The 274591-nt window shown below is 37.3% G+C and overlaps 19 protein-coding genes and 1 long non-coding RNA gene across 31 annotated transcripts in view; 10 read left to right on the top strand and 10 right to left on the bottom strand.

The window, feature by feature from the left end:
- Positions 1 to 29403, top strand: part of tanc2b (tetratricopeptide repeat, ankyrin repeat and coiled-coil containing 2b) — a 193163-nt gene extending 163760 nt beyond the window's left edge. For 7 of the 8 annotated variants that reach the window (XM_046853997.1, XM_046853996.1, XM_046853993.1 and 4 more), the window contains 19 exons: positions 3016 to 3051; positions 3555 to 3836; positions 4041 to 4165; positions 7525 to 7756; positions 7887 to 8056; positions 9365 to 9972; positions 10196 to 10304; positions 10859 to 10981; positions 11452 to 11688; positions 11851 to 12234; positions 18230 to 18323; positions 18402 to 18535; positions 18833 to 18956; positions 19846 to 20021; positions 20383 to 20515; positions 23630 to 23721; positions 23811 to 23957; positions 24458 to 24558; positions 24863 to 29403. In XM_046853997.1, coding sequence (XP_046709953.1) covers positions 3016 to 3051; positions 3555 to 3836; positions 4041 to 4165; positions 7525 to 7756; positions 7887 to 8056; positions 9365 to 9972; positions 10196 to 10304; positions 10859 to 10981; positions 11452 to 11688; positions 11851 to 12234; positions 18230 to 18323; positions 18402 to 18535; positions 18833 to 18956; positions 19846 to 20021; positions 20383 to 20515; positions 23630 to 23721; positions 23811 to 23957; positions 24458 to 24558; positions 24863 to 26918 — 5363 coding nt within the window. In that variant the 3' untranslated portion in view covers positions 26919 to 29403. The remainder of the gene's footprint in view (positions 1 to 3015; positions 3052 to 3554; positions 3837 to 4040; positions 4166 to 7524; positions 7757 to 7886; positions 8057 to 9364; positions 9973 to 10195; positions 10305 to 10858; positions 10982 to 11451; positions 11689 to 11850; positions 12235 to 18229; positions 18324 to 18401; positions 18536 to 18832; positions 18957 to 19845; positions 20022 to 20382; positions 20516 to 23629; positions 23722 to 23810; positions 23958 to 24457; positions 24559 to 24862) is intronic. The other variant, XM_046853995.1, reaches the window with a different exon arrangement.
- g6pc3 (glucose-6-phosphatase catalytic subunit 3) lies at positions 28114 to 37425 on the bottom strand. The gene is made up of 6 exons (XM_046854002.1): positions 36907 to 37425; positions 35544 to 35650; positions 34577 to 34667; positions 34337 to 34455; positions 32636 to 32777; positions 28114 to 32101 (listed from the first exon to the last, which is right to left on the bottom strand). The coding sequence occupies exons 1-6, from the start codon at positions 37122 to 37124 to the stop codon at positions 31759 to 31761; spliced, it is 1020 nt and encodes a 339-aa protein (XP_046709958.1). The 5' UTR covers positions 37125 to 37425; the 3' UTR covers positions 28114 to 31758.
- Positions 37426 to 39470: 2045 nt separating this feature from the next.
- On the top strand, positions 39471 to 48240 carry lsm12b (LSM12 homolog b). Its single transcript, XM_046854734.1, has 5 exons — positions 39471 to 39642; positions 42773 to 42906; positions 45358 to 45467; positions 46843 to 46969; positions 47498 to 48240. The coding sequence occupies exons 1-5, from the start codon at positions 39516 to 39518 to the stop codon at positions 47588 to 47590; spliced, it is 591 nt and encodes a 196-aa protein (XP_046710690.1). The 5' UTR covers positions 39471 to 39515; the 3' UTR covers positions 47591 to 48240.
- Positions 48241 to 51288: 3048 nt separating this feature from the next.
- Positions 51289 to 54129, bottom strand: tmem101 (transmembrane protein 101). Its single transcript, XM_046854120.1, has 4 exons — positions 53959 to 54129; positions 52954 to 53134; positions 52369 to 52515; positions 51289 to 52241 (listed from the first exon to the last, which is right to left on the bottom strand). Exons 1-4 carry the CDS (start codon positions 54087 to 54089, stop codon positions 51933 to 51935), a joined length of 768 nt encoding a protein of 255 aa, XP_046710076.1. The 5' UTR covers positions 54090 to 54129; the 3' UTR covers positions 51289 to 51932.
- Positions 54130 to 55665: 1536 nt separating this feature from the next.
- Positions 55666 to 56799, top strand: gngt2b (guanine nucleotide binding protein (G protein), gamma transducing activity polypeptide 2b). The gene is made up of 3 exons (XM_046854366.1): positions 55666 to 55822; positions 56043 to 56131; positions 56569 to 56799. The coding sequence occupies exons 2-3, from the start codon at positions 56048 to 56050 to the stop codon at positions 56692 to 56694; spliced, it is 210 nt and encodes a 69-aa protein (XP_046710322.1). The 5' UTR covers positions 55666 to 55822; positions 56043 to 56047; the 3' UTR covers positions 56695 to 56799.
- A 1516-nt stretch (positions 56800 to 58315) lies between these two features.
- si:ch1073-13h15.3 (inactive all-trans-retinol 13,14-reductase) lies at positions 58316 to 70359 on the top strand. The gene is given in 13 exon segments (XM_046852965.1): positions 58316 to 58413; positions 60341 to 60498; positions 60956 to 61138; positions 63660 to 63901; positions 63990 to 64185; positions 65812 to 66009; positions 66287 to 66406; positions 66485 to 66623; positions 67582 to 67691; positions 67965 to 68024; positions 68027 to 68130; positions 68596 to 68755; positions 69053 to 70359. Coding segments are annotated over 12 exon segments (1836 nt in total). The 5' UTR covers positions 58316 to 58413; position 60341; the 3' UTR covers positions 69220 to 70359.
- Positions 70360 to 91751: 21392 nt separating this feature from the next.
- Positions 91752 to 95810, bottom strand: LOC124389112. Its single transcript, XR_006926514.1, has 3 exons — positions 95712 to 95810; positions 95273 to 95378; positions 91752 to 92134 (listed from the first exon to the last, which is right to left on the bottom strand). It is a non-coding gene; the product is annotated as an uncharacterized LOC124389112 (long non-coding RNA).
- An 11686-nt stretch (positions 95811 to 107496) lies between these two features.
- On the top strand, positions 107497 to 126706 carry col1a1b (collagen, type I, alpha 1b). Of its 2 annotated transcripts, XM_046853553.1 has the most exons (51): positions 107497 to 107715; positions 108894 to 109082; positions 109497 to 109519; positions 109899 to 109940; positions 110569 to 110661; positions 111308 to 111373; positions 111595 to 111639; positions 111817 to 111870; positions 112107 to 112160; positions 112639 to 112692; positions 112922 to 112975; positions 113064 to 113117; positions 113232 to 113276; positions 113369 to 113422; positions 113748 to 113792; positions 114063 to 114116; positions 114576 to 114674; positions 114789 to 114833; positions 115084 to 115182; positions 115338 to 115391; positions 115476 to 115583; positions 116281 to 116334; positions 116815 to 116913; positions 117005 to 117058; positions 117240 to 117338; positions 117505 to 117558; positions 117717 to 117770; positions 117859 to 117912; positions 118039 to 118092; positions 118299 to 118343; positions 118469 to 118567; positions 118662 to 118769; positions 119375 to 119482; positions 120185 to 120238; positions 121118 to 121171; positions 121267 to 121374; positions 121463 to 121516; positions 121632 to 121685; positions 121829 to 121990; positions 122114 to 122221; positions 122352 to 122459; positions 122613 to 122666; positions 123293 to 123400; positions 123519 to 123572; positions 123657 to 123764; positions 123946 to 123999; positions 124115 to 124222; positions 124322 to 124595; positions 124882 to 125072; positions 125490 to 125732; positions 126074 to 126706. In XM_046853553.1, exons 1-51 carry the CDS (start codon positions 107634 to 107636, stop codon positions 126218 to 126220), a joined length of 4338 nt encoding a protein of 1445 aa, XP_046709509.1. In that variant the 5' UTR covers positions 107497 to 107633; the 3' UTR covers positions 126221 to 126706. The 2 variants fall into 2 exon arrangements, with proteins under 2 accessions (XP_046709509.1, XP_046709510.1); XM_046853554.1 differs by lacking the exons at positions 121267 to 121374; positions 121463 to 121516.
- sgca (sarcoglycan, alpha) lies at positions 126189 to 133525 on the bottom strand. The gene is made up of 11 exons (XM_046853555.1): positions 133453 to 133525; positions 132939 to 133067; positions 132233 to 132387; positions 132082 to 132151; positions 131577 to 131775; positions 131094 to 131256; positions 130273 to 130481; positions 130131 to 130157; positions 129024 to 129209; positions 128072 to 128098; positions 126189 to 127923 (listed from the first exon to the last, which is right to left on the bottom strand). The coding sequence occupies exons 1-11, from the start codon at positions 133487 to 133489 to the stop codon at positions 127917 to 127919; spliced, it is 1209 nt and encodes a 402-aa protein (XP_046709511.1). The 5' UTR covers positions 133490 to 133525; the 3' UTR covers positions 126189 to 127916.
- A 737-nt stretch (positions 133526 to 134262) lies between these two features.
- Positions 134263 to 144660, top strand: rfng (RFNG O-fucosylpeptide 3-beta-N-acetylglucosaminyltransferase). Of its 2 annotated transcripts, none has more exons than XM_046854433.1 (9): positions 134263 to 134623; positions 136117 to 136592; positions 138679 to 138727; positions 138828 to 138930; positions 139453 to 139588; positions 141845 to 141930; positions 142507 to 142672; positions 143431 to 143516; positions 143725 to 144660. In XM_046854433.1, exons 2-9 carry the CDS (start codon positions 136203 to 136205, stop codon positions 143789 to 143791), a joined length of 1083 nt encoding a protein of 360 aa, XP_046710389.1. In that variant the 5' UTR covers positions 134263 to 134623; positions 136117 to 136202; the 3' UTR covers positions 143792 to 144660. The 2 variants fall into 2 exon arrangements, with proteins under 2 accessions (XP_046710389.1, XP_046710388.1); XM_046854432.1 differs by having other exon boundaries at positions 134264 to 134623; positions 139453 to 139606.
- Positions 144661 to 145183: 523 nt separating this feature from the next.
- On the top strand, positions 145184 to 149961 carry dcxr (dicarbonyl/L-xylulose reductase). The gene is made up of 10 exons (XM_046854434.1): positions 145184 to 145295; positions 145455 to 145523; positions 145620 to 145720; positions 145846 to 145943; positions 146482 to 146636; positions 146720 to 146762; positions 146849 to 146948; positions 148223 to 148287; positions 149306 to 149423; positions 149634 to 149961. The coding sequence occupies exons 3-10, from the start codon at positions 145669 to 145671 to the stop codon at positions 149735 to 149737; spliced, it is 735 nt and encodes a 244-aa protein (XP_046710390.1). The 5' UTR covers positions 145184 to 145295; positions 145455 to 145523; positions 145620 to 145668; the 3' UTR covers positions 149738 to 149961.
- A 1341-nt stretch (positions 149962 to 151302) lies between these two features.
- On the bottom strand, positions 151303 to 166061 carry lrrc45 (leucine rich repeat containing 45). The gene is made up of 19 exons (XM_046854852.1): positions 165983 to 166061; positions 164086 to 164383; positions 163710 to 163771; positions 163437 to 163507; positions 161363 to 161541; positions 159723 to 159851; positions 158906 to 159018; positions 158758 to 158820; positions 157823 to 157830; positions 156837 to 156902; positions 156509 to 156644; positions 155274 to 155351; positions 154951 to 155062; positions 154790 to 154860; positions 154588 to 154680; positions 153535 to 153627; positions 153158 to 153331; positions 152743 to 152890; positions 151303 to 151951 (listed from the first exon to the last, which is right to left on the bottom strand). Exons 2-19 carry the CDS (start codon positions 164354 to 164356, stop codon positions 151755 to 151757), a joined length of 2064 nt encoding a protein of 687 aa, XP_046710808.1. The 5' UTR covers positions 164357 to 164383; positions 165983 to 166061; the 3' UTR covers positions 151303 to 151754.
- Positions 166062 to 169047: 2986 nt separating this feature from the next.
- cabp5a (calcium binding protein 5a) lies at positions 169048 to 174563 on the top strand. The gene is made up of 7 exons (XM_046854215.1): positions 169048 to 169141; positions 169221 to 169302; positions 170530 to 170560; positions 171004 to 171147; positions 171625 to 171734; positions 172613 to 172760; positions 172870 to 174563. The coding sequence occupies exons 2-7, from the start codon at positions 169267 to 169269 to the stop codon at positions 172896 to 172898; spliced, it is 498 nt and encodes a 165-aa protein (XP_046710171.1). The 5' UTR covers positions 169048 to 169141; positions 169221 to 169266; the 3' UTR covers positions 172899 to 174563.
- A 3018-nt stretch (positions 174564 to 177581) lies between these two features.
- Positions 177582 to 183624, top strand: nif3l1 (NIF3 NGG1 interacting factor 3-like 1 (S. cerevisiae)). Of its 2 annotated transcripts, none has more exons than XM_046854917.1 (7): positions 177582 to 177654; positions 178532 to 179110; positions 179202 to 179358; positions 179666 to 179789; positions 181227 to 181365; positions 182103 to 182186; positions 183308 to 183624. In XM_046854917.1, the coding sequence occupies exons 2-7, from the start codon at positions 178546 to 178548 to the stop codon at positions 183490 to 183492; spliced, it is 1254 nt and encodes a 417-aa protein (XP_046710873.1). In that variant the 5' UTR covers positions 177582 to 177654; positions 178532 to 178545; the 3' UTR covers positions 183493 to 183624. The 2 variants fall into 2 exon arrangements, with proteins under 2 accessions (XP_046710873.1, XP_046710872.1); XM_046854916.1 differs by lacking the exon at positions 177582 to 177654 and adding an exon at positions 177692 to 177837.
- Positions 183625 to 183642: 18 nt separating this feature from the next.
- Positions 183643 to 186716, bottom strand: gdpd3b (glycerophosphodiester phosphodiesterase domain containing 3b). The gene is made up of 10 exons (XM_046853893.1): positions 186572 to 186716; positions 186367 to 186409; positions 185487 to 185622; positions 185344 to 185389; positions 185120 to 185238; positions 184952 to 185041; positions 184711 to 184844; positions 184247 to 184306; positions 183890 to 183941; positions 183643 to 183786 (listed from the first exon to the last, which is right to left on the bottom strand). The coding sequence occupies exons 1-10, from the start codon at positions 186714 to 186716 to the stop codon at positions 183661 to 183663; spliced, it is 951 nt and encodes a 316-aa protein (XP_046709849.1). The 3' UTR covers positions 183643 to 183660.
- Positions 186717 to 191184: 4468 nt separating this feature from the next.
- On the top strand, positions 191185 to 195669 carry tbx6 (T-box transcription factor 6). Its single transcript, XM_046854428.1, has 8 exons — positions 191185 to 191254; positions 191949 to 192159; positions 192530 to 192797; positions 192920 to 193063; positions 193246 to 193316; positions 193453 to 193517; positions 193618 to 193870; positions 193961 to 195669. The coding sequence occupies exons 1-8, from the start codon at positions 191185 to 191187 to the stop codon at positions 195624 to 195626; spliced, it is 2748 nt and encodes a 915-aa protein (XP_046710384.1). The 3' UTR covers positions 195627 to 195669.
- Positions 195670 to 195859: 190 nt separating this feature from the next.
- prodh2 (proline dehydrogenase 2) lies at positions 195860 to 203916 on the bottom strand. The gene is made up of 11 exons (XM_046853320.1): positions 203816 to 203916; positions 203252 to 203607; positions 200570 to 200760; positions 200315 to 200441; positions 199933 to 200004; positions 199757 to 199837; positions 199511 to 199654; positions 199130 to 199296; positions 198927 to 199037; positions 198666 to 198754; positions 195860 to 198261 (listed from the first exon to the last, which is right to left on the bottom strand). Exons 2-11 carry the CDS (start codon positions 203504 to 203506, stop codon positions 198080 to 198082), a joined length of 1419 nt encoding a protein of 472 aa, XP_046709276.1. The 5' UTR covers positions 203507 to 203607; positions 203816 to 203916; the 3' UTR covers positions 195860 to 198079.
- Positions 203917 to 205316: 1400 nt separating this feature from the next.
- Positions 205317 to 215900, bottom strand: eif3c (eukaryotic translation initiation factor 3, subunit C). The gene is made up of 22 exons (XM_046854559.1): positions 215744 to 215900; positions 214675 to 214798; positions 214506 to 214571; positions 214175 to 214364; positions 213925 to 214050; positions 213737 to 213788; positions 213262 to 213386; positions 211770 to 211888; positions 211281 to 211553; positions 211017 to 211158; positions 210770 to 210895; positions 210572 to 210665; positions 210159 to 210346; positions 209818 to 210042; positions 208778 to 208969; positions 208054 to 208225; positions 207790 to 207949; positions 207637 to 207702; positions 207456 to 207543; positions 207175 to 207340; positions 206317 to 206358; positions 205317 to 205677 (listed from the first exon to the last, which is right to left on the bottom strand). The coding sequence occupies exons 2-22, from the start codon at positions 214773 to 214775 to the stop codon at positions 205601 to 205603; spliced, it is 2790 nt and encodes a 929-aa protein (XP_046710515.1). The 5' UTR covers positions 214776 to 214798; positions 215744 to 215900; the 3' UTR covers positions 205317 to 205600.
- A 3379-nt stretch (positions 215901 to 219279) lies between these two features.
- ppp4cb (protein phosphatase 4, catalytic subunit b) lies at positions 219280 to 230096 on the bottom strand. Its single transcript, XM_046852993.1, has 9 exons — positions 229947 to 230096; positions 227839 to 228068; positions 227566 to 227617; positions 226067 to 226117; positions 223873 to 223974; positions 223365 to 223538; positions 222460 to 222586; positions 221317 to 221506; positions 219280 to 220200 (listed from the first exon to the last, which is right to left on the bottom strand). Exons 2-9 carry the CDS (start codon positions 227934 to 227936, stop codon positions 220071 to 220073), a joined length of 924 nt encoding a protein of 307 aa, XP_046708949.1. The 5' UTR covers positions 227937 to 228068; positions 229947 to 230096; the 3' UTR covers positions 219280 to 220070.
- Positions 230097 to 231377: 1281 nt separating this feature from the next.
- On the bottom strand, positions 231378 to 261405 carry LOC124388415 (probable serine/threonine-protein kinase kinX). 2 transcript variants are annotated; one of them, XM_046852992.1, is made up of 14 exons: positions 261188 to 261405; positions 257799 to 258092; positions 256682 to 256981; positions 255420 to 255725; positions 255149 to 255259; positions 251848 to 252009; positions 251237 to 251512; positions 251060 to 251110; positions 250688 to 250945; positions 248820 to 249173; positions 246699 to 246968; positions 246117 to 246386; positions 244251 to 246021; positions 236369 to 238717 (listed from the first exon to the last, which is right to left on the bottom strand). In XM_046852992.1, the coding sequence occupies exons 1-13, from the start codon at positions 261237 to 261239 to the stop codon at positions 245993 to 245995; spliced, it is 2733 nt and encodes a 910-aa protein (XP_046708948.1). In that variant the 5' UTR covers positions 261240 to 261405; the 3' UTR covers positions 236369 to 238717; positions 244251 to 245992. The 2 variants fall into 2 exon arrangements, with proteins under 2 accessions (XP_046708947.1, XP_046708948.1); XM_046852991.1 differs by lacking the exons at positions 246117 to 246386; positions 246699 to 246968; positions 248820 to 249173; ... (7 more) ...; positions 257799 to 258092; positions 261188 to 261405 and adding exons at positions 231378 to 231546; positions 231806 to 231897; positions 232055 to 232149; positions 233351 to 233561 and having other exon boundaries at positions 233662 to 238717; positions 244251 to 244714.
- Between the last annotated feature and the right edge of the window lie 13186 nt (positions 261406 to 274591).

Genomic DNA, 274591 nt, shown 5'->3' with positions numbered 1-274591 from the left:
AGCCTAATGACAGCAGTATAGAGGTAATGCTTCAACAAACAAAGAGTATACATTTTTGATGCATAGAAATATACACTTAAATATATACTTTAGGCATAATACCAGTTACTCTATATGTATCTATATCTGTATATGTTTAGTGCTATAAATATCTGTATATCTGTTTTATAATATGAATCCTACTACTATACACTGGCAAAAGTCTGGTACATTTGCCAGTGTATAGTAGTAAGATTCATACCTCTGATTATTTTGTGCATTTCTATTTGTTTGGAGCCCATAATTAATTAAAACAACGTATTTGTATTTCAATTAGGGCTGCAGCAAACGATTGTTTATAAAGTGAATTTTTTTGATGAATTAAATAACCAGATTAAAAATAAACATTTAAAAATTATTTCTGCTTATTATAATATAATTCAGGTTATTTATATATTAAAGTGTTATTAAAAAAATCTTTCATTTTGACATTTTAAAGCTTAGGAGTGCTTAGTTCAGGAGTGCATCAGGATTTCTCCTTAAACAAATTCACTTATGCTGGATTGTTCCTTTCTGTAAAAAATAAAAATAAAATTAATAAAATAAAGTCAAACAATTTTTTTTTAGTTTTTAATGATAATTACAGATGCTAATTTAACAACAATGTTTAAAAAATCTATATAAAATATAATACAAGGTTGTTTTGACAATTTTGTTTCAGTTGTGAAGATGTATACATCTATAATATCCAATTAATTGATTTTTATAAATTTTATAATATTTAAATAATATATGCATACATTAAATATACAAACAATAAAAACAAGCATTAGAACGTAGTAAAGCTGCAGTAAATTATGTTTAAAAACAGATAAGTTAACTGTTCTAGTAGACAAATGATATAAAAAGACAAGGAATTTTATTATCAATATTATAGATTTGTTCGATAAGTTGTTGCAGCCTTAAATTCAAATACATTCATCATTATAAAATTATTTTGTAATTTATCCAGCACCAAGAGAGGCTCAAGGAAGAGCAGCAACAGGGTCATGGGCATGCAGTGCTCATTAAGGCATCTATAGAAAGTAATTCACGCAGATCTCACAATCTAGGAGATTGTGGAAAACATATTGCAAAAAGCAGATGCATCAGTAATCAGGAGATGCAGAACAAACTATAATACCACTAAGCATAGCGTCAATGCCTGTTATTCTAAAATGACGGACAATGTGCTGTTTGCACAATATAGCTATGAGAAGCAGACAGGCTAGTGCATTAAACTTGGCACATTGAATTATCAGTTGATATCTGAGTTTCTGTGACAGTTTAGACAGTCTGAAGGACATTGCATAACATCAAACTGTATGGACTGTGTCCAAAAAAAAAAGCTTGCTTTTTTTAGCACAAAACTGCAAGATGAAACTTTGCTAAAGAACATGAAAAGAAGCCTGATAAATATTATAAGCACATTCTCTTGTCTGGAACATTGGATATCTTGATACTTGATACATTTGTACGTCAGTTCAGATAAAGCCCAACACATTTGGCATTAACCTGGCTTGGAATACCACAGTAAATGTATAACCCTGTGTTGGGGAGATGACACTTATAGATGGCACTATGAATGCCTGTGGATATACTGAAACACTCGCTGACAAAATAACTTCCATTCTCTCGAAACTAGAAAAGGAATATCTGAGCATGACAACAATCCAAAGCATAGTGGTATCTTTTACACTAAGGGGGATTGAGTCTGCCATCAAAAATAAAGATTGACAGGTGAAGTACTAAAAAAAAAAAAAAGATTTAAATCTCAGGAGTGAAAGGTATATTGGATTCTGTTGTGCTGAGTTCCTACTGCAGGTCCCCAATTTTTTATATAGTAAATAAAAACTGTTTTACATAAATGCAAATGCCCTACAGTTCAAATGAAGGGTGATACTGTTTTGCACAGGGTGTGCTCACTTCTATTTTACAATATATATATATATATATATATATATATATATATATATATATATATATATATATATATATATACATACTGTACAATGGAAGTGAGCACACCCTGTATATATACTGTACAATGGAAGTGAGCACACCCTGTGCAAAACAGTATCACCCTTCATACAAACATACAAAAATACATTGTACAGAGGGAAGTATTGGAAAACTTTTCCTGCCATATGTGGTTCTTCCCCAAACCATTACCCCTTCAGTTTAACAAGGAGACCAAACCTGTTCTAGCATGTTCTAGTTTACCTGTGCACAAACATGCTCCTGAATACGGTTTAATAATAATATGGTTTACATGGTTTGGAGTTGAAGATCTTGAGTGGCCTGCTATGGAGCTCTTACCTAAAGCCTAATAAACACCTTTACAACTGACTGCACTGCAGGACTCTTCACCCTACAGTATGTCAGTACCTGACTTGACTGATGCCTTTGTGGCTGACTGAGCACAAATCTCAGCAACCACTCTCTTAATTCTAGTGAAACATCTTCCCAGAAAAGTAGGGGATATTATAACAATGTCCTATGCAAATAAAATGTAATTAAATTAAATTAAATTGAATTTAAATGAACAGCTAATTGGGGCAAAATGTGTAATGGAATGTTCAAAAATCTTATTTTGGTCAGTTGTCCACAAACTTTTATTCATATAGTATATATTTCTATTATAATTTGTCCCATTTGGCACAGTCGCTCAGCATCTTACACTAGAAAACTTTCAACACATCAGCTTTGAAAGCTGACTGTTCACTTGCTGTGTAATATTTCCCCCCCAGTGCCACTGTAATGAGAAACAATGTAATTCACTTTACCTGTCATCTTTATCTGTTTGAATGTTATGGCTAGTAGGTGTATACATATAGATAGATACACTGCTGCATTTAGGGATTTTTTTGCTATAGCTTTTCTTTCATTTTCATCCCCTTGCCAACTTTTATCTTCATTACTTCATGCAGCTTCTCTCTGTAGCACAAGCATTTTTTTTTATTCTCTCACCTGTATGTCTGTGTTTGTATATCTCAGCTTCTGCTAACCACATTGCCTGGCAGTCCCAGTCACGTAAGTTCCTGTTATGTTAACAATGCATACTTTCCATCTGCTGTGTAACTGGTGTAGTTCTATTCCTAGGACCCCATTATATAATATTGTGATCTACTGTGTATTTGTGTGCACGTGTGTGTGTATGTGAAAACAATGCCCTGGTAACCACAAACTGCCTGTATTGTTTTTTTTTTAATGAATGTTAGTACTCCTTTATGTGCTTGAAGATGTTTACTCATCAGTGTAGTAGTAGTTCAAGGTGACTGAAGTTTTATCAATTCAAGGTCAAAATTCCACAAGTCAGGTCTCTTTTCCTCATTTATATGATATATCCATTATTCTTTTGTAATTGTATGTCACTGGCATGGCTAGTTCTGATGTGCGATCTTTTCTAAATCACTTGTGACTGTACGGTTCTTGGTTCTTAATCGGAACTTGGTTCTTATAGAACTATTACCAACTGACTTTCTGCCTCTCTTTCTCTCTTTCTTTCTCACTTTTACCTTTCCCTTTCTTCTCAGTGCGCTTCGCTCCATATAGGCTCCAGGACATTGCACTGAAGCCACTGCTCTTTGAGGTTCCCAGCATTACAGTGGACTCTGTGTTTACGGGACGTGAGTGGCTTTTCCAAGAAATTGATGCCCAGTTGAGCAGCGCCAACCGTGCAACCAACCGGGGCGTGGTGCTGGCGGGCAACATTGGCTTTGGCAAGACGGCCATAATCTCCCGCCTGGTTGCTCTCAGCTGCCACGGCAATCGCATGCGGCAGATCGCTTCTGACAGCCCACAGGCTTCGCCCAAACGTAAGGGCTAGTGTTAAGGCAAAGCTTTTAAACCATAAATTCAACAAAGGCTTAAGATGGCATTTTATTTTTTCTGTTTGAGTCGCAAAATTTTTTTTTTAATGAAATGACAAAATTGATTTTACTGTTATTGAAATAAAATCGGCAAAATCCTACCAAACTTTTTTGTTCAGTTCAGCATGTTTAAATGTTTCTGTGTGTCAGATGGAGACGGACTCCCTCTTACCCAGCATCAGCCCACCCATGGAACTTTGGGAGGTGGCAGCTGCCCAGGAACTCCAGAAATGAGGAGGAGACAAGAGGAGGCTATGAGGAGACTTGCATCTCAGGTCCGGACAGTTATTCATCTTTCTATTCATTCATGTATTTTTCAAATGTGGTTAAGGCAAAATTATGTGCTAGAAGATACATCTTGTGCAGAAAGTATCCACTGACAAAGAACTGTGGATGAAGAGCAACCACAACTAGATATTTAAAAATGTAAGCACTAGATCTCTGGAGTGCTACACAGGCTTCTATTAAAGATCTTGTGTTAAAGATTAGACTCATAGCAGTCTAGTATATAGTATATAAGGTCATGCATTTCCAGGAATTTACAGCAGCTCAGTCAAGCTGTTTATAAGCTTTAAGTAAGTTACTGCTTTTCATGATAAAATGTCATTCAGATACACCAAGATTTGAGCTGCAACCTAAGTAACTGAGGGTGGCAAGGAAAAAAGATGAGCTTGGTGTCTGTAAAACCCCTGGTGAGTGGAGACTCTTTAGCCTAGCCCTGGGCTTTTTTCCAGTCTACACCTTTCAGCGCAATGAAATAAATCAACAAAAACATTTAAACGACAGTAAAACAGTAGGCTTAAAAAAAAACTTATAACCGTATAAATAATTTGAGTGGCACAAGTAAGACATTATTGAAAGTTAGTACACTTTATTGTGCGCTGATCCACCTCCTTTTTGTTCATAGTTGACACTTGACCATGCCTCATCTGCCGCATACCTCCATTGGCAGACTCAGAATTTCAATGTCTGTAGAACAAAAGGGGAAAAAGACAAGAAAGCACTAGAACAAGCAGTCTTGCTGGAGGAAAGTCTATTCACAAAGCTTTATCTACTGGAGCAGCTTGTGCTTTCTTTTTACTAATGTCATTCAGCAGACTGGTAATATCCATAAAATTAAGTACAAACCTCCAATAATAACCCCAGGAACTGCCTCATCCCTTGCTTGCTCTTGGGTCTTGGGCAGAACCCATTTGCTGTTTTTTTTTTTTTTTTATCAATTCAAAGGTTGCTCAAAGAACTCTGGAAAGGCCTCTGGATTGTACAAATGGGCCATCTTGGTGAGCAACATGCCAAGTAGATTGGCAGGGGATACAGCTAGAGATGTGCTAGGCTGCTTTTTAAAATCAACGCTATTGTAACAATACCACTAGCACTTGTCTATAAAATGGCACAATGCAAACACATTAACATCCCTCAATACAGAAGTAGATCTTGGGACAAAGGATGGACAGAAGCATAAAGCATCAACTTATTGTTGAATTTTGAAGAAAAGGAAAGAGAGCATGAGCTTTTTAGAACAAGTGGCATCTTGGCAGTCGTTACATGACCTGAGGTTCTGGAGCCATCTCTGATGGATGTGGTAAAGAGGAAGACATTGTAGGAGTCTGAGCTCCAGTAGAGAAGTGGTGGGACTAATCGATGTTAGTAGGTGTAGAATATCATTTGGAGACAGTGGAGAAAAATATGTGGGGGAGTGAGGATTAGTGAGGGAAGTGGAGGCAGGGAGGAAAGATTGGCAGATCTTACTAAGCTTATCATTCAGAGAAGAAACAGTGAAGGAGTCTTCAGAGATTAAGTGATGAAGGTGAAGAGTGTTAAAAAGACTAGAGTCAGATGCTATCTATCTATCTGTCTGTCTGTCCATCTATCTATCTATCTATCTATCTATCTATCTATCTATCTATCTATCTATCTATCTATCTATCTATCTATCTATATACATAACAGAAATATACATTTCTGTTTGACCATTTTTATTAAAAATATAAATAAATAAATATAAAAGAGGCGAAATGAAAGGCTTCGATGCAACACAAATTTATTTACGACAACCTTTCTTTACTCAAAATAATTACAATAACCAAGTCTTAAATAAAGCACCTAAATCCTCCATTATTCAAACATATCCGGCAATTAAAACTGTCCGTGTGAAAACATAGCAAAAGTTCTGTTTGGTGTCCTGATGTTTTTTGCATCTATGCATTAATAGTTAATATAATTACTTTAAAACATTTATAAGAATATTTTGTCTTCATGCTCTTGAAAAGTATTCATTTGAGGTACATTTAGAACAGATAAAATTGTGCGATTAAGAAAAAATTGAAAAACCCTCACTCATAGCAAAACTTTCATACATACATAACAGCAATTACAGACACCAACGCACTGCTACTCTCACTTTCCCTACTGAGTCTCAAATACAGCACATGCTAACATGCTCAAAGCCTCATCATCACCTGTCCTGGCTCAGAGTCTTAGTCGTAGCATTATGCAGATGTGTTTATAAAAGCAAAAAGTTGCCACAGAGCCTCATGAAATATTCATATCCACAGAATGCCATTCCCCTGCCAAGCAAGTGGATCTTTTAAGCCAATGCATTAATAATTTACTCCACTCTATTCCATTGCTCTGCTTCTCTCCTGCCCTCTCGCTCTCTCTCTCTCTCTCTCTCTCTCTCTCTCTCTCTCTCTCTCTCTCTCTCGCTATCCTCTCTCATACACACAGTCATTTTTGTGGCTTTATGCCCTTTGTTCGATAATTTTTTTGCAGGTGTATGGGATTTTTATGTCAAGACTGGTCTGGATTCTCTCTCTCTCTCTCTCTCTTTCTCTCTCTCTCTCTCACACACACCCTCTCTCTCCAACTCTCCTTTTCTCTCTCTCTCTCTGTTAGTTCAGTCATCCCCAACTTTATTTCAATCCAACTGGCAACTCACTCCTCCTCACTGCACATCCACACATTAGACAGATTCCCATCATTCATCTTCATTTTGAATTGTGCTGAACAGGAGAGTATAAAAACCCCGTAGCTGGTAATCGCTGTTCTTGTTCGTTGCTCTTCATCTCTTTCCGTAATGTACACAAAGCATGTGCTGCCGCTGCAAAAATCTCTGTTCTTTCTCCCCGAGAAATCTCATTTAAGTTGAAAATGTATATCCAGATTGACAGCGAGATGATGCATCTGTCACCATTCAGTCTAAGCATTTGCTCATTACCTTTACATTTTCTGGTATGAAATCACCGTCTTGAGACTACTTTTCCCTTTTTTGCCCTACAATGCTCAATTTAAGAGTTCAACCATTACTGAACCAGTGCTTTGAAGTTTAAAAGACGAGAAGTTAATGCAAAATTGTTAATCAGGGCCAAGTTACATATAAAAACATGTTTGCATTGATAGGGTCATGAGTTTATTGTTCTATATCTGATGCCAGTACTTCTCAAGGCATTAAGTGCACACACACATGTACATTTACCTACTCATTCACACCTAGGAGCAATTTAGAGCGACCAATCCAATTGCTCACCTTTTTTGGGCTAATCAGAGAATGTTCATTGATGTGTTTTTGCCGCTATACAGTCAGGGATTACCGATAATAGCTAAAACATTTCCTCCTCTCTGGAATCTCATGTAGGTGGTAGCTTATCACTATTGTCAGGCTGACAATGCCTACACTTGCCTGGTGCCAGAGTTCGTGCACAACGTGGCAGCGTTGCTGTGCCGCTCACCACAGCTTAACACCTACAGAGAGTTGCTACTGCGGGAACCACACATTCAAAGCATACTCAGTCTGCGCTCCTGCGTCCAGGATCCACTCAGTGCTTTCACACGAGGAATCCTTGAGCCACTTAACACACTTTATAAAGGTATAAAAACACTTATATAGATGTTTACCCAGAATACATTGCATTATGATGTATGTTTGTTGGTTTGTTGGTTGGTTGGTGGTTTAGATTTCTGAAGTAAACTGCTTGTGTATTTGTTTTTGCCTTTCAGAGAGAAAGATGACAATCGATGAAGACTTTATCATTCTTATAGATGGTCTCAATGAAGCAGAGTTCCACAAACCTGATTACGGCGACACTATTGTCTCTTTCCTTTGTAAGACCATTGACAGGTTCCCGGCCTGGCTCAAGCTAGTGGTGACTGTTCGAACCTCACTGCAGGTAAAAACACATGCACATGTTCTATTTGTATTTTATTTCCCCACATAATTCACACTGTAAAAAATAGTAATCAGATAGAGGTACACAGAGTGTATAACACACCATTATCTACTGTAAAAAGTGTATTATCCATAACATGTATATATATATATATATATATATATATATATATATATATATATATATATATATATATATATATATAAATAAAACAAAACGTTTTTTTGGCACTGTATCTGTATTGCCAACAGCAGCTCATCCATAGCGGCAGATGGGGCAGAATCCCACTGTATACTGTACATCAGCTATTTAACAGGATTAATCTTCATGAAGTCTTAAATCAACAATATCAGATTGCCTCTTTTAAATAAACAACGATTTAAAAAAGTTTCTATTTTACAAAAATATGCAGATGATCTGGCAACATGTTCTCCTTTCTAGATGTTGTGTAGCAAATGCAACAAGTGCTAACAAAAGCCAATTAGGAAGGGAAATAAAAACATAGACAACACAAATTAAACTAATTTACACTCTGCCAATTGCCAAAATCTCGTTTAACCTAATACATTTCTGCAAAAAAAGGCGAAAATTAAATACAGATGGTGCATATTGCACAGATCGGTATATGTATACAAAATAAAAAATAAATAGGAGATGTAACAGTGGGTTATGTCCATATGGCAGAAATATGTGTGCACCATAGTGACCTGGTTTCCTATGTAAAGGGTGGATGAGTTCCAGTTCTTCTGTATGTTTTTCGAGATGTAGATTATAGAAAGTTTTGCTAATACCTGGCAACCCTGGTTAATGATTAGCTCTGAAAGCAAACATTCTTTATTAAAGATTTTTGGAAAATGGGACATATAAAACTGTACAGATTGCAGATTGATGTAACATATATCATAAGTGAAGTGCAATAGCTGTAAACAAAATCAATGACCAAAAGTCGATGCTGTATACTACATTACCTGAGACATTAAGGTTAATAAAGTGTACTTATAAACATCTTGAATCTCAGATTCATTATTAAATGTATTAAATTGCTGATATCTCTACTCATGTATGGAAATCCAGTTTAAAACATTTGGGAATTTGGCAAGCCTCAGACATTTGTTGAAGCAGTATGCTTTTATTGGCATATTTTTTTCATGTTTTTAGTGTTGACATATGTTTATCTACTCGGTTGCCTAATGTGAGTTATATTGATCTCGGTTGTACCAGTGTCACATTGATGTAGGACTTGCATCAACATGGCACCAAAACAGCACCAACCGTGATGCGAATAACATGCTTATGTTCGATTTTTAGGACATCACAAAACCGCTGCCTTTCCACCGTATTTCTTTGGATGCTCTGGAGGAGAACGATGCCATCGACCGGGATCTACAGGCTTATGTGCTGCAGCGTGTGCATGGCAGTGCTGAAATTCAGAGCAACATCTCGCTCAATGGTAAGATGGATGGCGCTGGCTTCGCCAAACTCAGCTCGCACCTGAAAGCCCTCAGTCGTGGCTCTTTCCTCTACCTGAAGCTGACCTTTGACCTGATCGAGCGTGGCTACCTAGTGTTGAAGAGCTCCGGCTACAAGGTGGTGCCTGTGAGTCTGGCCGAAGTTTACCTGCTGCAGCTGAATATGCGCTTTCCTACACAGTCTTCATTTGAGCGAGCACTGCCTCTGCTCAACGTGGCACTGGCGTCTCTGCACCCACTCAACGACGAACAGATCTACCAAGCGGTCAATGCCGGCTCCCTCAGGGCCACGCTCGACTGGGATGATTTCCGCCAGAGGATGGAGCAACTGGGGGTGTTCTTGGTGAAGAGGCGTGATGGTACACGTATGTTTGTACACCCGTCTTTCCGCGAGTGGCTTATTTGGAGGGAGGAAGGGGAGAAGACCAAGTTTCTTTGTGATCCCAGGTGAGTAGAAAAGAGGTTTCTGTAAAACTAAAACAATTTGAAAACAGTAATTCATCATATTTGAGCTGCATTTTATTCTGGACTGCTGCTGCTGAGTGCAAATTTAGATAATCATTGCCGACCATCTTCAGCTAAGATTGATGCTGAATATCAGCATGATTTAATTCAAAATGTTTCCTCAGCACTTCTCACATCTTATCATTTTTTCCCCCCGGTGTTACAGGAATGGACACACACTGCTGGCCTTCTGGTTTTCCAGACAGACAAACAAACTGAACAGACAGCAGACTATAGAACTAGGACATCATATACTCAAAGCACATATATTCAAAGTAAGATAACACAGAAGTTTCTGGTTTTGTGAATGCAAATGACGTACTATGTGATGTGGATACTGAGATATTGAGCTGTTTTAGTCATGTGATCACTTTCTGGTAAATGTATATTATACATATTTGTGACCATCAGACTATAAAGGCACAAAAACACTAGGAGAAGAAAAACAATACTTTGGCTGTTGGTTATGAAAAATATATGCAGATCTGAAATCAACATAGACTAACCTAACATTCACAGACTTTCCGTATACTTAATGAACGAGGTTTGATGGAAAACATAGCAACGAATCCTAACATTATTGTCCTACTGAACAGATTGAAAATTAAATGGCCACTAATAGGTAAAGAAATCTCAGATTAGTTGCCCACTCTGGTTTGTTAATTATCCAGCCAAATCACTTTATCAGGCTTTATAAATAGAAACAAACATTGTGTATTGTGATGGAGTAAAATAAAATATATTTATTATATAGTAAAATGATTAAAATGAAAAGTGTTTCATCTAAACTTTTTGTCTTTGCTATTTTGTTTTTTCTTTTGCGGTGCAGGGGCTGAGTAAGAAGGTTGGGGTCTCCTCATCCATTTTGCAGGGCCTTTGGGTGTCTTACAGCACTGAGAGTTTATCCACTGCTTTATCTTCCCTGAGAAATCTGTACACCCCAAACATTAAGGTAGAGCACTCAACAAAAACAATTAGAAGTTTCTAGAAGGTGACTGATAATAATTTTACTAAGAGAGGACAAGGAAGGAAGGACGGAAGGAAGGAAGGAAGGAAGGAAGAAAGGAAGGAAAGAAGGAAGGAAGGAAGGAATATTTTGTAAACAGCAGTCAGTGTTTTATATCACTACAAGCTTTTATTAATTAGCCACATTAGCATTTTTAATTAGGCTTTTCTTTATATTCTTTCCTCATTAAACAGAATGTTATTTACACATCAGGGATTAGTTCTAGTTTTTTATACAATATTTTTTTCTTAATGTGTGCTGCAGTTCTACAATTCAATTCAATTCAAATTTATTTTTATAGATATTCAGATATAGAGTTATAATAAAAGACCAAATGAGAGTCCCAGAACCAACACTGGCAAGGGAAAACTCCATCTGAAGTAATTTTGACCTTTGGTCTTCATGTACATGTTTAGGTGTCCCGTCTGCTAATGATGGGAGGGGCAAATGTTAATTACCGGACAGAGGTGTTAAACAACGCGCCAGTGCTGTGTGTGCATGCTCACTTGGGCTACATGGACATGGTCAACCTGTTGCTTGAGTTTGGGGCTAACGTGGACTCAATATCTGAAAGCGGCATGACAGCACTTAGTTACGCTGCCACTGCAGGCCATTTGAACATCGTCACTGCCCTCTGCAAGAGAAGGGCTAAGGTATGGTGTACACACACTTACACATACACACACACAAAATGCCATACACTTAAGACCAGTTAACAATTCAACATTAAAAAATATTTGATCAATCATAAAATAATTAATCAAGCCCCTTTTTTTGCCATTATGACATCTTTATATGTGTGTCTTTCACTGCAGCTCAACCAGCTGGACAGGAACGGCCAGTGCGCTCTGGTACATGCAGCTCTAAGGGGCCAAATGGAGGTGGTTAAGTTCCTGCTGCACAGTGACTGGGGAGGTGAGGGGGCGAAGACCACACAGCTCCAAACTCCCTCTCCTACAAAGCCAAGTGACTCCCCACAGCTGTCCAGCCCAGAGCAGCAGGAGAAAGAGCAGGAGCAAGGGGATGACGAGTCTCCACAAGAAAAGGAAAGAGAGACAGAGCTCCCTGCTCAGCAGCAGGAGACAAAGGAGGAGAAAAAACAGAAGGAAGTTCAGTCTCAGGAGCAGCATGAAGCCTTCAGAAAAAGTCATGCAATACAACAAGCTCTGGTAGCAGCAGCTAGTATGGGACACATAGAGGTAATAATTTTCATGAACATTATGTTCATTCCTTTTTGCTTTTATTTGGAGCTCTAGATTGATTTCTTCTCACATCTTACAATTTACAATTTTTTACTACTATAATAGTAGATATTAGAATATCTCTTAATACCGTAATGCATCACAACTTAAAATAATTAGCATTATACAATTGCATTGTCCCAAATCTGATCTCTCAGAAGATGTGGATTAATTTCTGCATAACAGCAGCAATGACAATAGTTCTGGCTACAAGATGAATCACTGGGTTATATTAATGCATACATAATACATTACCATTTCAATAGCAACAGCTCATTCACATGGACTTGTACAATGGATGATCTGTATAATCTAAGGATAATAATAAATAGAAGTTATAATGTTATTTAACCAAGATAAATGTGTGTAATTATTGATATAAAGAGACATTGTAATTGTTTTTATGCCGACATTAAAGGTAACCGTATACAGATTTAAAAACAGTTTTTTTTAACCATAGTTTTTGCTGTGGTATAAGAAATATGGAATGATACAGGATGATTATAGAAAAATAATTAACGCTTCTTCTTCGTCTGATGTCTCATTTTCCATTACTGATTATTTAATTATAACAGCTGACTAAATATAATGTTTTATAATAGATAGACAGACAGACAGACAGACAGACAGACAGATGACAGACAGACAGAGTTGCAAAGCATGGTGTACCTGCTTCTTGAAGTACACTTGTACAAAAAAATGTATTTCTAAAATTCATTTCTATTTTTTACATTGAATATCTATTTACATATATGCAGCTTAAAAATTAAACAAAAAAATTATGTTAAGGCCTGAGTTTGGATATATTTTATTTTTATTTTTTTCTAACCCTAACCCTAACCCTTACTTCTTTGACCAAGTGAATTGTAATTGTCTTCTAGTTTGACAATGATGATTTATTTTCAAGTTTTGCTTGAAAACTATCGGTAATAGAAGAAAGCCAGCATATTTCTGTGTGATAGGAAAGTTATTCATATTAAAAGAATATATTCTCAACATGCCCATGTATGGAGTAAATATTTATGAAAGCCATGGAGCAGGACTTGCAGTTAAGCACAATGGCAGTGTAATTTGATTAAATCTACAAACCCTTTTGACCTTGAATTCACCAAAGTGTCTCCAGACTGTCCTCAGTGTCTCTTTGGAAGTGACTTTGCAGTGAATTGTCTTGTAGAATCTATGTCTCTGGTATAAAGGATTTCATTCATTTCATCTTGAGTGAAAAAGATGGACAGTACACTAGCAGAAATGAGACAACAGTAGAAATTTTGTCTTTATATAATTGTTGTTAGAATGCGGTCCCATTCGAAACTCTGCTTGGCCTAAAAAGGGCCTTTTTGTGTACATGTTTGTCCATAAAACTCCCTTTGCAAGTTTTTCATAGAATATACATGGCCATATTTTGTCATGTACATTCCTCAACATGCCTGGATGCTTCTCAGTTGTTGGACATGATTGGCTACAATATATGCCAGACATTCCTCTTCTTCTTCTTCTTCTTCTTTCACTGCTCCCATTAGGGGTCGCCACAGTGGATCATCCGTCTCCATACCACCCTGTGCCCTACATCTTCCTCTTTCACACCAACTACCTGCATGTCTTCCCTCACCACATCCATGAACATCCTCCTTGGCCATCCTCTTTTCCTCCTTCCTGGTGGCTCCATCCTCAGCATTCTCCTACCAATATAACTCATGTCCCTCCTCTGCACATTTCCAAACCATCTCAATCTCGCCTCCCTCACCTTGTCACCAAAACGTCCTACATGCGCTGTCCCTCTAATAAACTCATTTCTAATCTTGTCCATCCTCGTCACTCCCAACGAAAACCTCAACATCTTCAGCTCTGCTACCTCCAGCTCCACCTCCTGTCTTTTACTCAATGCCACTGTTTCTAAACCATACAACATCGCAGGTCTCACCACAGTCCTATAAACTTTCCCTTTTACTCTTGCAGATACTCTTTTATCACAAATCACTCCTGCCACTCTTCTCCACCCACTCCACCCTGCCTGCACTCTTTTCTTTACTTCCCTAACACACTCTCCATTACTTTGCACTGTTGACCCCAGGTACCTGAACCCTTCCACCTTCTCCACCTCTTCTCCCTGCAACCGCACCACTCCACTGCCCTCCCTCTCATTTACACACATGTACTCTGTTTTACTCCTACTGACTTTCATTCCCCTTCTCTCCAGCGCATACCTCCACCTCTCCAGGCTCTTCTCAACCTGCTCACTACTCTTACCACAAATCACAATATCATCTGCAAACATCATAGTCCAGGGAGACTCCTGTCTGACCTCGTCCGTCAACCTGTCTATCACCTCTGCAAACAGGAAAGGGCTCAGGGCCGATCCTTGATGCAGTCCAACCTTTACCTTGAACCAGTCTGTCGTTCCTACTGCACACTTTACTGCTGTCACACTGTCCCACCTGACCCTCACATACTTCTCTGACACACCTGACTTCCTCATACAATACCACAACTCATCTCTTGGCACTCTGTCGTACGCTTTCTCTAAATCCACAAAAACACCACATCTCTTTGTCTTCCTTTCTATTTACAGATGTCACACTAAGTACTTTTTTAGCTGCCTCCCTTAACACTCCTGCAGTAGTTGCCCAATCATCCAGCACGTCTTCACCACCCCTGAGCCCCTGTCTGACCTCTTCCCTGAACCTCACACTAGAGTCTTCCTCCTTCAGTTTCCACTATCTTATTCTTCTTTCAGTCTTCACTCTCCTCCTCTTCTTCTTCGCCTCCGAAACCATCCTACCGACCCCTGCCAACACCTTACAGTTTCCAATCTCCTTTAGGTTGCATCTCCTACATAGAACATATTCCACCTGTGTGCACCTTCCTTCACTCTTATAGGTCACCCTATGATCCTCCTTCTTCTTAAAATACATATTCACCACTGCCATTTCCATCCTTTTAGCAAAATCTACCACCATCAATTTCCACCGGTACCCTGTTGGCTAACGAAACCTGTGGCGGTCGTTGGTAACCCGGGCCTCGACCGATCCGGTATGAAATTCTTATTTGTGATCCGCATATTCGATTTGTCACATGTTTTACGCTGGATGCCCTTCCTAACGCAACCCTCCCTATTTATCCAGGCTTGGGACCGGCACTAAGAGTGCACTGGCTTGTGCCTCCTTAATGGCTGACATTGTTTCTGAATAATGAGATATGGAATTGACAAAAAAAGCAGATTACTTAAAATTTGACTTTTATCTATCTTTTAGGGAAAGATCTAGTGTTGGCTAGATATATAACTTAGGAAGCTAGCTATTTCACAATGCTGACAAAGACTAAAGCCATTGTTTGTGTGTAATTTTGAATAAGCTTATTTTTGCCCATTTTCTTATGAAAAAAGAAGATCAAACACATTGTTTAGGTTTTGCTCCTCTATGCATTTTTTATTGTTAGATATAGTTCTGCCTGGGGACCCCTGCAACTAGGGTTCTGTACATTGTGTGTGCTTGTGTCTCTTATTTATACATGCATAATTTCTACATTGTCCAAGTACCAATCCCATCAAACTGGTTCTTTGCAGATTATAGTAAAATTATATTAGTTTGGCTTGTATCTTGGAAGATAATTGCTGGTTTCATCTGCTTTTTTCATACAATGTCAAACAGGGGGATGCAATCTATTCATCTACAGGCACTTTGAAGGGTGCACATAAATATTGTGCAAATCAGTTCATGTATTTATGTATGAATTTAGGAATATCAGATACAAATTTCATAGGCTCTAAAGCGAAATATATAGTATTTCAGATTTATTGTATATAAAGTAGCCATCTAGATCAGGAATTTCCTGAAAAAGTTCCTGAAAGCATATTGGCTTGTGGATTTCAGTTTGACCACTCCAGATTAGGGTTATTGGGACCCAAATCTGCTTCTTTCTTGGGAAAGCAACAGAGGACTGAGCCACACATATAATGCAGTTCAATTTAGTCTGAATGATAATGATGCAGGGTGATTTTGTGCTCTCGTCACCTGCAAGATGAAGGTTGAAGGTGAGGAGAAACGGCAGTTGGGTAGCAGCCATTCAATGTGGTTTTCATCATAATTGTGAACTCATGGGTCAGCCATCTTGTTCTTCTTGTTCTTACCCCAGTCAACCTCTTTGCCTATCCTGTCAACGATTAATTAATGAGTTTCTTTAGACTGAACAGATTGGTTCCACTATCTCTCGATGTTCCTAATACCCTTTGCCTTATCTTGGTGTGCCCTGTTTTTTCAGGCTTTTATCGCCACTATTTGCTGAATGTTCAGCTTCTACAGCTTCTCTTGTGTTAGATGTTTATGCATTAATCTTTTCGTTAATCTTCTTGTTAGATGTATATATGCATTAATTCACACAGTGGTGGACAAATGAGAAATGCATTAGCTAGACCACTGAGAAAGTGAAAGCTCTAAAGTGCATAATACTCGTCTAGTGTTATACTTGTCTAGAATTCTGATTAATTGGGCTAAACCGTGGCAAGTATTTAAAGTCAGAAAAATATGACAGGTTAATTATATGAATTAAAACAGATGCTGGAAAATGAGCAATGCTTTAATCCCTGGGTGGATAACTTTATCGTCAGACTTTATCCTTTCTTGATAATGTCTCTGGTGAAGAAGCTAGGGCCGGCGCTAGCTATAGGCAGAGTCAGCAATTGCCTAGGGCCTCAAGCTTGAATGGGGGCCTCCATAACCCTAACACCTATACACTAGTTCAACAATCAAGACAGGCAGCTTAAGACAAGGCTCTTTATAAATCGGATATAAATAACTATCACTTACCTGAAGTGGAAGCAACAGTTTAATGTAAGTTCCCATCATCTGAATGCATTTAGGTAGCACCCAAACGAATGTATCCCTCTAAGGTTGCTAAGCGAGAAGCTGTCATCATGAATTTTTTATTGTAATGTATTACTAAAATAAACGGCGTCTTATTCTGTCACGTCAGCGCTATTTAAAGATGGATTATTCTTTGGAGTTCAAAACAGGTTTATAACAGTGTGAGCGGCATGACAATTTAAAAAATAATAACAAAAAATTTAAGTTTTTCAATAAAAACAGAAATTGCAAATGCTAGATAAAAATGACATTTACCCCATTTTTACTGTAAAGGGTACGCAAAAATGTTCATTATTCCAAATTTTGGGTAGGTGTGTTACTGCAAATAAATTACTGTACAAATTGCTGAATGTCCTGGGTGATTTAATGTCTGTGTGTTATTTATAATAAAATTTGAATCTTAAACCTAATAAAGTAAGCATTTTAAAATAATGAAAAAACATTATTAAAGCAAATTATTATTTTACAGTGTAACCTAGCTAATCGCATGTCATGGCCAAGGAATAACTTATAATTATTATTTTTTTGTGTACACCTAAGTTAAAGTTGAATTAATATACACATTTAAGTAAATATATAAAAGCACTGATATTACTGAAATACTGAAAGATTAGATTACATTTATTTCAAGTGCTTTTTATTTATTCTGAAAGGTGGAAGGAAGGAGGCTGGGGGGCCTCCAATATAATTGTTGCCTAGAGCCTCCAAATGTCTAGAACCAGCACATCCTGTCTGAGCCCTTGACAAGAAAAGAAGAAAGTCTAACGTTTCAGCTATGAGCTGTGGTGTTCTTATGGTGCATGCAGAAGACTATACCTGGTTAGGGGCTTCACTGTTGAATGTCTAAATCAGAGTTTAAAAGATTGTCTAGTATCTATTAAAGATATAGAAGAAATAGATGCTACAAGCATAGTCTTAAATAATAGGATTTAGTTTGAAAAAAGATTTGGAACATATGGCAATAAGAATAAAGTCAGTGAATAGTCAATAAATGTATTTAACTAAATAGTATGTCACTTATGGCAATCCTAAGTGTCTGTTTCATGGTCATAGGTCATAAATGACTTGTTTGTGTTACTTGCTGTTTTTTTTAGATCGTGTCCTACCTGCTGGATCTTCCTGACACAGAAAAAGACGCTACCCAATATGCTCAGATGAACAACTATGACACTTTGTGGGGCGAAACCGGTAAATGGAGTAACCCCTAAGCTTTGCAGTATAGTATGTGTAACCCATGTGACTTACACTCTTTTATTTAACCTTCAGCGCTGACGGCAGCAGCAGGCCGAGGAAAGCTAGACGTTTGCCGGATGTTGCTGGAGCAAGGCTCTGCAGCAGCTCAGCCAAACCGGAGAGGAGTCGTACCTCTCTTCAGCTCTGTAAGCCATGGACACTGGCAGGTACATAAGCAGGCATTTCTCTTTTCCTTCTGGATTGAAATATAGTCATGCGTCATTCATTTTTCTATGTCTCTCAATCATAAAATATGGATATAATTATATCTGTGGCTAATAATTTAAATTCTTGAATCTGGTTAACTAGAATCTTGCAAAGGAAATCATTGCCCCATTTAAAGCATTCTTTTAGGTTATAGTGTCTAGCATGAATTTATTTATTTCAAAGAAATTCACTGATATGGTAAATTTTGTTGAAATTCATATTTCGGTTGTTTATAACCTGTATAATCTCTGTAACAGATTGTGGACTTGCTGCTCACTCACGGAGCAGACGTAAACATGGTTGATAAACAAGGACGGACTCCGCTAATGATGGCCGCTTCCGAGGGCCACATAGAAACAGTGGAGTACCTTCTGGCTCAAGGTGAGAGACACAACAAATCGACTGTGTAAAAAACTAATGAGCTGTTAAATGAACAACTGTTCTATAGAACAACAAAACACTAAACCACAACAAAACCAACTATTTAAACCACATCTGCTTTGAAAGTTTATGTACTCGGTTTTTGTGATTCTGAACACTATTCGTGCTCAATTTTCCTTCTCTTTCATTTACCAGGTTGAGATTTGAAGCTTGGTAAATCTAAATAATTATATTTGGAGACTGCAGACGAATACCATGCCTCTGTGTAAATGAATGTTTATTTAAATGAATGTTTTGTATTGTTGTTGTGGTGTGTTACTAGGTGAGCACATAACAGTAATTTCTCTAAAGTCTCATTGTTCTAGTTTCTAAAATTCCATATTAAATGTAATATCTGGAATATATTGCGGTATGGCTCGATTTTATTATTATATTAACCAGGTTACATAACAGCTCCTAGGTTTCTGTGTTTAAACCAGAGTTCTGGTTACCACCATTGTGGAGTTAATTTGATCATGTTCTCATGGGTTTCCTCAGGGTTTTCCAGTTTCCTCCAACCTTCCTAAACCTTAGTCATAGATATATTGGCAAATGTAAATTGCTCCTAGGTATGAAAGCATGTCTGTTTTGTTGTGTGTATATAAATGGTGCCATTTGAGGAACTCGTTTTTTATTTAGGATGTGTTCTCACCTTGTGCTCAGTATTCCTGGGATAGATATGGATTCAGGGCGAGTTGAGGTACCATGATGGAGGGGTCCTCATTTTCCTACACTAAGAAAGTTCATATTTTTAGTTGATGGGAAGATATCGCACATACACTGCATTTACACAGAGCCTTTACCTCATATAATTTCGCAGACTAACTGTTAAATGTATACTCTTCTACAGGTGCTTCCATGCCCATAACAGATAAAGAAGGACTTACGGCACTAAGCTGGGCATGTCTAAAGGGACATTTGCCTGTAGTCCGATGTCTGGTGGAACGGGGTGCGGCTACTGATCATGCAGATAAGAACGGACGCACACCCCTTGACCTGGCTGCCTTTTATGGAGATGCAGAAGTTGTGAGTGTCTATGTTTTAAGACAAGATTTGGAAAATGTTTGCCCTTTTCCAAAGAGCCACAGGCTCCCATAGTTGTGTCCAGTGGTGTAGAATAGTTGGGAGGTGAGAGGTATAGCATACTCTCTAGCCTGTAAATCCCAGCAACAATTCTGTGAGGCAATAGCATTTTACTCTGAGTGTATTAGACCACCCTATGCAGAAAATATTGTTGTCCTACTAGTCCTCACAATCTACAGAATGTACTGTAGCGGTCATTTGATGGGTAAAAGTATGTAGGAAGTTAACAAATTGGTTATGAAATATACCAGCATTAAGGGATAACTTTTTATATTGATATGACTTGTCTTTGTTTCTCTCTTAGGTTCAATTTCTTGTTGATCAGGGTGCTTTGATTGAGCACGTGGACTATAGTGGGATGCGTCCACTGGACCGGGCTGTGGGCTGCCGCAACACATCGGTGGTGATGGCTCTCCTCAAGAAAGGAGCTAAGATCGGTATGAAGGAGGGAGGAGATAAGTCTGTGATCTAAAACTGACAGCAGTTATAAAAGCCACTGCACATGTATAAACAATATGCTTATGTTGTGCTAACAATTTCTTAACCATTGTCTTCGAAAAGAGTTACAAAAAATTCAGTCCAGTCTAGGCTTGTGGTAGTCTTACATTACTGTTGGTTTGATAGTGACATGCAGACTAGTGATGGGTTGTTTCATTCATTTTTAACAATACTTTAATGTAACACAAAAGTCAGAGTCGTTTGTTCTTTTATCACAAGACGCTATGCAGTGCAATACACAGGAAGCAGAATTGAGAAGTTTATCTCTCGGCTCTTCTAGCCCGAGTCATTCGTTCTTTTATCACATGAAATGATCCTAACTATAGTCAAAGTTCGTGTATGCAGACGTGTTGGGGGATCTTCTTATAGAAAATGTAACATTTTATTTTATTTCTGAACAAATAACCAAAATTAACTAAATGACAAAAAAGATTTTTTCATTTTAATGAACGAGATTCGATCTTCCCATCACTAATGCAGACATGCAGCACTTCCACATGGAGGGGAAGTCAGTCCAATTCCAAATCATGTGTTCGTTGATTTAAGCGTGTCTGACTGCTCCTCTGCTGCCCCCTACAGTGTACACTGTGTGACTGCAGGTGTCTCTGTGTATGTGTTCTCTGCAGCTCAGTTTCTGCTGTCGCTTGAATGTGGTTTCTGTGGCTCTGTAGCGTTGTTACAGCTGCTCGTGGTTTTCTGTTCATGATAAAACCACAATGACTGACTTATTTTTTATGTCTTTGATGACTAGTCTTTCTGTTGTCCTATTGTTCTTACCCTGATATACAGAGTACAGCTGGGTACAATACCACAAATCAAAATAGTTGAGACTGTGAGTGACACCATGTCATTAAAATATAAAATATATATATATACGGTGGTGGACGAAGTAGACAAAGCAGGTACTTGATTAAAAGTAGGTATACAGTGGGTAAAATATTACTCCAGTAAAAGTGCTCCCTTTAAACTTTCACTTGAGTAAAAGTATAAAAGTATTTGCCTTCAAGACTCTTTGCTTAATCAACTCAGTTTATATTTTGAGAGCTGAATTTAATTTAGAAATACCACCCTTAGTGCATTTATTGCACAATTGAATACACGTCATTTTGCACAATTGATCAAACTCTCAGAACCAAGAACCATAAAACTCCTTGGCTATTTGGCATAAGACACATACAACATCTATATTTTTATCATACAAGTCTAAGTAAATTAGCCTTTTTTTTAGCTGGACTGGAGTTTCCCCTTACTAAACTCAGTTCAGGACCTTTTCAGTACAGAAAACCTTTATGACATCACCTCATTTAAAGGTAACCAAATCAATAGGTGCTATTTTACCTACAATCCAACCAGACTGTACTTGTGCTATACAGTTATTACACTATTGCATTAAATGCGTTTCCCCCTACTGCTTTCCTTTTTTTCCAGAATTGGGCTCCTGAGGGTTTAGACCTTTTTTTCATCCATAATTGTAATTTGGGTTCAGCTCTCTTTACTGCATGTGTGAGTGAAGGAACTTCTCCGGGCAGTGGGTGCAAACTCCTGACCAGGTTCATTGACCGTGACTTGATATAATAATTGATGCGACCGTGCAAATGTGCGGTAAAAATAAATAAATAAATACATAAATACATACATACATACATAAATATATTAAAATGACATTCCATTTTTTTTGGACACCCCGTGCTGCCTAAATCTGCCACTGACAAACGCCAATCAAAACCAGTTTAAAACAGAGCGCACGCTCAACCCTTATTGGCTTGCTGCGTGTTTGACCAGTTTTTAATTTTAATCCACTCATAAACAAAATGGAACGACTGATTTTGCAAAATGTAGTTGAGTAAAAAGCAAGATATATGACTTTGAAATGTAATTAAGTTAAAGTAAAAGTCTCCCCAAACAGATCTACTTGAGTAAAGTACAGGTACATGAAAAAACTACTTAAGTACAGTAACAAATTACATTTACTTTGTTACTGTCCACCACTGTAGGAGCAATGAAGTACTTTAAATTTGACCCTGTACTTGGTTAAGCTTAAGCAGAAATGTAGCTTCTATTCTTCCCAGCTTTCTTTCGCCAGTTATTGTTGCTGGTTGTGTTTGTTGTCTCTTACATTTTCTTTTTGTTTTCAATTTACTTTTGGCTGGAGCTCTTGTTCCCTGCCTCTCACTGCTACTTCTTTTTGTGTTTTCCTCTCTCACACGTCCACAACCACCAACATCTTTCTCTTTTCTATCTCTCTCGATCTTTTACTCACCTACACACCTGCACACGTCTCCTCTAAACTCCTTCCCCTGACTCACTCTGATTCGGCCGCTCACTCCATTTCACATTTCCTTGCCTATGCTCCCACGCTCATGTCCTATGACACCCTGACCTCTGGCTGCAGGATGTCAGACCTTGCCAAGCCGGCACAAAGGAGGTAACCGTCATGCGGACGTCGACTCTTCATATCCCAACAGGCTTTTCATAGCTTCTTATCTTTCTGGTGTTTTTGTGTCCTTTGTTTTGTGGTTATAGGCTTTCACTGTAGTAAAACCCAGAATTATCTTTAGGATCATCTGACAGTTTGCCTGTGTGTCAGTTTATCCCCAGTCTATTTGTCTGTTTGCAGTCTCCATCTGCTTTGATTGATTTATTTATTTATTTTAATTTTTTTTCTCATACTGCAAGAGTATGATGCAGGAAAACACATCTTTTTTCTTTTCTTGTGGATACAACTCATCATACATTATACACCATTTGGTTTATCATCATTTGATAAAAAGATTAAAAAAAAGATACAGGAACTCATTCGGTGTTGTGTTTTGTTGATGCGTATTTTCAGCTTTTCTATGTATTGTCAAGATATTACAAGCTAGGTATTTCCAAAGAAAAATTGGTGCTATGCAGAAGACATTTGTCTTTTTGTTCCATCTTGTGTCTGGTTGTCCGTGTCGATTGTTCATATTGTTTTACACTTACCTTAGAACACTGTCTTCTCCCTATCTTGCTCCCTTTCAGATAGTTAACTCTCCATTTTTACCCATCATGCATCCTGTTGATCTTAGGTCCAGCCACATGGGCAATGGCAACCTCAAAACCAGACATCATGATGATCCTGCTCAGGAAACTTATCGAGGAAGGGGACGGCTTCTACAAGGTCAGATTTTTGCGTCACCTAAACCTTAGGGGAGCTTTTAGGACAGATCTGTAATCCATTTCTCTAACAAGAATTTGTATGTTATACAGAAAGGCAAAGTGAAGGAAGCAGCACAGCGTTATCAATATGCCTTAAAGAAGTTTCCCCGTGAAGGATTTAGTGAAGATCTGAAGGCCTTTCGAGAGCTCAAAGTCTCGCTTTTTCTTAACCTCTCCCGCTGTCGCAGGAAAATGAATGTGAGTATTTAATAAACTGTGTTTTAACGACGTGATAAATTGGTTTAAAATTTATCTCAGCAAGCACAACAAAAAAGCAAAGTTACAGCTGCACTACATTCCTTTAGAAGAAACAGCTGAAAAGATGTTAACATCTTTTAAATAGCAAAATGATTTGTCTGTTTTTGAATTTGATTGATCCCTGTGGATATTATTCCATACCTAGGTAACAAGGTGCTAAACAATAATCCAGTAAACTTAAAAAGAATAATAATAAATATATTCATGTACCCTGTGTGACCTGTTTTGGAATGTACAGGTGGTACAGTAGATCATCACCAAACCACTACATATTTAATACCCCTCATCTTTTTCCCTAACAATAGACGGTACAGATAACATTTGAGGCCCAGAAGTACATTAGGGTGCACACTTACCAGAAAGCATAGAGCTCATGCTGATTGTTTTATGTAGGTAAATATCTTAATGTCTTTCTCATCATTCCCTGCTGTGTCTCCAAGGACTTTGGAATGGCAGAAGAGTTCGCTACCAAAGCTCTAGAGCTAAAACCCAAATCTCATGAGGCATACTATGCTAGGGCCCGAGCTAAACGCAGCAGCAGGTAGGATATGTTTTATCATTTTATTTCTTATGAAAAGCACTTTGACATCATAACATTGTGGGCACGCTTTTGCTGCAGCATGTTGAAAGGTAGCATGTGGCATGTTAAAATTTCTTTCAAGGAATACAAATAAATTAAAGCCACTGTAGTCCGATTATTGAAATAGTGAGTAGGTTTTACCCTGACTTTCTAACACTAAAACCTGTTAACATAATCTACATGCTCTTTTCTTGGCGTTGCATGAGTTTTCTATGCCTATTTTTAAAATACCCTCTAAATTTGTACCGTTCATTTTGCAATGCAGGCAGTTTTCTGAGGCTCTGGAGGACCTTAGAGAAGCCATAAAACTGTGTCCTAACAATCGTGAGATTGTGCGCCTCTTGCAGCGTGTGGAGGAAGAGTGCAGGCGAGTCACCCAAACAGAGGAGCCTGAGCTTGAGCCGCCACCATCCCCACCTCCATCCCCTTTACCTGTGGAAGAAGAAGAAGAGCCACCGCATCATACTCCACCCCCAGAACCCCGACTGGATGATATGGAACCTGTGCAAGATCTTTTCGAAGATGATGACTTTTTGGAACAGGAACTGGAGGGCATGTCCATTGGCCTTCCCCCTGAATGCATGAATCCATCCAGCCTCCAAATTATCCACAGCCCACCTCTATCTCCTGTTGCTCTAACAGGAGGCCAAGCCTTTGAGTTCCACCCAAGCTCCTCTTCAATGTCATCTCCAACTCGCCAAAGCTACCAATCAACCTCACCTTGTGTCTCTCCTACGCATCAGAATTCTCATTATCGACATAGTCCCCCACACACTTCTCCTGCCCATCAAGCTTCCTACCGCTTTAGCCCTCCACCTATGGGCAGTGGAGGTCAGGGGATGGATTATCAGAGTCCTCCACCTTCCCCTCTTCGTCGCACAGCACCATACAGATCCAGCCCCCCCTTGGAGAGTGTGTGTCTCTACCGGTCCCAGTCAGGATCTCCAGTCCGCTACCAGCAGGAACCTTTGCCTAGTCGCCCTAAATCACCTCTATCCAAGATGACCAGTCAACGCTCCTTTCAGCTCCAGTCACAGCAGTCTCAGTGCTCCCAGTCCTCCCAGCACCACCAAGCCCAGGGCCTCCGATTGCAGCCCTCTGTGGCTCAGATTGTACGCACCAACCAGCCCGGGAGTGGCATCTATGGCCAACTTGCCCACCCACTCAGCAGCAGGTACCAGGGCAGTTCCATGGACATAGACCGAGAAAGAGAGCGGGAGGCCCGTCTTGTATACCAGCCCTCATTGGATGGAAGGTCCATGTCTCAGGTACAGTCCAGTCTGAATGTGGGTGCTCTATGCCAGCACGGAGGACGAGGTGGGTCTGGAGGAGTACTCGAATCTGGAGTGGGAAAAGATGAAGTGCCTCAGCGCCCTGCCTCAGCCTACCGCTCTGCAACCGGAGGTCCGGGAGGAATGCGCTTTAGTCAGACACCTCAAATCAGCCGCAGCCAGTCTGCTGCATACTACCCTGTCTCTAAGCATGAGTTGGAGAGAGCTGCAGCAGCATCCTCCATGTCCCCATGTCAGTTAGGCTCACCTGAGATCCCACATCTGGTGCGTCGGCCCATCAGTGCAAACACGGGTGATCTGAAACCGCACATGTCCACCCCTAGACCCCTAATCCACTCTCAGAGTGTGGGTTTGCGCTTCTCACCATCCAGCAGCAATATCTCCTCAGGCTCTGGTCCCAATCTAGCCTCTGGTTTTAGGCCTTCGTCCTCCATGGCCCAGATGGAGATCCCCCTACAGGTGGCATACGAACGCAGCTTCGATGAGCCATCTTCACTCTCACCCTCACAAAGCGGCCTGTATCCCAGCGAGCCAGCCCGCTCCAGGACAACGCCCTTCATGGGCGTCATCGACAAGACCGCACGGACTCAGCAGCAGTACTTGCACCAGCCTTCTCGCGCATGGCCAGTCTCATCTCTGGACAATGTTATCACCAGCCCTACATCACCAGGGAACCTGATTCACCAGGCATCTACAGCCTCCTCCTACAGCCCACCCACCTCGTTAGGTAACATTGCCTACTACAACAAGACCAACAATGCCCAAAATGGGCACATGCTGGAGGATGAGTACTATAGCCAGCCACAGCCCTCATCTCTGGGCAAGTTGGCAAATGGAGGGGCCCGTGACAGGGATCTCCTGGAGCGGGTGAGTCAGGTGCCCACATACCAGGATGTGAAGGTGGCACGGACAATGCCCGTGTCGCAGGCGTACCAGGAAAATATGTACCGCCAGCTCTCTCGTGATACCAGGCAAGGCCCCACCTCACCCATTAAACCAAAGAGACCCTTTGTGGAATCAAATGTGTAACAAGGCCAGTATAGTGTAATGGATGTGTGCTAAAGGAGTGAGTGTTTGTTTAAATGTGGTGGTGGTTCAATGAAAAATATTGAAAAATAACTAGAAAATATGACCTTTTTTTGAAACTCTACTAATCCAGGGAGGGTAATGTTGATAAATTGCAACTTGATGAAAGAAACTGCTAATGCCTTGATCTGTGCCTGCTTCTGGTATACTTGAGGCATAAGCTTTAACGCTAGAGCAAAAGACTTGAGGCACTTGGACTTCGAATTCCATGAATATGATACTACTGAATGTTCTTTAAAGCTCTGCACATTATGTGAAAGCACATTTCTGAACCTTCCCTGAATTGAAGCAACAAACATGCATATGCACACACGCACACACAAACACACACGCACACACAAACACACATGCACACACACAAACACACACAGCTTGACAAACAGTGTGTGTCTTGCCGTTATTATCCCACATGAGTGTGAGTGAGCATCGTGAACAACAACGTGTGAGTCACAAACTGTTCATGAATTTAAATGCTTAAATCATTTCCTCTCTCTAGTAGGCGATTCTAAACAGGACTCCTAAGCCTTCCAGAGTATATAACGTTGGATTATTCGATGCTGTTTAAGAAAAAAAGAAAAAAAAAAGCTGTAGTTGCAGAATGAACACAAAGGAATATTTATACCTGAGTTCGATAATGTACAAATCAAAGCATAAACCTAGTTTCTGTGTTCGTTTTATTTTAAGTTATCTTTATTTTTGTATCTTTTTTGTCAGGAGAACATATTTTCGACAAAATAAAACGCAGATTCAAAGTTTATGGATTTAGAGAGGGGAATGTACAAACTTTTAGAACACTGTTGTTCAAAAGCTTACATGAGCTTTATCCTCGTTCTTCAATAGCCTCATTTGCATACATATAAATGACTATCATATATAGAAATGACCTGAATGGAGAATACATTAGAACTGTAACGTAGACTAAATCCGTGGTCAAGTGATCATGAGTTCATTTTGTTTTTATTGCAGTTACTGAAAAGGCTGAAAAACCGTCTTGCACCTTTTTTAATCAACTGACGCATTTATATAAATTAGATCTCTCTCTCTGTCCTCAAAGTTTGTACATGTACTTCTTCATATATAAAAGGATGTTTCAGGGGTGTTGAATAATTGACGGTAGTTCCTTTTTTTTTTTTTTTTGAAACAGTTTGAACAGTTACAGTATTGTTCTAAAATATAAAAAGCATTAGTATATTTAGCTATAGTATCTTTGTTTTAACATTTCAGTGACGATATTTGTTTTTTTTTCGCTGCACTGTATGCCCATGAAAGCTCTGAAGAAAAAAAAAGCACTTTATTAATTTTATTCTGACGATGGGAACTCATACAGTAAGGCATGGGAAATGGTTCATTTGGATTTCAAAGCTACTAACAAACTTAGAGTGAACACTGGACTATTATTTGTGAATTAATTGTCCTACTAGAAAATCGAAATAGCAGTCCTTGTTATTGGTGCAATCTGTTTTCTTTTTCTTTTACAAAGCTAAAGACTAAGCAGTAAAAAGAGTGAAACATATGTTTTTAAAAAGCTATGAAAACATGTATATAATAGCCTTTATAGAGCGCACTGTATGTGCTGTATATACTGGCCAAATGTGTTTATGCGTAACCAATTCATAACTATTTCTCTATAGCGAATTCTTCACTTGTTGCAGGGTTATGGCTAACGGCTACGAGACAAAGGAACAACAGGGTCCAGTATGTCGAGATGAATAAATAAAGCAAATATCAAGCATGGGGAACAGAAAGACAGGTGTCCAAGGTTTGGTAGCATTCGGAAACCAGAAGATTTTTACTATGAAATCCGAAACTCTAAGAACAGTTGAAGACAAGTTTTCATTAACGCTCTTTGCAGTAGAATGCAATATAGCCAGCGTGCAGTGTTTAAACTGTCTATGTGACACATTCTCCATAGTGGACTCAGACAGCCTCTGTCTTGAGTAAGCCTAAGCATTTCAAATATTTATGCCCATAACCCTTCACCACTTCTCATGCAGGACTAATTGATAAAGCTCAAGAAGCCAAAACGATTCATCAAATAAAAGGGCAACAAAGGACTACTAAGGTCTGTTTCTATAGGAAGGAATAGTTTAATCAGTGTAGATTCTTTTGCTGTAAATACAGATGCATGTTCAAGATCCTCAGCCACCCCTTGTGTGCACACGCTGAAGTGTACCTGATGTATATCTCAAATGAAGCTGGTGCCCAAATACTTCATTCAATCTTTCATTTTATCCAATCATTAATTAGCGAACACACTACTGACCTCTTAGGAGTTGAACTGGGCTTTTTTTTTGTTAGTTTAAATTGCATTTAAGTTCGTATTACTGTACTTGCTTGCCGCGCTGAGTTCTCTTGTCTGTAAATGTGAGCTTTCAGAGCGCTGTGACAAAGTTCTATGACTACAATAAAACAGAATGTGTTTTTATCATGCTGGAATCTGTGATTCATAACCAACACTGTGTCTGCAATCTTTGTCATATTCCTCTGTATAGACTGGACAGCTGGACGAATACCTGCTGACTTAAGTGTGCATTAAATATCATCTTTCATTTACTTTTATATATGTACACTTCAGTACTCAACCATATTAAAATTATTAGTGAATTGACAGTGTGATATTGGTAGTGGACATGGTGGATTTCTTTATTTAATTCTAGACGTTTCTTTGTTTGTTTTTTTCCTTTAATGATTCATTCCAACAATGGAATATTTTTTCTCCTTCACAGTTTTGTTGAGAAAGTAAGCAACACTTCAAGAACTTTAAGATCTAATAAACATAGTGTAATGACTGGAATATTGTTTGTGATTTAGTCAGATCGAGCACTGAGTCAAAAAATGTCTACCCAATGAGTTGTCTACAACTGGATTATGATTAAGCACTGAGTCAAAAAAAAAACGGTCTTTGCTAGAGGTATGCTTGAATGGTAACAAGCAGGTGAAGGGGCAATTATTTCATTGGATTGAGCATTATCATTAACATGTGGTTTTCATTCGGTGCTTACTGTTTCAGCTGGTAAACAATGATCAGCGGTACAAGTAGCCAGATGGACCCAGTGGGAGGCAGTTTATTTTTAGTCGCATCAGTACATGTGAAAGCACTGTCTTACCTAAGCACCTTATTGTTATCACACATAATGCCACAAAAACTGAATGAGTCCTAGCGCAGGCGAATCTTTTATGTTGCAAGCTCTTCTTTATGTATATTTCAAAGTTAAATTAAAGGTTGGTTAAAAGAAATTCGGCAGATGAATAGGCAGACAAAGCAGCCACAGATAAATAAATTGGGAGATTAACAGTACCTTCTAGCTATCCTGAAGAAACAATCAAGCTGTTGCGATAAAACTGCACCGACAATAACATCAGCTCTAATGCTGAAAATATTTGACGTAAGAATAGTGGCAAACTGAGGGAAGAATGACTTACCTTTTTCAGATATACCTTGTAATAACACTCCTAGTGTCCATTTTCTAGTATACAATCTTAAGTCTTACAGATGCTGCCATCATTTGTAAGATAAATAAAAAAAATATAAAATGTTTTTTAAATGAAAATAAAATTAATATTTAAATGCTATTCAAAAGTAGTACAGTACTATTGAGACATTTGTAAAGGATATTGGATCCTCCTTAATGCATTTTTTAAGCATCTTTGTATTCTTATGTTGGTGATGTTCATATCCACACCCCTGATTCTCAAGTGGCTCAATTCTCAATTAAATAATATCCTTAATTCCCAATTCACTACTCTTTCCTATAACTTCATGGTGTGACTGATCAACTTAATTCCCCTGTAGTTACTGCAGGTCTGCACATCTCCCTTATTCTTAAAGATCGGTACCAGCACACTCCTTCTCCATTCCTCAGGCGTCCTCTCACCTTCTAAAATCTTGTGGAACAACACAGTTAAAAATGCTCATTCTTTTAAAAAACAGGAAAATAGAAGATTTTTAGTCAACTTTTGAAGCATGAACAAAAAACATGTATGAAATAGCAATAATGGCATTCTGTACACAGTACTTGAATTGTTGAATGTTCCATCTATTGCCAAGTCTTATTTTCAAACAGATAAACAGATTTTGGACACAAATTTACTGCCAGAATTAATGATAGCATCATCAACCCTTACGGCCACAAAAAACAAAAAACATCCCCACAGCACCAATGTTCCACAAAAGTTCATAGTGATATATTGCACATGATGTTATTCATCTGCATGTCAGAAAAAGTTTGGCTTTGGTCTCACTTGACTGCAACATTCGATGGAATTCAGAAGCGGTTCATTGTGTGCTCTTTTATAAACGGCTTCTAGTTTGTAACACTCCATTGAAGTTCCCATAGTTTTAAATCCAAATAAATCCAGTAGTTCATTTGCTCCAACAAACAAACTCAACCTGTAAACCCCATCAAGGTGGACAACCAAACACTTTTGGTATAGAAGCAAATACATATTGATACAAGAGAAAAAAAAGGACAGTCATATGAAAATCTGTCGATCTTCTCAATATGGAATGATACCTGTAAAATTACCAGTGTACATCCTAACTGTGAGATGAACTTGTAAATCGAAATGCTTCAGTTGTACTGTATGGATGGAAAATAAAAGTCTGAATACAGACAGAATGGTTATAAGACGAACATTTTCTCTGTCATCTGTACATTTTAGGTGGTATTATATCCTATGACAACTATTATGACAGTCCTGGAACAGCCATTTAATGATACACTTTTCTCAATGGCTATTTTTGACTTCATCCCAGGATTAAAAGTCAATCTGGTTAATCCTCTCAGTCCTTTTTCGGCTTGGCTGTGAGCAGATGCACCAGGCCAGGTATCAGCACCATCACTACCTGAGGCACTATGACATACTTGAGGAAAAAGAGTGAGTAAAAGAGCAGGGCTGGAACTGTAGGTAGCGGAAACCGGCTCACATGGTACAGGGCCATGGAGGACAATGCCATGCAGAGGGTCTTCGATACCCAGGGTAGTGCCCATCCTCCTGGCTTCCAGAACTGGGCAAGCCCCAGGCCGAGTAAAGCACCAGCATCACGACTCAGAGAAGAGAAGGGATTCGTGTCCATGCGAACCCACTCAGACTTAGAGCACCACCTTTTGGCCAATGCAACAGACCTAGAGTTCATTAAAAAGTGCAGTGGTTCAGAAACTACATTACTGATGTTGCTGATCATTAAAAGTACAAATTTCAGAAACAAAAAGACTCGATGATGACAACAAATCATGGTTAATATGTTGTTCAGTTGTTTAAGAGCTGATCATATCTGTTCAAATCATACACTATTCGGACAAAAGTATTAGGACACCTGACCTTTCCTGCCATATGTGGTTCTTCTCCAAACTGTTACCACAAAGTTGAAGGCACACAATTGTATAGTATGTCAATGGATGTGTTATAATAAAATGTATAGCTCTGTTCTCAACCCTACTGAACACCTTTGTCACCAATTCGAAAATTAAACAATATCATTCGGTATTAATTAAAAAAGCAGACCAAATATAACCTACTGATTTCAAATTCAGCCATGTAAATCAGGAAAACTCTTCTTCTTGCTCAGGTTAGTTTTTGTTTTGTTTCATTGGATGTTGATTGCAACTCATAGTGTTTCTTTCCTTAATACGCAACGTGAAGAACAATGTTGGACTTACCAGGTGAGGTCGATGCCAACAATCTTCAGTCCAGCATGCATGAGCAGCGCTCCAAACAGCAAAGCCATGCTGGAGCACAGGAAGAACAGCAGGGGGCGACGATCTGGCACTGTGCGGTTTAAAAACACTCCCAGCGCAACGCCTGAAAAAGCCCAAATGACACATTCAACCAAATGTTTATACCAGGGGTGTCCAATCTTATCTGCAAAAGACTGGTAGGGTTTCAGGATTCTATTCCAAGCAAACCACAGCTGCCACAGCTGATGGCCTATTGAAAGCCAAGATCAACTAATTAAACCGGTAGAATCAGCTGTGGCTTTTGCTTGATAGGAATGAAACCCTGCACCCACAGTGGCTCTTTGTGGATAAGATTGGAAAACCTGGCTTATACCATACAGGTGGTGTCCAAGTGTGTTTTTCACCTAATCTTAAAAAGCATTCATTGTGTGGTGTGTAAAGCCATCTCACACATTTTAGTAGATTTTATGTGATTGAATTCTTGAATCAGAAGGTGTGGATTAATTTTTTATAGCATCCGCTCTCACTGTAGAAGTACTGTAGTTTATAATAATGTTTTTAAACAAAGATAAACATGCAAATGCTGATTGGGTGAAGTTATAAAGTATATACATTAATATGCATAAATATAAATCAAAAGGTAGTATTTTAAAAATAAATGCCCTGATTTTTTTTCTTTTTCCTTCTTTGCTCTTCATATCAAGAAACAATAGGAAACAGGTTTACAGCTAAGACTTGGTGGGACTCAGCTATTGCATGAAGTAGTTCAAGTTTAATCTGTCCTAGACACAGTTTGTTTCAGATGAAATTGATATATAATGTATACTGAACTAACTTAGTCCAAAATTAAACCCAATATTGACTTTCAGTGTGAGAGAAGCCATGACCCTCTTCATCACATGAACTGGTCATGTCCCATTCTTGGGACCTTCTGGCAGTCACTCCTTGAATTCTTTTTTAAGCACACATTTTATGCCCTGCCCTTTTGTTCTCTAAAGTTTTAGTTTGGTCTGGTCTCCCTCCTAGTGATATCTTCAGCTTATATTCGCAGAAGATGAATCTTACACTCAAAACTTATGTGCAAAGTTTTCAACACATCTAAGGGCCTTTTTAGTTTTTTTTATTCTTTTAAAATGGATTGCTTCGACGTTTCCAACATCCCTTTGATTCCTCACAGTTAGTTCTTCCTTGTGCATTCTCTTACGTTTTTCAAATGTATGTTTTACTTGTTTGAGTTTTACATTTTGTTTACTTATGTATTTATCTGGTATTTATTTGGAAGTTACCTTTTTTTCTTTCTCTTTTCTTTCCTTGATTATGTATATCTCTGTTTTTTGTACATACTGTATGTGCATATACTGTATGTTTAGATTTTGTATTTTGCTTGTTCATTATTGATTGATCTACTTTCATTTAATCTTCCTTCTGCATTGTCATTCTTAAATGTGGTTCTCCATAAATAATATAACAAATTTCTAATCCTAAAATACTCCTGGTTCACATCAGACTGTAAATTACTGTCATGTGACAGCACGGCCTCTCACCTTTAAGTTATAAAATCCTTACATGGTATCATTCTTGTTTTTTAATCAATAAAAATGAGTTATTGTTGATGTATTATTGGGGTATAAAAAGATTTGTAAAGACTATATAATACGTGATAATGTGAGCTTGAGCACTGACCTGTCAGAATGCCAGCAATGACCTGGTGTGGAAAATGAGCCAAAATGAAGACCCGAGACAGACCGACTGCTCCCAGCAACAGCGTGTAGAAAATGTAAGGCATCGCAGTGAGTATCTTACTGTATAAAGCAGAGTACATGTTAGAAATAAAAACTAGTGTTCCGTATATCTTTGACACGTACACCATCCCACGATGCAGGAAAACATCTGAAATATAAATACGGCTATATTCTGACTAACCTGCCAAAGCTAGAATGAAGAAAAGAGGCCAGGGCCGACACCACCACCCACCAAACTGCAGCAGTGACCATGGCGTGGCCTGAGGGACTCCCTGAAAAGTGTAACAGTGAGTTATAAATATGCAAGAGCCATTTGGTTCTAATTAATACATGGATGAAAAATCACGGTATTTGGAACAATTCTGACGAACTCTTCATAACCCTCTGTCAGTGATTTACCTTTTTTTTTTTATTATTCACAAAAACTTGAAATAAACATGACCAATCTGTTGTTTGCTAAACTGCTAAACTGACACGTTTATGTTGCTACACCTTCCGTTACCACATCAGAAAGATTTGTCCATTTCTATCCAAACGGATGCTTGTTCAATTGCTTGTGATTTTAAAACTGCACTACTGCTACCTGCTTGGCAGCTGTACAACTTATTCAAAACCTTCCCAAATTCTCCTGCACCACCCCATTGCTACGCTCCCTACACTGGCTTCCCACATCAGAATTAAAACACTGACGCCTCCCAAAGTCAAAATCAGCTCGGCACCCCACAATGTACCACGCTCTTGCCAAATCTCTAGCACTGCTCTGCTGATCCCACCTTCATACAGGGTACAAGAAAGACATGAATCTCCTGGGTAGCACCTAGGTGGTGGAATCAACTTCATCTAGATGTGCGAGTCACTTGCAGTCTTCGAATGACGTTTAAAGACCTTCATGTTCCAGAAGTGATTATTGTGTGTGTGTTGATTATATTCCCCTTCCCAACAAATATTTTATATGAGTGTTGTCTAAGATCATCACCTAGTCAATCAGTATCAAGAGGAATTTATCGATAAAGATTTTTAAATATGTCTGTAAGTCACTCAGGATTTATGTCAAATGCCATAAATGTAAAAGAATAAATAAATAAATAAAAATGTCACAAAACCCCTAAACACACAACAATGACAAATGTTTTCTTTAGTGTCCTAACCTGGTCCTGTCTCACAGGTGGACTGGAACTGCTGGATTGAAGGGCTGTTTTTCACATATAAACCCGACTGGCCAATCCACCAGTACGGCCTTTCCCCAAACAACACCCTATAAAAGTGACAACACAGGACAGGAGGAGAGAATTAACACTAGAGCTGAGAGGATATAAGTGAATACATCACATGGGAGTGATAAAACATGACAGGATCTGAAATATTTCATTCATTAAAAAAGGACATGCTAAAGTTATGTTTATTATATTAAAGCGAAGGTTGTTGTAATTATTCAACATGGATGAAGAACAAGTGATTGAGTTTTACATGGAGAGATGATTGTGACGAGCAAATAAGCTGATTACTTATTCGAAATTCAACCAGTGTCAAGGTCACAGCAAGGTCAAATGTGTGAAATAGTTTTTCTTAAATAGTCTTCAAGACCTTTTTTTAATCACTGTCTACACATCTTTTCACCACTTTTAGAAAAGTGGTCACTCAATGGCTAAGGCTGTGAGATCTGCTTGGAAAGTTGGGAGTTCAAGCCAAAGCAATGCCAAACTTCTACTGTTGGGCCCTTAAGCAAGGCCCCTAAACCTCTATGGTCCAAGGATGCTGTCCACACCCTCTGTTCTGACACCAGGTTTCTAACTCAAGAACTCAAGTCACTATTTACTAATCTTTTCACCACTTTTAGAATTATGGTAGCGTATATTTTAATGGTGATTAAGGCTCTGGTGTCTGCTGGGAAGGTTGAGGGTTCAAGCTTCCACTGTTGAGCCCTTGAGCAAAACCCTTAACCCTTTGTATCACAGCTGGCCCTCTGCTCCTACCCCAAGTTTCTATCAAGATGGGATATGCCACAAAATAATTCCAATGTACTGTAATGTACATTTGACCAGTAAAAGAATCTTTTTCTTTCCCCTATCGCTCCATTCTTCCACCTATCCATCAAGACATCTGTCTGAGATTATCAGTGTTTTATCAGACGAATGACTGCTGAAATGTTTACAAGATTTATATGAAATTGGAAATGCAACCAGCAGATGATGAGCTTCATGAGCATGAGCTGATTCGATTCTGGACTCGATTTTGAAGTCAAGGTCATGGCAAGTTCATAAGTCTGGAATAACTTCCTTCCTGTGACAATGCATACAAATTAGTAACCTGAAAGGCTTTAGATGATTCATGTGGCATTGAGTTGGACTTTTGAGGCTGAATCTGTAGCATCATCATCATCATTATTATTATTATTATTATATGGAGTGATTCTTTTGTTGTGAATGATGAGAAGCTCGATAATTGTTGCGAAATATTCCCTCCCACAGGTCATTACATGTTTGAAAACCACTAAATTAAGGAATTTATTACCATTTAAAAACAAGATTAAGCCACTCCGACACCGCAGCCACCCAGAGGATGGCGATGGCGGTTCGTCTGTGCACGTAGAAAACAGTTGGGAAAATGAGCAGAAACGCCGCTTTTGGGTCTCCCATATGAGTAGCGAGCAGCCAGAAAGATTCATAATTTCTCGTTTCGGACTGAAGCAGCTCGGCCATCCAAATACCCTGAGTGTACACTGTCTCCATTTTAGCGAAACCCACTTATTAGCATCAGATCGAAGAACAGCTGTGTTGCTACTAGCTAGCGTGCTACGTGGAGTAGCTGGAGCTGGCGGAAGTACGAGTGTAGTACAAGTATAAGATTCAGCGCCGTAAAACGCTACGAAAAATTAAATAAAATGTAAACAATAATACAAATAATAATCCGGAAACATCCTGACAGCAACTGCTAAAAAGAATTCAGTGTCAGAAGAAACCGGTGTCACAGTTACAGTCATCACCGGGATACTGTTTCGTTACGGATGCCGGCATGGGACTTAAAAAGCGAAAACGCGGAGAACAATCATTTTCCATGAAAATGAGCAAAGCCATGTGCAATAAGTGGTCTTTTCCTTTTTAACAGCGGATTTAAAAATGCACAATTCTTTGTTGCTGTCTTACAGCTCCACTGTCCCAAAATCAATCATGAGCTCAGGTCCACATGTTCTCCTTGTACCCATATTGGTTTATACTGGGTTCTCTTGTTTCCTCCCAGCTCCCCAAAGACATGAGTATACATGAGTATGCATGTGTGCACGATCCCATGTGATGAATTTATTCTCAGCTTTCATGTTCCCAGGATACACCAGAATCCTCTACGGCTCTGTCCAGCATAAATCTGATACTCACAAAAACAAAAATGAATAAAAGTAAACAGAGCCCTGCAATTAAAATGTGCCGAATCCTTTCCTAGAACCTAACAAATTTGTGGCACTTTTCTGAGAGAAACATTTTAACACTTGCTTTCACATGGACATTCTCACATTCACCTGTCTCACAACAGGTTTTGTTGTTGTTCAGAATAAAAGCATTACCCAAAAAATAAGAATGAATAAATACATAAATAATTTTGAAATAGACAGTTTTTTAGGGTAGATGCTTTCAAATTATATTAGGGCTTATATTTTTATACGCCTATAACTACACCAGTTCATTTGAGTGTACACTTGTCCCATGGTTCTTAATGTGGGGTTTATAAAGCATAGCCTGTGGTTTTGTAATTTGTGGAAATGGTAAAACATATTATTATATTTATTATTTTCAATTATTATTAAGGGTTTTTATTTTGTTATTAACTTATTAATGTGCTTTGACTAAAAGACAGGAGGTGGAGCTGGAGGTAGCAGAGCTGAAGATGTTGAGTGGGAGTGAAGAGGATGGACAGGATTAGAACTGAGTTTATTAGAGGGACAGTGCATGTAGGACGTTTTGGGGACAAAGATAGAGGGGCCTGAGTGAGATGGTTTGGATATGTGCAGAGGAGGGACATAAGTTATACTGGTAGGAGAATGGAGCCACTAAGAAGGAGGAAAAAAAGAAGACCAAGGAGGAGGTTTATGGATGTGGTGAGAGAAGACTTATAGCTCCAGGGTAGCTGATTCTGTGGAACTGTTTTGAATCTTCTCTTTGTTTTATATCTGGGTTTCATCCAGGTTCATGGGTTCCATCCCACCTCTTAAAACATGCATGCAGTTGGATTGGGTAAATTAATTCTTGTTTGCATTTATAAATGCGTGTGTGTGTGGACAGTCCTGCCATGTGTGGATGGTCATTCAGCACCCTCTATACTGCCTTACTACACAGTGTGTGTAAAACATCAATCTACTATGAGGTTTCTAATTGTGGAGTTTTGCATGTTCTCTCTGTTTTCTGTCTGGATTTTTTCCAGGTTCATTGGTTTTATCTGACACCCCAAAAACAAATGCATATAGATGGTATTAATGTTACAGTTTTAATAATTTCTTGTAAAATAAAGTCCTGCCCTGCATGGATGGTCATTCATCACACTTAGGTTATTAAATTTTTGCATGTTTTCTGTCTGGGTTTCCTTCAAGCTCCTTTGTTTTATCCGACCTTCTGGAACATGTTTGTAGCTGGACTAGTAAATGAATTATTGCTTGCATTTAAATGTGTTGTGCTAGTGTGTGTTTGGACAGTCTACTAACAATTAATTTGTGCATGTTCTCTCTGTTTTCTGTCTGGGTTTCTTCCCAATTCATGGGTTTCATCCCACCTCCCAAACACTTGCATGTAGCTGGATGTAAACTTAAATTTTTTTCATAATTAGTTGTAAAATAAATTGTTTGTGGGTTAAAAAAAATCAGTGTAAAAATCAGTGAGTCTTAGCAGTGAGCAATGTGTGTTTGGACAGAGCTGTACTGGGTGGCTGGTCATTGCGCACCCTGCGTACTTCCCTACTACACAGGTTGTGTAAAACAGCACTTGACTGAAAGGTCTAGCACACTACGCAGTATGCTAGTAGACGCAGCCCCTTTTTGTAGTGTGCGCGTCACGTGGCCACGCCCAGTTTCCTGCTCGGAGTCACGGCGTTGCGTGCGTTGACGTAAAGCTGGCGCTCCGGTTTCCGTGGCGGAGAAGATGGCGGCTCCTGGACCGGGGGAGTATTTTAGCGTTGGGAGCCATGTCTCTTGCCTCACCTGCCTGGGCCAACGCTTACAAGGAGAAGTCGTCGCCTTCGATTACCAGACCAAGATGTTAACTTTGAGTATCCTTTGTACAAGCTGACGGTTAGGGTGCGTTTCCACCCCCTCTCTCTGGGCTTCGACTCTCGCGGCAGTGTGTCCCGGGGCCTGCAGCAGCTGTAGACCTGGAGCTCAGGCGGGTTTCTATGCGCTGCTAGCCGCACACTTCTCCACACTTTCTATCCCCATTCAAAACACACGTTCCGAGAATTACGCTTCTTTAATTAATTCTGCTGTTTTATTTCATTCTGCTGATTCAACCCACGCCTTGGTGAACCGTTCACTCTCGCGGCTTCCACTCTACCTACAGTTTGGTGTCTTCTTTTGACATGTTAATCCCAGCTAGCTTAGCCACTTTACCTGTCCTTGCTACCTCACTAGCTAAGTTAGCATTAGCGCCCGACAGACACGAGCTCTCTCATTCGCGCACTGCTTTTCCCATAAACACGAATCTCAGGAGGTTAACTTGTCAGCTGTTGATGTAAAATGGTAATGTGCAGTGTTTACTCCAGGCTGGTGAGCAGCTAGCTTGTGAGTGAGTGTGTGTGTGTGTGTGTGTGTGTGTGTGTGTGTGGAGGTTAGCAAACGTTAGCCGTTGAATGAGCTAGCGTTCATGTGAATGCCCTGCTGTAAGCCTTGACATTCGGAGTGTTACACAGCGCTGTGATTATTGTAGACTGAATAATCTGTCCGTGAAGAGAGAGAGAGACGATTCAGATTTGATTTGTTAAGCGGTGAGCTTGCTAGTTAGCTTAGCCACAAAAAGGGCTGGACGCTACACGCTCTTGACACACGGGCTTTGAGGCTGTGCTGCTGAATGTGTGTGTGTGTGTGTGAGAGAGAGATGGTTTACTGTGTGGAACTCAGACCATTGACTGTCTGACTAATATATTATAACTATGTATCTTAAATCTAGAAGTTTGTAAAGTGGCATCACACACAGATTGTATGTGATTATTATACACATATAATCGTGCCTCTAATACTGTAACATAAAGTAATCTATATTAATCTACAATTCATATAGTTTGTATTTCCATGACACCACAATGGTAGGCTTCTAGACTGGTAGATTAAATAAATGTGGTATTTTGAATTCATAATATATTCATGGATGTTTCCTCCAAAAGTTTGGGAACCTCTGGGATAGATGGTGATAGGAAAAAGGGCAGCTTCATTGACATCAGTTATCAGTGAGGAAGTGATCATGCACTGTGATTAATCTCAACACTGCGACAATTGTTGTTCACTTTGATTCATTTTTACTCGTATAGCGCTTTTTTACAATGGATGTCGTCTCAGATAAACACACAGTTATAGGCTGAGATTTTAGTAAAACTTGTAACTTGTAAAACACCCCTGGAATTCCTACTTGGAAAATGTGGACCATCTCCTCAAACCAGAGTTCACCGCATGATGCTGTATGAACAAACTAGTACTAATGTGAATATTTTAATCAGCACACAGGTATATTTGATTGTGAAATTGAAAGTAAAATCACTGACTTTAAAGCCTACTGGTATTTACTATGTATTCACTTATATTTCTATTGTTAGCTGGCTGCCCTGTTGCTATCAACGAGGAACATGGATTTCTGACATCTACTATATCTTGTATATACTATTAAGACAATAGTTTGTAGACACCTGGCCATAACATTCCACATTTACTGCCCATTTCCTGTCATAATAATCTTAACTCTTCTGGGGAGATGTTCCACTAGATTTTTAGTGTGTGCTTTTTGGAGATTTGTGCTCAGACACAAGGGCATCAGTAAAGTCGGGTTCCGATGTAGGGCGAAGGAGGCCTGGGGTTGCAGTCAGCGTTCCTATTTATCTTAGATGTTCAGTAGGGTTGAGGTCAGAGTTTTATAGCAGGTCACTCAAGAGCTCCCACCCCAAATTATGTAGATGATATCCTCAAGGAGCTGCTTTGTGCATAGGGACATAGTCATGCTGGAACATGTTTGGGTCTCTTAGTTGAAGTGAAGGGTATATTTCATGCTACCACATCCAAAGGAATCCAATACAATTGAGTGGCTCCAAATTTGTTGTTAAAGTTTGGGGAAAAAACATAAATGGCTGGAAAAGTCAAGTGGTCCATATAGTGCATGTGTGACTTGATTAACATTAGAAAAGTATATAGTTAATATCAATTTACAGTATTAGGAACACTCATGATTTTTATAAGGGGCACATGACAAATGATTTGACATCAGCAAAAAGTGTATAGTGAAGGAATATTAATTTGCCCTTACATATACTGTTTTCTCATCAGTATGTACAGTTTTCAGTTGAATGTATAAAAAGAGCTCTACACATGCTTAGCTTTGGTAAATCATTCTCGCATGGCTCTCACTGTACTTTTATTGTAGTTTTAGATTTGTTATATGGTGTTTTGTTAAAATCCGTTTGAGTAGATCTTCATTCCTTTTCTCGGCGCTAGAGATTTTTTTTTGAAAATAATCTTAATTCCTAAATGCACATAGCTTACAGATGCAGTGTGTATGGAATACTGATTCCTTTAAAGCTTTTCATTGTGACCGCAGGGTTGTGAGTTATAGAGAGCCATTGTACAATAACCTTGAATCAAATTCTTCACTCGTTCAGCTGTTTGCTCGGATGAAGTTCTGCCTCACTTTGTAAATGTTAGAAGTTCCTGCAAAAATGTAAGCGCATTTCCTCTTGGTGTATGTCTAAAGTAATTTTCCCGGCAAAACTCTTGAGATGAATGCATTTATCATGCAGCCGGACGGCTTTTCTAGCGGTGGCCAAGCTGTGTTTGACTAAGTGGATCTGTCAGCAGTGGATTCTCCTTGGGTAGTGTTCAAATCCGGCATAATGTTTGTCTCCATTTCCCTTTATGATTGCTCAGTATTCCAGATGGCAGTGATCCTCATTTTGCCTTTTCTGTCATCTGGTTTTCTGTTTTACAGACTTGTTTTCTCACTTTTTCTTTGTGAAAGAATTGATTTGACTTGTGACTTAATTAGGTTTCTGTGTCTGGTGTCTAATTCGTGCAGTCCATATTGTATAAGTAAAGACAATACTGCATGGCCAAAGCAGCATATGAACAATTTGTAATCTACAATCTTATCTAGGCTAAGTATTTGAATTTCCGAGTTGTACTTGTTTTCCTTAACCCTCCTGACAGAATGTGCTTCCTCCAGCGGCAAGCCCAATCTCAGCGACATCATTCTGATCAACTTAGCCTACGTTTCTGACGTAGAAACCATTAACGACCGCACCGAGACCCCTCCTCCTCTAGCATCTTTGAATGTCAGCAAGGTGAGTGCAAAGACCTGTTCTTCATGATGTTTCATTCAGGTCCACATAAGTGCTTAATAAAAGTCGAACCAGTCAGTTTTAAACCCAGTGTGAAACTAATGCATGTGCATAGAAGTTTGTGTTACGACCACATGCATGTTGTTAAGATGTTTATATAGTCTGAATAAATAATCATTACAGTGTATTCAAAAGTTTATGATCATGCATCATCTTAGTGTTTGTCATTTACATCAAAGTCAACGGTGTGACACAATAAAGATGTGACGTTCTCGTCTCGCATCTCCAGGATGTTTTTGTACTAAGGTTTTATTTTTTCTTGCCTTTTACATTAGCTTGTCTGCCCAGCTATTACAATCATAGAGCTTTTTTATTCACCCCCAGGAATGTCATCCTCTGATCACCACTGGATATAGTACAGGCAAGATTATCAGAGGGACTTGTTAATCTTGATGAACTAAAAATAAAAAAAGACCTTGCTCGCATTAGGACAGGTTGTACCCTAAGTTTATGGTGCTTCCAGTTTTTTTTTTTTTTTTTTTTTTAAGGCATCTCTGGTGAACACTACTGTCATCACCTGTCCAGCATTTATTTATTTTTTGTCCTGTTCATGATTCGGTCCAACCATACCTCCATAAACGATGTGATCGTTCCGCAGTGATGGGCTAAAAACAGAAAAATGATAATTTCCACTTTTTATTTTAAGGAGAGTAGGTGAGGCATATTACCAGCTGTGAAGTCAGGAACTGTGGCTGAACTGAATGGTGGGTTTTAGGTGACGCTGCAGTATTGAGCTGTAAATAGTCAAAAAACTATCCACATGGCTCTCTTTCATTGCTTTCACCTCTTTGAGCATGTTCAAAAACCAAAACAGCGTATAACTTCTAATTCTCAACAGTTACAGTGTTTATAATGGTAAATTTAACCTTTATTCTAGGCAGATTCACTTTCCTTATTTTTTTTTTTTTTTTTACTGGTGTGATGTTAGCCTACATATAGTACAGTGGTACCTTGACCTACGAGTGCATTAATGCACGAGTTTTCCGAGGTACGAGCGGTCACTCCGTCGATTTTTTGCTTTGTTACGCAAGCAAAAAATTGAGGTATGAGCTCGAGATGCTGCTGCTAGATGGCGAAGCGAAGCCAGAAAGCGAAGATTGTGACGAAAATTAAGATAAGCAAAGAAGAAAAAGTTAAAATTTAAATGTTTAGGGATACGTAGTGTACAGGAGTGATAGTAAAAAATGAGTTTTCCCTCCGCCTCCGCTTATCGCCTCTACCCATTTTGAGGGTTGGAACGGATTAATGCCATTTTAAGTATTTTCAATGGAGAAAATTGTTTTGATGTGCGAGCAAATTGAGATACGAGCTCGACCACGGAACGAATTAAACTCGTAGGTCAAGGTACCGCTGTACTGTAAAAAATGTTTAGGCACTTGTGAAAATAAAATAGAAGTGTTCATTTATTTTTTTATAAATTAACAGAATGGAAAATAATTAAATTAAAGAAAAGTCAAAATCAAAGTTTACCATGCTAGAAACAATTATTCTGAGTTTAAGATAATATTGTGCAAACTAATTGTGCAAACTAAATGTCTTGTGTTCATGGTGATATGGTTTGTAAATAGCTGTATAGGAAATAGTAAATAGTATGACAACAGTTCTGAAGTTAAGTGCCGGAGAAATCGTTTTTCTCCATTGCGATGCCGGGGTTTGTGTGATAAATCGTTTCGTTTATTTTTTTCTACCATTTGTTGCAATAAGAGGTTTCATGATGAGCACAAAGCATAGCATATAAAAGAATAGCACTGAGAAGTTTGTGTATCGTTGTGGGGGTGTGTGAATGTTGAGCGTCAAGTTTATTTCTTTTCACAACATTGTCTTTCAGCTTTACAGAAATCAATAGTCAAGGTGAATGCTGTGTATTTATCCCTGATGAGCAAGCCGTGGCAACTGTGGCAAGGAAAAACTCCCTTAAATGGGTTTTGTTAAAGAACACATTTGAAATGTAAAGAAATACACTCTAGTTAGCTATTATACTAAAGATAAATCTGTACTTGGCCAAGTGTGGAATAAAGATAAAGAGGTGTGGGAATGGTAAAAGAAATTGGTCACAATAACTTTAGGCACATCTCTGCTTTGGCATGGTTTCTGACCAGCTCAGAGGCAGTTTTGTGTGATAAGCGTTTGCTTGAGTAACTTGTACATTCCATTGTATGGACTATACACTGATTTCTGGTTGCTTAGGATTAACAGTAAGATTTAAATTAAGATGTTCTCCAACTATTTCTTTTTTAGGGTGTTGGAAAATTTTATTTGCTGAGTTTCTTTTCTTGTTCAACTGTAACGTAGTTGACCCTAACCCAAGTTATCACACTCCTTTATGTGACTTGCATGCCTGGAGTGTGACGCTGTTTGTGACTGATCGGTAATGTGTATATTTGTCTTCCACAGCTTGCCAATCGGGCAAGGACAGAAAAGGAAGACAAGTTGTCCCAAGCCTATGCAATCAGCGCTGGGGTTTCAGTCGAGGGTCAGCAACTATTCCAGACTATACATAAAACGTAAGACTGCATATACACACACACGGAAAGCTTAATAAACACAACCTTCACACATACACATGTCCTTCTCAACAGCCATGCTTGCGACTGTGGGCCAGTGTGTAGGAGACTCATGGTTATGGTAAATGTATTTTTGTGATGCATTGATGGTCTAACATTGTCTGTGTTTCTCCCAAACCATTTTGTTTCTGTCATATTACAGCTGTTGACAATGACAAATTTTATCAACCAACAACTGTCAAGTCTTATCCACTTATTTCCATGTATGTCGTGTAACCATGCAAAGCCACACGTCCTATTCATCGTGTTCATGTTTTTGTCTGCTTGACAGGACCATACTAATCTTGTATTATTTGGTGCTTTAAGTACAATTTTCTCATAGTGATCACTGGATGTTCAACATGCCACCTCAACGAGGCTATAAGAAGATCAGTAACACTCTAAAACAGTACACTGGCCAGGGTCATACAGAGGTTTTCCAGGACGGGTTCCACTTAGAACAGGTCTCACAAGGGTCGATCAAAGAAGTTGAGTCCTCATGCTGTGCGTCAGATGCAGAAGCTGCTTAAAAAAAATCCATGAGTGTTGCAGCTTTGTTTGAGAGGTTGCGAATGCAGAAGGTATGCTTGTTAGTTCTCAGACCATACGCTGCACACTGCAACTTGTTTAGCTCAGATGGTGTCCAGCATATGTAGTGACAACCAGGTGAGGAGAACCAAGAAAATTGTCTTGCCTACAGTCAAGTGTTGTGGTTGTAGCATCATATTCCTGGGCTGCATGAGTGCTGCTGGTACTGGGGGGCTGTGGTTCATTTGAGGAAGACATGGATTTGTACATGTACTGTAACATTCTGAAGAAAAACATGATGCCCTCCATTCAGAAACAGTGCCGAACTGCAGTTTGAGGTCGTTATCCAACATAAATCAATCGCCAAGATGACAACTGCTTTACTGAGGAAGCTAAAGGTGATTAAGTGGCCAAGTATGTCTCAAGACCTGAACCCTATTAAGCACCTGTGGGGCATCCCCAAGCGGAAGGTGGAGAAGCGCCATGTGTCTAACCTCCAGCAGCACCATGATGCCATTATGAATGAGTGGAAGAGGATCCCAGCAACAACCTGTGCAGCTCTGGTGAATTCCATGTGCTGCAGAATACAGTTCAGGCCAATCTGCTTTGAAATCTTTGCCTGGGAAAGACCTTGCTGATGCTGTATGAGACCTTGTGTCTTGTTGCTGTGCTGAGTCTTGCCATGGTGTATGTCCTGTGACATGAAACAATAATGGGGAAGAAATGCAAAACACAAAACTGTCTTCAACAGTTTAGATAACACCCCTTGTACTGTATATTTACAAGTCAACACTTCTTTCTCTTCCAGCATTAAAGACTGTAAATGGCAGGAGAAGAACATTATTGTGATGGATGACGTCGTCATCTCACCACCTTATCAGGTGGAAAATTGCAAAGGCAAAGAGGGAAGTGCTTTAAGTCATATACGCAAAATTGTGAGTTTCTCTTTCATCTCATTTAACAGTTTATAATTTCGTTAAAGGCTTATGTATAATGTTGGGCGGTGTTTCTAGACTGAATACACTACAATATTTGAAAGGATTAAATGCATTTTAATCCTCCCCCCCATCTATTTAGACACATGTTAAAAAATGAAATCAACAGCTCTGATGGTTGTTCCTGCTGTCATATAACAGGCTTCAATCACTAATAAAACACTGTTAACCGTAAGCTTTGGTTATTAAGCAACATAAAAAAAACAATAGACTAGTGTTTTTGAAGCCTGGTTTAGTAACACTTGCATTATGATGTGGTCACAGCTGTGTTTGAAGTTTGGCTTAGCCAAGCAATTTTAAAACCAAAGCTATCCCTTCTTGTAACATCATTCCTGCTGTGTGTTGTTCCTTACCTTAAGGAAGTACGTGTAACATGTTCTTTCTCATGTATAAAATTGCAATGGTGCTTGTTTTTGATACTCACGTGAAGTAAAGACCTTGTTTTTCATTTATCTCTCTATGCCAAAGGTTGAGAAACATTTTAGAGACGTGGAAACGCAGAAGTCAATGCAGCGTTCACAAGCACAGCAAACACAAAAGGAGTCGTCGTTATCATCCTGAGGTGATGAGGCGGGGCACGGATTGGCCAGAGAGGGCACATTGGGTACCGGCGTCCTGAAAGCTGAACGAGAACGGCACTTCCCTCTCCCTCTCTCCTCTCTCTCTCTCTCTCTCTGTCTGTCTGTCTCCTCTCCTCCTCCCCACCATTTAGTGTCACAGTAAGAGGGTGGGGCGGTCACCAAGGGACCCCGGGTCTGCCAGATCAAATAGAAAAAAAAACAAAACAAAAAAAACCAGAAAAACACGGACAAAAAATCTGATAAAAAAGTGAGGGTGGAAAGACTTGATTCTAAATTAGACTTTATAAAGATAATTTAAAATACCAACTATTAAGCAACCCATAGTTTTCCTAACTAACTCAACATCTCTCTCTCCTTCTTTCCTTATTTCTCTGTGCCCTCCTATTCCTCCTTCCCTCCATTTATTTTCATCCCCTCTTCGTCTTCAATTCCATTTTCTCAAAAAAAGGAAAAAAAACTCGAGCAGTCAGAAAAGCACGTTAGCTTTGTTTCCTTTCCTTACCACTTTTTCTTCATGTCTTCATGTTCATGTGTCTGTATTTTCTGTATTTTAAACAAGATGTGACTTGAAACGCCACAGTTTAAAAAGGACATTTTCTAAAATAAAAGTAACAAAAATTCTGACTGTAATGCTGTAATTTTTCTCTTTTCATTAAGAAAAAGTTATATACAGTGGAACCCGCTTATCTCGACCTCGGTTATCTCGACAACCCTATTAAGTCGACGTTTTTGAAGTGGAACCGCCAAATTCTCGCTTTGTCTTAGCATTTTTTATCGGTTATGTCGCCGAACCCTGATATCTCGAGCACAAGATACATTTTGATTTTCGTTTATCTCGATCATCGGTTATCTCAATCCTTTTTGGCGACCCCCTAGGACATCGACATAACCGGGTTCCACTGTATATATCTCTCAAAACACCAGAAATGGATAAAAGCATAAAAACTGTTGAGATACATACGTATATCCTCTACATCAGGGTTGCCGAACTCAATTGCACAGGGGGCCAAAACTCAAAGCACACTTTCGGTCGCGGGCTGAACAGGATAAACAGACTCAAGCTACCATATTTTTCGGACTATAAGCCGTTTTGAACCCCGCAGCTTAAACAACGAAGCGGCTAATTTATGAATTTTTCCTGGGTTTTTCCCGGTTTCACAAACTTCAAGCCAAAAAACTGAACCCCATAACATTAGACCAATAAAATTTCTGAACGGAAACGAAAAAACGCACCTCACCTCTGTTCTGAGCTGCATGGCATCGGGAGAAAAAACTTCCTTCGGGTGATTTTTTTTTTTTTAAAGGCACGACGATGCCAAAAGATAAACTCCCGAGAGAAATAGTTGTGAAAGGAAGGAGGAAGACAGTGAACAATGACTTTCTTGGTCAGCTACTGTTTAGATACAAGCCGCTGTAACGCGTTGAGTCTGGGTGAAGGGAGAGCTCGCTTCTGGCATGCTATTCCCAAAATACCGCTATGCTCCTAAAGGAAGCGCAACATATTTCACCTCGCCTGTGTAAAGTACATTAGTGCATTATTGTAGACACCTGCACAGGTGCGGCTTATTTATGTTAAAAATAAAAATATTTGTAAAATTCAGTGGCTTATATATGGGTGCGCTTTATAGTCCGGAAATTACGGTAAATGTTTTTTTTTACACATTAATATGAAAATAAAAAAGACAGGAATATTATTCCAGAATAAATCAACTTAAATTTTAAATAACGTAAAATATTTTGCTCTCCATAAAAATATCTCCTGTCAAACACAAGACGTCGCTCACCTTCATCATGCAGTTCTTCAGAAACTCTCCCTCGGTTAATGGTCAGGATGATGTGGCTCTGATTTCTCCTCTGCTTTCACAGCAGCTTCACTTTGTGATTTTGCTCTGGTGAAAAACGTCTGCTAAAATGTCAAATACTTTAACTCTTCTGCTCTGCATTCAGGTTTTTCAGATTATACTGATGTTTTGTCTCGTAGTGCCGTCTTAATTCCTTAATTACAGCCACATTTGCTTCACAAATAAGACACACGTAAGTCAGTAAACATCTACTCAGCCTCCCATCTGTTTTCAGAATCAACTTTTCTCTTCACCACTGTGAGGGGCTTCGCAATAACTTTACAGTTGGGTTGTAGACATCAACAGACGATTAAATTGATTGATGCTGGAATGTTCCCAGGTAGCCTAGCATTCGGCAAGGCAGCGGGAGCGCTGCATTATGGGATCTGTAGTTTGTGTGTTATCAGCGCTTTATATCGCCGGGCCATTAATAACAATAATAGATAGATTTAAAATAGCGGGCTGGATATAATTGTACGTTGGGCCAGATGTGGCCTGCGGGCCTTGAGTTTGACACACATGCTCTACATGATCAGCAACCTTTCTGCTGAGACACTTATTATATAAATATTAAACAATTATTTTCTTTAATGGTTTGTTTAAACACACTGATATATGCTGAATATATACTTTATAAATGCTGCATCAGGTTTAACTCTGATTATTAGGTATGTGGTATGAATGCAAACACGTGCAGTCTGCTGTATCAAGCACTGAACCTGTGGGCATTAATGTTTGGGCCATATGTAGTTCCTCCCTAAACTGTTACCACAAAGCACACAATCTTACAGGAGGTCTTTGAATGCAGTAGCATAAAATGTTCCCTTATCTTGAACTCGAAGACCCGAACCTGTTACATGACTATGCCCTTGTGCACAAAGCAAACTCCATCAAGATATTCTATACATGGGTTGTAATGGAACATCTTGAGTGGCCTGCTATAGAGCTCTAAACAAATTTTGAGATGAATTGGAACGCTGACTGCACTCCAGACCTCCTCACCCCACATCAGTACCGGACTACTTCCACCCTTGTGTGATTGAGCACAAATCGCCACAAGCACACTCCAAAATCTAGTGGAACATCTTCCCAGAAGAGTGGACGTTAATATAACCGCAAAAGAGAACTAAATGGGATGTTTGCAAAGAACAAATAAATCTTATGGTCACTATATGAACAAACTTTTGTCCCTTTAGTGTGTAGGCAGTGAATGATCAGTGATTGGTAGGATGTGACTGTGAAATGGAGTGGATTACTGTATTAAATGTATGCAGAGTAGAAAGAGTAAATTGGTGTGATTACAATTTTTGAAGCACTACCATGTTCTATTTATAGGTGAAAGAGCAACTATGAAGCCAGTTTCCTCCTGTTATTACTTGTGCAATAAAGGCTCAAGACACCAATCACATTTTCAGGGAAGATTACAAAAAAAGGCAGCAGTCACATTACCGAGAAACCACACAGACCTCCTGTAGGGTGTATTCTGCCTTGTTCTGGGATGTCCCCCAGAACAGGCACTGTGATACTGACCAAGATAAAGCATTAAAGATGTTTGGTGTATGGAAGTGATGTAAGAAAGTGGTAAGTGGTGTTCGGGTGAGTAGAGAGTTCAAATCCCAGCACCACTAAAACTGCCACTTATCCTTAAACTGTTTCAGTTGTAAATAGGATGATTGCAGGTCGCTTCAGATCTGTCTAATCTAATGTAAAATGTAAATCTGATAGTAGTAAACGTGGCTGGTTGCTTCCTCGTGGTCTGCAAATTGAGTGGCATGATGGATGCATGTGGATGGGTGTGGGATCAAATAGGATGTCAACAATAACAATAAAAAGCACATTGAATAGAAACATCCATAGTTTAATAAACAACGATGCATTGATATTTAATCAGAAAGAAGGTAGTGCTATGAGCTGCCAGTAATGTAGCAGTCTTGGAATTGTTCAAGACACCTGACCAAAAAAACCTTTAAAACTCTGTTTTAAAATAATATACAGCAAAACAGCCTTTTCACAAAGTCCTAATTAATAATGTTTTTAAGACTTGTTGAAAATCCTCCATAAATAAAATTAAAAAAAAAGTAAAAAAGCTGACATGATTGTAAACAGTCACTTAAGAATCAATTTGTTTTCTTCAGGCAAAAATGCAGCAAGGTCAAATCTGGACTAATAAATAACTTGTTCGTCAATATCTAGAATAATGACGGAATTGTTCCAATTCAACCCTGAGAAGCAGGAAACATGGTGATCTGAAATCGGTGTGTACAAATAGTGTGGCATCTCTTCAGTGTAGTGAACCACCTCCAGCTCATTACACATCAGAGTCATAATGTCAGTCACAAAGCGTTAGCATCTGAAATGTTATCTGAATTGAACTCTGAAGCTGTCGCACTATTTCGATTATTGAGCACGTTATTTGGAGCCACTCTTCAGTGCAGTTTTATGGTTTGCATGTAGCTTTTGTCCACCGTTTGTTTTAAGTGTTTAGCCATCGGTCCCGAGGATGAGCACAGCTCCGAAGATGGCTATGTTATGTCCGATCAGCTTCATTTGGTTCCAGAACTCGACGCGGCGTGTGCGGTGCCAGTAGCCGAGATTGCCGTCGATGAACAGAATGATCAGCGGGAGGAGCACGGCTAAGATCTGAGACGCTAAACGCACGTAGTACCCCGAGAGGAAGGAGAGAGCAAGCACGCCGAAGAGAATGACCAGGAGCTGGAGGGTTATTTCACCACCGGGGATGTGGTCCAAGTATGCGGACCTGTCCTCTTGACTGTGCTGGAGGGAGTAAACCTAGTGAACGAGAATGGGAGCATCGATCACCATAAAAGTGGGTACAAACTTTAGCAACAATTTGATCATTAACTATACACAAAACCACAGATGCCAGAAAGTGAGAGTTTTGAACTAAAAAGCTTACCAAACAGATTAAGTAGATTCCTAAGAAGACTTGGCCAGTGGACTGTAGTGAGCGTGTGCGTGGTTTCTGCCTGTATACTTCTCCTGCTCCACTGGCCAGCACTAGAAAAGCTCCGATAACAGCCATGGCTCTCGAGTACATCCTGACCTGAGGAACATGCAACATTGTAAGAAAAAAAAGAAAGAGGCCATTTCTTAAACATTACAGCACAGAGAAATTATTTCTTTGCATATCCCAGCAAAGTTAGGAAGCTGGGGTCAGAACACAGGGTCAGCCATGATACAGTGCCCTGGAGCACAAAGGGGTAGGGGCTTTGCTCAGGGGCCCCAAGGGGCCTTAACCACTGAGCTAGCCGTGAATCGAAATATCAGGTACATTACTTGAGCAGACACCCTTCTCCATACAGACTTATAATTATCTCATTCATACAACTGAGCAGATGAGGGTCTGCAGTGGCAGCATAGTGGTGGTGAGACTTGAACTCATAACCTTCTGATCACTGAGCTCCCCCTCACCCCTGTATGCAGCTTCAGGCAGTTTAGGTTCTAAATACATTCAATTAGATGCCTCCCACTTCACACATACCTTTAACCAGTCTCCATAATGGACATGGCCACCTACGTAGGACGCGTACGTGCTGAAAGCCAGCTGGATCGCGGCGGCGAGTGCAAACCACCTCCTCTTCACCCCGAACGACATGAAACTGGCACACAACACTGCTGCTGCCATGTCAACATACAAGAGCGGCACCTGGATGTCCGGCTTCCTGAAAATACATTGGACATGTTGCTGAATGCTTGATTCTGATTGGCTAAGAAAGTGTTATGGGGTTTTTTTGCATTTCTAATATTTACATGTTTATTAACGAGCTTGTTCTAGTATAGTTCTATATACAAAAGCAATAATTATTCAACATTTAGGTTCGGAGTCTCCAGTGTCAGTACTGTCTAAATTATTTTCTAACGTGATTTACAGGTAGTCGTAGACCGGTCGTAACACGATTTGGTCGTAAGTTGCATAGGTCGTAAGTCGACGACTACTTGTATTTCATTATTCAACAAAAATAAATGCTATTAACAGATTAATAGTTAAAATGGGCTGCAGTTTCAGCCGTCTGAGAAACAGGAACACTTTTTTATAAGTTTCCTATAACAGCGAAAATAACAGATGTTGCGGCATCTTATACCGTCCTTTCAATTTTTTTACCATCTGAGCGGCATGTTGTCTAAGATGTCATTTTCATAACCACTTAACCCACAAAAAAGCTAATTTAGGGGTTTTTAGATCACAAAGCATGGCAGCTGGCTCAACTCCATCCAGATGTGTACGCAGATCCCGGAAGTACCGTGGCGATTTCTTTGGTTCCACGTAAATCCGCTTCTTGCTGTGTCTATAAGTTTACTAAATAAAGTGCCAAATACAGCCCACTTCACGAGCCATTTGAGACGGAGCCAACAAACACGTACAACTACAGGAAAGATTTGCGGTCTGATCTGTTTTCATGTGAATCGTCTTTCAATGAAACCTGAATTCCCCGTACTTACTCTATGCTAACATGCTAATATAGATGCCCACTACATATTTTTTTACCTTTTCACATCGGCCCGCTCGGCAAACAGCATAAGCATGCTGAAGCAGTTCCAAAACCCAAATCTGGTCAGAATAAACGCTCCGAACTGAGAGATGAACCGCAGCATTTGTCGTTTACTCGGAGCCGCCATGGTTACTGAGGGCGGAAGTGATCTCTTCCTCTATTGACCAGGACATGCGTAGTGAGAGGGTGGAGACTCGTTGCTGACCCCTAGTGTCGAAATTAATAAGCGAAATCAATTCAATTCAATTTTTTTATTCATCAGTAAATACATTCATATATATATTTTTTTATTTTATTTTAATTTAATTATTACAATTTATATATTTTTGTATTTCTGTAAACTTATCGATTCAACAGGAAATTTGGGCGACCCTGAGTTATCAACAATTGTTTGAAACCAGTGCGAGCTCATTTAGAATCCATTGCCATTAGGTATAATGGAGCAGTAGAGTGGTGCAATACTGTATCATCACTGTTTTAGCCGTTTCTTCTAAATTACGCATCCATGTTGTAGCATGGTGAGCAGACGGAACACAATAATGACGTCCTATCTGGTAATGATGCCAAAATTCCCTTTGCGCAGCACTCCCACTATCACTATTCTTATAAAAGGCTTTTTCAGTAAACGCTTCCCACTCCTCTGCTCCATTATGGCAAGGGGTTCTAAAGGAGGCCGCACTGGTTCCGACCAATTGCTGACACCCTAGGTTCAACAACTCCTAGATCCAAAATGTCCCCCTTCCCTGTGCCACCCTGTATAAAAACCACAATAAAAGTTTCAACCTACGCATTGTAGTGCTATATTGCTGCTATAAGCACAACGTACTTAAGCTAGGGACCTGTGCCTCTTCATCATTTTTAATGATAATAATAAACTAAAATGTCTCAGGCCTTCTGAATGACTCAACTCTCACCAGGGACAGCTTCCATTTTAATGCCTCCTTTGGACCAGGCTCCATAAACGATAAAGCAGATGCTTGTCATGAATGCACCCAACCAAGACATTCTCACAATGTCGCCATTTGTGGATGAACTATTTTAGGATATTGATCAAGAAAAGTACTCTATTTCAGTAACGCAAATAAATATCATTTTTCACTTTCCACCTTTGATTATCCCTGACCATTTGTCCATGTGCCTCCTGCTATACCACTGCCCACATTACCCACAGCCTCTGAAAATGCAGAGCTCGTGTCTAATCACGTTAAAAAACTATGGATTATAGAAAGATATACGAGCTGACAGAGAACCACATTTTATTTCTCAGTAGCCAAATAGCTAATTCTTGCAGATTTGCCATACCAATCATTTGAATTATGTTTCCTACGTTTGTATTTAATCAGTGTTTGTCTTCTTGTTAACTGATCATAATTTTGCCCTGTGAAAACCAGATTTGCCCTTTTCTGGATTTCGAATGGGATTTTGTGATTTGCATTTGTTTGTTTGTTTCTCAGTTGCATTTAAACACACTGTAATATTAATTGAAAGTTTGTGAGTCTAATGTTTTGAAATGTGTTGTTCGAAGTTAGTTTGTGGGATATTTGTGGTTGTAATAACCAGGTTTATCGTCAGGAGTTGCCTACTTTGCTGTCCTTCTTCTCCCATGTGCTCTCAATGAGCTTTAGAGCCTGGAGCCATCTGACCACCTCTGATTTGTCATAATGAGATTAACAGGGATTGATGACATCATTGGGGACCAGGATCAAGTTAAAAACAAAGACTAGGCATGAAATGAAATGAAGAGGAGAGGAGTGAGAAAAAGGAGCTCAGTTCACTCAGTCAGGTGTGGAGACAGGCTGATGATATCCTAGGTGACATTGAGAGATTTCTTGAATGACTGAAGGTCCCACCATTGAACAGGTAAGAAGAAGTGCTTTGACTTGATGAATAATTGCAAGCATTAGAATAATCTTTTTTTGAAGACAAATATATTCAGTAACATTTCAAAGAATAAATCTATTTTATTACCTATATTACTATATCTATTCATCATCATTTATATTGTCTCGAACAAGTCCAAAAAATCAATAGCAGTTTTTTTGTTGGTGTTTCATTTATATTAAATTCTATATGAAAACAGGTAAGATGGCACGGGACATGTCTGATAAGGACATCATGAAAATGGAGCTGGAGCAGCTGCAGATAGAAGTTAGCACTCCCCGGATTGCAGTGAGTTATCTCATCATCCATCCAGTGTCTATCCAAGAAAAAAAATCTACCTTTATACAGACACAATCGATCTGCAGACAATATAAGAGCAAGTCTGAAGGCCATAAACTCAGCTACTGACAAAATGTGCTAATAATTTGTTTGTAATTCTTTGTGTCTTTCCAAAAAAAAAACTAATTAAGGGAAACAATTGAACAGAATTTATAGATTTGTCTCCGATAATTTCATAAGATACTACATAAAAACCACCATTAGGAATTGGAGCCATGTTTATCTAGATAATATCAATCCATATTCAGTTAAATGTTGACAAATGTTTGAAAAAAAAAAATGCTGCTACGTTATTGAGCACATACTTGTCTTACTCATCACACACAAATAAATTATTATTTATTAGAGTGACTTTGAATAGCTTTTCATTTGATTCTTATTTCCAGATGTCTAAAACGACCCCAGAGCTTGTCTCTTTCATTGAGGCGGCATCTGCAGAAGACCCCTTAATTAAGGGAGTTCCTGAAGACAAGAATCCCTTTAAGGAAAAAGGAGGTTGTGTTATTACATAGCGATGACCTTGCAATAATAACAGAAGGCTTCAAGAAGTGCTGATTACAGGGGTTTCCCATTTTGTACTTTCTACAGGCAAAAATAAAATTGATTTACTTCCTCAATTTTCTCATTAGATTCATCATTTATTTAGACTTAAAAAAGTAGAAGCACAAGACACTCCTTCACCTCTTACTTATCTGATGGATCCTTTTTTGACTCGTTTTTGTGCACATCTGTATGGTACTTTTTGAGAGGAAAATCTATAGTGCATATAGTGGACATTAGTAAATAAGTGAATAAAATGTAATTGAACTAAAAGCCTTTTTTCATTCTTTGCATTAATATTCCATGATACATACAGTGTGTCTAGTTATTAGTTAAAATACATTCTTTTTTCTTAATTAGCTACATGTATAGCTGATGATGGATTTCTTACGTATTTGTTGCCTATTTCTATATTACATTCATGAAAACCTGATAAAAGACATGCATATGTGTAGCTTCACAGATGTCCCAATATCGGTTAATGCTAAGGAGATCTGTGCATCAAGCCCTCTCCCGGTTGACTAAGGCATGCTTCCTACCTGCCTGTCAAATTGCTTAATCCTCTTTCCTGAACTTCATCTCAGGATCAAGAGCTAAGCATTTTATCCTATTACCTTACTGTTCCTCAAACTCACTTCAACCTCTATCTGTTCTCCTTACTGCTCTTTGGGTCTGTAGGAGCAAATGAAGTGGACAATCTTTTATAATGTATGAATTATAAGAACACATTAGTTTAATGCCAATTAATAATAAATGAAGTTCACTTATAACAAATAAACACAATAATAAAAAAATTATTATTCATCCATTTATCTTTAGTTACTGCGCATAATGCATGGGAATAGAGCACCATGCACACACACACACACACACACACACACACACACACACACACACACAAATTTACATCTAGAGGCAATTTAAAGTCACAAATCAGTCTGCTTGGATTAGTCAGTGGAAGGACACTGGAGAAAGAAGAAAATCTGTAGAAAAAGGAGTGGAGTTTGTAGGATAGATCTTCATGCTGGTTTACTCTGCCTGCCATATTAAGAATGTTAAATATCATCTTTAGCACATCACTCACTACTTTGATAAATGATTTAACACCGTCACTTTATTCTCTAATGCTTTTTTGTCTATTATTACTTTTTTTTTTTCTATTTAAGTTATTGTCTATTCACTTCCTGTTGTATCTCAGCAAGCAAAGGTAACACATTAGATTCAAGTCATGGACTATAGTGTTTTTTTTGTGTGTTTGTGTTGTGTTTTGTTATTGCACTAGATTGAGCAGAACATTTTCCACCTCTGTCAGTAAGTTTGTAGCACTTCACCTCACGCATTTCAATGTATAGTTGCTATTGGTATATTGTTAATATTACAATTAAAATGACATAGATGAGACTTGTTATCAGTAAGTAGTCTTTGACTTGCTTTTACTTTGAATATAAACTTTTAAAAAAATGTGTATGTACTTTTATGTGTAACTGATCGTTAAGGATTAAAGGCCTTCAGTAGCTGAACGTGCTTTATTCTGAATCAGTGCACCAGAAGAATATTTTCTCATATGCGCCAGTAGAGGGCGCCCATCTGTCAATTCTACACGCATTTTTGCTATCGAGTTCAGTTCCTGTTCACACAGTATATAAGGATTATTGGTCAGTGTGAAGCTTTGCTGATTTTGTACAATTTACGTAAGTTATGATCTGCTCTCCTTGTTTTGATTGCTATAATGTATATGACCCTTGCCTTCCGCTGCCTCTTTGTTTACCTGCTCAGATGACTTTTTGGATCTTGTGAAATACTGTGCAGTGGTATGTTTGCAGACATGCCTGGTTTACTGACTGTACTGCAGCTTTGGGCTTTGGTTTGGGGAACACTTGAGATCACTGTTCTTGATTTGGTTTTGGTTTTGCAGATGATTGTGTTTGACTCTGGCCTGTTTTTGAGTTTTGGGTTATGAACATTAAATCTATTAATAAACCTCCAGCACATGAAGCTTAATAACCTTTTAGAATTATGTCAATTACATCCAAAGCAAACTTGAATTTAACAAAAAGCGATTCTTAAACCTTGTTGTATATAAAAAAAAAAAAAAAACAGTTCATGGATTAACAGTTGTGACTGTCTTCGTAAAAGCAGAACCGCTCCTTTGTGCAAGTAGGACCTCCAGCAGACCACTGGTGTGAATGTCTCTGACCAAACAATCAGAAACAGACTTCATAAGGGTAATCTATGGGCCCTGTGCTCACTGTTCGGCATTGTGGAGCTCAATTGGCATTTACCATGGAACACCAGAATTGGCAGGTTCGCCACTGGTGCACTGTGCGTTTCACAGATAAAAGCAGGTTTACGTGAAAGGGTCTGGAGAAGCTGTGAAGAATGTTACGCTGCCTTTAACATCATTCAGCATGACAAGTTTGATAGTGGCTCAGTGATGGTCTGGGGAGATATATCCATGGAGGGATGCACAGATCTCTACAGTCTAGACCACCTGACTGCCATTAGGAATCGTGATGAAATCCTTCGACCCATTGTCAGACCCTACGCTGGTGCAGTGGGTCCTGGGTTCCTCCTGTGCACAATAATGGCCTCATGTGGGTCGAATGTATGCAAGCAGTTCATGGAGGATCAAGGAATTGATATCATTGACTGCATTGATATCTAGCCTGACCTAAATCCAGTAGGACTCATAGAGTAGACATTATGTTTCTGTCCATCCAATGCCACCAGGTTGAGCCTCAGACTGTCCAGGAGCTCAGTGAAGCTCTGGGCCAGATATGGGAGGGGATACCACTGGACATGCAAAAAAGCATGTGGGGGACATACAAACTCCTGAGTACCATTTTGAGTTGCTTCAATGAAATTTCAGCAAAATGGACTAGCCTGTCACTTAATCTTTATACTTAAATTTGTTGAATGATTGTGTGCAAGCTGCTCTGTGACAGACTGGTGTCTTATGCAAAGTACAGTATATTCTTGCTATATCCTAGGGTTTTCCCCAGAATAGGCACCAGATCCACTGTGATCTTGACCAAGATAAAGCATTGAATAAAGAGGTTTGTGTCAGGAAGCAATGTAGGGTAGGTTAGTGGATAAGATGTTGGGATTCTGTAGGTTGTAAGTTGTTATTGTGAGGTGGTGTATAAAATAATTTAACTGCTCTAATATAAGATACACACATTTGTATCCTGTCAAGCAGACAAAAACTTGAACATGGGGGGTGTACTCACTTTTGGGAGAATTATCCTCTTTGTACTTTCAGTGTACTATTAATAAATCAAATCTTGCTTTATTTATGCATGGGTCACATTTACTGTATATGAAACCCAGTAGCAATACGCACACTCATTATTTGCTTGTACATTAAATGTATTACGTGTATAACATTGCCAAACATTACATATATTATGTTACAGCTGATTATCACATCTTATCTTTATGGTTAAAAGAATAAATTGACTTTACTTTCTAGACCTTTAGCACTTGCTAGCTATAAAACTAGGTATGGGAGAGAATCTTTTCATCAGTTCTGCAACAATAATCAGTTCATACAACAGTACAGCAGAAAGTGTGCAGCGTTACTCATTCTGTCTACAGCAATTGTGTTATTTTCTTCAGGATGTGGTTGCTGGTGGTGTTGGTGTGGTTGTTGGTTTCGGCTATTGGTTCTTACTGGTATCTGTTCGGCAAACCAAGCCCTTTCTCAGTAGAATCAGTTAGACCTCCGGGTCCAATAGAGCTGGACCAGAAGAAGAGAGACAAAATTCTGAAGCAAGGTGAGTCCATGACCATACTGTACATATAATATTGCAAGCTAAAGCAGAAAAGGCTTTCTTAAAGTAGAATCTTTTGCTCAAAAACAAAAAAGTGAAATTAGAGACTTGATAATGATCTTATTAGCAATTTTTATTAAAAGAAAATAGGACAATATAACTAGTTTCACATATTTACACATTATTGGTAAAAGAAATATGACATGTCATAAATGTATAATGTGATAGGCTATCTTTATCTTGTTGTGCCTTATTTAGATTTGGCCAACAGAATATTAATAGATACTTAAACTGATCTTATGATAAAGCAAACATTATGAAAGTTAGATTAATCTAATCATTCACTTATATTGAATAGAAAAATGTTTTCATATAAACTCACTCTATTTTTACATAAACATTCTAAATAATATCTGAGTTTACACGACGCACTCCACTCACAATAATTTGTTTCTTGTAGGGTTCAAGAAAGAGAAGGTTCCAGAGAATCTGGATGCTATCGTGATTGGTAGTGGCATTGGTGGCCTGGCTGCAGCAGCAACTCTTGCTAAATTGGACAAGAGAGTGCTCGTGCTGGAGCAACATGAACAAGCTGGAGGCTGCTGTCACACATTTACTGAGAAAGGGTTCGAGTTTGATGTAGGTAAGAGATCATGCTATTCCATTTTGGACTTTGATTTTCTGCATGTATTCTTGCCTCATCACCAGTGTCTTTGTGATAAGCTACAAATCCATATGACTTTGACTTTGAATAAAGTGGTAACTGAAGATGAAAGAACAGTTCCATGTTATGGTTTTTGAAACCTTTTTAAAACTAAACATTTGTTAGACAAAAGACCAAAAGGATTGGAAGAAAAGCTGTAAAAATAAAGACCCTGCATTCTAAGAAATTAAAATCATATTTATGTGCAACATTTGACCCTGCTATAAAAAAAAATTATTCTCAGTTGCTTTGGAGCGTTTCTAAGATCAGAAATGAAATTCTCAAAAGTACATCCTCCACATCATGCAGTCGCTTGTGCACATCATAAAAGCATTTCTCTTTGCTTTTATCAAATTGCGAACGTTATTGTACATTCGTTTAATTATTTATTATAGTCTGTTGTTTCCTACATTATCGGTTGTTTATGTTCATGTTGATCAAAATATATTATACTGGTTTCACCTGAATAATCTTAACCGCTAAAACATCTGTTCATTGTATATCATTGATAGCAAAATGGTTAAACCAGTTGTCATAATCGGTGAAACTTAAATTTTTATTAAACTTTTTTTTGTAAATGTGTCTTGAATTGATGAATTGTGCAGATGAATCCTGAATGCCCCTAATGAAGGTGAGTGAGCGGCATCAGATCAACCAATAATCAACTAGTTCTCTAAAACAGGTCAAAGGTAAATCTTGTGAACCTTTACAGTTTTTCTCAGTCGTTTTGAAGTGTTTCTCAGATCAGAAATTAAATTCTCAAAACTACTTGTTCATCCTCCACATCATTAAGTCATTTGTGCTCATCATAAGAACATTTCTTGTTGCTTTGATCAAATTGTAAATGCTTTTGTACATCATTTAATCGATTGTGTACAAGTGTCTGCTGTTTCCTACATTATCAGTTGTTTATGTTCATGTTGATCAAAATATATTATAGTAGTTTCACTTGAATAGTTTTAACCCCCAAAACATCTCAGTATTAGTTCATTGTATAAATCATTGAATGCAAAATGGTTAAACCAGTTGTCATCATCTGTCATCTAAAATTTTTCAACCAATAATCAACTACTGTAATTTCCGGACTATTAAGTGCACCCAAATATAAGCCGCACCCACTGAATTTGACAAAGATTTTTATTTTGAACATAAATATGCCGCACCTGTCTATAAGCCGCAGGTGTCTACACTGAAACTAATGAACTTTACACAGGCTTTAACGAAAGACAGTGTCTGTTACACGGCTTGTATCTAAACAGTAGCCTACCAAGAAAGTCATTGTTCACTGTCTTCCTCCTTCCTTTCACAACAATTTCTCTTGAGTTTTTCTTTCGGCATCGTCGTGCCTTTAAAAATCACCATCGGTGAAGCTTTTCTCCCGATGCCATGCAGCTGAGAACACAGGTGAAGTGTGTTTTTTCATGCCCGGTTGTTTTCAGCGTGACGAATGATTCACATTTCCTGTAGACAGTCCGAGTGAGTGGCAGGTCAAACGTCAGAGAAACATCATCCATATTTATGATGTGGTGCGGCCCGATTCAGTGGAAGTGCATCTAATTTAATATAAAGAGTTTCATTGGTTCACCTGAACCCGTTCGGCAATTTCATTGGTCTAATGTTATGGGGTTCAGTTTTTTGGCTTGAACTTTGTGAAACCGGGAAAAAACTCAGGAAAAATCCATAAATTAGCCGCTTCATTGTTTAAGCCGCGAAGTTCAAAGCGTGGGGAAAAAAGTAGCGGCTTATAGTCCGGAAAATACGGTAGTTCTCTAAAACAGGTCAAAGGTGAATCTTGTGAACCTTCAATTGAAGAGTGTATACAGACAGAGCAAAACACAGAATTATAAATTTTGAAAATGGATGAACAACTAAGAAACAAACAAACACTTGTACAGTACAGTAAAAGTGTGAATCCTGTTCGGTCTCTTGTACTCAATATAAATCAAATATCTAATCAAATAAATACATTTGTGCTGCTGAAATTCATAAATGTCATAGAAATTCGAATTTTGTGCATTTAATATCACTGTAATCTAAACCGCAGTTGATATCAAGAAATACTGAAACTGTGCAGCGTCATACTGACAACATGACTAAACATTTTGATCATCTTGTTTGTGAACAGTAACAAAGGGACTTTTCATTCTGATGGGAATGAGATGTTCATTGACACAAATACTTACTTTTGAGAGATAAACTAAGGATTTTGAGAAAAGTACCGGCTTTTGCAAGAAATCCAATGTGTTGTGCTGTTTGTACAAATTGTTTTGAGAATGCACTTACTGGTTAGCAGATATTAAGGATGATTGGAGAAATGCTCCAAAGCAACTGAGAAAAACTGTAAAAATCTCTCCTGTTATGTCTTTGCACCCAGGAGGTGTGGTGACTGATATTACTTGTAAAGTATAGACTATATTTTTCAGATCAGAAATTTATATCCACTGTATATGTGTCTCTACAGGGCTACATTATATTGGTCAGCTACATGAGAACAGTCTGTTTAAGATCATCATGGACCAACTCACAGAAGGACAACTACAGTTTAAGGAACTAGACCAACACTTTGACACTGTAGTGATAGGTAGAGGAGAAGAAATCCGGAAATACACACTTCACAGCGGCAAAACTGAGATGGAAGAGCATCTGAAAAAGCAGTTTCCTGATGATGCCAAAGCTGTAGAGGAATACTTTAAGATCATGAAGGTAAGGAATATTTCTGATAGGAAAAGCTCTCAGCTTTTAGAGGATGCTTATAATTTCCAATACAAAAATGCATACATTTTTATTTTAGATTTCAGCCAGGAAGACACACTATTTGGCTTCACTAAAGCTCATTCCTCAGTGGTTGGCACTTTTCCTGCTTAAGAGTGGCATTGCCGGCCTCTGCAGCTCCATCTTTCGACTTGTAAGCACTAATGCCACTGAAGTTGCAGAGAGTCTGACCTCTAACAAGGACCTCCACACAGTCTTCAACTATTTTTTCTATGGTGAGATACTGTTTGTTATCTGGCAGCTTTACCGGTCATGGGTGGCATTCTGCTAAAACAGGTACAATTGCTCCCTCGCAGCTCCTGGATCCTTGGTTCTATTCTTAGCTTGGGTTGCTGTTCGAGTGCAGCTGATCATGTTCTCATTGAGTCTGTGTTCATTCAGATTCTCCAGTTTCACTGTACTGTCCAAAACTTGTTGGCAGGTGGCACAATTGGCATGTGAATTATCCCATGTAATAGACTCGCATCCCATCCACGGTGTGTTTGCAGAATAGGCTTTGGAACCTGTATGTTCTTTCAACTCGATTAAAAAGAGTTCGTAAATTTGAATTGAATAGCGCTTTAAACTATTCGGATTAAGAAGGTACATTTGAAACAAATAAATTGAACCCTCTAAGTCAATCTTTAATAACCATCGAAAAACTCTCTAAGCATGAGGAAGAAATCTTTAGAGAACCAGTGACAAAAGTGAACCCATCTTAATCTCTGTAACATTAAGGAGTGCAATAATTAATGAACTAATTCATTTAATGATTATAAATAATCCTTTACTACTGTGTACTCTATGATCAGGAAATTTACTTAGTTTTTATCATGATGTCTAATTTGCTGAGTCATAACTCACAGTAGTAATATTGTTAGTTTTAATTACAATCCAAAGTCACCTTCATGGACTACTCTTGGATAATCTTGGATTCAGTACCGCAGCTTTCCTGTACGTGTTAGAGCTTTCACGTTAACAATTTTTCATGTGAACTGCTCTGCTTTGGACTGAACTTCCGGTGTGAAAACTCCCTCAGTGGAACCTTTTAGAGTAATCTCATGTATTTTTACCTGGCCATATGGGCCCAATTTCAGTAGCAGTGAGTGGTTTCTAATAGGGCTGCAATCAACGATTATTTTGATAAACGAGTAATCGGGCGATTACACAAGCGGCTGTGTTATCTTAACCTCACGCTAAGCCCTAACTTGAGCAGCCCAAGTCATCGATAACGGTATTCGTTGACATCAAATTTCAATTATCGATTATTATAGATTTGATCGATTACTGATTAAAATGATCGTTGTTGCAGCACTGTCTCTGTGCTAAATCCAGACTGATATATTTAAGGAATGTTACTTCTATGTATGTATGAGAACTGCCTAACTACAACTGTTTGTAGGATCTTAAGGATAAAGGGAGATTTGATGTTGGACTATAGTTGAAGTTTAGTTTAGTTTTAGTTTTAATTAGAAGTTTGATTCATGCTATTTGGAAAAAAATTTAGTGCATATCCAGTAGATTATATTTAGAATAGGTTTTTGTTAGGTCATAGGTAGTAAGACATTCTAATTGCTGATCTTAAATGATTATATTGTTATCTATATAACAAGTATTACAATGCTATTGTTGATTATTAGAGATTATATTTATTTTCTATGTTGATGTGATGGTCATTAGTGTAAATAAGATAAAAGTTTTCAAAAGGAATATTTTTCTTTGCACAATTAAAAGAAAAATATTATTTTGATAGATGGTACATTCCTTCATATTAGGAGGACATTCCCCAAGAACAGGAATCCAAAAATGTGGTAATCCAAAAATGTTCTTACAATTGAGGTTTTTTTTTTTTTTATTAATAGGCGTTCCACCAAAAGTTTCCAGTTGTGTTATTAATGCCCTGCTGTTGCACCACTACAAGCGTGGAGCATATTACCCAAAAGGTGGCGCCAGTGAAATCCCATTCCACATCACCAAGGTCATCCAGAAGTTTGGGGGACGTGTGCTGGTCCGTGCTCCTGTAAATCGCATCCTGGTTGACAATAAGGGAGCTGCATATGGTGAGTGACCATATGCAGTGTTTCTGCTGCTAGCAAACTTTATACTGCCATTTTACATGGCATATCTACTATAACATCCTGTATATAATGTGGAAGCAGATACTGTGATATGTCAAATATTATATGAGGATGTATGTTCATCATGCTATAGATGATTTTCATACTTTTGACTATGTCACTGTACTAATAAAGTCTCTAAGATTTATGGTGTTGTGGACAGGGAAGTCTTTCCCTTTCTAAAGCTAAATTTCTAGACCAGGTTGTGGTTGTGTTATAGGTGTCACTGTGAAAAAAGACCAAGAGGATGTTGAAGTGCGAGCTCCTGTTATCATCTCTAACTGTGGAGTCTTCAACACCTTCCAGAAATTTCTTCCATCACATATACAATCCAAACCAGGTCAGCACTTTAACTATTAATTCTTGCGTATATCTCACACTAAACTTGCCTGAAACATGCTGTAATTCCATGTTGCAGAGATTCAGGAGCGGCTGAATATGATGAGACCCGGACGAGGATGCCTTTTAGTGTTTTCAGGTTTCGATGCAACACAGGAGGAACTGGGCATCACTTCAACCAACGTGTGGTCCTTTAGGACTAATGATATGGATGCCATGTCAGTACCAGGGAGTAAAAAACATTATATATGGTAGAAATTTGAATAATGTTGCCTTCTTCTATAAGTAAAAAAACCCCACATTAATCAGTGCATTATTTGTGTGGTACCATTACCACCACAGCACCTCATGACGTGTTTGGTGTTTGTTTTTATACCACAACTATTACATTTTTGTGAATAAATAAAACTGTGATTTTTTTATGGTTTATTTTTACATGTAATATTGTTTAATTATATAATTCTAAGATTACACATGCATTACAAAGATTACACGTTTTTCATTTATAAATAACAATCTTTTCATCAATTTATTTTTAGCCATCAAACACAGTCCTGTGAACAAGTGTTTTATTGTTTTGAAGTTTATATTATTTAGTTTGGAATGACCGCTAATTACAAGTGCATTAATATAAATAATTTAAACCACAGCCATCACTATTGACATAGCTGCTGTTGTATAAAGTAAATGAATCATTTAACAGCAGTGTGTTATCAATGCTTATATATTTAAAATAATACAGGAACTGCTTTTCATTTGTTATCTGCTGTGGCTAACAATACAAACACCCATAATAGTCTGAATTTTTGCAATTTTATTATTAATACAAATTTTGCACTTTGTAATTAACTGCATATATTCCAACAGTGTAAAATTCCAAACAGTGAAAAATACTTTGGCCTAGTTTTCTCGTCAGTCTTGTTCTTATGAAAAGCCCCCAGGGTAGTGCTGCTGAGAAAAAGTGAACTCTGGCACAATCCCAGCTCTCAATTCTTCTATTTGGACATAGATTTATTCTTATTATTTTTCAGGCTATGAGAAGAACATAGCTAAATCCAAATGTCTATACTTGATTCTTCAGCAGGATAATATGTACAGCTATTTCTGTTAGACACATATAGCAAAGTGACACTGCAGCACATTTTCACACTCTCTCAATGTTATGTTTATTTAAAGGATGGATGAGTTCTTCAGTATGGGGAAGGATGAAGCTCCAGATAACATTCCCATGATGTACTTTACATTTCCATCTGCCAAAGATCCAACAGCAACAATCCGTCACCCAGGTACAACTGCAGGTTTCATTTTTGCAATGCAAGAACAGTGATTGAAGTTTTAGATACTGATTTCAAGCTCAAACCACATGCCAGCTTCTGTCCACTACTGTCCATAGTGTGTGAATTTTGTCCTCTACTTTCCAGAGTGTGGGAATTCTGTACACAAATGTCCATAGTGTGTAAATTCTGTCCTCTACTGTCTATAGTGTGGGAATTCTGTCCACTAATGTCCATACTGTGTGACTGTGACACAAATATTATTGTGCCCTGTTCATTTTTCAGGTAAATCTTGCATGACCATTCTAACAATGGTAAATTATGAATGGTTTGAGGAGTGGAAGGACAGACCAGTGAGAAAAGAGGGGATGACTATTTAGCCTACAAGATGAGATTTGCGAACAATCTCTTTGACTTGGTCTGCACTCACTACCCCAAACTGAGAGATAAGGTAGACATCATTTCAGATATAGATTTGAGTAATGCCACTGTCTGTAATATTTTGTATTACAATTCATAGAATTAAAGGACAAGAAGAATTTATAAATGTATTATTGGAACACCTGTACTAATCCTCATTCTTGCATCATTATCCAATCAGTCAGCCATTCATGGCAGCTGGACTATAACCTAATGCAGATACAGGTCCAGAGTTTCAGTTAATGTTCACATCAAATATCAAAATGGAGAAACCAGCACAATGACTTTAACTCTAAATTCCCATGCACCAATGCTAACTGTAAATTGTAGCTCTTTACCTGCTTGAATTTATGCCTTGTGCTACTGCGACATGATTTGCATGAATAAAGAAGGGTACAGGTGTTAATTTTAGGTATGTCAGTGAACATTATTTGTAAATACACTACAAAACATTTTTCATGCACTTTTATTTTTCTGCCCCTTTTTTTCCTCTTAGTTGGTGTTTCAGGAAGTCTCCAGTCCATTGTCTAATGCATACTATCTTGGTTCTTATTTGGGATCCATGTACTCAGCTGAGCACAACTTGGAACGCTTTCAGCTTGAGGCCCTTGCCAGAAATCGCTGTGATACCCCTGTAAAAAATCTTTTCATTACAGGTATGAAAATATGTGTGATATACAGTAGCTAAAGTTTCTATGGTTCTTAGTTATGCTTTTGTTTTGTTTTACTATATTGCATTTTTTCCTTCACATAAAACCCACTGACATTACTGCTTATTATTTAGAATCCAATATGCTTATTATAGAAATCCTTCTGAAATATATTATAAAAAACTGCTTATCCCCTGCCTTAATCAGTCAGTTTGTACTTTATTGTTATATTCCTGAATGCTTGGTTACTTGAACATGTTTTGTAGGTTTTTGTTCACCCATTTTGTGTGTTTGGGTTCCCAGGTCAAGATGTGTTCAGCTGTGGCATTGCAGGGGCATTACATGGTGGCCTTCTCTGTGCATCCACCGTGCTCAAACACATTGTGTACATTGACCTTTTGATGCTAAAGAAGAAGCTGAAAAGAAAGAAGGCAAGAGAAACTACTGAACATGTTAAAAAGCTGATGTGAATCAATGGAAAACGTGACTGCACCTGATGGAAACAATGACCCGCTAACTTGTGGAACAAATTTTTTTTTATATGCAGTCAGCCTTTTTGTTTTTTGCAAAATGTTTAGTCCAAATTAGGAAACAATACATTTTTTTTGCTTTAATAAGATATAAACTAACTGAAACTAAACTGAATAAAAATTGAATGAATGGATAAAAGAAAGAAGCAAGTACATAATGCAATTAATTTATTCTTGTTTTTCATTGGAGTGTCCTTTATTTAATGATGCTCTGTATTTTTTACTTCTCAACCTGCAAACTTCAGGTCTGAAATGAAAAGTCATATTTATGGAAAAACTAAATTCTATAACTAATTTGAATAGCTAAGTTACACACTTAGCTATACATGAGTTAACATTTATTTTATACTTGTAATGTTGTAAGGAATAAATTGACAAACCAACTAATAAAAAGTAATTAAGCATTTTAAATAAATTTCTAAGAAGTTTCCACTTAAATGTAAATATAATATGTATATAATAATCATATTCTCAAAATTAATTCATGCATTGATTTGATTTATTTTGCAAAGCAAATTTAAACGTTATATCCGAACATGTAGATTTTTGAAGTCACCCAAACAGCTGCATAATTCACAATAAATACTTCAAAATATGTGTAGTGGTATCTGGGAGCAGGTTGTGTCTCCATGGATTGGATTCGTTTGTCCCGCAAATCGCACAGTATTGTGAAATTTAACACCAAAGTAAATCAAAGCATTACAAAATGATATGTGTGGTGTGGAAGGATGCATTATCCTGCGAAAGAGCCTACTGCCAGTAGGAAATATAATTGCTATGAAGGGGTGTACCTGGTGTGCAACAGCGTTAATGAATGTAAAACAACAACAACATAAATGCCAGGACCCCATTAAGCAACACACATGCCTACGCCCTTCTGAAAGATGTAAAAGAAACCATGACCAGAACTTTTTTATGTGCGAATGGTTCAGTTCTGATGCACACATGCCCATTGAAGGGTTTTTCTGTGGTGGACAGGAGTCACTTTTGGTTAGTAATTTACTTACCATTTTGGAGGTGTTGTGACCCAGTCATCTAGACATTAGAATTTGGACTGTATTAAAGTCACTCTGATTTGTACATTTGTTAATTTCTTTACTTCCAACACATCAACTTTAAACACTGACTGTTAAGTTGCTGTCTAATATATCCTACCCTTTTGACAAGTGCCACTGTAATGAGTTACAGTGAATCTGGAAATTACAGCCAAGATATCAGAGTGACTACGGGACAACTTTGTGAATGTCCTTGAGTTGCCCAGCCAAAGCCCAGACTTGAACATTGATTAAACATCTCTGGAGAGATCTAAAAATGGCTGCACACTGACGCTTCCCATCCAACCTCATGGAGCTTGAGAGGTTCAGCAAAGAAGAATGGGTTAAGAAGAACTGCCCAAACATATGTGTGCCAAGATTTGAGGCTGTAATTGATGACAAAGGTGCTTCAATTGACTATTAAACAAAGGCTGTGAAAACATGATACATGATTTTTTTAATACATTTTTTTTATAATTTGCAAATATTTCAAAGACACTTATTTCAGGTTGTCATTATGGGGTATTGTTTGTCAGATTTTGAGGAAAATGTGGAAAAAGTGAAGCACCATGAATACTTTCCAGATGCACTGTAATTCATTTTAATCACCTCACCTTTTAGTGATTTTAATTTATTCACTTGATTAATTTTTCACCTGTTTTTACTATGGTTATTAGTCAGTGCTGATCTAAATGTGTATTTGTAAAGTACCCATTGAGAGAGAATAGTAGCACTCTAGACAGGTAATTGTATCCATAAATGTCAAGGTGTGAAACAGTCCAATAATCAACACATCATATAATGCCTTTAACTGTTTAAGCAAAATCCTTGTGCTGGAGTTGTTCTGACCTGTGTGTGAGTCCCTCCTGATTGCAGATCAGAGGGATTACAGGAAACCTCAAACTTCCTCACCTAAGTGGACACTTCCTCGGGGAAATGTGTGTCGATTGGTTGGCATAGCATGGGCCCGTATAAATCAACAGAGCTGAGGAGGAGAGGAGGAGAGCAAGATGAATGCTTTCACTGTGTATAGCTGTGCGAACTTTCATCCAGATTTTTGCTCTTCTTGTCCACAGACCTGGACACCTGCAGTGATAACCTGCTGTAGCCTACAGATGATATGATTAATTAGATCTATCTGTAAATTGTTCACAGTGCACTTGGTTTATTAAAATGATGGAGTAAAACACACACACACACACACACATATATACATATATACATATATATATATATATATATATATATATATATATATATATATATATATATATATATATATATATATATATATATATATGTATATATGTATATGTGTGTGTGTGTGTGTGTGTGTGTGTGTGTGTGTGTGGCAGGCCATGCATTTGGTACCTGGCCCTTCAATGGGGACTTACCCGACTTAATCCACCTCTTAATACCACCACTACACCATTACAGAGAGAGACATTTCACATATGGGGGTGAATACTATTTTACTAAAGCAAGCTCCAAACCTCTTCACTACAAACGCAACTGTGCACCTACATCATCTGAAGCAGTTTAGAATCAATATTTGTCTAATAACATGACACAAACAGAGGACGGGAAAATGCTGACACTATTCTAGGCCAGCTGTGAGGCAAATTTCAAATCTGATTGGTTAAAAGAAACAGATTTATTTTTTACAGAGACCAACAGTAATGACTTTGCAGGCCCTGGGCAGATTAGATTGACATGATAGCACAAAGAGGCTGAAATCTGATTGGACAAAAAATCTAACATACATGTACTGGAAGCAGTGCAGCCAAGAGAAACGCTACGAAATGAAGAGAATAAACTGTTGGGAATAAATTAATACAATTTCATGGAACAAATATTAGAATTTAGGTTGTAAATGTAGGTCAGTGCTTCTGATAGTGTTTAGGCCAGCAGAGAAGGCTTTGCTGGCCCTGACTGCCCACCACTGGTACTGGGTAGTTAAAGACTAGAAACAAAGAAGTTTGAATATAGATTTAGATTGTAATTAATATCAACAATCTAATACAAAGCTCAGGACCACAGATAGCATGAACAGTTTTGCATTTAAACACATCATCTATGAGGATGGGCTATCCAGGTGAGGATGGGATTCTCTTTTGAGTCTGGTTCCTCTCGAGGTTTCTTCCTCACGCCATCAAAGATTTTTCTTGCCACAGTCACCACTGGCTTGCTCATTAGGGATAAACTTATAGGCACTATATCTATTCAACTTTTATACAACTTTATAACCACTTTCTCTCTAAAGCTGCTTTGAAACAATGTCCATTGCTAAGTGATATATATATATATATATATATATATATATATATATATATATATATATATATAAATAATAATTTAAACTGAATTTAAATTTACTGAGCTTGAACCTATGATAGCTTCAGTTTCCTGTTCCTTTTTCTTCCTTGTCCACTTTTCTGTTCACTATAGTAAAGAGTGAATATTTGAGATACTATATACTTGTTTGTAGCGCATACCGATCTCAATTTTCCACTCTCCGCTTTTATCAACAAGGTGTTTCCACCAACAGTCATTTTTTTTTGTGTGTCAACCTTAGAGGCCATTGTTTTTTAAAATCTCCAGGGATCAGCTGCTTCTGAAATACTCAAATCAGGCTGTACAGGCTGTAAAGTCCATGTTACATTAATTGCACTTGGTTGACACTCTTATCCAGAGGGACTTACATTTATCTCATTCATACAACTGAGGAGTTTAGGGTTAAGAGCCAAGGAGCCAAGGGGCCAGCAGTGGCAGCTCGGTGGTGGTAGGATTAAAATTCATGACCTTTTAAACTTGTTACTTTAAACCACTGAATTACCTCCTCCCACTATGTTATGTCATGTCATGTTATCAAAGTCACAGAGATCACAATTTTCCCCATTCTGATATTTGATGTAAACAATTACTAAAGCTCTTGACCTGTGTCTGTAATCTATTTTTGTATTTGGATTTGCATGTGTTGATTAAATGGGATGTGGTGAGGGAAGACATGCAGGTAGTTGATGTGAAAGAGGCAGATGTAGAGGACAGGGTGGTATGGAGACGGATGATCTGCTGTGGCGACCCCTAATGGGAGCAGCCAAAAGAAAAAAAAAAGATTAAATCGGTTGCATTTGGTTGATTACATTTTATTTATAATTTGTCCCCTTTTAATGAATGTTTTTCCAGACCTAACAGCAATCTTGCAAAGGATAAAGCAGTCAAATTTTAAAAGAATTGAATATAAATAATAAATGATAAGAACAGACAGAACAGTGTTCAAGTTGAGGCTGAAAACATTTATTTAGTCAAGTCTTTTATCAGTAGATTTTTTTCTTAGGTAAAGGAGCAGATCTGGAGGGATCATGGATATAGAGTGATTAGTGAACTGGGATATTTGTATGCTGTCGTCTCCTCACTCTCACACGTTCACCCAGGTTTGTTGACAGTGGTGTGGTGGGTCGTCTCTTAATCCAGAGATCCCTCATGTTTGTGTTACCCTCTGGCTCTCCCTTTTAGTTATTCTGCCATAGCGAGTCTTGCCGGAGTCCCCAACTGCACAGTGTCTTTAACTTTATTACAACAATAAGAATACTTATTCTAATATCCATATCCTTCTCTCCCCTCTCTCTCTCCCCTCCCTCTCAGTACCACCCAGATGAGGACGGGTTCCTCTCAAGGTTTCTTCCTTATGCCATCTCGGGGAGTTTTTCCTTTCCACAGTCGCCATCGGCTCGCTCATTAGGGACAAACTATATATATATAACCATGGAATAGTTTAAACTGGAATGATATTGATCCTTTATTTTGGTGCATAAGAATTTATACAGTGGCATTTTCAATTTTAATTTTAATTAAAAATTACAGTGAATAATAATAATAATAATAATAATAATAATAATAATAATAATAATAATGATACAGTATTCTGTGAAAGATTGATGATGGATTCTATACTAGGATTATCCTGTATATATATATATATATATATATATATATATATATATATATATATATATATATATATATATATATACTTACAATAAGTGTTTAGAATAAGATTCAAATGTCATGAGTCAGTCTGGAAAAAAGAAGGAGGGCGTGTTTTCTTTCAGCGGCTTTAAGACATCATTGATAAAGATAAAGTATTCTGTGAAAGATTGATGATAGATTCTATACTCTGATCATCCTGTATAATACTATTATGTGTGATTCAGTGTAAGTTACATTTTTTGTTTGTTGCAGGGATATTATGTAAATTTAATTTCTTCCTTTGTCTCTCTTTTGTGCCTTTTCCACCATGTTTCTTTGTTCCAGATGTCCCTCTCATGAGGAGGGTTTGGCTTTCTTCATTTCTGACTTTCCCAGCTGAGGCTAGAAGAGGCAGCTGGTTTTAATCACATACACACACACACACACACACACACACACACACACACACACACACACACACACAGGGAGTGGGGGGCTGCTTGAAAAGGGCGGGGAAGAAAAACATACTAACACAGTTTAAGGTCACCTGAACACTAGCAGAAAATCAAGTAGCACACTGTTTGGTGTTTATTCTTATTTTATCTGAATTTGTCAGATTTGAACACGATGGTTTTCATATCAGAAGTTCATATGGGGTAACTTCATGTTCTAAAATGCCTCTGTTTCTTATTACCACCACCCACCTCTCAGAAGAGTGTGGATAGAGTCTATGTCCTATAAAGAAACATTATAAAGATTTTCACAGGACAATTTCTACCCTCTGCAAATTGTAGAGAAAGAGAGAAAGTGAGAGAGAGGGAGGGAGCGAAAAAAAGAAAGAAAGGAAGGGAGAAAGCGAGAGAGACACACACAGAGAGAGAAGTTCGTGCTGATAGATTGAGCGTGTTGGTCTGCATTGTTTCAGTACTGACGTGCCTGCCAGTGGATGAGCAACATCTCAGAAACATTTTTGTCCTTTTATAAGACTTTCTTTGGCTATATTTGTTTGTTCTTTTCATCAGAAATGGTGCATATCCTGCATTGTTTGTGTTTGCAGAGAGAGAGAGAGAGAGAGAGAGAGAGAGAGAGAGAGACCGCCATGAGCTTTTAAAAATAATGTGCAGCAAACACAGAAATGTCCATGTCTATGCCAGACAGGAACAAGGGCCAGACATGTACAGAGCAGCAAAAGGTCTGTGATGTTGGATTGAGACCCCTGAGAAGAAAAATGCATCATTTACCATTTGATAATTTGCAGTGTTTTACATGTTAGGATTTCAGCTAACTGTGATTAACGATAATCTATAATATATTACTAGAAGTTGTTGGACATAAATTATTGTTTTTGTTATAGTTCCCATTGCTGTTATATGCAGCTTATTTACAATAATACATTTAAAATAGAAGTACACATCTGGCTAAAATAGTACAACATAAAACAACACATTTTAACTTGCAGCAGTAGTCTAACAAGATAATAAAATATAATCGCATAAAAAAACAATATATGCACTAATAAATGCAAGGCAAAAGTTCACATTGGCAGCTATATAAAAAAAGAAACACCCTAGCTTTTTTTTGGGAAGATCACACAGCCATTCATTCAGAAACATTGAGAATGGAAAATATATATAACATTTGTTTACTCTTGCTGTAATTTTTACTCTTAATGCAAGCATCATTCCAATAATTGTCAATTCATGTGTTCACAGTAAAACCATCTTTTGGAAATGTAAAACTGCACTTGCTCTACTATCTGCTATCAGATATGTAGTCTTTAAGCTGTGTTTCCTTATGAGAGATCTGCCAGGTCGGATGGAAGCGAGCGTTGCTAACACCGCCAGTCGACTCATAACACAGGAATTCTTCTTGGCAGCTGCTCCGCTTTTTCCGTTTCAGATGTCAAGATTGTGCAGAGCACTGGGTTAAAACTTATGTTACATGCACTTCAGAGTGAGAGTGAGAGAGAGAGAGTGTGGGGGGAAAATGGGAGGCCATTTTGTGAATATTGTACAAGCAGAACAAAGACAGATAAAGGGAAAGACTAACATGCAGCAAATCCATCAAAAAGTGAAACAGAAGAAGAGACAAGAGACAAAAAAACCCTGACAGTTGTAATAAGGCTTTATCATGTACAATAAGTAACACTATACAGTACAACAAACATTGCCATGAGAATCTGTAAAATATGTTTTTTAAAATCCAGTTAAGGAAATGATTTATTTCAAGTTTAGACAAGTAAACACAGATCATGTAAACACCACTGCAATTCTTAAACATCTGCATTTCAGACCTTTATAGCTGCTTACAGGTTACAAGTTCTGCTTTTTAATGCAGAGTCAGTTTAACTTTGCTTTATATTAAAAAAAAATGCTTATTTTGTAAAACAATGTTCCTCTACTCAATTGAGACCAACAGAACACACTAATACACTGATTACAGAGAATTTGGCTGAACTGTTTTAAACACTGGAGATCTTTTCCCCCTGCCTCTACATCTCCCCCTGTTGTTTACAATGTGCCATAATCAGTAGGGCATTAAAAACTGATCACCCAAATTACCACCTTCTCTTCTTCAAAAAACTCACCTTTAGTCATTCTAAATATATCCAAACCTCATGTTAGGACTCATTTCTAGCCGATATTTTCAGTTAACTCAGTTTCACAATTCAAATTATTAAATAACATTAAAAGGATCTTTTTATTGCCTACTTTGCATCAGCAACACTGACTCAAACAAGTCATTCATAAGAAGACAACTGATGACACCTGTATTCATAAAAACTAGTTTCTAACTAATGAATCATTTGATTGTAATCATAAATATAATGATATATTATGTGTCAGGCAGTCATTCATGATCCTACTAAACAGATACTTCAGGTTACAATATTGAGCAATCAAATATTAATTTATTCATCTTTAGGGACTTATTTGAAAGCTGGCAACCTGCATGTTTTTTTACCTTGATACCTTCTTCCATATGGATCGATTTTCTGTTCTGATCTCGACAAGTCTGGGCAAACTACTGCATAGGGACCAATCAGAGGCCACATTTTTATGACGTCATCATGTACACTTCTTACAAAGTATTTACAGTATTTTAAAACTACCAAAAATACAAAACACTACTGTATTATGGTACAAATTCATCAGAATGAAGTCATTTTCATCAACCCCAAATGCCTTGCTCTATCATGTTTAATGTATAAAAGAAAAGACAGGCGTGAAGAAGACATTGTGATAGAATTTTTGTATGTCAAAACTGAAAAACAAGGGAAAGCTCAACACAGATCTGATCAACCAACTGTAATAAATCACATGAAGCTCTTAGAACAGAAACAGAAACACTGTAAACATGTTTTAATATTAAGGAATGATACAAAATAAATTAAAAAGCAGTATTGTTGGAATCTCATGAATAGGGCCCTTTTTTTTTTTTTTTTTTAAAAAACTATTTAAGTTGTGCATAAAACAATTAAGCCTTACTGATTTAAAATGTTTCACTTGGAAGCAGGAATAATCTACAACTAATTTGCAGCTTTCCTCTTTCTCTGTCACTATAAGTTGGGTAAAACTACAAAATCATAAAAATACTGTATAAGAACACAGGACAGTTTACTAGGTATGCTAGACAGAAAACACAGCATGGCTTTGCGCTAGCAAATTCAGTAACTAGCTCGCTGTAAAGTCAACTAGCAATCTGTAAAGAACAAGATTGTTTAGTTAACTTAATTTATTCATTTTATTGCACTTTCTTGACTGTCATTTCTTAATATTTGAGCTGATGTATGATTGCCCTTAATCCTTCTAGGTCTGTGTTTCATCTAATACATAACAAGAATATTCTTTTTGAAATGGGCAGGCTGAGTGCTGCTCTTTAGCATTTCAGTAGTAATGACATGAACTACATATGAAATAAAATGTACTGTAGCTTTTCTAACCGCAAAATGTGTGTTGGCATTTAAAGTCATTATACCGGTGACATCTGACATATACACTCACCCAGTGGGCCAGCAAAGCCTTCTCTGCTAGCTTAAACACTATTAGAGGCACTGACCTACATTAACAACCTAAATTCTAATATTTGTTCCATGAAATTGTATTAATTTATTATTTAGATGCCTTCCACACAGGATGGGGGGTGGTCATGAGTGGCCACTCCGCCCAAGGTCTGTGGAGCGGGCTCCATGTCACCTGGCACATCAACTGCCTGGAGATGCTAGCCGTGCTTCTGGCTTTGAAACACTTGAGAGGCCGCCATGTTCTGATCCGTGTGGACAACACATCAGTGGTCTCCTACATCAACCATCAAGGGTCTGCGATCTCGCCCCTATACAGGCCAGCATGTCAGTGCCTCCTGTGGGCCCTATGGAAACTGCTCTCTGTGAGGGCAGACACTCTCTCAAGACAAGGGCAGAGGCTCGGGGAATGGAGGCTCCACCCAGACGTGGTGGAGAAGATTTGGAGGAAGTTTTACAGAGCACAAGTGAACCTGTTTGCAACTCAAGAGACATCACACTGTCCCCTCTGGTTTTCCCTCACTCACCCAGCCCAAGAGATGCCATGGTACAGGCATGACCAAGGCATGACCAAGGTTGCACCTTTCCTTATGTTGCGCTGCTCCCAGGAGTTCTGGATAGAGTTCGCCGGGATGGCGTCTGTCTCTTCCTGGTGGCCCTATGGTGGCCGGGCAGACCTCCTTCTCCCAGTAGTGATACTTTTCTCTCAGGCAGGGGGCATGGTTGTTCACCCCCATTTAGAGATATGGAGGATATAGAGCTGGGGATCCTGAGGGGCACAGCTCTTAGCCTCTGGTGTTTATGGTGAGGTAGTGGAGACTATTCTCTGATCCAGAGTTCCCTCCATGAGGAGGTCGTATGCCATGAAATGGCGCCTGTTTACTGTGTGGTGCAAGCACCACCAGTTGGACTCAGTTAACCGCCCACTCGGTTCAGTGGGGGACAGTTTGCCACAGGGTTGTCTCCTTCCACCTTAAAAGGTTACGTGTCAGCTATTGCGGCTTATCGTACGGCGTATCATAGATGGTCTAAACAAAACGTTAAACAAAGGGAAATGGTCGCTCAAAGTTTAACCTGTTGGACTTTTGATCAGAAAGTTAAAACAACAGCAACACCAAGCTCCAAGCTTCAATTGTGTGGACCCTTGAGCAAGTTCTTTATCCTCAAATGCACAGCAGTATAAATAAAAAAAATATTAGTCAGTCTGGAAAAGGGTGTCTGTCAAATGCTGTAAAATGAAATAAGAAAAGTGAAGCATGCTGAAAGGAGATCAATGGCAACATGCAGTGGGGTGTAATAAATAGAAAAAATATGCTGTACTTCATGGTAACGATGAAAAAGCAGGAAACCATTTCTTACATCCCATCGGCAATGTTATTGCATGGTAAGCCAGTGATATTCATCACTGGTAGAGTTGCACTGCTTCGATAATACTTATTTTGGCAGAGTCCTAACAAAATGAAAAGGAAAAATCATTCTGGAGTGATGATTATGTGCTGAAGGATAATAGACAATGTGATAGGATGCTCTTCTCCACATACATAAACACTTAGATTGTGTTCAGGCCCAGAATAAGCATGTTGGCCGACACACCACAGGGCACAAGTTGTCAGGCCTGCAGGCATCTGAAGTGTGGCCAAAGCAAGCACTAGACATAAAATAATCCTGTACAGGATATAAAAGAGACACACACACACACACACACACACACACACACACACACACACACACACACACACACAAACAAACACATCTAAAAGTATCAGTATAAGTCATGGGAACTCTTGTATAAAATGACAAACTCTTTAGCCACTACATTTATTCTGTATTTGTTTCATTTATGCTTTTTTGCTGTTGCAATAATCTGCCACATTACACCTAAATAAAACCCACCTAAAATATATCTACTTCTAAATCAAAGAGTAAACATTTTCCCTCCTTTTAGACTTGAAAAGGGAGGAGTATCCCTCAGATGAACTCTCTGCCTTCTGCATAATATGGGTCAATACAGCTTTACTGGTCCGTGCATGTCTGCTTAGCTGCCTCGTCAGTGCTTACAGTGAGGGCTGTAAGTATTCTCAAATTCTGTGTGTGTGCGTGCGTGTGTGTTTGCGTGTGCATGTGTGTGTGCGCGTGCGTGTATACGTGTGTGTGTGTTTAAAACAAATTATCCACCACGCCTCTGACTCCAGCTTCAGGACAATGAGCTGGCAATAAACAGACCTAAAGAGTGGTTACGTTTAGGCCGCTGTCTGCAGGAGGGAGTTTAGGTGCTGTTCTAGAGTGCTAAGGCGGGCTAAAAGCTCATACGTTAACTGACAAACGCACACACACAAACACACTCACTCACTTTCACAGAGAAAGCAAGAGAAAAAGAAAGCAAAGTAAAAGTAACGATAAAATACAAACGTATCATAAATTGGAAAGTTTAATGCACTCAAGCTCTTCAGGTGGAAATCAACATGTCTGAACACAGAATCCTTCGTGGTACAGAAGAATCTGATCTATCAGTTTTAAACTTCCAGGTCCTATTTTATTTAAAATAATACACTGGTTAAATCTTTTGAATAAATACTTTTCAATAGGAAAAGACTGTGAAACAGGAGAAAGAATAAAGGAATAATTTGAGGGATTTTGCATGCATTACCTGACATTTTTCTTTTTCATCAGTCAATAAGAAACAACTGAGAAGTATTTTCCAAGTTACAAAACAATCGACATAAATTTATTTCCACTCCTTAACCTTATTTGAGTAATTCACTTCATAACAGCCATATTAAAACGACAAACAGTATTTAAGGGCTATTTTCTGCTGTATGGTTTGTTACCAAAGTTGTGTTCACAATGCAGAATAGTGAATGCCAGCTGTTTAAACAATCCCAGATGAATGAAAAAGAGAACACGTGTGCTGAAGCATTGGATTGTGGTACTCCTTATCATGAAGGGAGACAAGAGAAAACAATATAAAATCCATCCGCATGACATTTTTTTCGCCTTAAACCTCTTTACACAGGGACTTGTATTGCAAACACTCCACATAATTTATAGCTAATAATAACGGACTGAAAAAGCATGCTTTTAGTTCACCCTTGCAGTGTCATCTTTATTGGACAGTCAATTATAAGCTCTTTTTATATTTTGGGAACATATACAATGTGAATCACCAACAAATTACTTATGCATTACTGTATATGAATGTATAATGTTGTAGCTCTCTAGACTATTTGCTATTCTCATGCTTTATTGACTTTCTACATGATATGAAATGTATATATTTGTTAGATACATTATATGGCCAAAAGTATTGGGACACCGGCCATTTCCATCCATATGTTGTTCTTCCCCAAACTGTTATACCAAAGTTGGAGGCACAGAAGCATTTGGATTTAGTGCATACAATTTCCCCTTCACTTGAACTAGGAGACCCAAACCTGTTCCAGCATGACAGTGCCCTTGTGCACAAAATGAGCTCCATGAAGATATGATGGGAGGGGAAAATCTCAAATGACCTGGTATAGAGCTCTTAGCTGAACATACTGAACATTTATTGGATAAACTGGAGCACTGACTGCCAACCCAGGTCTCCTTTACTAATGCGTCTGTGTCTGAATGAGCACAAATCTCCACAAGGAACATATTCCTACAAGATGGGAGGTTATTATAACAGCAAATGGGGACTAAATGTGGTAGTCGATGTTCAAAAAAGCACACAGAAATCTTGTCAGATGTCAACAAACTTTACTCTGTATAGTGTATTAAAAAAAGAGAAAGATGAAAAATGAAGTAATGTAACTTGTTGTAATTGTAATTGCTGTGACTCCACCAGGATGCTTTAGATTATTATTTAATTATAAAGATATTTTGTTTGTTTGTTTAAACAAGTGAGTTTTTTTACATGAGAAAATATTTTTTTTTTTATTTACAAAAAGGATGGAGTATAGGCATGATGGAGTATAGGTGTCTGCACAATCCTACCTCCTCTTCATCTAAACAATAATCAAGACAACAAAGACTCAAACAAACTGGTTATCAGGCTACAGTGTGCCAAGAAGCTAAAAGGCTTACAGACATACAACCCGAATGAGTCTCAAAGCTGGGGAAGATCCATAATGTCTGTTTGGAAAAAGCTGCTCCAAACCTTGAAGCTCCAAGTGACTTGAAAAAGTACTGGAAAATGTTACACACTGCTTTCTGCTTGAGGAAATGGAAAGAATAAGACATGTCTATGAGACAACACGCGTTTTTACATTTAACAGTAGGAATTCCTTAAAGAAAAATATTTTAAGGGTAAGAAAGTAAATGGTGACTGTATTAAAAATAGTGATGCCAAGTATTTACTTGTTAATCCACGCTGCACACGCTAAGAATTAATCATTTGTCAAGTAATTATAATTAATTATTTATTTCTTTTTATTCTCCTTTTCTTTAAAACTTTTTTTAACTATTGCCTTAATGCCTACATATTTTTTTTGCTTTTGAACGTTTTTTATTTTATTTTTTATAACATTGTTTTATTGTTATTTGGCATTAGATTTTGGAAAGAAAGAGAAGAAATAAAGAAATAATTAATAAGCTATGTAAAGAAAATGAATAGTTCCTTTTTTCTGCAGCTAGCAGGTACAGACAAGTACACTGACAGAGAATCAGAGCTGAAATGAACTCAGGAGAGATTAAAAGGGGCCAGATGGAGCACAAGTCTCTGAAAGTATCTTAACCACACCTTTTTTAACAAATATGTGATGCAACAGTGCATTATGGGTATTTCTTTATTTAGTTACATACAATGCAGTGCATGATGGGATGTGACCAGTATATATCAATGCTATAATATAGTTTCTATCGTAACAGCTTGGCCACAGTATCTATAGTGGATAATCCAAATAATCTAAACTGTATAAAGAACCAGTCTAAACAATCAACTTTTTTCGCTTGTTTGTTGTAATTTTAATTTTTATAAAGAATTATTGATTTTATATTTATGGAAGGAGTCTCCAGTATCAGCAATCCTGTTACAGACAGAAAGCATAATTTTTTATTAATTTTACAAATTTTTTTTACTTGATACAAAAAATTTCCTCCATCTTGCAACATGTGTAGCAGTGTATATATTTTTTTAGCTTTAGCTTTTTTTAGTCTTTTTAGCTTTACGAGGAATAAAAAGCTAGTAAAAGCACAACTGTTTTTTAATCAATATTATTTGTGTATTTGTATTTCATTTGGCCGGATAGCGTCGCTGCCTCACAGCTCCAGGATCTCCACACACGTTCACACAGGTTTCCATCAGGCTCACTGTTGTCCTGTTGTGTCCAATACTTTCAAAATCTAAATCTAATTAAAATTTCATTTGTTACATAGACATTCATACAGAGTACGACATGTAGTGAAATGCTTTTTGTGACTGTCCAACCTGTATACATGAAAAATAGATATAGAATATAAGGATAAAAATAAGTAAATAAATAAAATAAATATAAAGTATAAGTATAGAATAACTAAAAAGTATGAGAATAATGTTAAGATATAATATATATGATATACTTCTGGAATGCTTAAATTGAATAGTCTTTCAACACACACAATACTGTTTGACTTACTATATATACTATAAATATATATATATATATATAGCATACAGTTACAGGAAGAGCAATGCTTTTTAAACCCACTATCCACTTTTAACTAGAATTGCATGGGTTGCTTTTTGAGTTGCAAGGTTTTTCCGTCTTGAATTGAACATAACTTGAATTTAAATTGAACTTGACATTGAAATTAATTTCATCTAATGAGATAAAATTCAAAGTGAACTTGACATTAAAATTCAACGATCGAAAATGAAATTTAATTAAAAAAATAAATAAATAATTGAACTGAAATTGAATTGAAATTAATCAAATAATGGAATGAAAGTAAGTAGCATTTAATGAAATTAAACTGAAATTTGATTGTAACTGTTGACTGGAAATGTAACTGAATTGCACTGACATTTAAAATAATTGAATAAAGGCCACCATGTCGTTTTTATTTAGAGATAAGATGATTCCTGTTTCTTGCACTGCACAGCATTATATATACAGTACTGTGAAACGTTTTAGGCAGGTGTGAACAAAATGTAGTATAGTAAGAATTAAAAAAATAAATAAAAGTGTTAATAGTTTTAGCAATTAAGAAACTGTAAAGTAGATGAATAGAAAAAAAAATGAAAATAAAATCAATAGGTTGATCATACATGCTGATCAATAAATTTGGGGCAATCAATCAAATCATGATGAATAAGCACCTGTCTGCATTTCTCATCACTGAGGACACCATAATCCTGACCAAATCTCCTACTCCATTTGAAGAAATGCAGCCCCAAACTTGCACAGAACCTCCATCATGCTTCACCATTGCCTGCAGACAGTAATTATTATACTGCTCTCCAGCCCTCCAGCTTGCAGCCAGATATTTCAAATTTTGACTTATCAGTCTAAAGCATCAGGTGCCATTTTTCTAAAATCCGATTCCGACATTTTTATGCTTAGCCTTGTTTACACGTCAGAGGTATGTTTTTTTTTTCGGTTGCAATTTTTTTATTGAGACCAATTTTAGCCAGACCTCTCCAGACAGTAGATGAGTGTATCTGGTGTTCACTGGTATTTTGCTGATAGCACTGCTGGACCTCTTCTAATGACAAAGTTAAATGCTCGATGTGTCTTTTTTTCTGCAGCATTGTGAACATGAACAATAACCGCACATCTGTAGGAGAGTTTGGCTGATCCTTAACCAGTTTTAAACTGCCTACACACCTCTTTCTCTTTAGGTTAATGACTGTGTTTTATCCTACATATGAAATTCATCATTAGCACCTGCTTGGTATAATTGGTGGTAAACATACACCTGACTCTGATCCTACAAAATTTCTGACTTCTTCAAATGTGCAAAGTGTGTAAGTGTTAGAATTGATTCTGTTATAAAGCTAAGGTTTATTTTCAACAAATTTAAAATTTTTCTTTTGTTTGCTAATTTTGCATTTTGTAAATTGATAAACATTTATGTGTTAATGAACATGAAGAAAACGCTCTGCCAAATGGGACCAATGCCCTACAAGCTTTATATATGACAGTTAAATAAATTTGGATGTTAGACTTTTTCTAATGCATGTTTTTGGGATGAAAACTGGAGAGAATTGTGAAGACAAACATGGATCAAGGAAGAACATATGAAACTCCACACATACAGTAAACCTACCTTAGGATTGAGCTATCAGTGTGCGACCAGGCTATCTTAACACAGGAATGATTCTCCCCACTGTTGCTAGACAGCAATCCCCAGTAACCTTATTTATTTATTAATTTTTACTTCTCAAGAGTATTTTTTACACTACAATAACCCTTTGCATGTTTGGTGTAAAAATCAGGTGTGACCCACCTCCCAGAACACACAATACACAGTACACAGCTAGTTCTAGAGTTTATAGAGTGCCTACATAAACTTTAAAGATCTTTTAAAATACCGGAATACTTCTTTATAGAGTGAGAAATGTCTTTATTTGTTTATTGTATGACTGGTATTTTATCAGTTTTTTCCATGTTTTTCATGTTGAAAATACTGATTTCCAAACAGAAAATAATACCTTGAGGAAAAACCTAAACAGGAAACCAAAGGAGGCCAGATGTAGCGACTAAAATGCTTCTATGGATAGAATAACGCATTTATATGGCATTAATTAATTAGCGTTTTGTCAGTTTATATATAATGTAAATATATAGGTTTGTTCTGAATGTGTAACATGCATATGCTTATCTATTCATCTTATAAAATCCAGCTCTGAACTCTTTTGCTTACTTTTGTTCTGTGCTTGATTTTGCCTAATCATAAACCTCTCTTTCACTCTCCTCTATTTCTCTGATATGGAATGAGGTCATTTTTTAGCTCTATCTTTATGTTGATGTGGCAGCTTTTGCAAAATGATACTGTCTTGTGTTTGCAAACTTGAGAAACAAAGGACAAACCATTCCACATCCTCAGCCCTGTATTGCTCTTTCTCTCTCTCTCTCTCTCTCTCTCTCTCTCTCTCTCTCTTTTCTCTCTCTCTTCTCCCCTCCCCTCCCCTCCCTTCTGTGTCTCTCTAAGACTTTTTATAATCCCATGCATGTGCAATAGCATTCAATCTAATATAAAAAGCAAAAAGCAGTTAAATACCTGCAATGGAACTATTCTGGTCATGGTGGAAATGTTCACATGATTATCTACAGGATTACAACACCGGACAAGAAGCAGGTTTTGGCAGAACAGCTACAATGAAGAAATCTCATATTCCTTTCAGTCTTCATTGGGTTTTTTCAGAATATCAGTATTGATATTTGCAAACAGCATGTTTAGATGGGATTTCCATTATGTGAAGCTGAGAAAGTTCACTTTAAACACTAAAAAAGAAAAAAGAAAATCTGAGCATTTTTGGGCTGAGAATTTACCCAGCTAAACATGGTCTTCTGACTTTCAGCCAATCAGCAGAGAACATTCGCATTGGCTCCAACCACTGTGTAATAACATGTATGAGTTATAACATTGCTCCACCCCCACCCTCCTTCTCTCTCTCCTTTTATTTTCTGACTGTTTTTTGAGGGGTCCATCTTGGAGCTCAGCTATAAAAAAAAAGAGTAAAGCAAAAGCTTTTGATATGGGATTCATCTAATGCAAAATGCATTTTGAGACTTTTATGAATGTAGTGTGTCAGTATATAACATGGGTAAAGAATTACAGGAATGCCTGCTTATCTGCTGTTAAACATTTTTTCCACACTTTAACACACTCTCCTGCTTTCTGTTGTTCAAGCTCACACGTCTTCTCTGCAGACTTTTTTATGTATCGTCCTTGGTATTTCCTGCAACGAAACAAACTTCTGCTTCCCATCTGGACATACAGCGTTCAGGGTGGAGTTGGAGATCAGTGAAACATGATGGCGTAGCACTTTATCACCCCTGTCCGGCTCATCTGAGTTTTTTTTTTTTTCTTTTTCCTTTCAATTTTTTTTTATTTTAGGTTTAGGTATTTTGTAGCTTGGCATTGTTGCTTCCTAGAGCCTCAAACAGATAAGGAGCATTATTGTCAGTCTGGCTGCCTATACACAAAATGTAAAGAGATTTTTGAATTCTAAGATTAAGATTATTTAGAACATTTAGGAATATATTTTTTATTATCCTGTTAAAATGTTACAATTATCAGACACAGATGATGTCAGAACAAGAAAGAATTTAGGATATGATAAATAACAGACAAACTACAAGGTTAATATTTAAAAATTGTAAATTTACTAATTTAAATATTTAATTTTGTCAAACGCAAACATCAAACAACATTCTGTAATACGTTCCAATGCATTCCACATAGTCTTTTTTTTATGACTTCTCTCTGCAGATTGCTCTAATCTGTTCCACTCCTCAATAAACATTTGGGGGAAGGCTGTGGTTCCCTCTCTGACCAACAGAAGGCATCTCTAAACATGTGGAACTGTTCCTTTGACCTATACATGGTGGAAAAGTATATGTATAAAACAAAATTTTGTTCTAGAAAAAATTCTTTAGTTTTAGTATTATCAAAGTTGCTGGTCTTTTCAGGACCAGAACGACCGTGTGGTCGGAAAGCCAATCAGTCTACTTGTAAAGATCTAAAAATCAAGACATGATGTAAAATGTGTGTTTGTAAAATTTCTATAGATTCATAGTTTTTGTTGATAAAATTTTTTTACACCAGTATTAAAAAGGATTCAAATGAATTTTATTCACTTATCAAGCTATTTTATTTTACACCCATTACCCAGTTCCAAATAAAAACAAGCTGGTAGTGAAAAGTGTGGTTTTAATTTAACTACAGGTGCTCCACAGGATGCTCAACCTTCTGTGAGGTCTTGATTACTTACCAATTTGCACAGGCATCTTTATAGACTACTGTCTTCACAGGTTACAGATAGCCTGAGAGAAATGAACCTTGGCAGACATTCAATATATAACGTGTACACTAACTCGACTTACATTATATATTTTTTTTACTGTGCTATAGGAGTTTTATGACAGCTGCTCTATGTGTGTAAATTACAATGTTTAGCTTCATATGATGGAATTATGCTTAGGACATGTCTTTACTATCCTTAATGTCTTCACATGTGTTTGATGTTAGTAGTGGTCCTGGATTAATGAAATGTTTGCCTTTTCTTCACATACAGTTGGCTTTAACAGTTACCACAGATGCTTCCACAAAACAAAAAATATCCACATGCCCTCTTTGGGGTCTTTCTAATGCATATATCTTGTCCTATACTGCCCAATCTATTGATGTCAATCTTCTGTTTAATTCACCTCTATAGTCAATGTTAATGCCACTATAAAAAGACTTCAGGAAATCAATCTCTTTGGCTTGTCCAGAGTCCCACATGAAAATTATACAAAGCTGTATACTTGAGGATTAAAGGTCTTGAACACCTTTAAAATGTTAAAACACATTTTAACAGACTGGCTGTAATTTGTAAAAAAAACAAATGACAAACATATCGAGTTGCACATGCGTGTATCTGCACTGTGAGCAGACTTAGACTTTTTCATTCAAGTGCTTAAATTCAGTTTTAATACTCAATAGACAATGTTCATGCTTGTTATATCATCCTGTAACATCTGCTTTAGTCACCATGTTTTAACAGCACCAAGAGTTTAGTCTGAAGAAAAGGGGCCTGCGAAATGCATTTGGCAGAAAATGCACACGTTTCAAGCTCAGAAGACGGGTCTGAAATTTGTGTTCCATAGACATGTGTTGGGCTTAATTTTTGATGCTGATAATCTAATCCTAGACAACAGCAAATCTATTTAGCTTGATTTCTTTATAGCTTTCATTTGTAATCTTTAGAGATATAGAAAAGGGCATCACTCTCTCTCTCTCTCTCTCTCTCTCTCTCTTTCTCCCCTCGTTTTCTCTTTCCAGACACCTCCCTCTTACTGTCTGAAAATACAAAGTTCAACACAACTGTTTTTTTTTCCCTTTGTCATCTATTTGACATACAAAAAAAACAGACATGATCCCATACTAATATTACAATGTCATAATTTTACAGTTGTGCAGTAATCAGACTGAAATACCTGGGGTTTATATCCAGCATGTTTTGTTGAAGTAGATTTTTACATTTTACATGATCTGTAAGTCCTCTCTATGTTGAATTGTTATAACAATACATTTTGAAAATGTAATTCTATCTGTAAATGTTTTTTTTTTTTTTTTAGAAATCTCTGAAACAATTCAGATTTGTATGTAGAAAATGGGTGGGTGATTTCTTTTCCCCAAGAGACAGTTTCCAACTTTTTTCCAATTTTTTTGCCTTGCCTGGCTTTACACTCTTTAATTTAAAATGTTTATTTCAGGGGAGTTTATTGTCCCCTTTCCTGTTCTTAGTGGCCAGTGCAAAGTCAAGGTCTGAATGGTGATATTTTTGGGAGCTCTGTTGTGTCTCAGTAAGACTGGGTGTGTATGTATAAGAGAGAGTGTGTGTTGTGACTCACATTAGCCATGTCCACTCTATAATTTCAGCCATAGTGGTATTATATTATATGGTATTATAGCATACACAGTGTATTATAGTGTTCTTGGGCATTTTAGGACTCGGTTGGACACGTTAACAGGGTTATAGAGTCCTCGATTCCGATCTTTTGATCGGTGTAGATTTTATATAACATTTTCAGCTCCAAGACTTATCACAGTTTTGGAGTAATGCACTCATTTTAATATATTACAGTTTCTATTGTAGTAGCAATATTAGGCAATATTTATTTAATGGTGAGGAAACAAGATTCAAGTCTCAGTGCTTTGTAACAAAAAGTTTGTTCCTATTCAAAAAAGTTAAGATATTGCTGAGTGAAAGAAAATTTATAATGATTATAAAAGGAAATAACTTGTCTTGCAGATGTTCTATAACTATTATAAATTAAAAAGCCCAGAATGTTGTTCATTATTAAATTAATAAATGTAAGTGCTTTTTATCAGGAGGAAAAAAACATCTTGTTATTCGGAAATAATCCAACAGTATATATCAAAATGTGTTCCTCAGTTATTTACTCTGACAATTTTTTTTTAATTATATCAACAAACCCACCTTAATTAACTAAATATTATTGGCCTTGTGTTATGTATTATAGTAAACTAAGATTTTGTTGGTAACGATTTCAAAGTGGACTACAAGAGTGAACACACTTCCGTCACCATCTGGAAGCTGTTATTAAAATCCGTCTCCATGGCATCAAGTATAAATCACCTTCTCTTTGTTTAACTCAGCTGAGGCAAAAAGAAAGGCACTGCACAGACACTGCAAGTTGCTACCTCTAAAAGAGATGGATTTTGTGGGGCTCTGTGGTCTAAGCTAATGACTGGGTGCACATTCCAAAATGAAAGTTAAAAAAACGTTGCTTTTGGACACAGAAAGTGACTAAAGTTCACTTTGTCTGGGCAACACCATCCAGCAAGTTTTCATCCCAGTAAAAAAATGTGTTAGACAATCACACACTCTCCACTTTGATACACACTCTCCAAAATAACCGACATATAAGTGCGAAAGTGTGCCAACAACTTATCTGCATCCTTTTTTAACAAGGTTATTTTTCCCCCAGCATTGTACATGGCAACACATCACAATTGGTGAAACTGGTGAAAAAGAGAAAGGGATGGAAAGAAAGAAGGACAGGTAAAGAAAATCTTTAAAGTTTCTGTTTCTTTCCGTTCTATTTCATTCTCAGACATGGATGGTAGGAGCAAGAGCAGGAGAAGGAGCACATATTGCCTTAGTTTCAGGGAGGGAGAGGAGACCACTGTGCATTCTTTTCCGTTTAAGTCACTGTTTCTGCTCGGTTCTCAAGTGCACTTGGAGGCCAGGGCAGATGCAGGGATTCTGAGTCTGAGTCTACAACACTTTAGAAACCTCTTTAGAAACTTTGCAGACATATAAGCAGAGAAAGATTTTGTGAACAGTAAACTTGTGATTAGTTGTTGTGTGAATCCTGTCATGTTGTGTTTGGTGATCCAGTGGAGTTAAAGAACTGACATGATGCACATAGAGATTTTTGGAATGTAAAGAAGAACTGATCAAAGATCAGTAATTATCATAGACAAAAATCCCAATCCTGAACAAAGGCCCACCACCACTGTTTGTTACATAAACACAACTGCCAAATGTCATAGCAGTTATATTTTTTGAGTGCTACCATACTTCTTTACTCATCAGTCACATTACCTACGACTCGCATTCTCCTCCCAGTGAGGTTTAGTTGTGGGATATTCAAGAGATAAATCCCTATAGTCCAATTAAACATTACTTTTTCCTTTTTTTATCTAAAAAAAAGAAGAAAGCTGTAACTGAGAACATCACACACATTTTTTTATTAGATTATTCAGAAGGCACATCATTAGTTATAGTAACTTGCACAAGGACCTGTATTGATGCTCAACATTTACACATTTTAAATAAATGTATTTTAAAGTAGACTATTATTTAGCAGAGAAAAATTAAGTAAAAATGGTAGTGTGTCTGATACTATGTCCCATTTTGCCCATTAAAAAGAAGAGTTGATAAAAATCTGACAGTTTTCCTTAATCTTATAAAACATTCTATTTTAATGGAAGTTCTCTGATCCAAAACATCTCCACAAGGTACGATGACTTGCTGAATGCTTTGATGGGGTGTAAATTGTACTTTACAGCCTTCACAGTCTCCCAGGTTGAACCCTCTTGAACACCTGGAGAGATTCAGCAAACCACCATTTGAAAAATATATTTCCAGGACAGTTCCAGAAACTTGTACACTGACATTGTTTTGGAAGCCCTAAAACGAAAACATTAAATTCTTTCATTTGAAAAATAATAAAACATGCTAGTGCATAAGCACACCACAGGACCATATTTCTATACAAAAATACTTTAAGCTTTATATTTAGAAGATTATTTGAAGATACTTTTACAAGATATTTTTTACCACCTTACAAAATTAATCAAGTGTCTTGGCACCTAGGATGTTCCCAAATGCTATTAAACTTCAGAAGACAGATTGTCTTACTAGTCTCAAAATGATAAATGATTTACCAATTATTTTTTTTAATTACCAATTGACTTATCTTTCTAGAAAACAGTAGATTCTGAACTACTAAAACCCTCATCTGGCACCAATAACAATGCAGTTTTCAAAGTCACACAGATCACATTTTTCGCCATTCTAAAGTTTGACATGAACATTAACTGAGGCCAACAAATAATTGTCTGTTTGAAGAATTGCATGGATGAACAGGAATACAGGTGCTCCTAGTTTTGGCTGTGTTTTTAAGTGTGATTTGCTTTACAAATTGTTTCTTGTGTGCATTCAATATTCTCTTTAAAAGTGCACAGTCCACAATCATGTGCATTCTGCATAAATGACTCGGCTGCCTGAGTGGGCAGGATGTTTCTTTTTTGCCTCAAGTTTTGATTGGCTGTCCGTTAGTGTCCACGCGAAACTAAACTAGATTGTAATCTTTGGTTCAGCAGTGCTCTCATGCAGAGTGTGAAACTGCCAGAGATTCAGATTAACCTACCTGATGTGCTCAACATAACAAACAAGAGCACGAAATCTGGTATGAGAGAGGAGTGAGGGAGTAGAACACGACTTGCTGTTAATGATGTTCTCTGGCAGGCCGTGCATTCGGAGAAAGGGAATTTCTTTCTCTCGGGTTCAGGCTGCATCAACACAGCAACAGGATCTGGCTATGTTTCTCTCTGTGTAAAGTATTGCTTACATAGTTAGCGAATGCCAAAACGCTTTGGCCCAGCAGTACTGATAGTTGTCCCAGGCATTGCAAGTACAGGAAGAAATAACACCTGCACATGCCGGGTCTAGATTACCATCATGATGCAATACACTGGTAGAAAACTTTGTTTTAAGGTAAGGAAATATTAAGATAGCATTAAGTGCCTTACACCAATCAAAACCATGTTATTGTCTGAGTAGATACCATGTGGTATGGCCTATTGAAAATATGATTCTCCCATTTAATTCATTCCTAAAGTTACACTTAATGCATCATTTAATGCAACCTCTCTGGCATATTTACTAAATGTATTGGCAGGGTTTTAGAAAGAAAACATAACTAGCTTATTTTTGGTAATATGCAGTATACAGAATAACTCCATGAGCTCCACATGAGCTGCAATAAATTACTAAATACCAACAAAATTGCAGTGGGGCAATAGTACTTCGCTAATAAGGAAACATTTGCTGCTTACTATGTAAATAAACTGAACATCCATGCTAATAGCTTGGAAAGTCCACTAGGCAATCAGCTTTAAAGAAGTGGATATATATATTTTGCTAGCAAGTTTATCTCACAGTTTATTTTTAACAAACTGAAGGAGACATACAAATCTAAAAAGTTTTAACAGTTATACATGATCATCTTACACCTTAAACCATCTTCACATCAGGTAATGACAATCAATTTATTTTTGCAGTTTTCCCCCTGAGCCTGTTCTAATTGAAGTTTCCTTATATGCGATGTGAAGAGTGTCTGAGTCAGACCTAAGCTATTCAGGTCAGCCTTCTTTCTATTAGATTTATCCAACCTTTCTCTTTTTCTGCCAACATATAAAAGTAAAGACCTTCATTCCGTTTTACCCTTCCTCTGTACTCTATCTGTCTATACTCCATACTTTACCCACCACATTTTCATACCAACTCATCTCTTGTACTTAAACTTTCCCTCTGCTCCCCTTTTTCCATCCCTGCCACTATTGCTCTCTCTCTCTCTCCTTGCAGTCTGTGCACAGGCCTGCAGCAGTATTTATGAGTGCCTGTGCGGTGGCGTCAGGGGATTACTGATGAGGTTTCCAGACTTTGCCGCTGTGTTAAGTTCCCCCACCGTGTGCCCTCACACACCTCCCATGATGTGTTTTCCTTTTGACTTTTAACACTTATAAATATTACACATTGTCATGTGAGTTAAGAATGGATACTGACATAATTACATTATTTCACACATAAAATTCCTTTTGTTTAGTCTTTGGCAGCGCTTGCATTTCATTAATGTTGTCAAGACAAATGAGATGATTTCTTATCCTGCCAGTAAATTGTAAAAATTGTAAATACATTTACAAAAGTAAAAAATTGAGACCATGCATACAAACAGCAAGAAGAATGAACAGCGTGTATTAAACATAGAGTCTAAGAGAACCTTTTCCAGATGTTTCCCTGAGCAGAGGTTTTTTAAATTAAATGTCTGCCAGAGAGACTGGAAATTATGTCTAGATTAAAAAGAGCACAAGGCATGAAACAAAGTTCTTCGTGTATGAACTATTAATTGTAATAGATGTCTTCTTTAATTCTGTAAATTAAATGACTCAAATCCTCTCAAATCCTTTGTACCCCAAAAACACTAGATACTAAGAACCAATCCGGAAATAGAGGTTTACACTGGTAGTATTTGAACCCAGAGTTTCAAAATAGGCTTGTTTTAGGGTCTCAAAGCCGGGGTGAGTTTGGAAAATATAAAGGAATATAAAGGAAGCAATCTATGCTGCTTTCACACAAAACAACCTGAAATCTGAAACACATTTAAACCACACCCCTTGGACAGGAAATTCACAGTGAGACACACACGGATTAAAATGGGTGATAGTTTTTCACTTTTTTGAGATCTATCATTACACTACCTTCTCCCATTTCAGTAAATTAACCTTAAAGCTAGCCTTTAACTAAACTCAACATTTAAAATGTTCATTAATTGTGAGTCAAAGCAGTCTAACTGAAGTGAGAGAGATTTTTTATTTTTGCTGTCTTTGTGTTCTTGCTTTCTGCTGAAACAGTAACATGGTGACTTCCACCCACCATATGCACATTATCAGAAGTCTGGGAAGAGTTCAGTCACATTTTCCATTCTCTCTCTCTCTCTCTCTCTCTCTCTCTCTCTCTCTCTCTCTCTCTCTTGCTCTCTCTCACCGTTAGCATGGACGTCTTGGTAAGAAGGAGGGAACTGGTGCTTGGGGGTGGGGTCATGGATATGGCCATGAAGACACATCTGCATGATTAAGAAAGTGAGGCTGGACTAAGTCAAAGGAAGAAAAGACATGTTAGAGTATGACCCAAATGGAGCAATTCATGTAGAAACAATAAATGTTCTCTTAACTCTCTTTTCAAAAACATTATTATTGAAGTAAAAGATTTCTAGGCAATTCCAGTTCAAACAAAACCAAACAAAGACAAATTCAAAATCCAGATTTGGATGTATTTAGATAAATATGGAGTGCCTGTAATGTGCCAGTATTTTCAATATTCCTGTTATGTTAAAACATTGATTACAATAATTTGTTCATGCTGCATTTTTGAAAACCAAAAACAGACAGATCATGCAATGAAACAAAACATCGTCCAAGTTTACCTCCCTCTGGCCTTTCTGAAATGGGGGGAGCCATATCTAAGGGGAGGTCTGTGCTTAGCATCTCCGTTTCCTTCCGAGATCCACATCCCAGCGTGTCCACTGGTGACGTGGTATGAGAATGAAGCAAAGTATCTATTTAGGAGGGGCTCTAACATCCAACTAGATTAAATTTGTTCCAACTTTATCTAGCAACAGATGTCCTCTATGGTCTTAATCCTACATATCATCTCGTCAAGCACTGAACAGAACAGTAACTGCAAGTGTTAATTTGTCCTGTTAGGGAATCTTGTAGATGTGTTAGAGAGAGTTGGACAATGAATCTCTCTAAAGACAAAAAAAATGATATGCTATGTCATTATAAATTCAAGGTGCAAGGCTGCTATGTATTTGGAAGACAGGTCACCACCCTGTAGTAGAATCTACTCATGCAAATCCCAAAGAAAGAGCTGTGTCTTTGAGTGCTTGATTTGAGTTTGAATGGAAGAGTGCGTTTATCCTTCAGTGATGCTGGGAGGAAATTTTTTCCTCAGAGAATCCCAGTAGTACAAGTCTAAGTTAAGAGATTTTCCTGCATTTGATTATGTACAGTCAGTATCCATATCGCAGACTTCCCTATTAAAATGTTATTATTTCTGCCAAACTGTACCATCTTGGGTGGTGCAGTGGGTACTTTCCCTGCCACACAGGTTTATGTTCAGTAAGGTTACAGTTATTGTGGAGGTTCTCACACATGTGCTTACAACATAGGTTTCCTCTGGGTTCTCTGGTTTCCTTTTAATTGCCAAAATTGCCTGGTCACACCAAATTAACCCCACATATGGATTCCACTCAGAGACTGTCCCTGCCTCATGCCTTTACTCTTCTCAGGAATAGCTCTGGTTCTTCCAAACATAAATGAATGATTGACTGTAGAGTCTTGTTGGATCTTCATTTTTCTATTCTTTGAGAAAGTGCTTGATGCTTGCTGAATGGATCGGTTTGAGGACACCGATTTATACGTGATCTCTCAGATTCCAGAGTAGAAACAGGATAAAATGTAGCCTCTAAGCTTAGAATGTATTCCAGTAAGGTAAAGATGACAAAGAAAATTATACAAGAAGGTCAAATACAGTGTGGTGTAGACATGTGGCTTCCACTTATAATCATCCATGCATCAGAGGGACTAAGTCAATTTCTAAAATTGTCTTTTCATATGGACAACTTTTAACTCTATATCTTCCCAATAATCACATTTAGGAGTCAGGTCTCTATATATTTAAACCACAAGACAATATATGTTAATATATGTGTTGAAAATGCTGTTGCAAAAGCATATGTGTCCTCTGCAAAACCTTCTACTCAACAGTGTTGAGTCAAACATTCATGCAAGAAAAGCTGGAGTCATGTCAGGAAAGCATTAGTCAGGCACAGACTTTTTTGCTTAATTCACTGAGGAACATTTGCAGACAGACTCAAGGTTGAGTGTTGTTTTGTGTTTTTTGTTTTTTTAACACATGGAATTAAAATGTACACCTTTAATTCATTGTTTGCATTACAGCATATACATAGTTGTGACCTGTGCAAAATGGCATATCATTATTATAGGTACATTTCTATTTGACCAGTTGCTAATAGAGTTCAATGAGGAATTTTATTTTATTACAGAGCTTTATGTCAAAAGTTGCAGAGCTAAAGGTGCCATACAGTGATTAATAGAATCCCAGGAACAAAAAGGGAAGAGAGAGGAAGAAATGAAAAAGGGGGAAGGACAAAGGGAGAGCTTGGGGGGTTTGGCATGGATTTCTAAAGCAGCAACTCAAGCGTTCTCTACCCTGATCTGCAAGTAGGAACATGCGAGAAGCACCAGATGCTCATGGACTGAGGAATCTTTGCAGCCCTAGACTCTCTTTGCACCAGACACATGCAATGTTCTTATTAATTCTCACAAATCTCAAAATAAAATAAAATAGCTCTAGTAAAATGTGAAACATAGCGGACATCTTGTGTTAGATATACTGTAGATAGGAATACGATGTCAAAACTGCTGTTAGTTGACAACAAAGTGACATCATCGCAGCTGCCACGTGTGAGTTTGAAAACTCAGACATGATGACACAACAAGCAGAAAAATTATTTTGGGGAATGAAGTTCTTTGAAAATGTAGTTATTATTTTGTTAAATGGTGTTCTGTTAAGCACTTGTAAAAATCATGGAATCATACAATAATTTTGGAATTCTAAATTAGTTCACATGCTGATATTAGAATATAACATGCAAACCAGATCTAGCCTCACTACGAATAAACTAGATCTGCCTAAAAGACACACCCAACAGATAGAAGCCTAGCAGAGGGGGTGCAGAAAGAATGTTCTATTTTCAAAGCTTCAGGCCAACAAAATCGCTGCATTTACTATACAGGTAGGAGGTGTGCTTGCATTTTTCTCAAACCCATTTCATTCTACAATTACAGTACTGCAAGCCAGTTAACTCCAGATTTCATTTAGTCAAATGTAGCACACGTACCAGATTAGGAACTATTTCAGAGCTTTTAAAAACAGACAAATGCTTTAAAATTCAGATTTGGAAAAAATCTACCCCTCTGTATATTGTTTTTTAAATCAGTGGGATTTTCTGACAGTTGCAAAATCTTTTAATAATCTTCTAATAAGGAACATGTCAAACATAAAAGCAAACAAAAATGACTTTTAAACTTTTTGAAATCAAAATATACTAAAAGATGAAGTATCCTGAAGGATGGGATGGAAGCACTTAAAATTCACATGGTCCTAATATTTCATCTGGTTTTTGTCTGGCTCACCAGGTGTGTAACTCAGAACAGGTTAGCCTGTACATGCCAGTTTTGGAGTAGTGACACGTTGTCCCTGGCTAGCGAAATGCCATGTTTGATGTTGTCTGTGATGAAGTCAACACTTTCCATTTAATTCTACGTCTTCCCACAATGGAGAAGGGAAACATTTTTGGCTTCTCTAATTTTAGGTACCGGTGCAGCTGGTGGATTTGAAAGGGATTCTTATAACAGAGAGCTGTAGCTGCACTTAGCTATCCAACATGGTGGTACTACTGAGATCAAGACATTGCTAAGAGACAGAAAGAGATTATGTGGCAGAGCAAGCACCTGACAATTCTAGCAAGTTACAGCTTTATATTTATAAGCATCTATGACAAAATAGAATGCCAGACTGTATGTACTGTATAATACTATATTAGACCTTTTGGAGAAAATCCAATCCATCAAAATCACTCACTCACTTTCTGCAACTGCTTTACAGAAGGATGGCAGTGGATTATGAATTTTCTCCTGCCCATCCTGGATGGGATGCCAGTTCTGTGCATGCTACCATGCATACACATTCATGTACTTATCTTTAACAGCTAAGGGCAGTTTATCATGTTGTCACCTACCTGGATGCCTTTTTATGTGAGGGAAGTAACCTGAAGGAAAGCCACATAGACACATGCAAAACTCCACAGACAGTAACCTGAGCTCTCCTGGGACTGAGCTGTAAAGGGGCAACTCTAACCCACTGCACCATCGTCAGTTAAAATCTTTACAGCAAATGTAAACATTTAAGTAGATTATGAAAATGATAATTAAGAGGGTTTGGTGTGCATAATTATCATCATTGTTGTCCTTTCATTATTTTCAGACTGGGATTGACTGTTACTACCATAACTATGGCTGACTGCTTGCATTAACATCTTATAACAGTTTCATGTAATCAAAAGAAAAACATTAGAAATATATGAATATATCACCCATTATTCTGTAATTATATGATTTGAGCATTTTAACAGAAACAGAATTTAACAGAATTCAGGAGCAAAGTTCTTAAAGCACCATGGTGCAATGGTCCAACATATGTCCACCCTAACCGACAGTCTGAACTCTCCCAGACACAAACCACAAAGCCCGACATTACTGTGGTTCATGCCTGGACAAAAACACAGAAAATTGCAAGTTCTATTTAAACCCGGAGAGTCTCTACTATATCTCCACATTTCCACTTCCTACTCTATCTCCACATTTCCAAGTGCATATAAAAATGTAGCGTCTGTAACGTTTTTGTGTGCTGTCTTATACTGAATACTGGATATGCTTTATAGGGAAGTACAAAGAAAAGAAATGCATGGTTTTCATCACCATTTTACCACAACAGAAGTAAAAACAAAAGAAAAAATATTAAACCTTTTAACATTAATGGCAAATTTTCATTGAGTAAACTGTTATTCTTCCAATCAATAACCCAGTAACATACATTCAACACTGTTTTCCAAAAAAAATAAATAAATAAAATAAAATACTATCCAATTTTCTAAGGTTATATCATGTAAATGCTTTTGCTAATGAGCATTAGCATAACTAATTTGAGATAATTTAAAGAATGATTAAAATAATTATTGAACAAAATCTACCCAAGTATCCCCACCATCGATCTGAATGCTTGTCAGATGTTATGATTAGCTTTTTACATGTTCTAAATCTGCATCTTTCTGGTACATAGGGCAGAGAACCAAAGATTTGTTCAAATCTACATAGTGTTCTCATTTATACAAAAAAATCTAATTACATCAGTTGACTGACAAATGGTCTTTAAGATGGTAGTTTACAGGTACAAGCCCATGTTCCTTAGATTTGTTCTTATGTTCTGCAATCATGGGGCAGAATGTCCAATGCCATGTTTAGCACCCAGTCATTTTTATTTCACCTGGTTATTAAATATTTAAATTTAAACTTAAACTGCACTTGCAACCCATTTGGCAGGACAGTATTTATGTTGTCAACCATGCTTACTCTATAAACACTCTGGATGTGAGTAGTAGTGAGGCAGAAGGGAGCAGGCAGCACAGTCAGTAATATTGATTTTTTTGTGATAATCTTTTACATTGTCAATTAAAGTGAACACTACTATATTTGATTTTTAGCCATCCTGCACCATGATGGCTTACTTGCCTTTTCCGTTGTCGTAGTTTTGTTACGGGGTCGGGTTGCTAACCCAACTGCCACACTTCTCTTTTTGCACCCAGTCTTAGGTCCATCCATGGCGGAGTACTTTATAGCCATTTTCACAACTGAGCCTTAACCACTAGGCTACCACCTCCCTTACCATGGTTTAACATTCAGTTTCCTTTCAAAGTCTGTGCTTTCAGTTATTCTGTTATCCAGCTTAATCTGTAGCTAGTTGTAGCTAGCTGTAGCTGTTCATGGTCTACTTTTCAGATCTGGGTAGCAAAGGCAACATTTGTTTAACTTCTAGGTAACTTCGTGGATACCGCTAGTTTTAATTGATACCTTGGGTACTTTTGACAGCATCTCTGGCTTCTTAGGGCGAATTGGTATCCATCTTATCCATCTCATTTCAGCATTTTTTTTAAAGGCCTAGTTAATCGGTGACAATCCAGCCCAGCAAGCACAAAAGCTTTTACACCAAAAACCATTATCCTCAAGTTGCCTTGAAATTCCTTTTTTTTTTATAATAGTAATATAATTAAGATAAAATTACAGTTATAGCCCCTACTTATGATGAAGAATACGTTACAACGAGATACGTTACAACGACCCTATCATAAGTCAAAATATCTTAAGTCAAAGATGGTGCTATGACTGTGACAGCCTTTTCCGATTCATGCTTATTTATATTTTTCATTTTCTTCTCTAAACTGATAACTTTCCTTTTATTTTTTTTGCTAGCAGCAGGAGACATACTTGGGCACTTGGAAGACATCCTTTTATCACTAAAATTGCTGTTTGAAATTGTTTGAAACAGAGAGAAATACACACTCACACTGAGACAACTTAACTTTAGCGAGAGTGGGGCATCTCACAGGGCGAGAGATACACACATCCCAGCTGCGTGTCCAATTTTGTCATATCACTATCGTCATCGTAAGATCGAAAAATCGTAAGTCAAACAATCGTAACTGGGGAACCATCTGTACATTATGCAGAATGTACAGCCAATATCATGGATTCTTCACATTAGACTAAATAAATGTTTTCTTCTACTCACCTTTATGACAATTTTTATTCATTTCAGTAACAGTACTATATACAAAGCAAGAAAATGTAGTTCCTTTTGCTGGTACCCTGTAGTTTTGCCTTTTTTAAACTGATCAGACATTCCAGTATTACTTCTACTTAATCCACAGCATATCCACACAAAAAAAATGGGTAAATTTGGAAATACAGTTCTGAGTGGTACTTGTCTGATCTTTTGGATTGTTGTGATCTCCATGGATGTTTCAATCAAAAGGTTATGTTAAAAAAAGACCACACCTTTAAAACATCTCTCTAATCAGTGTTCAGTGAATCAAAGTCCCAGTCCTTAATTCAGGACTGCCACTCTTTTTGTTTAGTCAAACTTTTATCTGCTTTTATCTAAAATGAGCACATGTGGTTTTCAGGGAAATAGACATTTGTACCATTCCCACACATATTCACTCATAGTTGTTGACTCTGTTGTAGTGGGATGTCTTATGCCCCAGAGTAGTTCATGGATGTGTTTGCTTCTGACTCTTGTTTTATTCATTCTATCATACCTAGACCTGTCATAAACCCTGCTTGCACTCTGCCCACAGTTTACCACAACTTTTGAACCACTGCATGATAAGAGTACACATCTCTTTTAGCTGTTTTGCTTTATCTGATATGGACACAGTTCTCCAGCTAGCACTAATATACCTGATCATACATCACCTTGTTCTTTTTTTCACTAGATAGCAACCATCAAAAATACAGTGACGACTAACTTTCTTTATAACACATGAAGCCTGCCATATGCATCTTTTGCACTTGGAGGGATGCATTGACAGCTCTCTTTACAATACATGAACTCACAGACACTAGTAATTGGGATTAAAACCACTTGCTTAACATTGTGTAGGTGCCCCTTTTGGTGGGCTACAAGAAGTCTTATTGGAATGAAATTTGGGGAATTTAGAAGCCAAGTCAACACCCTGAATACATATTTCTAAAACCATTCCTGAACATATTTTTTGCAGTCAATCAGTGTACATTATCATTGTAAAATAATTACCATTAGTGATCTGTTATATGAATAATATGAATGTTTTAATTTCATCTTTCAATGGTTTTAAAGTTTATGTTGATCTGTGTACTAAGTGTATGTTACTTCTTCTACTTTTGGCTGCTCCCATCAGGGGTCACCACAGCGGATCAACCGTCTACATACTACTCTGTCCTCTACATCTGCCTCTTTCAAACCAACTCCCTGCATGTCTTCCCTCACCACATCCATAAATTTTCCTCCTTGGCCTTCCTCTTTTCCTCCTGCCTGCCAGCTCCATCCTAAGCATTCTCATACTGATATGTCCCTTCTCTGCACATGTCCAAACCATCTTAATCGGGCCTCTCTCGCTTTGTCCCTAAAACATCCTACATGCGCTGTCCATCTAATAAAAATCTCAGCATCTTCAGCTCTGCCACCTTCACCTCTGTCTCTAAACCTGCCACTGTTTCTAAACCACACAACATTGCATGTCTCACCACAGTCCTATAAACTTTCCCTTTCATTCTTGCAGATACTCTTCTATCACAAATCATTCCTGCCATTCTTCTTCACCCACTCTACCTTGCCTGCACTCTTTTCCTCACTTCTATAACATACTCCTCATTACTTTGCGCTGTTGATCACCAGGGACTTAAACTCATCCACCTTCTCCACCTCTTCTCCCTGCAACCGCACCACTCCACTGTCCTCTCTCTCATTCACACACGTGAATTGTCTTACTCCTACTGACTATCATTTCCCTTCTCTCCAGCGTGTACCTCCACCTCTAAAGGCTCTTCTCACCTGTTCCTTCTCTCACCACAAATAACAATATCATCTGCAAACATCATAGTCCATGGAGACTCCTGCCTGACCTTGTCCCTCAACCTGTTCATCACTACTGCAAACAGGAAAGGGTTTAGAGCCGATATTTGATGCAGTCCAAACTCCACCTTGAACCAGTCTGTCGTTCCGACTGCACAGTTCACTACTGTCACACAGTCCACATACATGCGATGTACCACCCTCACATACTTCTCTGACACACCTGACCTCCTCATACAATACCAACCAACTGTATGTTACTATAGAATGAAAAATATTTTTGCATGTTTATTAGATTTGTTTTGCTCTGTAATTAAAAGCTCTTGTTATAAAATTATTGCACAAATATTTTGTAGTTCTGTAGTACTACCAGTAATATTCTTAATAACACAGAAACAAGGTTTTGCTTGTAATCAAGAACCAGGTTTTCTCTCAGAAGCAGGTGAAAATAAATAGTGCACAAAATGAAATGCATGAAATTGCAAGCAATCACGTCCATTACAAAAGTGAAATAAAAACCAGAACCATTTAAAAATCTGGATATAATGTGTAGAGAGAAATAGTCTTGGACTTCAAAGAAAGGAAAATCCACTACGTGCGATTGTTTGGGTGCTAAGCAATTAAAAAAAAAAAAAAAAATTATTTAAAAAATAAAAAAAAAAATCATATCCTGAGTCATTATAACTGAGAATGAAGCTTTCTATTCATTTTTATTAACTTTTCATTTAATTTCAATCTGTTCTTTTCTTTCTTCATTAGTGATCAAATTCATCATTTACCCACAACGACAATTCTACTATCACACTTAATTCCATTTGGCTGATTGTATGCATGTGCTTCTTACACTATGTTCAGACAATGTTGATTATGCTGCATATTAAAGTATATTTTAGCTGCTCAATCTAACTAATTAAACCTAAGTAATTTAGCCAGAAAAAACATAACTGGCCATGTATGCTCAATAAAGGCACCAAAAGGCTTTGCCACTGTCTTTTAATCTTTCTTTACACATTTAATCGACAGGTCAAAAATGACAGAACTACATAAAAAACATGACTCTATTAATTTTTTTTCCTTACATTATATATTAAAATTTCAAAGATGTGAGTGAGTTACTAAATGTGCTTTATGATTGGTCCATAGAATCATTTAAGACAAATTTTGTTTTTGATTTGTTCTTATAGCATGTTAGAGGTAATTTGCATAGAGTTATATGTGTATTATATACTATATGTATAAGTTGACAACTGTTTAAAACTGCAGCAGAGTTTTTGCAGCAATGCTCCAATGAATGTATAGTCAGAACCAACCTCACAATTCTGGTAAATGTAATAATATTTAAAACCTTCTTATTGCGTTGATACTGCAAACATACAAAACAGATTCACTTAATTATAATAAATGTGAATATAGAAATCGTAATTTTAATCAGGTAAAATGTACAACCCTAATTCCATAAAGAGACGGGTCACTGTGTAAAATGTAATTAAAACCGTGTGCAATAATTTGCATCTTTTATAAACCCATATTTTATTCTCAGTGGAACATGGAAAGTATATCAAATGTTAAAATGAGGAAATGCACCATTTAAAGAAAATGTTAAGGTAAGTTTGTATTTGATGTCATGATATAGTTGGGACAAGGCCATGTTTCCCACTGTGTAGCATCCCCTCTACTTTTAACAACAGTCTGTATATGTCTGGGAACTGTGGAGACCAATTGCTGGAGTTTTGGGAAAGTAATGTTGTCCAATGTGTTTCTAGCTGCTCAACAGTCCTGGGCTTTCTTTGTCATATTTTTGTTTAATGATGCAGAAAATGTTTTCAGTTGGTGAAAGGTCTGGATTTCCAACAGCCCATTTCTGCACCCTGACCTTTCCACAATGAAGCCATACTTTTTTAATAGATGCAGTATTTAGAATTGTCTTGCTTGAGGCTTTGACTGAAAAGAAAACATCTGAATGGAAGCATATATAACTCTAAAACCTGTATATATATTTCAGTATTGACTGTGCCTTTAGATTCCATAGATCCTAATGCACCCCTATACCATCAGAAATGTAGGATTTTGAACTGAGCATTGATGATAAGTCCATTTCAAATGAGCTTTGGCTAGAGAAGATGGCAGCATTTCTGGATTATGTTCACACATTCACTTTTTTTTTCATGATAGAGCTTTAGCAGTGTAATTAGATGCAAAATGTACCTCCAAGTTCGTTTTAGTAACACTTACTTTTCCAGCCACTTATTCCCTTATCCCAACTTTTTTGAGACATGTTGCAGAAATCAAATTCAATATCATCTTATTTCTTTTCCTACTCGCTGTGTTTTTGTTTATCCTTCAAATAAATTATAGATAGAACCTTCTAACATGTTTGCATATATTACATCTGCAAATCTTATGGATGCATTCAGAAATATCAGCCAAATTGGAGTCTAGGGGGTGTGGCTCTATGGAACTACTGCCTGGGTTAGAAAGAAAAGAGCACAGAATTGCTCCTTCATCCCAATCTATATATTTTTCTTATGAATGTTGGAGGTCAACAGCAGTCTCAAATAGTCCACGTTAGGATTTTTGTTAATAGTCTGATGAGGATTTGGGGGAAAACATGCAACTGTATATAGATTGTTTTGCTCATGCATGGGTTTTTGTACTTGTATCTGGCAGCTGGCAGGTTCATAACTCCTAAATGTTGGAAAGTGGACACTTTTGTCAAACAGGACCATTTGACAGTGCACTTAACCCTGAAATGATCGGCGCTGTGCTCTGCTGAAGTTAAATTAGTCGTTCCTTATGTGAACTGCATTACTTTTTAGTAAGTAAGACTGAGAGTGACTAATCAAAGACAGAACACAATACTGTATGAACTCTTCAAATCAGGCTCTAAACTTGCAACGTGTCCACGACACATACTTTCAAATGATGCCAAGTCTCTCTCTCTCTCTCTTTCTCTCTCTCTCTCTCTCTCTCTCTCTCTCTCACACACACACACACACACACACACACACACACACACAAACACACATACTTAGTCTTACATGTTACATATCTAACAGAAATGCTTGCAATCATTAAAATCTTTGAGATGATGTTTGCCCCATTTTGTTTAAATGTGATTTATTTTCATTTATTAAATTTTTACTGAATGAATAATAAATGGATGTTGAGAAGCACACAAAAGCAAATGAGGATCGACATAATGTAAAAGATGAATATCTTGATCATAGACACCTTTTTTTTCTCTTTAATAAAGGGGGTTAAAAAAGACTGCAAAAAGGCCAAGAGAGAAAGTTAAGTGACTACACTTCAATTAAATGCCAAACTCTACGTCAGACTAATTTCTGCTATTCGAACCACCTAAAAACAGTCATTAGTAAGTAAATGGTAGGGTCAACATCTACTTCAGAACAGTAGAAAGAGGTGGATTAAACAGATCCACCTTAAACACAAGAGCTCTGTGTAATAGCATGGAATCTTATAACAGTATGTTTCACTGCTCAGTTGAAAGTAAAGCCAAAAAAAAAAAAAAAAAAAAAGTTTTATGAGATATGAATACAACATTGGTTTTGGTTTTTGAAAACAATGCATAGGCAAAGAAAATACAAAAACTATATCGATGCAAAGAAAATAATGATAATAAAATATGCAATAGATTTCCATGTTAAGTTTGCATCCATTGTTGGCCTTGTGTAAGATAACATGGAGATGCACGTGTTCATGCACTCCATGTTAAATTCCATGTAAGGAACTTCCACCTCATCACCAAAAACCACTCAAAATGTCCACGTTGTCCTGCAAATGAGCTCTCTCGACATGGTTTTATTCTTTCTTGGCGAAGGAGGGTCTCTCTCTCTCTCTCTCTCTCTCTCTCTCTCTCTCTCTGTTGAACATGCTGAGGATGTTGAGCACCTCCCTAACACTGCTGGCAATATAAAAGCAAGGATGAGGTGTGTGTTTGGGCAGTAGGGAGTGTGTGTGTGTGTTGGGGTCTGGGTTTGGAGTTATAACCTCGACGTGTATGATCGGCGCCTGCGGAATCTAAAGACACAACACTCTCGCCTCAAAGAGTCTACATGTCTAACATTTAGACATGTTCAGCTTTGTGGATATCCGGTTAGGGCTGTTGCTCGCGACCGCCGTGCTCGTAGCGAGAGGACAGGGCCAGGATGACAGTGAGTACCGAGAGTTTTTTTCCTTTTCTTAAAGATGAGAAAAAAGAAAGGATTTTATTGTAAAGTGAAGAAAATGTGCAATGAAGCTGAAGACAACTGCTGCATGGTTTGCTGTTTAGCGCATCTCACACTCTAATTACTGTCCCACTTAAGGAGAAATGTAAGGGGGAAAAGCTGCATTTAATTTAGCACTTAATTAGGTTTTTTTTCCAAACGGAATTGCGTCGATGCCTGACAGAGGGACAAAATCATCGACCGTGAAACAGATGTGGAACATCTGGTCAGCACTTAAGTTTTGAGCCCTGATTAGGTAGAAGTGCCACTGTGCAAAAAGAAATTAGATTAGAATTAATTAGAAATTAAATGAATAAATACAGCCCACAAAAAATCTTTAATAGATAAAAAAAAAAAAAAAAGTGATGTCTACACTGTAATGTTCTTAAACAAGACTTCAATCGATGATGTAGTCTGGGCGTTGAATAAACTTAAGAGTAATGTGAGTCATTGGCGGCATCATGTGGCCAGTTTCTGTATTGCATGTAATGGCACTAACTTTTTACCTCTGGGGGCGTGGTACAGCCTGGGATTAGGAAACGCCCACGAAAAGACCACGCCTACACACTGCTTTTCTTTTTTTTTTTTTTTTTTTTTTTTCCTCCAGAGGTACCTCAGTTGACCTCTGAACCATTTTACTGAAATATGATGCTGTGAATGTTTGGCCTAATGTGACCCAGAAAGGTCATGAAATAAAAGTGATTAAAAGTATAATTCAATTTGACTGAAACATTAATTTTTCAAACAGAAAAATTATACCCCATTATATTAAAAAACATGTTTCTGCTTCGAGTCAGCATCAAGTACAGTCAAGTCGAGTTGAGTGGTCATTATAGGGTAAAAAAGGTGATCAGTGTTTTTAGCAATGTATAAATCACTCGATATGATTAACTGGAAATCGATACAGTTATATAGAATGGATTCATTGGTTAGCATATAGACATGATGACTACCAACAATTATCTGTTATATAATCTACGTTAATATATTTTTGTAAACAGCACAGAGTTGCTAGTAACTCCTGTTTATAACATTTTTTTAAGTAATTGAAACAGTCAGGAATCAGTGAGGAACCTAATAAAATGCTCATAACTCACGTATTCCTCTCGGTCTTTCATTCGTAGGCGAATACAACAGCTGCACATTAGAAGGCCAGTCGTACAATGACAAGGACGTGTGGAAACCTGAGCCATGCCGGATTTGCGTGTGTGACAGTGGAACTGTCATGTGCGACGAGGTGATCTGCGAGGACATCCCAGACTGCGCCAACCCAGAAATCCCCGATGGCGAATGCTGCCCTATTTGCATCGACGGTATATTTGCCACATCACCACTCACTCTCTTGCAGATGTGCTAGTTTTTATGTCGCCCTCTAGCAAACTTACCTCTTTTCCTGAGCTCGGAAATTTTAAAACCAAGTGAGGTGTCTCTCCTCCGATGGTCATCCTGCTGGAAAGGTGCACAGTCTGGGAGGGTGCTGCTGCGGATCTATTTTCACACTGGATTAAGATTACGTTTGGAATGATCAGTATTTGGCAGTGTTGAATTTGTTAAAGGAAACACAATGGAACCTCTTTTTGTCATGATCAAAGAGTGATTTCTCCATTATCTTGGATTAATCAAAATAAAAACAAAAAAAAAACATAAAGTTAGGGAATATGTGTTCAAAGCAATTGATTATAGCAAGGCAAAGTACTAATTTAGATTTTTTTTTATTCATTTCCCAGGCACCGAAACACCAACCAATGGGGTCAGTAACAATACCAGTCAATACACACTAACAATACCAGTAACAACACACACTCAACACATACCTTAGTATGTATGCTTGTATATTTAATGATATAGTAATGATTTTTGTATAAAATATACAAAATATTCATATTTAAGTAATAGAATTTGTTTACAAAGTATATTTTACAAAGCACAGCCAAGCTTAAAATAAAATAAAATAAATATATGCTATATAATATTATTTATAAATATTAATATATATAAATATATTTTTCCATTAAAAATGTAATATATATATATATATATATATATATATATATATATATATATATATATATATATATATATATAACAAACATTCTGTGATGTATGTGTATGTATGTGTGCATTTTTAGGGTTTTGGACCCAAGGGTGAACCTGGACCTAAGGGTGAACCGGTAAGCATTGTTTTTCTCTCTGTATTTTTTTTTTTATATTGTTGTGTGTTGCTTTAGGGTCTAGGTGTTGATTTGCAATGTTTGCTTTGTTTCTTTAAATTTTCTACAAATTAGATTTTTCTGTAAACTATTTGTTTGACAATAATGAAGTCTATCCAGGCACATTTTGATGATGTATTACATTTTTGTGATTGATTATAGAAATCATACATTGCACTGGTAACAAAGTCATTTTAAATAAAGAAAATATCACCAAAATATTGTCCAATTTTGTGTAAACTTATGACCTTATGACCTCTCTGAACTATGACCCCTGCCACATTACATTAGGTGTCAATTTGATGACCTTTAGATTGACCTCACTGTTTTTATTTTAATGTCATATCCCAACCTTGACTTTATTTATTCATTATAACTTTCTATACAAATGTTTTATTTCTGACATTTAAAAGTAATATTATAACATCACAATATTATTTCATCCTTTAATATTGTGAGTTTCTTATTCAGGTCAATAAAGTGATATATTTATTTATATCCTGCAGTTAAACTGCAGAACTGCCTGTTACTATGCAATAAATATATTTATGTATATTTGGTATAAATTGTTTTTTCACTGCTTTGACAGGGTTTTGCTGGATATCCCGGTAACGATGGCATCCCTGGAGAGCCTGGACTTCCAGGTCCCCCTGGACCCCCTGGACCCTCTGGTTTCGGTGGAGTGAGTACAACAGTTTTTACATTTTAAAAGATAATACATTAAAAAGGAAACCCATACATTTTTAAGACGTTTTGAGGTCAGACACAGAATCCTAATATTAACTACTTTAAAATCTGTGATGTACATCGAGAACAGTTGTGTTTAAAGGTACTGATGGGAATCGGTTGTGGAAATGTAAAACACATAATTTAACCACATAATTTCATTTTCAATTCTAGATTTTAATTTTGTATTTTAAGTGATTGTACATCGAAAAACCCATGGAAACCCCTATTCCAAAATGTTCCCATGATTTCCCTGTACATCAGCAGCAGTAAAAAGTGGAGAAGCTTTAACTCTTTATGTTTAGAAGCTATGAGTGTTATATACAATGACAATGATAGTGAAAATGCAGAATAGCATAAAGAATAATAATTTTTACACTGTGAGGGTAAAATTTCAGCAAATTGTTTTCATCTAAATGCTAATTTGTGATCTAAACGAAAGTATTGTGATACACAGGTAATTCAGTTTGAATTGAATTTGTCTAGAGCTTTTATATACAGTCATAGGCACAAAAGGGTTTTACAAAAATCTATGAATTCAAGATATACATAATAATAATTATTGTAGTTTTTAACATATCTCTTTGTTTATACTTTTGCAGTACAACCTGCCCCAGCTGTCTTATGCTAGTGAGAAATCCAGCGGCCCACCTGTTCCTGGACCACCAGTATGACAAATTAGTTTTTCTCTTCTCTTCTCTTCTCTTCTCTTCTCTTCTCTTCTCTTCTCTTCTCTTCTCTTCTCTTCTCTTGTTACACAAGCCTGTTATTCTATAGAAATATGCATAAGCACATGAAAACTGTATGTGTTTTTTTCCCCCATAATGTCACATTAATAAATAAATCACATACTTAATTGTCGCTCTTTTTCTCTTTGTTTCTCCTTTAGGGCCCACCTGGACCTCGTGGACCTCCTGGATCTGCTGGTTCTCCTGTAAGTATTTTTTTTTTTGTCCATCCACATTCTAAATTAAATATAATTAATTACCCAAATTAGTTTACTTCTGAAATATTCACATCACTATTATTAAGAGCACATTTGCAACTAGTTTCAGAGTGCCAGTGATTTTCTGATCTTTTCCTCATTGTTTTTCTTCTCTCAATTCCTCAGGGTCCTCAAGGATTCACTGGCCCTCCAGGTGAACCTGGTGAGCCTGGCTCTCCTGTGAGTATTTACTTCCTGCAACACTTACACACTGAAAAAAAATCATTTTTATTTTCTAGTGATATCACTTCCTTTTCAGAAGTAATGGAACATCTCTGTTAGAAAACAGATTTGTGTTTATAGAGAGCTCATCATTTCCAACGCATTGCTATTCTAAACAAATCTATGTCTATCTATAAACAGTGTATATATGTATGACATCTATTTCATACCTCTTATGATTTTATGGTCTTCAGGGTCCAATGGGTCCTCGTGGTCCCACTGGTCCTCATGGAAAGAACGGAGATGATGTGAGTTCATAATGTTTTTTTTTTGTATCTAATTGAAAATTGCTATAGAGTTTGAGTTTGCTGTCTAGAGAAAATGTTTCTAAAACAAATAAAAACATTTATATCGTTGATATTCTGGAAAACATTTCTATATCTGTCCTCATATAAAATGTATGAGCATGAGCTTTGATTTAAACCTGAAATTTAAATATATATATATATATATATATATATATATATATATATATATATATATATATATATATATATATATATATATACAGCAGATTTAGAGACAATGTTACATCATACTCACACAGTACATAATTGATTCTGTCTAATAGAATCGTTAAAAATAACGTTATTATGTTTACAGTGTTCTATTTAGAATGTGCAGTTTTGTATAGATGTATCAACTGTATTATAATTTGTATTATAATTTCTGTACATTCATTTACTTCAAGTGAAAATCTGAGCTTTTTTTCCTCACTTTTTATAGGGTGAGGCTGGCAAAGCTGGTCGCCCCGGTGAGCGTGGAGCTGCTGGTGCTCAGGTCTGTATTCCTATTTCCACTTGTTTTACCTTCTCATATTCTTCTTACTGAATATGGACCTGCACATATTTTTAGGACACAAATAAATTATGAAATCTGTTCTGTATGTTGTAATAAATGTTTACTGTAATCAAACCTAGTAGGTTAATCTTTAGGGTAGAAAAAACATTTAGTTGATATTAACTAGAGTCTTGACTTTCTGATTCTCTCTCTTTCTAAACACACACAGGGAGCTCGCGGTTTCCCTGGAACCCCTGGACTTCCTGGCATCAAGGGACACAGAGTGAGTATGACAGTGTATGAAGTGAAAACCTTGTCAGTTTGCCTTTAAACCCTGTGTGAGCTTTTATTATCTATTCCTTTATCTCTAGGGTTTTAATGGTCTAGATGGAGCTAAGGGAGATTCTGGCCCTGCTGGACCTAAGGTATGATACTTTTTAAAATTGTGAATAATTTATACATGCAGAGAATAACTGGATTGACTTAATCCTAGTCCAGTTTGTTTCTATAGATTGAAATGGTGTTATTTTTGTTTGCAGGGTGAGCCTGGTTCACCTGGTGAGAATGGCATTGCTGGTGTTATGGTGAGTCTATCAATCTTTGTTGTTGTTTGTTTTCTGCTTGACAGAAATATGTTCAAGTTCTATGTAAAGATTTTGTATCCTTCTTCTCCTAGGGCCCTCGTGGTTTGCCTGGTGAGAGAGGCCGTCCTGGACCTTCTGGACCTGCTGTAAGTGTCTTGGTCACTAAAAAGGCCTTCATCAGACATTTTTACCCTCTTTTAATTTATAATAATTTACAAAAGGATTGAATTAAGTCATACAAAAGCCTTCATTGTATCACCACATGTTAGATTATGTACCTTTATGTAACAGTTAATGATGGACACATGGTCAAATTCCATGTGTCCATCAATATTTAATTTAATTCACTAAACCAATTTTTTCTTAACACATTACATGAATAAATGTTAGGTAATTACTTCTATGCATTCTATAATCTCTAAACATTTTTGACAATTTAACTGATTTCTTTGGTCTATTTGCTTGCTGTAGGGTGCTCGTGGTAATGATGGCAACTCTGGCCCCTCTGGACCTCCTGTAAGTATTTTAAGATATACAACAAAAACAATAAACATTGCTTTAAATAAATATAAACATAAATATGAACTGTGAATTAATATTAGTATTATATGAGCATTAGTGGCAGCTTTTCACTTTTATCAAGTGATGTAAAGAAAATAAAAAAATATTTAAATATTCATTGTGCTTGACCAGACAAAGTTAAAGCTTTGGGTGGAATTTGAATAAGCTGAGGCAAAGCGATGAAAATGTTGTAACATTTTTCTTTGACCTGATTTTGTCTTTTAGGGATCCACTGGTCCATCTGGTCCTCCTGGATTCCCCGGTGGTGCTGGAGCTAAGGTCAGCTTTTAGCCACTCTAACACTCTAAATGATGATCATTAAGGTTTGCGTATTAGAATGCATTCACTGATATACTGATATGAGTCGCTCTGGATGTTCCAAATGCCATAAATAAAGTATAAGTAGTGTGTTACATAGATTGCAGATTCTGTGCTCTATTTTCATTTATAATACTTATAACACGTATTAATACAAACAACATACATACACTAAACTCTAAAACGTTTCTCAGCTTTTATGTCTACCTTGCCTTGACCATCAAAATGGCATTTGGGGTTGGCTTGTCCCTCACACTGGATGCTATTGGAAGTTAATATTTACAGGGAATCATTTTGCCTACATAAATTTATTAGGAACTGACCAGTTGAGGGTTAGGTAGCCCAAAGCCTTAACCACTAATACAGCACTGCCTCTCTGCTTAACAGTGACATTTAGAGTAACCTCTTTTGCCCCTGCAGGGAGAGACTGGCCCTGCTGGAGGCCGTGGATCTGAGGGACCTCAGGGAGCCCGTGGTGAGCCTGGTAACCCTGGACCTGCTGGAGCTGCTGGACCATCAGTGAGTCAATGCATTTATTATTATTATTATTATTGTTATTATTATTGGTTTGTTTAATTGGAATCAACAGTATTGAATTGAATTTTAATTTAACTCTTCTACTTTTCTTTCCAGGGTTCTCCTGGTAGCGATGGCAGCCCTGGTGGCAAGGGATCTCCTGTAAGTTTTTGTTTTGTTATTAGTAGCAGACATGCTGTATCATTAAGTTTAGTGAAAAGTAGTTTTGTAAACAGGTTGAATTTTTATGACACTCTGATATAACAGAAATTCCTAAATAAATAATAATCCTGGTGCACAACATTCCTTGAAATAAGTAGTATGCTAGAAGAAAAAAAACAGAAAATGATCATTGATATAAAAATGATTAAAAAAAAATTTGTTAATTCAATATTTGCTTCATATTTTTTAGGGTCCTGCTGGTATTACTGGTGCTCCTGGTTTCCCCGGTAGTCGTGGACCTGCTGGACCTGCTGGACCTGTTGGTGCTGTTGGACCAAAGGGTCTTACTGTATGTACATGTTCATCTGAACTTTTGTATATAACTTATTGTGTTACAAGTTAAAGATAGACCTTATACTTTAACCTTTTCATTCTTTGTGGGTTTATTAGTTCATTTATTGCTTAGCCTTTAATAATTTAAACCATTTGTTTTGCCGAACACAGGGTGATACTGGTCCCCAGGGACCCAAAGGAGAGCCTGGTGTTAAGGGAGAGCCTGTGAGTATGCTTAACATTTAAAAAGGGCATCAATTAAATTTGGTAGTGTAAAATTGATGACCTTTCTTAATTTTTTCTATACAGGGACCTGCTGGACCTCAGGGTCTTGTTGGACCTGCTGGTGATGAGGGAAAGAGGGGAGCTCGTGGTGAGCCTGGTGGTACTGGACCAGCTGGACCTCCTGGAGCTCGTGTATGTTTCTTGATTCTGTCTATTTCCTGACAGATCCTACAGAATTAGTACTCGTGACAGAATTACAGGGAACATAGAGATAGCTCTAAAATCATTTATATACAATACAACAGCAGACATGTAACTTTATTGAAGTGTTTAATACACATTTGAAGTGGAACATGTTTACATCAAGTTGTTCTGTATAAATCAAGTCTAGCAACATCCTCGTCACATACATTATAGAGCCACTGTCTAATCTAAATTCATTTTCAACAGCCTTAAATCCCTATAGGTGAACATCAACTTGTCCATGTTGGTTGCTTATAAAAGCTCAGAATATTAGAAAACATTACAGAGCAATTTTTGACCTATTAATTAAAACCATAGTTTACTCTCAGTATTACAGTACTACAACAAGCCAAATTGGAAACAAATCTGTGCTTAATCTAATACAACATGTAGAGTTAATATAAAAACTCCAGGCCATAGGCACATAAAATATCCTCTGATTATAAACTATTAGGGATAGGGTTATTAAACTACTATTTTTTAAATATTGTTTCATATGTATAAAAAGTGTTTAAGTGTATTTTCATATGTTTTAGTGTGTAAAAATATGTACAAATCTTTTTCCAGTCACAAGTTCTTGTGCATATACAATTTTCCTCTATATTTTTCTTCCTCTTATTTTTTTCCTGTCTGTGTTTTTAAACAGGGTGCCCCTGGCAGCCGTGGTTTCCCTGGTGCTGATGGTGGAGTAGGCCCCAAGGCAAGTCTTTCAAACACCATTTAGTCATCACTCATTTATCGCTTATGCATCCTTTATCCTTCCGTCATTGTTAAAAGGAAGAAATGTGCTTATATTCAAACCAGCTCCTACACTAAGCCTATTCCATTTCCAATAATATGTGTCTCATTAAAATTAAATAAGTCAGAATTTCTATCTGTCTCACTTCTGTTTGTTTCATAATAGTGAAAAAGATTATGCATAGTCTAAAGTAAAATTAAATGTGATAGTTTTCTGGATTTATGAGGTTGATGATCAAAGTCACTTCATACTTATGACATCTAAAATCCAGTAAAATCATTATATTGTTCATTACAATTCCTACAAACCACTTAAAAAGTAAAGTAATTTTGGTGGTTCTTTAGAGCTGTCCATGGTGCTGAATCAGAGCAGTGCCTATTAATTAAAAGCATAAAAATGGATTCAGAGATCAAAAATTCATTGTAGTTTCTTGCATTATAGGGTGCCCCTGGTGAGCTTGGCCCCAACGGACCTGCTGGAGCTCAGGGAGCCACTGGAGAATCTGGCCGACCTGGAGAGCCTGGACTTCCTGGCTCCAAGGCAAGATTCTTGCCACCTTTTTTCTGTCTTCACGATTATTTCCAAATTTCTAGTCTTATCTTACTGTCCCATTCTCCTGTCTGTTATTTAGGGTGTGACTGGTGCCCCTGGATCCCCTGGGCCTGAGGGCAAATCTGGACCTTCTGTAAGTCAAGTTTATCAGCACACATGAGTATAATACACTTATTCAATAATAATATGATGCATGAAAATATACATTGTTTGGCTATAACATTATATACATCATAGAGTAATATTTTAAATCTTGCACACACTTAAAACAAGCTCATCTTCAAAAGAATTTAGCATGGTTGATTCTTTTACAGGGTCCCGCTGGTCAAGATGGTGCTTCTGGACCTGCAGGCCCTGCTGGATCTCGTGGTTCCCCTGGTGTGATGGGATTCCCTGGACCTAAGGGAGCTGATGTATGGAAACACAAATCAGTCCTCACCAAATCATCATATTCTATTTCTTGTTTGCTATTAGAAATAAAATGACTGAATTGCAGTCTGGCCGCTCACTGAATTATGTTTCCATTGCAGTTATTTGCAATTTGGACCGATGTATTAATTATGACCTATCCTCTTGTAGGGTGAGTCTGGTAAACCTGGCGAGAGAGGCATTGAAGGTCCCGTTGGTTCTGTGGTAGGTGCTCTACTAAAGTAGTTCTTTATAGTGAAACAATAAACATATTTTTTATTTAAAGAGGGCTCATGTGCTTTGGTAAATGTTGCTTACACTGACTGCCTTAATGTTTATGTCAACATAAAATATTTGAGATTTTATTTTATGTACTTTTATAGGGTGCTCCTGGTAAAGATGGTGATGTTGGTGCTCCTGGACCTTCTGGCCCTGCTGTACGTTGTTCATTCTGAAAATTTGGAAATAATTTTTAGTTTTACATTTTATTTTCATTAAACATGAATGCATTATTTTCTTTGACAGGGACCTGCTGGAGAGAAAGGAGAACAAGGACCTGCTGGATCACCTGGATTCCAGGTAACTGTTGAACTGTGTAGAAGAACAAGCTCTTGTGTGTTAGATAAATTATTGACATTTTTATTTATGTAAGGGGTTTAAAAAATGGGCATCCTCTTCATTTTCTTGCTTTTGTTACCTTGATAGGGTCTTCCTGGAACACAGGGTGCTACTGGTGAGACTGGAAAGGCTGGTGAACAGGTGAGTGGGAGCACAGTGTGGTGGAAATGTACTATCCTTTACTTATACTGTAAGGTTCTATACCTTTCTATACCTTTTTGCGTTTCTTGTCTTGTAAGTGTAGACTTAATATGGAATGTAATAACATGGAATATCTTGCATTATGATACTTAATAATAAGTCTTTGGTCAGTATTAACTATTAATTCTATCTGTTACTCTGAGCAGGGTTTGCCTGGTGAGGTTGGTGTTCCTGGACCTTCTGGCCCCAGAGTAAGTATCAGTGGTAGATTTTCCTTCTGAAATGTGATAGCTTCTTTGCTTTATTGACCTAGCTTAATTTTTTAAAGACTTCTATTTGTTGTTATATAACTAGAATGTAAATTCTTTGCCCATAGGGTGATAGAGGTCTTCCTGGCGAGCGTGGTGCCCCAGGCCCTGCAGGTCCCACTGGTCCTCGTGGCTCTCCTGGTGCTGCTGGTAACGATGGTGCTAGGGTAGGTTTCCCATGACTCGCAGCTTCATGAGAAACAGGAATAAAGTCTGCATAGATCTGTGAAAGACCATATATGTGTGTGTTTGTGTGTTTAGGGAGATGCTGGTGCTGCTGGAGGTCCTGGTGGTGTGGGTCCTGCTGGTCCACAGGGAATGCCAGGAGAGCGTGGCTCAAGTGGACTTCCTGGCACAAGAGGAGAAAGAGTGAGTGCTTTTTAATATTAAGCCCGCTTGGAAAATCTACACCACAATATTATCAACTCTGTTGATTTTATAAACACAGTATGGACAGCTACAATGGAAAGAAATCTATAAAAAATTATAAGCATTTGGTTTCCAAATGCAGTGGAGTTTATTTAGAGTGGTGCCTCTACGAAAGGTTTTAATACCGTGTTGTGTAAGAAATGTTTTCTTTATGAGTAGCTATTTTTTATATGTTTACTGATGAAACATATTCACATCTGAAATAATTTTTTATTATTCAAACAAAAAAGAAGGAAATATTTTCCAATCATTTTTTTTCATTATACAATACATATATACATATATAGTGGAATTAATTATAAAAACAATTACATAAATAGTGGTTTAAAAAGATATGATGTCCACAATAGCCATTTATTGTATATATATATATATATATATATATATATATATATATATATATATATATATATATATATATATATATATATATATATATATGTAGACATTTATTGTATATAAAATAAATTAATAGTTTATAAATATGTACAAATGTACAAAATTTGTATGACAATTTCAATACTTGTGCTGTCTTCAATTAATAGGGTGATGGGGGACCTAAAGGCCCTGATGGTGCTCCTGGTAAGGATGGTCTGCGTGGTTTGACTGGTGCCCTTGGTGCCCCTGGACCTTCTGGTACTTCAGGAGAAAAGGTTAGCAAAGATTCATTATACATATGTTAGTCTGCTTGTTTTGTAGCTTTTTAAAATTTTTAGGAGAAGATTAAAAAAAAAAAAAAAAAACAGGGCATATCACATTTTTATTACATTATTTAATTATGAGCTTGTACACAACTGCTTATAGATCTACTCAATTAATCACCAAGATCACCAAACCCATTCTTGTATGTTCATTTTTTAGGACATTGGTTTAAAGCACATTATTAAATAGATTTTGTACTAAAAATATGTGAAAGTCCTCTTATACACATACAGCTGTGACTACATTACATTAATTGCATTCAGCATTTAAGCTTTATAAACCATTTCTGTTCAGAGAATATCAAAAATATTTTTTATTTGTTGCTCAGCAACCGAAGCTTTCTGATTTAAAAAATAAATGCTAATATTAAACTAATTTTAAACTAAATGTAATTGTTTAGTTTTTGTCACACTGTAGTGATTTATGGCTTTAGTCTAGCATTATCAACAGCTTTCTATCCATATTACCAATTAATATAAAAACAAATTATATTATAAAAAAAGGTTCTGAAAGTCTTGCAAGGTTCAGATTTTTAACTGTTTTTTGATAACAGTTTGTGATTTCATGTTCCAGAACAGTACCAGTCCCGTGTAGCCTATGCTCGATGTGTGTTGTAAAAATTACAAGCTGTGTGAAATTTTGTCATGCCACAGGGTGAACCTGGACCTGTAGGACCTGCTGGAGCTACTGGACCTCGTGGTGGACATGTGAGTAATTCACTCACGTTAGCATGCTTTTAGCATTCTGCACAAAACCCTCACCACTACATAACAAATAAACAGTGAAACATGCTCTAACCACAAGACTTAATGGTACCATATAGACATTATGCCACATGAAATAAACGCATTAGGAAAAGGTCAAGAAAAAATGTGAAAATTTTGAATAAATGGCTGGAAAAACAAAACAAGTACAGATTTAGATACAGTCCAATTATTCAAGATATATTTCAGCACAGAACATGAAATGATCTTCTGTTTCAGTAAGACAATGAATAATGTTAAAAAAGGTGGATACAATCATGGTCCTAATTCTCATACACTATATGGCCAGAAGAATGTGGACACCTGACCATCACATCCCATTCCAACTCAAGTCCATTTATTGCTGTTATTATAACCTCCACTCTTTTGTGAAGGCTTTCCACCAGATGTTGGAGAATGGCTGTAAAGATTTGTGTTCATTTAACCAAAAGAGCATTAGTGAGGTCAGACACTGATGTCATGTGATGAGGCCTGAGGTGCACTGTTTTCAAGTTCATCCCATGGATGTTTAGTGGGGTTGCATTCAGGACTTCTGAGTTCCTATAGTCTAGCCTTCTCAGATCATATCATCATGGAGCTTAGTGTGGGCACACACACAGTGTCATGCTAGAACAGGTTTGGGTCTCTTATTTCCAGTAAATTTGTAAATCAATTTACTAGAATTGTGTCACAATGTTAATGCACGGTTCTATTTCAAACACATTTCAAATATTATACATAACAACACATTGTCACATAAGAAGTCCTCTAGGATTAGAAGTTTCCAGAAACCTAGTAGTTTCATAACTAGCTAATGTTTAATATTAAAATTTTTTTATCTAGGGTGAGCGTGGAGAGCCCGGACCTCCTGGACCTGCTGGATTTGCCGGACCTCCTGTGAGTTTTTTTTGCTTTCTTTCTATTAAATCGGAAATGTTTACCCAGTAAAGAAAAAAAAAATACAAGGTGTTGTTTTCTATTTTGATACACAGGGTGCAGCTGGCCAGCCTGGAGCCAAGGGTGAGACTGGTGACAGTGGACCTAAAGGTGATGCTGGACCTCCTGGATCTGTTGGACCTATTGGTGGTCCAGGTCCTCAGGTACTGTTCTGAAAGATGATATAAGGACTATGTGAATTTTTCTAAATAGACAAACATATGCTTCAAAATTATTTTTTTCTTTTGCCAGGGCCCTGCTGGTGCTACTGGATCCAAAGGTGCTCGTGGTGGTGCTGGACCTCCTGTAAGGACTTAGCTACATTGTTAAAATGCTTGATGTAGCTTATATGCTGCAAGTATATGCAAGTGTTGTACATGATAAGTTATTAGCAGTGTATAATAATTATTGATTTTTATAGGGTGCTACTGGTTTCCCTGGTGCTGCTGGTAGAGTTGGACCACCCGGCCCTGCTGTAAGTTAGTCTTTTACAATCCTCACGGTCATCCTCAGTGTTGTCAATCCTATTATTATTAATCATTATTATTAGTTTATTAAGTATAAGCTTAACTAACATTTTCACAAAGTGATATGATTATATGATTTGTTGCTTCCTAGGGTATTGGTGGACCCCCTGGCCCTGTTGGACCAAGTGGCAAAGAGGGACAGCGTGGTGCACGTGGTGAGAAGGGAACACCTGGTCGCCCAGGTGAGATTGGTGCTGCTGGAGCCCCAGGACCTCCCGGAGAGAGAGGTTCTCCCGGTGCTGATGGACCTGCTGTATGTGAACTCCTTCACTCATATATTTAGTTCATTTTCATATGTCATGTAGATATGTAAAGATATAAAATTTTCACTTAAATTATCCCTTAACTTAGTCCCATTTGATTTTTTCTTCTCTAGGGTCCTGCTGGTGCCCCTGGACCTCAGGGTATAAATGGAGGTGGTGGTTTGTCTGGTAGCTCTGGACAAAGAGGAGAGAGAGGCATGCCAGGATCTCCTGGACCATCTGTGAGTCCAAACAAAGAGTCTAGCTTACATGATATACTTAAAACTTTAATCTAATCAAGACATACCAATAGTCTACATCTGTTCTGAAGTGAATCTTGCTAAAGTTGATTGTATTTTGTTCTCCACTCAGGGAGAGCCAGGAAAACAGGGACCTACTGGTGCACCTGGTGAGCGTGGACCTCCTGGCCCAATGGGACCCCCTGGTCTGAGTGGTAGTACTGGTGAGGCTGGCCGTGAGGTAAGAAAAACTCTTTGATAGATTTGCACATCCATGTTCAGTACCATTAGTAAACAGCTGCCAGATGTTAATTACAAAAAAAAAAAAAAAAATGTTTTGTATGATGACATAATACTTTTCACATCTACTTCCTTCTCCTGTGTGTCATTGCAGGGTAACCCTGGTCATGATGGTGCCCCTGGTCGTGATGGTGCTCCTGGCCCCAAGGTGATTTATACTCTCTTTCTATTTTCTAACTTGGTTTTATGGTCTTGAAGGGCACTAGTTTAAAATGTATAATACTCTTACTTTATTATGTTTAATGTTAGAACCTAATAAAGTGCAGATTGTGCCAGATACACAATTTGTCTTTATGCAATATGAGGTAGTCCAGGCTCTAATCTCTAGTCCTTAGTATTCTTCTGGTAGAGGGTCTGAATTACCTGCAGGAAGAAGCTTCTCCTCAGTGTCTCTGTGTTGTCCTTTAGGCAGTAGAAATGTTTTGGTGAACACAGCAGAGAGAACAGTCCATTGGTGGGATGTCTGAGGTCCCTTATTATTTTTCTGGCCTTGGTCCAACACCAGTTGCTATAGATCAATTACAGGCCAGAGAGCTCAGTGCACCTGGTCCACTCAGCTGATCACACCACCCTCTGTAGACTTTACCTGCTTGGTGCTGTTCCCAAACTAGGATGGGTTTTTCCCCTAGTAGGATGCACTTAATGATGGAGGTGTAAATCTTCATGAGCAAAATTAAGGGCAGTTTAAAGTCTTCTCTTAAGGTGAACCAGTGTGAAGAAGTGCTTATATAACTACTCCAATGCTTTATTTTGCAATTTTACTATTTACCTCAGGGAGACCGTGGTGAGTCTGGACATCATGGAGCTCCAGGAGCTCCTGGACTCCCTGGACCTCCTGGACCTGTTGGTCCATCTGGCAAGCCTGGAGATCGTGGAGAGGCTGTGAGTTGCAAGAATTTCCTAGATAAAAAAACATTAAAATGGTTCAAATCAGCTGTAAAAAACACACATTTTAATTATTGCTTTACACTCTGTGCTCTTGCTCTCTATCTGTGTCTAGGGTCCTGCTGGCCCCGCTGGCATTTCAGGTCCTGCTGGTGCACGTGGTGCTATGGTGAGTGCAGCAAATCTTTTGAAAATCAAATAGCACCTTTAGGCAGGAGAAGTACTTTTTTAAAATACTTATTTATCTCTTTAGGGTCCCGCTGGTCCTCGTGGAGACAAGGGCGAGGCTGGAGAGACTGGAGAAAGAGGCATGAAGGGACATCGTGGATTCTCTGGCATGTCTGGACTGCCTGGACCTGCTGTGAGTGAGAGGAAGAGCCAATTGGCCCAAGCAGAGAAGCTAACCAAAGCTTCACAGAAATATAAGACATAAACTATTTTTTATATCCAATGTTTACTTTGCTATTTTTAATTCAATAAGTAAATTTTTTGAGGTGATATTTTCAGTATAGAATGGTTATTATTTTTTTGTGCACCTTTAGGGCCACCCTGGTGATGCCGGACCTGCTGGACCTACTGGCCCCGCTGGACCTCGTGTAAGTCTTTGATGCCAAATCTGTAATTTAGTTCAAAAAAAGGTACAGACACAATAATTATTTACCAGTTAGCTGCTCATTTTAGTAATGAGTGGTAATACTGTTTTTCTAACAGGGACCTGCTGGTTCTACTGGTGTCCATGGTAAGGATGGCATGAACGGTATTCCTGGACCTGTTGGACCTCCTGGACCTCGTGGACGCAGTGGAGAGATGGGAGCTGCCGTGAGTGGATTATACCTTGTTTAATTTTTTTAAATATTCCCTTTTTGCAGCTAGACTTCGGCAGTTCCTTACGTCTTTCCCTACCTTCCTTTGTTGCAGGGTGCCCCTGGTCTTCCCGGACCACCAGGTCCCCCTGGACCTGCAGGTATTGGTGAGCCATTCCCCATTATGCCCCAGCCTGAGAAGGCAGGTGATCCATATGGTGGTTACAGGGCTGATGAAGCTAGTGTGCGTGACCATGATGCTGAGGTGGACACCACACTCAAGACCATCAGCCAGAAGATCGAAAGCATCCGCAGCCCCGAGGGAACCAAGACAAACCCAGCTCGCATGTGCCGTGACATCAGGATGTGCCATCCCGAGTGGAAGAGTGGTGAGTCCAGTAGTCTAGAAATTGTTAGAGTTCAAGTCCTTTTTTAGAAATGTAGGCAGCAGGTGTCTTATGAAGAGAAAAATAGGTGAGGCACGAACATTTTTTAATGCTTTAGTCCTACAAACACTAAAAACTAAAATGAGTAATCTACTGTGGATCAGCAGAGTATCTGACTTTTGGTTTTTGTACCTAAATTGCTTAACTTAAAATATAATTATATTTAAAAAATATAAGCTTCTGAACAAAAACTTACATACTTAATACCATTTCCTGTTCATTTCAAAAGGTTCCTACTGGGTGGATCCCAACCAGGGATCTCCTCTGGATGCCATCAAGGTCTTCTGCAACATGGAGACTGGTGAGACCTGCATCAACCCTATTCGTGCAAGCATTCCTCTGAAGAACTGGTTCATCAGCAAGAACATCCGTGAGAAGAAGCACGTCTGGTTCGGAGAGTCCATGCCTGATGGCTTCCAGGTAGGGAAAGATGATGCAGTAGTTTTTTTAATCTGATTTAAGTGTTAAAGCAAAAGGCTTCGGACGGAAATTTTACCAGATAAACAGAAAGAAAAGAACCACAAGGAAGGGTGAAATATTACATTCTGTAATTAAATGATAATGAGATGATTGTTTTTGGTTTGTATAAGTTTGTATTTCTAAAGAGAAATGGCTGCTGTAGTGAGAATTTTCACCCTGTTATCCGCAACAATATAATTCCATCTAACCTAATGCACTTGGTGAGCATACGGGTATATTGGCAACCTGGCAACATTGTGACATAGATGCTGACTTATAATACTCAGCACATATGTATCTTGTGTACATCCTTCATGATATATCCAAAACCCCTGCTGTCCAAGTGAATTAAACCTAGTACTCTGCCTCCATCCATAGTTCCAGTATGGCAGCGAGGACACCGACTCTGAAGATGTGAGCATCCAGATGACCTTCATGCGCCTGATGGCCAACAAGGCATCCCAGAACATCACATACCACTGCAAGAATAGCATCGCCTACATGGATGAAGCCTCAGGCAACCTGAAGAAGGCTTTGCTCCTGCAGGGATCCAACGATGCCGAGATCAGGGCCGAGGGCAACAGTCGCTCCACGTATAGAGTCAGCGAGGATGGCTGCACGGTGAGTCTTTTCTCTCAGTAGGGCAAGGGTTTTTTTTTTTTTTTTTTTACATTAGCAGTTATAGAGTTGTGTAGATATATTTTAAGATTTCCTGTATTCTGTCTTCTAATTCATATTTTACTCTCATTTGGTCTCTTGGTTATGTCATTTTGAGTTCTAGAATGCTCAATGACTTAAGAATGTGAGGAACAAAAAAACACCAGACATTTGTCATATTTCCCGTTTAAGGACTGTCTATCATTCGTACACAATTAATCCAGTTATGACATATATACATTACTTTGATGTTGTAAATAATTTGTATTGTGTGATAAACTAATCGCACTTTCTTGTCTTCACAGTCGCACACTGGCACTTGGGGCAAGACAGTCATCGAATACAAGACAACGAAAACATCTCGTCTTCCCATCATTGACATTGCTCCTATGGACATTGGTGCTCCCAATCAGGAATTCGGCATAGAAGTTGGCCCAGTCTGCTTCTTGTAAAAAGTTAAATCTGGACATTAAAAAAAAAAATGTTGTTTTGTTTCTAGCAATCATCTCCAAATCTTTTTCTATGCATAAAAAAAAACTCATTCGGCTGCAATCAGTCCACGTGCTTACACTTTAACATCCTTGAGGACGATGCTTGTTGTGATCTCGAGAGACATTTTGCTTTTCTTATTCTTTTTTTTTTGAAAGAAAATTATTTGAGGACCACTATTGCCAATCAGTCAACATCATGGACACTTAGCAAGAATCTTTTTGAGTCATTTGGCAACAAGAAAATAATATATACCTGTTCTTATAAAGTGTAAGGCCAACCCTTCCCCCTTAAAGATGCCAAAAAAAGGAACAAACAACCCAAAAGGTCGTGAAAATACCGGTGACTTTTTTGCCGTTTTTCTATTTGCCACTGCAGAAGGACAATGAAAAAACACACAAGTGCTAATGTACCGTTTTCTGGTGTTAAATAAATTTGAAAAATGACAATTAAGTGTCTTGTTCTTCCAGCCGAAAGGGAGTCCACATCCCATCTTTATGTCACACAGGCTCTAGACTCAAACTTGTAATGGCTACCTCAGGACAAAGAAATCTTGTTACCTATGGGTGTTTTGGGGAACACTAAGGCAGGTTATTACCACTAAAAAAATCCCATTATAATTAAAAACAAGACATTTGTGAAAAAGGTGCTATTTTCCTCTCCAGGTCCTAACTATGGTGTATATGTGTTTGACCAACAGAACAGAAAAAAATGCTCATGTTTTTGGTTCTGTCTCTTGTGCTTTTGGGACCTGTTTGGTGCTATTTGGTCTTTTTTTAAATGTGATGAAATTTTTCTCTCATTATATTGTGGCTTAAGAAAAATAAAAGCTGAATGTGATGCTTACTGTAGGTGAGTGAAGCAGGTGGACCGATTGCCAGTTTGATTCCCAGGTTCCCTCTAAATCTTTGAGGAAATTTTTATTTGTGTCTGCACATGGTCCCCCGACTGTCAATTTTTCTTTTTTTTCCTCTTCAAACGCAATGCACACCTTTGGTTTTGTTTTTTATTTAGGTTTTCATGCAATTGTTTTTTTTAGTTAAATAAAGCGGCACAGAACGAAAACCACAACCAGACACTTTAATGGTTCCAAACAGAGGATCTGTACTTATTTTGTACATGTATAATATTTCGAGATGTTTTTAATTATTTTGAATGCTGAAATAAAGCATGTTGTTAAAGTGGTTAAAGGAATGTTCGGCATGTCATCTTCTTGCCATGGCCTCACTGCCTTCCTACAACATCAAGCAATCTATACTGCTTACTTTCAGCCAGTTTAATAACATTTGATTCACTGGACTGACATACTGACATATTTGCATACGTGAGAGGATTTGGGTGGACGGAGGACATGTTTTTACCATGGTAAATATGTAAGATAATTACAATCTTAAAGTTTCTACATGTATCAACTCCTAATGCCAATAAATAAATAAGAAAAACCCATTTTAAATATTAGCATTACACTTTAAAAATAGGGTCAATTAATTGGTGTACTTGAAGCCACATGGTACAATGAAATAGAATGGCACAAACATTAGACTGATTCAAATTCACAGATTAAAACACACAATCCTGATCAGCAAAACAATCTCAGGGAGCAGAAAAAACCTTTCCAGGAAATTACGGTACTTCACTGGGTTCCCAAGATCCATATCATTATTTCCTAAGATGCAGAAAAATAGTTGCATACAGTCTTTATATTTATACAACAGAACCATTATGAACTATAACAAAACAATTAATACATAGTCGAGATTAAAGGCATTTAATGAATCTTTAAGTTTAAAAAAAAGAACAAAAATGAGGATTACCTGGGCAAAGTGTCAACATTTGGCTCCCTATATTGATGTGAGAAAAGAGATTGAGAGAGAGAGAGAGAGAGAGAGAGAGAGAGCTTTATTTATATTATTTTTAAGATATTTTCAACTGGAATTTTGAGTTAGCTACATAGCTATAATAAAGTTAAATGCTACTTCAGGATGTTCATTTCGGATTTTAGTTGCTACTCACTGACCTGTACCCGAGCAGCAAAATTAAAAGTTAGATAAAAATGAATACAAGACTAACAGTAGGTAACAGTAAAGTAGGTTTTAGACTTTTCAATGTTGTTCAGGAAGCTCTGCCACCAGGCTCTAAGGCATCTCTAAATGATTAATTAATGATTCTGGACCGGAAGTCATTGTACTGAGAGTACTGATAGTTACAAAAATTCTCATTCTCAATAACTTATCATGTTCCACATATGTTCCTGGGGTACATACCAATACTACAGAATTCTGACGTGTAATAAATGTAAATATTTTAAGATTGTTACTTTTCACAATAATTGTCTCTGATCATATTATTTGTAAGAAAAAGATGAATATAATTCGAATAATTATTATTTTAATGTTTGAAGCAAGAATTCCAAACAAAAACATTCTTACCCAGAAACATATTTCCAAAATCAATGTTATTTTACATTTGAACAAAAAAGTTTAAGCCTCAATAAAAAATGTTTACACTAGGCTGAATTATCTTATATTTAATTGATCAATCTGCAGTATATACACCAACAAAGATGAAACCTGATTATTTAGGTTTCTTACTCAAAAAGCTAATGTCAGGCAATGGCTTTGAATACGAACTTCTCTCTGCCTAGGTTTATGTTATTCCTGTTGAGGACGCCCTCTGCTGAGATTCAGAGGGTTATGCACTTCAATAATGCAGTAGTAATAACACAGTAGTTAATAATATAATAGCGAAAAAAGATTGTTGGCTTACTGCTGGGCCATGATGAGGGGGATGTGGATACTGTCAGAGGGGTACTCTGGAGGTGCCCTCTGCCCTGTTCGAGCATTAAACATAGGGAGTGTAGACAGGGGCTGTGGCACACTACCACGATTGCCTGCCATGTTCCGCAGCTCGTTGCTGTTCCCATGGATGGTGTGGTGATGGTACAGCTGGATCCTGAGCATTACACATGGACGGATGAGAGAAAAAAAAAGATGAAGAAATGCAGTATGAGAGGGAAAAGAAACAAACACAAGAGTTGACATAATGTGGTTTTATGTTACATTGTATTGCAATTGATAGCAACTGTATTTACATTTCACTATTTTAAAAGCAACTACTTGTGTTTGAAATCTATTGGTCTAGAGGCTTTCGGAGGTTAAAAGTTCTGTCATGGACGACTCTAGTCAAAAGAAAAAACAGGCAAACTTGGATGTGTATACTACACACAGGTCAATTTAACCATCGGACCACTGAAAAAATCATCTAATGTAACCTGCGTAATCTGACTCTGAATATGAGTTTTCTTTCTTCAGGGGAATATTGACCATAACTTTTTAACTTAACTCGCCAAATCTGAGTACCATCCATTTTAAGGCCATTAATTTTTTGTTTTATTACAAACACTGGTACTCGTGCACATCCATGCAGTTTTGTAATACGTCAGTCATGTTGGTTATCATTAAGAGCATCATTTAAAGTTCACATAAGACTGAAGAAAAAAAGTGTGACCTCTGTGATCAACTATGGCATGTTTGTTTGTATCAGATGGGATGGTTTGAGCATTTCAGAAACTGATATCCTGGCATTTCACACACAATGATCTGTGAAAAAAAACAACTAACAAAAATATCCCGAATGAGCAACAGTTCTTAGGTTGGATGGTGGATAGGCTACAACAGAATGTGCATGCGTATTTGTGTTCCTAATAAACAGGACATTGAGTGTATCATGAACACGTAAGTCTGTTATCATTTTTATAATTACTATAATTACTGCTGCTTTAGAAATGTCCATTTAATTTCTACCCAATTGTCTTCAAGGAACAATGGATTCACTTTTACCAGAAAATAAATGTGTATTTATTAGTATACATACTCTGGAGTCATAGCGTCACGTTTCTGACTGCAAAAAAACAAACAAAAAAAAAACATTAAAATTGTGCATTAAGTTAACATAGTCAGATATTCTTCAATTTAGAAATAATATATTTTCTGTTCCAGGAATAAAGTGAACTTACACTCCTTCTCTTCTGCAGCACATCACGTAAGCTAGAATGAGGCAGAGGAGGATAGCGAGAACGAAGGGCACAATAACGGTAACTATGTAATCAGGGATGAAGTCTCTCTCAGGTGGAGATGCAGGTGGGATAAACTCTCCTCCCCATGTCAGAATGCCTGAACCCACGGTTGGTGCTGGAGGAGGAGGCACAGGCCTGGATAAATCAATCTGAGTGAAAAAATGAAATGGCAAATGATTAAAACGTTTATTACTAGTTACCTTTTAATTCAGTTTGATGTATTATTGGGCTTTTGAAAGTGAAGAGTGTCTACAATAGGCTTGAGAAGAGCACTCTCTTTTTTCACATTGCACCATTCTAAGGTAGACCATCTGGAGAATCCAGAGAAAAATAGAGAGCCCAGAAGAAACCCATGCAGACATGGGGAAACGTGGAAACAAAAAAAAAGCTGTGCTGTGCTGTGAGATAGCAACACTACCTACTGTGCCACCCTGCTCAAATAAATACAAATCGAATGATTTAAAAAGCCTTATATTTAGCCTTTGTAATGTTCAGTGAGATATAATTGTGTCTTAAGGTATAACAGCTTTTACTAAGAAGTTCTGTGAACTCTAGATTTGCCTAGTAGTGGCAAAAGTTTTGTCACTTTTACTGTGTTGTGCCACTAACTGTATATACAAGCTTCCAAACTGCCCAGAAGGTTTTAAGTGCAATGTTTTACAAAAAAAACTAAAATAGTCCAGTCATTAACAATTTTATTTCCTATGCTTAATGCATAATCATAACCTTATAGCCAACACACACACTTTGTAATTGGTTACCAGAGCTGACTTGCACCAGGTCACACAGTTAGCAGGGAAGCTGCACACACTGCAGTCTCCGCTTATCCTCCCTCCAGCCTCACACTCTTGCAGATGATCTGCTGTCTGCAGCCTCAGCAGACATGAGGAGTATGGTTTATCTGACCCTAGCTTCACATAAACACTGAAACATAAATAAAGTTCTTTATTCATAAAACGTCATTTTTTTTGTCAGTTTATAGCCACATTTTATGGAGCGTCCATGATTCCAGTTAATTCTTGTTAACACTTACGATAGACTCGTTCCATAAGTATTAATTGAACATCTCCTAACAGAAAGCTTGGGCAATTTCTCTACTTCCAGCATTTACCATAAAAGTCCTTGCCCATTATTTAACAATACCACAATAGAATGATCTAATGCAAAACATAGCATGTTAGTATAAGCACATTACTATAAACCCATTGAGAATTCATTAGTATTGACAAAACACTTGATCCCACCCCTCAAAGTGTCCAGGCAGCGGCAGAGGGACACGTCCACCACGGTCCAGAGCAGAAGTGATGTTGACATACTCAAGACTATTAGTTCCCCAGATCAGCTTGATGTCCTTCTTTATCTCCTCTTGAATCTCAAGCATTAAGACCTTCTCAATCTCCCTCAGCCCAATGAAGAATTCAGCCTGGTAAGGCAATTGCTTGACTGGAAGCACAGAAATATTGCATGATTTAAATTTTACCTCACTTATTACTTTGATTATTTTATTTTATTGCTGTATTTATAGCGACATTGTCAAAATTATATTATATTAAATTATATTATATTAAATTATATTATATTATAATATATTATATTACAATACATTTTTTTTTTACGTTATCGTTTCACTGAAAACACCCACAATGGCCGCAGTCACTTGTGTCTGTAAAGGTTTCTAACGCTCATTCAAAATAAACAGTATTTATACGAGAACAAGGTATTCTCTTTAAAAATTGGTGTTTTTCTTACCTGCAGGTCCGACGTTTATAACTAGGCGATCCTTGAAAGTGTCATAACTTCGTTTGTTTGTCACAAAAATCTATACGGACAAAGGTGGTTACAGAACTCATTAATTCCACTAATATTAATTCAATATATAATCCAATCAGTTGCTTTGTACCTCTATGATGTTCATGCCAAGGTCTTGGGGTAGGGGTGTACCGTACAGGAAGCTGTTGTCATATGGGTGGCGCTGTGTGAAGCGCAGCCAGCGGGGCAGGTCTGGGAACTGCTGCTTGTTGCATTTAAACACCATAGGGTCATTATTCCTACGGCCTGTTTACGCAAAGGGAGATGAAATGTTGATATACATGGACAGATCAAAATGGCAATAGGAGTTTGATCTATGTGTACAAAATGACAAATGTGCACGATTTACAAAAAAATGATTTAGTAGATAAGGAAACACCTCCACAAAGTGATGATGAATTCATATTTAAAACTGTAGTGTGTTAGGTTTTATTATAAATGTAAAACTATAAGGAGTCAGGGGTGTCCCCGTGGTGCTGTGAGTCCTCCTTGCAATCCTACAATTTCTGCTGGAAATGGTTGGGTGGGATTTGGCTTCATGTGAGAACTAAGATGCAACATCCCACTCCAATTTTAGAAAGAAGCTCGGCTTTGCGCAGAGCTAATGGTATCACTGGTCGGTTAATGTTAGCCTGTTAGGTTAGGGTATAACATGGAAGAAACACAAATTAAAGAATTACATTTTACACATAACCGTTCTATTTTATTGCATTAGCACATTAAGTGAATTCAGTGACTGTGTGATTGTGACAAAAATGTATCTAATTTCTAAATAAATTTTATCTCACCCAGCTTACCATGATGTATGAGGAATGGTGCAAATTCATACTGGTAGGTTTCTCTTTGCAACTCATACACAAACAGCTGGCCCACACTAGCTTTGACAATTATGTCTGCTTGGGCCACCATCAAGCAAACAATACATACTGAGGATAGAGAAATGCAGTTTCATTTTCATGTAATTATTACAGTTAAGCAGAATCTCATACAATCACTTGTAGGTAGATGGAAGGCAACACTAGCTCTCTGTCAATCCTGAAAATTACACTTTAAGCTTTCTAGTCACTTACACAGAACTGAGCTACCACTATATCTTGAAGTGCCTCAATCTCAAATAGCAAATAATACATTACATTTACATGGGTTTAGTAAAACTCTATAGGTCATGCACAAACAATGAACTAATACTATTTTTAATTGATTGCCATCAGCCAGGCAAAAGAGCGTAATGTAATTGCAAGAACTCATAAACAAGTTTAAATCAAACGGATTGTCATAAGCAAGATTAAAAAGAAAAATCCAAATACTTGCCTGAGAGAGTTAAAACCCACTTCTCCCTGTCTGCCATCTTGTTTTGAAAAATTGACTGACAAGACCAGCTGGAAAAGACAGTGGCATCCCTATTGAGTTGAAAAGTGAGGCTATTTTTGTTGCAGTCATAAAGACATACCAGTGCCTGTGTGTGTGTGTGTGTGTGTGTGTGTGTGCTGTTTTATTCCCTAATATAATCCATCTAATTTTGTGTTGCTTGTTTGACAGATACAGTTCTTGAAAATGATTTTTTAAGCTTTGCTTTATTTGAATACTAAATTTAATAAAACCACTTGAATTTAAACATTCAGTTATCATTGGTTGTTTGGGCATATATAGCTCAGTTTTATGTATATCATATATTACACATTGTAAATAGCTTTTTTTTGTCTCCATGACAACTTTTCAGAACTGGTGTCACTTATAAGACAGTTTGCCATTATACTGTATGATACCATAAAACTAAATAAATGAATAAATAAATAAACCTCATGTTGACTTTTGTTCTGGCACTGCCCCCTGCTGAACCCACTTGTTATTTCTGAGTAGAATAAGTATTGTGTTGTGTTGGCAAAGCTAAACTTTCAGATTTCATCAGATTTTATATTACGTAAGATTTATTTTATATATTTTAAAAAATTGACAAGTACTACCCAGTTTTGTGAATGATATTCAGTTCCTGTAATATAATTGGCCCTAAAGCTAGCAGTAGTCCAATATTATTGGCTGATGCATTAAATGATTGACAGTCCGTCTGTTTGTCACGCCTACTGTTTTTAAGGGTTATATATTTGCAGTTTATACGGTAAAAGAAGCTTTCGGTTGCATTACCGCTACTGTATAGTAGAAGCACAGTCGGAACTTGTGGCTGCTACAAACGACACAGAGGGCATTTAATCCGGACTCAGTGATGAACACTGGACTTCGTGGAGATACTGAGGTGTTTGTTTGGTACTGTGTAAATTGAAGTAAACGGTATAAGCTTGTGAAAGCTGTTTGGTGGAGACAAGGACAATAAATTAACTCTCTTTTAATAAGAAATCGGTTTTTCACGGTGGGATTGCGTTTACTTCTCCTCGGGCTTTGTTTTTTGTTTATTTTTTTATGGTCGAGAAGATGAAAACGGATGAGTGGAGAGAGAAAAGTGCTTCCAAACACATACTGATTTGCGGTAAGATGTTTTTAGACAATATTTTTTACATCACTTTGACTGGACTAGACTTTGTTTGGTGTACGGAGTAGCTGCTAACTGATTTAGCAACAGAAACTCAGTGTGCAGTGAAAGGAGAATTGACTTTGGTTGAAGCCCAAATCCAGCCGTTTTTAAGTGCACTACCTAGGGTAGGGTAACTAGGGGAGTTCAGGGGAGATTTCACACACACACACACACACACACACAGGGCCTCTGTCCATTTGAACAGCAGGGGTGTTTGTGTCCTGTTTGTTGCTGTGGAAGATTTGCAGCTCAAATGGAGTTGAAATGAAACGTGTCCTTGCTCAGCATGAACCATGTCCCTGTTTCAGTTGATTTTCACATTCCTTAACATCTGCTCAGGTTGTAAACTCCAACTACTAAAAATAAAAAGCTGTGTTGCTGCTAAAACCTCTCATTAAAATGTAATTCATTATCAGCTGCTCCTGGATTGGGTTTGAGTAGTTCTGGGTTTGAGTAGCATTCAGTGGTCTGTAGGATGGATTTGGAGGTGAAGAAGAAGAGGAGGAGAGTGAGGACTGAAAGAAGAATAAGATGGTGGAAACTGAAGGAGGAAGACTGTAGTGTGAGGTTCAGGGAAGAGGTCAGACAAGGGGTCGGTGGTGGTGAAGAGGTGCTGGACGATTGGGCAACTACTGCAGGAGTGATAAGGGAGACAGCTAGAAAGGTACTTGGTGTGACATCTGGAAATAGAAAGGAAGACAAAGAGACGTAATGGTGGAATGAGGAAGTGCAGGAGAGCAGAAAGAGGTTGGTGAAACAAAATTGTAATCGGCAAAGAGATGAAAGAAGTAGGCAGGAGTACAAGGAGCTGCTGATGATAATGTTTGCAGATGATATTGTGATTTGTGGTGAGAGTAGGGAGCAGGTGGAGAAGAGCCTGGAGAGTTGGAGGTACAATCTGGAGAGAAGAAGAATGAAAGTCAGTAGGAGTAAGACAGAGTACATGTGTGTGGATGAGATGGAGGGCAGTGGAGTGGTGCGGTTCCAGGGAGAAGAGGTGGAGAAGGTGGATGAGTTCAGGTACCTGGAGTCAACAGTGCAAAATAATGGAGAGTGTGTTAGAGAAGAGAAGAAAATAGTGCAGGCAGGGTGGAGTGGGTGGAGAAGAGTGATAGGAGTGATTTGTGATAGAAGAGTATCTGTGAGAGTGAAAGGGAAAGTTTATAGGAATGTTGCAAGACCTGCGATGCTGTATGGATTAGAGACAGTGGCATTGAGTAAAAGATGGATATGATGGTTTTTCTGAGTCTGCCTTTATTTTTAAATGCTTTAAGAAGAACTTCCAGCTGTTTCAGTTTCCAGTGTGTACCTCTTTTAAAAGCTCCTGTCAACTTTACAAGAATCGCTTAATCACAAAGTCACATCGTCATTAAAACACATCATACTTCTCGGCAATAGTCATTTTTAACATCCCGAGTTTGCTTTTTTCTCTATTCCATTTCCTTCAGACTGCAGCTCTGTTCTCTGAAGATGGACACAGGAGAGGAGAAGTGGCCAAGCCCAGGTGGCTGAGCTGGCGCCGAGCTCAGCAAGAATGCATTTGTCTCCGGTTGGCACGAACAGACGTTGCTTCCTGGCCTCTTCGGCTCTTTGTGCCATTGTACTGTTACTCATCCCAACTCTCCAAACGCCACAGCGGCAGAGCGAGCTGCCCCGACCTCTGCCCCACACCAGGCCTGTCAGAGGAGAAAACGCCACAGGCTACAAAGGTGCTGGTTACTCTGAGCACAGCAGCGTCTCTGGACTGCCTTTTTCCAATGACAAATCCCGAAAGGACTTAGTCAGTGCTGACTCCATCAGCACATGGTCCAAAGAACCCCTGTCTCTGAAAGACATTTTTATTGCAGTCAAAACCACAAGGAAGTATCACAAATCACGACTGGAGCTGCTTTTTCAGACTTGGGTGTCAAAAGCTAAGGAGCAGGTAGGGCACACACTCAGCTAACAGTTTACACATTGTAGTGCAAAACTTACAACTGAGAAGGCTGTAGTGGGTTAAAATTCAATTTCCCTGAGCTGTTAGGAACTGAGTGTAGGAACACAGTTTTTTGGTTTGTAAGTTGGAGCTGATTATTTTCTTCTTCATTGCATCCACGCATGCCTTCCCTGATTTCCTCTTCTGACCAACACACGTGCTACTGTTCATTAGAATTAATAAAATGACTTGTTAGGGTCTGTGAGGCAGGAGATGGATAAATACAGCGGTTTTGCAGCTAGTGAGCCACGGAGGGGGGAGGGCAGGCAGTTGTTCTTTGGCGTCCTGCCTGGTGGGTTCTTCAAAATGACGTTTGAAGAGAAACTTATGGGTGAGTGTATTTTTGCTTTTGTGCAGAATGTCTAGTGGGCTATGACACCACCTGGGACAACTTCTTTTCCAGAACCAGGTTTGACTGTGTTTGTTACATAAACAAAGAATCCATTGATATAAATGGCAACTCAAAAGAAGTTAGTTAGCAAACTGGTTGGGTGAAAAGAAATCGAAAATTCCACCTTGGCTGCACACAAACATTTACATAAGTGTTTAATGTTGAGTAACAACAATACTCGGGAGAGAACTGTTTCACAATCAGCCTCATAAGAGATAAATCGCATTGGACTGACAAACACAAAGGATCTTTTCACAGCTTTAACCAGTCAGATTAATAATTCTGCTGTACAAAGTTTAACAATGTTGTGTTGAAAAAACCTTTCGCCTCCAGTTTCATCTAAAGCAGCTCTCACTAAGATGGTAAGAAGTGCACAATGATTGAATTAATTTCCTGGAAATGAAAGTACATGTGTGTAAAAGTTGCAAAACGTAACACTCTGAAAGAGGCTTTTGTTCAGGCAGTTTATTTGGCCATGAGGTGTAATAAACCCAGCCAAGTGAATACAGGACGTGTTTTTTTTTTCTGTAAAATGTGTCAAGAGCTCTGTTTGTAAAGAGACCTTTTATGATTACTGTAGAATGCTGAAATGGATTTAGGATATGAGCACAAAATCTTCCATAATCCAGTGCACACTTTTTAGATGGCAATGTTAGACCACAGTCACAGTGCTGTTGAATTCTTTGTTGTGATTTCTCAGTAGTTCAGGCAGCAAAGAGAAACCAGGTGTTTATTAATGCACTCATACAAAACCACTTTCCATATCTCAGGATTCAAAGAAGACATGCTTTTAGACTCTTTTCCGTTCTGGCCCCAAGGTGTGGGAATTAACTTCCACTTGATGTATAAACAGCTGAGTCCCTTGCAGTCTTGAAACAACATCTAAAGGTGTATCTGTAAGATTTTCTGAGTTTGTACTTCTCTGAGCTTTAGACTAAAGGTATTCTGTGTGCTAATAAACCAGCATAAGAAGTCACTCTGGATGTGGCCAAATGTCATAAATGTAGTTTTAAAATATAAAACAACAATTCTTTCATTTTATGTTCTCTGCCAACAGTCAGCTTTTGGAATATTAGCAAAATAAAGGGCAATGATTAGGGTATTCAATTGATGGAAACCACAGCATAAGTAAATCAGTTGTTGTTATTGGTTTGAAATGTGCCACATCGGATTTAAACTCTCTAAGATGTCGGAATCGTAAGATCACCCTTTCAAGCTTTAAAACACAATGATCAGCCTGCACCCGTCTTTTCAAAGACTTCACGTTAGGGGAGGAGCTGCCGAGTCGTGCAGTGTATATTTGAGTATAACTATACTAGTCTGAGCGATTTCTAACAGAAGCAATAATGCACTTGGCCCATGCATTCGGTGTCACTGCTTCAGAAACGTCTACGCAAATATAAATAAATAATAACATTTTATTTGACTTTACTACTTAAGTAACTACAATTGTGACTGGTCCAAGCCGGTAAGGTCCCCCCCATAACCCCCCCACCACCCCCCACCCCGGCTCACACTGTGGCAAATGGCATTGGAAATGCTAGAAACACCATAGAGTTCAGATCAAAGATGACTGAGAAGAACATCTGGTAGTTATAATTCCTCAGCCAATGTGCATCAACACACTCTCTTTGTCTCTTCCAGACATTCATCTTCACTGATGGTGACGATAAGGAGCTAAAGCAGAAAGCAGGTAATGTGCTACACATAACGAGCACACAGCACCTTTTTTTAACCATAAAACTGTTGTTCATTTCTTGTGTTTCCTTCCTTTATTGGTTCCTCTATTCAAGGGGGCAACGTCATCAACACCAACTGCTCAGCGGCACACACACGCCAAGCGCTGTGCTGCAAGATGTCTGTGGAGTACGACAAGTTCATTGAGTCACAGAAAAGGTTTGTTCTTTCGGTGTGCGTCGAGTCGTCTCTTTCTTGGATCAGTTATTGTCTATAAACCATGCTGACAAAACATATTAGGTCAGAATTCTATTATTCATAAGCCTAATTAGATAAAGTTAACAATAAATATAATAACTTTGAAACAGTGCGTTGTGATTTCTACAAACACAGTGTAACATTCACAGATCACCTGTCTATGCTTCAGACACCATTTAGAGAGAGACTTTTCTTTCTTTCTTTCTTTCTTTCTTTCTTTCTTTCTTTCTTTCTTTCTTTCTTTCTTACTTCCATCCATTTAATGAGGCATGTAATAATACTTCAAAATAAAAACAATGTAAAGGTACGTTAAAGAAAGTAGTAGGGGGAGAAAAAAGAGGAAAATCTTTTAGACAATAGAATATTGCTGAGCATGTACACTGTTCAAAGTATCCAATTACTAAATAGATGAAACACATCCATTTCACTTGCAATCATTTCAGTGTCATTGACGTCTTCTACATTTTCTCTGCATCAAACTAGATGGTTCTGTCATGTGGATGACGATAATTACGTGATCCTTCCAAGTCTGCTGCAGCTGCTCTCATCCTATTCCCACACGCAGGATGTGTACTTGGGCCGGCCCAGTCTCGATCACCCTATAGAGGCTCCTGAGAGGGTGAGGAGTGATGGATCGGTGAGCATTTAACAACTCATAGAAGCTCATGAAACCAGTGCACTGTTCAAGTATCTGTGCTTTTTCTGAGTATTTTCATTTATGAGAGACTTTTACTGTTACTTCAGTAAATATTAATGCATAAATATCGTTATATCTACAGTATCTCACAAAAGTGAGTCCACCCCTCACATTTCAGCAACCATTTTATTATCTTCTTTTCAAGGGACAATACTATAGAAATTAACTTGGATATATTTTGGTCAGTGTGCAGCTTGTATACCAGTACAGATTTACTGTACTCTGAAATTAACTCAACATACAGCCATTATTGTCTCAATAACGTGCAACAAAAGTGAGTACACCCTAAGTGATAAAAGGACACTTATAAATGTGTGTATCTTGTATTAGAGCAGTTAAAATTTGGTGCTCTGAGTACAATCTCTCATACTGACCACTGGATTTTCAACATGGCACCTCATGGCAAAGAGATTCTGAGGATTCGAGAATTAGAATTGTTGCTCTCCACAAAGATGGCCAAGGCTATAAAAAAATCGGTAATATCCTGAAACTGAGTTACTGTACATTTACAGAAGCATGAGTGCTGCCAGCATCGCTTCAGAGGTTGCAGAAGCGGAAGTTCTGCTTGTCAGTGCTCAGACCATATACCGCACATTACAACAAGTCAGTTTGCAGGGCCATCGTCCAAGAAGGACCTTGGACCTGTGATACGATGGTGTCCAGCATGTGTGGTGACACCCTGGTTAGGAGTACCTTGAAAATTGTCTTGACTACAATCAAGCATGGTGGTGGTAGCATCATGATCTAGGAATGCATGAGCTGGTACTGTGGAGCTGCGGTTCATTGAGGAAAAATCGATTCCAACATTTACTATGACATTCTGAAGCAGAATACGGTGCCCTCCCTTCAGAAACTGGGCCGAACTGCAGTTTTAAAGTGAAGGTGATTGAGTGGCCAAGAATGTGTCCAGACCTGAACCCTATTGAGCACCTGTGGGGCATCCTCAAGCAGAAATTGGAGAAGCGCCTAACATCCAGCCATTATGTGATATTATGGAGGGGTCAAAGAGGATCGCAGCAACAACCTGTGCAGCACTGGTGAATGTCATGCCCAGGAGGATTAAGGCAGTGCTACATAATGGTGCTCACACAAAATATTGACACTTTGGACACAGTTTTGACATGCTCAGGGTGTACTCACTTTTGTTGCATTATTTAGACCATAGTGGCGATTTGTTATTGTCAGAGGACAGTAAATCTATACTTGTATACAACCCGCACATTGACTACTCTAAAATATATCTTAAGTTTGATTTCTATGGTATTGTCCCTTGAGAAGATCTACTTAAATGGTTGCTGAAATTTGGGGGTGTACTCACTTTTGTGAGATACTGTATATAAAGAACCAACAGAAAATTCTCTCCTCAAAAAGGTCTGATTTTGCAGGAGAATGGAACAATGAATGTGAATAGGTATAGTTTAGAAAAAGATGTAAAAAAAGATCTGTTGTTGTTGTTATTGTAAAAGGAATAATCATTGAATTCCACCTCTAGTACTAATCTAATTGCGTAAAAAGATGTTAAAACATTAAGGGAAAAAAGCAATAAAGAAAAATGTATACAGTATTTGTTATATAAATGGTTATATACAGTAATCCCTCGCCTAAAATCCTAAAACATGTACAGTATATCTAAAGGCTTTATAAACCATCCTAACACTCTTGTAAACCTTTCCTCTGCTCTTGAACAGTTTCAATATTCTTAAAAAATGTTTAGGCTAGAAAACGCTTATTTTACTGCAAAAATCAATTTAATAACTTTTAACAATACTACCTATAGACTGCGAAATCCTGCGATACAGCAAAGAAAAAATGTAATATGTTCTATGTAAAAACCTGCATTACAGTGAGACCACGAAAGCTGAGCCACAATGTGGCGAGGGATTACTGTATTGTTATATTGATATCATTTACATAACACACAACAAATAAATTTCAAGTAATTCATAAGTAAACAGATTATTATTATTATTTTAATTGGTGCTTGTTTTATTTTGGCCATTCCTGCTTGGTGGCCATAGTTTAGGGGCTTGGTAGAGAGTTTTATTTTTGTATATTTACTAGTATAGTAGTACAGCTTTTTTTATTTATTTATTTTTATCTAAAGCCGACACCACATGTGGTATTTGTGAGAGTTGCCAGGATGACATCTTAACCATGTATATCATTTCTTTTTCCTAGACTTCTGTCAAGTTCTGGTTTGCTACTGGAGGTGCTGGCTTTTGCATCAGTCGAGGCCTGGCACTCAAGATGAGTCCATGGGCAAGGTATTCAAGAGTGTAGTGTGTGAATTAACATTGCTCCACATTTAATGACCTCTTTAAATAAACGTTTTTGTGCATATGCATATCAACTGGCAGAACACTTTATTAGAAACACCTGATCATTCATTGTAAAGCACAATGCATACAATAATGCAGATATAAAACAAGTGGTCTGTGACTTTACCCCGGGCACAGTTGTTGGAGCCGGATGATCTTAATTGAGTGTTCCGGAAAACCTGTATTTTCATGCAAAATTAGTGTACACAAAACCAAAAGCACCCAGTGAGCGTCAGTTCTGCAGGCAGATCGACACCTTGTTGATTAGAGAGGTCAGAGAACTCGACTGGTTCAATCTAACAGGATTTATTTATACACCCCTGAACATTAATCTAACATTGAGGAAACAGGCTCATCCAAACTGGACACACTTGGTCTGTTTCTAATTTCTGCTGTCCAAATTCTTTGACCCTGTGCCCACTGTTTAACAACATGAATAAGCAGGTGTTTATATTAAGTTCCCATTGAGCATGGAAATACGATTAGCATTATCGCATACCAATGCTGCTCCGTGTTTCCCAGTTTGGGGAACTTCATCACTACGGCAGAGAAGATCCGTCTCCCGGACGACTGCACGATCGGTTACATCATTGAGGCGCTGCTGGAGGTTCCTCTGATACACACCAACCTCTTCCACTCACACCTGGAGAACTTGCAGAGGATGCCTTCTATGGACATCCTCAGTCAGGTCTGTGCCTCAAATCCTTTTCACATTACAGCTTATCTCCAGGGGGAATGGATTTGTGTTGAAATGACTGGTGATTTTACACTGTAATTATGGATAGGGAGAGTTCCAATACTTAATAAAAAGGCTTCCCTGAATGGATGGAGTGATGATTAGACTCACCGGTATTAGAATGACACAGCAGAATGTATTATTTAACATTTGTTTATATGACACTTATTTAACACTTGCACTTAATGACGCTTCGTATTACATTAAACATTTATACTATTTCACATATAGTGTGTTAACCTACAACTATAAAATAAGAGGTATCTTTACAGCGCAATAATCTCTAAAGTCTCTAAAAAGCTAAGTCTTTTCAGAAGTATATCCACTTTAATAAATGTTTTATTTTGGCCATTCCTGCTTGTTCTAATGTAAAAGTTTTAATCATATTCGATCGTACTTTCATGTCACGTTAATCCGAAATTTCTCTTTTCACAGCAACAGAAAACCATATCCTAATTCCAGCCCTCTGTTTAACAATCAACACCTAATGATCTATAGAGTGCATCAGTAAATTGTTTCCCCCAAAGTCATCCTCACTCATTGTGTATGTGTATGTTTGAGACAAACACCCCTCTGCAGAGGATTCTCTTTAATAAATTGTGTTCTATTTGATTTTTATTCGAGCCTGAGTCTGACTTGAAATTTTCAAGCTGTGTGTAATTTGTTCACATTTTCCCCCCTTTTCACACACTGTTTGTTTACTGCTGTAGGTTACACTCAGCTATGGTGGTTTTGCCAACAGGAGGAACGTGATCCCTGTTGCCGGGGCATTCTCCTTGATGGAGGACCCGTCACGGTATGTTTATTGGGAACCATTTGTTCTTATATTGTTAACATTGATTGTAACTATTATCACAATACTGTAACTATTGTGCTGCCATCACACAAGCACATTCCCATTACCATGAAACAATTCGACTCTTAGCATTGTTTATTTTGCATGGATTTACAACAGGCTGCCTTGAGTTCTGGATTAGTAATGAATAATTTTCCCCTCTATTTAGGTTTAAGACTCTTCACTGCTTGCTTTATCCTGAGACGGAATGGTGTCTCCGCAGAAGTCATCGCTGACTTCGTTCAACACGTTCTTCTGACAAGACAAAGCAACTCTCTCAATACTCTACAAGCATGCATTTATAAATCAGACTAGCAAGCTGATTATCCTGACAGTTAGCACTGCTGCTTTTTGTATAGCAGTCACGAAATATCTTTATTTTTTTTTTATTATCAGGATAATTTTTTTTAATATCCCAAAGTCTGATTTCAAGAGTAGAAGGCTTAAAATGCTAAACTGAGCTGTGCTCTAGTAAGCAGGCAATGCATTAGCAAATATCAGGTTTAGTCTGAGTCAGGTTTCACCTCCAGACGTACTCCTGAACATAAATAGAAGTTGTGAGGTCGTACTGTTGGGTTAAATAAGGTTTCACTGTGTTACAGCAAATTCAGTCCAGGAAGCATGGAATTTTAAGGCTTTAGGATAAGTGCATTTTATTGTGAAGATGACATGAAGGAATGAATCGAAGGCCCTTGCTTGCTGAGTTAAGTCGAGGAAAGTATGGATTCTTGCAGAAGTGACTAATGAAAAAACATTTTTTATAGATATATTCCCAATTCTCCTGTGCACTATAAGTATGCCTTAAACACTAAGACATTTCATAAAGCTGCCAATTTTTATTTTTATTATTTTTTAATTACATTATAATGTCTATGCTCATGAATGCACATGCATGGCTTTTCACTGCAGGTCAGTGTTTGTCATGAATGAACTTGCCAAAAAACAAACTAAGGTATTACTTTCCTAGATAGAAATAACACAAATGTTTTGTTGTGTGAACAGAAGGGGATTAAACGATGCAAAGCTGCTGCCAAATACTGTTGCTATATGTCTCATCTTGTTTTTCTTTTCTTTTGCAAATAAACCATGTTTTTCTTTTTTTTTACGTCTGTTTATTGCAGCTGAAGTTTTTTATTAGAGTCTGTTAATATACACAATATGGTTAAAAGTTTGCAGACACCTGACCATTCCTGATTCACTCCTGGTCGCTTTGTGCACATGGGCAGGGAAGTTCCAGTAATTCTTCATCATTGTTTTGTGTTCTCCCAAAATTGTGATATTTGGGGGAAGAACCACACATGAATTTGATGGTCATTAATCTATATTCTTCTGGCCATGGTGTCTAGATACATTTTTTTTTTCTTGCATAAGCACCACCAAAATTAGCTTTTGATGCTATGAAAAAGACGTGTGTACCTACCACAAAGATCAAATGTAGTAAAATACAGTATTAAAAAAAGATTTTGACATGAACTATACAACTTGTGCAGGGGATACAGGCAATCGTCGACTTACGACCACAAATGGGACCGACAAATCGGTCGTAACACGATTTGGTCATAAGTAGAGTAGGCTATCTGTACAGTAGTGTGAAATGATGCCGGAAGCTGGTAAAAAAAAAAATAGCGATTGTGGTCGTAAAGTCGAATGGTCGTAAGTCGCATAGGTTGTAAGTCGGCGACTACCTGTATAACCGTGAGGCAGTGCAGATAATATTTTCCAAATAAGTCCAAAGTGCAGGTATGTCTGTCAAAAAAAAGTAAGTCATTATTAAGGTTCATATTAAAAACAAGGACTGAACAGTTATCCTGCTGTCTGCTGGTGAATTCTAGTGATTTGGTTCACAGCAAAGACACACTTTGACTTTAGAGAAACCTTTGGCCTGTTCCTCCTGTACAGTGTCTCCCAGCCCCTGCAGCTCGCCGCATTTCACTACGAGCCACCAGGAGGAGGTGAAGAAGGAGGACGGTAATGCTGTTATTACTTTGAACCTTTTAGGCGAAAGAAAAGACCACTGTAAACCGCTATTGTCTTTCCCTCTGTATCCTGCATCTTTTCTTTCAGTAAAAAGAAGCAATTTTGCAACGCGCTGAATTTCGTGCAAATTGTAGCCATGGAGATCACGTTCACTGGCAAGCGCGCGCTCGTGACTGGAGCCGGAAAAGGTACTTTTTTTTGTCCTTTTCTCGTTAATGCACCGACGACAAGTGCCATAAAGCTGCTTATTTAACAGCGCTGTGTACAAACGGAGCGCTGTAATGGCCGCTAACTGACTCTGTAACACCAACAGGCATCGGACGGGCCACAGCTTTGGCTTTAGCGCGCGCTGGAGCGGAAGTTATAGCTGTCACGCGCACACAGACCGACCTGGACACGCTCGTGCACGAGGTGAAATAAAAATCTGCTAGCTATCGAGAAAAGACCACAATCATCTCAATAACACCACAATCATCCCAAAAAGACCCGCACTGCCCCCTCCTCCTGCAGTCTTTCTTTCTTCCTTTCAACCTTTTTTTCCTGTCTGTTTTCCATCTGTTTCTTTAATTCTTTCTTGTAGCTTTTTCTCTTTTTCTCTATTTGTGTGTTCTTTCTTTCACACAGCATTTTGAATTTCTGTCTGTTTTCTTTCTTGCGGCATATTTTCTCTCAGGTTTTCCCTATTTTTTTTTTTTTCTTTGTTAGTTTCTTTTTTTCTAGCATTCTTTCTGCCTGCTCTTTATTCAGCTTGACTTCCAGAGGATCTCAGGAAACATCCTCTCATGACTTCACATGTTCTCATATCCTCCTGAATTATATTTATTCCTAAACAGTACTAGTTGTAATTCAAATCAAACATTTATATTTCTAATACCTTCATCTTCACCTCATTCCCATATGTGAATAGTATATTAATTTATGCATATATGTATTTATTTATTTTGTGCAGTGTCCTGCTATTAAACCCGTGTGTGTGGATTTGGCTGATTGGGCTGCTACAGAACGTGCACTAAAGGATGTAGGTCCTGTTGACCTGCTAGTGAACAATGCAGGCTGTGCCGTGCTTCAGTCATTCCTCGAGGTCACGCAGGACAGCTTTGATATGTAAAGAGATTTCCATATTTTCAGATAAATATGTATTCTATAATTGCACATTCCAGCTTGCCAGCTTTTAACTCTAATTGCAGGTCTTTCAACGTCAATGTGAAAGCAGCCCTGCATGTTGCACAAGTAAGGAGAACGAAAAAACAGAACAAAACCAGTGCTTACTCATTATAATGGCACATCTTGACTGTAAACGGTGACTTTAAATATAGATTGTGGCCAAAGGAATGAAAGCCAGAGGAAGTGGTGGCTCCATCGTGAACGTCTCCAGCCAAGCTTCACATCGGGCCTTTAAAGACCATGCTGTGTACAGTGAGTAGAAAGAATCTCTTTAATTATGTGCCTTTAAGCTTTTATATAAATCTCCACTCAAACATTTTTGCAAACTAAGGATAGCTTTCTCACAGAGAATTGCTTTTGCTCTTTGTCTATCCCATTCTTTCTTTCTTTCTTTAACTCTTTTTGTCCTTTCTTTCTTTCTTTCTTTCTTTCTTTCTTTCTTTCTTTCTTTCTTTCTTTCTTTCTTTGTCTGTTTTTCTAACAATATTTTTGCCAATTTCTCTGTCTTTTTTTTATTAGTTATGCTTGTCTTTGTGTGTAGGAAGAAGTGGTGTAATATAACTGAGATTCTGTTATCGTCCTTTTTTATTATTTATTATATATCCGCTGTTTAAAATGATAAGATCTATAATTTTTATTACAATTATACAGTGGAACCTCGTTGTACGAGCATAATTCGTTCTGGAAAATTGCTCGTGTGTCCATTTGCTCGTATGTTCGAACTGATATTCCCCATAGGAATGAATGTAAAAGTGATTTAATCCGTTCCGAGATCTCATCGCTTATTTCTGCACTTAAAATGTATTTGTAGCCTATTTTAACAAACAAATACACCACAAATTACCGTAATGTAAACATAATTTAACACTTACTCAAGTGGTAGTGGTTGATTGCGAGTGTGAGACGCACCCCTCCTCGGTTTTCATGGTAATTCACACACACACACACACACACACACACACAAACAAACACACACACACACACACACACACACAGCCACAGTTAAGTTTTTTGCTGCACTGAACAATGAGAGCGACTGAGTGATACGTCATCAACTAAGCTACTGATGCGACCCTCCGCCGAAAACAGGGAACTGGCAGCGTGGGTTTGCTCGTGCCTTCGAAATTTGCTCGTGAAACAGAGTAATGCATTTGATTATAGTTATTAATAGCTCTATGTATTGGAGCCTTTAATGGTTTATGAGGTACTGTATAGGTGTGTTTAATAAACAAATATGCATGCCATTAATATCAGAATCCGAACACTGAAACTCATCCTAAAAGAAGAGGGCTCCCCACTACAATATAAGTAGCTTCAAATGAAATTATTTTAATTAGGTGAAATATATAACAGATTGAAATGATGACCAATCAGCAGCGTAAATGATCAACAAAGTCTCAACCTGTCCATTTGGAATTTATAATTTGTGTTTGCTTTTACTGCTGTCACTTATTTTGCATCCCTTCATGCCATTTTTTAAAGATATTTGAATATCTGACAATGTCATGTTCTCACTGTTAATGAAGGTGCTACCAAGGGAGCTCTCGACATGCTGACCAAAGTGATGGCTCTGGAGCTGGCACCCTACCAGGTGAACCACACTTACCTCTTTACCAGACCCACAGACAACCAAATAGTTACTACACTGAAAAAATGTGAAACATTTTTTAAATAGGAAATACCTTTGTATATAGTTTAATGAATGTAGCAGTTCCTATTATATAAAAATTATATATTAGTTTCCTATTATATTAGTGTGTATATGTATATATACATACAAATACATATGGGCTGTCAATTACTGTAATTGAAATATTTCATCGTGAATAAACCTTAAATTAATACTTTTCAACTTTTTAATACTCTAATCAACAAAGCCATGGATAAATATAGATGCTTTATGCAAATCTACTCAACACAAAGAAGGAGGACAAAATGTTCTTGTAAAGGTTTTAAAGTAATTATGGTTTTAAATTACGTAAATTATCAGGACACCAAACGGAACTTTTGCTATGTTTCCACACGGACTGTTTATGACGTGATACCAAAGAAACTACCTCTTCCAACATTAATACAGATTACATAATCAGAGTTGGGCTATTTAAAAGTAGACATTTTTGGCTTTCTATTTATATATTTATTACGTATGTGAGGTGAGTAATTTATGTGTCTGTGAAGAGAGACGGCAGAGTGCGTACCCTGTCCGTTTTATTTATTTTACAAAAGCACAGCATTTTGTTGTTATTTTGAGTGTATACAAATAAAAGTAGACCCTTTACAGATTCAAATGATGTATTGCTCTTATCTGTATATTGTATGAAAAACAATAATTTATGCTTCTTTTCGCATTATGAGATAAATGAGAAATTTTTATATATATATATTTATTTATTTATTTATTTATTGGTGTCTACTATAATATTGGTAAAATATTATAATAAAACAGACAGCACTGCCAGAATACATAATATATAAACCCAGTTAACAAAATAAAATAATATTCCTATAAAACATTGCAAAAATAATAATGGCATGTAGTACTGCTGAATTGTGGAAATAAATGTAATATTTATAGGGTTATGTAATAAATATTACTCATTTTTGTGCAGATCAGAGTGAATTCTGTAAACCCAACTGTGGTGATGACGGACATGGCAAAAATAGGATGGAGTGACCCAGTGAAGGCCAACGCCATGATATCACGTATTCCAATGGGCAAATTTGCTGGTGGGTTATAGGTGTGGGTGAAATTTATAAAACAGGGGGATTTTGGTAAAAAAGCTGGAGAATAAAATGTAGCTCTGGCTCAGTGATAGGTAATATATATTGGCATATACTGTTTTTTTTTTCAGTTATACATATGTATTTTAGTCTGCTATCCATCTAATTTACATAGAACAATATCTGATGATACGATTATCTGTTTTGTGGTTACAGAAGTGGAGGATGTGGTACATGCCATACTGTTCCTGCTATGTGACAAGAGCGCTATGACTAATGGAGCGTTCCTGCCGATAGATGGAGGCTTCCTGGTCAGCTAGGTTTAAATCCTCTATTAGAATCTCTAGGAGGATTGAAAATATAATGTGCTTTTATGCCAACAGCTTGTTTTCTTGACATGTATACTAAAATACTCATATAATTGGTATTTTTACCTGCTGCAAGTCCTTGTGGCCTGTGATATGCCATGTCATCATGTCTTACCGGGAAAACTGCTTTGTAAAGAGTTGAGATTTTTCTGTGATTAAAGGAGACAAAATGAAAATCAGATTCAGTTGAATCAATCTTCAAATCACAACAAAACTTTTTTGAACAAAAGTTTACTATCAAACTATGTAGTAAATAGTTGATAGTTAATATAGTAATTATAGTTAATAATAGTTAATAAGGTAGTTAGATCTCATTTTAGATTTCTCTTCATATGAAATAAAAAAAAATGCATGATATGAACATTAAAGGCTTCAGCGGATCTTTCTGTGTGTCTGAAATACGTCCTTGGACAAGACCTGACCAGTTTCCAATTTACCAATACACGTTTAGAATCTGATCGGAATGCAATTTAAAAGGCATTTTCACTGAGCTATGGAATGCTTGGAATTTTGCTTTTGTGAATTTTGCCTTTGTGATTCGTGTGACATTCCAACATTTGACCTTTACTTCAAATCAATGACCACAGATGCATTGTGAATAGGGAAAACCTGTCACCACATTCCACGTAGTCATGAATCAAATTCTTGTCTGCGTCTGCCAATAATGAGTAAAAAGCCTATTGTTCTTTAGTTCCTCAGTAGTTTTGATTTCTGATTTATTTAGGGTAATGCTAATCAGCATTCTTAAGCACTTGCCTTAAAATACAATTTTAAAAAATGCGAGTGTGAAAAAAAGGAAGCCCTATGCCCTACTTTGTGACAGCAGAGTAAGGGATCATTTTAATATGTTTAAAACCAAGTAAATGATAAGCAAAGAGTTAACATATCTATTCTGTTCGCTGATTGGATGTTCCACTGTCCCACTGACCAGACCAGACCATCCCATTAAATTGTTTAGCAATTCTGTTTAAAATACCAAATAAAAAAAAAAAAAAGATTTTATTCACTCACATGGCAGCAAACACTGGTAAGTGCTGTGGCAAATCATTAGTCTATACAAAGACTGGACGTGAGAATGGAATTCACCTGGAAGAGAGACGGTTCCTCAAATAGAACCATACCAGATATTGACAGTAAGGACATACTATGTATGCATCATGCATAAAGTAAACCTACACAGACACACAAAACCCATATGCCCAGTTAACTTAATTTATGGTCAATTAAATAAAAAACTGAGCTATGAATATTTGTTGGTAAAATAGAGGAGTGTGTGTGTGTTCTGTACTGAAGGAAACTATTGCGTGGCATGTTCTATATTACCGGTTTTAAATATAAACTACATGCCAAATGTTGTTATTAATGTTAAATAATATATTGTGCAAAATGTAGAAAATTATGTGGAAAATATTGTTTTAATATTTTCAATATTAACAAAATTATTTAGGTCTTATTTGAAAGGGAAGGTTGTTACCAATAAAGGTATTTTGTAACACAATGACTGTGTCAAGAAAATATAGATTTAACACAGATTTTATTGTATAAAACCAGTTCATACAGCATAGAAAAAATTTAATCAAACATACAAAAATATAAAAATGTGAGCTGGGTACTAAAATGAGCTATTCCTGAGAAAACAGGAGGCCTGTGTTTAAAAAATAATAATAAAAATGTTGAATAAAAACACACAATACAATTTATATTCACAAAATAAGAATATAAAAAGTCAGATCAGCATTTTTGTTGAAACAATACTACAAATTTGAGGAATTGTATTGAAGCACCCAGACTTGGGTTGCAATCTTTAATCTGCTTTAACTGAAGACACCCCTCAGATATTTGTTTAAAACGATTCAACATCCAAGTACATTGTGCTGTATGTATGGACCACTTTTCATTCCAAATGGCCCCACTGACTGAAGTCACATGGAACTGAAGAAGTAATTTTAATTATGGATTGAGTGATGGGTCATTTTTTTGGGCTGTAGTGTCCAAGAGTGGAACCTTGAACATAAGTGAGGATGGCGTTCTGAAGAAAACTGGCTCTCTGTGCCTCGTCCTCACGTATACGCTGGATCTCTGCTTCCCGCATCCGCATGCGCTCCTGCAGAGATGAGATCTCGCTTTCTTTGTCTAGAAGAGCCTCTCGGTGAGAAGTGCTGAGTGCTGTTCCAAAAAAACCCCAAAAAACTTTCAGTCAAAAGGACATACAAGTGTTCATGCCTGTCCACATCATTTGGTGTGGCTGCCAGATTTCACAACTTGCTTTGTGTGGGTTGATTGGCTAATAGGCTTATTCTATTTAAACTTCATACAATTTATCAAAACTTTTCAGATTTCTTTTAGTATTTACATGTTTAAACATGTCAGTGGCAAATAAAACTATGATTTCAATGTATTTATTCGGGAAATAATTGGGTATCAAATTTTAGGTTTGGATGATATATTGTCCTAGACATGATTGCGATAAACGATATTATTTCATGTTGCTGATAATAATATAATGATATAATGGCATAATTCAAGTGCGCTCGTTCAAAGAGGTATATATTTTATGAATATCCCAAAAATGGCTAATTTTAATATTGAAATTTAAATGTAAAAAATATATGACGTCCTAAACAAATAAAACAAAAATAAACCACACAACCAAAGCAATATATAAAAACTAAAATTCTAAATAGGAAACATTTAATCATATGCAAAAACTGAATCAAGCTCATGCCTATGTTTCATATGATAAGTTGATAATTATTGTTTCAAGCCTAAATAACAGATGGAACATTAATGTGTAACATAGACAGATTTTGAAATCAATTAAACATTCTTTTCTCTCTTAACCAACATTAACCAACACAATATTTTTCCAGAAACAGTAGTCAAATTAAATGTAGGTAAAAGCGTCTGTTGTGCATTTTTATGAAAGACTAAAGTCAATTTTAAGCTATGACCTTTACCTTTAATCTCTCTCTCCAAAGCAGCGACTTTCTCCTTTAAGCTGCTCTGTGCCGTTCTTTCAGCTTGCAAGTGGCCGATTTGCTCCTGCAGCTCCACCTTAACCCGTGTCACCTCCGCCACCTTCTCCTGCTCTTTCCCTGCAAGCTCCTGTGGAGGAGTATGATTTTACAGAATCACAAGTAATAAAAAAGGAAGATAATAATGCAGCTAATAACTATGCAGCCTTATACAATAACTGCAAAGTGAATTATGGTAATTAGTGAAATACAATTAGCTTTTGCTAGTTAGTATAATAAGTAAACACTGCCTGCTTTATTTTAATGTAATACTTTTTTGATGCAGCACAGAGATTTGACATTGTGACTATATTATGTATTATGCATTGCTACTACTCAGTGGACCACAACACCGCACCTGCTGCAGTTCGTCGATCCTGCGCCGCAGGGTGTCCATCTCTATGCTCTGCTGGGCTACTCGGCTGTGTAGCTCACTGATGGTCTGCTTCTGCTGTGTGCAGTGGCTCTGAGCCTCGTCACGTGACTGACGTACGCTTCGCAGCTTCTCCTCCATGCTGTTCAAATGCTGCTGCTGCATATACACAGAGGAACATCAGATCATTGCAGAAGAATATTTATAAGATCCTTTAATTACAATATACACTTTCAGATGTATACAAGTATTAAATCCAGGTAATTTTTATTTTTATTTTTTACAACTGTTTTGAAGAAACATTTAAGTCATCCCTAAGTGATCCATGTGTCTCAAGTGTACGTCCATACCAAGATCCATACCTCTTCCAGGCGCACCTGTGCCCGCACTTTCCCAAGCTCCTCTTCTGCCTGAGCCCTCTCCGTCACTATAACAGCCTTCATTCGGCTAAGCTCCTGTGCAGTAAAAAAGGCTTTCAATCAGTCAGATCAAGTCAAGTCAAGAGGCTTTTATTGTCATTTCTACTATACACCGTAAAAACGAGACAGCGTTCCTCCGGAACCCTGGTGCTACACTAAACAACAACAAGCTACATAAAGTGCATTGAGTGATCAAGGTGCAAAAAACAGCATGTAAACAGTATAATAGAGTCAAAGGTGCAAAAGACAGCATGTAAACAGTGTAATACAGTAAAGTATAAATAATAATAAATAAATGATGGTGGAATAAATAAATGATGGTGGAATGAGTAATGAGTGTGTTAAGTGTTAAGTCCAGGTTATACAGTTCAGTAACACACATTGAATGAGTGTGTGTGTGTGTGTGTGTGTGTGTGTGTGTGAGAGTTTCCTTTCAGTTCTGTGTATTGAGGAGCCTGAACCTGAGCCTGAAAAAACTGTTGCACTGTTGCACTTTCTTTATTCATTTGTGAATAGACTTCTGCAATGACTTCTGCAATTCAAAGAGCCAAAAGTAGGGGAGAGACATTATATTAAATTCAGACAAAACAGAAAGAGTGCTGCTGAAACACATTATTACTCCTAAACAACTGGAAATCTGTTCATTCTATTAGAGCAGCAGTATTTTTTTTTTTGCAGTAGAATTTTTAATTCTGTATGATATATAGAACCTTTTGTAAGATCTGTAGAACCTGATTTTACATAAACATGTAAGTAATGGGTTTAAGCTGCTTGTAAAACCACCTTCTGGTCTGTAACGCGTGTTTGTGTTTGGACACATCTCCTGTCAACCATTTTATAGAAAATAAACAGGCCCCTTAAGATTCTGTTGGTGGAGCTTAGTAATTATGGGCAGGGATTATTCAAAATAGTAAAAAAAATGAATAAATATAAGGAATGTGAACAAAACTTTGCAAGAATGTTATGGATTTGGTTTCAAATCGGAGCCGATCGTACCTCCTCTAGCTGGATCCGCTGGCCCTCGAGTTTGAGAATACGGTCTTGTAGAGCTCTCTCACTCTCCTCCAGGTGCTTATTGACATGATCTACCTACAAAAGAACACACACTCTCATGTATGATATATGGAGAACACTTATGTGTCTGTATATTAAGAACACGCTTGTGTGAAATGTGAGGTTTCGGCACATAAAACTCCACCTCTTTCTGACGCAAACTGTCCATGTCTTCAAAAGCTTGTCTGGATCTTCTCTTCTCAGTGTCCAAGCGTTCTAATGGGCATAGGAAAAAATTAACTGTAATACAGGTCGCAATGCCTGGGCTACAATGCGTGTGAGTGCTTATGTGTGTAAAGACGCTACGTTCAGCTTGGGACAGCCGTAATTTCAGCTCTGCAGTGGAGTTGGTCAGCTCCTGCTTCAGCTCAAAGATTTGATCCTGTTGACCTTTGCATCGCTGCTCAGCTTCATTTAGCTGTACACAAAGGATATGAATATTAACACACCCTCTACATTAGGGCTGGATGATTTTCAAGAAAAATGTGATCATATCTTTGACATTTGAGTTTCCCTATAACGTTTACTTTTCTTGACTTTTTTAAAGTGTTAATTCATTCAGTTATACTGAGCCCTTGAAATATGTGTATTTGTAATATTTCAATATATCATGCAGCCCTGCTCTGTACCTTGTTCTTTAGCTGAAGATTCTTCTCAGTTAGACTGTTTACTTCCCTCAAAAGCTTCCCTTCTCGGTGAGCACTGTCCTAAAAATCAAAACATCAGCATTAATAAGAAAGTCAATGCTGATAATTTAAAAGAAAACATTTCCCAAAAAGAACTTCACAAAGTGGTTTATTCCTCCTCATACCACACCAGGTTTCTTAGAATTTAAATGTTTATCTGCTGTGGAATGAGTACAAGTTTAACTAACTATTATTAGTCTGGGTTGTCAGTTATGATCTGTATCATTAGTCTGTTTGGAGCTTGTCATGTTACCAAGGAGCATTGAAGCATTGTTACTTTAGAAATGTTAACATATTTAAACTATAACCTTCTACTGCTTCTTTCCGCTGCTCACATTAGGGGTCTCCACAGCGGATCATCCGTCTCCATACTACTCTACATCTGCCTCTATCAAACCAAATATCTGCGTGTCTTCCCTCACCACATCCATGAACCTCCTTTTTAACCTTCCACTTTTCCTTTTTTCCTGGTGGCTCCATCCTCAGCATTCTCCTACCGATATACCCCATGTCCCTCCTCTGCACATGTCCAAACCATCTCAATCTCGCCTCTCTCACCTTATCTCCAAAACGTCCTACATGCACTGTCCCTCTAAACTTCATTGATTTATCTAGTTACATAATCATTAATTAGTTACACGATTTTAACGTATGCCATGAAGGTGAAAAGCCACCCGACATGAAGCTTAGTGCACAATAAACATGTAATACACACCTTACGGTGTAATACCCAATTTATACATGTCATTTACAAGCATTGAAAAGTTTAAAAGTGATATTTGCAATGCAAAACTGACTAATGGATAAAACTGAAATTGTTTAGGTTGTTTTATATACAGGTCAATTGTTCTGCCACTCAACATCATACAGGGAGATGAAGTTCGATGAGGTCACGTTTATTTTAATGCATTCTAGCAAATAATTACTAGAGTGATAAAGAATATCTGGTCAATCAAATTCATTTTCTGCCTCATTATCAAAATCACTGTACAGACTTCCGATCAACCCATTAAATGACATGCAAAAAAAATCACCCATTTAGCTCAGTGAGGTAATTTGGAAACCTTTACAACAGCTAATTCACTCTGTTACTCTATGTTACGATGGTACAGTTGTTTAAAAGACAGTGCTTTCATTTTGACAAACTATGGCACAATAAAAAAGAAAAAAAGTTACACCTCCTGTTGTTTCTTCATCTCTCTGGATTGCCTGTCCAAGAGTTCAGTCCTTTCCACTTTTGTTTTTGTAAGCAGATCTCCCATATTGCTGACCTTCTGTTCAGATAGAGCCAGAGCAGCTTCAGTCATTTGTAACCTGCATAACCAAAAGTCAATAAATAGCAGAACATCAGCAGGATCTGATATTGAGGTATTAACAATTTGCTGTTTAATGGACAAGAACTATGTACCCACAAATATTTAACTTGTTTGTAAAAACCTAAAATAATATAATCTTTTGACCTGCATACAAAGAGAGGATAAACTTGAGAAAGAGACGCCTGCTTACTTGGCTGTGAGGGAATTCATGGCAGATTTGCGTTCATTCAGAGCTTCCTGAGCTGGCCCAAGCGTACTGATGATGTTCTGCATCAAACACAACAAATGTCTATTAATTTTAATAATTGAAATGTCAGTAGATAAATACATAAGTTGCCTTCATATGTTTTAATGATCATTATGTGAATGAGAATTGGGAAGAACTCTGAGGAACCCACAGGGAGATCATGCAAATGTATTATATAAGAAAATAATATTTAAATAATAGTAATAATAATATATTATTATTAAATAATAATATATAAAAAAAATACAAAATACAAAAAATATTCACAGCCTTTGCTCAATACTTTGGCACCAATTACAGCCTCAAGTCTTTTTTAAATTTGATGCTAAAAGCTTCTTGAAGCACACCTGTTTTTGGGCAGTTTCTCCCATTCTTCTTTGCAGAACCTCTCAAGCTCCATTAGGTTAATATGGTTAGTACACAGCCATTTTAGATCTCTCCAGAAATGTTCAATCGGGTTTGAATATGGGCTTCAGCTGGGCCACTCAGGGACATTTACAGAGTTCCGTAGTCACTTGTTTGTTATCTTGACTTTGTTGTCGTTGTCCTGTTGGAAGATGAACCATCGCCCCAGTCTGAGGTCCAGAGTGCTCTGAAGCAGGTTTTCATGAAGGATGTCTCTGTACATTGCTGCATTAATTTTTCCGTCGATCCTGACTAGTCTCCCAGCTCCTGCCACTGAAAAACAACTACACAATATGATGCTGCCACCACCATGCTTCACTGTAGGGATGGTATTGGCCAGATGATAAGCGGTGCCTGGTTGCTTCCAGACATGACACTTGGCATTCAGCTCAGTGGTTAAAATGCTGGGATACTGATCAGAAGGTCAGGGTTCCAAGCCCCGGTATCGCCAAGCTGCCACTCTTGGACCCTTAAACAAGGCCCCTTAACCCTCTGTGCTCCAGGTGTTCTGTATCATAGCTGACCCTGTGCTCTGACCCCAGCTCCCGAACAAGCTAAAAAAATGGATTTCACTGTTCTGTAATGTATATGTGACAAAGGCTATTCTATGGCTATTATGGCAAACTTCAGGCAGGCTGTGCCTTTTACTTAGGAGTGGCTTCCGTCTGGGCACTCTACCATACAGACTTGATTAGTGAAATGCTGCAGAGATGGTTGTTCTTCTGGAAGGTTCTCCTCTCTCCACAGTGAAACGCTGGTGCTCTTTCAGAGTGACCACCGGGTTTTTGGTCACCTTCTTGACTAAGGCCCTTCTTACACGATTGCTCAGTTTGGCCGTGCGCCCACTTTAGGAAAAGTCGTGATGGTTCTAATCCATCTTCTTCCATTCCATTTCTTCATTGGGACCTTTAATGCTGCAGAAATATTTCTGTACCCTTCCCCAGATCTGTGCCTCAATACAATCCTGTCTCAGCGGTCTTCAGACAATTCCTTGGCTTGGTTTGTGCTCTGACATGCACTGTTAACTGGGGGACCTTATAGAGACAGGTGTGTGTTTTTCCATATTATGTCCAATCAATTGAATTTACCACAGGTGGACTCCAATCAAGTTAAAGAAACATCTCAAGGATGATCAGTGGAAACAGGATGCACCTGAGCTCAATTTAAGGTTGTCATGGCAAAGGCTGTGAATACTGATGTATATGTGATTTATATTATTGTTTTTTATTTTTGATAAATTTGCAATAAAAAAAACAAAAACTTCTTTCACGTTGACAAAATGGAGTATTGTTTGTAGAATTTTGAGGAAAATAATACATTTTATTCCATTTTGGAATAAGGCTGTAACAACAAATTGTGGAAAAAGTGAAGCTCTGTGAATGCTTTCCGAATGCACTGTAACTGCAAAATGACTTTCACTATCCTAGAGAGCAAGATTTGAGATCATTAATGTAATAACTGACCTGCTGCTCTGCCCCATCTCATTCCTCTGTTTATCAATGGTCTCCATCAGATTTAGAACCTTTACAGAAGTGAGAGAATTAAGTGTTAATAATGTAAAATTTTAAAAACGTTAATGTAGAGTTATTTCTCTCAGCAGCGCTGACCTGGCGATTCTTCTCCTCTTTGAGGAACTGGATCTCCTTGCTGAGCACCTTAGTTTTGGTGTGGCTTTCTCGCAGGGTTAAATGTCGATCCGCATTGTGAGCCATAGACTGCTCTGAAAAGAAAAAGATTCCAAATATGTAGTCTGAATCTTCTAAGAAACACACTGTAAAAAATTATCATTAATTAATATAATTTGAGACGGCATGCACTTTATTTTTTTACGATTTTGAAACCCTGAGCTGATAGATCCCCATGCTATATTGGTTTATTCTAAAACCGCTGAGCTGTTAATGTTATTTGTATAAATATTCACAAATATAGGTATAAAATAAATCCTGATCTTTGGTATTTCTTACTGTAACTGATATGTTTTCTCTCATACCAATATTTTGTGCCATGTCAATGTATACAGGGTGTCAGGAACCAATCAGAATATGTTGGGTAAAATTCACAAAATAAAAAATTAAAAACAGTGCCGCAGTTGAGAAAATGCATACAGTGTAAAGAAGATCATGCAGAGAATGTACAGTTAGGTCTTTATATATTTGGACAGTGCCCCAATCTTCGTAGCCTTTGTCCACCACCAAAGTGGATTTAAAATGAAGCAGTCAAGATCTAATTAAAGTGTAGTGCTGTCCGAATACTTATGGACTGTATTGTAAAAATAATACACACAAAATAAAGCAGTTTTCTTTTCATTGATTCCTGATTTTCTCTACAGTTATTAATGCATAAAGGAAAATGAAAATTTGGTAACATCTTTAGTTGCGTAGACTTTCTTGCTGTATGACAATTACAAGAACGCTGAGATCTGACCGATGGCTCTGAGGATGTCACTTGGGATGTTGTTGCCAGCCATCTCGAGCTGCAGGAGAGTGTGGTTCTGCTGTAGAGCTTCTAGCAAAGCACGGCCGCCCAGCAGGCCAATGTTATTCCACCGCAGGTCTGTAATTCATCGTGCATTTAGAAAATGTTAACTTCATTTATTCAAGAAAAATAAGAGCTCTTCACATGAAATGAGAATAATACCCTAGGACAGGGGTGGCCAACCAGTCAGAGACCGAGAGCCACATTTTTGACTGTGTTACCGCAAAGAGCCACATCATACACATGGGCACACATGAACATCACCCATCCCTTCCTCCAGATTTATTGTAAATGTCACACACCAACATAATGACAGAAATTGACTCCTACAGTTCTAAGACCACAGGACAGTCATTTTCAACAATGAACACTGCACTGCCTCACACACAAACTCTGTTTAACCAAATCCACCAAAAAATATATAATAATTTACAATAGTGTTTTTCTTTTACTATGCATGTTACTTAGTGGGACTTTTGGCATTCCTTGCCTTGAACAATTCCCTTCAAATCTGCCTCGTATTCTGTTGCTTCTCGAAGCAATTCTTTTACATGGGTTTCAGTCAGAACAGATCGATGCTTTGATTTCACGTGTTTAAGGGTAGAAAACACAGACTTTGTGTTTTTTTATGTGCGTGTTCACTTCGCTTGAGTTCAATACAGTATTTTCGTCAAATGCGCATGTGCGTGAGATGAATATACCACAGGGGTGGGCAATTAATTTTTACAAGGGGCCACATGAGAAACCCAAATTGCGTCAGAGGGCCACACCAACGATAATATTTTAGGGATGCACCGAAATGAAAATTCAATTCAAAAGTCAATGAAATATAGAATTTTTTGTGTTATACCTTTTGCCTCGGCAACATCACTGGAAAACTTTCCTGCCTTTTCAAAAACGTCCTCTACAGACGGAGTGCGCATGCTCAGATTGACTTTACTTTTCTGCGTCTCGTTCTTCTCATATTTAGAATGGCAATCGGGATGTTTGGATTTCAGGTGATAAATTAAACCCGACTTGGAGAAACTCTTTGCAGATACACCCCCTCTTGAAATTTCAGCATTGCATGTTTTGCAAATCGCTCTCCGCACACCGCAGACATGTTGCTCTTATCCAGATAACCGTGTGCTGGCTGCGCTTTTTTATTGCGTCATTACAGTTGTGTTTCTGCCGTGTTGTTTCGGTGATTTTGGTATTTCCGAAAATTCTCGGTGCATCCCTGTAATTTATGATTGGCCTCATGCCAAGGTCTGATATACCGCAAAGTTTCCCAGTAGGGGCAAGCTCATTTAAGTCTTAAAAATACCGTATAGAACGTAAGCAAAGCGAACACGCACATTAAAACTCAAACACACACAAACTTCGATATGAACGTAAGAGCCGCATGAAACCGGCCAAAGAGCCGCATGCGGCTCGCGAGCGGCGGGTTGGCCACCCCTGCCCTAGGAGCTACCATACACTTGGACTGACAACTTTCTAATGTGGAGATTAAGAGTGAGAGAGAAAGAGAGAGAGAGAGAGAGAGAGAGAGAGAGAGAGAGAGAGAGAGAGAGGGGAAATGATCACTTGGTTTACTTCTCAACACCCACCAAGCTCTCTTAGGATGGAGTTCCTTTTTAAGGCCAGAGAAATCTCAGCTGCTCCCTGGTGGTTGATCTGGTTGTTGCGCAGGTCTAGCTGTGTAAGAGAACTATTAGAAGCGAGACCTTCGCAGAAGACGGAAAAGCCTTCCTCCCACATCCCTATGGCATTCCACTCCAATACAAGCCTGTGGATCAGAGATGAACTGAGATGATGAACCTCAACAGAATATACATACATACATATATATATATATATATATATATATATATATATATATATATATATATCATGCATATATGTTGCATATAAATCATATATTATATATTATTATAATACATATCATATATTTATGATATGTTTTCGTTTCTTCAGTAATACAGTGCATCCGGAAAGTATTCACATCGCTCTAAATTTTCCACATTTTTTTGTTCCAAATCCAAAATTAATTCGATTCAATTTATTCCTCAAAATGTTCCTGGAAATTCATCAATTTACCACAGGTGGACTCCAATCAAGTTGTAGAAACATCTCAAGGAAGATCAGTGGAAACAAGATTCTCCTGAGCTCAATTTCGAGTGTCATGGCAAAGGCTGTGGATACTTATGTAAATTTATTTATTCATTTATTTATTTATTTATTTATTTATTTATTTATTTATTTTTTTTTTTCATTTTTGCAAAGATATTCCATTTTGGAAGGCTGTAACAACAAAATGTGGGAAAAGTGAAGCGCTGTAAATACTTCCCGGATGCACTGTCCCTCATTCACAGGAACACGGCAGGTGCGTACGCCCTTAACCAGAGCTATCTGCAATTATCTCATTTATAGCACTGATCAGATAAGAGATAAGCAGTGGAAAATTGGTGCTGGATTTAAACTCATGAACTTCTGTTTAGAAGCCTCTTCATCATCTTTATCACTGAGCTCCCACCTCTAGATGAATGTGTTGTTATTTACAAAAAAATATTATTTACTATTTGGTAAAGGCATTTATACTCAATATTACTTTTTATTTAAACATTATATTTACATGTAGTAGCATACTATTTATTTATAAGGTAAAGAAATACACTAATTCAGACTCTGATCGTTTATTCAATTTAGTAATGTGTTTAATTTATTTGTCATGAAAATACCGTAATTTCCGGACTATAAAGCACCCATATATAAGCCGCACCCACTGAATTTTACAAATATTTTTATTTTTAACATAAATAAGCCGCACCTGTCTATAAGCCATCTATTAGTCTACACTAATGTACTTTACACAGGCTTTAACGAAAGACACGTTACACACGGTGTAACGGGTGAAATATGTTGTGCTCCTTTTAGGAGCATAGCGGTATTTTGGGAATAGCATGCCACTGTTTTTTCCGGTATTACTGCATGTGTTCAAGACGAGGATTATGTCCTTATTATTTTCTGATGCTCATTTCTAAGTTTCTTTGACTAACCCTTAACGCTGTTGCCAAGAAAAATAAAAAAGCACGAGTTTTGGAAACCTGTCTGTGCTTATATGATTTCTGTTGCAACTGGAGTTAGCGCGCTCTCCCTTAACCATGACTCAACGCGCTACAGCGGCTTGTATCTAAACAGTAGCCGACCAAGAAAGTCATTGTTCACTGTCTTCCTCCTTCCTTTCACAACTATTTCTCTCGGGAGTTTATCTTTTGGCATTGTTGTGCGTTTAAAAAAAAAAGTTTTTTCTCCCGATGCTGTGCAGCTCAGAACACAGGTGAGGTGCGTTTTTTTCGTTTCTGTTCGGAAATTTCATTGGTCTAATGTTATGGGGTTCAGTTTTTTGGCTTGAAGTTTGTGAAACCGGGAAAAACTCAGGAAAAATTAATAAATTAGCCACTTCGTTGTTTAAGCCACGGGGTTCAAAACGTAGGAAAAAAGTAGCGGCTTATAGTCCGAAAAATACGGTACACAAAACACACACAAGCAGAAAAATTGAAACGTTTTTCAGCTTAAATGTGACAAAAACTCTAGAAAATGAATCACAGTTATGGAGAGACTGAAGTAAGTCAGTGTACAGAATGAAAAGATGCTCAGCTAAATACAGAACTGCACACTCACCGCTGCAATGTCTTGTTTCTCATCAACAACTTCCCCAAAGCTTCAGCTCCAGCACCTCTCAAGTTGTTTCCCTAGCAGCACAAAAACACATTTTATAACATAATACCTTGCAATGCAAATCGTTCCGGAGCAGCTCCATTGGGTAAAGGTCGGGTCACTGTGCAGGTCAGTCCATTGCAGTCAGCGTGACCGCTTTCTTCTCTAAATTACTCTTGGGTGACTTTTAGCTTTTAGGGTTGTTGAAAATCAAAAATGCTCAAATCTTGTCCCTACCTTAAGATCCAGCAGTTTTACTGTGGTGTTGAAACACAGCCCTTTCAGAAGAAGCTTGGTGCCTGTGATTGACAGTAGAGATGTGGAGCATTTAGTATAAACAACACACCATTTGCACCCACTAATCCTGTGGGATTCATATTTGCTTCATGCAATACACATTTCAATGTATATCCATTAAATAACAAGCAAGCTCAATACATACGTTCACTAGAAGTTAAATACTTATGCTAGTCACTTGACATTTAACATTTAAGTTCAGCTAGCACTATGATCAAATTAATCTAGTAATTAATATTACCAACTTTATTGTTAAGTATTATATCTTTTACTGATCACACACCGCTCACAGCATCGTCACATTGTCCCCACTTACCTTCTTCACTAAGCATGCAGTCGCTGAGAATGAGCTCAGTGAACAGAGTGTTGTTTTGCAGTGACTTGCCCAGCATGGAGCAGGACTCCACTGTCAGACTCTGACCACTCAGGTCCAGTTTGGTACCAGAAGCCGCAGCTCGGACCTCCTGCAGCTGGGTCAGGACTGACTCCTGGGGCTCCACACCTGCTTCCTTACACAGCCGCTGGTAGGTTCGACGGAAATCCTCCATCACTGGACACAAGGAAGCGTATCTGTGCCGATGTCTCATTCACTTTCACACCCAAACACGGTGCTGCTGAATAACATGAGAGAACACAATTTTGGTCAAATTTGGTGTTTTGATGGTGTTGTTTTTGTGTCTGGTTCCTCTCAAGATTTCTTCTCAGGGAGTTTTTTGTACCTTTCTACCTTTGGCTCGCCACAGTTCCTGGTTTGATTCTGCTGGTATGTAGGTTAGTAAATGTGTGTGTATGGTGGCCTGTGAAAGACAGGATTCCAATCCAGGGTGAAATGGGTAAGTAAAAAAGAGATTTGTCCCCTGCATGAACATGATTAGGTCTATTTTTATTTGATATCTATTTAGAAACAAACTTTTGTTCTCTGATTTTGTTCCCTAATCTTATCATCTCTACACTGGCTACCTGTTAAGTTTCCTATCGACTGCAAACTATTGCTACTTACCTACAAATCCCTAAATGTTTAGATCCCATGTATCTATCCAGTCTTCTAACATGCTACAATCCATCATGCTCCTTAAGATCTTAAAACTCTGGACTTCTAGTAGTTCCTAGAACAGCAACGTCCACTAAAGGCGGTAGAGTTTCTCACGTTTAGCTCCTAAACTTTGGAATAGTCTTCCTGACAGTGTTCGGGGCTCAGACACACTCTCCCAGTTAAGTGCAGGCTAAATCACAACACATATCACACATCATAACCTTGTGCTTCAGTACATCTGATCAAATGCACATTATCAACTTGTGCTTGTTAATATTATGAACGCCAGCTACGCTAATTCCTCTTCCTCTACCCATCCCGGGGCATCCTTAGGTTGCGCCAGCTCCAGTCACGTCCCACCTCCTGAAGATTATGGACCTTTAAAAAAGTAGATGTCTGCAAACATCCCGACCATCTAGAGACGTACCAACACCGTTTGGATTCCACTTCATGTAGAGTTTGAACCACTGAAACCTCCCTGGAGAAACTGGTGTTGGATTTTTGATGATCTCAAATGTTGAGCTATTTTATGAGTTGCTCAGTAGCTCCTGGTTCCATAACCTCAAATGACTTGCATAAAACTGTAGAAAGAACATTACTCATAATCTTACATTCCGGTGCTCATGTTAGTTCTCACTCTCCAGTGTTCTGTATTGTTTTAAAGACTATAAATCACACTCTTGATATCACCAAATGAGGATGGGTTCCCCAAATGAGTCTGGTTCCTCTCAAGGTTTCTTCCTCATAACATCTAAGGGAGTTTTTTCTTGCCACAGTCTCTCCAGGCTGCTCATCAGGGATAAATACACATCACTCACCTTTATTCTTATATTCTGTAAATCTGCTTTGGGACAATGTCCATTGTGAAAAGCGCTATAGAAACAAAATTGACTTGACTTGATTGTCTTAAAACATAAGCCATACCAAAAAGCACTGTTAGTGACAGCTGATTGTGTATTTGTATAGTAAATGTAATCCAGTAGGAGTGAGCGTATGTAGATACACGTTGCGTTGTATAAATAAAATATGATAAACAGATGAAAACTTAAAATAAATAGTGTATAACATTTCGGGGCGCTTTGAAAGAAATCGGGTTGGTTATCTGGACAATTAGCTCATAAGAGGACTGTTTTTATTTCCAAATTCAAAAAATGTGCAAATAAATATAAAGTTTACTTACCGTGTATCACCAAAACACATTCCGCTCATTGTTTCTTTTGACAGTTGGAACGTAACCAGGAAGAGAAACGTCATATCCGTAGTAGGGAGTTCTGGGAAATGTAGTGTTATGTGTGAGACGGTGCTAAACGTGTGCTAAGCGTCGAAAGTATATTTTTTCTAATATTTAAAGCTCTTTATTATTGAACATTTAATTCAAAACTGGTATTTATTTATTTTTTATATGTGCATTTACACAATTAACATCTTAACGTGACACAACAACACACCGTCTTCTTTATCATCATCATCATCATCATCATCATCATAGTGCTGGTTAATACACCGACCAGGCATAACTTTATGACCACCAAACAGGCATAGCATTACGAACACCTGCAACCAGTCCTGACCCATCGCCACTTCACTCCACATGCATCAGTGAGCCTTGGCCCCCCCATGACCCTATCATCAGTTCATCACTGTTTCCTTCTTGGACCACTTGACCACTGTAGCCGGGGAACACCCCACAAGAGCTGCAGTTTTGGAGATGCTCTGACAAAGTCATCTAGCCATCACAATTTGGCCCTTGACAAACTTGCTCAAATCCTTACGCTTGTCCATTTTTAAGTAGGCATTCTTATCTTTGCACTTGGAAATCTTTGCCCGTTAGTTATTTAATGTCAGGATTGTTAAAGCCAAATTTTTCAAAAATCAAACATTTGATCACCCAGCCCAGACCTCCATCAGCACCATGAGTGAAGTAATTATGCTACCGAACAGATCAAGAATATGAGTCTATTCCATATTGACTCTGTTCCTCCATATGTGACCGGAGATCAAATTATACTATTTCAATGGTTCTTTTTTTTTTTTCAAAAAGCTACTGATAATTTCACTACACATTCCAATACAATCTATCAGTTGTACCAAATGGTTACAAATACAAAGTGTATTATATCATTCTCATCAAACCAAAGAAACTACAGTAGAAATGTATTGGAATCTGGATTAATCTCTAAAAGTTGCCTACGGTGTTTTAATGTTCTTTATTGCTACCCACTGCACATAACGTCCACCATAAAACATCTCCAACAAACTGCCAGGAGATAATACTATAAAAACTTTCATAAAAACAATATATATTTAATTTTTATTCTGGTGTGACTTCATATTGTGAGTATTATGAATTATAAACATATAACAATATATGCATTTAAATCTGGCTACTCATTATCAGTGCTAATGTCATTTAACATTGCCTTTTCCTGATAACTGTATTTGTTTGTTTCTCTTCAAAGCGTAAGAGCCTCAACAGAGACAATTGGGCTGCAGTGGACCAGACATTAATCAATGACGCTCATCTCTCCACATATCCACCACATTTTTATTATACATTTATTTTATTACATACTCCTATCTGACTCTCACTCCCCCAGTTCCATTTTTCTTATCTCACCTGTCTTTTATGTAACATTCCTGGCATCAGTAAAAAAAAATCTTACAGACTTTAAGGCCAAAATCGAGGATTAATGAATTGCAATCATATGTTTATGTAATCAAGCAGGAAGGGTTTTAGTGCACGCACACACACACACACACACACACACACACACACACACACACACTCACACACACACATACACAGAAGGTCAAGGTAAAGGACACCACAGTGAGGTTCAATCATAATGCAGTTTATAAAAAATGTGAGAATTACACAGAGGAAAACAGTTATGAATCCTTGACTTTATTTCAAAGTACATATTGGTTAAAACCAGCATCAGTGCTTACTTTTCGTATGAAATGTAACTTTTTCCTCTTCTTTCTCACTCTTCTCTTTTCATTGAGCACTTATCTTGTTACCAGCTTCCTGTAGGGCAGCAGTGTAATGCATAAAATAATATAGATAGAGGTCATAAGGATTAGTTAGACATTTATTCAAACTTCAAAATAAGCACATAATAAGATCTTTAAAAAAATTATAAACATTCAGTGAGTAACTGTGAGGTCAACGTTGAATGATCATAATGCATTTGTCTTGAAAGGAAGGCTATGATAAATAACACCAAAATGCATAAAGTGTAGAGAAAGTTTGTGCAGTGTTTGTCCTGGTGAGATCAGTGTTTCAGTACAGTATAACGTGCCAGGAAGACCATTCCACAGTGGTTTACACACAAAAAGCTGTAGGTCTTGACAAGATACCTGTACAGGTGCTGATGTCTCACAGACATTTTCAGCAGTCCTCCTTGACTCTCAAGCAGTCCTTGCTGTGTGCTGAAGGATGAGCACTATTATACCTGCAACAATAAAATCAACTGTGTTTTGTCTGAATTACTACCAGCACTCACACATATCATGGTAAAATGCTTTCAGTGGCTAGACATGAAACACACATCAAGAGCGGTTTTCTCACCATACTGGACCTAATTCAGTACATGTACACTTCTAAGCAATTAACATGCTAATAATATTCCTAAGATGTAACATCTGCTACCATCTTAACTGTTGATTTTTGTAAAGCTGCCTTGAGACAATGTCTGTTGTGAAAAGCGCTATAGAAAAAACTTGACTTGACCATCTACATTTCTCCGAAACCTCTAGAGAAAAATGAGAATTACACAATCAATTGAGGATTACTGAATCTTCTACTGGGTCTGACCAACCAGATTTACATTGGGCAGATAGAGCTTTTCAAAGCAACTTACAATTATCTTATGTTAATATATACCTGAGCAGTTGAGGGTTAGGGGCCTTGCTTAAGGGCCCAGTAGTGGCAGCTTGGTGGTCCCGGGATGTGTGCTTTCAACCTTTCAATCAAAAGCCCAAAATCTTATACATTGAGCTAACATTAGAATCGGCAACACCACCTCGACCACACTGAACACAGTTTTGTATATGTTTTAAAAGTGCAGCGTAACTAAAATGTAAACACCAGTACATTACATGTTTATGTCATCATACTGTATATGTACTACTTCTTAACAGGTTATGTCATGTGGGCTTTTTTGCATCTCTGCACTGATCCAATTGTAGGTCATGTCATCATGTCCCCTCCTCCTGCTGCTTTACTACCACTCACTCACTCTTCACAAAGGCAAAGAGAAGAACAGGCAGTCCAGCAGAGGACACATAGTGGAGTTCCTGTACATTTGACTTTTTTAAAAAGAAAGAGAACATTTAGGTAAGATTGATTTTATGATAATATGTTTTAATTTTGTGACAGATAAAGATATAATAATTTGAATCTTTACTTCTTACAGTGTCTCAGAGGCAGAAACCAGGCTCTGAAGTCAAAACCACAAGGCAATGACTGCGTGCATCTTCATACGAGGGGGGAAGATTGTAAATAATCTTACATTCTCTCTGAAACTATGTATATATATATATATATATATATATATATATATATATATATATATATATATATATATATGGAAAACGTTGACCATACCATAAGATTGTTATGTGCTTTTTGAGCATCCTATTCAACATTTAGTTTCTATTTGCTGTTATATTAGTGCCAACTTCACATGTATCTTCACAAAATATGCTGGCTCAGAAAATAGCAATAATTTTCAATAACTATTTAAAATGATTTTTTCAACAACCAGTCTTGGGAAATGAATATATACACTAAATATAACAATATTTAAAATTATTTTATTATGACCTTATTTAATGTATTAATGTGTATGATTTTCTAATATGTTTTCTCTTTTGACCAAAGTATACTGAAAAAATGAATGCAAGAAATTATGGATTAAAATTGAGGCTATTTATAGAATAGTGCCTGCTGGCAGACTCCCTGCAAGCTACCAGGTGTCCACGGACAGAATGCTGGAGACCACTGGTCTGAGAATTGTTTACGGGTTTATCTGATATATGACTACTAAATACATATGAATATACGTGTGTGTGTGTGTGTGTGTGTGTGTGTGTGTGTGTGTGTGTGTGTGTGTGTGTGTGTGAAATATATATAACGGCATATCAATCAATTAAAATATTAACGGTAATCACGATTAATTGCATGATTTCCATTATTTAACTTATTTAACTTTTTTAGCTGTTTTAAATGTCTCTTAAATTTCATACTTTAATCAAAAACGAACAAATGTGGATTCTGTATGTAAATGTAAGTTTATTAACAGTAAAGACATAATCAACATAGAGCATGAAGACAAAATATTCTAGCAAATGTTTTAAAGTAATTATAGTGTTTTAAATTAATTAAATCATCAGGACACCAAACTAAACTTTTGCTATGTTTTCACACGGTTGGTTTTAATTCCCGGATGTGTGCATCATGGTGGATTTTGGTGCTTGTTTTAAGACTTGGCGCATCAGTAAAACAAATGTTTAGTGATGAAAAATAATATTTTCCGGTGGAGGTTTTTCTTTATGTATGAGTAAAGAAACGACGGCATGAATAAATGTGTGCATTAATTTTGACAGCCCTAATATATATATATATATATATATATATATATATACATACACACACACACACACACACGTTTTTTTAGTATATGCACAATGGGATTGAACTTAATCTGCATATATTTTTTGCAGGAGAGAGAATTGGCAGATGAGGAGATTGAAGGTAAAAAGAAACTGAAAACCTAAACATGATTTAACATCTACTTATGTAACTACAAAATCATGTAATTTCTCTTATGGAGAGAACATTGATTTAACTTCCATGTAGTCCATGTAATATTATTAGTGTTACTTGTATACAGAGCGTTCTTTGACTGCTTTACATTGGATTAAATTTCAAAATGTGCTTTTTGTAAAAGAAAATTAAAGATATTTCTGGTTTATGAATCTGCATGTCGGTCAGACAAGTACAACATTGCTTAAAAGTAAACCATTTGTATATCCACACTAACTGTCCACTTAAATGGAAACAACTGCACATGCATGCAAAATCTGAATTGCTAAATGACACATGAGACTTTTAACATTAAGTATATGAGCTGTAAGACCTATAGTTAATTTTTTTTCCCCCTCCTATTATATGTGTGTGCTTGTGTATTGCAACAGAGCTTCGTGAGGCATTTGAAGAGTTTGATAAGGATAAGGATGGACTGATCAGCTGTAAAGATCTAGGCAACCTGATGAGAACCATGGGTTACATGCCTACGGAGATGGAGCTGATTGAACTGGGCCAGAATATCAATATGAACTGTAAATCCTTTCATGCCTTTGTATGACAGCTTGCAAAGAAATATGAAAAATAAAATATCTGGCTATAAATGGAATATATATAAATGGAATATATATATATATATATATATATATATATATATATATATATATATATATATATATATATATATATACACACAGTATAGTGTCTAGAAATAGGTTTAAATATATTATAGTAACTTTTATAGTATAGAGTTACTATATATTGTATATAGTATATATATACTATTTATAGTATTATAGTAACTTTTAATGATAAGTGACTTTCAAATCAAATCAAATTTTATTTGTCTTAATATGCTTTTAAGTGTGTTTTATCTACAAAAATTTCTGGTTCCTATGAAAATATGAATTGCCTTTGAATTTCTTTTATTTTTTCGTTTATTTTTTTATGAAACAACAATGTAATTATATTTTAATACATTTCAACAGCAATGCAATTTTTTTGCCTTGCAGTGGGTGGACAGGTGGATTTCGAAGACTTTGTGGAACTCATGGCACCAAAACTCCTCGCTGAAACAGCTGGAATGATTGGCATAAAAGAACTGAGGGATGCCTTTAAACAGGTCAGTGGAAAACCTGCATATATGTGTGAATATATTACAATAAGTGTTAATTGTGCCAAATATGACATTATACTATACTTAATTTGCTGATTTGTGTTCAGACCTTTTCCATTCAGTTCATACCTCAGAGTTAGCCAGATCATTCTTGATTAGATGTAGAGTTTTTTATATGTAGAGAAGCCGCATTATTACATAAGCAAGTGACTTTAATTCCACAATTACAGTGATAGAAAATGTTGTGTTTTCTTTGCTGTCAAATTGCGACAAGACATAGCTTAATGTAGCACAAAATTATTCAATAATATAAAATAAAAAAGACAAATATGAATTAGAAAATAATAAACATTCACAACATGACAGCATGAAACACGTAATCTGACAGCATATTGCTAAATAAAAAGTACCTGTATTAATCACTTTAATCACTGGAGATTTTATGTACTTCAACTAAATAAAGTCGTTTTGTATTTTACTATCCTGCCATGTATCAAGGGGCCACTAAATATCTTGTGCATGGGATGCAACCTACTTTATTGAATATATAGGGTTTTTGTGTATTTACAGTTTAAAAATACATTTTGAAACAAACTATCAAGCAGTGACTCTAGTTGGTATTGCAAAAGAAAACGGGCTTACATTTTTACTGAGACTTCTCCCAACATGTAACTCTCTCAAAAGAGAAACTTAAGCCTGCTGTTAATTATATGCCTGAAGATCTGAATACTGATATGCCCAGTTTCAAAGTTATATCCTCAACCACGCATGCATAAATGCAATAAATGTGGTCCAGTGTAAATACCAATTACAATCTACTAGAATTTGGAAACTCTTTTACTAATTATTCTGTTATTTAATTTCCTTTTGCTTTTCTCCTGCAGTTTGACATTGATGGTGATGGAGAGATCACGACAGAAGAGCTGAAGTTAGCTATGAATAAGCTGTTGGGGGAAAACATGAGTCACAAAGAGATTGACTCAGTGGTCAGAGAGGTCGATAACAATGGGGATGGAACTGTAGATTTTGAAGGTGAATAAATGATTGCCGTTGTTAATCATCTTGATCGAATATCGTTGAATCGATTTACAGATTTGTATGAATGAAGCATGGGATTCATTTTTGCTATTTGTTTTTGCAGAGTTCGTGAAAATGATGTCAAGCTGCTGAGACAGGTGCAGACAAGGGAAGTGATGGTGTACAATGACAGATTTCTACTTTCTCCTCAGTAAATTTCTCTAACTTCATTTCTCAGTAATCACAGGTAGGATTTGTATAATCGTGTAATTGGAGCTAAACAATCAGTTCATCTGTAATGTGTAATCTATCTGTTACTATGTAAATGTTGCATTAATCATGAGAGATTATATTGTGAAGGCAAGCTATTACCATTTAAATAGCTTCTATCATAAGACTTATCATGCTATCAACCTTTTAGAGATGAAGTAAAGCTTTCCCTACATTCCTTGAATTAGGCTTTTTGCTATAAATAAAAAAAAATATTGATTGGTTTAAGTTTGCCTTTGCGCTAGATCTTTTCCTGTTGTAAATATTCCATTTCATTAAATTTTATTTAAACTTGGTTTATACTTATTGAAGAACTGGAAGCTTTCTTTTGTCAGACTATGTATTTAGATAAGCAATTGCACTTTACTTAAATTAAGAATGATCTATGCATTAATATACACCAAAACCATATACATTAATTAACTGATAGGTTTACAGTATACACTGTACATACACTGCGGCAAAAGGAAACAAAACATGTATCTGTATACAGACTCTTAATGCTGACTGTTTGATTGCTGTCATTCTCAATCATCTGCAAAGAAAAGGAATTGTTTTTGTATTTCCTTACAGCGCACTAATTTATGAGCATCATATTCACTGAATCTATGCTCTTAACCAAGATTTTCACTCCTATTTGCTGCTGTCTTTTGCTATAAGGATAAATCCAGATGTTAGGCATTACTATTATATTCCTATTGAGCAGATTTTTCTGCCATCTGTGCCCCTATAATTATCCCCAAAGTCTCTGAATTCATAGTTTAAGTTATTCCTTTACATTCTCCCTGATGTGTGTTTGCAAAGCTATAAATATAACTATATACATTTTCAGCTATAACAAAAGTTTTAAAGATGGTTGTTTTTTGTGCATAAAAAAAAAAAATCATGTTATGCAATGATAAAGTTTGTGTATATGACGCTCTCTTAAAATGATACAGTATTGTATATTAGACATTTTAATAAATATAAACTGTTTTAAAATTGCTTCTATCTTTAAGCAAGGCTTTATATTGGTTTGCTTTAAATATAGTTACACTACGTTTTAAAGCATCAAGTCACAAAGCCAGTAGAAGAAATCGGGTTTGCTATCTTCACCAAATAGGTAATGCTAGTTACATATGTAACTAAAAGAGCTTCTGTAAGGGTCTATTTCACATGTGCTAACTGCTAGGACAGAATGTAATCTGAGTACATATGGGATTTCATGAATAGGGGCATATAACAGTATGGACTGAATGTAAATTTGGTTTCCAAACATCTGTAGTGTCTTACCTTCCCAGCCAGTGTATTACCACCCCAACAAATGCACAGTTAATCTAAGTATTGGATGGTTGCAGTTTGGGGCAATTTACACTTTTTGCCACGTATCAAGCCCAGCATTGTATTCTCTGCAGACTCTCCTTCAGTGAAATTCAATGTTGTAATTTCCAAGGTTGGGTGACATAACATTGGACATATCAGACTCATCTGGCTACCAATGTGTGTGGAGTGAACTTTTAGCCAGAGCAGAAAGCAACTGCATGGTTGTACACACATTTCAGCTCAACCCGAATGTCTTTCCTCATGCCATTACAGTCCTCAACAGCAGATGTTAACTTAATGATCCATTGTGTCCCTCACCACACTGAACAGTGTAGACTGCAAATGCACCACTTTTTATTTCTATACTTGTATATATTATATTTCCATTAGCTACATACTTTTTAATGCATGGCTTTTGCACTATGACAGAATTGTTTTGTTCTAATGTATATTTTAAATAATTCTTGTGCCTCTGTACTACTACATTGCATGTTCTGTATCATATGTATCATCATTTGCACCATTCATATTATATTCAATCTCCAATATGTGTAATAACATGAATGCAATTCTCTCCTTAAGAAAGGTCAGTAAGGATAAATTAATTAAGCATACACAGTACAAATCCTACAGACAGAACTTGCTAGAAAACAACAGGGAGGGAGCACAAAAATCCCAAACTGCCCTGGATCTGGCTGTTCTTTCAGCTGAATGCAATCTGTGCCTAGAGCATGTAATAAAACCAGGACCAAGACATATAATATAAAAACTTAGCAAAGATTACACAAAATGTGTAATACAGATGACTGCATATCAGGTAAATACAGTTGAATGATAAATTATGTGAAATTGCTACGCTTGGCTATATTTATTTAAATCGATCCTTCATTTAGTCAGACACTCAAGCTTGCTAAAATTGTGATAAACAGATGTGCACAAAAATGTGAGGACAACCATCAATGCCAAAATAAAATACTGTAATACATTTGTAATGTGTTTAAATTATTTAAAGTTGATAACTCAATCAAGGTATGAAAGACAATTCTATAAAAAAATAGGCAAGTTAGACAAAATCAAGTGTGTGTATGAGGAAGAGATCATTTTGGTGATAGCATGTGCACTTGATTTTGTGCAGTCTCGTGTCCCTAATCTGGGATATTTCTGTTCGCACTAAAATTTATTAATCCAGATTAATCCGCCCTTATTGCTGTCATGACCCAGCATCATTCATCAGCACAGTAACTGAGCTCAGTTAGAGGCATGTACTTCTGTTCAGCAACACTTTAATTCGCAAAAACCTGCATCTGTGCCAAATATGGATGATTGGTGATGATTTCACAGAATCTGAATCTTTTTAAATGTGGCTCAGGCATCTGAGGAATGACCCTGACCAGGATTACAGAGTTACAGCAGAGGAATGAATAAAGCAAAAATATGACAGGACAGGAATGTGAGCAGGTTTTTATGAGTATAATATAATGATATTATACAGTAGTCAGTTCCAGTTCACTTACTTGGACAAGTGCTGTTCTGATGAGTGCTAATATTTAGTATAACATGAGGCTGAGAATGAGCCTGATGTAAATGTAGTCAAATTGTAACTAAAATGTAGTCAAATTGTAACTAAATAAAAATGTAGTCAAAAATGTAGTCAAATTGTAACTAAAATAAGTTACTTGATGTTAATTTTAATGTTTATAAAGCTGATGTACAAGCATCTATTCGGTTGCAGCAAATATTTCCAACTGTCAGTACAACAACACCCTTGCTAGTGAGATGTTGCATGCATTTCTGTAATGACATTTAGAATATAACCGTAGAATAAAATTGCATTAACTTTTTTCAGACTTGAGTCTGTTGTTTAGAGATGGTCACAGTTACAGCTATATTTACATGGGAATATTTCTGATGCGCTGTTTAAGATATGCAAATCACATGTGTGTAGTTTGGCAGGTTTTCTATTCAGTAAAAGCATTCAATTTAGTAGCATCTTTTTTTAAAACCTGCCTTTAAAAAGCCCCTAAGAAGTCATCGATAGAAAATGCAGACTGAAAATGGAAATAATATTTTGTTCTAGTATATGACCAATGTACTGCTGTTTAATATTCTGCCATATGTGGGTTAACTGCAACTATCACATCTCAAAGTCTGGGGAGGTCTGAACCCTGTATACAGAAATGTAAAATGTATTTATTAAACCCAGTACAAATATTGACAGTCTGCTATCAGAGGCTTACAACAGTAATTATCTACAGGACATGGGTGTCTCTTTCACATCTGTCATGAACATTTGCAAAAGACAGCAACAGGGTAATTTATAAGAGGAAAATATGCAGTTGGATGAACAAGAATTGGCAACCATCCACTATAAGATTTTGTGATACAGCCAGGATGTTCCTGTGCTCTTGCTCTCATTTATCCAAATTAATCTGCTCATGCCTCTCTCATACCCAGTGTTATTCAGCAGCACAGCTGGTTTAGTGTCCCACAGCACTCTCAGCTGTTTAAAGTATAAACCATGGGTGTGTGGAGAACAGAAAACACCTACACATAACACACACACACGCACACACACGCACACACACACACACACACACACACACACACATATAAGGTCATTTTCAGTGATTTTTACAGCATTGTACATTAATATAAATACATCCAAACTATGAAAGAACACATAGAATTACATAGTAAACAAAAAAAGTGTTAAACAAAACAGAATATGTTTTAGATCTTAGATTATGTAGCTTCATTTGGCTTTTATGACAGCTCTGCACATTCTTGGCATTCTCTGAGGTGGTCAACTATAATGGTTTTCCAACAACCTTGAGGAGTTCCTAGAGGTTTTGGGTGCTTTTTGGATGCTTTTTCCTTGCTTTCCAATCCAACTCATCCTAAACCCTCTCAACTGCATTTAGTTGATTGTGGAAGCCAGGCCATCAACAGTATACTTCGAGCATGATAAAAATCAGTGCATATATATATATATATATATATATATATATATATATATATATATATATATATATATATATACATATATAAATATATAAAAATGACAAGCCCTTTTTAACTATATATAATACTACCATTGGGTTAAATATAAAGAACAATTTATTGCTTGTTTTAAACAATAAACTATATTTATAAATTTCCTGAATTTCCCCGTGATGAATAAAGTGATCTATTTGATCTATCCAAATTTGTCTTTTGATGGAGCTTTTGTGACCATGCCTCTTCTCAGTTAACATGATCGAAAACGTTTTCTCGTCCAATCAGAGTTAGCGTTGTTCAGAAGTCCCGCCTCCCGGAAGTCTCAGCAGTGTCACTGCCGGTAAGATGGCGTTGAGATAGTTAAAAATGTTTTTTGTGTTCGTGCATTTTCCTGCCAATAAGCAATATGTTTTATCTGCAATATTAGTGTGCAATATTTTGCAAAAGAAAACTAGCTTTTTTGTAAGGCTAATGCCAAACCAACTAACGGAAATGTGCGGGTGTTAGCTTGCGAGCTACCAAAGTAAGGGGGTCAATCTCAAATTGCTCCGTTCTCCCTAAATACATGCACTCTGTAGGGTTCATATTATTGGCGTTTACAGTCTTTCTAGTGCACTTAATGTCAACAAGGAATCCAAATGGAACGCAGCCATTTATATTTAAGATACATTGACACAACTTTGTCATTGCATAGTGCAGGTACACAATTTAGCATCTACAAGAAGTGTAAATTATACCAAGTGTGCAAACTGATCAAATGCAGATAAATATGTAAATATATGTACAGCAAATAAACAAAAAAATGTGTAGAAGCTGTTGAGCAAGTGCTTTAAGACTGTGTATACAATATCGAATTCTATAGATATTATATATTAATATTAGATTAGTGCAAGATTTGTGTAAGACACATTATATGAAAACATAGGTGGGTACTTTGTATTTACAAAAGTTATTCCCAGTGTATATACAGATGTATATAGAAGATAAACTAGGATATCTATAGGATATTTCAATTATATACAGTTATAATTATCCAGAGATGATTCAGAATGTACAGAGTGGAGCAAACCTGCATTATGATCACTGGCAGTAAAATCAGTAAAGCATCAGTGAGCCATTAGTGTCGTAGCGGTGTTGTGTAGAGTTCATCACGGTGATGGTAGATGAACCTGAAGCTGGCCATGAAAATTTCATGATTATTTCTTATTCTTCCACAGAGGTCACTTCATCCATGTTTACTCGGTCTATGAACATCTCAAGACAATTTTTCAGGTTGAGCTGCAGCCTGTCTCAGTTTAATCTCAACTCAAACACCGCCCACCTCCTGAGGAAACACCCCTTACTGAGATTTGCACCATTCTATCATTCTTCCATTTGTCATCCATTTTGCACCCCCACTTTTTTTCCTTCTTCTCATTCTATCTCTCATTTGCCTTCTTCGATGGATTTGAAGACTGTTCTGGAAGTTTTAGAGCAGTTTGCTCCGCTCTCATTGGCTGAATCTTGGGATAATGTTGGTCTGTTGGTGGAACCAGGCAAACAGCGTCCAATAAAGACGATCCTCCTCACCAATGACCTGACTGCTGATGTCATGGATGAGGCTGAAGCGATGGCATGTGACCTCATCATTTCATATCACCCACCGCTTTTCCGGTCTTTCAAACGGCTTGTTCAGAAGGATTGGAAACAGCAACTGGCTATAAGAGCTATAGAAAGTGGAATAGCTGTTTTCTCACCTCATACATCATGGGATTGTGTGAAAGGCGGACTTAATGATTGGTTGATAGAAGGCGTAGGTTGGTTATTTTTTTATTACAATCTAATAGCAGTTAAATCTTATTAACCTGCATGTTTTTTCATCAACCACAAATGTATTATTATATACAGGTAGTGGGCAAGTGTCAGTGCTAAGCCAGGCTGTCTGTAGCTCCTACCATAAGCACAGACTGGAATTTACAGCCAGAAATGAAGAGGAGCTCAATAATATGTTGAAGGACATCAGAAAGACATCAGAAAGCGAAACATTTCACTACAACATACTTAGGTATGTGGACATTTAGATCTAAATTGTTAATTTTTCAGAAGTAGAAATTAGAACGTGTAAAGTTTTGATATGTAAATGATTTCTGAACATCACCACCATCTAGTTTGCATAAGCAATTAAATCACTATCAGGTAAAAATGTAATTTAGTTCGAGTCACGCAATTGCAAAATGGGGATGAAAATAAAACATTCTCACATTCTCTATTAAATGGTTAGACTCTCGTTTCCATGCATTTCATTGGCTCTGTACTTGTACTCTGGACAATGACAATAAAGTCTAATCTAATATAATCATGTGTGTTTTCAGGACTGAACAAGAGACACTGCAGGTTATGTTGACCTGTCCCAGCTCAGGACTGACCCCTACTGTTCAGACTATATTAGGAAACGCCACAGCCAGCAAGTCTCTAAATATCACACAGATCCAGCAGGTAAACAGAGCTGTTTTTACACCTCATATACTGTGCGTATTCTCTCTTCATAATAGTGTTAAGAGCTGGTGTCCGTCTTAATATTTAAATTAAATTACAATTCATTATGCAGATTAGACCAACCCTGTCAAAATGGCCAGTTTCGATTTTTGGTCACAGGAACCAGAGATATAACTTTAGAAAAAGGGATTCAACAGTGATTCACTCCAGATGTGATCAATCTGATGGCAAACAGTGTTAGAATTCAAACAGCAAACAGTTAATGCAGTTAGATGTAAGCAATTTAAGCACATTATTAGTAAGTTGGATCAGTTGGTGTCACTGCCAAGCAATATCTTGCTGGACAGGTCTTGGTCCATAAGACCCTCTAGATTTGTGTCGGTAAGCAAACTCATTGCTCTGATACAGGCTCACTTCCTGTGAGCTGCTTCACAGAAACGTGATTAGATTATGCATTTTCCAGTGTTACAGGAAATGTTTTTGAATAATGTTTTTAAATATAATCTGAAGTGGTTATCGCTAGTATTTAACCATTCTTCAGCAGTCAACACTCCTAGTCCCCTAAATAATGCAACGTTTTCTAATACACTGGTGGATAAAGAAAGGGTGAAATCTGCTTTATATTTGAGTTAATTGAAGTTTGCAGCTTCTATAACTGAGATAAATGCATCACAATTCTCAACCTATTTCAGTGTAAAAAGTGACCGTTTGTGTCTTACCCTCCATGTGCAGTGTGTCAATAATCGTCTTCTGGACAACTGTCAAGTCAGCAGTCTTTCCTCATAATTTGTTTAGCCTAAACCAGACTGAGTTGCCTTTTAAAGGCTCAGAAAACCTTTGCAGGCGTTTTATCTATAAAATATACGAGTTTCACTTTTTGTATTGAATTACTAAAATAAATTACCTTTTTAAATGATATTCTAATTTATTGAGACGCACCTGTAGATCGTTTAACGTATCACACCTGAGTAAAAAATTAATAAATTAAAATCAGTTTTGTAATACAAGTGCACTTTAATGTAGTACATCTACATAGTTTAAAGACTGTTAAAATACAATATAAAAAGAATTAAAAGTACATTTTGTTACATTGTATTACATGTTGCTGAATAATAAATTAAAGTATATTTTACAAGTTTGCATTTACAAGTTGTATTTATTAAAAGAACTGTACTACAATGCAAAAAATATTTGCAGTTGTTTATATTTGTGGTCAACATATTAGAAATTATTGAATTTTATTCAGTTTATAAACTTCTTAATAAATGAATTTGACATATAATATTTTCTGCCTCTAAGTCTAATGAGAAAGAAAGGAAGTGGAAAAACCAAGAAAAAGCATTGTTTTTTAAAGATTATAATATATGCTGATGAATTGCTGTTATTAAATGACAAGTAGAATGAGAAGGCATCTTTTTTTGCTGTGTGCATCTGTAGCCACCATTACTAGGCTGTGGTCAAGGACGGCATGCTGTGTTGGATGAGCAGATATCCATCACTGTGGCACTTCAGAGAATGAAGAAGCACCTTGGTCTGCCTTATCTTAGACTGGCTCTGGGAAATCAGAAAACGTTCGGTAATGATAATGAATCGTAATTAATAATCATTCTTTTGTTTTATAAAAAGATGAAAGTGTGAGAGGCAGACAACAAATCTGTGCTTTTGCTTTTCCAGGCTAAATCTGCTTCTGAAAAATTGCACTTTTAGTAGGAATTATGTATTTATAATAAGCTTTTTTAAACTCTGGACATTAATGTTCTTATAAGGTGTATTCATTGTTTGCCTCACAACACAAAAATATCCATTTAGAGAAGTATAATTCTGCATCTCCTTCATCTTGTGCTTACTGACGTGGTCCGTTTTCTTCACATTCACTCATTTGACAAACGGCAATTTACAAAAAAAACTGTTTGTTTAGTAATCTATTTAGATCGACCCATGTTTGACCATTTCATAAAATTATATAAAAAAAATTAAGTAAAATGTAACAAAAATGAATCAAATGTCCCTGTGCCGGTTTGATCATTTATTGACTTTGTCTTCATTCAGTTTACTTTCCAAATGATATTTGAATTTTAAGTTTATGATCGTTTTTATTTTTATTGTATTTCCATTTCTTTTCTTTTATCATTCTATTTGTTAATTTAAAAATATTTTAGATAGTTTTTAATTTCAGATGACAAATTCAACATTTTTCTCTTTCCTATAAAAAAACTGAAACAGAAAGTAAAAAGAAAGCACTAGCGACTTTAGCGATCGTTTGCCGTTTATAATAATTGAAGGTTGTGTGTTTTATCTCAAATATTTCCCAAGAATCTGTAGTGAAGAGTGTAGCTGTGTGTGCTGGCTCAGGAGCTTCAGTCCTGCAGGGTGTGAAAGCAGACCTCTACATCACTGGTATGCCTTCAGACACGCACACAGACACACTTATTTTTGTTGAATATTTATTCATTTACTTATTTATTAGAAACAGAGATGATTTATTATTAGTAATATTATTTACGATAAAAATAGAGAATAAAAAAAACACAGTAAGAATGTTAAAATAATAACCGAAAGATAATTTGTATGTTAAACTCTTATGGCTTTGTGATCATTTTGCCTGGAAATAATACAGTGAATGAGCAATACAACTGTTTCTCACTTTACCATGTAATCATGTGAAATACAATTCTATGTCAAACAAGTCTTAACAAAATGTTATGTTTGATTTTAAATATGGACTTGAATCATTTAAACATCAAAGACACAATATATCAAAGAAAAGTCAACTTTTTTTAAAATGGCATTCAAAATTTAAATGATATATGAGGTCATGGTTCTCTGTGAGGATCTGTAAATGATCAGACTTCCTGGTTTGCCAGAATGGTGGCCATTCTCATGGGAATACAGCAAGTTTTTAAAAGAGGAACCGAGATAGCTGATGGCAAAATCCATGGTTTTAGCAAATATGCAAATCAGGAAGCATATTCTCTCTTGGAGCATGATCGATTTATTAGTGTGTATGTTGATACTTTTAACTTCTCCTTTTACCACATTAGACGAGTGTCATATTAACAAAGAAGGTCAAATCTTCCGATGATGTTGATAATTATATAATTAATTCCATTATGATAGAATTCATCCAGATTTTTGCACAAACAGCCCAAATTACCTTTTTTTTCGACCGCTCTGCACCTTTGATTCTATATTTATAAATGTATTTGTAAATTCATTTCAGTAAATGTTTCAGCATATTTGTGTTTGTGGATTTGACTCAATATTCTTAAAAAAAATAGCGGAAGTAAATAGACGGATTAATATTAAACTTCTACTCTAATTCAGCTAAAGTACAATCAGTAGCACACAATATGTGTCCTCACAGGTACAGTTTATATTATAGTAATTACGAAGGTTTAGATGAGCACAACCCTATTTGGATATTTTTTTCGTATTGGGCCTCGAGCACTTCATTAAGAGCTTTAAGAATATTCAAAATAATGTTAAGAATATTTTAATTACTGAAATATCATTTTCAGGCGAGATGTCTCATCACGAGGTACTGGATGCTGTTTCTAAAGGCACAAGTGTGATCCTGAGTGAGCACAGTAACAGCGAGAGAGGTTTTCTTACTGTGTTTAAGAAGCACCTAGCTGCACATCTGCCAGACTCTGTTACTGTAACAATCTCCCAAAAAGATAAAGACCCACTGCAGATCATTTGATTTCATTATGCTCATTGTACAACAGTTACTCTGCCAAATCTGGTTAACTGTATCCTTACACCTTCCCCACATGTTTAACATTGGATTTCATAATGATTTAAAAGGAATAAATATGATCAATGTGCAACACTGGAATGTAGTCAGTTTTTACTTGTCACACCTTTGCTCTTAAACAGCAGGATGTTTTTGCAGGTAGTCTGACAGCATGGTGGGATAATCGGTCATAACTCCTGTAGCGCCAAATGCAAAAGCAGCAGCCATGTCCTCCTGATTGTTACACACAAACAACTGGACCTGAGGGAGAAAGGGCACAGGGGGCAGTTTACAGAGAATATCACAGCTGTCTGATTTAATCCTCATGAATGAGTAAAGACATTGACAAACCCGAAAAACCCACCTGCATGCCTCGCTTTACCAAGTGCTCAAGCAAAGATTTTCTCATTGTCAACCTGAAGAAGAAACAAAAACAAAACTATTTAATGCTTTTATTTATTCATTTATTTTTGGCAAACGTTTAATCCTGGTTAGGGTGAAGTGTCTGTCCCAGAAACACTGAGCACGAGGTTGAATAAACCTTGGATAGGATGACATTCCTTCATGGGGCATCATGAACACTTTAATTTACACATTAGGCAATTTAAAATAGATAACCCACCTATGGGAGGAGGAAACCGGAGAACCCAGAAAAGAAACTCAAAGAGCACATGCACAGAAATTAAACACAAATTATCAGAGAATACGACTGGTGACTTACTTTTCAATGAGAGAAACCACAAAATTGTTCTTGAGAAAAAACTCCTCTGGAATATAACTCCTGAAAGAGCATATACAGGCAGGTTATTCTATTAACACTCATTACATTGTAATGAGATTTGTCACACATCCTATGTATCACCCTATGAACTGGAATATACCATCAGACAATCCTGTATTTAAAAACCTGCGTGAGCTTGTGGACTGTACTCTCTCTCACAATCAAGACAAATCGAGAGAAGATTTGAAGAATGTTTTTCATCTCTGCAGTGCAGTTACAGAAACTAAAGAATATCGTTTGTGCCCGTGTGGTGATTTTAAATTGAGTTATCTTACTTTGATACATAAATAACTTAGTATGACATGCAGTGAAATGCATTCCATATACAATTCAGAACTTGCACTGTTTAGAATATCTGAATAGGTATTTCTTTAAAATTTTGAACAGAAAAAAAATCGACTGACCTGTTGATAACTCTGGGCAAATAGAACTGCAATAGGCTTTCTCCCAGAGGGCAGAAGGGCAGGAAGCCAGTATAGTAGAGTACTAGAAGAAGGATCACTCGTCTAGCAGTGAAGCTGTATGGCATGAAGGGATTCTGTGCATGCAGTTTCACAAGTTAGATTATAAAGTATTAAATCCTTTCAGGTGTTAAATAAAGAATTGATACATCAATTATTTATAGATTGCAGACATTTCATATACCTGTTTCCTGCATTTTGCCATGATGTGAGAGTCTTCAGTGGCCCAAACAGTGATGCCTTCCCTGTCATACTTTTTCACCAGGGAGGAGACCTAAATAACACAATGCTGTTATTATCACAAAAACTATCGATATTCAATTTCTCTCCTTGTAATCAGTCAAACACAAACCTTTCGTATCAGCTCATCACTGTCTTGTTTAACCTCGATGTTGATTGCAATTTTGGGGAACCTTTTGAAAACGTCTTCCAGCAGGGCAATTCTTCGGTCCTCTCCCTTACCGTATTGCCCTGATGAAGAGTTTCAGACGTTCATATTATATTTAACTTCACTGTAATCCTTTTTTTTCTTTCATAGGCTAGCATTAAATTGCACTCGAATTTAAACTAACTTACCAACACTGAATGTGACCTCAAGCTTCTTTCTATATAGCGGCAAGTCCTAAGCAATAAACAATAAAATATTATTAGATAAAACTTTTTTATTTAATGAAAATCCGTATAATAAAACAAATAATGAGAATTTTTGTAATGCTCACCTGAAATTTAACCAAAGAAACATCCACATTAGATCCTGTCTGTCTTTCAAGGTTTTTGTCATGGCACACCACAACATAACCATCTAAAGTTAAATGACAGTCCAGTTCCAACATCTCAGTTCCCACATTCACTGCACTGAGGGGGAAGGCAGAGAGCTAATTATTATTACTTTTATTACCTATCTGTATAATCTATCCTCTTAATGCTTCCCTTCCTGTATCCTGTGATTCTCCTCTGCTGCACTACTGATTGTTACACTTGCACATATTTAATGCCAGAGCTTTCAGTTGCATGGTTTCTAATAAAGTTGGATTCTATTATTTAAATATCTCCTGTGAACTCATTTGTTGAAAATCGCTTTTTCGCATGTTACTACTGCCTGCTGTTCCTAGGAATTTAATTTCTTCCCAATTCTACCCATTCTTGAAAAATGCTGAGTATGTAATCTATTTTTATAATTATTATTACTAAAAATATTAGTATACTAATAATATCATTGGTATGATTAATTGAATTATTAGCCAATGATTATGATCTGTGTAGCTACATATTTCTTGCATAAGTTATTCATACACATCCACATTCTTATAAAAATTCATATATCAATTAAAAAGGGGCTAAAGCAATATGTTTAAAATAATTTTTTAAAGGTTATACAGTTTAGAACTGCTAAATAAATGAATTAATAAATAAATAAATACTTCAGAGTTCTCTCACAAAACAGATCACAAACATTATTTCTAAAGATGTAAAGCATTTTATAAAACTTAAACTTTTTTTATCATTATGGAGAAGCTCTGATCCAGTCATTAAGGCTTTAAAATAAATTGAGACATACTAAATTGAATTGAAATTATATGAAAGATCTGTCTTACTTACTGTGCAAAAGCCTCCATTGTGTTTTCTATCTTTTCACCTGCACCTGAGTGAAATGATCAAGAATATCAATTAGATAATTATCACTATTATTATCCAGACAAGTAAATATCACCATTTAATGTAGGATATGAAAAAGCAAACACTGGTTAAAATTATATAGTTGCTCCAAAAAAACAATCACAAAATTAGAAAACTAATTTCTCACCTCCTCTGTGAGAAATATGTCTGCTGCAAAAGGCTACACGTTTCTTTTTATGAAGAATAAGTGGGTTATGTAGCAGATAAAAAGAGCAAAGGATGTAAAATCCTACAGCCACAATCAAGAGCGCAACTCCCGTCTCAGATTCCATGGTGTGCGATAGTACGTTGTATTGTGAGCAACAGTTTAATTTATCTTGGTCTAATCACACTGTTCATGCGTGACCTAAACCATCAGAATATGCACGAGGGAACATGTGAGTGTAGGTGTGTGTAAATAGTGTCAGGAGCTGTGTCTGGTCAGGTATAACATGACAACAGTTTATTTGGTTTATTGGATGGAAGACTGAGGGTAAAGAGTATATATAGATATAATAACGATGTTTAATGGAACAACAATATAACATGTTCACTGTTGCATGATGTGAAGTAGAATAAGTTGAAATTTTATGCATGTAAACTTTGTCGCACCAAGGAATTGTTTCTCCAAAAGTATGCCTTTATAGCTTATCTTTAGCTTCTGTTGAAAAGACACACCACAAAACGTTCCACAAGACATCACAAGGACTATTGCCTCTTCACAAGCCTGGGATCCTGTCTCCTCTGTGATATCCTCTTTCTAAGAAGGTATTGCATATATCTTGCGGTCAGTATTATGCACTGCGTATCACAATGGACACCACAAAACTACTCATGCTTCCCACAATTACACAATGCTGAATCCAGTCATGGCATAACGCACATCACTTTAAAAGGACTTCCTCAGTTAGATCTTTACATGAAAAAAAATGGCACACAACATTTAAATTTGATTTTGAATTTAATTGAACTCAGCATTTAGCAGAGTGGATGTACGCAATTCAGCTGGTCCGGACGACATACCGGTACAACTGGCACAGGTGTTCACTGACATTTTCAACCTGTCACTGGCCCAAGCCACGGTTCCTACATGCCTGAAGACTACAACCATCATACCAGTGCCTAAGCACTCAGCTGCCGAATGCCAGTTGCACTCACCCCTATTGTTATGAAGTGCTTTGAGAACCTAGTTCTGAATCAGGCTCACTGCAGGCTTACCACCGACACTAGACCCACACCAGTGTGCCTATCACCCAAACATTTTAACATAGGATGCAGTTTGCACAGCTCTTCGTTCAGCCCTTACCCACCTGGATAAAAACAACACCTACATCAGAATGCTGTTCATTGACTTTAGATTTGCATTTAGTACAGTCCTTCCCACTGTACTGATCACTAAGCGCAGTGACCTGGGTATCTGCACCTCCACTTGCAGATGGATTCTGGACTTTCTTTTCAACAGACCTCAGTCTGTTAGGTTGGGCAAACAGGTATCCTTAGCCCTCATTCGGAACACTGGCGTCCCACAGGGCTGAATCTACATCAATGGAAATGAGGTAGAGAGGGTCTCCAGCTTTATGTTTTTGGGAGTTTACATCTCTAAAGTGTCTGTCCTGGCACCAAAACATTTCAGGTCTGGTTAGGAAGGCACAACAGTGCCTGTGTCTTAAACAGTCTTAAGTAAGTTAATCTGTGCCCAGGGATTCTAATGAGTTTTTACCACTGCATCATCAAAAGGTGGCTCTACAAAGTATTGACTTTGGGGGGGTGAATAGTTATGCACGCTCAAGTTTTCTGTTTTTTTGTCTTATTTCTTGTTTGTTTCACAATAAAAAATATTTTGCATCTTCAAAGTGGTAGGCATGTTGTGTAAATCAAATGATACAAACGCCCAAAAAATCCATTTTAATTCCAGGTTGTAAGACAACAAAATAGGAAAAAAACGCCAAGGGGGGTCAATACTTTTGCAAGGCACTGTACAATTGTACATATTACATATTGTATTTTTTATACGCCTCATTCTCTACACCTATTGTGCCTTACATACATCTATTTTATTTATGTTTATCTATTTATACCTTACTGTACATCCTGTCTAATCTATCTATCTATCTATCTATCTATCTATCTATCTATCTATCTATCTATCTATCTATCTATCTATCTATCTATCTATCTATCTATCTATTTTGTACTGATGTGTTACAAGTGAGGTGTTAAAGTTTCAGTTTGCAGTTAAACAGCAACAGTAAACACATTTAGCACAGTTCAGTGTTTTTCCGCAGCTTAAAATACACTCATTATCACTAATATCCACTAAGTGTGCCTGTACTGCTACTGGTTTTTAGAATGGGACACCTGTCTACTCATAAACACATTAAAGGTCGTTAGACTTAACAATCTCCAATTCCACACTCCCTTACACACTCCCTTACACACACACACACACACACACACACACACACACACACACACACACACACACACACACACACACACCACACACGGGGATGTAATGACCTTAAGACTGGGAGACAAACTTTAGGAGGAGGGGCAATCACACCTCAACTTCCTCTCTTGCCCAGTTTGTCTTTTCTAACACCCCATCAAGTGGCAAATAAAAACAACAACTACAACACTTGGCTTAACTTTAAGAGCTGGGGAAACAGAGAAGTTACCAACCAAGAGGGGGTCTTCCTACAGCTTGTCAAGGTCACCACATGTGAACTAATGAACTTGATTTAAGTGATTTTGCAAAAATGTACCTGCGCTTAATTCTGAAAATTGTTTTCAACTCACATAGCATTGTTTAAAAATGGAATAACTTAAAAACAGGCCTACAAGTAATTGTATTTCATTTTTTATATTATTTAATAATAATAATAATTCAGATCTAGAGCGTTCCACTTTCCCCTGCCTATTTATTTAATGACAAATTTATAACTGGATTTCTGTAAATCTGCAGTGTGGCAGTCTCAATAAATTGTATTGATTTGAATTGAATTGAATTGAATTGAATTGAATTGAATTGAATCGAATCGAATCGAATCAAATCGAACAGATCACATTCAATTGAATTGAAGTAAACTGAATTGAATTGAATTGAATCGAATCGAATCAAATCAAATCAAATCAAATCAAATCAAATCAAATCAAATCAAATCAAATCAAATCCAAATGAATTGAATTGAATTGAATTGAATTGAATTGAATTGAATTGAATTGAATTGAATTGAATGAAATTGAAATGAACTGAATTGAATCAAATCGATGAGCAAGCTTGAGGAGACATGGTGAAAAAATCTTGCAAAACAAACTAATAAAAAAAAAAACAATAAACCAGATGTTATTCCCCTTAGTTATATACACTATATCTTATAATGGATTGTGTGAAACAAATATCTTTAATTGTAAAATGATTATCTGTTAGAACAAAATAAACCTGAAAAAATTGTAGTAAAAGAAAACTCCTAACAATTCAGCTGACTAAACAGACTAAGCTGTTAAAGGCTTAATGACTGTGGGAAGTTGTTATTTCATCCAGCACCTTGTTGCTTGTTATTCTACAGCTCATTGTTATTGAAAGGCTGTCTCAGGAATGTTGGATACATTGGGTCTGAGCTGTGGTGTTTACCTAGAAGACCAAACTGCAGCAAGAAGGCCAATCTGTGCCACAGGCTTCTAGGTGAAAACTGCCATCCACACCTTTACCAGAGAGAAGAAAGAAAGAAAGAGTCACAATGTTTCTATATTCAGTTTGCGCTGCCATGTAAACCTTAATTGAATAATAAAATGTTCAATAGATTGTACCAACAAAAGTAACTTTATTATTAGTTTCCTAAGGGATTGTATTAAATGTGAAATAATTTCCACATGCCTCCTCAGTGTAGATTTATTTTATGTTCATCATCCAACAATTCAATTATTCAGCTTTTTTCAGCATTTTGTAAATGTGTACTTACAGGACGACATAGATTTAAATTAAAATAATTTGTAAACCTGTTTGTTTTTAAGTTATTTAAGTTTTGATTGATTCAGCTGTTTTGATATTGATACGAATCTGGCTTTCCTTTATGAACACTTTGACAACCACTGATATACACAATCCAAACAGATAAGTTCTTATAACTTTATTTTATATATATTTATATGATATAACTTTATTTTTATAACTTTATTTTTATTTTATTTTCTATTTATCATCTGAATGTTCTAGTATTTAACTTATTTCGAACTTGTACCAGTCAAATATTCTGCAATATTTTACTAGAATTTCATTCTCAATGAGTTATGACTGAAAAGTATCTGGTGAAGTTATAACATGACTATAAGATGCAAATGGAATCCACTTAAATGGTGACGATAATTGCCCATAATTAATTACAACAGATTCTTTAATTTTTTTTGTTAATCTCAAGTCTGTATAAATGTTGTATGCCTTCGTACAAATTTGCATGAATGTGCTCTTGAGTGTGTATGTGCTTGTTTGTTTAAACAGTATGCAAAGGACAGGCATGTGGTCCTTCTAGGCCTGATGGAGACTGAAGAAAGGGAAAGGGTGTGAAAACTTTGTGCCATTTGGTTGATATGCTAATACACACTCACCTATATAACACAGAGATAGAACCACTGGCTGGAAACAAGACAAGACCAAGAGAATAAGCAAGACATGTTAGGGCATTCATAATAAATTGGAAGATTTGACACACAAAAAAAAGGATTTTATTTAGGTTCATAAGGGAAACAAGGACAGGCAAGAGGATGTTAGGAGTAGAGATGTATCCCAGTTTAGCTCTTGCAGCACAAAGACTTGGAGACTGCTGCTATCGAGGTAAGAGAGTGTTCCACGTTTAAAGGTGTACAATAATGTAGTAATAATGTTGCCAGAAAGAAACTGAAAGAAACTCAATGTGCATGACTGTGATTTAAATGAAAGGGAAATTAGAGGAAAATTTCGGTCACCCATTCTTAATAATTCAATGTATTAGTTGCTGTGTTTGGGTGTGTTGCCTTATTAACTGATATTATGTATTGTGATTGATATTAATTTTACCTGGATTTAACATGAAGACAGATTATTTGTAGATTGTGAACGTCATATAGACGAAGACTGCTCTAAGGTCATTTAAAAAATTAGCTGATAAGTTAATTAACTTCACTTAATTTGTAAACTGCTTTTGGCTATAATGCAGCAAAGAAAGTTGATTTGGTCACAAAGCAGCTTTATACAAATAAACAGATTCAGAATAATTTTAAAATAACAAAACTGTTAAGGCGAATGAACAATTATTTTAGAGCAGTTTTCAGCTTTCTAAACATTTATTGAACTAATGAACAATTATTATTATCTTCTCCTCTCCATTCAGTGTATCAGCTGTTTATCAGGGTTTTTTTGTAGAATGTGAACTCCTCAGACCGGAGGTTAAAATGTGATAGTTGATATAAATAATTTTCAGGAATATACTGTGCCAGATTTTAATGCAAGACTTCTATGCATGATATATTGATATTCTTCTGTCTTTAAGATCGAGAGCCACCAGCCCACATGCCCCTGTACCCTACATCATGTGATTTGGCAGCACGAAGCCTTCCTCCTCGTCTGCTTCCTCCACCTCCGGGAAAAAGAGACGGTTTTGGGAAATCTGATGACGTCATAAAGATAGAGCTGGAAAATATATCGCTGTGGAAACAGTTTAGCACAGTTGGCACAGAGATGATCATTACCAAGAAGGGCAGGTAGTGCACTTCTTTTAGTCTGATGCATGAATTCACATGAAAGCTGTTAAATCAGCTAATGGAGTAAAATCCTGTTTTAGCACAATGAAAAAAAATGTTTTGGATATGCAATTTTATACCTTTTTACTCTATATGTTTTTTACGGGGTTCTTTGTCAATCAAGTTAAAATTTAGAACATTCGTTCATAAATCAATAAAATAAAATAGTATTATTCAATTAAAAAGACTATATTTTTACATACAAATATTTTACTTTTACATTATTACTGTTATGCTTTTTTTTAATGCTGTTTGTAACCATGTCCCAGGATGATCTCTGACCAGAATGCAGTTCTCATTTTTGTAATTTTTATGAATTTTTCTTCTTCAGACGGATGTTTCCTCAACTAAAAGTTAAAGTGTCTGGCTTAAACCCATCTTTGCGTTACATTATCCTGCTGGACATCATACCTGTAGACTCTTTTCGCTATCGTTTCCAAGACGACAGTTGGCAGGTGGTGGGAGGAGCTGAAGCTCGACTTCCAGACAGGGTGTTCATACACCCAGACTCTCCTGCAACTGGTGAACACTGGCAGAACCGAACCATATCTTTCCACCGAGCCAAACTCACTAATAATACACTGGATGGACAAGGATATGTGAGTATATATAGTACTTGCTTATTTGATCTGTAAATATAGTTTTTAGCAAGTAAAATAAATGTTTTTAAAAGGCCATCAAAAGGGATTTTAACCTTCTTTTAAAAATATCTGCTCACCAGGTCATTTTGCACTCCCTACACAAGTACCAAGCACGGGTACATGTTGTTGAAACCAGAGATATAATGATGTGGGGTGGAGCTCAACACACCTTTAGCTTTCCTGAGACACAGTTTATTACTGTTACAGCCTACCAGAACAACAAGGTATAATAATTTTATTTTAAAGGACTAGCAAACTTTACACTGAATGCAAACATTTAGGTACAAAACACAAGAAAAGGATCAGCTCACTTTAAAAGTGCTTGAGAAGTATTCTGATACATTTTGTATCAGATTATTTTGTGTTTTTATAGATAACTGAACTGAAACATTTTGTGTTGTCTTAGATAACTGAACTGAAGATCAACTCCAATCCCTTCGCCAAAGGTTTCAGGGAGAATGGCATGAACTGCAAGAGGTAAGTTGTGCCTTTTCAGTGGTCAAATAGGGTTTACACAAATACATTAAATAAAGTGAAAGATTGAAAAAACCTGAAGACCATGAAAAACCTTTTCATTATAAATCACACTCTTTTTACTTTTTGTTTTTACCAGACAAAGAGAGGCAAGGCAAAAGAGGAAATTAAACCAACCCAATCAAGATGAACCTTTAGACATAGGTAATTTTATTAAACTTTTATTTTTGATTTATCAAAGCAGACACTAAAACAAACTGAGTAGTTGTTTCTGTGACTAAGTGTTTTTTTGTCTTTCCTCCAGAATCATTTGACCCATGTGATTCCACTGAGGTACTACCACAGCCCATGGGACTGGAAAGCACCACTCTGTCTTTGTCTGAGTCAGGCTTCTGCTCAGATGTGCCAACTTTACCAGAGCGGACAGTACAGCAGCATAGCTCTAGTCAAGCATATATGAGTTCCCAGATGCCTGAGATCTCAGAGATTTCAAATTCAGTGGAGAATCAACCTCAGTCGATCTCAAATAATGAGGTGAACAGTAGACTGCTTGATGGGTAAGTCTCATTCAGCTATTGTTCTGCTAAATCCATCTATAATGGGCAACACTGCAAGTGCCTTACAACCATGTTTCTTTTTTTTTACAGGTCTACTCAGATGATAGGCCTTTCCACATACACCGCATTTGCAGCTCCTTCAATTACATCCTCATCACACCAACCAGTGTCTCTATCACAGTCTACATCCCTCTATTCATCTCTCTCTTCCACTCAGACTGAATTACCATCCTCTCATTCTAATACAACATCTGTGCAAAATTATTCTTCCATAGCTTCATCACACTATTCTACCCTGGACTCTTCTTCTCAAATCACTTCTTCCTCTACTGCTCCCCAGGATTCTACACATTCCTCCATCTGTCAATCATCCTCTTCTCCCCAACTGCCCTCTTCCTCCTACCACTCCATTCTTCCATCACAAGAAACCTTAAGCCCTCACACACCTCCTAACCAACCCTTCCATTCTCTTCCTCAACCCTCTTGCCAGTCTATCAACAGTTGTGCTTCTGGTCTTTCAGTTGACACTGCTCAGAGTCAGGCTATTGGTGGTTTGTCTTCATCCAATTCTACACCCTCTGCTGTCCAAGACTCCACCCCAACTGCCTTCCCTTTTCCTCCAGTGCAATCCTCCAACAATTCAGATACCACTACTCCCCCATCCCAAATTTTATCTCAAACAGCCTTTCCTTTTCCTCCAGAAGCACATCAAAATGGACAACCAGATCCAAATCAAATGGCAACAGCTTTCCCATTTAATTCTGTGCCAGAGTCCACATCCACCCCTCTAAATACCCCATCAGAGCAGGATAGCAACACCACTGCTTTCCCTTTCCCACCACAACCCAACAATACAAATTCTTCAACCCATTCCCAACCCTTTTTGCCCATACAAAATGTACCATCTTACTCTTTTCAATCATTGGCAATGTCTCATATGAACCATTCATCTTACCAAAACCCAACAAATTCAGCAACTGGATCTTTCTCTCAAATGACTTCCAGTTCTGCAAATGGAGCTCGTTCACAATTTTTTACCAACCCCACAGTCAATTCAATACCTGCTTCTTCACTATCTTCTCTGCCTGCATCTCTGCCCACACATGTAGTCCCTGGGTCCAATTCTAACTTATCTCAAACTGCTCACATGTCTTATTCCTTACCCCCTTCTATCCCATCTGGTCCCCCACCTCTCCAGAATGTAGCAATGCCATCTATTGGGTCTCCTCAGGTTGTTTCAGCTCTTCCAAATATAGCTCAAATCCAGACAAATATGTCCCAGTCATTTCCAAACTCCACTTTTTCCCATATCCCTCCCCAGTGTGCAAACCCTTCACAAATCCCATCACAATCATTTACTCATATGCCAGCTTCTGCAACTTCGCTTCTTCCTCATGCATCCCTACAAAACCACCCCATCCACCCAGGCTCAACCCATACACAGTACCCTGCCTCTTCCACTGCATATCCTCCTGTAGCTCCATCAGAGATTGGGTCCTTTTCTCAGCTCAATTCAACTGCCCCCTACATTTCTGATATGGTATTGCACCCTTCCCTTCTCCCTTCATTAGATAACACCCTGCCCTCTTCTGCTACTTCTCTCTATAACCCATTTCCTTCTTATCCTCTCCGCCTCTGTCAGGATCCCCGCTCCTCCTTTCATTTACAGCTCAGACACATTTACAGGCAGCCCCAACATGTACATGCTAACGGCCAGGGGTCCTACCTAGACCTTGGAGGAAGGCCTGCATTTTGAGATGCAACAAAGAATGTTAAAAATGAGACAAATGAATTTCAACTGACAACAACAGATACAGCTACAACTTTAAAACTATATGTGATGCATTTAATGTTTATATTTGTATTTAGAAATAGAATGATCAAATGTATGTTTTTGACACTTATAAAAAAGCATCTATATCAAATAAATTGTGTTTAACTTTTTCTTTCTGTTTATTTTATGCCTGAAAAAAATACAAAATATGAACATAAATTCAAACCACTTTTTAATGTATTTTTATACATGTGCTTTTATAAATTCATCTAAGAAAACATTTTATTTCTTTTACACAGAATACACTGAGACAATCGAGTTCATATTAAAATAACCATTAGTGGCAAACATGTGACATCATAAAAAAAAAACTGTGTGACATATGTGCACAAAAAGCATGTATTCAAGGAAAACACAAGTCACAGTAAGTCACAGGTAGTTTCGTTATCTCGCAGTTTTGGTGTTGTACATGTTCTCTCCAGGTTATCTTGTGTCCTCCAAGCTCCAATAAAATTGCCTCTACATGTGAGCGTTTGCATAAAGCAGACAGCTGTATTAAATAACTTTGTATGCTGTCGCATTCCATTTTCCGTTCACACAATCTATGAAAAATAGATCTAATAATAAATAATAAATCTATGACACAATGTATGCACAACAGTGCCCCTGTACACAAGCAAGTTTCATTAAGTGATGGCAAAACAAGGTTGCAGTGGAAGAACTCAAGGATCCTTCACTGAACCATAACCTTAAACCTAGTGAGCCCCTTTGGGATGAAATGGAATGCTGACTGTGCCCCAGACCTCCACAGATTACTCACTAATTACCTCACTAATACTCTTGTAGCTGAATGATCACAAATTGCAAGCTACATTCCACAATCTAGTGAAAAGTCTTTCTAGAAAAGGTTATTATATATAGCAAAGGAAATTGAATCTGGAGTGGGATACTCAAAAAACTCATATAGAGTTTACGGTCAGGTGTTCACACACATCTGGCCTTATAGTGTCAAATTTCACATAGTCCAATTTGAAGTCCTTCAATTTATAATATATACAATTGTTAAAAAGTGGCATCCAAATATTTGAGACCTGTCAGATCTATGGGGAACTCTAGCTCTCAGCAACTGCCATGGCTTACAGAAATAGAGAAGAATTTCCAGAACAGACACACCCCAGTTAAAATTATTATACCAAATACTCAGAAATTCAGAAATCTGTGTCATTTTAATATTCTATTTCTTCTATACTTTGAAAATTTGTCTACAGTAAGACAGTCATTTGCTACAAATATAAGATATGACAATGTACCAAGTTTGATGAAGTATAGTTAATCAAAAGCCCTTAAACTCAGTAAATTTACAACTTAAAGAACTCAGAGAAGGGCTTCAGTTTTCCTTGTAAATTCGACATTACTACATATGTCATATTAATACATACTGTATGTCTGGAGGTTCTTGGAATGCGGCTGAGTGAACTCGAGCACTTCAGGTTGGTATGTTCTGTCCAAGCAAATTTGCTCCACTGTGTCCTGTGTATATGCAGACAAGGATTAAAGATCCAGTCTTTGTGCACCAGCATGAAACCCTGTATCATTGAGATGATGCATGTTGAGAACATCACACAAACGTGCAATCTGCTGCTCACTGGTTTCTTTGAGATTCAGAGGAATTTCAGGTTCCTACCCCAGGGGTGTCAAAGAGAGTTGGTTTTAAAGAGCACTCATATGAGGTACTGAAAAATCTGTGAATGGCAGGTTTAAATGTTTGCATTTTTCATGGAATCCTGTTATTGTTTTAGCATTGTTTATTTTCTTTTCTCTTTTGGTTTAATTTACAGAATAAAGGTTGGAAATGTTTGTATTGTTGAACTTTTTCCCCTCCTCATTCCTCTCAGTATATTTGTTAGAGTACAGGCCCATTTGCTCAAGCAGCGGTTCTGAGTGGGAATAAACTGGCTGTAGTGCTGAAAGTCATTAAAGAGCAGGTGTTAATGACTACAGACCCCTCCTCTTATTTTCTCTCCATTTGGTGATACAGTTGGTTGCAGAAAAAAAGTGAAAGGCTAGATAAACCAATCTTATAGAGTTTAAAAAACATTCAGAAGCCTGCAAGCTGACAAAACACGAGGCAGAAAAATAAAATGTAAATGACTCCAACAAAAGTATATGTACTTGCTTCAATACATTTTGCATAACTTTGCAATCTTTTGTTTAATAAAACAGACAAACATAAAAACATACTTTTTTCTATTTCTTTTTTTTAAACAATTTATCAATTAGTTTGATCAATTAGTTACCAATTTCATTAAATTTCCATAAATATGCCATACTCCCACATATGTCCAATTCCTACTTTAGGCTTTCATAACTTATAACAACAAACCGCATTTATTCAGATCTCCTCTGAATTGCTGTTTTTCTTTATCGCCATCTCTCTAACTGGCTTTAGTGATCTTCTCACGGATTCTACGTTGTAGCTCTTGCCTCAACAGGTCTCTCTCTTTGCGGATCCCCAACAACACAGTGCGGTTCTCCTGAGCCCGCCGAACCAGATACGGCAGAGTGTCATCTACTGAACCATATGGCACAGACTTATACACTGAGAAGCCCTGCTGAGCTGAAAGGAAGGCAAATAGTTCAAAATAAATACAAAAAGATTAATTAGGATATTAGAACCAGTATTTAAACAATTATATTTAAGTCTGATTAGTCATAAGTTTGTAACAGAAGCGCCAGTTGTAATTCAAATCCCTGGATTTCAAGAAAGCCATACCAAGAATTTTACAATGAAAAATGTAGGAGCCACTTATTTAAAAGTTTTGAAGGAGTCTTCAGTGTTAGCTGTCTTTAAGATGTTCCTTTACATTAAAGTGTGATTCTTGAAATAAAATAATGAAAATATCATAAAACATTTTTTATGAAATTTTTTTTAATCACGTTTTTTTTAAATAAAATGGATGTGAACATTACTTGCTATCTTCCTTTATTTCTTACACATTAGAAGTAAAAGTTGAATTTTACCGAGAGTGAGAGACACATGATCGCACATCCCCAGAAGTTGACCGAAACACACTGAACCCCCATCTCGAGCAATCCCTAGCTCAGTCATCCTAAAAAAGATATGATTTTTTTTATGATATGATTTTTTATTTTTTTATGATATGAAGTCATTTTTAATGATCATGAATAAATAAATAAAAAGAAAACATGGCTGAAAATAGCTAGTCATTCTAAGAAGACCCCATACACAGACTTATAATATGCGTGTACATCATGCCATACCATGTCACTGCCTTTCTAACTGATTCTTCATTGTGAGTTGCTACAATAATCTTGTAGCGGTCAGGCTGCTGGGAAATCAGGTTGAGCATCACTTCTAGAGACCCGTTGTAGCTGCAATTAAAAGGTGCCCCAGCATGAAAACAGAAACCAGCAAACAAGATATTTGTGGATACAAAAATATTATGACTGCCTGATCCATTCACCTATCATTTGTGTTCTCCCAGGACTGGTGAACTGGGTCAGCTCGTCCTTCCTTATTAGCCAACTTCCTCTCCTTGTCCATATAAGCACCACGGACAAGTTTAACCCCAAGGCAAAAAGAATGGTCCACAGACAGACGGATAGCATCCAACACGAGTTCTCTGGACTCCTGGTAAGAAATTCGACAGCATTCATTTTTTCAATTCATTATCTGTGACCTTTATATCATAGTGAATATGGAGGGCATCTTAGAAACATTGGGAACGAGCCTAAATGGAGTACCACACATTCACATGTAGAATTTGGCCTGTTTTGGGGAGATACGGAAGAACAAAGAACTTATTTTCATATAAATTGCACTTTACAATTAAATGACAACTAACCTCCAGGTAGCACTGGTATGTGTTCCAGATCCAGGCACTCTCTTGATTAAACTTCTTCATCATGGCCATGGTGATGAGAGAGAGTGCAGGATTCATGTATGTGTATTCAGCATCCACAAGAACTCTGACTTTCTTAACACTTGCCTATTAACAAAAAAAATAATAACTTGTATCAGCATATTAGCATTTTTCTTTTTCTTTTTTATTATTGTTTAAAGAGAGTTGAATTGTCTTGATGGTCGGTACCTCTCCGATTTGGTTTAGTCTGCTGAGTCCAAGTAGAAAATGTGTGTTTTCAGTTTCACTGAGCCCAGGAAATGTAACGGTCTGGTTGGAGAAAGAAAGACAACATATATTTAAATGTTTGTTGGCTTCAATGATTGCTAGTAAAAATTCAAGAATAAACAACCAAGGATTTTTACCTCTCCATCCATTGCTCTAAGCAAGAGGTTAAGATCATAATGTTGCTTCTTCAACAAGGAAGTCAGCTTAACCTGAACATTATCATAACATTGAACAAGAAAGGAAATAGATACATGAGCTATCAAGGTCATTGGAGTTTAATTTAATTTTTCTATTAATGTATGTTTCTATATTTAGTAGTTTAGGGCCTACCTTAAAACCATAAGGCTAACCATTATGGTTACATAATAATTACAACAAGTTACTGATAAGTAATGCTTTACTCTCACATTCAATATTACACCAAGCCATCATTATTATGCATGCACAAAAATCATATATAAACAACAACTTGATTGATTGGCACTTTGCTTCCATTAATATCTTGAATAAGTTACCTACACAAAGCTCAGGGCTAACCAAGGCAGTAATCTTCAGCTGCATCATGGGATCTTTGCTCCAGGCTTTGCTGTGAGACATATGCACACACTCCAACATGGCTGCCAAGTTGTCATCGTACCTTTTCTCTCTGTTTATGTTGTAATAATAGATACAGTATGTCAGTAAGGCTTAGACAATTATTAGCCCTTTTTTAATGATGTAATTATTTTTACTTACACATTATTTTCTTATTTATTTATTTTATTAGTTTACTACCCAGAGCTTTCTCCTAGATCCTCTTCAATGGGAACAGCCAACATGGGATGTAGTCCTAGTGAGTTCATCTTCTCCATGGAGGCTGAAATCTCATTCTCTGTTTCCCCAGCAACAAATTGAGCATACACAAATGGCCGAACGACCATTGCAAAAACCCGTCTGCCCAGGAGAGCCCGTGTAAATGACATAAGCTGCGAAATTCAGTAGGTGCATGAAATTCACAAATTAGACTCTGGAAACACATCATCATATGCTACATGTCCTATGGTAAAAAATAAAGGTCTCTTGGAATGTATTAGAACCGCAAGGCCAATTGTTTTCAAAAGATGATTTTTTTTTTATCCCTGCGCCCCAATGACAGACATTTCTTGTGATCACCAATGTGTGGTCTGTTAGATTGATTGTCTTAAATAATTAATAATATAAATAATGCTGAATGTCTACTCTCTTTGGCAAGCCTCTGTGAGGACAGCATTTAAAAAAAAAGAATAAACCAACACAAAGACCAGAGAGCTGTCTACAGAGGGCCATTTTAAGTCAGTGTCTAGGAAAAAGAAATGAATTGACCTTGGAGTATAAGAACAAGCAGATGGGACTAGCTAAAGCATTATGATGGAAAGTTGTTTTTAACCATTAACTGGCTTGTTTTGTCTGTTTTCTTTGCTAATGCAAGTTAGATACGTATTCATTCCATTAGCTAATACAAATGGCTAGGCAGTGAGTCAAATTTTAGCTAATGATCAATATTTAAATTCACCACAGGCTAAATTCACTGCAGCAAATTACACACAGCACATGCCTTTTTCATGGAAGGCAAAAGGAGATGGCTAATTTTATACAAGAATTTGCTCACTTCAGCATATTAAAACTGACGTACGGTCAGGGGGCTCATCCTCAAGTTCAACACTGCACTCTAGTGGCTAATTCATCATCAAACACACATGGATTGTGACATAAGAAGGTCAGTGCTGATGATCCTCCTCAGTCAGTTTGTATTGTACTAATGATTGGATGAAAGACGAAGGAAGATTTGCAATGTATAACAAGTACTGTGTGTGTGTATATATTTTGTAGCGTTTCTCTTGGCTGCACTGCTTCCAGTATGTGTATGTGGATGTTTTTTTGTCCAATCAGATTTCAGCCTCTATGTGCTGCCATGTCAATCTAATCTGCCCAGGGCTATGTGCTGGCCTTTTTTTTATTACCCTAGTCTCCTTAATAAATAGCTCTATATCTTTAACCAATCAGATTTCATATTTGCCTCACAGGGCAGCTAGCTGGTCCAGAATAGCATCAGCATTTTTTTCGTCCTCTGATTGGTTGGTCAGAGGGAAACTGTTACAGCCAAGTTCGAATTGCAAACAGGTCTGTAGCGCACTGCACACATGAATACATCTACGTTAGACTTTTCTATGCTTACAGAGGAAAAGAAATTGATTTGGTCTCATACATACTTAAAAATCCATTTTGAAGAAAAGCTAGACATCGTGAGGAGGTCGGCCAACCCCGAAGCTACCTAGCTTGTCTCAGCCTGGGAAAGAGTTTGTTCACACTTCCAGACCAGTGAATACGAGCGGGTACCACTGGCTTACAGCCTCTGAGGAGCGGTGCAAATTATGAGTATGCATCTCTGGTGAGTGGGTTGTATTATATTTACATTTTTAATGTTTTTGTCATGTTATTAGACAAATATTAATTCTGAACTGCAGATGATGTAGGTTGCACAGTTGTGGCAGGCCATGCATTTGGTACCTGGGCCTTAAGTGAGGACTTACCTGACTTAATCCACCTTTTAATACCACCACTATCATGTAGCGATTATAGAAACCATCAATACAATACAAAAACGCAATATTACAATGCGTGGCATTACAGAGAGAGAGGCATTTCACATATGGAGAGTGAATACCATTTTACTAAAGCAAGAAACCCAGTTAACAACTTCAAACCTCTACACTACAACCGCAACTGTGCAGCCTACCTCATCTGGAGCAGTTCAGAATCAATATTTGTCTAATAACATGTCAAAAACATTCAAAAAGTAAATACAACCTATTTACCAGAGATGCAGACTTATAATTTGCACGCGCTCCTCAGAGGCTGTAAGTCAGTGGCACGGCTCGTATTCACTGGTCTGGAAGTGTGAACAAACCATTTACCAGCCTGAGACAAGCTAGCTATCTCTGAGACCAAATACATTTCATGTCCTCATAGAAAAGTGTAACTCAGATGTATTAATGTGGCTGTAACAGTTTCCCTCTGACCAACCAATCAGAGGACAGAAAAATGCTGACGCTATTCTGGACCAGCTAGCTGCCCTGTGAGGCAAATATGAAATCTGCTTGGTTAAATAAACAGACCCGTTGGTAATATTCTCAATGATAAAAAGGCCAGCAGAACAGATATTGCAGGCCCTGGGCAGATTAGATTGACATGGCAGCACATGGAGGCTGAAATCTGATTGGATCATGGAACAAATATTAGAATATATATATATATATATATATATTTGAGAGTGAGAAAAGTGTGTGTGTGTGTATATATATATATATATATATACACACACACAGTATGTAAGGCTATATATAAGGCTTATCCAACAGAAGATCAGTGTTTTTAATTTGAATCAGTTTCTGAATGTATACACTAATGATACACGGAAAAACAAAGTAAAGCACTCACCTTGCCACAGTTATTGACCAGCACAGGGTAAGAACAGAGTCTAAAAACCCCAAGCGCTCGTATTAGTTCCCACATGCTCTTGGACTGGAAAGCCCTTGGGTCATTGAATGTTAGTAGGGCAGGTGGAACCGGGTCCTTAAGCTCATGATTCTTGATGGGCACAAACCCCACACGTTCTGAAGTCAGTGTCCGTGCACCAATTATGCGCAGGGACTGGATGTGATATAACATGCATGAGCGGAGAACAGAGGACATCACTGTGGATTTTGGACAGAACTTTGTGTATATTGAAGGCTTGTATCCTTAAAAAAGGAATCTACCTCCAAATCTCTTCTCTGGTAAAGCTTTCCAGAGATCTGTACATGAAGCAAATGTTTGTTGAAAGGTTTAGTTAAACGTATAGTGTATATATTGTATATTGCAACAGAAAGAACAATATGAGCAGTAATTCAAAATTTGTCTTCTAAATTGCATTTTTTTTTTTGTTGAGAAAATCCACATCAATTTGCCACAAGTCACAAAGTGATCAAACAGCAGATTTCAGCATTAAGTCCAAGTTCATACCTTCTCAACCATGGGTAGTTAGATTCCAGAATGACTGATGGTATTAAATAAATGCTGTAAATAAACCTTGCAGGTGGTTTTGGTTGAAAGAGGATGGAGGTTTAGGGTTTTATGTTGGGTCTTGTAGTTAATTACTGACAAACAGAATGAACTTTGTGTTCATTCTGTGCAGTGGAGAATCCTTCTAGGAAAAAAAGTTTAGTTTTGGCTTGTGTATTAAAGCAAATTACTAAATGCGTTTCAGCACATCTTAACAGTGAAATACATTGTTGGATTATGTGTTTCTGAGATTAGAGGTGCTATTCTTTGACCATCTGAATGAAAAAACTGTTTTTGAGCCCTTGTAGTGCCGCTTGATAGAATTTACATGACTTCATTCATCATCATCATCATCATCATTATCATTATTATCATTATTATATAAGGGGCATTAGGAAACAGGAAGTATCAAACTGAAATCTGACCCCCAAAATCATGAGGCATGAAAACAATTGCATAAACAATGTTCAACAAAATCATTTTCAGGACGTCCCAGTTTACTAAAAAGTAAGAGTTGACTAATAATGTTTAGTTTTTTTGCAGAAACAGTAACCATAATATTCCACACACTTGACTGAAAAAATGGCAAAATCAAAGACAAAAGCAACAAAACTAAAAAAATGAAATGGACAAATTTACACTAGTGATGAGTGACATGTCCAACTCTAAACATAGACTTTGATCCAAAACTGACAAACAGGACAGGAGCCAAAAATTACCCCACAACCTGCATATCTGCTAAAGCTCAGAAACTGAACTTGAACAGACTGCATGGTTTCTCCTATTTAATTTAAATGAGAATTATTGGGCAAGTAATAACATCTGTGAGAACTAAAGTGACTAATCTACCAAAGGCGTATTTTTATTTAAAATATTCTCAGTAATAGTCACAATTTGAGCACATTGTTAATTTAATATCAGATTTGATATATTCAGATATCCTGCTGCCCTCTTGGCTTGTTGAGTTGGATATTTCAGAGAGCTACAGATTTTTTTTAAGACACCAAAACATTCTCCACATTCATTCTCTTATTTTAATAAGAGACGTGACTGTTTACTATGTGAAACATTTTTCACCAAATTGCAGTAAGAATCTTGCAACTTTTGGGGTCTTTGGATTCCTCCACTTTCTATGTTGTTCATTTTAGCTACGCGAAACATTTTGTTTCACTTGCAGACTCTTAAATCGGTCAGAATCCTCTCCCTGCATATTCATGATTCATTTGCAGAGGCTTGAGCAAATATTGAACAAATATGAACTTTATGACCTGTGCAGTGATGCGTGGGGCAATGAGTTATTCTAGAGACAGCAGTGTTGCTGTATACTTGAAAATGAAGTAAAAAAATAATAAGTAAAGGGGAAATTAACTTTCAAAACATCAGTAGAAAAAAAAAATATTGCAACAAATATATTAAACATACCAGGAACACCAAATTGACCCACAAACAACTAGAAAGCAGCTTTAACATTGGAATAATATTTATTGTTTCATCAAATGTACTTGACTGCTAACAAGGAAAAAAAAAATATTTCAGCCACTCCTTTTCCACCTTAATGCATTCCGAGTCAAATAAGATAAAGCAAGTATTTTTTTTTATCATAACTCGATATCTGAACTGATGTTTGACAGAACTATTAGTACATTAGATTAGAGAACTGCACTAATATGCTAATAATTTGAAACAGTGAAGATGATGGAATTGCGCAGAGATGAGAATGGAATGAGAGATTCACTATAACTAAACTCAGTAAGAGCTCTGGTTCTGGCTCCTGTAGGATCCTCTCTGGTAGCCTTGTTTTTGCTGGTAGCCACCTTTCTGATCTGAGAGAGAGAGAGAGAGAGAGAGAGAAGAAAATATTACATTTGTGAAAAATTTCAATGACACAATCAGAGTTCATATTAATGCAGCCACAGTCAACTTAAACCATTTATCAGATATGATACATTAACACAATTGTCTGATAATCCTCAGATCATCTCACAACTCCTTATTAATTAAAGAACAGATACTTTAATAGGTGAATATAACACTTAGAAATAGAAAAAGTAATCTGGAACAGGTGACGAATGTTTAAGTTACATTTAAGGTTAAAAGGCTATATTCATACAAAACAGACTTACAGTTCAAAATCCCCTGCATTACATATATAAATAAATGAATGCAATCTAGAAATTACTCTAATTATAGTTACATCCTTTCTTTAAACTGTAGTCTATTACAATACAGTCAGCAAAAGGTGAAGCTGTAACAATGTTAAAAAAACAAACAAACAAACAAAAAAAACTATTCTTCACAACACAGTCTAAACTAAAATTAGCTTTGATATTTGAACAAACCCAGCTTGGATTCAACCACTCATACTCGATGATGAAGTAAAATTTTAATGGTCCTGAATAAATGTGTGAGATGCTTGCAGGAGCTGTGTGTATCTGTGTGCATTAGTGCATGAATACACCTACCTCTCTGGTAGCCCTGCTTCTGTTGGTAACCTCCTTTTTGATCTGTTGAAATTTAAGACAAGTGAATATTTAAATCCTCATTCAAGTAATACATTACAGTACTGCTACAAAAATCCCAGTCAAAAAAAAGTATATACCACCACATTATATTACAGCATATGATACATTTTACATCCCAGTGATATATTATGGGAATTCCCAGAATGCCAGGTGGTGATGCCTGTTTATACACAATACTCTCTGTGCAAGCTATTTGGTCTCATTCAGCCACTGTTACACCCTGTGTGAACTGTGTAGATTTTGCTACTTGTCACTTTACTACACATCAATCTTTTGTACACTCTTAGTGCTCTGCATTATTTGTATTTCATTTACATCTAAGACGTTAGATACTTCTGTCCCATTGTTTACAGTAATCCCCCCACTTTACCATGGTTCGAATCTCGCGGTTTGAAATGCAGAATTGCAATTTGCCACATAACTAATTTGTTTGTCTGATTTTTCTGGTCTCTCGCGGATAGCACGATAGACCAAAAACCGTATATGGAATTATGGAGTTTTAGGTTAAAATAATGAAATGTATTAATAAACATATAATTACTGTATTCTTGTTTGTTTCCATGTATGTTTAAAGTGTGTGGGAGGATGATTTACAGCTTAAACAATAAAAAAATAAAAATAAATAAATAAAAAACATTTTTGGGGTGGAGTCCGTGATTCGTGGTTTATCGCTGACGGTTTTGGAATGTAACCACTGCGATTAATGGGGGATTACTGTACTGCTATATTTTATACACTACTATACATAGTATACTGAGAAAATTGCTTATTTAATACAAATCTATTATTTGCTCTCACCTCTGTTGAAGTATCCTCCATAGACGCCCTGTTTAAGGTCAAAGACGCGCTCGTTGTTTTCAACCAGGCCACCCAGCTTCTCAGCCAGCTGCAGTGCCATGTTCTGAAGGCACGTGGGCTCTGTCCTGTGCATCACCACTGTCTGAGTCGGCTGGTCGAGAGACGCCTAAAAGAAAGAAAGCAAGTTTTAAATCTAAAACAATACAATCAAAATCAAAAATCAAAAAACAAGTTCAAATTAAGTTAAAATCCCATGAGGACTCGAGTCGTTTGGTCGTTACCATGAGCTCCTCGTTGATGATCATCTTGCTGATAATGCTGTGCACTGTAGGCAACTCCAGCTCAAACATCTCAGACAGTGTCGCCATACTGTAGAAACAAACCCACACACACATCATGTAGCATCACTACAAAACAACCAGCAATCAAGATATATATATACGCAGCTCGCTGTAGCGGTACCTGATAGAGTCGTACACACTGCTGTAGGTAAACAAGAATGTACGTAACGACTCCTCTTGAATCTTCCTGTAGAATTAGAAAATAAAATATTGAAAATGCTGACTGTTTACCGCTGGAAACTATTATTTCTATGATCGTTAACGTAGTCTTTACCTGACAAGCATTTCACGTACACGCTGCGCCTCGGGAAACAAGTCCCACACTTTGCTGTTCATCTTCTCATTGATTACGAAGGAGTGGCATGTGCGCCAGTCACCCATCTTCATGGCTTTGCTAGCAGCCACCACATGCTCCCGCATGCTCTCAGGAGGGCCTTAGGACAGACAATGGATTACATTTTAGTGGTATAAAAGGAATTTAAATTAAAAAAAAACAGCAGCAACAATTAAGAAGCCAAACGTGCACTCAGGCACTCACCAAGTAGAGGCTGTCTCTCGCCCACGCGCAGCTGGTGGTGGAACTGCTTGCTGATCATGCGACGACGGGCATCAAACTCGTGAGCTGCCATGTAGGGGATCTCCAGCAGCATGGCTGACACCAAATACACACATTCCAGCAGCTCTAGGTTGATGTGCATGTGGAATGGCACCTAAAAGGGGAGAAACAGCACTTATGAGTATTATTGTACACACTTTTTACAGGCGATTGCATGTTCAAGTCAGCATTCAGATCCAGTGTCTATGTCTATGACAGTGGCATGACCTTCAAAGCCCCAGTTATAAGAACTCTACATTTCCTTTGAGCTTTTGCACTGGGGAATCACATTCTGGTTGTGTCAATGGACGAACATTGATACTTTAAAGATTTGCACTTTTCAAATGGTCTTAAATGCTGCAGTTATTATAATAATAATAATATTAAAAGTTCTTTAAATCATGCTCAGTACTCTGTGCTATTACTCTTCTACACTGTTATTTATCATTTCACTATTCAACATCCTATAAACAACTTTCTTGACCTAAATATAAATTTGATGTCAAAACGTCTACTGTTTTATGCCCTATACACATACAACTGAAATCAATGCAAATTTTTCTGCAGTCACTTAAGTGATTCAAAAACACTTGGAAAATATCCCCTAATAAAAACCCACTATTGCATATTATTTCATCCAGAGCAATGAACCCTGCTCTAATCGTACCTGTCGCCTCTTCTCAATCTTCTCTTGCTCTGCATTCCTCTCCTGCATGTTCCTCATGAGCAGGCCCTGGCCAAGCAGCTCCTTTGCCCGGCCGCTTGACTGGATGTCCAGCAAGGCATTGTGAGCATCTTTAATCATGCCCTGGCGAAATGCGCAGATGCCCAGCTGCACCATGGTTCTGTTGTACAAGATCTGTAAGAGGAAAGAAAATTTGTTTCATAGTTTTCTTCTACAATATTTATTCAGTGTACAATTATTGTAATTGAATAGATATTGACACCACAGCTGTAAATCACTTACTTTAAAGCCCAATCTTTTTATCAACATTTATTAAATTTGTTTCCACACCTAAAATGAACTACCGTTCCAAACATTTAATCCCGAGTAATCGCACGATTTTTAAGAGCTAACTCGTGATTAATCGCAATTTAATTGCACATTTTTATCTGTTGTAAATGTACGTCAAATTAATATTTTTTAAGTTTTTAATATTCTAATCAACATGGGCGAATATGAATGCTTTATGCAAATGTATGTTTCTTACTAGGGAAACCATACATACATACATAGAACATGAAGACAAAATATTCTTGTAAATGTTTTAAAGTAATTGTGGTGTTATTAATTATGTAAATCATCAGGACACCAAACAGGACTTTTGTCATGTTTCCATATGGATGGTTTGAATTGCCGGGTGTTTGCATCGTGGTGGATTTTGGTGCTTGATTTGAGACTTGACGCAACAGTAAAACAAATTTTTAGAGAATAAAAAAGATTTTTCGGTGTATTATTTTTTTTATTCGAGTAAAGAAAGGGCGTCCTCAATAAATGGTTGTTACGTTCAAGGTTTTAATTTCGCTTCTTTTATATTTACATTTTAAATAAAAAAAATAGTCAAACAAATGCGTGTTAATAAAATGTGTGTTGTTAAAATGAATTTGCGTTAACGTGTTCGTTTTTAAAGCCCCAATTATACCAAAGGATTATTGTTCAAGTGTCTGCATACTTCAACAGGTGCTACATGCTGGGTTTGTGTGTACCTGAACAGGAGGATCAGCATGCTGAATGTTATCCTGCAGGTGACTCATGAGCATAAGATCACGAGCCTGGTACCAGCGGCTGTGCAGTGCATGGTGATAGATGTGACACAGAATAGCACAGGTGCGGATTCGGTCGGTGCGGTCCTTGGCGTAGATGAACTTGCACAGCCGGTCCATGAGGACAGCGCTGTCCTCCCCTTCACTCTCCTCCTGGTCCTGCTCAGACTGTAAGAAAAAAAAAAGTTATTTACAAAAAACTATTAATCAAAATCTGAAATGATGCTTTTTGCACAAGCTGCTTGTGTCTATACAGCTATCCATTACAACATGTGCTCATTTACTTTGCTCTCCCCCTGCAGGCCCAGGCTGCGACGGTGGGCCTTGTAGTCAAACTTGTAGTAGGTGTGCATGATGCGGCGCAAGTACACACGACACACTTCCTCGGTTGTGCCTTTGCTTTCCAGATACTGCAGCAGGCGGTCGATGATGGCGCAGACGTGCCCTTCGTCTTTCAGGTTGTCCACATACTCTGTAAAAGCAAAGGTGTGGAAATTTGTTGTGAAGTTGAAAACAATACTCTTTTTTTCCTCCCAATTTTAATGGAAATGGACTTAATAATTCTGGATTTTATAAGTTTTGTGCCGAAAATTATCAAAAATGATTGCATCAATCTAACTTCTATCTAAAGAATCATCATTTGTATAAATGAAACCTTTCCTCATAATTTAAGTGTTAGCTTAATTATGTAGCTCACCTTGGGAATGGGGGTCTGTGTTCTGCATGATCTTGGTGAACTCCTCATCCATTCTCTCAACCAGCGTCAGGATGCAACCACGAACTCGAAAAGGCTGTTACACACCACAAAAACAATTTTTTTTAATAAATTAATAAATAAAGGGTGTGAGGAATTTTCCCACATTTTTTGGGGGGGATAAACTAAAGAAATGCTGACCTGATCAGAGACGGCCAGGTTCTCACTGTCTTCGGCAATGTTCTCGCCGATGAAGATATTGTTGTTTGCAAACAGGATGTCCAGCAACTCATCAATGCAAGCCAGGCACTTTTTCCACATATCCGGCTGACAAAGGAATAGATGGAAAAAGAAAGAAACATTTGGCCTTAAGCACATAGATGTTTGAACATGTCAAAACCGAAACTGTACTATACAATGAAATAATCTAAAAATTTAATCCTCCCACCTTCATGAAGGCAGCCAGATTTGGGTTGTAGTCATACAGGGATGCGATGATGTTGAATTTGATCTTAACGGTGATGCCTTGACCCAGGTTGTTCTCATCTGATATGGCTGCGAGTGCACCGAAGAGCTCAATCTGAGCAGCTCTGTAAAACAGAAATTTTTTTAAGCACTCAAAAATACTATAATTCTCTTTTCTGAATCTATATCAGAAAACATTTATGATAATTAAAAATTACAAAAGTCTGACAAAAGTGTGTGTATATACCTGTCTGTCCCCTTCTTTCCTCGTGCCTGCAGGATCTCATTGAGTTTCTTTACCACCACGGTCGTGTTAATCTCTGTGCCTTTGGCAAACATCTTGGGCTTCTCCTTGACCAGTGGAACTCCCCCTCTCACTTTTTTCCATCCTCCTTCATCGCCATCTCCACCCTCCTCCTCACCCTCTTCACCCTCTTCATCAGCACGCTCCTTCTTTTTGGTCCTCTTCCTCCTGTCCTCCTTTTTGCGATCAGTCAGCAGCTTGTCGCCGTCCTGGGTCCTGCGAAACACACTTAATTCACTAACACGGCACTGGAAAACCCATTACAAATATACAATTGCTACCAATGTTCTTTACAGATGTCAAACATCAAAAGCACATTTTATAAATTCAATACATTTCATAATAAATATATAAAGAAATTTAAGTAAACAAGTCATGAATAAATCAGCAACAGACAAATTACTGTCAAAAGTTAAAAAATGAATAACACACTTTTTGAGGAAAGCCGTAGCCAGGGATGCAGTGTTGCCGTCGCCGTCATCACTTTCACTGCTGCTGTCCATGGAGTCACTGCCCCAGTCTTCATCTTCGCTGCTCTCCGATTCTTCTTCCTACAGCATAGAAAAGTCACAACAACCTGCTTTTTACTCTCATAGACTTACTTTTTATCTAATAAAACCAAGATTCGCGTTGAGCTGATACGACCGAGAACGAATTTTTTAAATTGGCACTAAAACATTGATTTGGTATTTCTTCTACGCATGCAACTTTCTTTTCGCTACTATAGTACATAAATGGCAAAAGAATCTGCTGCAATACACCTACACAGGGAAAAGAACAGGCGAACAGGCCAGGCACCTCATGCAGTGCCAATGTTCGCTAGAAGAACAAACTAAAACGATGGACACGAAAGAAGAACTCTGATGGCTGTTGAGGAATGACCGCTGATCAGAGGGGTCGGATCCCAGCTCTTCAGACTCAATCTCAAAGCTGCTAAAAGATGTTCTAGGCATGGAAAAAAAAAGTGCTCGTGGACAGATCATACCGCAGCCTCCAGACAGGGCAGCTGGTGGTAAACCTCGGGTAACTGTGTCTAAAATGCATTACTGCAAGCACGGTATAGAGATTCGCCGCAGAGCTAGGGAGGCTGGACCCCATTGAAAAGATAAAAAATGTTTACATTCCCAGATTATCCTCCCAGTGTGGCCCCCACACGAGCCATGTTTAATAACGTTATTTATTAATTTTTATTAATTTAAATATTTCATACTATATTTATAAAATGTACATATTGCCATTAAGCCAAACATTGAAAGTACCCTGCAAATTTCTCCACAACAAACTTAGATGTGTGGATACTTTTTAGTGGGTTTAGGGGTCACTCCGTTTCATTGAGTGACAGGAGGTGGGGTTTAACTGCACCAAATTTATACTCTGCACTCTATTTAATTTGTCTTTTCCCTGTCAAATTGAAAGGGGGACTCCTGTTATACTTTCAGATTCCTTACTGTTCCCTACTGATGGATCTTGGTTATTTTCGGTAATTCTCAGATAAATAATTACCAATACAGTCGATTTATTCTGGAATAATATTCCTGTCTTTTTTTTTATAACATTGTTTTAGTGTGTTCAATAAATGTTTATTCTGTTCGGCCTGTGACGTAAAGTGTGCTTTAAATTTTGGCCCCCCGTGCATCACCCCTGATCTAGTGTCTCTGACGCATATTACTATCACTTAAAGATGAGAAAGCATTTAACCAGGTGGAGTGGGATTGTTTTTATTTTATTGTATTTGAACAAAAATAAATAAATAAATAACAGCATGCTTTTAAAATTGTGTTGTTACAATGGAAACCTTTAGCTACAGTCACCACCGATATCAAAACTGCGGTAAAATGTCTGGTCAGAATTTATACTCCTGTTTTTTGTTCCTTTCAGTGCTCTTTTGTGTTTTATTTTGATATATAAAATAGTATTCACTCACAGCAGTTGCTCCCTTGAGAAACTTGCTGGCTTCAGGAGCTTGCTCAGCTACAGGCTTCTTTTTCATAAAACTCTTTGCGCTGACACCATCACCTGCTTCATCATCATCGCTGTCCAAGGATGAGCCTGTACATCAAATCACGAAAATTAAAGCAGCAGTGCTGTTGTATTTAGACATTTTTAATTTATATTAAAATTGCACATACATACATACATACATACATACATACATACATACATACATACATACATACACACACACACACACACACACACACATACACACACACACATACACACATACACACATACACACACACATACACACACACACACACACACACACACACACACACACACACACACACACACACACACACACACACAGACACACAGACACACAGACACACACACACTTGGCAAAAGAGCATTTCAGCACTGAACACAATCTGTAATCGGTAAGATCCTTGACGTACCAGACTGAGCTTCCTCTTTCTCTTCCTCTTCATCAGCAGACTGTTCAGGGTTCTATAGTTAAAAGGGGCGGGGGGAGGGGGGGGATCTTAAGTTAAGAAATCATCATTTCCTTCAAGAATCAATTAATAACTATTATGATTAAAATTATTATTATAATAAAACCCTTCAAAAAGGGTGGAGATTTGACCTCCTTGTAGCTGGCAATGTCCGTCTCGAAGTCACGGTTGTACTTGCGGATCTTCTGCCGCAGCGTGCTCAGAGCTTTGGCATTGTTTTTGTTCATCTTCTTTTTGCCCTCCTTGTCCTCCCATAGCTGCAAATGCAAACCACATGTATCTTTTCAACTCTTAATACAAAGGTCACCAAAATGTTTCCAAGTAACATCTTAAAAAAATTAAATAAAAAAATTGCTTTTGTCCTCTCGTTATCATGCGTACTTGGTTGAGATAATCCTCCAAGTCGGCCAGCAGACGAATGTAGAACGGTGGAACTCCCTCTTTATCTACAATGGCTTTGCTCTTGAGGAACGCTCGACACAGCTGCTCAAACTCCTCCAGACATTTGGCCATGTCGCGAATTTTCATGGCATTGCGAATGGTCTTGATCAAGTTTGTCAGCTCCTCAAATCTAAAGAAGAAAAGAAATACCACAGGGATCAGCTGAAGGTTGTAATAAATGAATTATATGTAGCCAGAATGATATTACAAATAAAACTGCATTTCTTCTTTTAGTTCATCTATATTTTACACGTACAGCAAACCTCCTCACCTCTTGTCTTTGGCGCTGCGCACCACCCTTTTGGTGTCTTCTTCATCATCACTCAACAGCAAGGCTCTGAAAAGGATTTAAATGTAAAAAGCTTACAGAAACAAACAAAAAAAGATGTGTGCTTGTGTGAAAAGAATGCAAATGAGTGAGTAAATGAATGAAAACTGACTGTTTGTTGAAAGTGGTTCCAGCCGCTTTAGGGGCGATCTCTTCAGCGGATGAGGACTCTTCCGACTCGCTGTCGGATCCGGTGGCGAAGAAACGCGACATGGCAAATACTGTTCACGCGAAGTCTGGGAGTAAAATGATTGAAAAGTTTAGTACCAGACAAAATACATTAAATCTTCCTCAACAAACGTTTCTTCTTTCATTGTTTAAAGGCGGTTCATAAATATTTCGATCAAGCGAATAGAGAGATCATCCAGAGAGAACTGTCAAATCATATTCAGAAACTGAAGACCATACCAACCAGTCAACTTCAGTCATATAACCTATACTTATTACTACATCATAAATCTGTCAGTCATGAATGGATAAATAGGTGACATTTCAAATACATGGAAAACCTTAGTAATAATAAAACATTGTATTAAAAAAATTAGACATACATTGAGTGAAACTCAGTAAAGATGAGGCTGAATTTTGCTCCAAACCTTTTTTTCCACCTCTACCCTGTACTCCAGAAATCCCCAAACACATTTTTTTATTGAATTTATTCGTTCTGCAGGATGTTATTTTTTATGACCGTTTCCTTTTATGCCATTTATGCCAATAGACTTGTTCCAGTCGCAGTTTTCTTTCTAAGCATCTATACCTTAAGCTCGCATTCTGCATTATAATGACTTTAGTTACGTTTCATTACATATGCAATGATTACGTCATAGAAAAGTAAAATAATATGCACGTTATCGTTACTGGCCCTTGGTGCAGAAAAAGGCTGGAGCGCTCTGATGGGCTGTCCTCCCGGGAAAAACTGCTAACCTTAGCTAAGCTATAAAAATCTAAATAACTACCACCACATCTGTCCTGAAGACACACAATTGCTCACTGGTGGTAAATAAAACATAGAATAGTGTCAATAGCGTGACTGTGAAGAACTATGCTAATCTGAAGATCTGCCGCTAAGATAACTAGCATGGCTGCAATATGGCCTGACGCCGGCTAATATCGGCACGTCAACGTGAACAAACTCGACATGAATGGGTTACAAACGACCACAAATCCACTCATAGACTCACCTTTATCTAATAATACTGTAAAATGCGTGTTATGAGCCGCCCCGAAAACGGTTTAAGATACAATTTTACAAATTAGCCGAACACAAACGCGGCGTGCGTCCGAAACCTTTCAGGCTTGTTCCGGCAAGAACGGAAATGACCTAGCGTTCAAAACCAAGGCAACAGTGCACCCTAGCGTAGCGGCGAGTCACAGCAAACGTCACAGAATGTTCGACCTGCTGTCTACATGGGCGTAAATCCCGGGGAGGTCGGGGGGGACATGTCCCCCCCCCATCCGAGGGTTGTCCCCCTCCAAAAAAAAAATATTTAAAAGAAATCGCACTCTCTATTATATGTATTTTCTATTATATAAAAAAATATATGTATGTATACCTAAAATAATTGTGTAAGTAGGAAAAAAAACGCAAAAATGCATTTAGAAACAGTTGACTTCCCCCTCCCCTTCCTCACAGTGGTTTGACCCACTGCCTGCTTTCCCAGTTCATCTCACCTTCTCTACACACACACACACACACACACGAGTCAGGTGTGCGGTTCATCTCACCTTCTCCACACACACACACACACACACACACACACGAGTCAGGTGTGTGTTCATCTCACCTTCTCTACACACACGAGTCAGGTGTGTGTTCATCTCACCTTCTCTACACACACGAGTCAGGTGTGCGGTTCATCTCACCTTCTCTACACACACGAGTCAGGTGTGCGGTTCATCTCACCTTCTCTACACACACGAGTCTGGTGTGTGGCTGCGGCTCAATTAATGTTCAACTCCATTAACTAGGGTATTTTATTCACTTTAAATAAAGCGATTCTCTTTAATGTAGTAGATGCAGACTCATTCATAAATTAGTTGCGGCAAAAATGCTGATTAATGATGTCATTTTCCATGAATCTGCTCTATTAGCGATTAAAATATCACTTATCTAGTTAATGTTAGCTTGTTTACAATAGCGTGTAGCATAGTGCACTGCAGCTAACACTGCAACTAATGTACTAGTGCACTGACACTAACACGCCAAAGCCGTTTTTCATGCAGTGTTTTATTTGGGGCGACTTGGCATAATGTTAATTTAACATTAACACACAATTAGCATATTGTTTATCTGTGCATTTACTAAATGAGCACTGTGCTACATCTGAACTGACCCCACTGTATTTTTATAATCAATTTCTATTCCGTTCTTAAGTGTCTTAATTAATTTGTAAATAAAATGTTAAACTTTTTTTTTTTATTCCTTGTTTTTATTGTTGTGATAATTTTTTTATGATAGTTTTACTTTATTTATGTAAAGCACTTTGAATTATCATTGTAATTGACGCAGTCTCCGTGCTACAATAATAATGATAGAAACAACGTTTTTCACTGTGGGGACACGGTGTCTTTATACTGTAAGTACAATTTGACTGTATTATGTGTGTCCCCCTTTTCTCATGAGAAATTTTATATGTAATGTCCCCCCCTACTGTTAAATGAAATTTACGCCCGCCCATGGCTGTCTATAAACCTGACAGATCCATGTGAACATACACAATTCTAACGTAGAACTGATCAATTTATTACCATATATGGTCAAACGTAGATAGACACGTGACTCTTTGTTAATATAAAGTGGGCCTCATTTTTGTTTCTCTTAAAACACAGTGGTTTTGGTGTGTGTAATGTCTGTAAGACCTATACAGTGCGAGTATGTGGTATGCATGGACTGACTGTCTGGGCTAACACATCGCCATGTCTGTAATGTTTTATTATGCCCAAACTAAAATTCGTTCTTGGAGAGGGTTAGGAGTGGTCTCCAATGTGATCTACGATGCCCGTGGTGCTCTGGCTGATTAGGAAAAAACATACTTCGGTACGTTTCAGTGGTTCAATAGGTTTAATGCAGGGAACAGACAGGTGCACATGCTCTGGACAAAACCTGGGCTATTCCTTATTTTTTACTAAGACATGGTAAAGCAGAGACGCGTTATCCTAGACAAGAATGTCCCGTATACCTCATACTCGCATTGTAAATATCCTATAAACATTTCACAGACACCATAGGAATGTGTTGAGAAACAGGTTTAAGGCCCTCTTAATACTAGCGATGTCTTATTCTTATTATCAGATAAATAATCGTTTGAGTTTAGGTTTGTCTAGTGTGCCTGTATATTTGCCTGTTTCCTGAATTACCTAAAGAACTGTATATTGTGTCCTTTGTGTATTTCTTTCCTTATATCAGCCAGACACCACAATATATCATATCTTATGATTTAGACCTCTTCTAAACCTCTCCAAGACTTCATGACACAAATTAAACACATCGAGTTCTTCCATTCTAATGTCATGTTTATGGACCTCATTTAGTTCTGCTGAAGAGGAAATTGTAATGGTACAGCCTTCTACACAAAGAATAGTTTGGAAAAGAACCACATATATGGATGGGTGTGATCATCAGCTGTCCACAAACATTTGGTCATATATTGTATGTCCAATTTCTTTTTTTTTTTCTAAATAAAAAATATGAATAAAAACAGTAAACTTGCTGGATAGAGATATACTCTAAGACAGTGTTATCAACAAATATATTTTTCAGTTGGCTGCAGTGGATCACTGAATTTAAGGTGCATCAGAACAATGTTTTGGACGGTTATGAAATTACAAACAAAACCTAGCTCATGTTAATAAAGTACATGTGACTGGTTTAAGTGTGTTACTATGCACTGTTTCAGTACATCACAGGAAAACCACATGGCCACTGCAAGTTATTAGGGCGGTTGACCGTTCTCAATACAGCAAAAAAAAAAAAATAATAAAAAAAAAAAAAAAAAATCATACAATCGTACAATTTTGCATTCCATTTTTTGGCTTTATCAGTGTCTGCTTTCGATCACAGCATCAAGTTAGCAGGAAGGTCATTTCCCTGTCGCATAGTCATATTGTGTCACTGTTGTAGGGTCGTCGAGTCAATCCTGAGCTTACACAACTTTGTGCAGTTTCACATCGTGTTTTTTTCTTTCTTTCATGTCCCAGAAATAGTATGCCAGCAGCTGGACTAGGCATGGAGTGTGTGAATACAAGTGTCACATTATTAAAAAATAAAAAAATAAGCCACACAACCTCAGATTCATGTTCTTTGTCAGATAGGAGCATAACCTAATGTGATTCTTCCTGTTTTAGCCATTCAACTTCAAGGTTTTACACACGTTTTTTTTTTTTATCATCAGCTGATAGATTTTTTACTTTTTTTGCATTTCCTGTTTAAACTGTAGTGTGAATCTCTCAAATAAGCCGTTTCAGAAATACTCAAACCAGTTTATCCAGCACCAAATACTAAACCACATTTAAAGTCAAAGTCAGATCACATCTACTACGAGAACCATTTACCTGGCAACATATCCCAACTCTCTACAGGTGCCACTGTAAAGTAGAAAAATGTTCACTTCAGTAGTTTTAATATTGTGGGTGATCAGGGTATAACATTATGATTCTAACCGTATATCAGGTAGCCATGCGTCTTCATTTAAACGCAAAAGCGACTGTCAACACAGCATTATGTTCATACAAAAGTACAGTTTATTGTCACAAATAATAATAAAAATCAACATTTTCTCTATTGAGAAATCAGATGGGGAAAAAAAAACAAAAAAACAAAACAAAACAAAAAAAAACATTTTGCCTAAAACAGTTTGGTTTTATTTGAATACTTTCCAGTGTGGCTGTTAATCACTGCAGGGATTGTAGGCATTCCTTCACAAAAGCCAAAATCTGTAAGACCTGGGCTTCAGAGGGGGGGGAAAAAAAGCATAAACTATAACATTGGGCAGTAGTGTCACTTTTCTTTGCCCATACAATTAAAACAAGGAATACAGAAGATGAAAAAAGTAATTAAAAAGTAATGCAGATAATCTGAAAACTTCCTTTAACATAAATGAGGGCTCTTGAGTCTGCAAAAGGTCATATCAGTCTTTACCTCCATTTCCCTGCTGCTTACAACCGACCATAGTGCTATTCACATTGGTTAGAATTGCATATAGCTACAGTGTATATATGAGAGCAAGTGACTTTACAGCAGTATGAGGAACTACAAAGCCAGTCTCTGTGTACGTGTGTGTAAAAATAGATGTCCAGGGTGATGGTTTGTGGCTAAAAGAGAAAATAAGCAGAAAGACAAAAAGGAAAAAAATAAAGTAGAAAAAGTAAAGTGAAAAAAGAAAAAAAAAAAAAGAAAAAAACATTTAAGACAACTGGGCAGGGAAGGGTGGGAATGAGAGAAATACAGGTAAATGTATGACGACTCTTCCTGCAAAAGGTGGCGTTTCCTTTCCTACTGTTGCAGTAGGCTCACAGGAAGTAGTCGGCCACAGGCTTTTTGGAGGGAATCCCTCTAGTTTCCTGTGGGGCTGCTTCAAATATAATAAACTCTTTTTGCAGGTGTTCATCCAGCTCCAGAATGGCTGCTACGTTCCCACACCTTAGATAAAGGAAAGAAATATTAATCAACAAACAAAACGACTCCGCACAAGTACCGTATTTTCCAGACTTTAAGCCGCTACTTTCCCCCCCAAGTTTTGGCTTAAACAACGAAGCGGCTAATTTATGGATTTTTCCTGGGTTTTTCCCTGTTTCACAAGCTTTAAGCCAAAAAACTGAGCCCCATAACATTAAATCAATGAAATACCCGAACGGGTTTAAGGTGAACCAATGAAACTTTTTATATTAAATCAGACACGCTCCCACTGAATCGGGCCGCACCACATCATAAATATGGATGATGTTTCTCTGACGTTTGACCTGCTGCTCACTCGGACTGTCTACAGGAAATGCTAATCATTTGTTACGCTGAAAACAACCGGGCATAAAACGCACTTCACGTGTGTTCTGAGCTGCACGGCATCGGGAGAAAAGCTTCACCGATGGTGATTTTTAAACGCACGATGATGCCAAAAGATAAACTCTCAAGAGTAATAGTTGTGAAAGGAAGGAGGAAGACAGTGAACAATGACTTTCTTGGTAGGCTACTGTTTAGATACAAGCCGTGTAACAGACACTGTCTTTCGTTAAAGCCTGTGTAAAGTTCATTAGTTTCAATGTAGGCACCTGCGGCTTATAGACAGGTGCGGCGTATTTATGTTCAAAATAAAAATCTTTGTAAAATTGTGTACATGCGGCTTATATTTGGGTGCGCCTAATAGTCCAGAAATTACGGAAAAATAAAGAACAAACAGTGAACACATAGGACAAGAGTTCTCAAGACATAAAATAGTTTTGGTTCCAGTGTCCAGACCCGATTGACAGTAGCCATGGCTCAGGGGTCAGTCTTTTATATGGCAACCAAATAAGAAAAAAATACAACAGATACATTTGCATCTGGATATATAATCACTTACACTGGTGGAAATGTGTATTTTTTTACTGGATTTATGTCTGTAGAAAGGGTGCAATAGAAACTGTATACGGACTGTTTCAATGTGCACACAGATTAATACTGACCAAATAAAATCTAAGAGTTTGTAGGAAACTGACAACATGGTCTCAAAGACCTTGTTTAAAAAAAAAAAAAATAAATAAATAAATTGAAGAGACACACCTATAGCAGTAGTTGGGTGCAGACCACACAGTGAGCACGGTCTCATTGAAGTGCCACTTGTAGCCCTCCATGACGAGTTGGTGAGCTCGACAGATCATGTCTATGTCATTAGCAGCATTAAACTGGGCCACGACATCACTGCCGAACAGGTAGCCCGCTCCTCTTGGGCTCACACCCCAGCCTGTAGTATCTGTACACAAAAATCATTTAGATGCCTGGTGCAGTAATGAAATTTACAATAATAATCTGTACAGGTTGAGCTAAGCCAACTTTAATTCAGGCAATGGTATAATGAACAACTACTTCTTTCGGACGCATCTGTTAGGGGTCGCCACAGCGGATCATCACTATGTCCTCTACATCTGCTTCTTTCAAACCAACCACCTGCATGTCTTCCCTCACCACATCCATAAACCTTCTCATTGGCCTTCCTCTTTTTCTTCTGCCTGGCAGCTCCACCCACAACATTTTTCTACTGGTAGTGGTATAATTAACTATTTCATACAATTACACTAAACAATTATGTGAGTAATACATTTCAGGCATATCCTTAAAAAAATAAACAAACGAACAACAAAAACAAAAAAATAATCAATGTCAAAATGATGAAATGTAGCACTATTACTGTATTACCACACAATTTTATTACAAGTAAAAGCATTATGGCCCAAAGAGCTTAATTAACCTCCTCACACCACAGCCATTTTCCAATAAACAAAACATTCTAGTAATCTATTTTAATCATTTTCATTATCACTAAGATTATAGAAGCTATAATTTATTATTTCTAATGTTTAAGAAAACAAAAAGTTCTCTATAAATGTTTACATCTGCCTGTACAAGATATAATAAATTAGAAGGAGTGCACCTGCAGTCAGCTCTATTACCAGGGCTGATGGTAGATTAAAGAATTCATTTCTGTTACACAGGCTAACTAAAAGTACAAACAGCACTGCTTAAACCAGGAATAGTTAGTATAATCAGAACAATAGGCAGAGAATCTCAATCTAATTAATAAAATAAGGTTCGAGATTTCCAAATCCTTCTAAATCTTTTCAAACGCTTAATTGTAGATTGTTATTGCTACCAGAGCACACAAAAATATATAAAATAGTTGTTGTGAAACCAAAAGTCCTGATTTACCTTCTGGATCTGACCACAAGAGGTCGCACATCGGCCCGTCGTGTGGCACTTCTTGTTTCCTATCAATGGTCCGGATCTGGTCTAAAGTCTGGATGGAGGGTGAGAGGCCACCGTGCACACAGAAAATCTGCAGTGCAAATGAGGACCATAAAACATCATTCTTCTAAATGAATGAAGATTCTGAGATGCAACAGAGGCACATTGTACAAAATACTGCTTGTAACTCTTCACCAAGCAACTACCATTATTTATGAGTATGCTACACTTGTACATCAAAACATGCACAATACATAAAGGCAACAGTTGTGGTGAAAAGCCCTGTGGTGCTTGCTTACGCACAGTGGGGAAAGAAAAAAAAAAAGTGTCATGATTTCCTCTTGTGGTATAAGCTGTACAAAAGAACAATCATGTCTCAGAACATTTTGACAAACAGTTTCTGCTATAAAAAAAAAAAAAAAATGTGACTTCAATTGAATGTTGCATTTCAGAAAAACAAATTTTGATCACAACACTTAGTAATAATCATTTAAAAAAAAGGTTAATTTTCAGAAGCAGCATTATGCACATTTATCATGATTTTGAGATATCAAAATATCAATCTGAATTTGACCCACACAAAAAAAAAGGTTTGACAAATGTACTTGCGACCCCTCTCTGTGTTAAGACTCGTTAATGCAAGTATAAATCAGCCTTTCAGTCATGGTGTTCAATCCCCACAAAACAGCTAAGCAACTATGGTTTGCCCTTTGAACAGAGTTTTTAAAGCTTACTGCTAGAGGGACACTGCATTGTGACTGACCACAATTTCCTTACTTCAGCATACTGTATGTGGAAAATAGGATCACTTTCATAGCTTACAACTATACTAGAAATGTGTTTTTTTTTTTTTTTTGTATTAGACTGACCTTGCCGTCGATGATGGCCGACAGGGAGAGGTAGTCGAAGATCTCGGTGCAGTACCGCCACACTGTGACAGAACCGTACTTTCTTAAGCACTCGTCGTAGAAGCCGTACACCTGCGTGATCTGTCTGGACTCGTGGTTGCCGCGGATCAGTGTGATTCTGTCAGGGTAACGCACCTGAGGTGGACCATGACAAACTTTAGACTGAATTTCATTTTTAACTTATTACATCAATATTTAAATAACAGCTCTTGCAGCTCGTTAATTTTTGCCAAACAGTTAATATACCAAGAATTTTCTATTGATCTGATGGTCATTATGCAAACCCCTGAACCACTAAAGAACCACTGGCAGCCCCTTAAGAAAAGTCCTAGTTCTACAATATGTAGTCTGTCTAAAGCAGAGTCTTTACCCTAATCCATTCAGAGGCATAAGTCTAAAGGTATAGGCAAATAAACACATCTGAACTTACGGTAAGCAAACAATTAGCAGCGAGAAACCAATTACAAACCTTGAGAGCCAGAAGCAGCAAGAAAGTCTCGACACTGTAAAAGCCTCTGTCCACAAAATCTCCCATGAAAAGATAGTTTGTCTCTGGAACATCACCCCCCACCTGTACAGAAAACAAATACATTTGTTTGTTTGTATTTGGGTTAATGGCACACCGGCTTCAATCGATAAACCATAGCAAATTCAAACATTTACCACTAGAACAGATTTTTTAACAGCAGGTAACTAGGGATGGGTACAGAGACATGGTATTTTTTGGGCCAGAATGTAATTGGGTCGATACTGAACCATCATAACGCTTCAGAACTAAGATTCTGTGTTTGATATTTGCGACGTATGTGATAACAATGCGCATGTCCGGTGTATGTTTTTTTTTTTTTGCAATCAGTCACAGATCCAAGGTTGAAATGTTCAAAAGTGTGGGCTTAATTTACAAAACTAAGCGACACCAGTGTCAAATGCAATATATGCAGTAGTGTAATAGTGAACAAAGGAAGCGACGCTAGTAAAATATGGAAAACTTACAAACAAAACATGACATGTACCTAAAGCAGCACGCAGTATTTACTATGTCTCAGTCATCTCCCGGCTACAACTGCATCTCCACTGCCTCAGCCTCCAGCACAGGTAACGTTCATTATTAAAGAAGTCTTTAGTTATTAAAAATGTGGTTTGTTATGTGCTTGATTCTGTTTGCTTAAAGACATTTGTAAACTGCAGTACTAAAGCTCAGCAGTAATATTATATATATATATATATATAAAATGAATTTATAATACTCCTTATGGGCACAAACAAATACAGACCAGAAGTTTCTCTGTGTGTCTTGAAGGTTTCACAATTGCTTCATCGACACAGGTTAAGAGGAGTTGTGTGTTTTCTTCGACAACACCCTATCTTTTTTAAGCACATATTAACAAGATCACCCAGACAGCTTCTTATCAAATCCGAAATATAAACCTCCTCCGCCCGTTCCCTCAATGAGGAGCTCTGCTATTATGGTTCATGATCTTGTCACCTCATGCATGGACTATTACAATGCTTTTTGTTTGGTCTACCCCATAAACTCCTACAAAGGTTACAAAAAGGTGCAGAACTCAGCTGCACAAATATTCACTAGAACGCCAACAATGGACCACAAATCTCCTGTTCAACAGCTGCACTGGCTTCCTGTTAAATATGAGGAATAATGTATTGAATATTAAAACCTGCTTTTTGTTTATAAAGCATTGCATAACCTGGTTCCTTCATAGTTATCTGACCTTCTTCTAACACACATACATGTGGAATTTACTTCCTCTTGATTTCTGAAACAGCTTCTGTCTGTATTTTCAAATCTTATTTGAGAAAATATCTTTTCATACAGGCATTTCATTCATGTTGTATGTGTACGTCTTTCTGCTTGTAAATGATACCAGTCCCTAATTATAACTGAATCAGCTATATACTACAGGGGGGTGGACAAATAAGTTCATTAGCAAAGCCCACCTGGAAAATGAAAGCTTTTTTCTGATTAAATGCATTTATGCAGACTACAGAAAATAAATGAGTGCATGAATTATTGAAAGGAGCATCTTCGTGTAATCAAAAACTTTAATCCGGTCTTGATAATGGCTTCCAGTAAAGAAGTATCATGTTTGTGGCTCAACAAAAGGCAGAAAAATACAGAAAGACTGCTGGAACACATCCCCGATACACGTGTATTATATGGGAGGTACTGGGATTAGGAAATGTGTGAACCAATCGGGGTGTGTTGTATTTAAACAAGCATATCAAGTTCAAATTCTTCTTTGCATGAGTCAAGTTTTCCCCTTTGGTTGTTAGAGGAGTGAAAAACGTTCAGCTCATTGAATGCAACTGGATGAAAAACATTCACAATCTATATGTCCGGGAGCAGAGATGTTTTCTTTGTTTGTAATAGTAAGAGCTTCATATTGTAATTGTGATCACTTGACAGCATCAGTTCAGGTGATTATTAATTATGCATGTTTAACTAACCTCATTTAATGGCTCAGTTGTACATAAAAATGAATACTAATCAGTGTTTAAGAATTGAATATTGGATATCTGAGTGTTAGTGTAATGAGAAATAATACTTTCAATCTCTTATTTACAGTTCTAACTTTTTTTTTCACACCACAAAATCAGCCATATTTGACAACTAAAATACATGTGGGTGTGAACACAAGACTCACTCTGAATAACTCCTTCAGGTCATAAAACTGCCCATGGATATCACCACACACCTGAGGGAAAAAACGATATGATATCACACCAAACTGCAGGTTTGTACAGGTACAAAAGCAAAAATGTGAACATATTCAGTCATCAGATTTGAAAGGGGCTAAGACAAGGGCATTTAATGTCTTTTTTAAGCTTCTTTTAAATGATCTATTTTTAGTCACGAGGCATAGACAAATGGTATGGTCATCAGTAAATCAGCACCAGATTAATAGTGGCATTCGGCAAATAGCAGTTTACAAACCCACATAACCAGTCACATCTGATTAAATACATAACATTTAAATGCATGTTAAATTTGCATGAACAAAAGCTTTATACTTTCCACAGAGCACACCTCTGATGAATCTGTTACACACCAAACTGAAGTGTTTCCTGAGACATTTCCCTGAACCTCATTATAAAAATAAAACCAGGAGGCTGGTGTGGTGTGGCCTGGATTTAAAAAGAGCTGCAATTGCGTTTTTATTATTGTTGCCACGGCATTAAAGAGCGTCACAGCTATTTTTTTTTTTTAGAACAATTTGAAGCTACGTTTATTATTCAAGAACTTATGTGAGACAAGTTATGGCCTGCTGATGAGCACATGCAAATATCAGCTAACAAAAAACTCAAACATCTTCCCCAGTCATGGAAACTCTTGGCACACAATATGAACACATACATACATTATATACATATATACATACATACACACACACACGTATGTACACACAATATATATATATATACACACATTTTAAATCATTATATTAGATTAGCTCATATAGTGCTCCTGTCAACAAACCATAACTATAAAACCAATTACATATTAGAAGAAGCGTTTAACATAGTGTTGGTTGTTAGACATTTTATGGATCTTTGAATCAGAACAGTATTAAACAGAATTCTACTAATGTATGTTCAGAGTTCAGCAAGTGACGTCATTTGGGGCATTTCAAAACAACACCGTTGCTCACAGCATCAACAGTAAACAAAATCTCTCTCATAGAAATGCTAAACAAGCCAATGGCACTTGCTTAGGCCTTGCCAGAGGGTGAGGTAAAGTTGACAGAAAATAGTGCTGTCGAAGTGTCTAGTGCAGGGACTCACATGACTGTGGCATCATCTGGATTTGAATACAGTGTCTCCAAACAATACAGCAAACATTAGAATCCATTTTGCTAAATCAACATTAATGACTATTATAGATCAATTTGTATCCCAAACGAATAGTTTCACAAAATTCATAGCTATCATTTTAGGTGCTGACTTCAAGCTTCTGGGATCGTGGTGGTAACCCTTTCGCAGATTACACATGCATTTATGTAACTGGATGTTACACAAATATGTTGGAGAACAGGTTTCAGCTCGAGCAAGGATAATGAAAACAGTTCTTAAATTCTGTTGACTCCCATGATTCATTAAATGATAGTCATTTAATTACAATGAGTCAGAGAGATCCTCAACTTACTGTGACTGGAGAATCCACCCTCTGTACATTACTCTCTTCTACAAGAATCTCCCTGGAACACAAACAAATCAAAACAAACCCACATGGCAATTAGGTGGGAAATGTTCACAGTATGCATTAAAATACTATTCTTTCCCCCTCATTGTTTTTTTTTTAGGTAGATGACCTTTTGATGTCATTTATCAAGACTAACATATCTTTTGCTGGAAGCTGTTTTAGTGTACCGTTTTGAATGCATAATGAGCTATAGTTAGTAACATGAATGTTTATTACCTGGCTTTGGCACAAAGAGCCTTGACCTCATTCTCCTTGATGAGCTCACATCTCCTCAGCTGATCGATCTGTCGGTCCAGATCACTGATGTCACCCATAGTGAAGCGCACAAAGCAAGCTGAACCGTTTCTCCCCCCCCACACACACGTACAGACACACTCACACAAGGAAAAAAATGCCACACTCTGTGGAGACTGTCAGGGTGGCAAGGGCCCCGGTGGTAAAGGCACCTGTGGAACAGAAAATAAAACCAAATGTGTAGTAATGACCAGTTTATTAGACTTATATCTACCTTTGTGCCATAGTTTCATATATACATTATATATTTAATTGTTTCACGCTTGAGTGTTTGCTACTAGAAGTACGCATTCTAGTCTCACAAAAACACTTTCTAGTCATTTGATATTCCAGAGTGAAAGTCAGGAACGTAACAAAGTAACATTCTGGGGGGAAAAAAACATGAAAACACGAGATGTAATACACAGACGGAATGAGAAACGTCGAGATGAGACGATGAGGAATTTGAGAGGATTTATCCAATCCACCACACTGACATGTAGCAAAGGAAATCAAGCCTACAAACATTTGAGATGACATTCTGGCAATTTACAAGGCTAAACACTAACACACTAACTTCAAAGATGTGCAAAGATCATCTGTCTGATGTAGTGTAGTTATAATGTACAGTGTGTTCTGGTTTTAGCCCACAAGCGCTCAACACACAGCCTTATCAGGAGCAGAAACAAACACCACGCTGTTTTTCTAAGAACAGATAATACAGGAAAACAGAACAACTAATAAAACCTGTAAGAATCTGATTACAAATATCAACGATTTGAAAGGAAAACACCACCACAGCTTTTGTCCTTGATATTAACTAGAACTTGGTGGATGCACAACAACCACATATCACAATCATGTCATACCAACCACATGCATGTTTAATGTATGACATTTTCTTAAATTTAGTGTGCATTAAGATTAGATGTATTAATCAGTCCTAATTGTCATCATTTATTGGTGAGGGGGAAAAAACATCCACAACAGTCCATATATTTTTTTAATGAGGGCATGGCTATTTTCCTCAATAAAAGGAAAACTCTTCCATCATAATAGCATTAAAGCAGTTTTTTTCCATCTAGTACATAAATCGGGTGCAAGACATTTGTCTCAATGTGTTTGTTTTTGCTATCGTTTAAAGCTATAATTTATATATAGATTAAAACTGGAATCAAACTCTTATTCACATGTAATGTCCTGTCTTCCTATGTTTTGATTGGAAAATAATTACAATTTAAATCACTTCAACCAACAAGAGAAATAAAACCCGAATTAATTGAGAAATCTGAAAACAACTCCCACGTTAATAAGTTAAAACACAACACGACTCAGGAAAGACAACTCCCACACTGACCTAGAATTGTTTACTTGACTTATATTAACCCGTAACGTATTTTTAAGGGTATTAAAATAAAACAAGAAGAAATAGTTTGTCTTCCCAATGAGTTTGGGTGAAAAAACCTGTTCCAGTCAGCGGAACAAACTCTGACGCAAACACTAATAATTAGCATGTTAGCTTAGCACAGCTTAGCGCCGCTAACATAGCTAATGTACACAGTGGAGCTAAGATACGCGTTCTTTAAGAGTTTTACCTCGACCTTTAAAAAATGCTATTTATTTATTTTAATATTGAATGATTTGTGTGTGTATTTATGTCTACATTATTAAAGGTGCTCGAGAACGAATGCCCGTCCAGGGTACTGTTAGCTTATCGCAACAGCCTTCGGAGCTAAGCTAAAAAAAAAAAAAAAAGGCTAATGAACGCGACAGGGAGGTTAAAAACAGAATCTTAACATGATTAAAGTTTAAAAACAAGTTCAGGATTGTTTTTATACGACCAGAAAATGTTCAGACGATTCAGAAGAGTAAAAGAATGATAATAAATGATTACAGATGAAGAGGTCGGGGGAGTGTGGTCAGGCACGGGAGTGCTAGCTGGGCCTGTAGCATTTTTTTTTTTTACGACAACGGCACTTCAGCTACAACTCGGGGGATCCTAAACCCAATATAATACCGACAATTCGATTAAAATGGTAGTTATATTTTACCTGAAACACCTGAGTTTCGGGGGAAAAAAATCCTTGGAAACTTCTTCGGTGCGAGGCTTTCTTTCACCCGGCTCGCCGCTTTTCTTTCGACACCATCTACCGGCGCCTAGCCCCGCCCCTTTCCCCAACCATTAACACGTCATAGCGATCCCGCCCAGCGCTTAAGTCTCATTCAGCTCCCTTCTTCACATTTAATGCGTCACCATAGGGCACTAAATCCATTATCTCATACACTACATAGTGCTTTTATTTAGGGACTTAAAATCCATTTAGAACACAGCCCTTGTGTATCGCTTTAAAGCTGGAGTCCAACCGGAACCGGGCCGCAGAGAAGGAGTAAAAACGTGTTTAATTTTTATTAAATGAGTTCCATTTTATTGACTTCCTTGGAATATATATATGTATATATACATATACATACACATTTTTAATTTTTTTATTTACTTTATTTTTATTTTTATGCATCAATAACAGAAAGGTGACCACAAACGACAGCAAAATGTAAAAGGGGAACCAAAAGATAGCAGAAGTCCTATTAAGATTATGGGTTCAATTGCAACACTTGATTCTTATGATCCAAGCCTTCTCTGTATAAAACGGGGCTCCCACTAACTCCCAATTGACAAGTTGAGTTATATTTGCATTGTATATGTAATCATTATTAATAATATATAGTGTAAAATGCATGGTATTTTTTTTAGTTATGAAACCCCCTCTCCCATCCCAGTCCATGGAAAAATTGTCTTGATTGAAACTGGTCTGTGGTGCAAGAACATTTAGTGAGCTCCCTCTTTGTCTTAAAAACCTGTTAAAGAAAAAGTTAATACAAAAATGCTGACTTTTTTCTGTGAGTCATCAATTGGGTCACTTCACCAAGAAGAGTCGACTCTTTCAGCTTGCAAATGTTGATAAAATTTTATTTTTTAGCTGAACAATCTTGAATGCTGGACTAACATTGAACTATAGAACAAAATTTTACTGTAACTTTCTAATAACCTTCTTAATTCTTTTTAAACAACTTTAAACACCATTAAACAATTCATATGCAGCTTTAAGCTCACATCTTAAAGGTCAGAGTCCAGCTATGCTACACAATTCAAGAACAGAACACACAATGAACAAAAAATATCGACTTTATACTTTAAATGACATGGCGAGTAGAAAAAAAAAAGAAAAAAAGACAAGTCTGCTCTCAACGTTCATTCAAAATACTGACTCGTTCACAGCAAATGCCAGTTTGTAATGCAGGGAGAAAGTGTGTTTGGACAGCTGTTGAAGGACTTGACCTGACACCTCCTGATACTAGATCTAAATCAGTCTTAACCTGATGTAGAAGCTGCATGTACTATTTCAGTTCCTTGAACTATTAAACATATAATAGAGGGCAAACCATCTGTCTGTCTGATCTTAAAAACTTACACCACAACAGGGTCTCATTTTAAACAAACATTTTACTCAAACATATATTATATCTCATTTAAACACAATTTATTTACACTGCACAGATGTGGAAAGAAATGCAATACATCTGGTAAATTTATTTTACTCAGGTTTTTTGAGTTTGCTCTTCAGCTCTGCCATCATCAGGGGGCTGCCCATCCTGCACACACACCACCACACAAAACATTTGATGAGCGAGAAAAAAAAATTTGCATTAACACAAGCAATTGTCCATGTTTTGCAGTAATATCTAATTTTCTAAAGATTTAGAAAGTTGACTACAAATCAGTACAAAGTTCTTCTGACTGATCCCTTTGTCCTTTGATTATTCTGTGGCCCAACACCTTACTAACAAAATATATTACAGTTATCCTTTCATTTTTCCATCTATACATCTGTAGTAAAATAAACAGCTGTACCCAGGTTGTCTTGGTGGTGTCCATTTAGGTTTGGGAGGTTTTATCTCCTGCTTGATCGTATCATCTGCTGACTGTAAGTCTGGGTTGAATTTCTGCATGAGTAAAAAGTAGGTACTGTAGTTATACTCCATCTAAATCTAATAATTCACACTCACTAAAATATCAACATTAATCCTAATAGTCTATTTACTGTTTGTGAACATGTGGTACATATTTTAAATATCAGGGTTTACTGTTTTAATTTTATACCTGTACATGTGATGTTTCACTCCCTGCTTCTTCTCCATCTCTTACTTTTTTTCCAGCTTCAGTTTTTCTCAGTGCAGGGAAACCAGCACCCAAACCTTAACAACAGAATAAGAGGAAGTCACTATTACACAACACAAAAATATGACTACATACCCAAGTCAAACTACAGCATATACACTGATCAGGTATAACATTCAAACCACTGATAGAGAAGCAAATAACATTAGTTACCTTGTTACAATGGCACTAGTCAGGAAATGGGATATATTAAGCAGCAATTGTACAGTTACTTCCCAAAGTTAATGTGTTAAGCAGTTATTTGCGCAAATTTGAAATAGGGCAAATTGTGATGATCAGATCTTCTTCAAAAGGACAGATCTTATGGCGTGTTTCTGGTATGCAGTGGTTAGTATCTACCAAAAGAGTTCCAAAAAGGACAACCAAAGAACCAGCATTTGGCTCATTATTAGCTCATAATTAGCTCATGTGGGGAGCAAAGGGAAGCCCATTTGATCTCATCCTATAGAACTGGTTGAGATAGAAAGGCGTCAGAACACAGTGCATTGTAGCCTGCTGTGTATGAAACAGTGTAGCTGCAAAATGCTGCCAAAGTGCCCATGCGACATCTCATCCACATCCAAAAGCACCTAATATAGGCATGTGATCATGAGGAAAATTAGGAGTCCTTTCATTCATTTCATTATTTTTAGCTGGATAACGTGCCCTGCCATGCTGCACATATTGCTCGGGAATAATTATTGGGCTGTTTACTTTTTTACTTTATTTTTTTTACTTGATTGTGTCCAAACTTCAAAAATTACAACAATTTCTTGCCACCTACTGGTCAAACGTTATAACGACATGCTGAGAATTTTTGCTACCCTTCCTCCAAATGTTATCTGATCTTTATTAGGTTTGGCTCACATCATTTGACAACCTGCTGCCTATTTGGTCAACTGAACTTTCCTTTTACAGACAGAGAATGACATCTCTGTCTGTAGTCAATACATATACAAATCTTTTGAATTTATTTGCCTAAAGGTATGGTTCTGCCTTTCTGACTGCTTAGGCAACAGTTGTAGCATGTCTGTGATGTATGTGGTTCACTGAGTTCTGAGTGTGCAGCAATTTTCTTGTGTTTGTTGCTTTATATTCTCCCTATAACTCGCAAATGCAAATGCAATCAATGGAGGCAACACATTTTAATACTTCAAAAGCTCTGGGCCTGGACTAGATATACTCACTTTAAATCTTTGGATAATATGAATTAGCTTTATTCTAAATTTATCAACTCACCAGGGAGTTTGAATCCAATCACACCTTTGCTTGGTACTGATGCACCTTCAATATGACTCTTTTTTGGAAAGCTGGGCTGTAAAGGCCGAGGAGGAATCAAGGGTTCTACAGAAGTCATGTTAATAAGTGAACGAGGGTCTTTAGGGGGTCGAACAAGAGGGTTTTTCACAGCAATCTTCGACTTCTGGACTGTAAAGTCCAAGGATGAAGCCTACAATGGTAAGATAAAAACAGCAGCAGCAGTCAACTCAAATACAAATTTTAGAAACTACCAATACATAGTACACCAAGTGCATTGATTAGTATTTTACCTGTGATGGAAGTGAAAGACCTGTTAATACACAAGGCTTATCCATGTCATTGTCCTCTGCGATTTTTTCGAATGGTCTCTTGAGTCCAGGTCTGCCTCCTTGTTCTACATCTTCTTTACAGTCTACAACTGATTTTCCATGTTCAACCTTTTCATGTTCTTTGTTCATTACCTTTGATTCTTTAAATTCAGGGAAGTCCAACTCACACTTATCCTTTTCTTGCTCTGTGAAAGGTTGTTCCATTTTTTTCACCGACTCCATCTCTCCATGTGTCGAAACCACCATGGTTTCAATATCGATCATTTCTGTTAATTCTTTTTCACATTTCCATGCAACATTCGGTATTTCCACATTCATGTTTTCAAATGTTTCATCTTGACTTTCAAGTTCACTTTCATTCTCTTTTCTTTCAGTAGTCTCCATTTCTCTCATCGATTTCCACTTAGAGTCATCAGATTCCTTTGTCAACCCACTTGTGTTATGCTTTATTTCATCTGATAATCCGTTCTCTTCCTCATCAGTCCTCTCTTGTTCTTCTGTATCTTTTTGAGAATCGCTCTGCATCTCTGGCATGTACAACGAATCTGAGAGGTCAAGCTGAAGTCTATGTGATGAAGTGTCAGTGGCTGAATCTTGCACTGTGCACTCATTCTGATTGATCTGATCCCCTAAAGTGGCATCTTCTTGAATTAGCTTATCAGTAGCTTGCTCAAATTTCTGTTCATCCTTTCTCATTGCTGTTGCTTCACTGAGTGTTTCAAACCATTCAGCTGTCTGTTTAGGTGAGCTGAGCTTTGCTTCTTTGGAGCACTTGTCAAGGTTCTGCATGGAATAAGTTTGCATTTCATCAACAGACTCAACTGCAAATTCACTTAATTGCTTGAAAGGAACTGACTGTATTTCACTGACCGATTTCACCAAGCTCAATTCATTTATTCTATTGTCAGCTGATTCTTCTAGCAAAGGCACTTGTTGTACAAGGAGGCATGGTCTCATTATTTCCTGTATAGCCACTTCTGTGTCTATGGGCTGCTCATGCAAGCTAGTCTCTCTTTCAGCTGATTTAATTACATCTATTGCAGCAACTTCTTCTTTGCATTTTGATGTGGTTTCAGCTGTTTCTGTTTGGCTTCCTGTCATTTTTTCTGGTTGTGTAATGACAACTTCAGCCTCTGGTTTGGTCAATGCTGCTGGTTGTTGTGAACCATTGTGATCATAAGCTGCATCATCTATATGCTTGCGATCTACCTTCAGGGCCACCTCTGATGCGGCTTTTTGCTCTTTACTTTGTTCTAACTTCTGCAATTTCACTGTAACAGCTGAACTATTGTCTTTATCTTCAAACCAAGTGCTGCTACATCCTTCTGCAGTTACAATTTGTGTCCTCTCCAATTGTTGGCTTTCAGTCTCCACATATTCGACAATAACTTCAATTTTGTTCAACGTTTCTTTCTTTTCTGTGTCACAGGCTTTCTGTTTTTCAACAGTGTCGATGCCTGTGAACTTCTCAAATGCTGAGAACTCATTTTTATATACATCATTCTCTTTTCCCACAGTCTCTTTTTTTGTTTCCTCATTGTTGACTTCAATCGCTTCCTTTTCTTGCAACAAAGTGGCATTTTCAACCAGTTTCAGACCCTCATTCAAAGGGGCATTTCCTTCCCATGTTGAAACCTGATGAGCCTCATTCATCATTTGTGAATTACCTTCTTGATTTTTATCTTTGGTCTTTACATGGTTACTTTCTTCTACCACATAAAGCTCAGTATTATCCTGATCATTAACATATCCAATAATACTCTCCTCCAAAACCACCTGGACCATGGCTGTATCTTGCATACCACACAAATTTGCCTGTTCTTCAGGCTCCTGGACAATAAGTTCGGTTTTAAATGGTTTATCTTCAGTTTCTTCATACTCCTGAGAGTTCCTTCTCTGCTTCTGACTGTTTTCATGCTTTTCAACATTTAGATCAGCTTCTTTGGCCAGTAATCCTTGTTCAATGAACTCACATTTAATTGAGCTTTCTCTAGTTTCATCATTCTCTCTCATTATTATTTCAACACCTTCCTCTTCTTCATTCCCTCCCTGCTCTAGATTGCTTTCATTATGTTCAACATTTAGATCAGCTTCCATGGCTAGTAGGGGTTGGTCAGTAAATTCTTCTTCATTTTCATCTCTCTCTTTCCTCATAATTTCATCAGCACTTTCCACTTCCTCTGTTTCTTCCTCTTTATCTGTCCTTCTCTGCTCTTGCTTGTTGACATTCCCCTCAACATTTAGATCAGATTCAATAAACTGATCAATAAACCCACTTAGTTCTTCTTCAGTTTTATCATAAGAGACTTCAACACCTTCATCTTTAGATTTTGTTCTCTGTTGTACACTGATTACATTTATCTCATCAACATTTAAATCAGATTTATTGGCTAATAAGCCCTGGCCAATAAACTCACTTTTAACTGGTTCTTTTTCAGTTTGATCATTATCTCGCCTTATAATTTCATCAGCACTTACAACTTTCATTTCCTCTTTTCTTTCCTGTTCCTGAATGTACACATTCGTCTCAAGATTAGAATCAGCTTCCTTGGTCAGTAAGCCTTGTTCAACAAACTCACATTTGAAAACATCTTTTCCAGTGTCATCATTCTCATGCCTTATTATTTCAACACCTTTCTCTTCCTTTCCCTCTTCCTGCTCCTGACTGTTTTCAATTCTTTCAACATTTAAATCAACGTCTGTGGTCAATAATCCCTGGTCAAAAACTCACATTCAATTGGTTCTACTTCAGTTTCATAATTTTCTCCTCTAGAGATTTCATCAGCACTTTTCACATTCTTAACTTCTTCCTCTTTATCTGTCCATCCCTGCTCTTGATTGTTTTCATTCCTCTCAACATTTAGATCAGCTTCTGTGGTCAATAAGTCCTGGTCAATAAACTCACTTTTAATTGGTTCTTCTTCAGTTTCATAATTTTCTCTTCTAATGATTTCATCAGCACTTTCCACTTCCTCTTCCTCCTCTTTATCTGTCCTTAACTGCTGTTCATTGTTTGCAGTCCCCTCAACATTAAGATCAGCTTCAATTAACTGATCAATAAACTCACTTTTAACTGGTTCATCTTCAGTGTCGTCATTCTCACTCCTTAAAATTTCATCAGCACTTACAACTTCCTTTTCCTCTTTTCTTTCCTGTTCCTGAAAGTACACATTCCTATCAAGATTAGGATCAGCTTCCTCGGTCAGTAAGCCTTGTTCAACAAACTTACATTTAAAAATATCTTTTCCAGTGTCATCATTCTCTCGCCTTATTATTTCAACACCTTTCTCTTCCTTTCCCTCTCCCTGCCTTTGACTGTTTTCAATTCTTTTAACATTTAAATCAACGTCTGTGGTCAATAATCCCTGGTCAAAAAACTCACTTTCAATTGGTTCTTCTTCAGTTTCATAATTTTCTCTTCTAGAGATTTCATCAGCACTTTCCACTTCCTCTACTTCCTCTTTATCTGTCATTCCCTGCTGTTCATTGTTTGCATTCCCTCAACATTAAGATCAGCTTCAATAAACTGATCAATAAACTCACTTTTAACTGGTTCATCTTCAGTTTCATCATTTTCTTTTCTAGAGATTTCATTAGCACTTTCCACTTCCTCTTTATCTGCTCTTCCCTGTTTTTGACTGGTTTTATTCCCCTCACCATTTATATCAGCTTCACTAAACTTATCAATAAACTCACTTTTAATTGGCTCTTCTTCAGTTTCATAATTTTCTCTTCTAGACATTTCATCAACACCTTCCTCTTCAGTTTTAATTCTCTGGTCCATGATGATTCCACTTATTTCAAAATGTAAATCAGATTTATTGGCCAATAAATCCTTGTCGATAACCTCACCTTTAATTTGTTCTTCTTCGGTTTCATATTTCTCTCTCCTCTTAATTTCATCAGCACTTTTAACTTCCTTTCCCTCTTTTTCTCCTCGCTCCTGGAATACATTACTCTCAAGATTTAGATCAGCTTCCTTGGCCAGTAAGCGTTGTTCAACAAACTCACGTTCAAACATTTCTTCTCCAGTTTCAACTTTCTCTTCCTTTTTTCCTCCCTGCTCCTGATTGGTTGAAATTTTCTTAACATTTAGATCAGCTTCATTGGCTAGTAATTCTTGTTCTACCAAATCATTTTTAATTGTGCCTTCTTCTGCTTTATCATCTCTCCTCATTATTTCAACACCTTTCTCTTCCCCTTTCTCTTTCTGACTGTTTTCATTACTCTCAGTAAAATATGAATATGAGGAATATAATTCCTTCGCAAGTAAGCCATGGACAATAACGTCATCTTCAAACAGTCCTCTGTCAGTGTCATTCTCCTCTTCCCTTGCAATTTTAGCAATGTCCTCTTTTCTTTCCTGTCTTCTTTCCTGCTCTTTGCTGTTTTCACCCTTCTCAAAATTGAGATCAACTTCCAGTGTCAAGCCCTGGTCTAGCCATGGAGTATACTCTTCTTTTCCAATTTCCTCAAATTCTACCCTTTTCTCCTTCTCTTCTGGTTTCTTTGTCTGGTCCGGTTTGCTTTCACTCTTCCCAACATTAAAATCATCTTCATCCCCTCCAGAAAATTTTCTCTCTTGGTTCTTGACATCTGCAACAATGGAAGCAGGTGAATCTTCTTGTTCAGTAAATTGTACATTGGGAGTTTTTTGTGATTCATTTTTATTATCCAAAGTTTTTTCTTTATCCTTCTGTGCTCTCTTGTCTATAACTTTTGAACTAATGCAAGTGTGTTTGCTCTTGTCTTTTACTTCATGGCCATCACAAACAATGTTTGACTTTTCCCACTGAACAGCAGCGGCCCGCACACTAACCCCGGGATACTGCAGATCTTCGATTGTCTTTCTCTCTGTCTTTGTTTTAGTCCTTTCTTTGTCCTCTTCCTTTATTTGTAACTCCTTATAACCCTTACTGATTGACACAGTTTCGTCTTGCTTAAAATGCACATTGTGGGCCTCTTGATTCGTGACCTCTGGTCTGAGATATCTTCCAACAGTGCCTGTAAGGTAACCCTGTATAAAACAACAGTGAAAACAGGCAAACACAAAGTAAGAGCCATGCATTTTGTGTTTAGTTTAAAAAAAGATAAAGTCACATGCTTTTGGTCGATGGTAGCAAAAAAATACTGTATATTCTGTAATCACCTGTATGGCACCATTTCAGGAGGGGAAAATACCTGTAACCTTGTGTAATGCATACTAGATATTACTTGCCACATGTATTTAATTCTTTGTCTGTTTTGTTAATGCTTTTAAAGTTTTGCTTTGAGGTAGACCATTACTTTATTTTTCATACACACTTCACCCAGAGCCTCTCAGTGACTGTTTTGCTACATTAAATAGGCATAAAAGTGTAAAATAGTTTAAATATAGTGTGTCTAGTGAAAGCAAAGAAGAATGGATACATATGCAAAAAATATAAAAGAATAGGTTTGGGTATGGGTGTCCATGGCCCTATAGTCACTCTAGTTACAACTACATCTTCAATTGATGTTTCTTAGTGATAGATTTGTTTCTTTCCTAACAAAAAAAGGCAATTTTGTTTCTCCAACTTGGATTGTGCATTTTTGTTCATATCTATGATGATAACCATCCTCTCACAAGATTAATATTTTTAATCTTTAATGTAGAGTATATGGTCTTAGGAATGTTTTTTAAGACAAGCCACTGCAGGAGTCCTACGTTTCATGTAGGAACACATTACAGGCAAGCTAATAAAATCCAATCCAAAATTTTATATATGCATATATAAGCAGCATAAATGCATATATGTGACATGCACAAAAGGCCGCAGAAAAAAACAAGATATGTGAATAGGTTTGTATCAATAAATGATTCATTTATTGATACATAAAATCGATTCATGTTTTTGTGTATATATTTTAGCTTCAAAATTTGACCTGGTATTTAAATGTGTTCATATAAATTCAACCTTGCATTTTTCCTCCTAACCATTTGCTGTTTGATTATATGGCTCAAAATCATGAGCAGTATTTATGTATGCATTATATAGTCAAACAAATCAAACAGGAAAAAAATCAAGACAGATATAATGCAACATATTTTGAGACTTTCACTGAAATAAATTAAAATGTATTTGTTTCAGAGTATCCATGCTTCTGTTGTCCTTTTGCTGCTTTGGGAAATATTATAGTTACTGCGAAACCAGAAATCATATTAAAGATTTGGTTTATTAAAATATAGCAGAATGATGTTTTTTAGATGCTATATACCGTAATATCTGGACTATTAAGCGCATCCAAATATAAGCCGCACCCACTGAATTTGACAAAGATTTTTATTTTGAACATAAATACGCCGCACCTGTCTGTAAGCCGCAGGTGTCTACACTGAAACTAATGAACTTTACACAGGCTTTAATGAAAGACAGTGTCTGTTACATGGCTTGTATCTAAACAGTAGCCTACCAAGAAAGTCATTGTTCACTGTCTTCCTCCTTCCTTTCACAACTATTTCTCTCGAGAGATTATCTTTTGGCATCGTCGTGCGTTTAAAAATCACCATTGGTGAAGCTTTTCTCCCGATGCTGTGCAGCTCAGAACACAGGTGAAGTGTGTTTTTTCATTGGTTCACCTGAACCCGTTCGGCAATTTCATTGGTCTAATGTTATGGGGTTCAGTTTTTTGGCATGAAGTTTGTGAAACCGGGAAAAACCCAGGGAAAATCCATATATTAGCCGTTGTTTAAGCCGCGGGGTTCAAAGCGTGGGGAAAAAGTAGTGGCTTATAGTCCAGAAAATACGGTAGATGTTTGCTCTAACAGCACCATAACATTTGAACATAATTATTTGAATGATACTATCAAATCAGTATGATGAATAAAGTGGTGAATAAACATTCTGCCTTACTTCTTAAAAAAACTAAAATAAATGTAAGTCATAGAGACAATGAATGATCTATATAAAAAAAAATATTACATTTACAAACAAGTCAATTATGGTTGTGCTGAGGGCACCTAAATTAGTCTGGTAATTTAAGTTTAAACATTTATTTTTAAATATCATAAAATATCGTAAAATATAATTTTATGTTCTACCCCAAAGAGACTGTTGCACCCTGTCTGGCCACCACTAGCCTAGCTTATAACATCAAAAAATCCTAAAATAACTTATACAGTCACCCCTCGATAATTCGCGGTTCGGAACTCGCAACACAGAAAATTCACGGGTTTTCATTTGGAACCTAACTAACAGCAAGATTATCTTAAAATTCGTGGGAATTCCACAGCGGAAAAGAATGTTCAGGAATATTAGGAATAAAATTTTAAACTATGTTTTCACTAACAAATTTCATAAAACGCATTATTGTATTAAAGTGACATAATGTCTAGATGAATTCACTAAAGAACCATAGGGGCTGCGGAGGTGCGTCCAAAATCCGTGGATTTTCGAATGTTACAAATAGTTACAAATCATCAGCTTATACAGTATTAGCTAGCACATAAAGATTATTTTGCATCGCATGTTTGCTGGAACCAGAATGGTACAATACATTTGCAAGAAAATAACACTGCAATGAAAATACTACAACTACATGTGGAAAAAAATGGAGATTGTTAAATATCCTTAACATTGTTGCAGTAAAGCAATGGTTCTGTTATGTGATTAGTCTTTGTTAAGCTTTTTACTCAACTATCACTTGAGCTTTTATATAAATATAAATAATAAATATAGCTGCAAGCAGCGATTAGCAGGGTTCATGCAACTGAGGTAGTAAAGGTCATAAGGAAAAAGGCATTAGGAACATGACCACCGAGTTTCATTGTAATGCGCCTTTGGTAACATTGCCTAACAGTGCATATGTTCACGTCATTGGTGGATGGTGGCCATGTTTTATGAGATATGCAAATGACAGAAACCCTTATGGCAGATTGGACAGAGACTCTACATGCCAAGATTCAGATAAATCAAACGTGCACCTATGGCTGTGCACCTATAGCAGTCTTTAATTTTTTTCTTGTTTAGCGCCACCAAGCTAAGCAATTTTTTGACCAAAGATTGAGCGCATAAACACTTTGTGAAAAAGCTTCGTGAAAAAGATATCTCATTCCGTTTCAAACTCTCTAGACCTTACGGTTTAGTTTGCACAATCAGTTTTAGGGAGGAATAATAATAAAAATAATAATACCAACAAAAATCTCTACAATAACAATAGGGTTTTAGCATTTCATGCTTGAACCCCTAATAATAATAATAACTGTTGGTTTAACTGTTGTTAAAATAACACATATTCACTGATCACCTCATGTTTTTGCTCAGCGCATAATGGGGGAAATACAGTAGTTGCTACAAAAGTGAAAACTAAGCACTGCCCTAAGCAGGTGAGACTCTTCAGTCAGCACCAGTGTTGTTAACAACATTCAAAATGTTAGTGTAGAATGATAGGTTAGGTGTTGACTTATAGAATCATGACTGTGCAACTGAAATGCAAGCTCTTATTTTAGCACCTTTTTTCAGAAAGGAGACCAGTGTTGAGCATGTGGTATATACAAATATGATGAAGTAAATCAACTGTGCAATGAGATGTGCTGCAGTTGTGTATGCTGAACTACAAAAACCTTTTCCTGTCTTTTACTTCTATGTTTATTTTTACATGTTTTTCACTGCTCCTAGACTGTGTAGGATCTAACCTACAACTGCTTACTGACCACCGAAAGACCCTACATACTTTACTGTATGTGGATGAGCTTGCCTTTTACATCAGATTTAGATCCCGAATAAGCAGGCCATAGGTGACAGTGGCATGGAAAATATTCTGACACATGAGGAGGAAGAACCTTGAGAGGAACCTGACTCAAAAGGGAACCTAGCCTCTTCTGAGTAATTAATACATGATATTAAAATTCTAAAATGTTTATTGAGTGAATTGTTGAACTCATTCTTTTAGATAGATAGCTAGATAGATAGATAGATAGATAGATAGATAGATAGATAGATAGATAGATAGATAGATAGATAGATAGATAGATAGATAATCTTTCTGCTGCACCCATTAGAGGTCGCCACATCGGATCGTCTCACTCCATACCACTCTGTCCACTACATCTGCATGTCTTCCCTCACCACACTGATAAACATCCTCCTTGTATACATATAAACATTCATTCTGCAATACTTCAGAAAAAAGAGTCAGTAAGTACGTTAACCTAGTGCGGTGTTGAGGTAGATCTGGAGCCAATCCTGGAAACTTTGGGTGTGTGGCAGGTATACACTCTGGGAGGGGCAGTAGGTTATTGCAGGGCACCCTGTGCATATGGTACACATGCACACACTCCGCACACACACACACACACACACACACACACACACACCCTGGGGGCATTTTTTCTAAGTCAGTCCAACTACTGGCATGCTTTGGGAGGTGTATGGAAACCAAAGAAACTTGAAGAAACCTATATAGACATGCCCAGAAACTCTGTGTGTAACATACGTTTAAGATGGAACCAAGGAAGGTGAACCTGCGAGACATGTGCTGCTTAACAGTCGCTATGAGCATAATGTCTCTAATCAAATATGAATCTCGTTATTTAAACACGTACAATATCTTTGCCTAATCGTTTGAGCTACACCTCTAGCTTTTCAGGCCGTATGAACAACTGGACAAGAGGTATTCACCACCCCCCCTCCCCCCACATGCACAACTTGTGCACACAGATCACCATAAGCTGGTTTCTTTAAATGTCTGTTGCTTCTTTGTGTGGTTTTGTGCTTATTTAAATATTCCGAAAACTGTCTTTCTGCAACACTGTATTTTACATAGAATCAATGATTTCTCTGTTATCTGTTGCCATATACACTTCATCGGCAAATGTCTGTGGACAACTGAACATCACATGCATGTGTGTGGAAAAAGTTTATATATTTTTAAAATAAAAATATATAAAGCTTTTACTGATCTTAACCACAAATCATTGAGCAAAAAAATTTTTATATTTAAACAAATACTGTAAATCTCAGCTTTTGTCAATCATAGGTCCATTTATGATAAAAACCCAAGCAGCAAAATATATATTTGGAAGACTTTGCACAACCAGATGCGTTTGTTTAAACAAATAGTTTATCATGCTGATTATTCCTTTGCATATAAAATGCATATACAGTATAGCAGTTCACTTCAGAAAAAGTAGAAGACTAAATAGTGGACAAGACCTGTCAGGCGTGAAATTTTTTCCCCCAATGATTTAAGACCATTACGAAAGTTTGTTTTTGGGCTTGGCCCTCTCTTGCTCAGAAGTGCGTAGCTTTTTATTCTTAAAATTGACAGATAGACCAAGATTATTTATAATCTGATATTTGTAATGAATTCAGGTGACCAATATAAATTACAATTACAACATAATCATAAATATAACAGTGATGTTTGGACAATAACAACAATCATAATAATAAAGATGATTTAAACACATTTGAGGTAAAGTTATTAGTTTTACATGGCCCCAGAAATGCATCTCCTGCATCTTTATCTTGACCTCCTTTACACAGGCCAGATGTTTAACTAAAAAAATAACCCAAAAATCAACCACTCACCCAAACGGTCCACACAGCACGACCAACTCTGCTTATTGTGCTCTCTGAACCTTCCATCTCTGGTCACTTTGAAATAAAGTTGCTTTAAATAAATACGGAAAAAGTCGTTCTAGATCTTTGAACTGAACATGCAGCTCTCCAGTCTAGCTCTTAAGGTCGAGAAATTGGGGTTTTAAAGAGGAAGGAGCCAAAGAGATCTGTTTTGGTCGAAGAGAAGCATATTACAGGACGTGCGTTTGGTTTGTGGTTAATAAAAAAAAAAAATACGAAAGCTAAGAAACACTAATACATGATCCAAAAGTCGGTTTGCTGATAAGCACTTCTCTAATCGCACTGCTACTGCAACACGAGCCTGTGAACACTTCCCTAATGTTTAAAAGTGTAACAAACCAGGAAACGAGCTGGATGTAGAAATAACCGCATTTGATGATGGAGCTCAGCGCAACCAAACCCTTGTGATGTGAGAGGAAAGTAGACCCAAGTGACAGAATGTGACTCAGCAAGTGCTGCTGATACATGTAGGTTTTAATTGAATAAGAAAACGAGTTTATAACACTTTTAATAGAATGTTTTCTTTTTCTTTTTTGGAGGAAAAGTCAAAGCCACGCCCTTTTCCAGAGGGACTCATCAGACCACAAGGAACCAGAATCTTGTTGATGATGGGAATGATCGGATCATCTAAAAGAGTCGACTCTTTCAGTTTACAGCTGCCCCCGTGTAATTGCTTTACAGTATCTAAACTTCACGCGATATTTCGCTATAACTCTATTAGGCTATAGATTCTTCATTAACATCATTATTAGATTTGATTAATATAGTAAAAGAAAAACTTTACTCCTAAACAAAAAAGAAAACAAAGATGATTTACGTTAGAGATACACGACTCGACTCCCAACGTTCACTCAAAACAGCCGACTCAAAGAGTCGACTCGTTGAAATGGACATGTCATTATGCAAATGAGAGCCGCTTAAGCATGGCAGTAGGGGAGAAACGAAAGATAATCACATAACTGTTGAAAAAAAAAATACTTTAACCCTATAACCCTTTTTACGAATGAATAGTTATTTATTCTGCAGTACATTATATGTTGGTATCAATGATTAGGAAAGACAGAACAAAGAGCTTAATTGTAAACTCCATTTATGTTTGTATAAAAATCAGTATTATCTTCTTTTTAAGTCCAATCATCTTTTATTTACCTAAACATTTTACTACTTCATGTGCACATTTGCCAAAATACATTTTATCAGTTTCATGCAACTATTCAGTTCCTCTAAATAAGAATAGCAGTGCACACTAAAATTATTTTCTTTTGCAAATGATCAAAACTTTACTATAAAGGTTTTACACACACACACACACACACACACACACACACACACACACACACACACACACACACACACACATATATATATATATATATAAAAATCCTGTTACATTAGGATTCAGCAAAAGTATTATTACAAAAGATACATATAATCTTATCATGTTATGTTATTTTGTCACATTGTAAATTCAAGCTTATAATGTTTATAGCATAGAACATAATTTAACATTTTTTTAAATAAAAAAATAAGTTATTAGTACTAAAAACTGAAAAAGTATTTATAAACAATAACACATAAATGTAAATAAAGTCTTAGGAAAATTCTGCAGGTTATTGGAAATTATAAATGCTGTAAGATTTCTAAAAAGCTAAGATAAAAAAAATTATTTTGAGATAATTTTAGTTTTTTTATTATACAGACTCCACTTCCTCTTCAGGCTCTGTAAGATTGTAAAGCACAAATTAGATAGTAATAATATTTTTTTTTATACAATTCAAATAAACTTGTGTTTATTGTTACATGTGTTATAGTTACCTGTCCAGTTGAAGTAAACAGGTAGGTGAAGTGCAGGATGGGTAATCTCCACTGTAACTCTCAGACACCCTCTCTCTGCTCGTCTTCCTTCTTTCCCCACATATACTTTATTTATGTACAAAGAATCAAATTCAGTCTGTCCAGCTTTGTTTGTGGTCTCGTCTATAATGTCTGGTGTCACTTGACCTCTTTCACTTTGGTTCTCTTGTTTTCTTTTACTATCCAGGATCTCATTATTTGCTTCACTTTGCAATGCTGGAAACTGAGAATCTATTAAACAGACATATATTTTCAGTATGAGCATGAGCATTTTTTATTACTTGTTTCCATTGCCTTATTCTCCCTATTCTTTGCTGTCTAACATTGCTGTGACATAACACAGAATTCATAAAACAGCTAGAAATGCACTTTGGCTTCAACTTAAGTGTTAATTAAGTAACAAAATCAAGTCATGCAGATGTTATGTTATATGCTGCACTACTCTATGTTTGGCTTGGAACATGCCCAAGACATTTAAAATGACTTTAACAGACAGTTAACCCTATAACCATTCATAGTTTATCACAGCAACAGCAAACTCACTGCATAGATGTCCATTTTCGACATTTTGAATGCTGGCTTTGCCTCCTTGTGGTTCTGCAGATTTTGTCAATGCACAGACACTGTGTAGCTCTCTTGCTGCTTTGTCTGTCACTTTCTCTGTCTCTCTAGATATGAGTGGCATTAAAAAGGAGCCTCCTGCAGCCCACTGGAGTTTGGGATGTGGAACACCACCAGACAGGCACAACGAAAACACTCCTACACCATCATTATTCCAGCTGACAGACAAGGAAGCAGGGATGGAGGGAGCCACTGGATATATAAAAAAGATAATGAAGTACATAAAAAGGTTATTAAAACTGTCTGAGTAAAAAAAAAACTAAACAAAAACACAATAAATGAATATGTCTGTGTAGCACAACCATATTTACTAAGATTTCAAATTTTTGTAAACATAAATCTGTTTGGGCTGAAAAAAAAACTTCCAATATGGTAGGGATATCATGTATCCAATACCAGTAGTATTTCAAAAAAAATTGCCTCCGAGTCTCTCCGAAGGCGACGTCGTAGTTCATGGACTCTCCACCAACACCATCGCGCTTTCAAGTTTCCCCATAGGCGACATTGTGCGGCAAAGCCTCACCATGCACGCCGTTGCACTTCAAGTTTACTCAGAAAGTGATGTCGCAGTCCCAAGTTCCTCTGAGGATGACGCCATGGTCCCAGGTCTCTCCGGAAGTGCCGTCGAGCCTCAGAGCCATCGCGGATCCAGACTCCTCCAAATGCACCGTCGCGCTTCAAGGTCCCGCCAAAATTGCCGTCACCTCCTAAAGCCACTCTGAGGGTGACGACACAGTCCATGACCTTGCTAGAAGTGACGTAGCGCCCCCAAGCCCTTCTGAAAGCGACGACACAGTCCCAAGGTTCTCCCAGGGCGCCATTCAAGACACCTCTGACGGCGACATAGCACCTCAAAGTCTCTCTGAAGGCGACACTTTGCTCCTCTACTCCCACCAAGAAGATGTCGTAGTCCAAAACTCCATCGAGGGCGCCATAGCACCTCGGACATCCATAGAGGGCGCCATCACGCCCCAGAGTCCCGCCACAAGAACCACCACCTTCCTGGGTTCCCTTGTAGTTGCCATGGCACCTCTGACCCCCACCAAGGGAACCACTGCGCTCCTGTGTCCTGCCGAGGGCACCATTGTACCCCAGAGTCATCTCCAAACCTCCTCAGAGGGTGTCTCTCTGCCCCTAGACTCGGCAGAGGGCGGTTTCCAGCCTCTGATTTCCGCCAAGAGCGCCTTTCAACCTTCGAACTCTGCGGAGGGCGTCGCTCAGTCTCTGATCTCCACTGAGGGTGTCGCTCAGTCTCTGATCTCCGCTGAGGACATCGCTCTGCTCCTGATCTCTGTGGCTGTCATGCGGCCGCTCTCTCTGTGGCTCCCGACGTTGATTACCAAAACCGGTTCCTCATTAACTAGTTCCCTACATAAGCTCCCTTTCCGATCTCACTCGTGTCGGACCTACTCGTTAGTTATGGTGATCGAGCTGGTTCCCGAATGCCAGCATTCCACGCTGGTTCCTCCTCCTACTACCTGTTTCGGGGATTATACCACTTCCATGGATTATTCCTGTTCCCAAGATTAAACCCGTACCATGGATTATACCTCCTGTGTGAATGATACCTTCCGTGTGGATTATACTTCCTGCTTTCCAGATTACCCTTTCCTCAACTGAATACATGGGCATTACAGACCCGACCTGCATCACGGTTCGTAAAGCTCTCGATACTCTGCTTATGAACTAAACTCTTATAATAAATATGATAGAGCTACTCCTGCTTCCGGCTCGTGGTCCATACCCTGACACTCACACTGTGAATGGGACTGGCGTTGCCTGTAGCTTCACCATCACATCATAAATTTAATAATTGACAGGGATTCTCAAACATCTTATAACTGTACAACTTTACTTTTACCTTTAAAACTTTTACTTTAACTGTAAAAAGAAGTACATAAATAAATAACAAACCCACTTAGCACAGATGTAGCTAAAATACATCATAGAGATTTATAAAGAGAAAATGATGGTATTATCAAAATATTTCATACTCAATTTTTGATATGATCAAATGTATTATTGTCAATTAAACTTCTTTACCAAAAGGAGAGTTTGTCCAGACACGCTCAATGGGCTCGAGGAGAGAGCAGTGCTCAATTCTGCACACAAACTTTGCATCCTTTTCTATGTCCTTCAGCCTGTTCTCCACTTCTGTTAGCAAAGCCATAGCTCTAAATGTCTTCAGTTGTGTCTGGACTGGCCCCCATACTTCCATCAGCCCTTCCTCTTTCTTAACTTCCATTTCCACATTGTTGCATCGCTTTAGCCATTTTACTGCAATGTCTGGAGGGTAGAAGCTTGTGATGCTACAGGCCAGTGTTAAAAGTCCTGTTTGTGGGCTTTGTGGATAGAGAGAGCTGGTGATTTCTGATACAGTCGGCTTCTTTATGAACCCTGGTACAAGGAAAAGCAAAGAAATTATGTTAGCTCCTATATTTGTGTATTAATTTCTGTCTTTAGCCCTGTGTACTTTAACCACTATTTTTTTATTTGTCAGTTTTAAATGAGCTATAACTATATTTACGTTTAACTGAATCTATGTAAGAACATTAACACAAATACTAAAACCAAACAAACAAAAATAAAAAATGTTTTACTTATTCATCAATTAACACATTTCTGGATATATGTAAGAGATTTTACACCTTAGTATAAATATAAATTAAAACAAACAATTAATCTTGTTTACATATTACACCAGCGCCTCTTTTTCCTGAGGATACTTAAGAAAATCAGCTCTCCTCGGATATCCTGGTGAACTTCACCGCGCAATAGAAAGGATCCTGACCAGCGGTATGGGTATGGTATGGTATGGGAGCTGGGAGCTGCTCTGTTGCAGAGCCTAAGGCACTGCAACGGGTGGTGAAAACTGCCCAGCGCATCACAGGGACTCCACTCCCAGACATGGAGGACATTCAAAAGAAACACTGTCTGCATCGAGCTCGCAGCATTCTTAAGGACTCCTTTCATCCCGCAAATAGACTGTTTACTCTTCTGCCATCCGGCAGGCGTTTCAGGTGCCTCCGGACCAGGACCAGCCGACTAAAGATCAGCTTTTTTCCTAGATCTGTCTCTTTAATGAACTCTGACACTCACTGATACACTACCACATTTCCCCCAACACCTCACACTTTGTCACTTTGCTAATGGACTGTCTACTTAAAAACTTATGCTCACCGGGACACTGATCATTTCTCACCACACACTTTGTTATTGCACGGACTGTTTAAATAAACCTATGCTCATTTGCACACTGCTCTTCTTTGTATTGCACCATTACCTTATTACATTGTATATATACCCGTTCTCTGTTCATAGTAATAGCAATATATTATGTTCACCATTCACATCTTTCTGTAAATCTCTGTGTATAGTAATAGGCATCTGTATATTATTGTTCATAGTACATATATATTCATATTCATCTGTAATTATATTCATAGTACATATATATTAATCTGTATATTATGTTCTTAGTACATATATATTCATCTGTATACTACATTTATAGTACATATACATCTTTAAATTACTGTTTATAGTCTATATTACCATTCTATTTAACTATGTAAATCATGTAAAAACTGTATATCCTGCACTTGCTGTTATTGCACTCTGGTTAGACCCAAACTGCATTTCGTTGCCTTGTACTTGGACATGTGTAATGACAATAAAGTTAAATCTAATCTAATCTAATCTAATCTAATCTAATCTAATATTACTCTAAATATATCTAAGAGGTTTTACAACTTATTATTAATTACAAATAATTAATACATTTATTAAAATGTAACGAAGGAAACTAAAAACTAAAATCTACAGAAATTATTCAAATTAATAATTAGAACGATGTTTAATTAATGTTCACAGGGTGTTTTTACATACACTTTCAGCTTGCACTCTCTCACCTCTGGTCTTTCGTGTGATAGGCTGTTTGAGACACATATGATGGACAGTGACCCACACTGCTGTTTCTCCTCTTTCCAGCTCGTCCCTGGGCAACCTGCACTGGCTTTGTGCTGAAAAGAAACCTTGTGCATCGGGACGTGGAGCTGCCAGGGCTGAGGGGGCAGCCACGGGACATAGCTCTCCCCCCTCACAGAACCAGCGAAAGGTGATAACATCTGGGTGAAAGTGAGAGGCCTCAACTGTCATTATTACAATACCTGGAGACAGAAATGTCTGTTATTGACCTTTATTCTTACAGGTGTGTGTGTGTGTGTGTGTGTGTGTGTGTGTGTGTGTGTGTGTGTGTGTGTGGATGTATGGATGTGTGAGACCTGTCTCTTCATTTGGCTCTGAGAGCTGGATTTCTGAGACCTCAGGCGGTGCTGGGAAAGAAATAATACGTTTCTTTATGAAAAAAAATGCACACAGACAATGCAATAATAGCAAGGGAATAAGTACATGAAATTAACATATAGAAAAATTATCCAAAATGCAAGTTGCTTCCTTACACAGAACTGTAAACTTCTCTGACACTCTCTCCATTACTATCTTGTCTTTCCCTTTATAGGAAATTTGGCACTTGAAGACAGCCCCTTTATGAACCAACAGGGTAGGAATGAAAGTGAAGGAGGAAAGGAGTTGCTTGGTGGGGCCCGTCGAGTGCAGGGGCTTTCGGGTGTGCAGTTTGTAGTAACCTAGAGCAGTAGAAGCCAGCAGAGGGGCTTTTTCTGACAACAGTGATACACGGGATGTTCTTGGCGTGTGACCTCTCGAGCCACTGCTTTCTTCTCCACAGGAAAAGAGACAGACAAGAGAGGACAAGTGGGTTATAAGTCTTAATACACAATTTTCATACCATATTACTGGACTCTCTTTTCTAATGGTCATAGTTTATATATTTATCTTGATTCATGCATTTATCTTCAGTAATTTGTTCCCTAGTCAGGGTCACTGTAGATCATCAAAATGAATAAATGTTTTGCCTTCAAAAATTCTACAAACTTTTTACATGGTTAATCATATACAGTACTTACAGAAAAGATAAGGATCAATGTCAAGCATTCTAGGAAAAATGTGAACACATCTGACTCTCATAAAAGTTTGTAGCAGGGAGTGTTACCCTTGTGTGATGTATCTGTTATAGGGATATCATTGAGAAACCAGGCTGTTTGGACTTGATCTGCTCTTCTTCCTTCTATGCTGATGGTGACACGGCCTTTCTGTCCCACCACCACCCTCGGGGGCAGAATGATGCATGACACACTTAAACTTTTTTGCTTTTCTACAAGAAGAATTGAGATATTTGGAGATGTTATAGTTTTGCAGGGTTAAGTCGAGATGATGTCACCGTAAACATATATCTTTTTAAAAGAATATTCTCATGCAGAATTCTAGCATTTACATTCAGTGAACAAAGTTTTTTCAGACAGAAAAGTCTTAGGCAGTAAGCAGGTGCAAGTCATTGTTTTTAAGGGCCACAAGGAAGTCTCACGTCTTGGCATTTAAGCCAAGACTAATAAATGCAAGTCAGGTTCCAAGTCCTTTACTTGGGTTTTTGAGTCCTAAACAAGACAGTATGCACTCTGTATAAAGTTAAAGCCAGAATATAGTAAATGTATAAGTGGTGTGAAAAAGTGTTTGCCCCCTTCCTAATTTCTTATTTTTTTGCATGTTTTTCACACTTTAATGTTTCAGAACATCAAACTAATTTAGATATTAGTTAAAGATAACACAAGTGAACACAACATGCAGTTTTTAAATTAAAGTTTTTATTATTGAGGGAAAACAAAATCCAAAACTACATGGCCCTGTGTGAAAAAGTGTTTGCCCCAAAACCTAATAACTGGTTGGGCCACCCTTAGCAGCAACAACTGCAATCAAGTGTTTGCGATAACTTGCAATTAATCTGTTACAGCGCTGTGGAGGAATTTTAGTTCACTCACAATTGTTGTAATTCAGCCACATTGGAGGGTTTTTGAGCATGAACTGCTTTTTAAAGGTCATGCCACAGCATCTCAATAGGATTCAGGTCAAGACTTTGACTAGGCCACTCCAAAGTCTTAATTTTGTTTTTCGTCAGCCATTCAGAGGTGGACTTGCTGGTGTGTTTTGGATCATTGTCCTGCTGCAGAACCCAAGTTCGCTTCAGCTTGAGGTCACGAACAGATGGCCGGACATTCTCCTTCAGGATTTTTTGGTAAACAGCAGAATTCATGATTCCATTTATCACAGCAAGTCTTTCAGGTCCTGACGCAGCAAAACAGCCCAAGACAATCACACTACCACCACCATATTTTACTGTTGGTATGATCTTTTTCTGAAATGTGGTGTTACTTTTAGGCTAGAAATAATGGTACACACACCTTCCAAAACATTCAACTTTGGTCTTTCCAGTCCACAGAGTTTTTTTTCCAGAAGTCTTGGGGATCATCAAGATGTTGCTCATCAGCGGTTTTTGTCTTGGAACTTTCAAGAGTCATGAACACTGACCTTAACTGAGGCAAGTGAGGCCTGCAGGTCTTGGATGAGTCGTCGCTGTGCTTTTGGGGTAATTTTGGTTTGCCGGTTATGCCTGGGAAGGTTCTCCACTATTTTAGTTTTGTCATTTGTGAATAATGGCTCTCACTTTGGTTCGCTGGAGTCCCAAAGCTTTAGGAATGGATTTATGATCTTTTCCAGACTGATAGATCTCAATTACATTCTTTCTCATTTGTTTCTGAATTTCTTTGGCTCTCAGCATGATGTCAAGCTTTTGAGGATCTTTTGGTCTGCTTGACTTTGTCAGGCAGGTCCTATTTAAGAGATTTCTTGATTGCAAACAGGTGTGGCATTAATCAGGCCTGGGTGTGGCTAGAGAAATTTAACTTAGGTGTGATAAACCACAGTTTTAACATGGGGGCAAACACTTTTTCACACAAGGCCTTGTAGTTTTGGATTTTGTTTTCCCTCAGTAATAAAAACCTTAATTTAAAACTGCATGTTGTGTTCACTTGTGTTATCTTTTGCTAATATTTAAATTAGTTTGATGATCTGAAACATTAAAGTCTGAGAAACATGCAAAAAATTAAGAAATCAGGACATTTTTTTTCACACAATTGTATATAATACAGTACAGACCAAATGTTTGGACACACCTTCTCATTCAAAGAGTTTTCATTATTTTCATGACTATAAAAATTGTAGAGTCACACTGAAGGCATCAAGGGCTATTTGACCAAGAAGGAGAGTGATGGGGTGCTGCGCCAGATGACCTGGCCTCCACAGTCACCGGACCTGAACCCAATCGAGATGGTTTAGGGGTGAGCTGGACCGCAGAGTGAAGGCAAAAGGGCCAACAAGTGCCAAGCATCTCTCGGGGAACTCCTTCAAGACTGTTGGAAGACCATTTCAGGTGACTACCTCTTGAAGCTCATCAAGAGAATGCCAAGAGTGTGCAAAGCAGTAATCAAAGCAAAAGGTGGCTACTTTGAAGAACCTAGAATATGACATTTTTCAGTTGTTTCACACTTTTTTGTTATGTATATAATTCCATATATAATTCCACATGTGTTAATTCATAGTTTTGATGCCTTCAGTGTGAATCTACAATTTTCATAGTCATGAAAATAAAGAAAACTGCTCGAATGAGAAGGTGTGTCCAAACTTTTGGTCTGTACTGTATATCGGGAGTTCGGATTTTTTAAAGCTGTTGTTTAAGCACTTTCTAAAGAAACATTATGAGTAATTGGAATTATATTGGTATTTAAGAGACACACAAAAACTACAGGTAAGTACATGAGTTCAATTTTCTCATCTTTCTTCAATTTGAGTTCAATTTGGCTTTGCCTTGGGATTTGCTTTAGAGAGAGAGAGAGAGAGAGAGAGAGAGAGAGATATAAATTAATTAAAATTCTCCACTAGAGCAGTGAAGGCAAGGAAACAAGGAAACACAAGGACACTGAATACTATGTAAGAATAGCTCAAATAAATCCTGAATGTCAAAACTCAAATCATTCTTTGTGCAACTTGTGAATTTCATGATAATTATAATTTAGGAATAAATCAAGTGAAACGTCATAAGTCAAGTTGAAAGTCAGTCACAGTTGAGTTGCAAACTTCTTGAGGTTATAACACTGGAAAAATTGTTTAAACTGTTATGAAGGCTAGAGTATTTCAAATATCCCTCCTAACAAATTTGATGAAAAGAAATTCAAACCAAACTTTACAGTAGAAAAAAGAACATAAATTTAAAGCTACAATGAACAGTATTTTTGTGTTATTGGTCTAATAAACACAGGCAAATTTCACATTGAACTAAGTTGCCTAAAATGAGTATCACACACCTAGTTTAGGGTTTTCAGTTGCAACACAAAACTATAATGGTCAAAATAAATCAAGCAAAATGTTTGTGCAGGTATAATTATTTTTTAATGCTGCCTCACCATCTCTTCTTTTCCAAGAGAATCCAAAGCAAAGCAGAAGGACGAGTACCAAAGAGATGATCATCATTGCCACTGAGGCCTTTGCAGATTTAGTAAGCAGAAGTTTCTGCACTGAGAAATAAAGACAATAAACACTGATGAGAAGCTAATAGCCCTTTTACATATTAAACATAACAAAAGAGAATACACTATAAAAAGCTAAGCTTTTTCCAAGCTCAGTATTAACATTGTTTTCAACGCTGATGACATGCAGTATATTTATGAAAGTTACCCAACGAATCAGCCGTTAATAGGTCGATGGTACTCGAAGCTGGTTGAAATATATGACGTTGTTGAGCTACACACTGCACTTGTCCAGCTCTCTCCCGCTCCTCCATGCTAAGAGTGAGAAAGTGACGCATTCTATACGTTCCATCATTGTTCTGTTGTATCTGAGGAGTCTCAGGAAGGACAGTGCCATTTCTGATCCACAACACAGACACATTCTGTGGATAAAATCCGCTGATTTCGCACACCAAGGTAAGCGGAGATGAGCGTAAAGAGGACGGCACAACAGACAGAGTGACTTTGGGAAGGACTGAAAGTTGGGAAAAGTTTAAACAGTTGGTCAGCTCAATAAAAGTGTCATTTCCCAGCCCATAAACACAATATGTATACTATAGTGGAATAAAATATTAACTTGTACATAACATTAAAATAACATAATGGCTGATAACAGAAACAAACTTATCCCAATGATATTTTACAACAGTAAATGTAACTATAAACAGAAAATGATGTTATTAATAAATATATTTGCTGTAAATAATATTAAAAATAGCATCTATATTTTTATCTGTACATAGTTACTTTTATTGCTGTGAAATGTCTATGAAACAAGCTCTTTCCTGTTATCACTTGTTATAATGGCTATAAACAGAAATTTGCTCATTGGCCTATTTCTGTTCTCTAATGAAGACAAAAATGGGTAAAAAAATCTTTTTATTGTAATATTGCTTTCATAGAGCAATTTTTCCATTGAGTAAGTAACATTTTGACACAACACGGCCAAATAGGCCTCACTGACTTATGCTAACTGGCTAGCTGGCATGCATTAATTTGTACATTCCTGTTCAAAATGCATCTACTGAAATTGCCTTCCTCGAGCTTTCAATCAGATTTTTAGAAAATGTATTCATTTATCAGTAAAAATGTCACTAGCACTACTGTAAGGGTTTTAATAGGACTGTTTGTAGAATTTAATTTACATGTTAAACAGAGATAAGCAGTGTGATTCGAACAATAAAATTCCATAGTGTGGTATATACTGCAATTAGTGGACTGGAACTAACTGTTGTATGAAAGTCTATACTGTATAATTAGTGCATAGAAAATAAATTGCTTAGCCTTGTACAAAAGAAAAAAAAATGATAATGTCACTAAAGTTTCCACTTTTACATAATCCTGCAAAAGATATGAATAAGTTTAAAGGAACAGCTAAATAATATATTCCATGTTATGGCTGCAATGTTATCAGTAATTCAAATAACTCACTGGTGATGTTTATTCTGAACTCTTTCACAAGTGGTTTCTCCAGAGTTTCATGGTTTACTACACAGGCAAATGTAGTGTTTCGATCAGTAAGTTCTGGAATAAGCACCAGCTGGCTTAGACCTTCATATAGACCATCTTCTGTGTGGTTTATTTGGAATTTTTGAGGAGCTCTGATCTCTTGGCCTGCTCGTGTCCAAGAGAATGTGATGTTAGGAGGATTAAAATCCTTCGCCAAACACTCTATTGTGCTTTCTCGCCCCAACACCACCTCTGTAAAAGGCACTGATACAGATGGTGGAGCTGCAAATGAAAAATAATATGATTAAGGAAAACTAACTACATGCATATGTCTACGTATTCATGCATTTATCCAATTATTTGCAGCATGGTTGTTTGTGTCAGACAATTTTGTTGAAGTACATCTCCAGTCAGCCAAAAATAAGATTTTGAGAAAACAATTGCCACTGTTTTACTGATACTATATTAAATCTTTTGTTATACTATGAAAGCATTTAAATGTATAGAATAGTTTAATGCTGAATTTATGGTACAGCATAACCTAGAACTGATGAGGATTTTCAGTGATTAAAACATCCTTAATTCTACCAGATGTCAAGTCACTATTCCTCAATGCTGGTAGACATTATGTCTGTTTTCTATTTTTATAAATAGCTTACAGGAATATAGATTTTGTGGTGGATTTCACAATTGGGGTTTCATTTGTGTATCACTGAAATCAGATTTACAAATATGTATATCAAATGTACATATAACACAATAGTCTTTTGACACAAAGTCATCAATTAAAAGAAAAAATAAACATTTTTTGTCTGTAATATGTTTGTAATATTTCACGTCATCCAATTTTATTCAAAATCAGGAAAAGAAGAACAATTTGTTCTATCATTCATATGGCTTATATTAGAATATTGAAGCATTAGCGTGGATGCTTGTTAACCACATTACGGTTATTAGTTTTTTTGCCTATTTTAATTTAAAAGCAAAATACAACCCCCTGTCACCTTGTAAAATAATTTTGCTGCCTGAGATGGTTAAATGCATATTTTCTTATGTTTCATGAACATTCTCATGATGGGATGCAACTTTTGTAACTCACCCAAAATGATCAGTGTTACATTGCTGAAGTAATCAGTTAGATTGCTCTTTACATGGCACTCATACAACCCCTGACTGTGTGGAGTAACATTGTACACTGTCAGGGGGAAAAATCCATTGAATCCACTGGATGATGCGATCAAGTACTGTTCACTTTCTGTTTCTTTATTGGAAGCAATGATGGATCCGTTGAAGGACCAAGTGATGTTGAAGAGTTTATCATTGTTTGAAAGATAGAATGCGCAGGGCAGGGCAACAGAGGAGTTTAGATGCACAGATATCTCTGTAGGAAAAACTTGAAAGCAAAGGACAGAAATGGGAGAAGACATTCATTTACAGTCAAACCAGAGGTTTTAATTATGCAATGTTATGTAATATTACAACAGATATCAGAAGAAAATATTTTGAATTGATTTATGCTGTATGTTGCCTGAAATTGGGTCTTCTTCAATTAGTGATTGCTCTTTAAGTATTTGTTGCTTGACTGTATAAAATCCAAAATCAGTATTCAGGAAAATAGTGGATGAGATAAGAAACACTTATGTTTTTCTTTTTAGGAGCTTGCAGTGAGACCTAATAGTTTTTTTTCTTATTTCTATGCATCTTTTTAATAAAGAGGAATACAGGCAAAAAAGGAACATCAAAAGTACCAACAAATTGGCATAAACATTGCAACTAGAGTATATAGTTACTTAATGCATTTTAGGGTGGAGACTCTGTACTCTTATTTAACACAAAAGAAATTGGTAAAAATAATGCAAATTCAAAGGATTTTTTCTTTTAAAGCTCATTGAAGGTCTGAGTAATTATTTCCATCAGAATTTAAATTCAGCAGAAATTTTTTTATATTTCTAGAAATTGATTTGCTGCCAATATTGCTGTTATACTGCACTACACAACAGATCTATGTTCTATGTATTTATTGTCCTGTGGATTTACAGTCTTGCATTCGCCTCAAACTGTTGTGCATTTGCAATTTATATATTGGGTACGTTATGTGCTGTACTGTCGTTGTTCATATAACTATAACTATATAAAAAACTTCAAATACAAATAATTCCACTTGAATTGCCTTTAAAATAGTAGAAGCCTGAACATGCATGTTTACAAATTCCATTTGTATGTATGCAACAAACTAGGTAAAATGCAAAAAACACACAAGAATTGGACAGTGCATGTTCGGAAAAATGTAGAAAATTTGACAGAAGAACTTATTTAAGACCAACATGAAGGTGGAAGCTTAATGATTTGGAGTTTTTGAAGCAGCGAAGACTAGAGACTTATTCCAAGTGAAAGAATACTGAACATGGCTATTGTTCTATAATTAAATGCCAAGCAATTCTGTCTAGATTGTGGCTAATCAAAAACAATTTCACCATACAACATGACAATGTCCCAAAGCATGCCTCCAAGCTCTGTAAGCATTTTTTTTTGAGAACAAACAATCAGCTAAAGTGTTATCTATCATAGAAGAGCCTGCCAAGGTCAAAAAGAAATATCCAGCTAATGAAGAACACCTTTGGGAAGTTTTACAAGAGGCATGGCAAAGTGTTTCAGTTGAATGTTTGAAGAAACAAACTGTCTGGATGCCAAGAATGTGTTATTTGTGTAAAATCTGTACATTTAAATATTTGTTTGGTTAAAATACATCTTTATACTGCTAAATTACATAGTTCATGGCATATAAACATTTATTCAAAACCATAAGACATGCACTCAATCTCAATCTTTATATGAGAAGGAGTTTGTTACATAACCACATATTATATTTGCTTACAAAGAAGTCAAATGTAAAAAGAAACAATTCACCTTTTGTCTTTTTAACTAATTAGTATGAATAATGTACGTAGAAACTAAATAGGACCAGGAGCTAGAATTTTAAAGTGAATTTTGACTACAAAGTTTGATTGTTTTTAACACATTTAGACAATAACATTGACAAAGATAGAAAGAAAAGTTAGCGCAAAAGAGAGAGATCATAAATACATAATTTGACTCACAGTAGCATTTAACATTAACGCTCAGTTAAATTCCTATTCAAACAAAGCATAAGAGTTGTCTGTTTTTACACACCAATGAGTGTAATTACAATGCTATGTGCACAATATATAGTACATGTGATGACTCTTGTTACATTACCCAACATTCAGATAAGAGCCATTAACCTGTTTTTCCATCACACATTGTTATCATTATGATCATCTATCATTAGGAAGGAATGTAAGTCATTAACTTAGTGCCAAGTGTAAATTACCTGTCATACATTATTGTCCTACCGACAAAAAAGCTTTGTCCTACCAACAGATTTTATTGTCTAGTTATTTATTAATCTAGAAAGACACCCATCAAAGACAAAGACACTCATTTTGTACCCTTATTCATCTTGCATTTGTTTAGTTACTATCATGTGTGGTGCAAAAATTAAGTAATAATAAACTCTTTTCCATTTTGAGTTGAAAGAGACAACTAATACATAATGGAACTTTCAAATCAAGCAAAATAAATAAAAAAATTGAGCGCTAGAGTTTGGAAAGTATTTCGTCACTCGTGCTAAACCAATGAACCTTTACAGTTGAGAGTGATTTGATGGTGTGTTAATAACTTTATGTAGCCGCCTGATAAGAGAGTCAGTCAAAGAGCTGCATGTCAAGATTTTATTTATTATAATAGCGCAGCAACATGGGTCAAAAATAATTAAGGTAAAAATAATATAGTATTATTTATATAGTATATAGTATATAAAATAATAATGCAAAATGCAAAATGTAATAGATTAAACTGTTTCTTTAATACACAAACTGATTCTTTAGTATGCGTTTGCAAATATATATTTTTTATAATATATATATATATATATATATATATATATATATATATATATATATATATATATATATATATATTAGGTGTATATGATACACTGCATTTGGATAATATGAAGAAAAAAAATTAATTAGATTAGATTTCTTTTAGATTAGATTCAGCTTTATTGTCATTGTGAAAGGCACATGTACAGAGCCAATGAAATGCAGTTGCAATTACATGCTACATATCAAGCAAGTTTACTTAGATAAAGATAAACTAGGCAACCAACAAAGAAGTAAATAAATAAATAATAGAAAATTGTATTTATGACTGGTTAGTCAAAGTGTTGTCTCTCTGAGACCTTTTGTTACCCTCAGACAAGTTCTAGTTGTAAATTTTCAAATGCTTTACACGGTTAAACATGTATATTGAACCACATTGCCGCTGACTGTGATTGACTTAACAGAGAACTGTGCCTTTGTATCCTAACAACCATATTGTGATACAAATTTTCCTGCAAATCTCCCCTAACACTATGCTAACCTGTTTGATCTAAAATTGTGATAATTGAATTTGAATACTCACCATGATTTATTAGACTCAGGACACAAAAACACAACAGGACTTTACACATCATGTCCCTTCACTGTTGATCATGCCTTATCTGACACTTTTTTTACTCCCTCTCTCTTAGATAGTAACACACCACCCGCATTTATAGTCAGATGAGATAGTGGGTGTTTTTTAGAGTGGGCAGAGGAGAATGAGAACCCAAAAAAAGGAGTAAACTGCCTATGTAAGTGATCACCGTTCCCAAAACACTGACAGAAAGTGTGGAGTTAGAGAGAGAGAGAGAGAGAGAGAGAGAGAGAGAGAGAGAGAGAGATTTTAGGACATTGGGCACTTAAAATTCAACCTGGCCACTATCCAATGTTTCAGGCTACTTTATATTCACAGGATATAGTGACCCAGCTGAAATCTTCATTCACTGGTGACCTCACAGTGATTAATTACAAGTTGAGTCCCAGTATATCAGAAAGATTACTGTAACTTCTAAAAAAAAAAAACATGAGCAAAGAGGAACAAATCATGTAACAGAAAAAAAGGGGTTTGTTTTAAAAATAACCATTAATTTGTAATCCCACCACCTGATAACAGTCAGTGCAGTCTAGTATGACAGTATAGTGCTTCTCTCTCTCTCTCTCTCTCTCTCTCTCTCTCTCTCTCTCTCTTTGTGCATGACTGTCTTTATTAAATGTAAAAAATTATACATACATTAAAACAAACACTAGCAATATATGGTGTAAATTTAAAGGTAGTGTGCATACATATATGTGCATTTGTGAGCCTGACTGTTTTGCCACAAGTCAGTCATTCTTCCTCCACCTTTCTCTCTCTTTCTCTCTCTGTCTCTCTTTGCAACTCTTGTATGATGGTAAGTGCAAAAAACAAAATTGTTAAAATCAAAGCAATAGAAAATAGAAAAAAAAAGGTTAAACACCATATTTTTCAGTGAAAACAAAGTGTGTGTGTGTGGGGGGATGAAGAGTGAGTGTTTTTTTTTATAGGGCTGATAGAAATACAGGTTTCTCACACAGAGGGTAGCAAGAAAGCCACTGTTAAGTGTGGTAAAAGAAGCCAATTTGGTTCATTAGGCACATTGACTGGTTGTAAAATGGAGAAGAGATAGCTCAGTCGGTAAGGTGTTGGTTTGTTGATCAACAGGTCCCCGCAAGGTTGGGGGGTCAATTCCCTGCATTGCCACTTAAACATTTTTATTTCTGTTTTGAAGTATAGGAAAAGAAGCCAATTTGGTTGATAAGGCACATTGACTTATGGCGTAAAGGAGAAGAGATAGCTTAGTCGGTAAGGTGTTGGTTTATTGATCAGCAGCTCCCCACAAGGTTGGGGGTTCAATTCCCTGCTTTACCAATGAGCATTTGATATTTCTCTTTTGACGTACAGGAAAAGAAGCCAATTTAGTTCATTAGGCACATTGACTACTTGCAGAAAGGAGAAAGTATAGCTCAGTCGTTAAGTTGTTGGTTTATTGATCAGCAGGTCCCCTCATGGTTGCGGGTTCAATTCCCAGCATCGCCAATGAAAAAATTTTTTTTTCTCTTTTGAAGTATAGGAAAAGAAGCCAATTTGGTTCATTAGGCACATTGACTACTTGCACAAGGGAGAAGAGATAGATCATTTGGTAAGGTGTGGTTTTATTGATCAGCCAGTCCCCACAAAGTTGCGGGTTCAATTCCCTGCGTCGCCAATGAAAATGTTTTATTCCTCTTTGGAAGTATAGGAAAAGAAGCCAATTTGGTTCATTAGGCACATTGACTGCTTGCCCAAAGGAGAAGAGATAGCTCAGTCGGTAAGTTGTTGGTTTATTTATCAGCAGGTCCCCACAAGGTTGGTGGTTCAATTCCCCGCATCGCCAATGAAAACTTTTTATTTCTCTTCTGAAGTATAGTAAATGAAACCAATTTGGTTCATTAGGCAATTGACTGCTTGTGGATAGGAGAAGAGATAGCTCAATCGTTAAGATGTTGGTTTATTCATCAGCAGGTCACGACAAGGTTGGGGGTTCAATTCCTTGCATTGGCAATAAAGCTTTTTTATTTGTCTTTTGAAGTATAGTAAAAGGAGCCAATTTGGTTCATTAGGCACATTGACTGCCTGTATAAGCGAGAAGGGATAGCTCAGTCAGTAAGGTGTTGGTTTATCGATCCGCAGGTCCCCACAAGGTTGTGGGTTCAATTCCCTGCAATACCAATTAAAAATTTTTATTTCTCTTTTGAAGTATAGGAAAAGCAGCCAATTTGGTTGATTAGGCACATTGACTGGTCCTCACAAGGTTGGGGTTTTAATTCCCAGCATTGCCAATGAACATTTTTTATTTCTTTTTTTAAGTAAAGGTTAAGAAGCCAATTTGGTTGATTAGGTACATTGACTGCTTGTACAAGGGAGGAGAGATAGGTCAGTCGGTAAGATGTTGGTTTTTTGATCAGCAGGTCCCCACAATGTTGAGGGTTCAATTCCCCGCATCGCCAATGAACATTTTTTATTTCTCTTCTGAAGTATAGAAAAAGAAGCCAATTTGGTTCATTAGCCACATTGACTGCTTGTTTGAGGGAGAAGACATTGCTCAGTCGTTAAGGTGTTGGTTTATTCATTAGCAGGTCCCCACACGGTTGGGGGTCCAATTCTCCGCCATTACACACTTTTTATTTCTCTTTTGACGTATAGGAAAGAAGCCAATTTAGTACATTAGGCACATTCCCTTTCGAAGTATAGTAAAATAAGGCAATTTGGTTCATCAAGCACATTGACTGCTTGTTCAAGGGAGAAGAGATAGCTTAGTCGGTAAGGTGCTGGTTTAGTCATCAGCAGGTCCCCACAAAGTTGGGAGTTCAATTCCCTGAATCGCCAATGAACATTTTTTATTTCTCTTCTGAAGTATAGTAAAAGAAGCCAATTTGGTTCATAAGGCATATGGACTGCTTGCAAAAGGAAGAAGCGATAGCTCAGTTGGTAAGGTGTTGGTTTATTGACCCACAGGTCCCCACAAGGTTGGGGGTTCAATTCCCTACATTGCCAATGAACATTTTCTATTTCTCTTCTGAAGTATAGTAAAAGAAGCCAATTTGGTTCATTAGGCACATTGACTGCTTGCTCAGGGGAGAAGAGATAGCTCAGTCGGTAAGGTAGTGTTTTTGATCAGCAGGTCCCCACAAGGTTGGAGGTGCAATTCCCTGCATCGCCAATGAAAACGGTTAATTTCTCTTTTGAAGTATAGGAAAAGAAGCCAATTTGGTTGATTAGGCACATTGACTGCTTGAGCAAGAGAGAAGGTATAGCTCAGACAGTAAGGTGTTGGTTTATTGATCAGCAGGTCCCCACAAGGTTGGGGGTTCAATTCCCCACATTGTGAATGAAAATTTTATTTTTCTCTTTTGAGGTATAGGAAAAGAAGCCAATTTGGTTCATTAGGCACATTGACTGCTTGCACAAGGGAGACGAGATAGCTCAGTTGGTAAGGTGTTGGTTTTTTGATCAGCAGGTCCCCACAAGGTTGAGGGTTCAATTCCATGCATTGCCAATGAACATTTTTTATTTCTCTTTTGAGGTATAGGAAAAGAAGCCAATTTGGTTCATTAGGCACATTGACTGCTTTCGCAAGAAATCAAATCAAATCAAATCCAATTTTATTCATTACATACACATAAATACAGGGTACGACATGCAGTGAAATGCTTTATACGACGGTCTGGCAAGAGGGGAATAGGGTGTGGGGAAAGAAAAAAAGCAGATAAATAAAGTATAAAAACTATATAAAATAAAATATAAGGTATAAAGGATATATAAAAATAGGTATGTAAACAAAGAGAAAAAAATGTATATACAAGGAAAATCCTTATGGCAGTAGACAGTGAAACAGTAAACAATGTGTACCAAAGTGTGAACAATAGACAATTTTAGTGGTGGGTTGTCCATAAAGTGTCCGTTTGCAGTATGGTGTGGTGTAAAGTGTCCATAAAGTGTCCGTGTGCGGTATGGTGTGGTGTAAGGGTCCGTAAGTGTCCGTGTGTGGTATAGAGTGACCATAAAGTGACCGTGTGCAGAATGGTGTGGTATAAAATAAATAAATATAAAGTGCACTTTGCTGTGCAAGTCCAGAGTTTAAAGTGACGTGGTGCGAGAGGTGAGGTATGTACAGAGAAGAAGTGTGATGATGGAGAGAGTGGACCAGCTTTTAGATCCTGGGAGAGAGAAGAGATAGTTCAGTTGCTAAGGTATTGGTTTATCGATAAGCAGGTCCCCACAAGGTTGGGGGTTCAATTCCCTGCATAGCCAATGAACAGTTTTATTTCTCTTTTGAAGTATAGGAAAAGAAGCCAATTTGGTTCATTAGGCACATTGACTGCTTTCAAGAAATCAAATCAAATCAAATCCAATTTTATTCATCACATACACATAAATACAGGGTACGACATGCAGTGAAATGCTTTATACGACGGTCTGGCAAGAGGGGAATAGGGTGTGGGGAAAGAAAAAAAGCAGATAAATAAAGTATAAAAACTATATAAAATAAAATATAAGGTATAAAGGATATATAAAAATAGGTATGTAAACAAAGAGAAAAAAATGTATATACAAGGAAAATCCTTATGGCAGTAGACAGTGAAACAGTAAACAATGTGTACCAAAGTGTGAACAATAGACAATTTTAGTGGTGGGTTGTCCATAAAGTGTCCGTTGCAGTATGGTGTGGTGTAAAGTGTCCATAAAGTGTCCGTGTGCGGTATGGTGTGGTGTAAGGGTCCGTAAGTGTCCGTGTGTGGTATAGAGTGACCATAAAGTGACCGTGTGCAGAATGGTGTGGTATAAAATAAATAAATATAAAGTGCACTTTGCTGTGCAAGTCCAGAGTTTAAAGTGACGTGGTGCGAGAGGTGAGGTATGTACAGAGAAGAAGTGTGATGATGGAGAGTGGACCAGCTTTTAGATCCTGGGAGAGAGAAGAGATAGTTCAGTTGCTAAGGTATTGGTTTATCGATAAGCAGGTCCCCACAAGGTTGGGGGTTCAATTCCCTGCATAGCCAATGAACAGCTTTTATTTCTCTTTTGAAGTATAGGAAAAGAAGCCAATTTGGTTCATTAGGCACATTGACTGCTTTCGCAAGAAATCAAATCAAATCAAATCCAATTTTATTCATCACATACACATAAATACAGGGTACGACATGCAGTGAAATGCTTTATACGACGGTCTGGCAAGAGGGGAATAGGGTGTGGGGAAAGAAAAAAAGCAGATAAATAAAGTATAAAAACTATATAAAATAAAATATAAGGTATAAAGGATATATAAAAATAGGTATGTAAACAAAGAGAAAAAAATGTATATACAAAGAAAATCCTTATGGCAGTAGACAGTGAAACAGTAAACAATGTGTACCAAAGTGTGAACAATAGACAATTTTAGTGGTGGGTTGTCCATAAAGTGTCCGTTTGCAGTATGGTGTGGTGTAAAGTGTCTATAAAGTGTCCGTGTGCGGTATGGTGTGGTGTAAGGGTCCGTAAGTGTCCGTGTGTGGTATAGAGTGACCATAAAGTGTCCGTGTGAAGAATGGTGTGGTATAAAATAAATAAATATAAAGTGCACTTTGCTGTGCAAGTCCAGAGTTTAAAGTGACGTGGTGCAAGAGGTGAGGTATGTACAGAGAAGAAGTGTGATGATGGAGAGAGTGGACCAGCTTTTAGATCCTGGGAGAGAGAAGAGATAGCTCAGTTGCTAAGGTATTGGTTTATTGATAAGCAGGTCCCCACAAGGTTGGGTGTTCAATTCCCTGCATAGCCAATGAACAGTTTTTATTTCTCTATTGAAGTATAGGAAAAGAAGCCAATTTGGTTCATTAGGCACATTGACTGCTTGCTCAAGAGAGAAGAGATAGCTCAGTCGGTAAAGTGTTGGTTTCTTGATCCGCAGGTCCCCACAAGGTTGGGGGTTTAATTCCCTGCATCACCAATGAAAATGTTTTATTTCTCTTCTGAAGTATAGTAAAAGAAGCCAAATTGGTTCATTAGCCACATTGACTGACTGCACAAGGGCGAAGAGATAGCTCAGTTGGTAAGGTGTTGTTGTTTTTGATCAGCAGTTCCCCACAAGGTTGGGGGTTTAATTCCCCATATCTCCAATAAAAATTTTTAATTTCTCTTTTGAAGTATAGGAAAAGAAGCCAATTTGGTTCATTAGGCACATTGACTGCTTAATCAAGGGAGAAGAGATCGCTCAGTGGGTAAGGTGTTGGTTTATTGATCAGCAGGTCTCCACAAGGTTGGGGGTTCAATTCCCTGCATCGCCAATGAAAACATTTTATTTCTCTTTTAAAGTATAGGAAAAGAAGCCAATTTGGTTGATTAGGCACATTGACTGCTCGTAGAAGAGAGAATGGATAGCTCAGATAGTAAGGTGTTGGTGTATTGATCAACAGGTCCCCACAAGGTTGGGGGTTCAATTCCCCACATCGCAAATGAAAATTTTTTATTTCTCTTTTAAAGTATAAGAAAAGAAGCCAATTTGGTTCATTAGGCACATTGACTGCTTGCACAAGGGAGAAGCGATAGCTCAGTTGTTAAGGTGTTGGTTTCTTGCTCAGCAGGTCCCCACAAGTTTGGGGGTTCAAATCCCTGCATTGCCAATGAAAATATTTTATTTCTCTTCTTTAAGTATAGTAAAAGAAGCCAATTTGGTTCATTAGGAACATTGACTGCTTGTACACGGGAGAAGAGATAGCTCAGTTGGTAAGGTGTTGGTTTATTGACCAGCAGGTCCCCACAAGGTTGGGAGTTCGATTCACCGCATCGCCAATGAACATTTTTTATTTCTCTTTTGAAGTATAGGAAAAGAAGCCAATTTGGTTCATTAGGCACATTGACTGCCTGCACAAGGGAGAAGAGATAGCTCAGTCGGTAAGCTGTGGGTTTATACATCAGCAGGTCCCCACAATGTTCGGGGTTTACTCCCTGGCATCGCCAAGAAAAAAATATTTATTTCTTTTTTGAAATCTAATAGTTTGTCTACTTTGTAAAATTAACTTGTAAATCTATTTGTTAATTAAGGAGACCTGTTTAAAAGCTTTCTTTATTTCTTTGTCTTTTTTAAAAGACTTGTTTGGCCTACTTTTAATTAGTTAAATGGTGTTGAAGTATAGGAAAAGAAGCCATGTTGGTTCATTAGGCCCATTGACTGGTTGTGCATGGTGGCAGATATAGCTTGGTCGGTAAGGCGTTGGTTTACCTATCTGCAGGTCCCTACAAGTTTGGGGGGTCAATCCTGGGCATTGCCAATAAAAAAAAAATATTTCTCTTTTGAAATCTAATAGTTTGTCTACTTTGTGAAATTAAACTGTAAATCTTTTTGTTAATTAAAGAGTCCTGTTTAAAAGATTGCTTTATTTCTTTGTCTTTTTTGAAAGACTTGTTTGGCCTACTTTTAATATGAGTTACATGGTATTGAAGTATAGGAAAAGAATCCATGTTGGTTCATTAGTCTTATTTACTGCTGACTGTGAGGACAGATGGGGTAGTGTAAGTACTGAACATGTAGTGTGAGTACAAATCGGGTAGTTTTAGTACTGATCGGGTAGTGTGATTGCGAGGACAAATCGACTAGTTTCGGTACAGTTCGGGTAGTTTCGGTACAGATCGGGTTGTGTGAGTACAGATCGGGAAGTGTGAGTGTGAGGACAAATCGGGTAGTGTGAGGACAGATCCGGTAGCTTAAGTGTTTGTACAGATCGAGTAGTGTGAAAACAAATCGTGTAGTTTCGGTACAGATCGGGTAGTGTGAGTACAGATCGGGTAGTTTGATTGTGAGTACAGACCGGTAGTATGGATATACATGGGGTAATATAAGTACAGATCTGGTAGGGTAAGTAGAGATCGGGTAGTGTAAGTACAAATCGGGTAAGGTAAGTGAGTACAGATAGGGTAGTGTGAGTACAAATAGGGTAGTTTTGGTACAGATCGGGTAGTGTGAGTAGAGATCGGGTAGTGTGAGTGTGAGTACAGATCAGGTAGTGTGAGTGTGAGCACAGATCAGGTAGTGTGAGTGTGAGGACAGATCGGGTAGTGTGAGGACAGATCGGTAAGTGGTAGGACAGATTGGGTAGTGTGAGTACAGATCAAGTAGTGAGAGTATAAATCTGTTAGTTTCGGTACAGATCGAGTAGTGTGAGTACAGATCCGGTATTGTGAGTGAGTACAGATCGGGTAGTGTAAGTACAGATCAGATTAGGTAGTGTGAGTGTGAGTACAGATCGGGTAGTGTGGGTACATATTGGGTAGTGTAAGGACAGATCAGATTCCCCTGTAGTTACTGCAGGTCTGCACATCTCCCTTATTCTTAAAGATCGGTACTAGCACACTTTTCCATTCCTAAGGCATCCTCTCACCTTCCAGAATCTTGTGAACATTTCTCCAAATGATTTTCTGCATTTTACCTCAGTCATAGTTGTTATGTTCAGTGTAATGTTTCAGTAATTAGGGTATTGTAGAAAAGTGCTATCTGCAAATGGAATACATAACCCAGTCTCACGGCATTTCATGATATAGTTACGAAATTTAATCTATTGACTCATGTTCATGAACATGAATTTCCCTCTTTTTTTCATGTCATTCAGCACGACTTTTCATTTAATGTATTTTAATATGATGTATTTCTCGTGCCTCCGCCACTTTTTTTTCTGACACTTTATTAATTTTTTTATTCATATTTTAAATATTCTTCAAGCACTATTATTTATTCTGTAAGCTATTCGGAATTATAAAGCATCATTAGTGGTTGCTTTGAGTGAAAATATAGTAAATATATTCTCCCGGTAAATTAACAAGTCTGCAGATTTGTGCTACGGCCATCGCTTCTTGAGTTTGACGTTTCTATTCTGAGAAATACCATTTTTCCATCGGTTTGTTTTGTGAAATCTAGCAGTAAATCCTACAGTACCTACAATAAGCCTTATTGACAATTGCTATGGTGAGGACACGAGCTGAAACTCCTTGTTGACCCACTGCCAATTCTCTTTTAATGATATCGTCATCTCTTCTCAACACAAACACGAAATTGTGCTTTATTTAAAAAAAAAGTTATGACCATCAGTTTTAATTGTTTCTGTTGTGAGTGTGAGAAAAAGGTTTTTTTTTTGTGGGATCAGTTGTGGATTAATGAATGCAAATGTATCAAGATGAAAGATGAATAGATGAACTTATGAACTTTTAACTATAAAATTAAACTCTTTACTTTTTCGTAATTATAATAAACAATATCACATTTCTTTTTTTGGAATGTGATTATGAAAAGTATTTTTGGAAAGAAATGTTTTGGATTGTTTTCTCTGTTTACCACACAAATTGAAAGACAGATAAACAGAGGTTGCAAGAAATAGACAGAGAAAATTATACGGAGAGAAAATGAGAGAGAGAGAGAGAGAGAGAGAGAGAGAGAGAGAGAGAGAGAGAGAGAGAGATGTTGGCTTTTAAAAATTCCTTTGGATTCTATAAATCAGGTGTAGTTGGATTTGGACAGGTGAGTTGTTTGACAGGATCTGCAGGTATTGTTAGCCAACAGGGTACCAGTGAAATTTGGCTACTGTTGGCTATAGGAGGAGAAGTAGAGGAGGAAGACGTCTACAGAGACAGCAGGGAAAGGAGAAGTGTAGGAAAGTGGAGGTTTGGGTGGGTTTTTTAAATGTTGGTACTACGACTGGTAAAGGGAGAGAGATAGCTGATATGGTGGAGAGGAGAAATGTAGATATGTTGTGTGTTAGGAAGACCAAGTGGAAAGGGAGTAAGGCCAGAGTAAAGGAGTAAAGGCTTTGGAGGTGGTTTAAACTGTTCTTTCATGGTGTGGATGGAAAGAGAAATGGTGTAGGGGTGATACTGAAGGAAGAGTATAGTAAAAGTGTAGTAAAGGTGAAGAGAATTTCTGATAGGGTGATGAACATGAAGCTGGAAGTTGAAGGGGTGATGATAAATGTCATCAGTGCTTATGCTCCACAAGTGGGTTGTGAGATAGAGGAGAAGAAAAATTTCTAACATGAGTTAGATTAAGTGGTAGAAATTGAACCTAGGAATGAAAGATTGGTGATTGAGGTAGACTTTAATGGGCATGGAGGTGAAGGAAACAGAGGTGATGGGGAAATGATGGGTAAGTATGGCCCTAAGAAGAGTAATGTGGAAGATGGTGGTAGATTTTTCTATAATGATGGAAATGGCAGTGGCGAATACTTATTTTAAGAAGAAGTAGGATCATGGGGTGACATATAAGAGTGGAGGAAGGGGCACACAGGTGGACTTTCTATGCAGGAGATGCAACCTGAAAGAGATTGGAGACTGTAAGGTGTTGGCAGAGGACAGTGTAGCTAGACAGCATCGGATGGTGGTCTGTAGGATGGTTTTGGAGTTGAAGAATAAGAGGAGAGTAAGGAATGAAAGAAGAATAAGATGGTGGAAACTAAAGGAGGAAGACTGGTGAAGGTGGTGAAGAGGTGCTGGATGATTGGGCAACTACTGCAGACGTGATAAGGAAGACAGCTATAAAAGTACTTAGTGTAACATCTGGAAAGAGAAACAAAGAAAAGAGAAACAAAGGAAAGAAATGTGGTGATGGAATGAGGAAGTGCAGAAAAGAGGTTGGACAAACAGAATTTTGATCAACAGAGAGATGAGAAAAGCAGACAGGGGTACAAGAAGATAAAGCAGCAGCTGAAGAGGGATGTGGCGAAAGCCAAGAAAAAGGCATATGAGGTATGCAGATATGCAGACCTGCAGTAACTACAGGGGAATAAAACTGTAAATTAATTAAACTGTAAATCTATTTGTTACTTAAAGAGACCTGTTTAAAAGATTGCTTTATTTCTTTTTTGAAAGACTTGTTTGGCATACTTTTTTTAATGAGTTACATGGTGGTGAAGTATAGAAAAAGAAGTCACGTTGGTTCATTAGGCCCATTGACTGCTTGCATACGAGAGGCAAGGTGGTGGTTTACTGATCTGCAGGTCCCCACAAGGTTAGGGGTTCAAACCCAGGCATCGCCAAGGTTACATTTTTATTTCTCTTTTAAAATCTAATAGTTTGTCTACTTTATGAAATTAAACTGTAAATCTATTTGTTAATTAAAGAGACCTGTTTAAAAGATTGCTTAAATTCTTTGTCTTTTTTGAAAGACTTGTTTGGCCTACTTTTAACTCTATAGGCTTCGTTGTTGCATGAGCGCAACAAATAGCCTATTGTACTCAGGTGTTAATGTTTAGCAATAGATTAAATAAATAGGGAGAAGAGTAACCATGACTAACTATACATCATTCTAAAGCTCTAAATCTCAAGCAGCGATTTCAGATTTCACAGTTTTTTAATGGAAAACGTAAAACGAATGTATTTGCTGATTTTGTGTGAGCAGTACACAACAACATGCATAAAAAAACGCACTACTTACATTATAATTGTAATAACGAGTCACAAACACATCCACTGCTGCTAATCCTGGTTTATTAGGAAAGATAAGGGTCCAGTGAACAACATGCTGTAAAGCATTTCTGCTCCAAACAAACAAAAGTGTTGTAATTTAGATGTTCATTTCTTTGTTTACGTCACAGAACTTCGGCTGGTGTTTGTGTTTATATATTTCCAAATAACTTTCACATAAAAAAACGACATCTTGCTGGTAAAAAAAACAAATATGGCTGGTAGAATATAGTGTTACAAAATGGAGACCACAAAAAAAAAAAAAAAAAAAAAAGTAAAAAGTAAAAGAGGAGAAATCTTGGGTTGAGTCTCTACTCTCTCTGCAGGTGTCGTCATTTTTTTTATGTGTCGCCTCTCATTTCAAACCTTTTTTTTCCAGCCAGTAGCATTATGGAAACAAAATGATTGATGGAAAATGTAGCCAATAAGTGCAGGATTCTAACGATATACAGTGAGGAAAATAAGTATTTGAACACCCTGCTATTTTGTCATCGTAGGTGCATGTCCACTGTGAGAGACATAATATTAAAAAAATCCAGAAATCACAATGTTTGATTTTTTTAACTATTTATTTGTATGATACAGCTGCAAATAAGTATTTGAATACCTGTCTATCAGCTAGAATTCTGACCCTCAAAGACCTGTTAGTCTGCCCTTAAAATGTCCACCTCCACTACATTTATTATCCTAAATTAGATGCAACTGTTTGGGGTCGTTAGCTGCATAAAGACACCTGTCCACCCCATACAATCAGTAAGAATCCAACTACTAACATGGAAAAGACCAAAGAGCTGTCCAAAGACACTAGAGACAAAATTGTACACCTCCACAAGGCTGGAAAGGGCTACGGGGAAATTACCAAGCAGTCATGTGAAAAAAGGTCCACTGTTGGAGCAATCATTAGAAAATGGAAGAAGCTAAACATGACTGTCAATTTTCCTCGGACTGGGGCTCCATGCAAGATCTTACCTCGTGGGGTCTCAATGATCCTAAGGAAGGTGAGAAATCAGCTCAGAACTACACGGGAGGAGCTGGTCAATGACCTGAAAAGAGCTGGGACCACCGTTTCCAAGGTTACTGTTGGTAATACACTAAGACGTCATGGTTTGAAGTCATGCATGGCACGAAAGGTTCCCCTGCTTAAACCAGCACATGTTCAGGCATGTCTTAAGTTTGCCAATGACCATTTGGATGATCCAGAGGAGTCATGGGAGAAAGTCATATGGTCAGATGAGACCAAAATAAAACTTTTGGGTCATAATTCCAATAACGTGTTTGGAGGAAGAAGAATGATGAGTACCATCCCAAGAACACCATCCCTACTGTGGAGCATGGGGGTGGTAGCATCATGCTTTGGGGGTGTTTTTCTGCACATGGGACAGGGCGACTGCACTGTATTGAGGAGAGGATGACCGGGGCCATGTATTGCGAGATTTTGGGGAACAACCTCCTTCCCTTAGTTAGAGCATTGAAGATGGGTCGAGGCTGGGTCTTCCAACATGACAATGACCCGAAGCACACAGCCAGGATAACCAAGGAGTGGCTCTGTAAGAAGCATATCAAGGTTCTGCCATGGCCTAGCCAGTCTCCAGACCTAAACCCAATAGAAAATCTTTGGAGGGAGCTCAAACTCCGTGTTTCTCAGCGACAGGCCAGAAACCTGACTGATCTAGAGAAGATCTGTGTGGAGGAGTGGGCCAAAATCCCTCCTGCAGTGTGTGCAAACCTGGTGAAAAACTACAGGAAACATTTGACCTCTGTAATTGCAAACAAAGGCTACTGTACCAAATATTAACATTGACTTTCTCAGGTGTTCAAATACTTATTTGCAGCTGTATCATACAAATAAATAGTTTAAAAAATCATACTTCTCTGTTCTGGCACTGAGGTGGTGGAATGAACTTCCCCTAGATGTCCGTACAGCGGAGTCCCTGATTATCTTTAAGCGACGACTGAAGACCTACCTCT

Source organism: Silurus meridionalis, chromosome 7, assembly GCF_014805685.1.
Source record: "Silurus meridionalis isolate SWU-2019-XX chromosome 7, ASM1480568v1, whole genome shotgun sequence".
Classification (NCBI taxonomy): domain Eukaryota; kingdom Metazoa; phylum Chordata; class Actinopteri; order Siluriformes; family Siluridae; genus Silurus; species Silurus meridionalis.
The sequence above is the reverse complement of the archived record's forward strand: the minus strand, read 5'-3'. Positions and strand labels throughout refer to the sequence as shown.

Excerpts from the sequence above, each read along its gene's own strand:
- cabp5a (XM_046854215.1), top strand. The coding sequence starts at position 169,267 with ATGACTGCGTGCATCTTCATACGAGGGGGGAAGATT. Across the intron at positions 170,561-171,003 it reads GGCAGATGAGGAGATTGAAG|AGCTTCGTGAGGCATTTGAA; the intron begins GTAAAAAGAAAC and ends GTATTGCAACAG. Across the intron at positions 172,761-172,869 it reads TGGAACTGTAGATTTTGAAG|AGTTCGTGAAAATGATGTCA; the intron begins GTGAATAAATGA and ends TTGTTTTTGCAG.
- LOC124388415 (XM_046852991.1), bottom strand. The coding sequence starts at position 236,187 with ATGAAAGTTGTAAGTGCTGATGAAATTATAAGGCGAGATAATGATCAA. Across the intron at positions 233,562-233,661 it reads GTCTTTCACTTCCATCACAG|GCTTCATCCTTGGACTTTAC; the intron begins GTAAAATACTAA and ends TTACCATTGTAG. Across the intron at positions 231,898-232,054 it reads GTGAAACATCACATGTACAG|AAATTCAACCCAGACTTACA; the intron begins GTATAAAATTAA and ends TTACTCATGCAG.
- gdpd3b (XM_046853893.1), bottom strand. The coding sequence starts at position 186,716 with ATGGAATCTGAGACGGGAGTTGCGCTCTTGATTGTGGCTGTAGGATTT. Across the intron at positions 186,410-186,571 it reads ACATATTTCTCACAGAGGAG|GTGCAGGTGAAAAGATAGAA; the intron begins GTGAGAAATTAG and ends CATTTCACTCAG. Across the intron at positions 185,390-185,486 it reads TTTCTTTGGTTAAATTTCAG|GACTTGCCGCTATATAGAAA; the intron begins GTGAGCATTACA and ends TTTATTGCTTAG.
- col1a1b (XM_046853553.1), top strand. The coding sequence starts at position 107,634 with ATGTTCAGCTTTGTGGATATCCGGTTAGGGCTGTTGCTCGCGACCGCC. Across the intron at positions 112,976-113,063 it reads CTGGCATCAAGGGACACAGA|GGTTTTAATGGTCTAGATGG; the intron begins GTGAGTATGACA and ends CTTTATCTCTAG. Across the intron at positions 121,991-122,113 it reads CCGGTGCTGATGGACCTGCT|GGTCCTGCTGGTGCCCCTGG; the intron begins GTATGTGAACTC and ends TTTCTTCTCTAG.
- lsm12b (XM_046854734.1), top strand. The coding sequence starts at position 39,516 with ATGGCGGCTCCTGGACCGGGGGAGTATTTTAGCGTTGGGAGCCATGTC. Across the intron at positions 42,907-45,357 it reads CATCTTTGAATGTCAGCAAG|CTTGCCAATCGGGCAAGGAC; the intron begins GTGAGTGCAAAG and ends TGTCTTCCACAG. Across the intron at positions 46,970-47,497 it reads TAAGTCATATACGCAAAATT|GTTGAGAAACATTTTAGAGA; the intron begins GTGAGTTTCTCT and ends TCTATGCCAAAG.
- eif3c (XM_046854559.1), bottom strand. The coding sequence starts at position 214,775 with ATGTCGCGTTTCTTCGCCACCGGATCCGACAGCGAGTCGGAAGAGTCC. Across the intron at positions 211,889-213,261 it reads TTCTCAAGGGAGCAACTGCT|GAAGAAGAATCGGAGAGCAG; the intron begins GTGAGTGAATAC and ends TCTATGCTGTAG. Across the intron at positions 207,341-207,455 it reads TCATCAACGAGGAGCTCATG|GCGTCTCTCGACCAGCCGAC; the intron begins GTAACGACCAAA and ends TCTTTCTTTTAG.
- nif3l1 (XM_046854917.1), top strand. The coding sequence starts at position 178,546 with ATGTTTACTCGGTCTATGAACATCTCAAGACAATTTTTCAGGTTGAGC. Across the intron at positions 181,366-182,102 it reads GGGAAATCAGAAAACGTTCG|AATCTGTAGTGAAGAGTGTA; the intron begins GTAATGATAATG and ends ATATTTCCCAAG. Across the intron at positions 182,187-183,307 it reads AGCAGACCTCTACATCACTG|GCGAGATGTCTCATCACGAG; the intron begins GTATGCCTTCAG and ends TATCATTTTCAG.
- dcxr (XM_046854434.1), top strand. The coding sequence starts at position 145,669 with ATGGAGATCACGTTCACTGGCAAGCGCGCGCTCGTGACTGGAGCCGGA. Across the intron at positions 146,763-146,848 it reads CAGCCCTGCATGTTGCACAA|ATTGTGGCCAAAGGAATGAA; the intron begins GTAAGGAGAACG and ends CTTTAAATATAG. Across the intron at positions 148,288-149,305 it reads TGGAGCTGGCACCCTACCAG|ATCAGAGTGAATTCTGTAAA; the intron begins GTGAACCACACT and ends ATTTTTGTGCAG.
- rfng (XM_046854432.1), top strand. The coding sequence starts at position 136,203 with ATGCATTTGTCTCCGGTTGGCACGAACAGACGTTGCTTCCTGGCCTCT. Across the intron at positions 138,728-138,827 it reads GGAGCTAAAGCAGAAAGCAG|GGGGCAACGTCATCAACACC; the intron begins GTAATGTGCTAC and ends CCTCTATTCAAG. Across the intron at positions 142,673-143,430 it reads CTATGGACATCCTCAGTCAG|GTTACACTCAGCTATGGTGG; the intron begins GTCTGTGCCTCA and ends TTACTGCTGTAG.
- tbx6 (XM_046854428.1), top strand. The coding sequence starts at position 191,185 with ATGTTAGGAGTAGAGATGTATCCCAGTTTAGCTCTTGCAGCACAAAGA. Across the intron at positions 192,160-192,529 it reads ATCATTACCAAGAAGGGCAG|ACGGATGTTTCCTCAACTAA; the intron begins GTAGTGCACTTC and ends TTTCTTCTTCAG. Across the intron at positions 192,798-192,919 it reads CACTGGATGGACAAGGATAT|GTCATTTTGCACTCCCTACA; the intron begins GTGAGTATATAT and ends TCTGCTCACCAG.
- g6pc3 (XM_046854002.1), bottom strand. The coding sequence starts at position 37,124 with ATGGAGACAGTGTACACTCAGGGTATTTGGATGGCCGAGCTGCTTCAG. Across the intron at positions 34,456-34,576 it reads CTTCATTCTAGCTTTGGCAG|TAAGATACTCACTGCGATGC; the intron begins GTTAGTCAGAAT and ends TGCTTTATACAG. Across the intron at positions 32,778-34,336 it reads CATTGCTGGCATTCTGACAG|GCGTTGCGCTGGGAGTGTTT; the intron begins GTCAGTGCTCAA and ends GGGCTTTTTCAG.
- tmem101 (XM_046854120.1), bottom strand. The coding sequence starts at position 54,089 with ATGGCGGCTCCGAGTAAACGACAAATGCTGCGGTTCATCTCTCAGTTC. Across the intron at positions 52,516-52,953 it reads ATTATGGAGACTGGTTAAAG|GTCAGGATGTACTCGAGAGC; the intron begins GTATGTGTGAAG and ends CATGTTCCTCAG. Across the intron at positions 52,242-52,368 it reads GAATCTACTTAATCTGTTTG|GTTTACTCCCTCCAGCACAG; the intron begins GTAAGCTTTTTA and ends CTCGTTCACTAG.
- lrrc45 (XM_046854852.1), bottom strand. The coding sequence starts at position 164,356 with ATGAGACATCGGCACAGATACGCTTCCTTGTGTCCAGTGATGGAGGAT. Across the intron at positions 163,508-163,709 it reads TAAAACTGCTGGATCTTAAG|GGAAACAACTTGAGAGGTGC; the intron begins GTAGGGACAAGA and ends TTGTGCTGCTAG. Across the intron at positions 159,852-161,362 it reads CTCCATCCTAAGAGAGCTTG|ACCTGCGGTGGAATAACATT; the intron begins GTGGGTGTTGAG and ends GATGAATTACAG.
- ppp4cb (XM_046852993.1), bottom strand. The coding sequence starts at position 227,936 with ATGGGTGACATCAGTGATCTGGACCGACAGATCGATCAGCTGAGGAGA. Across the intron at positions 227,618-227,838 it reads GCTCTTTGTGCCAAAGCCAG|GGAGATTCTTGTAGAAGAGA; the intron begins GTAATAAACATT and ends TTTGTGTTCCAG. Across the intron at positions 221,507-222,459 it reads CTTGTGGTCAGATCCAGAAG|ATACTACAGGCTGGGGTGTG; the intron begins GTAAATCAGGAC and ends TTTTGTGTACAG.
- gngt2b (XM_046854366.1), top strand. The coding sequence starts at position 56,048 with ATGGCACGGGACATGTCTGATAAGGACATCATGAAAATGGAGCTGGAG. Across the intron at positions 56,132-56,568 it reads TTAGCACTCCCCGGATTGCA|ATGTCTAAAACGACCCCAGA; the intron begins GTGAGTTATCTC and ends TCTTATTTCCAG.
- prodh2 (XM_046853320.1), bottom strand. The coding sequence starts at position 203,506 with ATGTCCTCTGTTCTCCGCTCATGCATGTTATATCACATCCAGTCCCTG. Across the intron at positions 200,761-203,251 it reads TGGTCAATAACTGTGGCAAG|CTTATGTCATTTACACGGGC; the intron begins GTGAGTGCTTTA and ends TGAATTTCGCAG. Across the intron at positions 198,755-198,926 it reads GTTAGAAAGGCAGTGACATG|GATGACTGAGCTAGGGATTG; the intron begins GTATGGCATGAT and ends TATCTTTTTTAG.
- sgca (XM_046853555.1), bottom strand. The coding sequence starts at position 133,489 with ATGGCAGACAGGGAGAAGTGGGTTTTAACTCTCTCAG. Across the intron at positions 130,482-131,093 it reads CCTGGTGCAAGTCAGCTCTG|ATTGATTTATCCAGGCCTGT; the intron begins GTAACCAATTAC and ends TTTTTCACTCAG. Across the intron at positions 129,210-130,130 it reads CGTGACGCTATGACTCCAGA|GATCCAGCTGTACCATCACC; the intron begins GTATGTATACTA and ends TGTAATGCTCAG.